The 288,358-nt window shown below is 43.9% G+C and overlaps 1 protein-coding gene across 1 annotated transcript; it reads right to left on the reverse strand.

Moving 5' to 3' along the window:
• Window positions 1-42,902: 42,902 nt before the first annotated feature.
• DOK7 (docking protein 7) lies at window positions 42,903-230,542 on the reverse strand. The gene is made up of 11 exons (XM_073574565.1): window positions 230,489-230,542; window positions 230,320-230,365; window positions 207,057-207,287; window positions 201,622-201,822; window positions 129,070-129,189; window positions 124,047-124,145; window positions 119,677-120,500; window positions 105,524-105,572; window positions 94,474-94,545; window positions 63,588-63,740; window positions 42,903-46,128 (listed from the first exon to the last, which is right to left on the reverse strand). Exons 1-11 carry the CDS (start codon window positions 230,540-230,542, stop codon window positions 45,992-45,994), a joined length of 1,986 nt encoding a protein of 661 aa, XP_073430666.1. The 3' UTR covers window positions 42,903-45,991.
• Between the last annotated feature and the right edge of the window lie 57,816 nt (window positions 230,543-288,358).

Raw genomic sequence — 288,358 nt, forward strand, 5'->3', positions numbered from 1 at the left:
GAGAATCCCTGAGTTGCTTCCAGGCTAGCCTGCTCCAATACTATCTGTAATCAGGACCCTGGACTGCAGTTATCAAGCAAAGGTACAGAAATTGCACCCCGCTGTGTCTTGTCTGCTTCCTACCCTTACGGCACTGCTACATCACCATGCCAACCACCGCTACACTGCCCTGGGACATTAGCCCTGCCTGTGGAGGGCTATACCATCACTGCTGCACTAGACCATCTGTCCCAGTGGAGCTGTCTGCAGCATCGGCTTAACATCTCCCTTGCCGAACACCACAGGTGGCGTCACAAACTATTCCATTCCATTAACTACATCCCCCATTACTTGGGCGCCCAGGGCCATGGACCGGGTCACTGCTGCTGTGACACATCCCCCTGACACCGGCCCGGTACCGAGTACCCCACAGCCCTGGGAGGGCGACCCATAAGCAGTCACGAAAGCTTGCTTTGTAACATCATTCACTATATCACACCCACAAGATTCCTATTTTGTTTCTCTCACTGAGAGCACTTTATATATTTTTTTCCTTCTTCCTGACACAGACAATAGGAGAGGAGTGGGATGACTTGGATTTTTGAACTCAACCTCTATTAATTTTGTCTTTCAGGTATTCTTTCACTTCACAGTGCAATGGTTTAGGAACAGAAATGTGACGCCTGGTTACTGGGGTAGTGTCTTTCAGGATGATCTTAAGGCTCAATGACAGGATACAGCCTATATCAGAGTCATTGTTTGAGAATGCATGACACTATTCCCTCAACATGTTTTGCTACCGCTAGATCTTTTGGCACTCAGGTGTTTAAGGGGTACTCTGGAATCCCAGGGTCCTCAGGTGGGTCACGCAGTTCTCTCCCCTGGGCAAACCTTGCTCCTTGGTTAAGAAAACTGCATTCATATTGGGAACCTGGACTGGCCTCAAACTGTCTGGTTACACTGTCTTAATGGTTTCGATATGTCCTAACACAGTCTTAGGGTTCATTGTATTCATCACTAACACCATCACTCGGACAAAGCCACCAGTAGGGACCGTAAGCACAGTCTTCCCTTGGATGAGACCCTCAGGTTCTACTGAATCTTTTGGTACAAATACTCTTCTCTGGAGTTTTCTTCCTGGTTCCACCTGCATTCCACACCTTACTCCTACTATTCTCTTAGCAGGAATGATGATTGGATGATGACCTACCTTTACTTCTTCCATGTCCATTGTGTCTATGCTTTCTTTATCTATTGAATCACTTTTTCTGCCACAATGTTGAGTATGACAAGAGATGTGGCTATCACATCCATCACGAGGGTCCCTAATTTGTGTTTCTTAATAATGTTATTGATCACATTGTAACACAAGATAGGTTCTTCGACCACCTTCTGATCACCGGTGACGAGAAAGGGTACCAGTAACTCAATGATGTTTTTATTTTTCGTTGCCCTGAGTTAAAATGTTATTCCACCCAGTCTACGAAAGAGATTTCTGTCTGATTGACAGCTTTGCCACAGAGTTACACCGGTCCTAAAAGTTATTTTAGTGGACAAAGGCAGGTGTGTGGTAAATGGCATCTTCTCTATTCTTCATTTAGGAGGCTTGCTTGAGCACCTGTGTCCCACAGTGCTTTCACCAGTCGATCTAACTTGTAGTGAATAAAGCAACTTTAACCGATTAGTCGGATGAGGCTATCCTTACAAACCGAAGAATCGTCTTGTTCCCAGGAATGAATAGTCTGACTCCGGCACTGGGTATTAAGTAGCTGATGCCCCTGTCTCTCTTGCAGTTGTTGCAGATGGTTACACACCTGGGGGTAGTGCTGATGCAGCCACTTTATATTTGAAGCCATTCTGGGAGTCGGTGGTGTTTGTGTTTGTTTCTGGGGCCTCACCCACTGGCAACCTTCTGACTTTTAACTCCGGAGGTTGTGGCACTTGACATTTACTGGAATAATATCCTTCTTCACTGCGTCTTAAACAATGGACACAGGCAGCACTATGATTTGATGATGGGTAAACCTCACAAGCAGGATATCTTCTATTTTGGAACTCACCCCTGGGACTGAACGGTTTGGACTCTGGCATGGAACGAATCAACTTTTTCACCTCTGTCAAATAAGCTTGAAGTTCTTCGATTACTTCTTCAAAGTCTGCTCTGGCTGTTTTTTTCGTTTGATGGTGATTTTGGGTTCACTCTCGGTAGCAATGCTGGAGAGTCTCCAGGGCTGTCTTCTGGCTGACAGCTAGGGTTCTCCATCTTCAGCTGATTCTTTTTGGCAGTTTTGGTAGCAGAGCCTTTCTTTTTCTTTTGTTCTCTCTCTGACTCCAAATTGGCTGCCTCATTCATCTTTTCACTTGCTGTATGCTACTTCAACATCACATCATAATACAAGTGAATGGGGTCATATTGTGCCTCGCAAGGTACTACGAACTCAACAAGCAAGCTGCATAAAGTTTTGACCTTTTGCACCTTCATTGTTGCAGTACCTTACAGGTAACAATGCAACCACATTCACTTGCATAATACAGCGATGAAGCAGTGGCAAATAGCAATCTGTGTTGCTGTCAAAGTCACCTTCTATCCCAAGCCTAAAAGACACCAGTATTATAAATGATACCTGATAGGTGGGTAACCAGTTACAGATTTGGCATTGAGACCCAATCAATTTGAGTTACACACCTCTTCTCATGGGTGCTACTTCTTGCATATGTACCATTGATTTGCCACCCGCCACCATGGGTCTGCACCTAAAAGGTTAATGCTGTACAATTGATACACTCTGCTCAATATTCTATAGAAAGGTAGTTAAAGTAAATTGATGTGTGGTTATAAATGTGCACAGTTTACCTGGGCCCCATCCTGATTGTAAGATGAATGTGTTATAGGATCTGCTGTGTCAGGATGCTTTGATACTATGAAGCAATCTGCTGGAATCATGAATATTATGCAATATTATGGAGTAGAGCCGCGTTCTGTGAAAAGAAGCAATTTGTGCCTGTGCGATGCAGGAACCTGCTCTCCTTACAAATAACAAAATCAGTGTGGAATGAATGCGAAAATGCGAACATTGGCTCTTTGTATTGTACAAGCGCATTTTCCTCCGAGGTATGATAACAAACCTCTGGTAATAAATGTTATTCTGCTTCATAAACTTCATCATCAGCTCCTCGTCCAAGTGCGGATGTGAATGAATATATGTTACAAATGACAATATAAAGTATGTTGTGTATTCTTATAGCACAGTCATTATCCTCCAGATTCATTGAGCTGTAGGGTCAATACACATAATCATCTTGTAGTTACTCCTTAAAGAGAGGGTTTTTTTTGTCGAGTTCCTGTTACTAAACCAATAGACTTAAAGGGTTTATGCAGGACTATTTTTTATTACTTTGGGCCTAAAAACGAACAGGTTGCTAAATACTTGCCTCTTTACCCAGCGCCGGCACAGGTGATTCAGCTGTTCAGTGTGTAGACACCATGCTAATTGACAGCCGGATTGCTGCAGTTAGGCAGTGGAGAGCTAGCTGTCAATCAGCATGACGTCAGCAGTCATGCCCCATCAGCAGAGGAGCAAAGGGGGAAAGAAGCCGCTGCTTTGTTGATGTGATGTCAGCAGAAGTCACAGATAGGAGCGCCCTGTGACCGCTTGGTGCCAGCAGAGATTGGCGCCGGGCAAAACAGGCAGGTAGGTAACAACTACCTGCCAGTTAGTTTTTAGGTCCACTGTAAAAAAAAAGTAATAGTCCTGGATAACACCTTTAACTACAATAAAAATGGCACCTTCAGTGTTCTAATTGATGCATTCAAACATTGTTAAAAGAGTAAGCTGCATAAGGAGAAGGCATTTTAATCTGGAAAATAGTTTTATTTTGTCATGCTTAATGACCTCCTATACAGAGTATGATGACATTATGTTCCTTTTGCGTAAAGCCTAAGGTAAGGCAAATATGATTTTGTACCCAAGAGAAATGTCCATTTGTTGAACAGAAAGCTTCATTGTGAGTCGATGTAAAATAGCCTCTCCTGAGATTCGATCTCATGGTTACCAGACAGGCACTTTAAGCCACAGGAACATGACCACAAAACATTGCAGTCAGGAAGGCCAGTGAACACAGATATAGAATCCTTCTTTCTCAAGACAAGCCAGATTGCTAACTATCTCATTAGATTACAGATGCCTATTGAAGTCTATTGAGAGGGAAGGTGGAGCAGTTTCTAGTTTTTGATCTCACCTCAGAGCTGGATTTACAGCTACACTGCTCAGTACTCATAGTGTCCTCCATGCAGCTTCTTTTGTGAGAATGTGCTAGAGACATGAGTTGCTAAGGTCTCTGAGTGCAGTACATGAGAGACATTATAGCATTTAGTCTCCAGCAACTGAAAATTAGTGATAGAGCCTGCAGTAGGGGAAATTTGTGAAAAATACAGAATGCAAATCATATAATGGCCAGAAATAATGTAGCTATATGAGTTTATGGGAAGGTGGTGCAGTTTCTAGTGTTTGTTCTCACCTCGGAGCTGAATTTACAGCTATTCTGCTCAATGCTGCTGTAAGTTGTGTACCAGGGTTAGTTTTTCCTGATAAAGCAAGGTCACAGGTGAGAAAACTGACTCCTAGACAGTTCACTCACCGTAATTATTTTACTCAGATACAGGTGCTTCTCACAAAATTAGAATATCATCAGAAGTTCATTTATTTCAGTTCTTCAATACAAAACGTGAAACTCATCTATTATATAGAGTCATTACAGAGTGATCAATTTCACGTGTTTATTTCTGTTAACGTTGATGATTATGGCTTACAGCCAATGAGAACCCAAAAGTCGTTATCTCAGTAAATTAGAATACTTTTTTACACCAGCTTGAAAAATGATTTTAAAATCCAAAATGTTGGCCTACTGAAATGTACTGTATGTTCAGTAAATGCACTCAATATTTGGTCGGGGCTCCTTTTGCATCAATTACTGCATCAATGCGGCGTGGCATAGAGGCAAGCAGCCTGTGTCACTGCTGAGGTGTTATGGAAGCCCAGGTTGCTTTGATAGCAGTCTTCAGCTCATCTGCATTGTTGGGTCTGGTGTATCCCCCAAACAAATATCCTTCTCCCATGCCAACGTGAGTTCAATGAACTCAGATGAAAAGACTGTCCTCAACTATATTGAAAATACGCTAAAAGTTAACCAAATGCAACAGCTATTTAGCCATGGACTAAGTCTATCAAAGTTAAACATTTGTCCCCTACTATAATGTTCCACAGAAATTCTCTCCTGAAACCAAAAGAAGTTCAAGTTTGGTTTGAAGTCCGTTGTTTTCCGTGTCGGCACCTAGGCGTTGATAAGGATTCTTAATTACTGAACAAACATGAAATGTGACAGCAAATCCAGAAGTTTCGGATGCTGATTTTGGCAATAAACGTGACATGAAACAGTCAATTTGCCTATAAATCTAAATTTATGCTCTATTTCATCTTTGAGTATTTTGGCACCAGAATTTAGTGAGGTTCCTGCACAATTAGTTTTCTTACCGATCCCGGGTCTGCTCCGGACAAATAATTGGTGTATATGGGCGGATGCGGGGCCCCTCCAGCAGGGGAATGACACCATTGATGACTGTGGCTCAGCTCATCGGCGTCTAACATCTTTCACGCTAGGTCCAGGCTTTTCCCTTTGCTCAGCGGCATTCCTGGCAGAAATCTCACATCTGGACAGTTTCTGCTCATTGACACAATCAGCTCCAGTCTTCAGCTGCTCTGGTATCAGTGGGATGCTTCCAAAAGAGGGTGTCATTGGATTCCCCTCTAGCACATCCTCTCCCTGTTCTGAATAACTGCAAACTGTCCTTAAAGGGAATCTGTCACCTATTTTTTCGCATATAAGATGCAGCCAGCGCCATCAGGAGCTTATCTACAGCATTCTGTAATGCTGTAGATAAGCCCCCGATGTAACCTGAAAGAGAAGAAAAACGAGTTATATTATACTCACCCGGGGGGCGGTCCGGTTCGGGTTTCATGTGTGTCGCGGTCTGGGTCCGGCGCCTCCCACCCCAAGACGTCCTCTTCTTTGCTTCCTGTCGCAGCTCTAGCGCAGGCGTACTGCTGTACCCTGTTGAGTGCGCAGGCGCCGGGAAAGGTCAGAGATGTCCAGCGCCTGCACACTGCAGTACTCTGCTCTGCCCTCAACAGGGCAGAGCAGTACGCCTCTTGTATTTCACATCACTCAGATTGTAGCTGCACATCCGACATTTTGTATGCATCTCACAGTCTTTCTGCAATGCTTAGGCAACATCGAAATCTTGTGACAGAATAACAGCATTACTCCAAAAAATCCAATCTGTTTACAACAGGTACAGTATTATACTGATGCGGATATAGATATACATTTATACCACCATGGTGAGCAGACACACATCTCACACTTCTGTTTCTTTGAAAATTTGCTAGAGACAGGAGTTGCTCATGACTGAGTGCGGTGCATGGCAGACATCATAGCATTTAGTCTTCACCTACCAGCTGAGAGACAACTGAAAATCAGTAAAAGAGCACGCTGAGTGGGAAACTGGAGAAAAGTACATGATACAAGTCATATAATGGCCAGAAATAATGTTTTTCCTCATGTACATACAGAGGATAGCTTATTGTAAAAGTCATGTGACATCACAGGCATGGAGAAATTTGCTTACAGGGCACCTCTAAGGAAACAGCTAATTATGCCGTTTCAAACATTGTTAAAGGGAATCTGTCACCCTTTTTTTTTTACTATGAGCTGCCGTCATTGACATCAGGGGCTTATCTACAGCATTCTGTAATGCTCTAGCTAAGCCCCCGATGTAACCTGAAAGATAAGAAAAACACGTTAGATTATACTCACCGGAGGGGTGTATTGCCAAGTTTTTAACACTAAGGTTCAGATACGGCTTTAAAGAAGGCTACTGCTTGCAATATAACGCAATTTTATTACAAGGTACAAAATTAAAGGAATATTTTGATTAGATAGTATGATTGCGTACACTTTTGAATATTTTAGGATACAAAGGTTAAGTACAGATAAAGATTAACCACATAGAAAGATTAACTATATACAGTATACTCACATCATCAATCACCAAGAGGCTTTTAAACATCATCCGTCTGGAATATCAGAGAAGCAACACCAAGACAGAGACCCCTGGAAGATTCACTACACTGCATGGGCGTCCCCAATTATGCAGGTTTCACAACACTGTACATGTCTGTGTACAGGTGTCCAAGTTGTTTCATGTTTCTCTGGCCTTATATAATAAATTACACTAATGTGTAACTAGTTTCACCCAACCCTTCTGGTGGCCAGCCTTCAAGATTGGATGAAACAGAGATATCATGGAATCTTCAGACAATGGGTCATAGACCCTTAAGGGCCTGTCACACTAAGCGATATCGCTATCAATATCACTGTAACGTCACTGGTTTTTGTGACATAGCAGTGATATTGCTAGCGATATCGCTATGTCTGATACTTACCTCCGACCGCTCCCCCGCTGGTTATCGCTGATTGCGCGAGAACGTCCTGGACCGTTTCTCGTCGTCAGCTTCCTGCTAGGCTTCCTGTGGCGCCGACGAGCGACATGTGGACGTGGGCGGGAGGACGTCAGGATCGCCTCGTCTGACAGGCAAGTAACGACCCCCGACCCCTGCTATGTCGCTGGTGAGATCTGCCTGTTTGGCAGCTCACTAGCGACCACTTAGCGATGCACCAGCGATCCTGACCGCGTCATATCGCTGGTCGGGATTGCTGGTGCATCACTAAGTGTGACAGTACCTTTAGAATATAAAAGCTACAATGGATTAAGATAAAACTACCACAGATAAACCTTAACCCCTTCGCACCCGAGCCTGTTTTTGCCTTCGTGACCGGGCCAATTTTTTCAATTCTGACCAGTGTCACTTTATGAGGTCATAACTCTAGAACGCTTCAACGGATCCTACTGATTCTGACATTGTTTTCTCATGACATATTGTACTTCATGATGGTGGTAAAAATTTTTAGATATGATCTGCACTTATTTGTTAAAAAAATCAAAATTTGGCAAAAATTTAGAAAATTTTGCAATTTTCAAACTTTTAATTTTTATGCCCTTAAATCAGAGAGTGATATCGCACAAAATAGTTAATAAATAACATTTCCCACATGTCTACTTTACATCTGCACTATTTTGGAAACATAATTTTTTTTTTTTAGGAAGTTATAAGGGTTAAAAGTTGACCAGCGATTTCTCATTTTTACAATAAAATTTGCAACACCATTTTTTTTAGGGACCACCTCACATTTGAAGTGAGTTTGGGGGGTCAATATGACAGAAAATACCCAAAATTGACACCATTCTAAAAACTGCACCTCTCAATGTACTCAAAACCACATTCAAGAAGTTTATTAACCCTTCAGGTGCTTCACATGAATGAATGGAATATGGAAGGAAAAAATAAACATTTAACTTTTTTTCACAAACATTTTACTTCAAAACCATTTTTTTTTATTTTCACAAGTGTAAAAAGAGAAAATGAACCACTAAATTTTTTGTGCAATTTCTCCCGAATATGCCAATACCCCGTATGTGGGGCTAAACCACTGTTTGAGCACACGGCAGAGCTCAGAACGGAAGGAGTGCCGTTTGACTTTTTCAATGCAAAATTGGCTGGAATTGAGATCGGATGCCATGTCGCATTTGGAGAGCCCCTGATGTACCTAAACAGTGGAAACCCCCCACAAGTGACCCCATTTTGGAAATTAGACCCCCCAAGGGACTTATCTAGATGTGTGGTGAGCACTTTGAACCCCCAAGTGTTTCACTAAAGTTTATAATGTAGAGCCGTGAAAATAAAAAAAAATCATTTTTTTTTCCACAAAAATGATCTTTTAGCCCCCAATTTTTATTTTCACAAGGGTAACAGGAGAAATTGGACCCTAAGAGTTGTTGTCCAATTTGTCCTGAGTACACTGGTATGCCATATGTTGGAGAAAACTACTGTTTGGGCACACGGTGGGGCTCGGAAGGGAAGTAGTGACGTTCTGAAATGCAGACTTTGATGGAATGGTCTGTGGGTGTCATGTCGCGTTTGCAGAGCCCCTGATGTACCTAAACAGTGGAAACCCCCCACAAGTGACCCCATTTTGGAAACTAGACCCCCCAAGGAACTTATCTAGATGTGTGGTGAGCACTTTGAACCCCCAAGTGTTTCAGTAAAGTTTATAATGTAGAGGCGTGAAAATAAAAAAATCATTTTTTTTTCCACAAAAATGATCTTTTAGCCCCCAATTTTTATTTTCACAAGGGTAACAGGAGAAATTGGACCGTAAGAGTTGTTGTCCAATTTGTCCTGAGTACGCTGGTATGCCATATGTTGGAGAAAACTACTGTTTGGGCACACGGTGGGGCTCGGAAGGGAAGTAGTGACGTTCTGAAATGCAGACTTTGATGGAATGGTCTGTGGGTGTCATGTCGCGTTTGCAGAGCCCCTGATGTACCTAAACAGTGGAAACCCCCCACAAGTGACCCCATTTTGGAAACTAGACCCCCCAAGGAACTTATATAGATGTGTGGTGAGCACTTTGAACCCCCAAGTGTTTCAGTAAAGTTTATAATGTAGAGGCGTGAAAATAAAAAAATCATTTTTTTTCCACAAAAATGATCTTTTAGCCCCCAATTTTTATTTTCACAAGGGTAACGGGAGAAATTGGACCCTAAGAGTTGTTGTCCAATTTGTCCTGAGTCCTGAGTACGCTGGTACCCCATATGTGGGAGAAAACTACTGTTTGGGCACACGGTGGGGCTCGGAAGGGAAGTAGTGACGTTCTGAAATGCAGACTTTGATGGAATGGTCTGCGGGCATCATATTGCATTTACAGAGCCCCTGATGTACCTAAACAGTGGAAACCCCCAATTCTAATTCCAACCCTAACCCCAACACACCCCTAACCCTAATCTCAGCCCTAACCATAACCCTAACCACAAACCTAACACCAACACACCCATAACCTTAATCCCAGCCCTAGCCCTAGCCCTAACCCTAGCCCTAGCCCTAACCCTAACCCTAGCCCTAACCCTAACCCTAGCCCTAGCCCTAGCCCCTGCATTTTTTTTTTTTACTTTTTTTTTATTTTTGTCACAAGATCGCTGCCCTGCGATCTGACTCATAGTAACGCCACTTCACCTCTGATCATCTGTCAGTGTGAGATCAGAGGAGAAGCAGCGTTACTATGTGACAAGATCGCTGCCTGGCACATAATAACGCGACTTCTCCTCTGATCTCACAATGACAGATGATCAGAGGTGAAGCAGCGTTACTGTGTGACAAGATCGCTGCCTGGCACAGCTGTGCCAGGCAGCGATCAGCTGTGCCAGGCAGCGATCTAGTCACCCAATAATGCTGCTTCACCTCTGATCAGCTGTCAGTGTTAGATCAGAGGGAGAAGCCGCGTTACAATGAGGGAGATCGCCGGGAAACAAGCAGCTTTCCCAGCGATCGCTCCCATTGGCTGCTGTGACGCTGACGTCATCGGGACCTGAACCAATCAGGTCTCGATGACGTCGGGGGTCCCAGCATGCATTGCGCACCGGGATCCCCGCGTTGTAAGGTATGTGGGGGTCCCGGGGGGCACAAAACCGCCGACAGTAGATAAACGTCGGCGCTGCACAAAGCCCAGCAAGCGCCAACGTTTATCTACTGTGGGCAGTCGTGAAGAGGTTAATGTTTTTACAATAACAAACATAGAAACTTAGAACTATTTGTGAAATGAAATGGTTTCAGGTAATAAACAAAAGTTCTCAACATTGTGTCACTGCGGGAGCATTCTCTGTCACATCAGAAATGCAGCTAATGGTCTGATAAACTCACCACAGACAGAGGTTAAATAAACCTTAATGTTTTACAATGACAAACAGCAAACATAGATTCTCAAGATTGTCACTGTAACCATTATCTTGTCTGTAACTGTTTGACTAGAAATGCAGCTCTGTCATGGTCTGAATGCATTCTGTATATTTCAATATATGGACTCAAAATAGCCATTTTTATATTTGCACTACAAGGGGGCGGTCCGGTCCGATGGGTGTTGCGGTCCGGTCCGGCTCCTCCCATCTTCATTCTTCCCTTCCTGTAGTGGCTCCGGCGCAGGCTCTCTGCTCTGTTGAGGGCAGAGCAGAATACTGCAGTGCGCAGGCGCCAGACCTCTCCCGACTCCTGCGCACTGCAGGACTTTGCTCTGCCCTCAACAGGGCAGAGCAGTGCGCCTGCACCGGAGCCACGACAGGAAGGAAAGAAGAGGATGGCAGCGAATGAAGATGGGAGGCACCGGACCGGACCGCGACACCCTTTGGACCAGACCGCCCCCTCCGGTGAGTGTAATCTAACGTCTTTTTCTTATCTTTCAGGTTACATTGGGGGCTTATCTACAGCATTACAGAATACTGTAGATAAGCCCCTGGTGTCAGTGGCAGCAGCTCATAGTCCAAAAAAAGGGGTGATAGAGTCCCTTTAATTTTTTTCTGTTTTTGCATTCTGTTTTGCCCAGGTTGAAGTCAAATACTTAAATGTTATATCCATTCATAGCACTTATAGAGGTATAATTTAAGACTCCCTTTCCCCAGTGTGAAATATGTAACCTTTGTCATTTTTAATATCAGTGTCATCCGATATGGTTTGGGGGCTTAATAATATTCTCTCTCGATCTGTTTTCTGAGTGAGATTAGAGGAGAAAGAGGTCACACTCTAAGGGTATTTTTAATATTAAAAACAATTTTCATATTGCTCTAATTTATATAGTGGAAAAAACTCAAGCAACTTTGCAAATCGCATTTTCTGTATCACCTCCTGTGCAGATCCATGAAATTATGTGAAGTTATTAGTATTGGAAAAACATTTTTTTTCCTACCTAGTTTGCAGTCCCTTACTGTAATGTGTAATCCACTAAGTCCATTTTAAGTAATTGCTAAGATTTCTCAGTGTGCTGGATTAAATCTGTACCGAGCAAGACCATTTGACTTTTCTTTTCTGACACTTCCCATATCACACTATGAAAACATTTCAGAGCTCCTGTAAATTCCAGGATATGAAATCAATGGATCAATCTCTTAGCAAGGCGCATAGCATTTACATAACTTTGATTTTGTTCTGTGGAGTTTTGCTATAAAGAAGTCTTAAAGTGGTATTATGGATTTAGCAAATAAACCTTATTCACGATGGAATGAATAGTTACATAACATTCTAATATACTGGTCCTTCTCACAGCATTAGAATATTATTAAAAAGTTAATTTATTTCAGTTATTCAAAACAAAAAGTGGAACTCATATTATATAGAGTCATTACAGAGTGATGTATTTTAATTTTTTATTTCTGGTAATGTTGATGATTATGGCTTACAGCCAATGAAAACCCAAAAGTCATTATCTCAGTAAATTAGAATAATTAACAAAAAACACCTGCAAAGGCTTCCTAAGTATTTAAAAAGGTCCCATAGTCTGTTTCAGTAGGCTCCACAATCATGGGGAAGACTGCTGACTTGACAGATGCCCAGAAGGCAGTCACTGACACACTCCACAAGGAGGGGAAGCCACAATAGGCCATTGCTAAAGAAGATGACTGTTCACAGAGTGCTGCATCCAAGCATATTAATGGAAAGTTGAGTGGATGGAAAAAATGTGGTAGAAAAAGGTGCACAAGCAACCGAGATAACCGCAGCCTTGAAATGATTGTTAAGAAAAGGCCATACAAAATTTTGAGGGAGATTCACAAGGAGTAGACTGCTGCTGGAGTCATTGCTTCAAGAGCCACCACACAGACGTATCCAGGAGATGGGCTACAAGTGTCACATTCCTTGTGTCAAGCCCCTCATGGCCAATAGACGACAGAAGCGTCTTACCTGGGCCAAGGAGAAAAAGAACTGGACTGTTGCTCAGTGGTCCAAGGTGTTGTTTTCATATGAAAGTAAATTTTTCATTTCATTTGGAAATTAAGGTCCCAGAGTCTGGAGGAAGAGTGGAGAGACACACAATCCAAACTGCTGGAGGTCTAGTGTGAAGTTTCCACAATCAGTGAAGGCTTGGGGAGACATGTCATCTGCTGGTGTAGGTCCACTGTGTTTTATCAAGACCAAAGTTAGCGCAGCCATCTACCAGGAAATTTTAGAGCACTTCATGCTTTTTCCTGCTGACAAGCCTTTTGGAGATGGAAATTTCAATCTCCAGCAGGACTTGGCACCTGTCCACACTGGCCAATGTAAACATACATTTATGTGCTGCATGTGTATCAACTCAAACCAAGCTCAATTTTTGTGTTTTTTTCTTTGTAATTTTGCATTCTGTGCAAGCCGGGGTGTGGCTTCCCTCTCCTGAGCTGAAAATTGTACATAAAGTTTCCCCAGACTGGTGTCTACTGTTCTGGACCCAAGTCCATTTGTCTGCCTTGTTTACACATTGAGGTCAACTTTGACACATGACAAGGTTTAATATTAAACAGTGTAGGACTATCCCAAACAGAGTTATCTTGTCGTGGTGGGATAGCTTTCATTCTATTTTTGATCAAAAACAGTATTACTAAAAACTCTGTATTATTTAGATGCACTTTTGCTTTACTTATTTAGTTACAGCAGGGTTTTTGCTCATTTTGTCTTTTGTAGGTTTTGTACTGCAAAAAGTATCAATAACTGGTTTAAAAACAACAGTATCACTGTGCTTGATTGGCCAGAATCTATGGGGTATTATCATGAAGAAGATGAGAGACACCAGACCCAACAATGCAGATGAGCTGAAGGCTGCTATCAAAGCAACCTGAGCTTCCATAACACCTCAGCAGTGCCATAGGCTGATCGCCTCCATGCCACGCCGCATTGATGCAGTAATTGATGCAAAAGGAGCCCCGACCAAGTATTGAGTGCATTTACTGAACATACATTTCAGTAGGCCAACATTTCGGATTTTAAAATTATTTTTCAAGCTGGTGTTATAAAGTATTCTAATTTACTGAGATAATGACTTTTGGGTTTTCCTTGGCTGTAAGCCATAATCATTAACATTAACAGAAATAAACACCTGAAATAGATCACTCTGTGTGTAATGGCTTTATATAATATATGAATCATAGAATCATAGAATCGTAGAGTTGGAAGGGACCTCCTGGGCCATCTGGTCCAACCCCCTGCTCAAAGCAGGATTCGCTAAATCATCCCAGTCAGATGTCTGTCCAGCCTCTGTTTGAAGACTTCCATTGAAGGAGAACTCACCACTTCTCGTGGCAGCCTGTTCCACTCATTGATCACTCTAACTGTCAAAAAGTTTTTTCTAATATCTAATCTGTGTCTCTTCCCATTCAGTTTCATCCCATTGCTTCTAGTCTTTCCTTGTGCAAATGAGAATAAAGTTGATCCTTCTACAATGTGACAGCCCTTTAGATATTTGTAGACAGCTATTAAGTCTCCTCTCAGTCTTCTCTTTTGCAAACTAAACATTCCCAAATCCTGCAACCTTTCCTCATAAGACAGGGTTTGCAGACCGGTCACCATTCTGGTCGCTCTTTTCTGAACTTGCTCCAGTTTGTTGATGTCTTTTTTAAAATGTGGTGCCCAAAACTGGACACAATATTCCAGATGAGGTCTGACCAAAGAGGAGTAGAGGGAAATAATGACTTCACGTGATCTAGACTGTATGCTTCTGTTAATACATCCTAGAATTGCATTTGCCTTTTTTGCTGCTGCATCACACTGTTGACTCATATTCAGTCTGTGATCTATTAGTATACCCAAGTCTTTTTCACATGTGCTGTCACTTAGCCCTATTCCTCCCATTCTATATATGCTTTTTTCATTTTTATTGCCCAGATGTAGTACTTTGCATTTCTCCCTGTTAAAAACCATTCTGTTAGTTGCTGCCCACTTCTCCAGTTTATTTAAATCTTTTTGAATCCTCTCTCTCTCTTCTCTAGTATTAGCTATCCCTCCTAGCTTTGTGTCATCAGCAAATTTAATCAGTTTACCCTCAATTCCTTCAATTTCACTTTTTGTATTGAAGAACTGAAATAAATTAAATTTTCATCATTTCTGTATAATTTCTTTATTGTATTTAAGATCTTTGCTTACAGATACAGTATGGAATGGGATCATTTATGTATTTTTTTCATAGGGTAAGAGTCCGCGCTGATCATGTGATGGACACAAAGGTGTACAACTACTATAATGGATGTCATATCACTTTAAAAACGGAGGATCAGCACAACAGCCACATTTATAGATCCGAAAACCTCAAACATCAATTTGAGAAGAATGTGTCAGAATTTTTTCCCATTAAAGTGAACCTGTCATGTTGTATAACACTATCAATCTGCACATACAGTTCTGCTTAAAAGTTTACATACCTTGGCAGAATTTTTGCTTTCTTGCCTTTTTTCAGAGAATATGAATGATAACACCAAAACTTCATCTCCACTCATGGTTAGTGGTTGGGTGAAAATAATGTGTTTTCTCCTTTTAACTCCTTTACCCCAAGGGTGGTTTGCATGTTAATGCCTGGGCCAATTTTTACAATTCTGACCACTGTCCCTTTATGAGGTAATAACTCTGGAACGCTTCTGACATTATTTTCTCATGACATATTGTACTTCATGACAGTGGTAAAATTTCTTTGATATGAATTGCGTTTATTTGTGAAAAAAATGGAAATTTGGCAAAAATTTTGAAAATTTCACAATTTTCCAACTTTGAATCTTCATACCCTTAAAACAGAGAAATATGTCACACAAAATAGTTAATAAATAACATTTCCCACATGTCTTCTTTGCATCAGCACAATTTTTGAACCAAAATTTGTTTTTGTTAAAAAGTTATAAGGGTTAAAAGTTGACCAGCGATTTCTCATTTTTACAACACCATTTTTTTTAGGTACCACATCACATTTGAAGTCACTTTGAGGGGTCTATATGATAGAAAATAACTAGAAGTGACAAAATTCAAAAATCTTGCACCCCTGAAGGTGCTCAAAACAACATTCAAGAAGTTTATTAACCCTTCAGGTGCGTCACTGGAATTTTTGGAATGATTAAAAAGAGAACATTTAACTTCCTTTCACAAAAATTTACTTCAGATCCAATCAGTTTTATTTTATCAAGGCTAACAGGAAAAATTAGACACCAAAAGTTGTTGTACAATTTGTCCTGAGTACGGTGATACCCCATATATGCAGGTAAACAACTGTTTTGGTGCATGGCAGAACTCGGAAGGGAAGGCACGCCATTTGACTTTTCAATGAAAAATTGGCTGGAATTGAGATCAGATGCCATGTCGCGTTTGCAGAGCCCCTGATGTGCCTAAACAGTGGAAAGCCACCACAAATGACACCATGTTGGAAAGTAGACCCCCTAAGGAACTTATCTAGATTTGTGGTGAGCACTTTGAACCCCCAAGTCCTTCACAGGAGTGTATAATGTAGAGCGGTAAAAATAATCTTTTCGCCCCCAATTTTTTATTTTCCCAAGGGTAACAATAGAAATTGGAACCCAAAAGTTGTTGTGCAATTTGTCCTGAGTATGCTGATACTCCTTATGTGGAGGTAAACCACTGTTTGGTCGCATGGCAGAGCTCGGAAGGGAATGAGCACCGTTTAACTTTTTCAGCGCAGAATTGGCTAGAATTGAGATCAGATGCATGATGCACTTGGAGAACCCCTGATGTATCTAAACAGTGGAAACCACCCAATTCTAACTCCAACTCTAACCTCAACACACCCCTATCCCTAATCAAAACCCTAACAATAACCCTAATCACAAACCTAACTCTAACACACCCCTAATCCCAACCCTAACCCTAATCCCAACCCTAACCTCAACTCTATCTTTAGCCCCAACCCTAACCCTAACTTTAGCCCCAACCCTAACCCTAACTTTAGCCCAAGCTCTAACCCTAACTTTAGCCCTAATCCTAACGGCAAAATGGAAATAAATACATTTTTCAATTTTATTATTTTTCCCTAACTAAGGTGCTGATAAGGGGAGGTTTGATTAACTATTTATAGCGGATGTTTATAGCGGGTGTTTATGCTTGGCAGCTGTCACACACTAAAAGGCGCTTTTTATTGCAAAAAATAGTTTTTGCATCACCACATTTTGAAAGCTATAATTTTTCCATATTTTAGTGCACAGAGTCATGTGAGGTCTTGTTTTTTGCGGGACGAGTTGACATTTTTATTGGTATGATTTTCGGGCACAGGACATTTTTTGATTGCTTTTTATTCTGATTTATGAGAGGCAGAATTAACAAAAACCAGTAATTCATGAATTTCTTTTGGGCGGGTGTTTATGCTGTTCCGCATGTGATAAAATTGATAAAGCGGTTTCATTCTTCGGGTCAGTACGATGACAGCGATACCTCATTTACATTCTTTTTTATGTTTTGGTGTTTTTATACTATAAAAACTATTTTATAGAAAAAATAATTATTTTTGCATCGCTTTATTCTGAGAGCTATAACTTATTTTTCTGGTGATGGAACTATATGGAGGCTTGTTTTTTTGGAGGACAAGATGACGTTTTCAGCGGTATCATGTTCATTTATATCCATCTTTTTGATTGCATGTTATTCCACTTTTTGTTCGGCGGTATGATGATAAGGCATTTTTTTTGCCTTTTTTTAATGGTGTTCACTAAAGGGGTTAACTAGGGGGACAGTTTTATAGGTCGGGTCGTTACGGACACGACGATACTAAATATGTGTACTCTTATAGTTTAGATATTTTTATTCAAATATCGATTTAATTATAGAATATTGATTTTTTTTATTATTTTTTATTATTTTTTTAAATATTTTTGCAATTATTTTAATTTTTTTTTTATTTCTTTCTGTGTAGCGTCAGTTCCCACCTGCAGTTGCTGACACCACTCATCTGGCTGCTTCACAGAGCCATTGTCCTCCACCTGATCAGATGAGACCAAGCGTTCTGCTGCCTGCAAAGAGTTGTTATTAACGGTGAGCAGCTTAGCAACTGTGGCGTACTGAGGTATTGTGGCCTCGTCTTCCCCACAATTCAAAAGGCATACAGGTACTCTCCCTTTTCGTACATCAACCACCCCTCTGGCTGTCAGGACAGTGGGCCTGCTCTCGGAGTATACTGGTTCTACCAACGCCTGTTAATCTCTCCCTCTAAGACCTATAGCTGCCCGACACCAAACCAACATTTCACATCTGGGGGGTATTGCAATGGGGAAGGCATCACTCACTCTGACGCTGCCAATCTCTACGTCAGAGAGTTCTGCCTGTTGCCTTTGCATCAGGGCTCGGCTCTCCTTCTGCAGGACTCATTGTTCACTGGAACCAGCAGTCTCAGCCACCTGTTGCAACAAGACAATAACCTCGGACAGACAGTTTTCAATTACATTTGTACCAAGAGTCATCATGGGATTACATTCACGTCGATCAATATCAACAACTATCAGGCCCTGAGATTTCAGCTCTACCCGCCCCACTTTGACAGTAATTTCTTTACATCGTATCTGCGGTAAAGACTGACAATTACTAGCAACTACTGTCAGTTCATCAGTTGGGCCACTGGTAAGCTCTGAATCTGCCCAATACCTCTTGTACAGAATGTACGGCATAGTGTTCACCTGGGATCCAGTGTCCAGCAAAGCGTTCATGGGGATGCCGTCAATCACCACAGGAAGGATTGGTCTCCCTCCCACATACTTGTCTCTCCAGTTCCTTGGGCCTGGGGATCCTACTCCTGGGGGTTGGCCCTCTGCCCCAGGGGTTGCTCATTTAAAGGACAATATCTTGCAAGGTGGCTTCCCTTGTGACAGCTGCGACAAATGGGAAGTCCATCCTGGTCATAGCGATCGTCGTTTCTTCCTCGAAGTGGCGGGGCTCTCCTCCTCCGGAGCCACTGGACATCCTCTGGACTGGAAGCAAGCTGGATCTTGTCTTTGGAGGACACCTGCAGGGACAGCACGGTTTTGGTGAGTGCAGCCATTCCTTTGGTCAACTCCTGGACCTGAAGACGCAGCTCCTCAGTGTTATCTTTATCCAGAGTTTGGGCATCAGCCTCCACAGGGATGGAAGGGAAAGATGGGGCTTCCTGATGTTAGGTGATCGCTAGGCGCCTAGGGGGCGCTGGGCGGCTGTCCTTGGATTCCTGCAGTATCCGAATAGCCCTGTCCTTAAATTCAGCAAAGTCCAGATCAGGGTTTTGCAAGGTTATGATACGCAACAGTCCTCTGTGGGTATTGGACAGGAGTCCTTCAATGAACTGCTCCTTCAACAGTTTATCTTCTTCCTTTACGCTGTCAGGATCAACTTGCTTGACTGCTCGCAGCACCTCCTGCAGGTTGAGAGCATAGTCCCTGATACTGTCCTGCGCCTTCTGTTTACAGCCAAAGAACCTCATCTTGATTTCAGCTGCAGGCGGGTGTCAAAGGTGCTCTTCAGTTTGGCCAGGACCTTTGCAACAGTCTCTTTATCAGTGTCCTGCCAGGCTTTCACTTCTCTCAGCGCTGCACCCGTTAGCTGTCCAATCAGGATATTTACTTTCTGGCTTTCAGACAGAGGGTATACTTTAAACAAACTGCACAGTCTCTCTTTAAATTCACTCAGGGTGTGTGACTCACCCGAGTACTGCGGTAGCCAGGCCGCTCATTATAGGGACCACTGCAGCGGGCACTCCTCCTGGCGGTACCGCAGGGTTGGCAACGGCGCCTGCCGCTGCATCGCCATTTGGCGCGGACATCTTCTCCCCCCTAGTTAACGTTAGCAAGGGCCGGGGGGTTGTGTGAGCTCACCGGCGGCTGCTTCACAGGCCCAACGCTCTGGGCTGTAGGCCTCAGCTCCTCCTCCTCTCGCGTGCTGTCCTCTCGTCCCGAGCGGGACTTCACTTCTTCTGCGCCCACAAAGCAGCGTGGCAATGGCACCAATGGCGCCAATTTCACACACAGTCTTTTTGCGCCAACACAGTCTATGACACACAGGACCTGGGGATACCGGGCTCCGTAATCCTGTTTGTGACGCCAAATTGGGTCGCCCTCCCAGGGCTGTGGGGTACTCGGTACCGGGCCAGTGTCAGGGGGATGTGTCACAGCAGCAGTGACCCGGTCTGTGGCTCTGGGCACCCAAGTAATGGGGGATGTAGTTAATGGAATGGAATAGTTCGTGACGCCACCTGTGGTGTTCGGCAAGGGAGATGTTAAGCCGACGCTGCAGACAGCTCCACTGGGACAGATGGTGTGGTGCAGCAGTGATGGTATAGCCCTCCACAGGCAGGGCTAATGTCCCAGGGCAGTGTAGCGGTGGTTGGCACGGTGATGTAGCAGTGCCGTAAGGGTAAGAAGCAGACAAGACACAGCGGGGTGCAGTTTCTGTACTTTTACTTGATAACTGCAGTCCAGAGTCCTGATTACAGATGGTATTGGAGCAGGCTAGCCTGGAAGCAACTCAGGGATTCTCTCTCACAGACGGGCTGTGCAGTCTCCTTTCTAGCGCCTTGTGGTGTGAAGCACTCCAGTACTTAGTTACTCTAGAGTTCCTCCTGTCTGATGTTCCCAAGAACCTCACTTGCACGGCAGACAGCTGTAGCCTCTCTCAGGGACTCCTCTTTAGTCCTGGCTCTCTATCCAAGATGCTGTTGTACCTCAAGTATTAGATGGGAGTAGGGAATTTACAGCCTCCTACTCCTCTGGTATCTGCTGTAGGACCTTTAGTATCCGTACAGCTGTGGAGACCAAGCTCCAGTTCGTGCGCTCTCAAGCTGAGGGAGTTCTCCTTCCTAGCTCAACCTCCAGCTTCTTTCCACACATCTGCACACTTCACCCTCCGCAGACTAACTGACCACTCCTTCCTCTTGGCCCTCAGAGGGCACCCCTCCCCTTAATCCTGGTTCAGAGTTCCCCCTGCTGGCCTGGAGTGGAACTGTGTTGCATGTATGGATTGACTGCGAGAGAGACCCATCATTGCCTCCAAGCCTGGCATTACCCTGCCCTGGAGTAAGGCAAAGCCACTGTGGCGGCCATACTCCTGGGGGCGCCACACTTACGTCCCTTCATCAGGCTGATATCAGATAGGAAGAAGGAAGCACAGTGAAGCTTTGTTGTGATTGCCGGGAACTAAACAGGAAGTTGATTCCTGACAGGCATGCGATACCAAAGATTCAAGACATGCTGGATAGTTTGTCAGGAAGTACCTGGTTCTCTGTCCTTGACCAGGGTAAGGAGTACCACCAAGGTTTTATCGAAGAGTCCCTTGACAGCATTCATCACACTGTAGGGTTTATACGAGTGTATCCATAGATTGTTTGAGCTCAGCTCTGCCCCTGCAGAATTCCAGAGGAGCATGGAAGCATGTCTAGAAGAAATAAGAGATTATATCTGCCAGCCGTACCTAGCTCACAATGTGTTACATCGCAAGACTTTCTCCAAACATGTTGGACAGGACCATACTCCAACATTATTAACAATATGGAGTCAAGATAATCCCAAAGAAGTGTGAACTGTTCAAGAAACAAGTTTGATTCCTGGGAAAAATGGTGTCCGGAGATGGATCCACCATGGACGCAGAGGAAATTGCTCTGGTAATGTCCTTTAAATACAATCATCCCTCTACTCTGGGGGAGCTGAGGAAGATTCTTTGATTCCTCTCCTATGACAGAACCTAAACCAAAAATTATTCCCGGATTGCTGTTCCATTATACCTTCTCTTGGGGGTAACATTAAATTCATCAACATCCATGGAGACGAAAATGTACAGGATTCATCCCAAAGGAAGAAACACAGCTTCTGATCAGCAACCAATTATCTGGAAATATTGTCACCAGGAGATATTGGAAGAACTGGTTGATTATCTTGTAAGGCTACCCAAAATGGGATATCCTGACTTCAACTGACCATTCGTCCTTCATTGTGACACTTCTCAAGTGAGACTTGGAGTTGCCCTGTACCAGCATCAACATGGCAAATTGAGATTCATTGGCTACGGTTCCAGAATGATGACAGATGATGAGAAGAATTGCCATCTACATTCTGGCTTTGAAATGGGCTATCTGTGAGCGATTTAGAGATTATGTCTATTACAGCCACGAGTTTGAGGTATACACCGACAACAACCCTCTGATCTACGTCCTCATCACTGCCAAACTGAACACTCTGGGCCAAGAGTGGGTAGCTGAACTAGCTCACTTCAATTTCAGTATCAAGTACAGGACAGGAAAATGCAATTCTGATGGAGATAGATTGTCTAGAATACCGTTGGAGTCTGAAGAGTTCATGCAAGAGTGCTATGATGAAGTCAGCCTAGAAGCTATTGTGAGCAATGTACAGGCAGTACAGGTCCAGCACAAAGAATGCACACCGCTGTGGTGTCCTTTGACAATGGCAATTACTGTGAAAGCGAAGGATCAAGATCACACTATGTCCATTCAACAGCTATCAAAAGAAGCGATCCAGAAAGCACAACGAGAGAAACAAATAATTGGCAGAATTCTACCTTATGTAAGCCAAAATCGGTTACGGAGGAAGCGAGAGAGAGTTACGGAGTCACCAGCAGTAGCTATCTAATTTAAAGAATGGGCAAAGCTCTACATCAGCAAAGACAGTATCTTGTATCGCAAAAGAGGGCAGAAACAATAGTTAGTACGAGATTTGGATGTTTCGCCCCCAGCAGTTTGCCCCCAGCAGTTCGCCCCTGGGTACATTTCGCCCCCACACATTTTTTTACCAGCATTTGGCAAATGATAGGGGCAAAATGTGTGGAGGGGAAATGTACCTGGAGGTGAACTGCTGGGGGCAAATTGCTGGGGGCGAACTGCTGAGGGCGAAACTTCCTATAACCAGTTAGTACTACCCTGAATATATCATAGACTGGTCTTTAAAGAACTCCATGAAGACAAGGGACATCTAGGAATAGAAAGGGCTATGAACCTGGTTCATGAAGATTTCTTCTTGCCTTACATGCAAAGAGATATCGAGAGGTATTTGACCAGAGAGTGTGGTTGTTTGAAAGACATGCGTTCTAACACCCCAACCCAAGCACCTATGGGCACCGGTATGGCTTTTGACAGGTCGCTGATCCCTCACTGATCTGCCCCCTAGTTTACATAATGAATATTATATACATACCTTGGAGAGAAAAAAATCCCCTTCTGCAGGCAGGTGCCGGCGGTGGCGCCTGAGCTTCAGCCTAATCAAATATGTAATGTGTATTTAATTCATTTGTTTGAGGTTATCCTGAAATTCATTAAAAAATCTGGTTGAAAATGGCGTCTGCTACGCCTGCGCAGTAGCAGCTATCTGTGATCCGCACAGGCGCCGGTAGTGCCATCTTTGTAGAAAAAAAAAATTCCTCCTCCAAGATGGCGCTGCCGGTGCAGTAGCTGCTACTGCACAGGTGCCACTGGCACCATCTAGCTAGAGAAAAAATTCCTCCTCCAAGAAGACGCAGCCGACGCCTGCACAATAGCAGCTTTCGGCGACCTGACACTGTGTCTGTAGGTTACTGTGCACAATTCTGCTGACAGGTTCCTTTTATGCCTTGGGGAATATAGTTGCTGAGGTCACTTTCTGTGCAGCAGCACCACAAGGCAAATTAAGAATCACACATTTCTCATTGAATTTAAAGGGGTTGCCACCACTAGGTCAAGCCTTTCTTGGTCAAAATGTTTGGCCCCCATACAACAATAAATCCTATACTCACCTCCTATGCTGGTGATGGCACTTGCTCTCCCGGGGCTCCCATGTGGTTGTTGTGACATGTGACATCGGCGCCCAATTAGCGCTAGCGTCACTGTCTTCGCATTCAGACAAATCGAACATGACAAGGAAGTCTGACCTGCTGCTGATTTCAGACTTCTTCTTCATGCTCAATTCAACAGGAGGTGGGACCAGTGGCACCAAAGCTGATTGGGTGCCGGGGTCATGTGTCACAAAAACAGAATGGGATCCCAGGGAGAGCGAGTGCCAACACTGCGGAATGGTGCCGGCACTGGAGGTGAGTATAAGCGTTATTATTTCATGGGGGCCAAGCGAGGGGTATGACAAGAAGTTGTACAAGTCGTGGATAACTTCTATAATGGCATGTCCATGTAATGTACATGCATTTGGGGTCCTCAAAATGGAGAGACCCTCTTTAATGCTGTTTTCCACTTTAATTGGAGACTTCGTCCCCAATGTTATCTCAGAAGTCCCTAATAATTAGTGATGAGCGAGTGTACTCGTTGCTCGGGTTTTCCCGAGCATGCTCTGGTATCCTCCAAGTATTTTGGCGTGCTCAGAGATTTACTGTTTGTTAACACAGCTGTATGATTTGCAGCTGCTAGACAGGCTGAATACATGTGGGGATTGCCTGCTTATTAGGAATTGAACACATATATTAAGGCTGTCAAGCAGCCGCAAAACATGCAGCTGTGTCGACAAACACTAAATCTCCGAGCACGCCAAAATACTCGAAGATCACCTCAGCATGCTCGGGAAAACCCGAGCAACAAGTACACTCGCTCATCACTACATTTGAAAATGGGATTTTACAACCAGGCATCTCCTTTAATTTATTTATCAATATGCATAGATTTTTTTGCTTGCTATAGACTTGTTAGAGGCTATTCATTATATTTTTAGATTTATTATTTTAGCTTGTATAAAGTTGAGTTAACCTTTGGCTCTCCAGCTGGTGCTCAGCCACAGATTATCCTCAGTTGCAAATAATTAAGCTAATATGTAAATACCAGGGCAGTGCAGGCACATTATTATAATCCTAGATAATACAATAATATTGCATTCTGCATGTGAGGATGTTTAGACCAAGATAGATCCATTATTTTCTATTCTTTATATAGTATCTAGTGATGAGCGAGCGTGCTCGTCACTACTCGTCACTTGCTTGAGCATCAGTGTGCTCGTGATGCTCGGTACCCGGCATGTATTTTTTAAATGGTTGAGCGGGAGATTGAGTCCATGCCCCACATATTTGCCACTTTTTAGACAGCAAAAAAAACATGCGAGCATTGCCTGCCAGTCACATTAATGCCGTAGCCATCTTGGTTGTGGCATTACTGTGACTGGCTTGGCGTGTAAAGGTCATCAGTAGAGTTGAGCGATACCGTCCGATACTTCAAAGTATCGGATCGGAATGGATCGGCCGATCTTAAAAAAAAGTATCGGTATCGCCGATTCCGATACCGGAAGTCCCATTCAAGTCTATGGGACTTCCGGTATCGGAATAAGAAAACCCTGTTTTTGCCTTGTACAGCCTCTCTGGGGTCTGTACGGGCCTTTCGGGGGGCTGTGCCGGCCTGCCAGGGGGTCTGTGCAGGCTCCGGTGGTCTGTGCCGGCCTGCCGGGGGGCTGTGCCGGCCTGCCGGGGGGCTGTGCAGGCTCCGGTGGGCTGTGCCGGCCTGCCGGGGGGCTGTGCAGGCTCCGGTGGGCTGTGCCGGCCTGCCGGGGGGCTGTGCCGGCCTGCCGGGGGGCTGTGCAGGCTTCGGGGGTCTGTGCAGGCATCGTCCGATGGGACTACAAGTCCCATCGGGCGATGCCTGCTACCATGACAGTGATTGACACATTAGCCAATGATGGGACAGTAGTAGTCCCATCATCCGGCTAATGTGTTGAATGTAAAAAAAAAAAAAAAATTACATGCTACATACATGCTACATTCATACTACATACATGCTACATTCATACTACATACATGCTACATTCATACTACATATATACTACATGCAACATACATACTACATATATGCTACATATATACTACATGCATGCTACATACATACTGCATGCTACATACATACTGCATGCTACATACATACTACATATATACTACATGCATGCTACATACATACTACATGCATGCTACATGCTACATACATACCACATACATACTACATACATACTACATACATACTACATGCTACATACATACTACATATATACTACATGCATGCAACATGCATACTACATATATACTACATGCATGAAACATGCATACTACATATATACTACATGCTACATACATACTACATATATGCTACATATATACTACATGCATGCTACATACATACTGCATGCTACATACATACTGCATGCTACATACATACTACATATATACTACATGCATGCTACATACATACTACATGCATGCTACATGCTACATACATACCACATACATACTACATACATACTACATGCTACATACATACTACATATATACTACATGCATGCTACATACATACTACATGCATGCTACATGCTACATACATACCACATACATACTACATACATACTAAATGCTACATACATACTACATATATACTACATGCATGCTACATACATACTACATGCTACATATATACTACATGCTACATACATACTACATGCATGCTACATACATACTACATACATACTACATGCATGCTACATACATACTACATGCTACATACATACTACATATATACTACATGCATGCTACATACATACTACATGCTACATATATACTACATGCTACATACATACTACATGCATGCTACATACATACTACATACATACTACATGCATGCTACATACATACTACATGCTACATACATACCACATACATACTACATATATACTACATGCATGCTACATACATACTGCATGCTACATGCATGCTACATACACATACATACTACATGCTACATACATACCACATATATACTACATACATACTACATACAATACATTCATACAATACATACATAGACATACAGTACATATAACATAGAGTAACATACTTACCAATACTTGTCACATTGTTCCCCGAAGCCATTGTCTTTTAAAGGAATAAATATTAACATAACAAACCACAAAAATACTCACCCACGATCCGAAGCAGTCCACGAGTGTGTCCCACGACGATCTTGGGTAGAGAACTGCAGCATCAGCTGTTTCTGCCGTTCTCTACGGGCTGCAGGAATACAATGACGGAAGGTAGGTATCCTTCCGCACTGTATTCCTCCGCCACTTAAAAAAAAAAAAGTCCCTAGTCTCACTTTATGCCATTGCTGTGTGGGAATTTCCCACGCAGCAATGGCATAAAGTGAGACTAGGGACTTTTTTTTTTTTAAGTGGCGGAGGAATACAGTGCGGAAGGATACCTACCTTCCGTCATTGGATTCCTGCAGCCCGTAGAGAACGGCGGCATCAGCTGATGCTGCAGTTCTCTACCCAAGATCGTCGTGGGACACACTCGTGGACTGCTTCGGATCGTGGGTGAGTATTTTTGTGGTTTGTTATGTTAATATTTATTCCTTTAAAAGACAATGGCTTCGGGGAACAATGTGACAAGTATTGGTAAGTATGTTACTCTATGTTATATGTACTGTATGTCTATGTATGTATTGTATGAATGTATTGTATGTAGTATGTATGTAGTATATATGTGGTATGTATGTAGCATGTAGTATGTATGTAGTATGTATGTAGCATGCATGTAGCATGCAGTATGTATGTAGCATGCATGTAGTATATATGTAGTATGTATGTAGCATGTAGTATGTATGTAGTATGTATGTAGTATGTATGTAGCATGTAGTATGTATGTAGCATGTAGTATATATGTAGCATGTAGTATGTATGTAGCATGCATGTAGTATATATGTAGTATGTATGTAGCATGTAGTATGTATGTAGCATGCATGTAGTATATATGTGTTATGTATGTAGCATGCATGTAGTATGTATGTAGTATGTATGTAGTATGTATGTAGCATGCATGTAGTATGTATGTAGTATGTATGTAGCATGTAGTATGTATGTAGCATGCATGTAGTATATATGTAGTATGTATGTAGCATGTAGTATGTATGTAGCATGCATGTAGTATGTATGTAGTATGTATGTGGTATGTATGTAGCATGTAGTATGTATGTAGCATGCATGTAGTATATATGTGTTATGTATGTAGTATGTATGTAGTATGTATGTAGCATGCATGTAGTATGTATGTAGTATATATGTGGTATGTATGTAGTATGTATGTAGCATGCAGTATGTATGTAGCATGCATGTAGTATATATGTAGTATGTATGTAGTATGTATGTAGCATGCATGTAGTATGTATGTAGCATGCATGTAGTATGTATGTAGTATGTATGTAGTATGTATGTAGCATGTAGTATGTATGTAGCATGCATGTAGTATATATGTAGTATGTATGTAGCATGTAGTATGTATGTAGCATGCATGTAGTATGTATGTAGTATGTATGTAGTATGCATGTAGCATGTAGTATGTATGTAGCATGCATGTAGTATATATGTTATGTATGTAGCATGCATGTAGTATGTATGTAGTATGTACAGTATGTAGCATGCATGTAGTATGTATGTAGTATATATGTGGTATGTATGCAGTATGTATGTAGCATGTAGTATGTATGTAGCATGCATGTAGTATGTATGTAGTATGTATGTAGTATTTTTTTTTTTTTTTTTTAACATTTAACACATTAGCCGGATGATGGGACTACTACTGTCCCATCATTGGCTAATGTGTCAATCACTGTCATGGTAGCAGGCATCGCCAGATGGGACTTATAGTCCCATCGGACGATGCTTGCACAGACCCCCAGACATCAGCACAGCCCCCCGGCAGGCCGGCACAGCCCCCCACAGGGTGCACAGACCACCGGCAGGCCGGCACAGCCCCCCGGCAGGCCGGTACAGACCCCCACAGGGTGCACAGACCACCGGCAGGCCGGCACAGCCCCCCGGCAGGCCGGTACAGACCCCCACAGGGTGCACAGACCACCGGCAGGCCGGCACAGCCCCCCGGCAGGCCGGTACAGACCCCGGGCAGTCCACACAGCCCCCCGGCAGGCCGGCAGAGACCCCCGGAAGGCCCGAAATGACGGCGCATCATGATGCGCACACACCGCGCATCATGATGACGTCAGGCTGTCAATCAACTTTGAACTTCCGATTCCGATGCCGACTTCCGATATTGAAAAAATATCGGAAGTCGTTATCGGAATTCCGATACAGCAAGTATCGGCCGATACCCGATAGTTGCGGTATCGGAATGCTCAACACTAGTCATCAGGTCTATATAACATCCATGACGCTATACTCGTTACACTGTAACCCGGAAACAGGCAGAGCAGGGAGAGGTGCTGCTGAAAAAGGCTCAGAATTGTAGCTGTGTATTAGACATGGATTCAACCACATTTATATTTCTTTCAATTATGACAACAGCCCTTCTTATGGCTAATTAGAATAAATTATCAATATCAATACTGCTGTTAGCAGTGCTTAGGGAGAGATTGTAGTGAAGGGATAGTGTAGAACGGTATAGTACTAATTGCCCTTCCTTCCTTTCTGCTGCAACTCTTACGAAAAGACCTTCTCAGAGCTAATAATATTTTTTTTGCTCTTAATCCAGCAAATTATTCTGAGCAGAGAAGTATTATACACCATTTTTACTTCGGCAGTTGTGTGTCAAAAGCATGCAGCGAGAGTTGGTTGTATCTCAATAGCATCAGAATATTGTCCCTGCAGTGTAACCAGTCCATCTTAGGTGTTGAAATTTTCCAGCACTAGTAATTATGCAATTTTTTTCAGCAGTGAAATTTTATACGGCATTTATAGTGAATTTGTGTGTTCTAGTATCTCTGCAAATTTTTTTCGTTAGACAAATATTATTCCCCATTTATACTGCTTCAGTTGTGCATCAAAATAAAAAATCCAGAATTGGATGGTTAGAAATAGCATTGCTTTATTGCTCTAGCACAGTAACAAGTCCATGTGAGATGGGCAAATTTGTTTATTCTAGTATTCCTGACAATTATTTTCATCAGACCAATATTATATGTCATTTATACTGAACCAGTTCTGCATCAAAACAAAAAAGTGAGACTTGTTTGGTTATAAATTAATATTGCAGAGTAAGAAGTCCATCTGAGGTGGGACAGTTTTCCTGCGCTAGTAATACTGCAACATTTTCTCAACAGTGATATATCATACGTAATTTAAAATGGGCAAGGTGCATGGTAAGAGACGGGGATGTGGGTGTGATGCTGATGGTAAGCGCATAGGCCGAGGCCGTGGGCAAGGTAAAACTGTGCCTGCCGCAGGAGCACAACAAAAACACACATCATGTTGATATACTGTAGCTTTCTGTCCCACTTTGTAGGGGGGTGCGGAACACCTCTCTTGAAGACAGACTAGTATTAAAAGGTTGTTGCGTGTACAACATATAATGCTTCCAGTCACTTTGCCTACACCACCCTGTCTTCCACATGAACCAGTCTCAGTAGCCATGATTCTGGACTACATAATCCTCACCCTGATCGTCCTTCGTCCACCATGCCGAGTGAACGAAGACAAGTGATCCCACACATAGACACTCCGAAGAGATGTTCACATTTCCATTTATTGATTCTGGTCTCTCCCCCTGTCCATTTCAAGCGGGACATGAGAAGATCGCTTGTAGCGATGCCCTAATATTTTGGTAGCCATGCTCACAAGAAGGAGATGGTGGGAAAATGAAATTTGTGTCGCAAGAGGTAGATGATGATGAGACACAATTGCCAACAAGTGATGTTGCTAAGTCAGCTAGTGAGGAGGAAGTGGAAGATGAGGTGGTTGACAATGAAGTCACTGACCCAACCTGGAAGGTGACATGCAGTGTGAGATTAGCAGTGCACAGAGGGAGGGATCTGCAACACCACAACTGGCAAGAAGAGGCAGTGGAATGGCCAGAGACACTGGGCAACTGTTTGTCAGAGCACCAACAAAGATGACGTTGCCAAGACAATGGTCCCGAGTAGGGCGCTTTTTTAAAGTCTGTCCAGTTATAACGAAAAAGGCCATTTGCAACATCTGCCATGCCAGCATCAGCAGGGACAGCACAATTACCAGCCTGACCACCACTAGCATGCTCAGGCACATGTAAGCAAAGCACCGACTACTTGGGACAAACACCAGGGTCCTTAAACAGTGTCTGCAAGTGACATCACTGCTTCTTCCCATGTTCTATGTGCACACCAATCCCCTGTCCATGATGTAGGCGAAGATGACTCACACCATGCACCTGTCATTGCACACTTGCAACCATCATCAGCAACCACATCCACGTTTTTGTGCCAGTGCAGTGTTTAGTTGTCCCTACAGCATTCCTTGGAATGCAAGCATAAATCCGCAGCAACCCACACACAGGCTACAATACTAAGCAGCCACACTTCCAGACTACTTGCCCTGGAAATGTTGCCATTTAGGCTTGTGGAGGGAAAAGCTTCCCTCTGTACTCAGTCTCCAGCCACTACTATTTCTCAGGGTGTTCCGTCCCTGTCTTTCACAAGCACGTGTCCCATAACATCAGCTGTGCCCTGATCAACGTTGTTACTGGGAAGGTCCACTTAACCACGGACACCTAGACAAGTGCTTGTGGCCAGGGAGGCTACATTTACCTGATAGCACATTGGGTTAACATTGTGGAAGTCGGGACTCAATCGGACCCTGGGACGGGACACATGCTACCGACATCGAGGATGTCATTCAATCAGGGTTTCACCCACATTAAACTGCAGTTCATGCACCTCCTCCTCATCCTCCCTTTCCCAAACGTCATCAGTCGAAAGATGGAACCACTGCAGCACTGCCTCCTGTAGCTTAGGTGACAAACCGCGCATCGCCACAGAGTTGTTGAAAAGTCTAACAGACCGAAATGATCTGTGGCTCTCGCCCCTGAAACTAAAGCCAGGCATGGTCGCGTGTGACAATGGCCTTAATCTAGTGGCGGCTTTGAATCTTGGCAACCTCGTACCGCTTACCATGCCTGGCCCACATGCTCAACTTAGTGGTTCAGCGGTTTCTTAAAACTTACCCAGATCTGACTGAGCTACCTGCGAAAATACGCTGTGTGTGTGCCCATTTCGGCAAGTCGGTTATAGCTGCTGCTGCTGCCCTGGTAGTCCTGCAGCAATGTTTGCAATTTCCAGCTCACTGATTTCTATGCCATGTCACCACACGTTGGAACTCAACGTTACATATGTTGGCAAGGCTTTGTGAGCAGCAGAGTGCAGTAGTTGAATACCAGCTACACCATGCACATCGGTATTTCAGTCAACCTCCGCATATAAGAGCTGATGGGTGGGCATGGATGTCTGCCATCTGTGCGGTTCTCCAAAACTTTGAGGACTTGACCAAGATGGTGAGCGGCGATGATCCCACTTTTCTGTCTACTGAAACGTTCGCTGCTAACAATTAAAGAGGTGGCTTTGCAGGCAGAGCAAGTTTAGATGGAGCAAGAAACTATATTGGGTGATGCTACACAGCCCACCCTCATCTCATCTTCTCAGTACTAATTGGGTGATAATGAGGAAGAAGAACAAGAGCTGGTTGCTACAGATGGTACTACCCACACCATCTTCATCCTGTCTGTTCAGCGTCGATGGTCGGAAGACGAGGAGAAGGAGAATGAGGAGGAGGACAACATGGACAGACATCTTCTTTGTGGGGAAAAGGAAGTCTTGGCTGTTGGCAGTCTGGCACACATGGCCGAGTTTATGTTCCGCTGCTTTTCCCGAGACTCTCGCATTGTACACATTTTGGCCAACACTAATTACTGGTTTACTTTACATCTCTCCTTCCCGTGGTGGAGAGGTTTAATTGCGGTACTAGAAGGCCCTACTTTAAGAATTATTTTAAAAATTCCCATCTGACAACGCTGAGGTCACAGTTCATTGGACAGCCAAAAAGTGTAGATGAAGATACACCCCAGATGCATAAGAGGCAGGGGAACACTCTTGGACAGTTTTCTCAGAACCTCCCATCGTCAAGGTCCTGATGCGTGGGGTACTCTGACAAGGAGGGAAAAGTTTTGAAAGATGCTGAAGGAATACCTTGCCGACCGTTCAAGCATCCTCTGTGATGCCTCTGTGCCTTACAACCATTGGGTGTCCAAGCTAGACACGTGACATGAACTGTCTCTCTATGCCGTGGAGGTCCTGGCCTGCCCTGCCGCTAGCATTTTGTCAGAACGGGTTTATAGTGAAGCCGGGGGTATTATAATCAATAGGCGCATCCGCCTGTCAACTGAAAATGCTGACAGGCTGACTCTTATCAAAATGAACAGCGACTGGATTGGGCCAGACTTCTCTACACCACCAAATGACAACAGCGGAACATAAACTCAAATCCAGTGTTTTTGTATTTTTTCTGGCCTATTGACATGCACCCCTTCCCCCCAAACATGGGTATATGCTTCAAGATTTCTTCCTTTTTGTGTCATCCTCCTCCTTCTTCTCTTCCTCCTCCACCACCATATCAACAGGGTGATCATGCTACCCTCACTATAAATTTTTTAAGGGTGTTTATGATGCCCGCATTAACAATTTTCTGTATAACCCCCAGGGGTAACTGATTCTCAGCCCATGCACTTGGTGCATGGGCATTACCAGTCTAGGATACTCACTCCTTAATAATGGAAAAAAATATTTTCTAATGCCTTCCACTATGTCTCTTCAAAGGGGTATTGGAGTTTCCCCTTCTAATTTTTGGCATCCTTTTCACTCCCTAAGGCGAGCTCAGGGAGGCCAGAAACCTCCCTTGGAGCAGAAGGGCTTGCCAGGGGACACACAAGGTGTTTCATGTTTTCTTTGTTTTCCATTCAGTCTATGTTCAATTGTAGTTTCATGCGAAAAGTAGGGACATCTAATATTGGAGCGCTAACTTCCAGCTCATTAGCACTTCATTGAGGAAAAAAGAGCCCATCTACAGAGACAAATGTAAAACGGCTAACAAATGTAGATATCTGACGACCACGAGATAATGTGTATGGGTAAGTTCATACGAGAACCACTCCCTAGTAATGGGAAAAAATGCTTTCTGAGGATCTACCTACTAGTTGAGGGAACATTTTTCAAAACCAAAAGAGATGGTGGATTCTATTAGTAAGATAAGATTCAGTGCCTTGTTGTGGGCTGTCAGATTGGTCGTCTCAAAAGGAGTTCTCACACTGCATACAGTCAGGGATTATTGCCTTATAAATTATAATCCTTGCCGATGCTTTTTTCCATGAACTCTGACTGATTCATGTTTCTTTACGGTGATCTGTACTCAGAAATTCATCAAGGCAGGAAAAATTAACTGATTAATGTGACAAATTCACAGTTTCTCTGTAGCATCTGTATAAATGAGTTAGTGATGGGAGACTTTACGCTACTGGAGCTGGAATTATTATTTCTAAACTCTCCAGTGCTTTGTTTCCATCTATTTCTGGGTGCTTCTTGAAGTATGTTTGGGGCCATTGTCCTGCTGGAAGACCCATGACCTAGGATGCAAACCCAGCTTTCTGACCCCGGGCACTACATTGCGACCCAAAATCCTTTGGGAATCTTCACATTTCATGATGCATTGCACAGTCAAATCACTCAGGTCCAGAGGCAGCAAAACAACCCCAAAATATCTTTGAAGCTCTACCATATTTGAGTGTAACTACTGTGCTCTTTTATTTGTAGGCCTCATTCCATTTACAGTAAACAGTAGAATGATGTGCTTTTCCAAAAAACTTTATCAGGGTCTCATGTGTCCACAAGACGCCTGCTGGCTGTCTAAAAATAGTGTGGGCCACCTGCTGGCCCTCTATAAATTTTGAGGGCCAACCTGCTGATCCTTCAAGTCTCAAACTTTACAGTATTAATACAAAAAAGAAAATTTGCCCACCTCAGATGGATAAATTATACTGGGGTAGAAATAAAGCATAAAAGCAAAGCATAGCCGTCTGCAGGCCCTCCAAAAATGCTTAGTGAGGGTTGGCTGCTGGCTCTCTATAATTATAGTCAAAAAAACAAAATGTGTGACTTTCAGAGTCCCTCCTTCATAAATTAAACAGGATGTGTCTGTGGCGCCCCTGAGGGTTCAGTCGCCACAGAGGTACTGCACCTCCTCCTGAGGTGTGGTGCCCCACCATCCAGGTAAGGTGGAGACACCTAACCACACTCCAACACCTGCATCCCACACAACATAGTAGTGTAGCAAAGCACTTTTGGTGGCTACCTGCTTGGAACACGAAGAGTGCTGGGAGGTGGGTGGAGCTTAGTTGCACAAGTGAGCGGGAGATGATTAGGACTAAGTCAGTCTGTGAGAGAAGATCTCCTGAGTGGGATGGATGGATGGAGGTGCTGCAGCAGTCTGCTGTGACCTGGAGCTGCTGGCACTGGAAAGAAATATAGAAAGCCTGATTCTCCATAAGGAAGAAAGATTAGTACCGAACGTAAGGAGAAGAAGAGAACTAAGGACTAGGGTCGGAGTGGAACCCTTCCTCAAGTTCTAAGCGCATGGCCGGGGTCCGGTCCCCGAGGTTGTATGGATACTAATGGTCCTGCAGCAGACACCGGAGGAATAGAAGTTGTCACCACTTTATTCCCACACAAGACTTGGGGGCACAACAGCAACGTGAGTGAGCCGGGACTTGGTAGTAAGGAGTCCCCGAAGCAGGCTACAGCTGTCTGCCGAACAATTAGAGTTCAAAGGAACATCTTAAAGGAGGAACTTGGGTCTAACACACAACCACAAGTACTTCATTACAAGCGCTAGAAAGGAGACGTTCAGAGAAGGCACATGTTGGCAGAGTGTTGGAACGGAGTACTTCATCTTGCCTGGAGGTTGGCTGAGCCCCTGACCTGGAGGACACAGCACCGAGGCAGGCACCTGTATGCACAACAGACTGTGAGTAAAGCTTTGGAACTACATGCCCTGGTGTCCTCCGCTTATTCCTGCGCCAACCCACTCAGCACTGCTACATCTCTGTGCTTAACACTGCACCATTACGCTCTCCTCACTATATCCCCATCTACACTGCCCTGGGACTACAGCCCTACTTGTGGAGGGCCACAACATCATTGCTGCACCACACCATCTGTCCCAGAGGATCTGTCTGCAGCGTCGGCTTAACATCTTCATTGCCGAACACCACAGGTGGCATCACGAATCATCCACTTATAAACTTTAATCATCAGCCACACTATTTCCTTTTACATGGACACCCAGGGCCACGGACCGGGTCACCGCTACCGTGATGCTTCTCATTGAAATCAACGGGCCCGGCTCCGAGTACCCCACTGCCCTGGTGGGGCGATCCATGTCTGGTCATGTCTTATATACCACATGGCAAGATAAGGTATTAAAATACTAAAATTGCTTGCCCTCTAAGAATAGTAATGGCCGCCTGATGGCCCTCTACAAATAGTGAGGGCCACCTGATGGCCCTATAAAAAAAAATGTGTGGCTTTCAGAGTCCCTCCTTCATAAATTAAGCAGGATGTGTCTGGCCACGTCTCACACAGCACACAGCCAGAAAAGGTATTAAAATGATAAAATTACATTTCCTGTTGAATATTTTTTCACCTTTGAAAGCAATGCAAATAAAAAAGCAAAAACACTGCGTGTGAACATAGCCCACGGTGTGGAGGAGCATTTTTTTTTCTCTTATTTGTTTTGCCTTATATACAAGTCATTATTCTGGAAAGAATGTTTCTTAATGTTTTTTTTCCAGTAAAATCGATTTTAACTTCAGTTTTGTATGTTTTATTGTCAGTCCGTAAAATCGGCGCAATACTCTGAATCCTAGATCGCTGCTGGGTACAATGTTGTCAGAGATGTTTTCAGAGATCTTGCCTATGCTGTGCCCATGCCATTTCAGCATTGTTTTCATCGATTTCAGCAATTTTTAGACCCACTCCAGACCTCTGGTGGGGGGGCCGCCAGAAAAATTCTCAAGTTTCCCATTGACTTCCATTATTCTACTTACTCAGGTTGAGCACTCGAGCATTACGATTTACTCTACTCGAGTAACGAGTACCTGAGCATTCTAGAGCTTGCTCATCACTAATAGTATCAACATATTCCGGAACAGTTGTGGCACGGTCACTGGCGCTGTGTGTGAGGGGAGATACAGGTGCTTTTCACAAAATTAGAATATCATCAAAAAGTTAATTTATTTCAGTTCTTCAATACAAAAAGTGAAACTCATCTATTCAGTAGCGTAGCTACCGGGGGGGCAGGGGGGGCGGTGGCCCCAGGCCCCACGCTCTGAGAGGGCCCACTGGAGCTACACTACACTACACCACTATTCTGCGGCAGAGCAGGCAGAATCGATCTCCCTACTTTGCCGCCCAGGCGCTATGGGCCCCTGAGAAGGCAGTGGGGTGCCCCGGTGCCAGCAGTGGGCCCCCCACCTCTCAGCCAGCAATGTCGTCCTGGGCTATTCTGAGCGCACAGGACCTGTGATGAGGTCACAGGAGGGGCGGAGTCAGTGGTCACATGATCAGGGGCTTCAGTGGCTGCAGGTCAGGACTCTGCTATGCTGGTTGTCATGGTGCTGGTTGGATTAGGTGAAGTTTCTGTGAGAGGTCAGGAAGGGTTTACCGGGTGGATGTAGCAGAGCTGTGTGTGTGTATGAGGTGTACAGAGCAGAGCCGTGTGTGTAGAGGGTGTACGGAGCAGAGATATGCATGTATGAGGTGTACGGAGGAGCGGAGCCATGTGTGTATGGGGTGAGCGGAGCCGTTTGTGTACAAGGTGTACGCAGCGGAGCCGTTTGTGTACAAGGTGCATGGAGCAGAGCTACGTGCGTACAAGGTGCACGGAGCAGAGCCGCGTGTGTACAAGGTGCACGGAGCAGAGTGCATGTGTACAAGGTGCACGGAGCAGAGTGCATGTGTACAAGGTGCACGGAGCAGAGCTGCGTGTGTACAAGGTGCACAGAGCGGAGCCATGTGTGTACAAGGTGTACGGAGCGGAGCCGTGTGTGTACAGCGTGTACGGAGCAGAGACGTGTGTACGGGATGTACGGAGTGGTGCCAGGTGTGTACAAGGTGTACTGAGCAGAGCCGCTTGTGTACAGTGGGTACGGAGCGGAGCCGCGTGTGTACAGTGTGTACTGAGCAGAGCCACGTGTGTACAGCGTGTACGGTGCAGAGCTGCATGTGTACAGCGGGTACAGAGCAGAGCCGCATGTGTACAGCGTGTACGGAGCAGAGCCGCATGTGTACAGCGTGTACGGAACAGAGCCACGTGTGTAAAAGGTGTACGGAGCAGAGCTGCATGTGTACAAGGTGTACGGAGGGGAGCCATGTGTGTATAGGGGTGTGGAGCAGAGCCGTGTGTGTATAGGGGGCATCAGGTGCAGTAATAGGGACACATGCGGCAGCAGCGGCTCAGCATTGGGGTATCAAGTGCAGTAATAGGGACACATGCAGCAGCAGCGGTTCAGCATTGGGATATCAGGTGCAGTAATAGGGGCACATACGGCAGCAGCGGCTCAGTATTGGGGTATCAGGTGCAGTAATAGGGACACATACGGCAGCAGCAGCTCAGCATTGGGGTATCAGGTGCAGTAATTGGGGCACATACGGCAGCAGTGGCTCAGCATTGGGGTATCAGGTGCAGTAATAGGGGCACATATGGCAGCAGCGGCTCAGTATTGGGGTATCAGGTGCAGTAATAGGGACACATACAGCAGCAGCAGCTCGGCATTGGGTTATCAGGTGCAGTATTAGGGACACATACGGCAGCAGCAGCTCAGCATTGGGGTATCAGGTGCAGTAATAGGGATACATACGGCAGTGCGGCTCAGCATTGGGGTATCAGGTGCAGTAATAGGGACTCATACGGCAGCAGCAGCTCAGCATTGGGGTATCAGGTGCAGTAATAGGGACACATACGGCAGCAGCGGCTCAGTGTTGGGGTATCAGGTGCAGTAATAGGGGCACATATGGCAGCAGTGGCTCAGTATTGGGGTATCAGTAGAATGAGGGGTTTGTGCAGGTTGGGGATACATGGTCGTGGAGCTGGAATATGAGAAGTGAAACGTGTCATTGTTGTATTCTCTGCAGACGAGTCCTGGGTGGAAGACGTTGTCATGTCGGTCTGAGCCAGATGGAAAAGACGTGAAAAGTGAATGATTCCATCAGAAAGAACATCAGCGGTAAGTCACCAACTATAACTGTGCAGTAATCACTTATATGTTCTGTAGGACTGGTATTTACCACTGACCATATGGCGGTAATATCAATATTGGTCTTTATATATGGATTATTTTCAGTAACATTGCAGTTATCTCCTACATCCACTATTAGGGGGCATCACCGAATTGTAATCAAAGTTACCTAGTTAGGGGCCCACTCAGAAGTTTCACCCCCCCTGAACCTAAACCCTAGCTACGCCTCTGCATCTATTATATTAGAGTCAATACAAAAAGAGTGATCTATTTCAAAATGTTGGGACTGCACATATGCAAGTCCTTACCCTAAAAGGGGCATTTCAAAATGTGTCACGAAGTGTTGACAGAGCCGCATGTAAAAGCGAACCTCAAGCCCTATAGAATTCCCAAAGCACGTTAGGAGGTAATATCAAATGAGGTGAAGAGAATGTTAGGTCTCGGGGTGATAGAGGAGTTGAAAATTGGATGGTCAAGTCACATCGTCTTCATGCTGATGCCTGATGATGAGTGGCAGTTTTGTAATGACTACCACAGGCTGAATGAGGTCTCCAGTTGTGATGCATATCCGATGCCCCATGTGGACAAGCTCATTGAGAGACTTGGAACCGCGAGGTACATTACAACCCTCGACCTGACGAAGGTCTACTTGTTGTCAATTCTCTTACTTCTGAGTCGGGGCTCCCTCTGGTGGTTACTGTGGGTAGTGGAGCTGGCCGGATTGACAGAGGTCTGCCACCTGACGATGATGATTGGAAATCTGGGGTTACTGATAGGGATTATTTAAGTGAGCAGGCTTCCCTCAATTGTTGCTGGTGATTAGCTCTTCCTGTGAAGTCTTCTGTCTCCTGCCTGTTCCTACATTTTTCAGCTAATTTGTTCATTTGCTAATCCTTTGTTTCTGATCTGGTTTTGCCTCTTTCTGCTTTGCTGTGCGGGTTCAGCATGCTCCCTGCTGGGGCTGTGCTGGACCTCGCTCCATATGTTACAGCTTGTGTCAGTTTGTTCAGTCCCCTGTTATATTAGTCTCTTTTGCTTTGCTGCCAGTTTACACCAGAATGCTGATATAGTGGGGGAGAGGTCGTGTGACCTCAGTGTTTTTTTGTACATCAGACGTGTTGGATTTTTTTAGGGTTTTTGCGTGATTGCAGACAGTGTCTTCCTTTCCAATTCTATCCTAGCTAGACAGTTTGGGCCCCATCATTTGCTCAGTCTATTTTCTGCCTGTGTTTGTTCCTCATCTGGTCTCACCGACAATATATGTTTGGGGGCTATCTATTTCTTTGGGGTTCTTCTCCAGGGCAGTTTAGATTTCACCTTTCTTGCTTTAAGCCTAGTTAGTTCTCCGGCTGTGTCGAGGCGTCTAGGGCATCGTAGGTACGCTCCACGGCTACTGTTAGTTGTGTTGCTAGGATTAGGGGTCTGCAGTTTGCTAAGTGACCAACCTTTCTGGTTTCCTGGTGGCCTAGCCTATTTCTGCCATCCACGTTGGTGACCTGTTCATAAGAGCTACTGGCAGATCCCCAATGCACCTGAATGCCCTTCGGACTGCAGGGGACCACAGCAACCTTCGAGAGGGCTATGGATCGGATCCTAGCTCAACATAAGTAGTATGCTGTGGCCTACCTAGATGGCATTGTTAATTTCTGACAGGGGAATTTAACACACACCAGCAGGAGTCTGCAGATGACGCCTGTGCCTGTCATTATGATACTTCTATGAAAACCAGCCTGTGGCTGACGTTCATAGATGATCCTTATTTTCCTTATTTTCTCTATACCTAGCAGTGCTAAAATGCTTCTAAGTACAGTACAAGCAATCAGACAATTGCAGCTTCAAGTCCCCTAAGGGGACTAACAAGTAAAGTAAAAAGTGAAAAAAAAAGTTTTGCAAATATGAAAAAAACCCCACAAAAGTTCAAATTATCAGCCCCTTTGCCCCATTAGATATAAAACAATTAAAAAAACACAAAAAAATACACATATTTAGTAGCACTGCATTCATAAAAGTCTGATCTATCAAAATTTTAAGCAAAGTAATCCAATCAGTAAAAGGCATAATGAGAAAATGAATAAAAATGCCCAAATAATTTTTGGGGGGTTGTCACAACATTGCAATACAATGCAATTAGAGGCGATGAAAACTGTATATCTACACCAATATGGTATCAGTAAAAACATCAACTGAGGGAGCAAAAATTAAGCCCTCATAGTCCTATATCCAAAAAATGCATGCAAAAATAAGAATTCTTTTTATTACAAATTTCTGACTTTTTTTTACCACTTGAATAGGAAGCACTATACATATATGGTATTTGAGTAGTCATTCTGACCTGTAGAATTATAGTTTCAAGTCAGTTTTACCATACAGTGGATAGAGTAAATAAAAAACACAAAAAAAAAAATATGGAATTGCACTTTTTTTTGCAATTTAAACGCTCTTAGAATTTTTTTTTCGTTTTCCCGTACACTATGTGGTGGAATGAATGGTGTCATTCAAAAGAACATCTCGCAGTGCAAAAAACAAGCCCTCATAAGGCTATATGGAAGGATAAAACAAAAAAGATATGGCGGAAGAAGGGGAGGAAAAAACAAAAACGAAAAAAACAAAAATCGCCATGTCATAAAGGTGTTAAGGGGAGTTTTAGAAGGATGCAGCTCAGGTAAGGTCCCCACTTTTGGATGTATTCCCTTACCTATGCTTTCATGCTGCTTCATCCCGATATTCCCCTTTAGGTGGCAGTCTGACTTTTTCCTGTGGTCTTTTGGTTCCCGTTCCAGTGGTATAGAAACTCATACTGTGTCTAACTATTATCTTATTCCATTTTTTCCATCTGATTCCTGCCATCAAGCATTTTGTCTCGTGTCACTCCAATCCTATGACTGCTACATCCTGTTAGTAATTTGTCATGTCACCTGATTTTCCCTGCATGCTTGCTGAGAAAGTGGTCCCTTACTAGTGTCATGTGTTGTACATCCAATCAGATGACATTGCTGCTTCTCCTCCCCTCTCACAGCACACAAAGAAAACTTGCAGCTGCATCTCCCTCCTCCCAGTCCTACATTTACTTTATTACCGTAGTTGGATATTTAGGGATCTTATGCATTAAAGGGAATCTGTCACCCCATTTTTGGACTATCAGCTGCCGGCACCGCCATCAGGGGCTTATCTACAGCATTCTGTAATGCTGTAGATAAGCCCCAGATGTAACGTGAAAGAGAAGAAAAACGAGTTATATTATACTCACCCAGGGGCGGTCCGGGTCCAGTTCGGGTCATGAGGGCGTCGCGGTCCAGTCCGGCGCCTCCCACCTTCTAGCGATGCCGTCCTCCTTCTTACTTCTGCTGCGGTTCCTGCACAGGCGTACTTTTTCTGCCTTGTTGAGGGCAGAGCTGAGTACTGCAGTGCGCAGGCGCCGGACCAGGTCAGAGAGGTCCGGTGCCTGCGCACTGCAGTACTTTACTCTGCCCTCAGCAGGGCAGATAAAGTACGCCTGCACCGGAGCCGCGACGGGAAGCAAAGAAGAGGATGTCACTGCTAGAAGATGGGAGGCGCCGGACCGGATCGCGACACCCTCCGGACCCGAACCACACCTGGGTGAGTATAATATAACTCGTTTTTCTTCTCTTTCAGGTTACGTCGGGGGGCTTATCTACAGCATTACAGAATGCTGTAGATAAGCCCCTGATGGCGGTGCCAGCAGCTGATAGTCTGAAAATGGGGTGACAGATTCCCTTTAATGCACTCATGGAATATAATTGGGGGCACTGATATAGGTTTTAATCTGTAATTTTCTGCTCACTCTCATTAATGTTATAGAATTGAATAAGTAAAAATCTAAATAATGAAATAAAACTGATAGACAATCATAATTTTGCCAGTAAAGTTTTATTGGGCGTTTTAGTAATAGTGAATAAGGGAAATCAATGCCTGTATGATTTTCTTGGTAACCGCTATTCAATAAAAGACGTGTTGTAAAAGGAAATGTGTTCATTTCCAGCCATCCTGCATTTTCTGGACTGCTACAGGAAACCAATTTCACTGTTCATACAAAATTATTGCATTTTATACATTATAAGGAAAAAGTTGTTCAACCTTAGTACATGTAAATGTCCATAAAACAAATAAATCAGGTTGTAAATGTGCAAATTAAAATAAAAAATACTTAGAATATTGCACACGTTTCATATACATCCCATTTTAGGATTTTATTTCCGCAAAACCTTCTATTTTTTAGTGTTTTATATTTGGTTATATATTACATTCCTTATATCACAGTAAATAATATGTTATCTGAGTATTACGGTATATACATACATGCAAGACTGTGACACAGCAGAAAACCGCCTCCTGCGTCCAGCATTATAAAGGCATGTATACTCAAAAAGAACTGATAAAAATGTACCAAATACCAACACTGTACATAAATGCCCCAGGAAATGTGACATTAAAGGAAAACTCCAGTTATCAGGTTTTCTTAGGAATAGGGCTCCTTTGGGATTGAAAAATGTTGAGTTAAAATTTATAAATATTTTTTAGATTTTTTTTTTTTGCTCTGCCATAATGCATCAAGACCAATTACAATGCTTTTTTTTATTTTTCCCAGACCAGAGCTTAGTTGTTAGTGGACTGTCTGCATCTATAACTTAAGGCGTTCACAAAGAAAAGCAGGGGAATAATGGATAGCACCAGGGCTCCAGTGCAAAATCTGAACCAGGTGTAATGGCTTAAGCTCATGCCCCATGGACAGACTACCCAAAAAACCTTTCGGCTATTGGTTTTGAGTCATCATATGGACCATACTCCTCTACGTACTCACTTCTCTTTGCTTCCAACATCTCTGGATCTGGATGTTGGTGAACATAACATTGTTATGCGGGCCAGAGGCTTAAGTTGAAGAAAGGCCAAAGATGCTAATGAGGAGCCAGGATCAAGGATAAGTGTGTAATTAGATGGGGTTGATCTTGGGTCTGTTTATTGGTTCTGAACTATGGGGGCTGTTTTCTGGTCTTATATGTTCTGATTTAAGGGGTTTGGTTTAGAGTCTGATTATGAGTTCTGGTCTGAGGTCTGATCATGGGGACTGATCATGGGAATATTCTCTGGGATTTGATTATGGGTTCTTGTCTGAGGTCTGATTATGGGAATTGGTCTGGGTTCTGTTTGTGGGTTCTGGTCTAAAGTCTGATTATTTGGACTGGTCTGTGGTTTGATTAAGGGTTCTGGTCTAGAATCTTATTATGGGTTCTGGTCTGAAGTCTGGTTATGTCAATTAGTTTTAGTTATGATTATGAGTTCTAATCTTGGGTCTGATTATGGGTTTTAGTCTGGGGTATGGTTATGGGTTCTGGTCTGAGGTTTGAATATTGGTTGTGGTCTGTAGTCTGATGATGTGTGCTGATCTGGGGACTGATTACCACTTCTGGTCTGGTTATTAGGACAAGTCTGGGTTATGGTTATGGGTTCCAGTCTGGGACCTAATTTGGGGTTCTGGTGTGAATTCAGATTATAGGTTGTGGCCTTTAGACTGATTATGGATTCTGGTCTGGTTGTGGTCTGGTCTAAAATATAGAAAGTCGTCTGGGTTCTGAATTATGGTTTAGGGTTTGAATTTTGGGATCCAAGATCTAGAAATATTTCTCTTTCTGATCTTGAATAAAAGGGTTATCCAGTCCTTATTAAACATTAAGCTTTACCAGCCAAATGTATCTGAGATTGTTGGTGTGGGTGATCCCCTAACTCTGTCCTCTCTGTAGGGTCCTTATATCAAGGACATTATACAGGGAATATCTGTAAGTATTATCTGTAAGTATTATAACAGTCATGTTACTTGTGCATTCTAACAAACCTTGCTCTACATCTTGACAGACCACAACTTGTGAAAGCGCCTCGAAGAGTTATTTTATAATGTTTCCAACTATGATCACAGTAGGTGGGGCACCCTGGTATGGATTTTGCATTGGGAACCAAGAGTTTAAAGAGATTGTCCTTAGGCTAGGTCATCAATGTCTGATTAATGGGGTTGCGACACCCAGCTACTGCACTGATCTGCTGTTCATGGCGTTGCGGCAGTCTAATGAATAGTGGCCACAGCCAGGTCCTGCACGTCCGTCCCCTATCGGTTTGAAGCCACTATAGAGTTGACGAAGCAGTGCTGTGCAGCTCGGTAACTGAGCAGTTCTTTCTGCTGCCAACGACACCTGAAACAGCTGATCAGCAGGGAGTTCCCGGTGTCGCACCTCCACTGATCAGACATTGATGATCTATCCTAGGGATAGGTCATCAATGTTAAAGTAGTGGACAACCTCTTTAAGATTACACCACTAGGTATAGATACAGAACAAATGTATGGGTGACGTAATTCAGCTTTATGTATAATTTCTAAAAGTCACAACCTGCTACAATGTAAAAACCATACTGTGTCAATGCATACAGGAAGCATAAAGCCTTTACAATGTCAAACCCTATGTAATAACCTACATCCATTTTTTAACTGGAATTTTCCTTTATTGAAAACAGCAAAACTAAAGTCATTTGTGTTTTGCTTTGTAAATAACAAAAAAAGTCCTATGTGTAAGACAATAAAACTGAGGAGGTATGTTGCAGAAAACCTTCATGTATAAAATGATATGCAAATAAAATTAAATAATAATAATACTAAGTAACAGGAAGAAATAAATACCTAGATTTCCTACGCATACAAAACTATATGACATGTTCAAGGAAGGAAAAAAATATCATTGTGAATATACAGGTATCTATAGATCATTTTTGTTTCATTCCACCTCAAGATTTAAAGGGCACCACTATGACCAGACACTTCAGACTGTTATGTCTCCAAGAGGCAATATCAGTTTTGGAATGACCCTTGTTCCATCGAGCAACATTTAATCCAGTCCTTTCAAAAAAAGTCACACCAGGCTGACCATCTGACTTGAAAAAAAGTCCCAGGAGTTCATCATGCCCAATGGACCCTATTGAGTCACCTAAGTTTCCACCCAAGAACTAGAACCAACAGCTTTTCAATGATACGCCAAGATTGATCATTGCTGATTTCCTTTCCTTTTCTGCTCCAGCTCTTGTAAACGTTCTTCTCTGGACTGAGCGTGCTGAGACCCAACTTTGTGTGCCGTCTCTGTCGCGGCAATGTCTATCTGAGCGTATCTGGTAGCACCACCTCCTGAAAAAAAGACAAAATTCAGTCTGTAGGTTTTTTCTTTATTTTAAGAAGAGATACAAATATGTCATTGGAACATTGTTCTTATGTAAGTGGCTATTGATATTTGATGAGAGTAATCTTTGAATAAGTTTCCTAGAACTATTTGCACATGACAGATTCCGCCTGAAAAACCTTTAAAAAAAAAACTTGTGACCTGACCATTCCTTAGGAATTTTCGATTTGGAAGAAGTTCTGAACTTTACAATACAAGTTTACAAGTCACTGGGAAAGCTCAAAAGATGCCTGGATGTTTTGAAGCATTTTTGCCATCATTTGTGCTTAAAAAAAAAAAAATTCGGGCTTCTTATACCAAAAAACGATCGTATAACAGACGTAAAAAAAATATTCCTCCATAAACTGTCAAAACCATTGGAAAAACGTTCAGGAAACAACTGAAAAAAAAAACAAGCTTCAGGAAAAAAAAATCTACAGTTTTCCTAAAACATCTGCTTAAAAAATTTGATAGGTTCGCTTTATTTTAAAAGACGTTGTGTGCACATAGCTCAATTATTTCAATGTGAAAACCACATTGCTGTTCATACAGTGAGGAATTTTTAGATGAAGAATGAAAACAAGTCTTGTTGCTTCTTTAACATGTAAAACATGACCAAGAGTTCAAAATTCTGCTAAAAAAGTGCTACAAAAATTGGATCAAACATGAAACTGAAATGAAAACCTCTTCTAAAAACCATACAAGTTCCGATGGGTATGTGCACACAATGTCTTTTTCAGGCAGGCAAACCCACCAAATTTTTCAAATACCGGTGTTTTTTTCTTGAAATGTCTTCTTTAGCATTTTTTGGGGGGGCATTTCTTAAATTGTTTTTAAATGTTTTTGCCCATCGGTAGCTTTTTTAAGCATTTTTGTGGCATCTTTTGTCCTGGCATTTTCAGATCATTTGTAACTTCATTCCATGAAGAAACTGCTAGCAGTTTTTCAAGCAAATATGCTGGCAAAATGTTAAAAAAAAAGACAATTGGGCATCTTTTGAACCTTCCCATTGACTTCTATCAAAAAGTATGGAGCGGAAATGAAGAATGATCCACTCATTTCTTTTAACCACTTGGCATCTTTGGAAAACTGAAATGATTAGAAGATGCTCAAAAGATTGAACATATGACCAGTAAGTCGTTTTTACATAGAAATGAATATGTTCATTATTTTGATCATTCTGTTGGAGCTTTTTCAGGTGGTTTTTGGAGAGGAATCCCCCTGAAAAAGCTGTTGTGTGTACATACCTTAAAGTGGATTTCTCTTGAAAATTAGGTCAGATTTTTCCACCTCTAATAAAACTATGTGATTCCACCCTAAGGTTTTGTGCACACACCATTTTTTGAGGCTTTATCAGAACATATACTGAGCGGAATCTCGACAAATCCTCTTCAAAAACTCAAAGTTCCTCAAAAACTGGTTAGTGTTTGCTCTGAATGTTCTGTGATCATGAGCACTTTTTGTTTTACCATTATTTTTTACTAATAATCTTTTTTCTGATGCAAATCCCCAAATCCCAAAACTACTGATTAGGACCAACTCCTTGACTGCTAAGCATATTAGATATTTTGATTTTTGTTCCGCAACCTTTATATCAATCTGGTCAGCTTCTTCTGTTCTGTAACATGCTGCGGAAAGATCAGACTTTTTGCACAATGTGGCGGGTTCACTTTCAATGATACACATCTGGCTTGCATACAGTCACCAATAAAGAGAGCTTAAAGCACCACTCCAGCGTTGTTGTTTTTTTATATTGCACTGCTGGAGTGGTGCTTTAAACGTAATTCCCCTGCCCCCTAACTCATACTCACCTTCTGGCTTTTTCATATGTTTTCGCTGCCGCTCCCATCGGTCTCTGGTGAAAAGTGACCTGTCGCGCAGCACTGGTGTTTTATGGAGGTACACGGAGGTCACTTTTCAGTACAAATCTATGAGATCCTTGTTCTGGCACCGTTCCAGCTCTCATAGACTTGTATTTAGAGCTTGTGACGTCCGGCCTGTCAGAAGCTACTGTCAAAAGATGGTGCCGCGGGATCGGCACGGCAGTGAAAAACGGGGAAGACCCTGGAGGGTAAGTTTATGACCAGGGGCAGAAGACTTGATTTAAAGCATCACTCCAGCACTGAAAAAAATGCACTGGAGTGGTGCTTTAAATATTTTCCTATGGTGAAGTTTTAGAGTTCTGTATCAGAAAAAGGAATGTGCTCTAAGCTTTGTTTCACACACAGTTTTTTTTTCAAGCGAAAGCCAGAGGTAGATCCAAGTTGATTGGAAAATACAGAGAACATATGTTCCTCTTTCTTGATGACATTTAAAAAAATAGAAAAATATAAACCACACTTTAAATATACTGAGAAATTAAGCGTGAAATAAAAGATCCCTTGAGAACCTTGATGCCGGCATTTCTAGAAATAAACTGTTCTTGTATATACTCCAATGTGTGAATTTCTACCATTTTTAACTAAAATGCACAAAAAAAGTTAGAGAAATAAGTAGCAGAATGTGCTACAATGTATAAAAAAACATCCATTAGATTTGTCTGCCTGCAGGTTGTGAAAAGTAAAGGAGAGTGGGAAAAAGAAAAGTGAGACATTTTTAGAACTTGAATAAATTGCTTAAAAGAACAACTCTTTTGGGGGAAAAAACTTTAGTAAATGCTTAATTTAGTAGCAGAAAGTTGTAATTCGAAATCAATGGCAGTAATTTACTTTCCTTAATGTATACTGCAGGGAAAACTTTGGTTAGTTTTTTTTTTTAGATAGTTACCTTTTCGCTATAGAGTTGAGAAATTTCTTTTAGATATGGGAAAACTCTGTTGTAGAAGAATGGAAACTTTTTATCTCCAATAGGACACTTTTATCCCCGTTATAAAATGGGGCGGTAGGTCAAATGCCGACAATACTCCATTCATTTTAAATGAGACTGCTGGAAGAAGCCAAGTGCAGCCCTTAGTAGTCCATAGGGAACGAATAAGAGCGGCATCGAGTTTATGTACTGATGCTCCATTCTTCTAGGGGATAAAAGTTTCCCATTTTGCCAATTGGTGCTTGTACCTAACCTGTGGATAGGTGATAACTTGTTTTCACCTGTCTACTGATCCATTAGAAATATCTATTTTGTAAAATCATAGAATCATAGAATCATAGAATCGTAGAGTTGGAAGGGACCTCCTGGGCCATCTGGTCCAACCCCCTGCTCAAAGCAGGATTCGCTAAATCATCCCAGTCAGATGTCTGTCCAGCCTCTGTTTGAAGACTTCCATTGAAGGAGAACTCACCACTTCTCGTGGCAGCCTGTTCCACTCATTGATCACTCTAACTGTCAAAAAGTTTTTTCTAATATCTAATCTGTGTCTCCTCCCATTCAGTTTCATCCCATTGCTTCTAGTCTTTCCTTGTGCAAATGAGAATAAAGTTGATCCTTCTACAATGTGACAGCCCTTTAGATATTTGTAGACAGCTATTAAGTCTCCTCTCAGTCTTCTCTTTTGCAAACTAAACATTCCCAAATCCTGCAACCTTTCCTCATAAGACAGGGTTTGCAGACCGGTCACCATTCTGGTCGCTCTTTTCTGAACTTGCTCCAGTTTGTTGATGTCTTTTTTAAAATGTGGTGCCCAAAACTGGACACAATATTCCAGATGAGGTCTGACCAAAGAGGAGTAGAGGGAAATAATGACTTCACGTGATCTAGACTGTATGCTTCTGTATGCTATATATGATCTTGACATATAGGTAGAAAAGTATTCTGTAATTAGCAGTTCTTCGTTATTTTGCTACTCCAGCCAAGCAACTTAGCACAGTCTTCCCCGACGGCAGCCCTGTTGCTCCTGCTCAAAGAATGGCTGCTGATGGAGAGACCTGGGATGTGACACATCCATCAGTAATCTCGTGCAGCATGCATGGGATCACTGCTATGAATGGGTCACCGAGGAGGAGAGCGCAATAGGCTATGCCACCAGAACACCAGAGAGGTTGGTCTCTCAGTGCATTGCAGACCCCTGATCTTAACACAACTAGCAGTAGCCGTGGAGCGTTCCTACATTGCCCTAGACGCCTCGTCACAGCCGGAGGACTAACTAAGCCTAAAGACATAAAGGTGAAATCTAAACTGCACTGGAGCAGATCCTCAAAGGAATAGACAGCCCCCAAACATATATTGTCGGTGAGACAAGATGAAGCACAAACACAGACAATAGAAAATAGACTGAGCAAATGATGGGGCCCACACTGACTAGATAGGACAGGACAGAAAAGGCACTGTCTGCAATCATGCAAAAACCCTAATAAATCCAACACGACTGATGTACAAAAATACTGAGGTTTGAACAACCTCGCCCCCACTATATCAGCACTCAGGTGTGAACTGGCGGCTAACAACAGGCTAATACAGCAGGGGACTGAGCAAACAAACACAAGATACAAAAATACAGGGCAGGAGCCAGCAGCCCCAGGGGGAGCAAGCTGACCCCTGACAGCAAGGCAAAAACAGATGCAAAGGATTTAGCAAATGACACTTAGCTGAAAAAATGCAGGATCAGGCAGGAGACAGAAATCCTCAGTAAGCAAAGAAAGGAGTATCACCGGCAGTCACTGAGAGAAGTCGGCTCGCTTATGTAGTCCCAGTCACTACCACCACTCCTCCAATTATCTTCTGCAGTTATCTTCTGCAGCTGTTGGGTTAACATCATGTTGACCAGCACCACTACCAGCAGTATCCACCAGAGGGAGCCTTGCCTCAAAAGTCAGATCAAGAGAGCTCACAACAGATCACACTGTGCATGTTCAAATGCACAAGTGCCCAAAAAAATAGCGCATGCGCAGTGTGACTCCATAAAAATAATAATAAAAAAATGTGAAAGTTCTCAGTAATACCTTTTATGACTTTCCGGAGTACACCTGTCTCTTCCTATAAAGTCTGACTCAAGACCTAGGTCCATCAAGTTGAACTTTCCTCCATAAGCTTTGCATGAGAATATTTATTTGACACATCCATCAGTAAACTCGGGCCACCCTTTTGGAATCACAGTAGGCATTGGCTAGTTTTCTGGATGTCCATGACCCGCACAAGCACAAATGTCAACATGCTATCAAACTTTCATCTGCACTTGTACGATTCCATGAATTTTGCACAAGTTTACTGATAGATTTTGTGCATTACAAACCTCCATCATCCACCAAAGTCTGGGCAATGGCTATGGTTTTTTAGAGAAGAATACTTCTCTAACTTGGTGGCTTGGCTTGAAAGAGTAAAAAAACAACTGAGAAATACTTACACATCTACATGGAAATCTTAAAACGATTGTCCACTTTCGTCTGCTCAGCCAAAGCGGACACCTCCTTTCCCTAAGGTACAGCTAACCGGCAGTCCATGTAGTTCACTCTGATATTATAGGGCTACAGTTTGCCACATGGGTTTTTTTTTGCCTTACTCTGGATCAACATGTTAGGGCAAGTTAGGATAGGATATGGGTTGAACTAGATGGACTTAAAGTCTCCCTTCAACCTTAATTACTATGTTACTATGTTACATGGAAACTTTAGGCCACACAATGGTCAAGGTAAAATCGTGTATTTAAAGTTTCTCTTTTGGGGAAAAAAAAAATGTGACAAATTTATACTAGAATTCCCACACAAAATTCTTGGTTTTCTCGCAGTTGACCCCAACTTTTTCCGTTTTAGGGAAAGCATAGGTTGCATGATAGTAGTGGTAACTCACAATTTTATGAATAAGGGGAATTGAGTCTCAAGTCCAATGAGGGTCTGCCCCCTTTCATTATGCTGATCACAGGGTGTCTCACAGAAGGGATCTATAGTGATTATATGTAATCAGTAGGGAAACCTGGCAGCAAGTGTTAAATTACCCCGCAGCGCCATCACAGGGTAGATGAGAAATTGCACAATTCCTCTGTTATTGAAATCAATGGGCCACCTCAAGCCCTTCCAGGACCAGGTAAGACTAAATTTCCATATTCTTTTTTTTATTTGTTGTGAAAAAGATAAAATTTGTAAACCCCCAAAAATAATTTTGGGTTGCCATTTCTGATAGCTGTATGGTTTTTACTTTTCCATCAATAAGATAGTAACATAGTTTTGAAGGCTGAAGGAAGACCTTATGTCCATCTAGTTCAGACTATTTTTAGTGCAGCTGTTCTGCATTGTTGATCCTGGGGAAGGCAAAAAACCCACAGAGTAGAAGCCAATTTTCTCCATAGGGAAAAAAGTTCCTTCCCCTAAGCTGGGTCAACCATCTACCTATAATATTCTGTTATTTGTAACCTTCTATACTGTTACTCACAAGAAAAGCATCCATTCCTTTCTTAAATTCATTCAGTGAGTTGGCCATCACCACTTCCTCAATGTAGCTGTATAAGGATTTGTTTTTTGAGGGCTTTAACTGATGTTTTCATTGATGCCATTTTAGGCTACGTACATTGTAGGCTCGCTTTTTATTGTTTTTTTTTTAGGGAGGAGTAGAGATAAAAAAAACCCCTCAATTTTGGCGTTTTGATTTTTTTATGAACACGTCAATTACTGCGTATGTGAATTTTTTATTACTTTCGTTCTTTTTAATGGAATAAAAGTAGGTTAATTTGAATTTTTATATTTTTTTCTATGATTAAACTTTGTTTTCACTTCATTTGTTGGTCCCCCATAAGGGTTGTCCTATCATCCGATCACTTGTACTATATGCTGCATAGCAAGAATTGCAGTATACAGTATAAAGGCCCCGTCTCACATAACGAGATTGATAGCGAGATTGCTGAAATGTCACAGATTTTGTGACGCAACAGCGACCTCGCCTGCGATTTCGCTACGTGTGACACATACTGGCGACCGGCCCCTCCGCTGGATATCGCTGATCGTGCTCGAATGTCCTGGGTCATTTTTTGATCATTGGCGTCCCGCTGGCCAGCGTGCATCGCTGTGTTTGATGCCGACGAGCGACCTCGTTGGTGACGCAGAACTCAGGGACGCAGGCGTGAGTCGTCAGAATAGCTGCTGTGTGACAAGGTACCAACGACTGCCGAGGTCGTTATACAGATCGCCGTATCGTTTCTGCGTCGTTGAGTAGATCTGCCTGTTTGGCAGCTTACTAGCGACCATGTAGCGACGCACCAGCGATCCCTACCAGGTCGTATCGTCGGGATCGCAGGAGCGTCACTATGTGTAACGGGACCCAAAGTCTTGGTCTCCTTTCAAGCTTAGACTCTCTGCTGGCAATGTAACCCATTGGAGCCCTGTGTTGCTGTCATGGAGCGACAATGGGATCCAGCAAGCGCTCTCACAAGTTGTGACATCATTTAAATGCCACTATCAGAGCCAGATGCCAGCATCAGCCGCATGTACAGTGGGCTCAGAGCTGAGTCCCCTCCATACACGGTCACCCTAACATAAACATACAGTTACGTCCATATGCACAAAGGGGTTAATATGAGAACTCTCTTAACTAAGGGGTGTCCAAGACTAGAAGAAAGATGTTTCTACAATTGCAGCTCGGCTGAAGTATACTACCATGTACTAGCGCCTTCTAGAAAAAGTTTTTTTTTACTGAACGCTTCAAGCCCTTCATTCCATAAATATGGTATTTAAGAACACACTTAACAATCCATTTAAGAACCTAAGTTTTGCTCTAATAGACAGTTTAAACTTCTGGAAAAACTTTGATTTGGATAAAGCTCTTATCCCCCTTAGGTAAGAGCAATTACAAAATGAGACAAGTTCCCAGCTTCTCTAAAATGTCTCTAATTTCCTTGCCTCATCAGTACACTTGTGCCAGGTTAGAAGGCGTTAATTATAAACAGTTCCAACTCGAGAAAAAAAAAAAATTCATTAGAAATTGGAAGGAAATGTAGACAGCTCGGGAAACAGGGGCGACTCGGCCAAATGAGAAGACGTTCAATCTATATTAATTTTCAGGTCTTAATTATAATGATTAGAGAATAAATAAACACTATTTCTCAATCCTGTGCCAAGCATTATCCTTCATTATGCTGACGATAACATGTCATCAGTCTTAGTTAGATAAATCTCGCCTTGCAAATACGTGGGTGACAGGAAATGAAAGGTGAACGCTAATGCGCCCCGGCTGATTTATAACAAATATCTGTCTCTTTCAGATGGGTGGATAGTGCCCAAAAAATGTTTAATGGATGTGTTTGCAGTCATCCTTTCCATCTATATTAGTGTTTCCCAAACTCCATTCCTCACTGCCCCCAACAGATCATGTTCAGGATTTCCTTAGTATTGTACAGGTGATGGAATTACTACAAAGGTATCAAAAATCGCCATAGTTACTAAGGAAATCTTGGCCAGATCTGTGCCTTGCCACAATTCTGTCTCTGAGCTCCTGGGCCAGTTCCTTTGACCTCATGATTCTCATTTGGTCTGACATGCACTGTGAGCTGTGAGGTCTTATATAGACAGGTGTGTGTCTTTACAAATCAGGTCCTATCAGTTTAATTAGACACAGCTGGATTCCAATGAAGGCGTAGAACCATCTCAAGGAGGATCACAAGGAAATGGACAAGCATGTGACTTACATATGAGTGTCTGAGCAAAGTGTCTGAATACTTATGATCATGTGATACTTCTGTTTTTCTTTTTTAATAAATTTGCAAAAAATTTTGCATTTCTGTTTTTTTTCAGTCAAGATGGGGTGCAGAGTGTACATTAATGAGAAAAAAATGAACTTTTTTAACTTTACCAAATGGCTGCAATGAAACAAAGAGTAAAAAATTTAAAGGGGTCTGAATACTTTCTGTACCCACTGTATATCTAAACTAGAATATACCCCTCTTTCATTGTACTGTGACGTTTTACGACTCTTTATACATATAAACAGTATATATACACACTATGTTTGTGCGTTGAATAGGGAGAATGGAGTAAGTCACTACCAGTCACCCCTGGAGGCGGTGTATGAACCAAAGGATTGGGTACTATAAGCACACCAAACCCTTCTTTCCTCATTACTTATCATTGGAGAAGACATGCAGATTAAATAGTTGGCCAGGCCCACTAAAAGCGTTGAGTTCAGCCAAGACTACTTTGAAGAGGTTGCCCAGCTTTGGGTTACGCGGGTGGGTTCGTGACTTCAGGCCACATTCAGACTAGATTTGTCCAGTCTCATTCAATATATTTGTTTTTAGCAAAGCCAGGACACGTCTAGTTGGCAGGTGACCTCATGTGTGCAAATCACATATTTGAGGTCATGCGCTTGTCCGCCTCTGGAGAATCCTTACAGAGCACATAAGCTGACTGCAGACTTGTACCCCATGGCGGCACAATCCTGTGTATGGATCTTTTTATAGTAAGTTTTCCAAACCTATTTTGGAAGCAATTAGGTCAAGGATGCCATTGATTTCTGTAGGTTGAGCAAATGACTGGTGTGGTGTGCGCGACATCCAAGCTGCCTGCTCTTCTGGCAGAGGAGTATCACACAGCAGGTTATGAGGCAGCATTCAGACGATGAGCTGTTGGTGAGTTTTTGATGTTGCAGTATTTCTGCACCATTTCTGCACCTATTATTTACATTAGGTTACTTGTGTTTTTTCATTGCACTTTGGTGTGCGTTTTTAAACATGCATTTTTACCATTTGACGCTGCGTTTTTTGCCTCTGGTGTGTCATTCTTTAAATATAGCTGCCTTGTTTTTAAAACTTTTAGGTATTTTGTTTTCACTGAACATTATTGAGATACGTAGGTGCAGATTATATGTGTTTTCGATGTGCTTCTGCCGCGGACACGTACTAAAAACGCATGTGCATCTTTTACCTGCGGATTTTCCATATCTAATGCAAGTCTATGGGCAAAACCTGCACAGAAAGCTCAGCGTACCCACAAGAGAGATTGACATGCTGTGGATTTGAAAAACACACCTCAGTTGCCACCTACCTGCCAGTTGTGCACGGTGCCATTTTTTCCCTGGCTCAAAACGGTCACAGACCGCTGCTGCCAGAGATTCAGCTGCCTCTAGCTGACATGACGGGGCGTGACGTCTAATGTCATTCTGATTGACAGTTGTCTCCACCAGTTAGGTAGCGGGAATCCGGCTGTCAATCGTTGGAAGTCCCACTCTGTTAACAGAGTAGAGCGGAAAAGAAGCCTCCATTGTCGACATGATGTCAACAGAGCCAGCTGAATCTCCAGCAACAGCGGTCTGTCACCGCTCTGTGTTGAGGAAGAGCGGTGCTATGCACAACAGGCAGGTAGGTAAGCAACTACCTGCCTGTTAGTGCTTAGGCATATTTTTTCTTTTTCATAAAGTTCAAAACCTTTAAATATTTTGCTTCAGACATTTCTGCATCATAGAATGGTAGAGTTGGAAGGGACCTCCTGGGCCATCTGGTCCAACCCTCTGCTCAAAGCAGGATTTGCTAAATCATCCCAGACAGATGTCTGTCCAGCCTCTGTTTGAAGACTTCTATTGAAGGAGAACTCACCACCTCTCGTGGCAGTTTATTCCACTCATTGATCACTCTAACTGTCAAAAAGTTTTTTCTAATATCTAATCTGTGTCTCCTCCCATTCAGTTTCATCCCATTGCTTCTAGTCTTTCCTTGTGCAAATGAGAATAAAGATGATCCTTCTACAATGTGACAGCCCTTGAGATATTTGTAGACAGCTATTAAGTCTCCTCTCAGTCTTCTCTTTTGCAAGATAAATATTCCCAAATTCTGCAACCTTTCCTCAGACAGGGTTTGCAGACCGGTCACCATTTTGGTCGCTCTTTTCTGAACTTGCTCCAGTTTGTTGATCTCTTTTTTAAAATGTGGCGCCCAAAACTGGACACAGTATTCCAGATGAGGTCTGACCAAAAACATGTTGATAGACAGGAAAAAGCTCTGCATAAAAAAACACTTGTTTTTGGGTGAAAAATGCTGAATAAAATTAACATACTACATATTTGAAATTGCTTCAATTCTGCAAGGAAAAAATTAGCGACATGTGCATGAGATTTTGGAAACCTCATTCATTATGCTGGGACAGTAAAATGTTGTGTTGTAAACATACCCTAAGGGATTCAACGCACCGTATTTACTTTCTGCAGATGTCTTCTCTACTTTGAGGTCATTGACCTGTATATAACCTTTTCTATAAAGTGAGGCTACGTTCACAAGATTTGTTTTTGGTGAGATTTTTATGCTGTGTATTTTTGAAAAAATGCAAATATCCTATTTCACTTAATTGGTGCAGAAATGGTGCAAAAAATCTGCAACATCAAAAACTCAAAGGCTCATTGTGGGAACGTAGCCTTAGTGCATCAATACTACATCATTGCTACTACAGGTCTGAATGGTGCCAATAAAAATGAGGGCAAACTAGTTCCAAACAAGGCTTGGCATTTGTCTCCCCCTCCACATTGTTTCCAAGACCTTTGGACAAATTACCCCCCCATTCACAAATAGTCCTGTACAGGTATTCACCAACCAAATGGGTATAGGCCCAACCAAGGCTAGGACCCTTCTCTCCACGGGCCCAGTAGCCTTAAAAATGAGCAATTTTCTTTAAAAAAAAAAACAAAACATATACTAGAGAATTTGTATGACCTAAATATTTTCCCTGTAGCCTTGGGACATCCTGAGTGACCGAACCTGTAAGAAACTGCATGATATGAGCTACAGCCTGTAGAGTCAAAGGGTAATGCACTGGTTAAAATGGGTCAATTCTGCAGCACATGTTATCATGCAAGTATGGATATTAAATGCATACATCAGAACATGAATATTTATGTCTGTAAATCTTATTTTAATGAGCTTTCATCTTTCTGTACATAATTGACTTTAAGTGAAGCTCCCACTCTCCGCTGACTTTATGGCTCTCTTCAAAGGTCAAGGTCAATATAACAAACCATCTGATTAATGTACACTCCTTCATCTGCATAATCCGTCAATTTTAATGGCTCCACTAACAAAAAAAAAAACACAGCGGGAATGCTGTTAATAGATTTCCTCATTGTATTATGCTATGGATCAGAGTTACGACTGAAGTGTGGATTGTTTTACGCTCTGAATTCCCCTTGTAGACGTGTCATCTAGAGTTGCTAGTTTGTCAGTCCAAAGGGTTCATTTCTAGTTTTTTTGGATCTTGTGTAATCATGTTAGAAGCGTATCGCAACGTAATAAGCTGTGAAGCACAAAAGCCAACACAATTTTACTGCGGCTCTTCTGGAATAAAGCATTGGCATAAATCTTTGATGAACAGCATGAAGTGTCCGAGGTGCTCCAGCTAATGGATCTGAGAGGGTCCTCACTTTAGGACCCTCATCTCTTAGTCAGAGTGGAGGGTGGTTAAAAAAAGTGTCTATCACACTGGAGGGTCCATCCTGACCTTCATAACACAGACAAACCCCATTAAAAAGGTTACCTTGAGTTCTTAAATGGGAAAAATTGCTAAATTCTTGTAAAAATGGAAAACTTTGCAATATACCTCTTCTTAAAGCTCCACTCCGGAATGTAGAGGGTTTTTTTTAACTTTCTAGTGAATAGCTAGATGCGTAGCTTACCGGTCACACTCCTGACTCGGAGCGGAGGGATTTTATCTCTATAGTGTATAGTAATGGTCACTCTGAGACCTAAGTAAGGACCATGCACCATTTGCAGGTTCTATGCTTTACAGTCTGCTCATGCCACTCTGAAGCTGGCTGGATCGTTAGAAGCTGACTGGATCGCTAGAAACTGGCTAGATCGCTAGACGCTGACTAGATCGCTAGAAACTGGATGGATCACTAGAAGCTGGCTGAATTGCTAGATACTAGCTGGATCGCTAGATACTGGCTAGATCACTAGATGCTGTTTGGATCGCTAGAAAACTGGCGGGATCACTAAAAACTGGCTGGATTGCTAGAAACTGGCTGGATCGCTAGACGCTGGCTGGATCGCTAGATGATGGCTGAACCGCTAGATGATGGCTGAACCGCTAGAAGCTTGCTGAATTGCTAGGCACTGGCTGGATCGCTAGACGTTGGCTGGATCGCTAGAAGCTGGCTGGATCGCCCTCTTATTTTAACCACTGCCTCTGTTCAGGGTGCTAGGAGCATCTTTGGATGGCCAGGTTTTGCATGCCACTGCCTCATTCACTGGTGATTTACAGTACTGGTTAGGTTATCATCAGACAGCCGTATAAATAGAACAGAGATTGGAATGTAATGAATGGACTGACTGGTGGATTCCCTGACCCAAGCGTGACAGCTGCATAGAAATACATGAAGCTGTCAAGTTCTGATCGGGAGAGCGGCCAGCCAGTTCATGCACAGACGTCTGACATCACCCTTAGCCTGAGCTTTCTTTACAGGCAGTACTCACTCCTTGCAAGCTAAAACTGTCAATAATCAGTGGAGGAGGTGGGGCATGTGAAGCCAGTAGGGGAAACAATACACTGAGCCTTTTGACCATGTCAGGGGTGCATCAAATAGTCTGATTATCTGACTAACGGCGCAGTCAGATGGCCATATAACACAGACGATGATCGCATTGCAATGCTCAGATTGGCTGTTGGCTCTACTGACCCGGGTGTGACAGCATGTATTTCAGTACAGTTTTCACGCTCGGGTCATAGAATCATAGAATCGTAGAATCGTAGAGTTGGAAGGGACCTCCTGGGCCATCTGGTCCAACCCCCTGCTCAAAGCAGGATTCGCTAAATCGTCCCAGACAGATATCCGTCAAGCCTCTGTTTGAAGACTTCTATTGAAGGAGAACTCACCACCTCTCATGGCAGCCTGTTCCACTCATTGATCACTCTGTCAAAAAGTTTTTTCTAATATCTAATCTGTGTCTTCCTCCATTCAGTTTCATCCCATTGCTTCTAGTCTTTCCTTGTGCAAATGAGAATAAAGATGATCCTTCTACAATGTGACAGCCCTTGAGATATTTGTAGACAGCTATTAAGTCTCCTCTCAGTCTTCTCTTTTGCAGGCTAAACATTCCCAAATCCTGCAACCTTTCCTCATAAGACAGGGTTTGCAGACCGGTCACCATTCTGGTCGCTCTTTTCTGAACTTGCTCCAGTTGAGAGAGCCGCTGGCCAGTCCGAGCATTGTGACACGATCGACATCCATGTTATACAGCCTCCTGACTGCGCCCAAAACCCTCGTTTCTGCAGAACATCAGCAGCGATTACAACACTAAGGGTGCCAATTTTATAGGGGCAATATCCCCTAATAAGCTACTTGATGAGTTTTTACTGTCAGCATAGGTGCTCAGACTATTTATGTCACATGGACGACATTGACAACAAAGGGCCCCTGTACAAGAAGTGTGTTTGGACCCCTACAACAGTTAATCCTATTTTATACATGTCATTTACATGACATATTATATGTTGCGCACAGGGCACACGTTAGACAGATGCCACACATACTCGTTCCCTTATTACACAAGTATATCACTTAGACTTTCAGCACCTGCTGTTCACGCCAATGATACATTAGACACATTCCACACAGAGCACTCACGTTAGATCCTTGGATCACATATGTCACTCATGCTTTACATTCTACTTGCAGTCACATTATTCACATACAGTGGATGTAAAAAGTCTACACACCCCTATTGAAATGTCAGGTTTTTGTCAAGTAAAAAAAAAATCCAAGAAAAATCATTCCAGAACTTTTCCCACCTTTAATGTCACCCATAATCTGTACAATTCAATTGCACACCCTTATAATACATTGTTTAAATATCCTTTGCGTTTATCACAGCACTCAGTCTTTCTGGGTAGGACTCTATCAGCATGGCACATCTAGAATTGCCAATCTTTGGCCACTTTCCCTTGCAGTAGCTCCAAATCTGTCAAATTGCAAGAGCATCTCCTGTACACAGTGTCCTCCTCAGGTCACTCACAGATTTTCAGTTAGATTCAGGTCTCGGCTCTGGCTGAGCCATTCCAAAACCTTTTGTTGGTTTGGAGGTTGCTTAAGGTTGTTGTCTTGCTAAAAGGTGAAATTCCTCTTCATCTTCACCTTTTCAGCAGAGGCTTGAAAGTTTTGTGCAAAACTGACTGATATTTAGAATTGCTCATAATTACCTTCACTTGAAGTAAAGCCCCAGTTGCAGATGCCAAAAAACAGCCCCAAAGCTAGTGCGGCCTCCACCATGCTTCACTATGTGTATGGTGTTATTTTGGTGATACACAATGTTTGCTTTGCTCTAATTATATCTTTTAGACTTCTGAAAAAATAGTTCAGCCTTGATCTCATCAGACCATAGCACATATTCCCACATGCTTTTGACAAACGTGGATGTAGGATTTGGCAATACACAGCCAGACTTGGATACTTTTTTTTTTGTAAGAAAAGGCTTTCATCTTACCACCCTACCTCACAGGCCAGGCATATGAAGAAAAGGGAAGATTGTTGTCACATGCAGTACACAACCAGTACACAACCAGTACTTGCCAGAAATTCTTGCGACTCTGGTAATTTTGCTGTTGCCTCCTTGACCAAGTTTACTCTTTTCTTTCCATCAATTTTTGAGCGATGTCCAGTTCTAGGTAATTTCACTATTGTGCGATATTTACAGCACTTCTTGATGATTGTCTTCACAACACTCCACGGTATATGTAATGCCTTGGAAATTTCTTTGTACTCTTCTCCTGACTGATAACTTTCAGCAATGAGATACCTTTGCTTTGTTGTAAGCTTTTTACGGGCTATGGCATTTGCTGTAATATGCAACTACAAAAATGCCAGGAAACTCCTAGTAGAACAGATAAACTTTATATAGGGTTAATCAGAATCACTGTAAATGATGGCGGCATTTTACTGGTTATCATGTAACATGAGTGTAGATGTGATTGGCTATTTCCGAACACAACCATATCCCCAATTATAAGAGGGTGTTTACGCTTATGCAACCACATAATTTTAGTGTTATTTTTAAGCCCTCAAAATGGTTACAGTTTGATTCTCAATGGATTTGTACAAATTTTTGGTGACATTAAAGGTGGAAAAATTTCTGAAATGATTTTTTTTGGTATGACTTTTTTCCATGACAAAAACCTGACATTTAACCATGGATGTTTAGATGTTTTCTGTACAATGTATAGATACATGACACACAGTTGCACCTATTAAATAAATGAGATATAGCGCTCACTAATTATAATTATTATATGCATGTGTTATAGAGCTGACTTATTGGATAAACACCAAGCAGCTGTCACTTATTAGGTAAATGCCGCACAGGGCTCATTCATAAACCATTTCTAAAACGTCAGTGCAGTCTAAGCAGGTTTCAGGAGATCATGTAGCTGTGGGGCAGTGAGCTGGCTGTCAGACACAGCCAGACTCCCAACAATGAAGGCAAATATGGTTTATTACCATGGTTGCCTTCCTAATCACAATGGTGAGCAAGCACTGACATTGCTTCCTCCACCAGACTCAGTGATCATGTGATCTCCAGATATTCAGAGAGAGCAGATGCTACTGTGTCCCTGGGGTAAAAGTCAGCTCTGCTATTCAGCCAGAAGGCTGAATTTCCAACGTAACTGTAGCTAATACACCATCCCCAGTTGCAGGGAAAATCAACAATAAAAAGAATATGTTTAAATGCCCCTCAAAAGTAAGTTAAGACCTTGGGGGGATGCAGTGTATGAAATAAATGAGAAAAATAAATAAGGCAAGAAAAAAAATCATGCAGACACCACACTCACATATTACGTTCTTCACACACTACACTTCATGATTTACAAACATTACATGTGAAATTTGTGTGAAATCTGCCAATTTTCATACCATCTACGTTATTGTGTTTATGCAACCCTACTCACATGCAAAAAATACTGAGGGTAAAAAATCTACTGGAATAAGGGTATGTTCACACATGGTATTTTTGTTGTGGTTTTTTGACAAGTTTTAAGAGCATTTTTCCAGTGTTTTTACTTATTTGTTTTACCTATTCATTTGGGTATAATAAATGCAGCATGTGCATGAGGCTTGACAAATTTCATTGGTCATGCCGGTACTGTAAAACTCTGAGTAATTTATTCACCAAATAAGTTGCATAAAGAAAACAGTTAAAACATCATGTGTGAACATACCCTAAGCGGCATGCTATTTATTCCTTCAGATTTTGGGAATTAGTCCATTGTTGAATAGTCCCGTTGAACTAGCTAATGTTCATGAGGATATAAAACCCAAATTTGGGCGTTGGGTCTATAAATTAGAACTGTGGGATTTTCTATCTACTGTGTTAGAATTTCTTCAGATTTTGGCCTTACTATTTAGGTTTTTGACTTAATGTAACTGATATGGAATAGAGAAGGCCAGGGGTTATTGCGGAAATGGTATGAGTGCACCACATGTGGCACAGTTAGGTAGCCCTCCAGTATTCTGTATCTTCCCCTGATGATGAAGAAGGTTAACAATTAGTCATTGTCATAGAGACGCGTGAAGGATCTGCTCGGATGAGAGTGATGGGTGTTACCTCTTATTCCTGTACTAGGATCTTGAAGTTCTAATGCCATGTAATGGAGCTGTTTCTTTGATGTAGGGCTGATAGGAATATTTACATAAGTTGCTGTCTCACTGCGAAGACGGTCAGAAACCAGTGGCTCGGCCGGATAACCTCCTGCCCCTGCTGACCAGATGAAGCAGACATATTCTCATTAATTCATGCTTGAGCATTTGTAGCTCACACCAGCGAATGTTAGTGATGACGAGAAACACTACAGCACAGGCTGCAAGACGTCTTACACATGTAATATACTGTAGAACATGTTGGTATGCAGTAAAATATAATCCATGCATCATGTCACCATAGTCATACATAGTAAAATTTTCAGTCACAGTCATATTATATTCCACCTGGTGTGAGTTTGAGTTTTCCATCTATCTTTTCCATTTTTTGCTTTCCAGACTTGCTATAATTTACAATAAGACAAATGCCTTTGGGCAAGATCAGTAAACTAGGCACAGATCAAATAATTATCACCACTGTTGACTTCTGTTTTTTTGGATCTGCCAGAAGAGATGATCCTCAGGGACCACCTTTCACCTCCAAGGAACATATCCACATTTCATTTCCTTCTAACCTTTGTTATTACCATGTTAGGCTCGTTTCACACTTGCGTTTTTTAGCGCTGCGCCTCGTGCGCTATCGTGCGCATGTGCATTGCTCCCCTATCTTTAACATACGCGTTCATGTGCATTTTCGTGTGCTGCATTTTTTCCAGGTGTGCGCCCAGGCGCGCCAGACACAACATGTTGCATTTTTCTGTGTGCCCAACTCCTGCCAAAAAACGCATGCGCATGTTAGCGCACGAAATGCGCAAAAAAACAACATTACAGCCAATGGGATCGCACGAGTGCGCTAGGACATGCGCACGCATGCGTTTAAAAACGCATGCGTTTTTAGAGTTAACATGGCGACAAACTGGTTAAATCGCATGTGCAAAAAAACAGCAAACGCATGCAAAACGCTTAATGCGTTTTTTTGCATGCGTTTGGAATGCACACGAGGCGCAGCGCAAAAAAACGCAAGTGTGAAAGTAGCTTTATACACAAGTTATATCACCAATAAGATCTAATAGTTTATTTGTGATCATCCAGATAAGAAATAGACCCTAGTGCCAAGTGATTGTCTCCAAGGTTCTCGCCAAATGGAGTTGTCTTCTGCTGGTCCATTATTATGGCAGAGTCTGGACCCACAGCTCCTCTAGTATTCTTGAGGGACAGTTGTTTCTTCATCCCATTGACCTTTTGAGATCTCTTACCAAGACTGTATTGTAGACCATTGCTTTTAGTTCCTACAATCTGTGCAAATTATACATTACTGGGTCCAACAGAAATGCTTTTGCTAGACCGATCATTAAAGTTGGATAATAAACATTTGCAAGACTCTGGTTCAGCAGCCATGTTGGAATTCCTGGGCCAATGGACCAAAGCTCGGAGAATCTCCTACTTCCCGCGACATCCTTGGTGCCCCTTCTAATTAGTAAGCCCTGATGATGCCGTGATGTTGTGGTGTGATGCAAGCATGACATCGCAGTTGCTTGCTGTCAGAAGCGAGCCTTTTTGCTCAACTTTAATATTCATATACGATGGGGTATTGATGTAGTTGGTCTAGCCTAGTGAAAAAAAATAAGGGCCGAATCATCAACTGCTTTACACCAGATTTCTGATGTAAAATAGTTTGAAAAGATTTTCTTTTGGCTTTTTATCGTGGCTTTTGGCTTTGTCACATGGGCAAAGCATGGGTAGGACAGGGTGTGGTGGCACCTGCCTGCTGAATTCATCAAAAGCTATGCCACTTTAGTGGCATACCCTATGACAGAAATGTGTCACCATGCAATAGGGTAGATGGCAAACCCTTAGCAGGCGGTATGAATTTGTGTAGGGTGCTAGTTCCTTTAGAGCCATCCACTGAGATCCTATAGATCCCCTAAAATTTAAAGAAGGAACTGCACACCATAAAGACGTGGAGGATTTATTCAGAAAATCTCATATCCTTAGATCACACCACAGCCAGTATAAAAAATGTAACGTTTCGGGTAAATAAATGCCCTTCGTCAGACAGTAAATACCTTTCAGCACAATACTTGGTCCTTGTTTGCCTTTTCGCTCTAGGGAAACCCATCTCACATCCTGGACCTTTTGAACTTTGAGACAATTACAACTACGGACATATCTGATGAAGGGTTTTTACGCGAAACATTACTTTTTTATACTGACTGGCGAGGCGCACAGAGACACATGCCACTGAAGATGTGCCGTTAAGCGGAATGTTCCTCTTAATGAATTCGATGTATCTTATCTCATCACGCCCATTCCTTAGAAGTAGAGAGTACAACATCAATATTAATAAATCCGCTCCTGCCTGTTTTCAAAGTAATTTTAATTTTATTCTACATCATCATGTTTTAACATTTATACATATTTTATGCATCGATGAAAAAAGCCATTTTAATTCTTTATAAAAAAAATGTAATCCCATTCTTCAAAACTACTATTCCACTGCATCATGTGAAGTCATCATCATCATTACCATCTCTTCTTTTGGAAAATTTTTGTCCTTTCAAAATTTTAAAGTTTTGAAAAGAGATAATAATCAGCTGGCGGCAAAAAAGGAGAACAATCTCAAATTCGGTTCCATTGAATTTTTACAGGTCAATAAGAGACTTGTGGGCAGCTAGAGTTGAGCGAAACGGGTCGAAAAAATTCAAAAGTCGCCGACTTTTGGCAAAGTCGGGTTTCATGAAACGAAACCCGACCCTAGGATGAGGTCGGCCACGAGGTCGGCGACTTACGCGCCAAAGTCGCGTTTCAAAAGTTTGTTTTGCGCTCTTTTTCAGCCAATCAGGATCCACGGACACTGTGGGCAACGTGATGACATAGGCATGGGTCACCACCATCTTTCAGAAGGGCATGCAAGTGATTGGCTTGCTTTGGTGGGCGTCACAGGGGGTATAAAAGGGCGTGCACGCCGACCGCCATCTTACTTCTGCCGATCTCAGTATAGGGAGAGGTTGCTGCTGATTCTGTAGGGAGAGCGTTAGGCAGGGAAGGAGACCAAAAAACTGCTTCTGCTGCTAGCGATTTGGCCTGCACAACACACCAGTCACTGTGTGTGCAGTGCAAGGGGAGGCTATATAGTGGTGTATCAGTGGTGTTGGTTGTTGGGCTGCCTTCTAAGGCTTCCTGACAGGCTGGCATTGCTGTTTACCCACTGCTCCGCAAACTGCTTTTTTAAAAGCAATCCAATCTCCCTTATCCTCTAGTCACTTTGGTCACAGCTGTGCCATCGAGCCTGTCACATAGCGCTCAGATATTCATTGGGCCTCAAACTGCTTTTTTAAAAGCAATCCCAATTTTTTTTTTTTGTCCTGCTGAGAAGAAAAAAAAACTGCTTCTGCTGCTGATAGCAATTTGGCCTGCACAACACACCAGTCACTGTGTGCAGTGCAAGGGGAGGCTATATAGTGGTGTATCAGTGGTGTTGGTTGTTGGGCTGCCTTTTAAGGCTTCCTGACAGGCTGGCATTGCTGTTTACCCACTGCTCCACAAACTGCTTTTTTAAAAGCAATCCAATCTCCCTTATCCTCTAGTCACTTAGGTCACAGCTGTGCCATCGAGCTTGTCACATAGCGCTCAGATATTCATTGGGCCTCACACAATCCAAAAGTGTCCAGTGTCCAAAAGTGTGTGCAGAGATTCAAACTCTCACTTATCCTCTAGTCACTTAGGTCACAGCTGTGCCATCGAGCTTGTCACATAGCGCTCAGATATTCATTGGGCCTCACACAATCCAAAAGTGTCCAGTGTCCAAAAGTGTGTGCAGAGATTCAAACTCTCACTTATCCTCTAGTCACTTAGGTCACAGCTGTGCCATCGAGCTTGTCACATAGCGCTCAGATATTCATTGGGCCTCACACAATCCAAAAGTGTCCAGTGTCCAAAAGTGTGTGCAGAGATTCAAACTCTCACTTATCCTCTAGTCACTTAGGTCACAGCTGTGCCATCGAGCTTGTCACATAGCGCTCAGATATTCATTGGGCCTCACACAATCCAAAAGTGTCCAGTGTCCAAAAGTGTGTGCAGAGATTCAAAATCTCACTTATTCTCTAGTCACTTAGGTCACAGCTGTGCCATCGAGCCTGTCACATAGCGCTCAGATATCAGTGGGCCTCACACAATCCAAATGTGTCCAGTGTCCAAAAGTGTGTGCAGAGATTCAAAATCTCACTTATTCTCTAGTCACTTAGGTCACAGCTGTGCCATCGAGCCTGTCACATAGCGCTCAGATATCAGTGGGCCTCACACAATCCAAAAGTGTCCAGTGTCCAAAAGTGTGTGCAGAAATTCAAAATCTCCCCTGTCCTATAGACATCTTGTTTTACATACTATATAGTTTGTTGGATTTTGTCTACATTTCTACCAAAAATGAGGAAGGCTGGTGGAAGAGGCCGTGGAATTGGGCGGGGGTTGGCAGCTGGTAATGATGGTGTTGGTGGTGGATCTGATGGTAGTGGCAAGAGCAAAATAGGACCGAATGCTGGAGGTGTTGAGCCTGCGTCATCGTCTGGCTACATAAGGCCTCGAACGCTTAGTTTTCTAGGAGTTGGCAAACCGCTTTTAAAGCCAGAGCATCAGGAAAAAGTTTTGTCTTACATTGCTGACTCAGCCTCCAGCTCTATCGCCTCCTCTTCAGTTGTAAAAAGTAAAAGCACTGAGTCGTCATTGGAGGCTCATGTTCATGAACCACACCTTTCCTTGTGTCCTTCACCCCAACCAAGATTGAAGGATGACGCAGGCCATACTACTGATTACTCCATGGAGCTGTTTTCACATACCATGCCTGGATTATCAAGTCAAATGGTGAATTACCCAGGCCAAGATGAATCTGACATGGAGTGCACTGATGCACAGCCGCTGATGGATGATTCTGCTGGTACATTCACTCAGAGCACTACATTGTCCTCGCAGTGTACAGAGCCAGATTCTGACCCTGATGAGACTCAGGTGCCCCTTCCCGCACACTATACCACCATACACGGTGACACAGAGGAAGGTGCACATGACATAGAAGAGGAGGTGATGGATGACCCAGTTGTTGACCCAGATTGGCATCCATTGGGGGAAGAGGGTGCTGCTTCCAATAGCTCAGATGAGGAGCATCCACAGCAGACATCGACATCGCAACAGCTGTTATCTGCCAGGCCCGGAGCACTCCAAAGACAGGTTCCAAACATCAAAAGAGTTGCTGTACAGCTTGTCCAGAGGGTCAAAAGATCACAGCGTGCTAGGCCGCAAAATGTCTGCCAAAGTAGGAAGAGTGCAGTGTGGCACTTTTTTGAACAAAATCCTCATGATCAGGCCAAGGTTATCTGTAAGAAGTGCGCAAAGACCTTTAGCCGAGGGAAAAATCTGAAAAATTTGAATACCAGTTGCATGCTTAGACATTTAACCAGCATGCACTTGCAAGCGTGGACACAACACCAAACCTCAAGTGCCACATGTGCAACTGATCACAACGAAGGTAGTCAGCAACGCTACATTGTTTCCCCCACTGTAAGCCCACCGGTTAGCACAGCAGCAAATGTTGAGGTGTCGTTGCAAGGCCACAGCAGTCAGGGAATCCCACTGTTATATCAACGAAAGACTGATTCTAGGCCATCAGAAAGAACACCAACTCCATCACCATCATCAACCCTCTCTCAGTCCGCCCTGTCCACCGCTACTTCCACCATATGCAGCTCTCAAGTCCAGCTCACCCTCCCAGACACTATGAGTAGGTCAAGAAAGTACTCAGTCTCTCATCCGCGTACACTGGGTTTGAACGCCCACATTGCCAAACTAATCTCGTTTGAGATGATGCCCTTTCGGTTGGTGGAAAGCACAGCTTTCCGCAAACTCATGGCCTATGCAGTACCACGCTATGACCTACCCAGTCGCCACTTCTTCTCTCGCAAAGCCATCCCAGCCCTCCACCATCATGTGAAAGACCGCATTGTCCATGCACTCAAGCAGTCAGTGAGCGGAAAGGTGCACCTCACAACTGATGCATGGTCCAGTCGGCATGGCCAGGGCCGTTACGTGTCCATCACTGCGCACTGGGTTAATGTGGTGGATGCAGGGTCCACAGGGGACAGCGGTGGTGGGACAGTGCTGCCTAGCCCACGGTATAGGAAACAGTTGGCTGTAGGCGTTCGACCCTCCTCCACCTCCTCCAGAAGCGAAAGCTCGTCCACAGAGCGCAGTCGTACGAGCACTCCATCTGCAGCTGCCACTGTTGCACACGATGTGTCCCCCTATCGAGCAGCTAGTGGAAAGCGTCAGCAGGCTGTGTTGCAGATGATGTGTTTGGGCGACAGACACACCGCCGAGGTGCTGGCCGAGTACTTGAAGCGACAAACTGAGTCATGGCTGGGCAGTGTACATCTTGAGGCAGGCAAGGTAGTTAGTGATAACGGCCGTAATTTTGTGGCAGCCATAGCCCTTTCAAAACTCAGCCACATACCTTGCTTGGCTCACACCTTGAACTTGGTGGTGCAGTGCTTCCTCAAAAATTATCCGGAGTTAACAGCCCTGCTCCAGAAGGTGCGAAGACTGTGCGCGCACATCCGCCGGTCGCCTGTACACTCCGTTCGTATGCAGAAGCTGCAGCGATTGCTCCACCTTCCCAACCACCGCCTCATTATCGACATTGCAACAAGGTGGAACTCCACCCTGCACATGGTGGAGCGGCTGTGCGAGCAGAGGCAGGCCATAATGCATTTGTGGGAGGATACACGGCCAGGCACTTTGAGAGCAGACATGGAGTTGACAGGTGTGCAGTGGTCGAAGCTGAAAGACCTTTGTAAAGTCCTTCAGTGTTTTGAGGAATGCACACGGCTGGTAAGCGCAGACGACGCCATCCTAAGCATGAGCATCCCACTTATGCGTCTGCTCATGCAAACTTTGACGCACCTTAAGGAGCAGGCGTCTGCAGCCAATGTTGATGAGGAGGAAGAGGAGGAGGGAATCCTTGATGACATTCAGCCATTGTCTGCTCAGGGACCTCTCCTGGACGAGGTGGAGGAAGAAGAGGAGGAGGATGATGATGGGGATGATTACTTAGGGGAGGAGGATGCATCTCGTGGGGCAAGTGAAAATGTTGGCGTGGCAAGGTCTGGTACAGGGTTTGTGCATGACTGGAGGGATGTGGATTTGACAGAAAGTGCTCCTCCACCCAGCACTCGCAGTGCATTGACACCGGGAACATTGGCCCACATGTCAGATTATGCCTTGCAGATCCTAAAAAGGGACCCCCGCATTGCCAAAATGATGAACGATGACGACTACTGGTTGGCCAGCATCCTGGATCCACGCTATAAAGGCAAATTACAAAACATCATGCCACAGGAGAACCTTGACCTAATATTGGCTAATAAACAAGCAACTCTGGTAAATCGGTTGCTTGAGGCATTCCCAGCACACAGCAGCGGTGATGGTTCTCACACGAGCCGTACGGGCCGGGGGCAGCTTGGCAGAGGTGTTCGTGGTGCACACAGCAGAAGTGGCGTTGGAGACAGGGGTTTCATGACAATGTTGTGGACTGATTTTTCAAATACCGCTCACACAACTGGTAATACTGCATCAATGGAAAGTGACAGGAGACAGCAGTTGTCAACTATGGTAACAAACTACTTTTCCTCCCATATCGATGTTCTCCCACACAGGTCATTCCCCTTTGACTATTGGGCCGCTAAACTGGACACCTGGCCTGAATTGGCACAATATGCCTTACAGGAGCTCGCTTGCCCAGCTGCAAGTGTGCTATCGGAAAGAGTCTTCAGTGCAGCTGGATCAATCCTGACAGAAAAAAGGACCCGTCTGTCAACCCAAAATGTGGATGATCTAACCTTCATTAAAATGAACCACGCATGGGTTTCCAAGGATTTTGTCCCACCTTCCCCTGATGACACATAGGGTGACAGAAAAATGGCTTTCTTTGGTCCACCTCTTCCTGGTACTTCACCTATTTCGCCTTTTGCATCAGCTGAATGTCCAACATCAACATATGCCACTTTCTAAAACTCCCTAACTGTGCTGCCTCCCCCCCCATGGCCGGGGTCACCACCTACCGCACGACACCGTGCGAGTGCCGTTGCCCTGGACAGGTGGGTAGGCCGACTCTTGGGCGCGGGCACTGGCACAGGGTCCCTCATAGTGCAATCAAGTGTCTCTGACGGTGGTGGTGCACACCCGCCGTCAGACACACCGCTGTACTATGAGGGGCCCAGTGCCAGTACCGACGCCCACGAGTGGGCCCCCCTTGCTTGGGCAGGGCCCCAGCATTTGCAATCTTTACCTCTCCCTGCTCCTCCGCTGTGTAATCTGGGCCGTCAAATCCATACTGTGCCTGACACCGTCTGAGCCTGCCTCCTGAGACATATTTTGAATGTGTACACTATCCATACATGTTATCCAGGGATACGGTACCCTTTCTAACCTTTGTGCAATCACGTGCAATCCATACTGGGCCTAACACCGTCTGAGCCTGCCTCATGCTGTATAGACATATATTTTGAATGTGTACGCTATCCATACATGTTATCCAGGGATACGGTACCCTTTCTAACCTTTGTGCAATCACGTGCAATCCATACTGGGCCTAACACCGTCTGAGCCTGCCTCATGCTGTATAGACATATATTTTGAATGTGTACGCTATCCATACATGTTATCCAGGGATACGGTACCCTTTCTAACCTTTGTGCAATCACGTGCAATCCATACTGGGCCTAACACCGTCTGAGCCTGCCTCATGCTGTATAGACATATTTTGAAAGTGTACGCTATCCATACATGTTATCCGGGGATACGGTACCCTTTCTAACCTTTGTGCAATCACGTGCAATCCATACTGGGCCTAACACCGTCTGAGCCTGCCTCCTGAGAATCATAGAATCATAGAATCATAGAATCGTAGAGTTGGAAGGGACCTCCTGGGCCATCTGGTCCAACCCCCTGCTCAAAGCAGGATTCGCTAAATCATCCCAGTCAGATGTCTGTCCAGCCTCTGTTTGAAGACTTCCATTGAAGGAGAACTCACCACTTCTCGTGGCAGCCTGTTCCACTCATTGATCACTCTAACTGTCAAAAAGTTAGTGAGTGAGACATATATTTTGAATGTGTACGCTATCCATACATGTTATCTGGGGATACGGTACCCTTTCTCACCTTTGTGCAATCACGTGTAATCCATACTGGGCGTGAGAACGGCTGGCGAGCTGTTAAGCAAGCTACAGCACCTGTCCAGACAAGTACAGGGATTCCCTAGCGAGGAGACTTATTTGATTGTTTTCAATGTTGGGACAGCAATTTTTGGGGAGCACTATACTCTGGAGAATGATAGATTGGGCCCACCATACACTGGAACATTCCAAAGGTGGACATCAGACACTGGAGCAGCATTTACAGGGCCCATTATACACTAGAGCATTAGAAATGGGGCCCATTATGTTTGGAGCATTATTTGGGCCCATAAGACAGTGGAGCTTCATCCATGGGGACCAACATATACTGTAGCATTATGTGGAGCTCATCATACACTGTTTCAAACATTATATGGGACCAATGATTCTGTATGGAGAAATAGATGGGCCTCGTCATGAGATGTAAAAAGTGAGGTATTTTTCATTGTACTATACCGCTATTTCTCTGCCGTATCGGAGCATGATGAGTCGTGGTATGTGTTAAAGGGGCGCTCTTTCGCCCAGGGCACATGAAAACCTGGAGCCAGCCCTCCCCCCCCACAGTTTGTAGCCAAATAACCCCCATTTTTCAGTGCGTAACTTGTATTATGAAGTTAATTAAGGTTGACAAGCTTAAGAAAGAAGAATTGATGCTTTTGGCATTCAAATGGGCACTGTAGGTGTGTTTCCTGTCCTCCTCTCACTGCCGACTTTTATTCCCCATTGACTTACATTGGGTTTCGTGTTTCGGGACGACCCCGACTTTTCCCTATAATCGGACGATCTTGCTCGACCCGACTTTTGGAAAAGTCGGGTTTCACGAAACGAAAAGCGACCCTAAAAAACCAAAAGTCGCTCAACTCTCTGGGCAGCGCATTATCCTGCAACGACAAGATGCCTTTGGAAAAGTTTCTGCCAAAATTCCAATCTTCAACTGACAGAGTTTACTTTTCTTAATCACAATATTAAATTGACACTAAATTTTCTGCTAAAACTCAGCACGTTCACTTGTCAAAGTTAATACATCTTTCCATAGCAACGGGATTTATTTTTGACTCAATTCAAGGTCAACTATGTATTACTGCCTTCTCGTACTTACTAGACCATGTAAGTCTGTAAAAATATGACATTTTACCTGCAGCATATATTTACTAATTTCCATTAAAAGCTTATTCCCAAAATATCTCTTTATCCCCTGTCTACAGAATAAGGGATACAGTAATTTGCGGATAATTGGGATCTGTCCAATGGTACCCCAACGATCTTAAACATGGGGCTCTACAATCATTCATATCATTCATTGTCTATGGAACTGTCGAGTGCATAGTTAAGCTATATCCATCAGTCCCATAGACAATGAATGGAGCAGAAGCCATGCATGAGCACTACTGCTCCCCGTTCAGGTCACGAATGCAGAGCACCATTCACGGGATTACTGGGGAGTCACAATGATTGGAACACCATCAATCAGAAAGTTATTCTCTAAACTTTATTTTTTGGGAAATTACCCTTTTGGAAAAGTTGCAAGGATGAGGGATTCACTTGTGGTGAAATGCATTTATGTAAAAAGATTCCGTAAAAAGATTCAGCAATACAGTCATATGGGGTTATTTAATGTGCATAGAAAGATCTTTCACCAGATTTCAAAACCAGATTTTAAACCCAAGGTGTACTTATTTTGAAATTTTATGTTGGAATGTATATACAGTCCTGATATAAAGAAGAGCATTGTAGAAGTCCAATGAGTTCTCAGGAGCAGGAGGGACACTGAGGAGATGTCAATCAGACTAGGTGGGGGGTCATACAGCAGCCAGAAGGAGAATAATAAGGAGCCACCAATCAGAGTTGGTGGGGGGTGATACAGTAGCCGAAAGGAAGAGCAAAAAGGAGTTACCAATCAGGGTAGGTGGGGGGAAGATACAGTAGCAGGAAAGAGGAACACTAAGGACCTGCCAATCAGACTAGGCGGGGGAGATACAGTAGGAGGAAGGAGGAATACTAAGGAGCTACCTATCAGACTAGGTGGGGAAGATACAGAGACAGGAAGCAGGAACAATAAGGAGCTGCCAATCAGACTAGCTGGAAGGAGATACAGTAGCAGGAAGGAGTAACAATAAGGAGCTGCCAATCAGCCTAGGTAGGGGTGATACCTTTATTTTTAATGTGTGAAAAGAAATATTGATTTGATTTTTTTTTCATGTATTTTTTATCTGATTTACTAGTCCCCTTAGGGGATTTGAACCTGCAACCATCTGATATATTACAGCATATAATATAAATTGTAGGCTCCCTTGAAGCTCAGCTAAAGTTCAGAGGAGTAAAAAGATGGCAAAAGAGGTCAGCGCCTGAACTCTTTCCAAACAAGGGCACCATAGCGCAGGACATATAGTTACGCCCATATGTGCAAAGGGGCAAAAGTGACCAATTGGTCCTTTAATGGCAATCTGATATCAGGCTTTTCTCTACCACATCTGAGAACAGCATGAGCTAGGGGCAGAAACCCTGATTACAACCATGTGTCAGTTTATTGGGTGCAGCAGTTTTGAAAGAATCACATTTTTTTCTGCTGCAGATCAAGCAGTGCTCTGAATGCTGAGCTCCATATAACCCTGCCCACACTTGTGATTGAATACTGTGTTTACACTGTATATTGACAGAAAGCTGCCAGTAAGTGGTGGGAGCATGGTTGCACAGCACAGCAGTACTAGCTGACATCAGAAACCTAGTCCTTTAGTGATATTCTTCTTATAAAACACTGTTATAGTAGGTTCATAATAGGAAATTAGATATAAATGGAAGAAGCAACTATTGCGAAACGGCGCTGTCGGGCGGCGGGGAGAGTTTACCAGCATCTAGCCTCACTACATTTGTCCTGCTTATCGGCGGCCAGCAGCAGGTAAAAAAAATTTATATCTAATTTCCTATTATGAACGCTTTATAGAATGTCCGTTCTGCTGTGCCAAAATCCTTTTCCTTTCCTTTGAGAAATAATTATTAAAACAAGTATATCCAGGACTGAGGATTTAACTATTGAATTATATCTCCCCGGGTGTTTTCCTCTATAGCCTCTTCCTCCCCCCCACTCTCCTCCTAAAAATAGGCCATATATATCACTGTAGTGCGACTGCACTTTATTTTGGCAAATTTTAGCAATATTGGTTGCTTTTTTTTCCCTTTTTTGATGGGGGGTTATAGGAATTCATGGACTCTAGATGTATTATAACATTATTTAATGTGACTTTGTTCAATACATGCATTTAGCACCTCATGGACAATCATTAATCTCATTTTTTGCTGGTTACTCCTACCCCCTCATGTTGGAGACCACATTATTCTGTCTTTTTAACATAAATTTCTATTGTTTTAAAAACTGTTTATTAATAAAATTTGTATTTTCTTAAAGAAATATTTATTCTCCTCTGTTTTCACTTCTTCAATCCCCATGATACATTTCATGATGGTTTTTGTTTTGAAATGCTTATTGAAGTGACCATTGCCATATTAATTTAGGATTATGGGTATAATTATGATAGCGTAGCAACTCACTTGGGAAAATAGGTAGCATAATAAAACTGCAACTGACCCTTCCGGCTCCTGTATGGACTAGAGACCCTGACCTCGCAGTCCATAGTGTTGCCTGCATGAGTTGATACAGCCCTAACCATGGACCTATGCTACCTGAAAGGCTGTCATGCAGTTCCTGTTCCTATTAAAGAACCAGAGGACACAGCAGAGTGCAAGTTACCTACAGAAGGGAAAGTGTTTGGAAATAGAAAGAGATCCCTACTTCATGAAAAGAAAAAGAAGATAGTTGCAGGGTAAAGTACATAAACAGCATAGAGATATACTCTAGCTGTTCTTTCACTGACTGGCTTTAACTACAGCAGTATGGCTGAACATCCAAATGAGACTATCACTGGCAGGAAATATCAGCAAGGAGAAAGTATATAAAGCTGCACTCAAAAGGTGATAGGGCAGACATACAAGTAAAGCAAAACACCTGTTACACTGAAAAGACTGAAGCAAGGACAACAGAAACTAAACACTTGGAGAAAAGTGTAACTGCTGTGGTTCGATGGACAGAAAAGCCATGTCATGATCCATATTTGGATCTGTGTCAGTTTGGGCTTCTCAGATATAAGCTTTTTTCCTTTCTGGTCATCGGGGGTTAATGTCAGTTCCCCCCCCCCCGGTGGCCGCTGGTGTTACTACATGTTTAGTTAGTCTGCTGGTGGTGACCACCCCCACCTTCCTATATAAGGTTACCTGATGCATCAGCTGACTCTTGGTTATGACATGTCCGTGGAAACCAACCAAGCTGAAGAAAGGAGCTAGCTGGTGCAGTGGTGATTCTGCTGAAAGCTGAGTTCAGGAGCCTTACTCTGCTGTTCCGTGTATTGGCAGCAGAGAAAGCTAAGTGTTGTTTTGTTTAACCCTGTCTGTCGTATCTTAGTGTTTTATTAGTGCAGCAGTGGGACCAGTGTCCGCACTTACAAATTCCCTAGTGAGGGACAGGTGCAGGGTAAATGATGGACAAGGTATCCTGCTCGGCGACAGGTTGAGAGAACCTGTATAGGGCCGTCAGGATAGTCCAGGACTCATCCGCAGCAGATTGCAGGAGGTGTCCCTTTCCTCGTTCCTATAGCAGGGCTCACCGTTGTAATTGTGTCCCTTTGTTTGTCCAGTTGTTTGGTGACCGACGGATTGTCAGGTCACACCACGCAGGGCCAGTCACATATTGTGACAACTGACAAGCCATCATCAAAGCACAGGTTCAAGGGTTTGAACCCAGAGGCAAGACCATCATGCTGCTCTCAGATTACATACCAAAAATGGGCTGACAGATTCTCTTTAAGGTGAAGCTATTTAAAAAATATTCACAGAAATAATGAAATCATATGAACTTTCTCACACATTTCCTATTCCTTATTATTACAGTAAACTACTGCATAATTCAGAAATTTGCAATCTGAGTTATGATAGTTTTCTAGAAAAACTTATTCTGAATCGCTACTATAGCAGAAAAGGAAAAAAAGAAAATGTTAGTTTCCAATCCTCTTAAATCAGATATAATGCCAGCGGCCCGTATGTCAGAGAATACCCCACATGGGACCCTATACATTACCTAGCTCACACTCAATGAATCTATCCTATGTACAGACAGGTCTTACAATGCGAGGAACAAAAATTACAATCACTCAAAAACCCTCTAAAGCCTCATCTGTGCCTCTGGGAGACATATTGCTTAACCTGAGGTCTTCCAAGATGAATATACATATCCTTGCTCATCATCTTCTGGCGACTGTGAGTCTTCCCATCCAGAATATAAATGCAGTAATATCTTATTCTCTCCACATCTCTCAAATTGTTCTTACGTTTTGTAGGAAAGCCGAAAATGTAAAAACCTGAAAACAAAATGACTGCTTCTAAATTATTGTAGCTGTGAAGTGGAGTTTCTTTAACGAGGTTGTCTTTAAATGGAATATAGTTTTTATGTTTTTTAGACTTTTATGTTAATAATTTTTTTCTATAAATTTCTTTAAATTTTGCAATTTTTACACTGGCCTCTAAGATTGATTGCTTTAATTATATTCCTTGTTCCGTGCAGAAGTCTTTTCAGCAGTGACATTAAAAAAAATCAGATCGGTACTCTGCTTTTTCTGGCAGTCCCACTGATAATGAATGGAGCAGGGGCTGATGATGCGCACCTCGGTTCCATTCAGGACGGGGCTTCAATGCCCTGATTTGAGGAACCCCTGGAAGAGAATCCCAGCAGTTGGACCACAATGATCAGCAAGTTATTCTTTATAATATGGATAGGGGATAACTTGTTAGTTTTGGAATAACCCTTTAATATCAGGCTCATACATCTTGTTCTTTTCAGCCCCTACATGGACTTAAAGAGAACACGTCATCATGAAAATGCCGTCCGCTTTGCTGGTACCATGTTATAGAGTAGGGTGAGCTGAGCAGATTGATATATAGTTTTATGAGAAAATATTCAGTATAACTTGTGGTTTATTCATGTAAACCTCTGAGCTTTTCAGTGTGGTGGGCGGTCCTATCAGTGACTGACAGCTCTCTCTGTATGTACACTTCTACAAAGGAAGCTCTCAGTCACTGATAGGACCACCCACTGGATCAAAAATCCCAGAAAGAGCAGAGGTATAAATGAATAAAACACAGGTTATACTGAATATTATCTCATAAAACTATACATCAATCTTCTCAGCTTCCCTTGCTCTATAACATGATACCAGCAGCTTGGATGGCATTTTTATGGTGAAAGGTTCCCTTTAAACAGCTATAGACTGGCTCCAACCCTATTCAAGTATATATAAGATTCTGCTCATGCTTTGATCTCCGAAAAAGGTCTTTGTGAAGAGAGGGGGAGATGGGGAGCTGTGACATCACCTATTGTGAAAAGTGAATCCTGTGTTATCTACTAAATACAGAGGTGTTATCAGTCACTGTACATGAGGAGGTGAGCTGCAACATCACCAATTGTGAATGGTGGATTCTGTGTTATCTACTGTATGTAGAGGTGTTATCAGCCAAGCACAGGAGGAGGTGAGCTGTGACATCTCCTATTTTGAATGGTGGATCCTGTGCTATCTACTGTGTATATAGAAGTTATCAGTCATTGCGCAGGAGGAGGAGGAGGTGAGCTGTGACATCACCTATTGTGAATGGTGGATCCTGTGTTATCTATTGTGTTATTTATTGTATATAGAGGTGTTATCAGTCATAGTTAAGGAGGAGGAGGTGAGCTATGACATTACCTGTTGTGAATGGTAGATCCTTTGTTATCTATTGTATATAGAGGTGTTATCAGTCATCGTACAAGAGGAGGGGGAGATGAGCTGCTGTATCACTTATTATAAATGATGGATCTTATATTGTCTGCTGTATATAGACTTGATATTTTTCATTGTAATCCTGTCTGTGATGGCAATTATGAGACTTATGAAAAATCTTCTGTACAGATCAGCAAGCATGAGTCTAGTATTAGAAATCTTGCAATTTTCATACTGGCCAATAAAACTATTTTTATTTTTTTGTTTAGATAGTGATATGGAAAAATGAAAATAACTATCTAAATTATAATAAAATATATTCAACTTAAAGACCTGACTGAAACTACAAATTATTTTCTGCATTCAGTGTAAAATTCCATTGTAATGCAGAATATTGATTTATTAGCCAAAGCACAGGGCTTTAGCAAGTGTCATCTATAATGCGGACTGTCTAAGTGAGCAGGGGCTTAGCTAGTAGAGGTGGGGGCAGTGGAAGATTGTGCCCCCTGGTGCTCAGTACGGGTACAGGCACCAAAAAGCCATTTTACCTTGCTCAGGGTAATTAGATACAAGGCTATGATGGCAAACCAAACCTCTGGCTATGGCCCTGCTCAAAGAAATAAGGTAGAGATACTCACATCATTAAAGGTTATGTATGAGTGTTTATGTTTTAATGGAATAAGTAGTTGGCCATAAGACATGTTTTATAATACAGTGGGTACGGAAAGTATTCAGACACTTTTAAATGTTTCACTCTGTTTCATTGCAGCCATTTGGTAAATTTACAAAAGTTCATTTTTTCTTATTAATGTACACTCTGCACCCCATCTTGACTGAAAAAAAACAGAAATGTAGAAATTTTGGCAAATTTATTAAAAAAGAAAAACTGAAATATCACATGGCCATATGTGTTCAGACCCTTTGCTCAGACATTCATATTTAAGTCACATGCTGTCCATTTCCTTGTGATCCTCCTTGAGATGGTTCTACTCCTTCATTGGAGTCCAGCTGTGCTTAATTAAACTGATAGGACTTGATTTGTAAAGGCACACACCTGTCTATATAAGACCGCACAGCTCACAGTGCATGTCAGACCAAATGAGAATGATGAGGTCAAAGGAAATGGCCAAGGAGCTCAGAAACAGAATTGTGGCAAGTCACACATCTGTCCAAGGTTACAAAGGAATTTCTGCAGTATTCAAGGTTCCTAAGAGCACAGTGGCCTCCATAATCCTTAAATGGAAGAAGTTTGGGACCGCCAGAAGTCTTCCTAGACCTGGCCATCCAGTCAAACTGAGCAATCGTGGGAGAAGAGCCTTGGTGAGAGAGGTAGAGAAGAACCCCAAGATCACTGTACCTGAGCTCCAAAGGTGCAGTATGGAGATGGGAGAAAGTTCCACAAAGTCAACTATCACTGCAGCCCTCCACCAGTCGGGCCTTTATGGCAGAATGGCCCGACGGAAGCCTCTCCTCAGTGCCAGACATATGAAAGCAAACATAGAGTTTTTCTAAAAAAAAAAAAAACACATGAAGGACTCCTAGACTATGAGAAATAAGATTTTCTGGTCTGATGAGACGAAGATAGAACTTTTTGGTGTTAATTCTAAGCAGTATGTGTGGAGAAAAACAGGCACTGCTCATCACATGGGCAGCACGGTGGTTCAGTGGTTAGCACTACGGCCTTGCAGCAGTCGTGGGTTTGAATCCCACCAAGAAAAACATCTGCAAGGAGTTTGTATGTTCTCCCCATGTTTGCGTGGGTTTTGCCCAGGTACTCCGGTTTCCTCTCACATTCCAAAGACATACTGATAGGGAATTTAGATTGTGAGCCCCGTCGGGGACAGTGATGATAATGTGTGCAAACTGTAAAGCGCTGCGGAATATGTTAGAGCTATATAAAAATAAAGATTATTATTATCACCTGCCCAATATGATCCTAACAGTAAAACACGGTGGTGGAAGTGTGAGGGGAGCCAGGGCCATGGTTGTGGCTGACAAAGATTGCTCAATCCCACCCTGGCCTCCCGGCACATGCATACAATGTCCCATTTGCGGCATACCTTTAGTTCCGTTTTCAGATCCATCAGGATCCTCTCTGATAGGCTGAGGTTTGCTTCCTGTCGGAATCACACAAAGAAAGGCAGAGTCCAGTTCAAGTTTACTTTGTTCCATTCTCAGTACGTTCGGATCAGACAGTGATCATCACAGAGTACACTCTTTGCCTTTCTTGTGCTTTTCTTCACTTCTTCCAGAATGCTCAAGGGTCGTACCGACTCGTCCGGTACCGCAGCGTTTCTTTGGGTCAGCCTAACTATCTTCAGGAGTTTGCCTGTCTGTTTCACCCCAGACAAAAGGGCATCAGCCCACGTAGCTAGCTGCCACTTATTAGAGCTGCCCCGCATTCTCTCACTGTTGTGACCTTCTGCCACCAGGCCCCGGACGACTGGGCTCCTTTCTTAATGTTACGGGGTCCACCTGCCGTGTCCGGGCTCCCAGGCCCTACTGACTAGAATTCAGGAAATCCTACAACTTACCCACAGCTGGCCCCTCTTAATTTAACTATTTGCTATTTTTTCTATTTAGTCCTAATGTGCCCCCTCTAGTGGGTCAACTTGAGTATTGCACTCTCCCTATATACACTGGACACATAGCAGCATCAAGCTATATAACCATATATACAGAGTAGGACATTTACATTTATGAACATTTAATCGGAACGTATGTGAGGCTTAAAACAGTCTTTGTAATCCCTTACAGCAGCATCATGCTATGGGGGTGTTTTTAAGCTGCAGGGACAAGACGACTGGTTGCAATTGAAAGAAACATGAATCTGGCCAAGTACAGATATAGTGGATGAAAACCTCTTCCAGAGTGCTCTGGACCTCAGACTTGGCCAAAGGTTCACCTTCCATCAAGACAATGACCCTAAGCACACAGCTAAAATAACAAAGGAGTGGCTTCAGAACAGCTCTGTGACCATTCTTGACTGGCCCAGCCAGAGCCCTGACCTAAACCCATTTGAGCATCTCTGGAGAGACCTGAAAATGGCTGTCCACCAACGTTCACCATCCAACCTGACGGAACTGGAGAGGATCTGCAAGGAAGAATGGCAGAGGATCCCCAAATCCAGGTGTGAAAAACTTGTTGCATCATTCCCAAGAAGACTCATGGCTGTACCAGCTCAAAAGGTGCTTCTACTCAATATTGAGCAAAGGGTCTGAATACTTTATGACCATGTGATATTTCAGTATTTCTTTTTTAATAAATTTGCAAAAAATTCTACATTTCTGTTTTTTTTTCAGTCAAGATGGGGTGCAGAGTGTACATTACTGTAATGAGACAAAAAATGAACTTTTTTGAATTTACCAAATTGCTGCAATGAAACGAAGAGTGAATACTTTCCATTCCCACTGTATATTCATTTGATTTTTATTTTCAAAGACAGAACCATTGCAACACCTAACAAAAAAATAAATAAATCCAAGCCTGGGTTTCATGAGAGCAGTGGTAAAAAATAACCACAGGTGACGTTTTGCTATTTCTTTCAGTAAATGGTAATTTGCAATAATTTAATAATAGAAAAAAAATGTTTATTGTAAATTCTCATAGTCTGTCAGGGCTTGCGTCCATGCAATGGCATTACTGCTCTTGACAACCTACAAATTTCCACTCATACAGGTCAATGGGGGGCGCTGTAGTTCTATATACCTCTGTATATATAAAGCCTTAGCAAAAGTAGTAAAAATCTGCCTCTTTGTGCAAGTGATTTATTCACATGTAGAGCAATGTAATTACTTAGATTGTATGGGGTGAATTCATGAAAAATTGTCTCCTTATGTGCAACTGCACAGATTCTGTCTTTCCCTGGTATTAACCAGCTGTACAAGGCAGAGGCAGGTTAGGAGGACAAATTGTGGTCAACTGCTAGCAAAAGACTCAGAACCCTTCAGTTTCCAAGACTCAATGGGTTTTATAAGAATAGAGCTGAGCTGCAATACCAAACACGGCCTATGGATAAGAGTGGCGCTGTGTGGTTAGTTTTAACTTTTTAGGCCGTTGTGAATAGAAGTTGCAGATGCCAATTGAACCTAAAAAATATACCTGAAATGCTGGGAAAACTCTGCTGAGCTTCCATAAAGACCTGTCATGTAGAACGCTCCCTGTATAATTAAGTGATTCTTACATATAACAAGAAAATATTGGTTTTAGTGTTGCATGTATTACACACATCCCATTTATACGCTCATCTGCATACAATTTTGCAGGAACAATTAACAATATTATTCAATTTGAGAGGTTGGACACTTTGTACTACTCTATCACATATTCACGGAGGTATCATGTAAACATTTATTTTGCGGTGCCTAAAAGTTTGCAAAACACTTGGAATTCTTCATATTTCTGCATAAATTTGACATAAAAAACTACATCAGATTTTCAGACAAGTCCTAAAAGTAGGTAAAAGGAACCAAGTGAAAGAAATAAGTAAAAAAAAAGTCAGACTTTTTTTTATTGAGGAAAACGATCCAAATATCACATGCCTGTGAGTGGCAAAAGTATGCGAACCTTTAGGATTAGAAGATAATAACAAAAATGAAATTAGAGTCTGGTGTTTTCAATAAATGGGATAACAATCTGGTGTGAGTGGTCGACCTGTTTTCTATAAAGAACGAGGATCTATCAAAATCTGATTTTTAGCCACAAACACATTTGTGGAAGTGTAACATGGCACAAGCAAAGGAGATTTCTGAGAATCTCAGAAAAAAAGCTGTTGATGTTCATCAGGCTGGAAATGGTTAGAGTCCACCAACCCACAGTCTCAGGTATTGTGCAATAATGGAAGACATTCAAGACTAATATCACCCTCTCCAGGAGTGAAATATCAATAGAATGGCTAATAGCACTTCCAGGATCCAAGGGATGCACGCTCAAAGTCCAAAGACCCAGTTGGACATCAGGAATCCCAATAAAAGTAAAGAAGAGCAGCATCCAGTCCAGGTGAAAAAGAGTTTATGAAAATTTATTCAGCCATGAAACTGCAACGTTTCGGCCATCAAATGGCCTTTTGCTTGAAAAAGGCCATTTGATGGCCGAAACGTTGCAGTTTCATGGCTGAATAAATTTTCATATACTCTTTCACCTGGACTGGATGCTGCTCTTCTTTACTTTTATTGGGCCTCCCCAGGAGTGGTCTACCAAAAAAGATCCCTCCAAGAACATGGAGTAAAATATTTAATGAGGTCAAAAAAGAAATTTGACAAGGTTCCATCCCCTCAGGGTGTCTGGGATGCAGTTACTGACAGCTCGGCCATCCAATCCGGTACAGGGGCGTGCTGAGCTGTCAGTGTGTTGATTGTCAGCTCGACTAGCCAATCTGTGACTTGGAGGCATCGGCTGTCTCCAAGTGGTCACTATCCCGGGTGATTGCCATGCCTACTTAACTGAGCAGCTTCTCCCAGACTATTGCCAGACGTACATACAACAAGTGAGGTTTGTGCTCCCTGTGCCTTGAGTTCTGTATGCTTGACCTGTTGCCTGACCTTGGACTTCATTCTGACCATCCGTCTGTTTAATCCCTTCAGCTCTGATCCGTTATCCTCCCTGTACTCTGACCTCAGAAAGTTACCTGACTATGCTTTTGTCTCTTCCTTCTGTTTATGAAGTACCCTCCTGGCTTCTGACTCCTTAACCACTCTGACTCATGGCTTGACCATGAGAAGTAATTAACGTAACAGAACTCATGGTAAACACTAAGCAAATAAAGGCTTATCTCATATTAGTTAAACAACATCAGAAGGACACTGAAAAATTATAGTGTGTTAACATTCCTGCAGGTTGATGTTCGGGACTAATCAACAATTATTGCTTCACATTGGGGGGACACCAGACACTGAAATAAAAGGTTCAAATGCTTTTGCTACTCACAGATATGTAATATTGGATCATTTTTTTCAAAAAAAAAGACAAAGTTCGGTATTTTGACTAATTTCTTTTACTTGGTTCTCTGTATCTACTTTTAGGAGTTTTAAAGCAAATCTGTCATCAAGATTTTGCTAAGTAAAAAACAGGCATTGTCAGGTTAGTGCCATTACACTGATTAAAATGATACCTGGGTGCATGAAATCTGTCTTGTGGTTGTTGCTTAATCTGTATTGGCAGTTTTCAGTTAAAGAGATTACTGCGCTTCGAGGCGGGTCTGTGGGAAAAATCCTGATGACAGATTCGCCTTAAGTCAAATCTATATAGAAATATGGAAAATTCTGAAGGGTTCACAAATTTATGCGCAACTGTCATACTATATTCTTACAAAGACAAGGGGCATTTAAGCACCATCAAGCTCCAGGGTCTGGGTATAACTGTACCTCATGTGTCTATGTTAGGGCATATGGACATTGTACAGAGTAGTCCACTGGTTATGATTCCCCTAATTTATTTTGATATCTCCTTAGAGAATATCTTGTCTGTGCACTGTGTACCCCATGAATTTCGGTAATGCAGCATTTTTTTTCAGTGTCTTTGCTGAATAAATGAGAACAGGACAATTATATCCTCCAGAAATAACAAGCTCATCATAAGAGGATTTTCAAATTAGTCAACCCTTTAAAGGGAACCTAACAGCAGATCTGGCCACTCTTTTCAAGCAATGGCTGTATGAGTTCAGCCATGTATGTTTGACTCTGGAAAACAGCAGTGTTTCAGAGAAAAACATACTTTAAAAGCTGCTGGAGGACTAAGCTGCACGGGAGACTAGTCGAAGAGGCGGGTCCCCGGATACCTATCTCCGCCCCCTCCCCTTTAGTGACCGGCCTCTCCCTTCATGTGTGTACAGGAAGAGACTTGTTGCAGTGTCAGTGCCAAGGGCCCAGCAGTAACCAACTCCAGGGCCCTACTTATTACCTACATGCAAATGTGACATTATCCTCAATTACACATTTAAATACCAATGAAATGGGTACATTTTTAAATAACTTAGGTGCTGTCCTTGTCTGTACATAGTGCTTTAAGTATATTGTGCCAGGTACTGCTCATATAAGAGGGTGGTGGCCCATTCTTGCACAGGGGCCCACCAGAGGATTCTCCTCTTCTCCTGTGGGCAAGTCCAAGCCTGCCTGGGAGTATTTTAGACTAGTCACTCATGCGGCTCAGTCCCTGGTGGCTTTTAAGGTATGTTTCTCTCTAAAGCACCACAGCGTTTCAGAGTCAAACAGACATGGCTGAATTCATATAGCCAGAATGTAATATATGCCGCCGGTGCATAGAACAGCATGTATCAGCAGTCAGGTTCTCTGAAAAATGAACATAGAGGCATGTAGATGAGGAGTGGTTTATTTTGGCTTGAATATTTGGGGGCAGATTAATGAAAATTGTCTTTGTTTCTCATTATAACCAATCATGACCCAGCTTTCATCTTGCTAGAGCAGTTTAAGAAATGAAAGCTGCTCTAGGATAGGTTGCTATGGGGAACAGTTTCCTGAATGAGGCCTAACGTGTTTAAAGTTACCAACCTATAATATATTTGCATATTTCTTGATATTTTTTATGATAACTGATTGTGACATCGACTATATAATTTATGGAAACAACAAAGGGCCATTATTAGGATGTACGATCAGATCGGATGTAATTACTGCACTTACTGGAGTGGAGTTGTCCCATCTCAGACATTTGGGGCATATCAACAGGATTTTCCATAAATGTTTGATAGGTGCAGATCATGACTCTTATTGCGAAAACAAGGCTCCGTCTCACACTACTATGAATGGAGATAATGCCCCTTTCTCTAGACAGGTGTAGGATAAATAAATGTCATTGGTGGGATCCATAAATAAGCCATAAATGTCTAAGATGTAACCACATTCAGCTGGTACAACTTCTTTTATACATGCCAATGAAGGTGCCAAGCAGCTGTTGTAGTCTAGTATTACGTGCCCGTTCATAATAATGATCATTTATGTAATACCAAGTATCAGAAGAAGCCCCATAGTAGGAGTAAAGTAAGGTCCACTATGGCACAGCCCTAAATCTTTAACAACCATACTCTTTAATCTGGACGTAGACTAGTGGGGCACAGCCTAGATGGAGTCCGCAGGGCCAACCAATTTTGATAGGATCCAACATCAATCTAATGATTTTGAGACTTACCCAAGAGTTGTCTGGCTGACAGATTGGATTTTAACACTTTTAAAATATGGAGACTTATATATATATTTTTTTAGAGCCATAACTTTAAAAACAAAAAAAAAAGAAAATCAGTCGTGGAGATGTATGGGATTTTATTTTTTGAAGCGTGAGTTTAAGTTTTCATTGATACCATTTTGGTATACATATAACTTTTTTTAGTCTTATAACTTTTTTAGTCTTTTCTTAGGATGTTCCAAAATCACCAGTTATGGCTTTATTATGGTGTCCAAATTTTGAGGATTAATATAACCTATCACTAGGTCATAAGTGCCCAGTGTTTGCTCTTATTTTATTTCCGCTGTTCCCCTGAACATTTTTTAATAAATCCACCATATGGTTCCAGAGATATGGGCTTTTTTTATTTAGTGCTAATTTTTCTGGTCTTTACCAAGGGGCAGTGCTCACAGAATATCTGGTGTGAAATATAGCGTGGCACTACTGCAGGGTGCACAAGTAGGTTACCCAAACCAAAGAGCAATAATAGAAATAACTTGGCACTCAACTTATGGCGTTCATGAAAATGGAAAAGAATTTTATTTATGCAGTCTGCAAAAATGTTTCGGCCTACATGGCCTTCATCAGCCCAACTGCTTTAAATAATTTGGTAAGGAGGTAATGAGGTAAGTATCCTTATCATTTCACGCAATAGCCTTACAAGGGCCAACTATACTGGCACCCTGATCAAAAATAAAAGAATCTTGCCTGGACAGGGAGCTGGATAGCTTGCCACACACTGGTTATTGTACAGAATTTTGCCTGGACAGGGAGCTGGATAGCTTGCCACACACTGGTTATTGTACAGAATTTTGCCCGGACAGTGAGCTGGATAGCCCACCATTACAGTCCTTACAACAGGAGTTGGCACATTACTTACCTCATTGCCTCCTTATCAAATTATTTAAAGCAGTTGGACTGATGAAGGCCATGTAGGCCGAAACATTTTTGCAGACTGCATAAATAAAATTCTTTTCCATTTTCATGAATGCCATAAGTTGAGTGCCAAGTTATTTCTATTATCACAGAATATCTGGTGGCATGTGTTTAGGCTGCTCTACATTATCACTCTGTGAGTACCCAGCTGTCACAGCAATCCATGAATAAAAGAAATTACCCTCTCCTTTAGTTTAACCTCTTAGATGTCACAGTCAATATTGATCGCGGCATCTAAGGTGGTTTTACTGCAAAGATTCAACCTAGCAAGGTAAATGTGTGAAGTTCCAAAAAGAAATGTACAAAGTATTGAACAGTCTGCATCACACTATATTCTTGGCCTTATGCCCTACTGATTTGTATAAGATATACCCCCAATCTACAGCATATGAATGACAAATAGTACATTTGTCCCCCTTTATTAAATTCCAAAATTAACACAGACCCTAAAACTTCTAAACAACTAACTTCAGTACAAACCCGGTACATAAATACAAAAGCTAGACACGGTCCCCTAAGTAAATACAAATCCAGATTCTATCTAAAAAAAAAACCCACACCAAATCACCAAAATATGTACAGACTTAAGGCCAAACCGCCTTAAAAAAACAAACCCTCTCGTACTTAATAAATATAGACCCCCTCCAAAATAAAAAAAGTTTAACAGGTCATTTATTTATGGGCTTGGAGGAATCATAGAATGTTAGAGTTGGAAGGGACCTCCAGGGTCATCGTGTCCAACCCCCTGCTCAATGCAGGACTCACTAAACCATCCCAGACAGATGTCAGTCCGTCCTCTGTTTGAAGACTTCCATTGAAGGAGAATTCACCACCTCTCGTGGCAGCCTGTTCCACTCATTGATCACCCTCACTGTCAAAAAGTTTTTTCTAATATCTAATCTGTAGGAATCTAGTAGGGGCCTCAGACTGCCTAAAATAAATACAGGTTCAAGGCCTTCTAATGAAATACAGACCCTAGACCATAACCCTTAAATAAATACAGAACCAGACACCCCTTAATGCAGACCCCAGAACAGATCTCTTTTAGATGTCCTAGTCTACTGTATGAAGATTTCTGCCCTCGTGACTGTTCTTTCTGTTCATGGCTCATTTTTAGTTATGTTTGGATTGACATCATGAATTTCCTGACAGGTACCCCTTTACCTAATAAATGTGTGTTAACCTCTCAATACACACGTACCCTTGGCTGGCAATGTATGTCTACTAAAAAGATGGTGGCATATCTCACCACAAGCAGCACCTTAGCACCCGTGAGAACGAAAAATTGGGCATCTGCTGTTGGTAAAGGGTGAGTACATCTTCATACACAGATAGTTGGCTGATATCATCAACACTGGCAAGTTTAGCAAAACATTCCTATAATGAAGCTTTTGATGAAACAAAATAGTATTAGGTTTTATAAAGTAGCCTTCTGTGTACCAAAATATAAAGTATGAGTCATACTGTTCTGCCAGTAAAAAGGTTTATTTTATGACAATTTTGGCATAATTAGCCACACTCCCCGTTTTTAACTTGCATATATTAACACTAGAGCAGGGTAAGGAGAGACAGACAGAATAGGTACCATTTACCGTAGGAAAAATGAAAAAGATCATTTAGAAAAATAGATATTTTTCGGATTGTGAATAAAGATGAGCAAATAAATTTGCAGAACCCCAATCCAGTGGCCAGGTCAATTCCGTGGCTGCTGGTCAGAAACTTTGTGAACCGCCTCCTTCCTGCCAGCATCCCTGACTCCTCTTTTGATTAGCTTGCTTTGTACAATATCATGTGCAACAATGATGTCATGCCAGCCCAGCCAATCAAAAGAGGAGCCGGAGATGCTCATAGATAGGAGGTGGTTTATCGGGGCCAAAGAATATTGACTTGGTTGTTGGACCAGGATCCTGGGAATCGATTCATTCATCTTGAATTTTGATGTTTAACAGAAAGGAGTCAAGAATGTTCAGGATTTTATGGTAATTGTTATTGGTATTTTTTTTATTTTATTTGATGACTTCTGTGTCCTTTTTAAAAGACAGGTGCAGAATGGCAGCAAGGGTGACAGTTTTTTGAAGCAATTCTCCATCAGGTAAAAAATATAATTGAAAGATCTCAGACTATTTTAATAATAAAAAAAAAAACAAAACTCACTTTCAAAGTTTTTCCTCCATTCCCATTTTAACGCTTTCTTGGTCCCGCTTGTTTTTTGCCTTCTGATCCCATCATGATATGGCCACAATGGCAAACAATTACTGGCTAAGATGGTCCACCACTGTGACCAGTGATTGACTGAGTGGCCATTTCTGACCATTTCTGGTGTGTCAAGATGTCTACGCAGGCACTAGGTAAGCACTAGAATTGGAAGTGAGGCTAATCGGTAAGAGTTGGTATCACTTTTTAGTTTGTTTTTGTTTTTTTTAACCAGGCAGGGCCTTTTAAAAAATGTTTTTTATCCTCTAAACAACCCTCTTAAGGCCAGTAATAAGGACGGGATCACACATGCGAGAAACACGGCCGAGTCTTGCATGTTAACACTCGGCACTGCCGCCGTCACTCGGGAGTGGAACGTGCAGCTGCATGTATTGCTATGCGGCCGTACACTCCAATCCGAGTGCCGGAAGCACCCAGGTATTAACATGCGAAACTCGGCCGTGTTTCTCGCATGTGTGATCCCGGCCTAAGTATGAAGTAGCCTTTTTGAGAAAGAATGTCATTTTATGGCTCATATTACCACCTTATGAAATTTTCTGCCATAAAATACCATTTACATAATAAGGTTTTAGGGCAATATACACTCCTCAACATTAAAATTGCAACACTAAGAAGGAAAAGTCATGGAGTTATGGAAACCAAAGGATGGATAGACATGTTAATGATGTACAAATTATGAAACAATGGAAACAAAAAAGTAAAAACATTTCAATTTATTCCGTATCAAGTATTTGGACCAGACAGACACAGAAATCCCTGCACTTACAGCCTTGGTTTTTATCAGTGAGCCAATTAATGGACATCTGAGGAATGTTCTGTTGCGCTAAATGCACTTAGGTAAATCATCAAGATCCATTGCTGGCACCTTCCTTTGCAATTGCTGAACAATGACGTCCTAGATGTGCTCGATGGGAGACAAGTCTGAAGATAGTCCATGAAGCACAGGCAACAAGTGTCCTGATGTTGTCGCTTTAAAAAACAGTTTCTGGGGCACTTTGGAGAAATGGTCGCATCATTGTTTTCACCACGAAATAAATGCAACACCGAGCTATTAGTATACCTGAAACAGCGACTACAGGGATCTGACTACTGTACATTATGTCACTGTAAGAGGAACAAGTGATATCCTGAAGAGCAATTGCATGATGTGACATTAGTGTAGAAAGACCACCATCTGCTGGCTGGAACCAATTTGTCCTAGAAAAATTGCAGTGGGAACTAGTTACTGTGCTGGAACTTGCTGTATATTCCTGGATATAAAAATCCTGAGCGCCAAACCGCAGAGGGATTTGGCACCTAGAAAGAGAGCAGGCCAGACGCAGACACAGGATGGTGCTGAGTGCAGCATTACAGGTTTAAGCAGAAATCCTATGCCACTGAGGTGCCGGTCATCACCTGACAGGGTCCAGATGATACCCAGTGGAACCACAGTAACAAACTGCGCCAGTCATGATCTGGAGTCTCGAACTACTCCGGTCAAGACCCAGAGTCCAGACTGCGCCGATCAAGACCAGGACCTGCGTCCTATGCCGGTCAAGTTCCAAGGGCTAGATGATACTTGTCATGAGTCGAGACCCAGTCCTTCTCACCCCAGGCCCAGTAGACGTCCGCCGACGGTCAAGCACTGAAGATCCATGAGGGGACTGTGACCAGAGAAACATGCCTACGGTTGCAAAGGGACCACGTGAGTGAGCAGTGCCGTCACTTTCAGTTATAACATACGGTACCAGGGCTGGCTTCGGCTAGGACATCAGGTGGGGAGGGAGTCGGTTGATGCGTGGGAGGCTCAACGTGCTTTACTAGACTTTGTCAGAAAGACTTGCGGCTTAGCGGAGAAACCCAGTGACCCCTGCTAGGGCCAGAATTGAAGGAAAAACTTGCATGGTGACTCCCATGAACGGGAAGAATCAATTTATAAAGAGAATATTAGTGTTTTATATACTGAAGAGCTTTCATTGTTATTACAATTGCATCACTATATGATTCATTGTTAATATGCATTTTTTAATACAGTATCACCAATTGACTTATAACTAGAGATGAGCGACTTTGCCTTTTTTAGGGTCGAGTCGGGTTTCATGAAACCCGACTTTCTCAAAAGTCGGGTCGAACGAAATCGGCCAACTATCGTGAAAAGTCGAAGGTCCGACTGAAACATGAAACCCAATGCAAGTCAATGGGAAGCAAAGTCGGCAGGGAGTGGAGGACAGTAAATATACCTACATGCCTGACCGCTTTTTTAAAATGTGCGAAAACTCTCTCTCTCCCCAGACGCTGCACATGTCATCTCATTGCCTACAGTGTACGTCCTTGCTCAGTGGCTGGAAAAAAGTCACGTGCAAGCATTCTGGGAAATCCGACTTTGGCGCTCGTTTTGCCAACTGCATGGCCGACTTCACGCTGTGGTCGAGTTTCGGTCGGCGAAACCCGACTTTGTCATAAGTCGGCGACATGAATCTGGCCGACCTGTTTCGCTCAACTCTACTTATAACTACTGTAAATTACACCATTCACTGATTGTTCTTGCTTCACGTCCTCTTTGCCTCCGGTCACATGCATTGCCTCACCCCACACCATAATCATGGGAGTAGGAATTGTGTGGCATTCCATCATGTAGACCTCTGCATGAAGTTGCCCACATTGTCTTCAAGCGAGGACCGGAGGCTGGAATGAAGCAATCAAGGCTGGAATGGAGGTCTATCCTCTTCAGCAACATGTCCTGCATTTGTCTTGATGCAATGATTGCCAGAGATTGGTCAGAAGACCACATGGACAATGGCATAAAGAGGCATTCACAAAGGAATTTCACTCCTGTCTTTCCCCCAGGTTTAAGGTATGTGTTGGCATAATATAAAGTAGCCGGACTCCCTCCAGTCGCCATTCCATGTTCACTAACAGCTCGGTGTTACACTTGATTTGGTTGTGTTACTAGTGATACAGCCATTTTCCCAAAGTGTCCCGGGAGCTGTTTTTTAAAATAACAATTCCAGGCCTCACGTTGCTCGTGCTCATGTGAGCAGCCTGTAGTGTAAATGCACTATCATGGCCTGCAGCTTCTCAGGACTTGTCTCCCATCAAACACATCTGAGACCTCATTGGTCGGCAATTGTACAGGGAGCGGCCAGCAGTGGATCTTGATTATTTGCCCAAGTGCATTCAGAGCGGCAGAATATTCCTCAGACAACCATTGCTAACCTCATTGATAGCAGAAGAGGCTGTAAGTGCCAAGATTTCTGCACGTGGCTCTCATACTCCATACCGAATAAGTCAAGGTGTTTTGAAAATTTTGTTTCCATTTTTCCATCATTTGCAGATGAATAACATGTCTATCTATCCTGTTATCTCCATAATTCCACAACTTTTTCTTTTTGGAATTGCAATTTAAGTGTTAAGGTGTGTATATCTGTGTGTGTGGAAGAGTAATATTTTATGACATTTTAATTTTTTTAAATGTTAGCACATTTTTTAAGTATACTTTATACAGTTGTTACCTCCTATATTTTATCATACTTACCAGTGACAAGTAACATTGGTGGGATTTTGTGAGGTTTATGTGCTCCTGATGATGCCAGGGCAGAGGTGGCACCTATAAAACCATTACAAAGAACACAAATATTTATAAAAAACAATTCTATTTCTTCCATTGTCCTCCATTTCATACATATTCTAAACTTTCCTCCCAAAGTAATTAAAGGGACACTTAACCTAGAAGTTAATTGTAAAACAAATAGAATAAAAAATAGTCCTCATTGTTTGTCAGATGTTTTACATGTTCATAAAAGAGTCCTTTAAATAGCTGCAGAGAGCAAAAGGTTAATCTTCTTCTGATTTGTTCCATTTTTGGCAGGGGAATGAAGAAGAGGATTAGGTTTGGCCAAAGGGTGGGACTCAGTGAAGTGGTGTGGCAGTGGAGGGTGGCACACAGAAGGGGAGGGAAAATTTTGCCTCACCACTGCCGCTTGTTTTCTCGTTTTGACTCTCATAGTTGTGGTCTACCTATGATTAAATACTTTTTTCCCCACTGTACGACAATGTTTACATATATTTGTTTATGCCTAAGGTTAAAGCTAGGGCTAGTAGTAGAGTTGGGATGAGGAGTACGGTTAGGGCTAGTACTAGTGTTAGTATTAGGAATTGGACAGTGGCTTGGGCAAGGACTAGGGTTAAGGTTAAGACTAGTATTAGGACCAGGTAAAGGAAAGCAAAGAAATAATGGGCCTTCACAGCGAAAGTCATATATGGGCCCCACCACAAAAAAAAATAATATTCAGCAGGATCACAGGAGGACACATCTCACAACTTTGAAGACCTTACAAAGTAATTAAGATCCTATTAAAGCCCAAGCACTAAGATACCATTTTCATGCCGCCCAACAGTGATTCCTCTATAGTGCTCTCCACATGCACTGCACAGTATGATGACCCTCCATTACCCCACAGCCATAAATTATAATACTCCCACAGTGACCCCAACACAGCATAATGCTCCTACATAATGCTCCCACAGTGACCCCAACACAGTATGATGACCCCAACACAGTCCTCTGCACAATATGATGGCCTCAACACAGCCCTCCAGATTATATGATGGCCCCCACGCAGCCCTCTATATAATATAATGGCCTTCCAAACAGTATAATGACTCCCACACACTTCCACATAGTATAATTGTCCTCCACACAGTATAATGACCCTCCACACAACCCTCCCCACAGTATGACGGCTCCAACACAACCCTCCACACTGTATAATGGCTTGCACACAGTATAATGCCCCCATCTAGGCCTCCAAACACTATACTAGCCCACATACAACTCTACACGCAGTATGATGGACCCCACACAGCCCCCCACACTGTATAATGGTTCTTTGTACAGTATATTGGTCCTCCACACAGTATAATGCCCCATCTAGCCCACAAAACACTATAATCGCCCACATACAACTCTACATACAGTATTATGGACCCCACACAACCCTGTTATGATTGAGTCACCGTAGGAGGCAAAAACAGAAATGCTAGCTAAGTCCAGAAAACCAGAGAAGTTGGCAACTATCGGATTGCAGACCCCTGAACCTATCAACACAACTAGCAGTAGCCGTGGGGGGCTCCTACGATGCCCTAGGCCCCTCGATCACAGCCGGAGGACTACATAGCCTAAAGACAGAAAGGGAAATCTAAACTGCCCCAGAGCAGACCCCAAAGCAAAAGGCAGCCCCCCACATATAATGACGGTGAAGCAAGAAGAAAGAACAAAACACAGACAGAAAGATAGACTGAGCAAAGATGGGGCCCAAGCTAGCTTAGATAGGAAAGGACAGGAAGGCTGCTGTCTGCAATCCGTGAAAAACCCTATGAAAATAAGAGCCAACAAACTGACAGTAAAAAAGACCCTGAAGACGCTAGGCTTCAAAAAAGGCTATGTCAGTAATCAGGAATATTCTGAAGACAGAGCAACAGGCAAAAGGAGATTCAGCTCACCCCAGCAGGGAATGGAAGAATCCAGAAAAGCAAGGAAAGCAAAACACTAATGCAAAAAGGCAAAGCAGAAATCTTAGCTTTAGATGAGCAGGAATCAGACTGGTTTCCTAGAAGTCCACAGAGAAATCACCCGCAGGCCAGAAGGGCGTCGGCAGCCTTATATACAGTCATTAACTCCACTCAGCCAGTCATCATCATCAGCCCCAGGTGTTTGACAATCAGGCTCACTACCTTTTTTCACCAGAAGAGAGAGTTCCTCGGGCCTCAGTAGTGAAGGGGAAAATGAACTCACAACAGTACCTCCCCCTTGAGGAGGGTTCACCGAACCCTCAACCACGCCACCAGGGCGATCAGGGTGAGCCCGATGAAAGGCACGCACCGATCTTTTGGCATGAATATCAGAGGCAGAGACCCAGGAATTATCCTCCTGACCATAACCCTTCCACTTAACCAAATACTGGAGTCTCCGTCTAGCCAGACGGGAATCCAGTACTTTCTCTACCTCATATTCCATCTTACCTTCAACCAATACAGGGTCTGGAGGTGCAACCCCAGGACAAACAGGTTCAACAAACCTCTTCAACAAAGATTTATGGAACACATTATGGATTTTAAATGTAACAGGAAGAGCCAAACGAAAAGAGACCGGATTAATAATCTCCAAAATCTTGTAAGTTCCAATAAATCTAGGCTTAAACTTAGGAGAAGCCACCTTCATAGCAATATTTTTTGATGATAACCACACCATATCACCAACCTTAAACTGGGGACCAATGGTCCTATGTCAGTTGGAAAACCGCTGGGCCTTTTCCTGGGAGAGAGATAACTTATCCACCACTTGGTCCCAGATCTGGTGCATTCTCTCCACCACAGTGTCAACACCTGGGCAGGCAGAGGGCTCCACCTGCCCTGAAGAAAATCGAGGATGAAACCCAAAGTTACAAAAAAAAAGGTGACATCAAAGTGGCAGAACTAGCTCTATTATTTAAAGCAAATTCGGCCAAGGGCAAAAATGAAACCCAATCATCCTGATCAGCAGAAATAAAACATCTCAAATATGACTCCAAGGTCTGGTTTGTTCTCTCTGTCTGCCCATTGGTCTGAGGGTGAAAAGCAGAGGAGAAGGACAACTGAATTCCCAGCTTGGAACAGAAAGTTCTCCAAAATCTAGACACAAACTGGACTCCTCTGTCAGATACAATGTTCTCAGGAATCCCGTGCAAGCGAACCACCTGTTGTAAAAACAGGGGCACCAATTCAGAGGAAGACGGCAACTTAGGGAGTGGTACAAGATGAACCATCTTAGAGAACCTATCACAAATCACCCAAATAACAGTCATCCTTTGAGAGACAGGCATATCAGAGATGAAATCCATTGAAATATGGGTCCATGGCCTCTTGGGGACAGGCAAAGGCATCAACAACCCACTAGAGCGAGAACACGATTTAGACCGGGAGCACGTCCCACAGGACTGCACAAAATTCCTGACATCACGAGACAAGGAGGGCCACCAAAAAGACCGACTCACCAGATCTCTAGTACCAAAAATACCTGGATGACCAGCCAAAGCAGAGCAATGAACTTCAGACATCATTCTCTTCTTCCACTGGTCAGGAACATACAACTTTCCACTGGGACAACGCTCAGGTTTGTCCTCCTGGAACTCTTCCAGAGCACGTCTCAAATCGGGCGAGATGGCAGAAAGAACTACCCCTTCGCCTAAGATGGTAGCAGGCTTGGTCACCACAGGAGAATCAGCAAAGAAGCTCCTAGAGAGGGCGTCAGCCTTGACATTCTTAGTTCCAGGAAGAAAAGAAACCACAAAATCAAAACGTGTAAAAAACAAGGACCACCTAGCCTGTCTAGGGTTCAAGCGCTTAGCTGACTCTAGGTAAATCAAATTTTTGTGGTCAGTGAGGACCACGACTTGATGCTTAGCTCCCTCCAACCAATGTCTCCACTCCTCAAATGCCCATTTCATGGCTAACAGTTCCCTATTCCCCACATCATAGTTACGTTCAGATGGAGAGAACTTTCGGGAAAAGAAAGCACAGGGGTTCATTTTAGATGTTACAGGATCCTTTTGGGACAAAACAGCTCCTGCACCAATCTCAGAAGCATCCACCTCTACCTGGAACGGAAGTGAGACATGAGGTTGCCGCAAAACCGGGGCGGAGGTGAATCTTCGCTTCAGCTCCTGAAAGGAAGAAACAGCCTCCGGAGACCAATTTAACACATCAGCACCCTTCTTAGTCAAATCAGTCAATGGCTTGGCAATACTAGAAAATTTTGCTATAAATTTCCGATAAAAATTAGCAAAACCCAAAAACTTCTGGAGGGCCTTCAAAGAAGTGGGCTGAACCCAATCGTAAATGGCCTGTACCTTGGCCGGGTCCATTTCAATAGTTGACGGGGACAAAATAAATCCCAAAAAAGAAATCCTCTGTACTCCAAAAAGTCATTTAGTTCCTTTGACATACAGGGAATTCTCCCTCAAGATCCGGAACACAGTCCGAATATGTTCCACATGAGAATCCCAATCCTTGGAGAAGATCAAAATATCATCCAGATAGATAATCAAAAATTTATCAACAAAATCTCGGAAAATATCGTTCATGAAGCACTGGAAGACAGAAGGGGCATTAGTGAGCCCAAAAGGCATCACCAGGTACTCAAAATGTCCCTCCGGAGTATTAAACGCCGTCTTCCATTCATCCCCATGCTTAATGCGAATAAGATTATACGCCCCCCTGAGGTCAAGCTTGGTAAACCAGCAAGCACCTTTAACTCTGGAGAATAGATCAGAAATCAGGGGTAACGGATACTGATATTTAACAGTAATTTTGTTGAGAGCACGATAATCAATACAAGGTCTTAATGATCCATCCTTTTTGGCTACAAAAAAAAAAACGGCACCTAAGGGTGATGAGGATGGTCTAATATGACCCTTCTCCAACGCCTCCTTAATATAGGATCGCATAGCCTCGTGCTCGGGTACAGATAAATTGAAGAGCCGACCCTTGGGAAATTTACACCCCGGGCTCAGTTCAATTGCACAGTCATAACTCCTATGAGGAGGCAGAGACGCAGACTCATTCTCACTAAATACATCATAAAAGTCCGCCAAATAATCAGGAACATCATGCGACTGAGGAGAGGTGGAAAACACCGGAGCCTCACTAAAGGCACACCGACAACCCCAACTCACCACAGACACAGATTTCCAATCCAAAACTGGATTATGAATTTGTAACCAGGGAAACCCCAGAACAATAGTATCATGCAGATTATGTAACACCAAAAACCTGCAATTTTCTTGATGGTCTGGGGCGACCCGCATTACCACCTGGGTCCAAAACTGAGGTTTATTTTTCGCCAAAGGAGTAGCATCAATCCCCCTCAAAGGGATAGGCGTCTGCAGAGGTGTCATCGGAAATCCACAACGTTTAGCAAAATCCAAGTCCATTAGGTTTAGAGCTGCTCCCGAATCCACAAAAGCCTTGGCGGAAAATGTGGACAGGGAGCAGATCAGAGTAATAGCCAGAAGAAACTTAGGTTGAACACCACCAACAGAAAACGTGTGTGCAAGGCGTTTCTCGCGTTTAGGACAGACAGAAATAATATGCGAGGCATCTCCACAGAAAAAACACAACTTATTACGCCTTCTGAACTCCTGACGCTGCTCTCTGGAAAAAACTCACATTGCATAGGTTCAGACATCTGTTCAACAGGTGGCAACACTTCTCGTGCAGCTCTGCGTTCGCGCAAACGCCGATCAACCTGAATGGCTAAAGACATAGAATCGTCAAGACCAGAGGGAACAGGAAATCCCACCATAGTATCTTTTACGGCTTCTGACAACCCCTTCCGAAAGAGAGCAGCCAAGGCATTATCATTCCAGGTAGTAAGTACTGCCCACTTTCGGAATTTTTGACAGTACAATTCTGCAGAATCACGACCCTGGTTCAATGCCAGCAGGGTCTTTTCAGCCTGATCAATGGCATTAGGTTCGTCATACAACAACCCCAAGGCCTGAAAAAATGCGTTCACATTAGTCAGAATAGGATAATCTGGTTTCAAAGAAAACGCCCAATCCTGGGGATCGCCACGCAGCAAAAAGATGACAATTTTAACCTGCTGCGCTGAGCTCCCTGACGAGTTAGGCTTCAAGGCAAAAAATAATTTACAATTATTTTTGAAATTCAAAAACTTAGACCGATCCCCAAAAAATACATCAGGTGTAGGAATCTTTGGTTCAGCAGCATGTGAATGAGCAAGGTAGGCGGAAATTCCCCGCACTTCCGCAGCAAGCTGCTCCACACGATCAGACAATTGCTTTATCTCCATTGAGAGAAAAAAAAATTCCCCCTACAACCTCAGAGATATAGAGGAAAAAATATACACACTTTTTTTTTTTTTTATACAATTCTTTCCTGCAATTGAGTACCCTAGGATCTGCGGTATGGTGGGTGATTCTGTTATGATTGAGTCACCATAGGAGGCAAAAATAGAAATGCTAGCTAAGTCCAGAACACCAGAGAAGTTGGCAGCTATCGGATTGCAGACCCCTGAACCTATCAACACAACTAGCAGTAGCCGTGGGGGGCTCCTACGATGCCCTAGGCCCCTCGATCACAGCCGGAGGACTACATAGCCTAAAGACAGAAAGGGAAATCTAAACTGCCCCAGAGCAGACCCCAAAGCAAAAGGCAGCCCCCCACATATAATGACGGTGAAGCAAGAAGAAAGAACAAAACACAGACAGAAAGAGCAAAGATGGGGCTCAAGCTAGCTTAGATAGGAAAGGACAGGAAGGCTGCTGTCCGCAATCCGTGAAAAACCCTATGAAAATAAGAGCCAACAAACTGACAGTAAAAAAGACCCTGAAGACGCTAGGCTTCAAAAAAGGCTATGTCAGTACTCAGGAATATTCTGAAGACAGAGCAACAGGCAAAAGGAGATTCAGCTCACCCCAGCAGGGAATGGAAGAATCCAGAAAAGCAAGGAAAACAAAACACTAATGCAAAAAGGCAAAGCAGAAATCTTAGCTTTAGATGAGCAGGAATCAGACTGGTTTCCTAGAAGTCCACAGAGAAATCACCCGCAGGCCAGAAGGGCGTCGGCAGCCTTATATCCAGTCATTAACTCTACTTAGCCAGTCATCATCATCAGCCCCAGGTGTTTGACAATCAGGCTCACTACCTTTCTTCACCAGAAGAGGGAGTTCCTCGGGCCTCAGTAGTGAAGGGGAAAATGAACTCACAACACAACCCCCCCACACTGTATAATCGTCCTCTATGCAGTATAATGGTCCTCCATACAGTATAATGGCCCCAACATCCCTCCACATAGTATGATAGCCCCACAAAAGCCTTCACACAGTATGATAGCCCCAACACAACTCTCCACACAATATGATGGCTCGAACACAATCCTACACACAGCATGATTGACTCACACAATCCTACGGACTTTATAATTGTCCACATGCAGTATAATGACCCCAACTAGCCCTCCAAGCCCCCACATAGCCCCCCGAACAATGCACAACCCTCCACATAATATGATGAACTACATACAACCCTCCACACTGTATAATGGTCTGCATACAACATAGCCCTACAAACATTCTAAGGGCCCCCACATTGCCCTCCAACAGTATAACAGCCCCCACATAGCTCTCAAAACAGTATGATGGCTCCTACACAGCCCTCCAAACAGTGTAATGGCCCCACAACAATCCAGACAACATAATTCGCCCCCACACAGCCCTCCAAACATTATAATTGCTCTCCACACAGCCCTCCGAACAGTATAATTGGCCTCCACACAGCCTTCCAAACAGTATAATTGGCCTCCACACAGCCCTCCAAACAGTATAATTGGCCTCCACACAACCTTCCAAACAGTATAATTGGTTCCCACACAACCCCTAAACAGTATAAATGGCCCCTATACAATCTTCCACAATGTATAATTGACCAACACACAGCCCACCAAACAATATAATTGGCCCCTACACAGCCCTCCAAATAGTTTAATGGCAACAAAGCAGCCATCCAAACAGGACAATGGCATCCAATACCCTCCAAATAGGATAAAGGCCCCCCACAATGTACTCATCAATTTAAAAAAGAAAAAAACTCACCTATCACAGTCCCCCCACTGCTCCAGCTTCTGCAGCATTTGGAAAGAAGCTCTATACTGCTCTGCATAGCAGATGTGATGTAGTGACATCATAGTGCCTGCTACGCTGAGCTCGGATGCACAGGGACAATGATGGAGCAAGGAGAGGATGGCTCCCTGTTCCATAATTGCTTTCAATTGTGTCTGCATCCATGATGCAGATACAGATAATATTAGTCTGGTGGAAGGGACGCTCCTCTGAATAATCATCTGAATGAACTTGCCTTGCTACGATTGTTGACAACCAATGCTATACCACTGTCAAGGCTTGAAGAGGCAGTCATGTCCCCAAATGCTATTAACTTGTAGATATGGAGTTAATCTTCAGGTTAATGAAGTTCCAATGTTGTCTGGCCACCTTGCTGAAAGTGTGGCTACAAGAAGAAAATTAGCTTTATTCCTCCCGGTAGCTGCTGGCTTTCAGTCATACAGGCACCACTCAGTATACTGGGAGTGGTGGTTGTAAGCAAACCTCTGCTCTTTGATTGACAGATTGCTCTGCAGTACATCTGTGTGCTGCGAACTGTCCATCAAAGTTCTGGAACGTGCCTACAACCGCAGCTCACAGTATACTGAGTGGTTCTGTGAGCGGTGACTGTAGCCGCTGGGGGCGCAACTCTAAGTCCTTTTCCTCCTGGCAGCCACACTTTCAGTAAGGTGGTGGAAAGCATTAGAAAGCTGTTACCCTATATTTGAAGGGTAAGGGTGTGTGCACACGCTGCGGATTCTGCTGCGGATTTATCCGCGCGGATTTTGCAAAACCCGCAGGTAAATCCGCGGATTAGCCTGCGGTTTGCCCCTGCAGTTTGACACCTGTACAATGGAGCAGGTGTAAAACCGCTGCGGATTCCGCACAAAGAAGTGACATGCTGCGGTTTTGAACCCGCAGCAAATCCGCGTGGAAAAATCCGCACTGTGTGCACTGCGGTTTTGGATTTCCATAGAATATAAAGGTACTGTACACCGCAGCAAAAACTGCTGCGGATCCGCAGGACCAAAGCCGCTGCAGATACGCAGCAGAATCCACAGCGTGTGCACACACCCTAATAGCATTTGGGGACTTCACATGACAGATTTTCATTAGCAACCTTTTTCTTCTGCTGCAGACAGTTATCTTACAACCACCGGTGGGTCACCAGTGGGTCGGCATGACAACCAGAGGTCTTCTGCAGACCTCTATGGTTGTCAATGCTGGTTGCTATGAGCGCCGTCTGGTGGTCGGCGCTCATAGTAAGTCAGCAATACTTCTACATACAGGCGATCTGATCACTGCCTGTATGTAGCAGAGCCAATCGGGTTATGGTATCTTCTAGTCTCCCATGGAGTCTATTGAAGCATGCCAAAAGTAAAAAAAAAATATTTAAAAAAATATTAAAAAGATAAAAAAATATAAAATTTCAAATCACCCCCTTTAGCACCATTCAAAATAAAACAATAAAAAAATCAAACATACACATATTTGGTATTGCCCCTTTCAGCATCGCCCAATCTATCAATATTAAAAAAATTAACCAGATCGCTAAACGGCGTAACGAGAAAAAAGGTGAACAAGCCAGAATTATGTTTTTCTGGTCTCCGCGACACTGCATTAAAATGCAATAACGGGTGGTCAAAAGATCGTATCTGCACCAATACAATATCATTAAAAACGCCAGGTTGGCACACAAAAAATAAGCCCTCACCCAACCCGAGATCACAAAAAATGGAGACGCTACAGGTATCGGAAAATGGCGCTTTTTTTTTTTTTTTTTAACAAATTTTGGAATTTATTTTCACCACTTAAATAAAAATGAACCTATACATGTTTGGTGTCTATGAACTCGTAGTGACCTGCAGAATCATAATGTCAGGTTAGTTTTAGCATTTAGTAAACATGGTGAAAAAAAAAAAAAAAACAACTGTGGTATTGTACTTTTTTGGCAATTTCACCGCGCTTGGAATTTTTTTCCCGTTTTCGAGTACAAGACATGGTAAAACCAATGGTGTCATTCAAAAGTCCAACGCATCCCGCAAAAAATACAAGCCCTCACATGGCCATTTTGACCAAAAAATAAAAAAGTTATGGGAAGAAGGGGAGCAAAAAATGAAAATGCAAAACCAAAAATAGCTTTGGTCGTTAAGGGGTTATTTGCAGTTTACCTCTTACTAAAGTTACTACCTTATCATGAACGCAATACCAGGCACAACCTATAAACTCGCACAGCAATGTTTCGGGGAAAAAAAATCAGACTTTACCCCTTTAAAACTAAAATTAATTTGTATTTGTTTTGTGAAATGTTCCTGTATTAAGACCCCTTAATTTATTCTAATAACTAATTTGCTAATTGTCAAGCTTCCAGAATAATTAATAGAAAGGGTTGCTGGCAATTTTTTTTCATTCAGACATTTGCAAAATATTTAATGAAAAATATGGACTATAGAAACAGGGGAGAATCAAATACCGATAGGGCCACAAAGCAACGGTCCATCAGACGCCCAATCTTTTCGTCACCTGTGAAATGCTCAAGGAATGGAAATGTGATTGCTCTTCCTTTACCCTGCCAGTCATCTACATTTCCCTTTCCTACTACTCATATCTCAGGTATCTTTAAGGCCAGGGTCACACTTGCAAGTGCAATGCGAGAAACTCATGCGAGTCTCTCACCTCAATAACCGGCAGTGCCACCGGCACTCGGGACCAGCATGTCCGACTGTATGTATTTCTATGCAGCTGAATGCTCTGGTCCCGAGTGTCAGCGGCAGTGCCGGGTATTGAGGCGATTTTCTCGCATTGCACTTGAAAGTGTGACCCCAGCCTTAATATTGGAAATTAGCCCCCCTTTTACCTGCCACACCCCTACTACCGAAGGAAGACCAGCTAACTGTGATTATATCAATGCAAACAATATCTGCTTACCTTGCAGGGGCGATGTCGATACAACTCCTGGGTGAAGGGCTGTAGCTCCCTGAAGGAGAAACATACAGATTAGATGGAGAAGACCTAGACTCCAGTTTATCAGGTCTACATGACTAATGGCAGCTCATCAGATAGACTGCTCTACCCACTACATTTTTTTCAACACGTGCCAAAAATTTTTGTACATTACTTTTTTTTACCAGTTGTAAATGCCGCTGTTTTCCTGATTCCGGTGTTGTTTTTCTTTTGTACCTGTGCCTCTTGGTTCTTGAGATGTGGCCCCCTGTTCTCTGTATGTCAGTCTACTCTTGATAATCAAAGAGGCGTGGTCCTCAATGGACTCTACGGGAGTCTTGTTGAGGATACACACCCATTTCGCTAAGAAAACTAGAATTATAAATAGGGAAGTGGGGACTCTACCTCAGGAATGGAGAAGAGCAGGAACAAAGAGAAAACAATGTTAGATGGAGGCTGTGTGCCCACGTAAGCGTTTTCTAAGCGTTTTTGAAGTGTTTGTCCGGGTCAAAACGCTTCACAACTGCTTAAAATAAGCATCCCATTCATTTTAATGCATTTTGCCCTTTTTGTGCCAATTGATGCGTTTTTTTCCGCATAGGAAACGCTTAGCTGTTAAAAACGCAGCATGCTCATTAATTTTGCGGAAAAGTCCGCGTTTTCAGCTATTTCCTATGAGTCCAGAAAACACGCTGAAAAAAACGCATCAAAAACATGCAGAAAACGCGCAAAAAACGCGCGGAAATAAAACGCGCGTTTTCTGGGAAGGAGTCCGTTTCTGAAGCAGAAATTTTCTGCATACGTGGGCACATAGCCTTATGAAAACAGAGGCATCTAGACAAGGCAAAACAGCATATTTATGGCAAGCAACTGGTGCCCTTTAAACAAACATGAAATAAATGTAGGCGTACAACTTTTGACTTCTCTGATGCCAGTTGAAGAGGAGCTAAGCTCCCCAGGGAATGGTAAAAGCTGACTGGTGGGGGGTGGTCAAACCCCTGCTGATCTGATAGTGGTGGTCTATTCTAAGGATCAGTTGACACAATATACCACTTTAAGGGCAAAAAGGACCTGGTGTTAAAGGGTTAATAGAACAGAAATTCAAATGGGATGGACACCCCTTTAAAGGGGTAAAAATATATCTGGTCCTTAAGGAGGTAATGAAACGAACATTGACGGGGAGTGGACTGGACTTCTGTGCTGATAAACTATGTATAGTACAGCCAAGAAGTCAGGCAGAATTTCTGATTCTACATGTTCCCTGGAGAAATTTCATATTTCTGTGATATCCCAAATGTATAAGTGCTTTCTATTCCAGCTTCCAGTGTTCTCCCCGCGGCCCCACACCATGTTCTGCATTGTGTATGGGGAGAACTCTGCAAGATGCTGAAGGATTGTTACTAGATTTCTGCTTATTTTAAGAGTGCAAATTGGTTTCATTAAATTATTCAAAGGCCGGTTCCAAACTGCGTGAGCGGCATCCATGTGCGGTAATGATGACGGCTTCTCTTAGGCCCCGGTGTTGAGTCATACCGGCATGGGAAGTTAATAAGCGCACAGCCCATTTACTCTGGAGATTATAGAGAGCCCATCACTTCATACACCCCTGCTCGTTCCCAGTCAAACAGACTGCTCCGCATCCTGAAACTAATGTCTGCCACGAGTAATAAGGATGATATGGAGCAGTACACACACCGGCACCATCACACGGATGTATGTGTGTCTTGGGGTAATGAGAACAGGCAGCGCCTGTCATTTACATCAAAGTCATATGTGTCAGTCGTAGCTTCATCAGTCATAGGAGGGCAGAGCACAAATGGAAGATGGAACCTGGCCAGAAGCAACATCTAACTATCTAATATCTATCAATCTATCTATCATCTATCTGTCTATCGATCTATTATTTATCAATCGCTCTATCATCTAACTATCTCATATCTAACAATCTATCGTCTATCTATTACAGTATCTATCAGCTAGTATCTATCTATTATATATCTATTATCAATCTATCTATTATATATCTATTATCTATCTAGTATCTATCTATCTACCGTATCTATCTCATATCTATCTATCATCTATCTATTACAGTATCTATCAGCTAGTATTTATCTATTGTATATCTATTATCAATCTATTATATATCTATTATCTATCTAGTATCTATCTCATATCTATCTGTCATCTATCTATTACAGTATCTATCAGCTAGTATCTATCTATTGTATATCTATTATCTATCTATCTATGTAGTGCCTAAATCTCTGCCTGCGGTAACTCTCTCTCTGCAGAGATATCAGCGCACTAACCGCCAAGGCTCCCATCCTGCTCCTTCCGGGTCTGCTGATGCCCGGGGTGCATGCACTCTTAGCAGATTTTCAGGCACTGTGCTCAGAGCGCGCGCACACTTCCACTTTCTTAAAGGGGCGGTGCACATTCCTCTAAAGCAGGGATCCCCAACCTGTAGCTCGGGAGCCACATGTGGCTCGCGTTCCCATGAACTGTGGCTTGCGACTGTCTGCCAGCTTGGTGCATTAGGTCCAGGTCTAGCAAACAGGTATCAAGAGAACATCTCAAAATGGTGAATTTTGTGAGTAGCCCTGCACAGAAGAGCAGATCTGGATGCAGATTTACTGGTCTTAGGGGTTTAGAGATGTTTTATGTATGGTACGCTGGAGGATGATACTACCAGTCAGAAGAGGTGCTCAAAGCTGGATGTGACAGTGTGTTGGGAGTCCTTGATGGGAGAATACTGAATGGGGGTACTGCAGGAACCCCTGGATCTCAGTGTACTACTTTGAAGTGAATTCTGTGGAAAAACGTTGGTTATCATTATACCTGTAATGGGGGTTTTGGTTGACGCTACTTTGAAGGAGCTTCCTGGAATTAGTCAGAGTACAGTGAGGAGAAGGAGTGTGAGCCAGGAGCTAGGACAGTCGTGTCCAGGAGGGAACATTTAAGGCAAGGAGCCCAGCAGTCCAGGGCCTAGAGCTGACAGTCACACGTGGTGAGGAATATCTTGGCAGCATCAGAATGGTAGCAGCTATTTTCGTGGGAACAAACCTAAACATCTGAAGCCTAGGGCCTGGTAAGGAATGGAAGACCCATTTCTTGACTTCACCTTTGGAGAGGGAAGCGGGCGGGCAACTCCTGAAGCGGGATAGCCTGACCAGTAACGAAGCTATGACAGCGGACCAGCGGATCCGGTGGATATTTATGGAGGAGTGAGGGACAGTACAGGGAACGGAATGGTGATATTCTGCAAAGAATCTTGTGCTGTTTCTGTAACTAAACTGGACAAGCTGAGTAAAATTATTTTGTTGAAGATGACCCTGGACTCTGACTATCTTTGTGTGGTGTTAAAGGAAAAGGACTCCTGGCCGTGTGGAATGGACCATGACTTACAAATGAGTGAACTACCGTGTGTTAATAGAGCGGAGGGCCAGGGTGTGCCTGTATTGCCACCCACTGCCACGACTACCGCCCAGGCCTCCGTTTCACACCTACCAGTGCTCACCTCGACCGCAGCAGAGCCAGCTGCACTCACCAGTGCTCACCTCGACAGCAGCAGAGCCAGCTGCACCCGCCAGTGCTTACCTCGACGGCAGCAGAGCCAGCTGCACCCACTAGTGCTCACCTCGACGGCAGCAGAGCCAGCTGCACCTGCCAGTGCTCACTTAAACGGCGGCAGAACCAGCTGCACCCGCCAGGGCTCCCCTCGATGGCAGCTCAGCCAGCTTCACCCGCTAGTGCTCACCTTGTCGGCAGCAGAGCCAGCTGCACTCGCAAGTGCCCACCTCGACAGCAGCAGAGTCAGCTGCATCTGCCAGCTCTCATCTCTCTGTCAGACTGTCCTGTCTGCACCTGCGGTTCCTTTTATCATCTCTACCTGCCTGCATCTGTTGGACATTCCCCCAGGCCATTCCAGCTATCCGCTCCTAGGGGTCATCCGCCATCTATCTAAAGTCAGTACTGAAGTAGCACCAGGATAATTGATGGAATATGTTTGGTTCAACAGCTCCATTCCTGTCTATGAGTGTTTAGTTGCTAGATTTGTATGCTGTTTATAAAGTGAAAAAAAACTCCCAGAGGCTCACATAGGGATAGCATGTGACTGTATTTCATCTTATTCCTATGTTTATTTATGAGAGAAGCATCCTGCTGTGGATGCTGTACAGATAGAGACACACAAATGTTTTGCTCCTGATCTATTAGGCTTATCATATACTGTTCCTGTTTGTTCCTGAATAAAGAAGCTCTGTTGTCACATGCTTGGAGAGTATCCTGACTAATCCGCTGCCAACAGGTTATGGGCCCAGAGTGACACAAAACCCCAGAGTAACATAACAACAGAAGCCGAGAGCAAAAGCAACACAGAGTAACAGAGAAGATGTCCACTAGCAGCAATCCTGTCAAGTTCTCAGTGCCAAGCCTCTCTAACCAGAACTACCAGTCCTGGAAATTCAAGGTGAAGATGCTGCTCATAAGAGAAGGTATGTGGAATACCAGACCAGTGCCCAAACCCCATAACCTCCTTATCCAACATCACTGAAGAGGAGTTTGCTCATCTTCTCTCCAAATCACACCTCACTACTTGGGAACTTGACCCTATCTCATCCCACCTCCTCCCCAACATCACCACCACTCTTAACCCACCTCTTCAACCTATCACTAACTTCTGGTACCTTCCCTTCTGCTTTCAAATATGCCACAATCACATCTATCCTTAAAAAGCCAACCATCGAACCAACAGCTATGTCCAGCTATCGCCCAATATCGCTGCTCCCATTCGCTTCCAAACTCCTTGAACAGCACGTCCACACTGAACTTTCCTCCCACCTCTCATCTAACTTGCTCTTTGACAATCTACAATCTGGTTTCCATCCCCATCATTCCACTGAGACAGCCCTGACCAAAATTACTAACGACCTACTTACAGCCAAAGCTAAAGGACCATACTCTATACTCCTCCGTCTAGACCTGTCCTCTGCTTTCGACACAGTCGACCACTGCCTCCTACTACAGATCCTCTCCTCCATTGGCATCAAAGACCTCGCTCTATCCTGGATCTCCTCATACCTTTCCAACCGCACATTCAGCGTCTCCCACTCCCACACTACCTCCTCATCCCACCCGCTCTCTGTTGGAGTCCCCCAAGGCTCTGTTCTACGACCCCTACTCTACTCAATCTATACACTTGGCCTTGGGCAACTCATAAAGTCCCATGGATTCCAGTACCACCTTTATGCCGATGATACTCAGATCTACCTCTCTGGCCCAGACGTCATCTCTCTGCTCTCCAGAATCCCGGAGTGTCTATCAGCCATATCCTCCTTCTTCTCCTCCCGCTACCTCAAACTCAATGTGGACAAATCTGAACTGATCAGCTTTCCCCCATTTCACAAATCTTCCTTACCCTACCTATCTATAACAATTTGCAACATCATGCTTTCCCCCTTTGACTCTGCCCTGTCCTTCAAACCGCACATCCAAGCTCTCTCCACCTCCTGTCGCCTCCAGATCAAAAATATTTCCATAATCCGTCCCTTCCTCAACCCTTAATCTTCTAAAATGCTTGTGCATGCACTCATCATCTCCCGCCTCGACTACTGCAACATCCTTTTCTGTGGCCTCCCTGCTAACACCCTCGCACCTCTCCAGTCCATCCTTAACTCTGCTGCCCGACTAATTTATTTCTCTCCTCGCTACTCTTCCGCTTCTCCCCTCTGCACATCTCTTCACTGACTCCCATTCCCTCAGCGAATCCAATTCAAGTTACTAATACTGACCTACAAAGCCATCTATAACCTGTATCCTCCATATATCTCTGAACTAATCTCCCAATATCTTCCCTCATGTAATCTCCGGTCCCCCCATGACCTCCTTCTCTCCTCCACACTTATTCGCTCCTCACCCAATCGCCTCGAAGACTTCTCCTGAATAGCCCCCATCCTCTGGAATTCTTTGCCCCTACATGTCCGATTATCAACCACACTCGGATCCTTCAGACGGACCCTGAAAACCCATCTCTTCAGGAAAGCTTACAGCCTGCAATGATCCCCGCTGCCTCCTCACCACTACTGGAGCTACCGCCTCACCATCACTGGAGCTGATGCAACCCCCCAACCTACTGTCTCCTTCCTCATCATCCTGCAGAATGTAAGCCCGGAAGAGCAGGGTCCTCTCTCCCCTCTATATCAGTCTGTGATTGTTAGTTTGTTTACTGTAAGTGATATCTGTAATTTGTATGTAACCCCTTCTCATGTACAGCACCGTGGAACCAATGGTGCTTTATAAATAAATAATAATAATAATGGGGAAATATACTCAGGAACAAATGCCTCATCCATTACCAGATGATTGGCTAGAGAAGGATCAGAAAGCACAAAGCACGATGTCCCTCAGTGTAGGTGATATGCATATAAGCAAATGTGCAACTGCAAAGGAGATGTGGGATGAGTAAAGGCCCCGTTACATTTAGCGATGCACCAGCGATCCCGACCACGATGTGACCCGGTCAGGATCGCTGGTGCATCGCTAAATGGTCGCTAGTGAGCTGCCAAACAGGCAGATCTCACCAGCGATGCAGCTGCGGTCGGCGGTCGATACTCACCTTTCAGGCGCAGCGATAATGACCGTCTTCTGCCCGCGTCCATGGCTCGCTCATCGGCGCCAGCAGGAAGCCGGCGATGAGAAATGGACCAGGCCGATCTCGCGCGATCAGCTGTATCAGTCTAAGCTAAGTGATGGACAGAATATGCAGGACTATATAAGAAATACCCTAGAGATTGTGGAGCATATCAGGGGTATTGGTCAAGAAATTAAAGATTTTCATGTTGCTGCACTTCTATTAAGTGGTCTTTCTGAAAGTTTTGACACACTCGTGACTGCACTAGATGCACGGCCAGATGATGAGCTGACACTAGAGTGTGTTAAAGGCAAACTTGTGGATGAATTCAAGAGAAAAGTGCAGCATGTAAGCAGCAGCAATTAATCCAGAGCAGAAACAGCATTAAAGATACAGGATTTCCCTAAATATAAGAGCCATGTAAGAGAAACTCATGAATGTTTTGTCTGTAAAAAGCCTGGCCACCTTAAAACAGACTGAAGAATTTGGAAAGCAAGAATGAGTCAGCTTAAAAAGCAGAACAGTCATCAAAGGGTTAAAACAGCTGTAAAGGAAGATTCTGCATGTGTTGAAGCTGCATTTAATGCCAGTACAGGCCTATCTGTAAAGCATATATGATATATAGATTCTGGTGCAAGCAGTCATGTGACAAATAACAAGGATTTCTTCACTGACCTTAATAAAGCAAGTCACAAAAGATCATCTTAGCTAATGTCTCACAATATGACTTCAGGAGTAGGACACGGCTACCTCCACTGTCTAGTTTCCTCAACACAAAGCAGAAAGATCCCAATAAAGGATGTTCTCTATGTTATCAGCCTTGAAAGCAATCTTCTGTCAGGGAAGATGCTCACGCAAAAGGGGAATGTAGTTTCTTTTAAAGATAACAGTTGCATCATCTCAAAGAAGGGTCACACTCTTGCAGAAGGAAAAATCCAAGTTGAACTTGGCAAGTACTGTATATGGTGTTATGTTTTCATGTGTATGGGATATTTGTATGCATATAGGGGGCTGTGTGTGGTTCATACTGTATTTAGGGTGTTTATGTTATAAATAAAAGGCTATGTGGGGCACATGCTGTATATCAGAGACTACGTGGGGCACATGCTGTATATCAGAGGCTACATGGGGCACATGCTGTATATCAGAGGCTACATGGGGCACATGCTGTATATCAGAGACTACGTGGGGCACATGCTGTATATCAGACTACATGGGGCACATGCTGTATATCAGAGACTACGTGGGGCACATGCTGTATATCAGAGACTACGTGGGGCACATGCTGTATATCAGAGGCTACGTGGGGCACATGCTGTATATCAGACTACGTGGGGCACATGCTGTATATCAGAGACTAGGTGGGGCACATGCTGTATATCAGAGACTACGTGGGGCACATGCTGTATATCAGAGACTAGGTGGGGCACATGCTGTATATCAGAGACTACGTGGGGCACATGCTGTATATCAGAGACTACGTGGGGCACATGCTGTATATCAGAGACTACGTGGGGCACATGCTGTATATCAGAGACTACGTGGGGCACATGCTGTATTTCAGAGACTACATGGGGCACATGCTGTATATCAGAGGCTACGTGGGGCACATGCTGTATATCAGAGGCTATGTGGGGCACATGCTGTATATCAGACTACATGAGGCACATGCTGTATATCAGAGGCTATGTGGGGCACATGCTGTATATCAGAGACTACGTGGGGCACATGCTGTATATCAGAGGCTACGTGTGGCTCATGCTGTATATCAGACTACGTGGGGCACCTGCTGTATATCAGAGACTAGGTGGGGCACATGCTGTATATCAGAGACTACGTGGGGCACATGCTGTATATCAGAGACTAGGTGGGGCACATGCTGTATATCAGAGACTACGTGGGGCACATGCTGTATATCAGAGGCTACGTGGGGCACATGCTGTATATCAGAGACTACGTGGGGCACATGCTGTATTTCAGAGACTACATGGGGCACATGCTGTATATCAGAGGCTACGTGGGGCTCATGCTGTATATCAGAGGCTATGTGGGGCACATGCTGTATATCAGAGGCTACATGGGGCACATGCTGTATATCAGAGGCTATGTAGGGCACATGCTGTATATCAGAGACTACGTGGGGCACATGCTGTATATCAGACTACATGGGGCACATGCTGTATATCAGAGACTACATGGGGCACATGCTGTATATCAGACTACGTGGGGCACATGCTGTATATCAGAGACTACGTGGGGCACATGCTGTATTTCAGAGACTACGTGGGGCACATGCTGTATATCAGAGGCTACGTGGGGCACATGCTGTATATCAGAGACTACGTGGGGCACATGCTGTATTTCAGAGACTACATGGGGCACATGCTGTATATCAGAGGCTACGTGGGGTACATGCTGTATATCAGAGACTACGTGGGGCACATGCTGTATTTCAGAGACTACGTGGGGCACATGCTGTATATCAGAGGCTATGTGGGGTACATGCTGTATATCAGAGACGTGGGGCACATGCTGTATATCAGAGGCTACATGGGGCACATATATTCATAATAAAGAGAAAAGGAGTGCTGACTTCATCAAAATGATAAAAAATGTATTAATTACATATAGTGGCTCAATGTGACACAGTAAAAAGCAGGAGGTAAACAAAGAACAATTCATGTGTTCACCCAGGGAATAATGAGCTTGAGTAAGAAGGGATCACTGTTGAATAGACTAAAGTGAAACGTACGTCCGGGGCTGTCCCCTGGGAATTTTACCGTGCACTTGCATATGACTATGGGTAAGTGTCATTGATCCTAATACTTAATTTTTTGGCACATGCACTTTGCGCTTTATTATCCTGCTGCCTTTCACCCTACCATCTTGGCTTAATCAATCAGCTGCAGCAATTTCATTGGTGTGCCTGTGAACTCCAGTTTACGATACTGCACCTGTTCACGTCATTCAGTGAGATCTTCATGCACTTAATATTTAATTTATAGTTTAGGCATGAGACCCTATTTCTTTGTACTCATTGAGTACGATCAATAGTGCTTCTTACCCAAGCTCATTATTCACTGGGTGACCACATGAATCGTTCTTTGTTTACCTACTGTTTTTTACTGTGTAATATTAAACCACTATATGTAATTAATAAATTTGTATTATTTTGATGAAGTCAGTACTCCTTTTTTCTTTATTATGAATATTCATGCATATGGAGTTTCTTCCTACAGTCAGTTGGATTATAAATTTTCCTGATAGTAAACATGCTATTGGCATTTCTATTTATTTGTTATATTATCAATATTCCTGAGAACCAATTAATACATGGGGCACATGCTGTATATCAGAGGCTACATGGGGCACATACTGTATATCAGAGGCTAAGTGAGGCACATACTATATATCAGAGGCTATGTGGGGCACATGCTGCATATTAGAGGCTACATAGGGCACATACTGTATATCAGAGGCTACATAGGGCACATACTGCATATTAGAGGCTACGTGGGGCACATGCTGTATATTAGAGACTACGTGGGGCTCATGCTGTACATTAGAGACTACGTGGGGCTCATGCTGTATATCAAAAGCTAACCTGGGGCACATGCTGTATATCAGAGGCTACGTGGGGCAAATGCTGTATATCAGAGGCTACGTGGGGCAAATGCTGTATATCAGAGGTTAAGTAAGGCACATGCTGTATATCAGAGGCTTCGTGGGGCATATGCTATATATTAGAGGCTACGTGGGGCACATGCTGTATATCACAAGCTATGTGGGGCACATGCTGTATATCACAAGCTATGTGGGGCACATGCTGTATATCAGAGGCTACATGAGGCACATGCTGTATGTCAGAGGCTACGTGGGAGCACATGCTGTATATCAGAAGCTATGTGGGGCACATACGTTACATCAGAGGCTATGTGGGGGCTCTTACTGTATGTAGGAGGCTATGTGGGGGCTCTTAAAGTACCTAGGGGGTTGTGTATGGCTCTTACAGTATGTAGGGGGCCGTGTTTGGCTCGTATGATATAAGGGGCTGTGTGAGGACTCATACCGTATATAGGGTGGCTGTGTGCCGAATCATACAGTCTATAAGAGATGTAAGGATACTTAATTCTTCTCAATATTAAGTCATACACTTAATATTAATATAATTATAATTAATATAGTAATATTATTGAGCAGAAATAATTTTAGGCCATTGGTTTGCCCCCCCCCCACAATAGTCATGGTCTCTCATGTGGCCCCTCAGGAAAATTAATTGCCCACCTCTGCTCCAGATGGAGTAAGTGCTCCCTTGTCTTTTGAAGGGGTTTTATATGAATCATCTTTTGACCATATTTTTTATATAGGCCATTTATTTACCTGCACAAGATAATCATGACCCCCCTGCCCTCTGCTTATTTGTCTCTTCTCGAGACTAAATAAATCTAATTTCCGTACTCAACTCTGTTCTCATAAGTATCGGTCCCCATACATATTAGACTAATGTCGGCTAAACCCACCGATATAGTCGGATTTGGCCGACAGTCTAATGTGTATGCAGGCACTGGCCAATTGATCATTAGGGAAGATGTGGATCAGGCATTTCTGATTTTAGACTGCATTTTTAACCCGTAGGTAAGCCGCCAACAAAAATGTTAGCCAGCAATTTTCTTATAGAGAACACAAGAGTGGCCGAGCAAGCACTCCTGTGTATGGGAGAGTTGGCTGAGATGGCTGTCAACAGTAGAATGATAGGCAGAAGCTTCATTCAGCCAGCAGCCATCTAATGTATATGGCTGGCTAAATTTAAACCTGACGTTTTGCATGCGCTGGAGTAAGATGCACATAATTCATTAATAGAAGCATATCTCTTAATGGCGCATCTTACAAGTGCTGTACACCTCCATCAGAAATGTTAGTCCCGCCGGGCTGGCGCACATTTCTGGCATCAGTTATGCCTCTTTAGTAGTATAAATTGTGATGAATTTGCTGGGCACGCTTTGCCATGCCTCATCCTGCTCTATGACTGCGCACTTTGGTGAAGTTGGCCACGACTGGTGTGAAAATTACGAAGTTTTGCACAACTTCGAGTTGTGCAAAAGTTTGGCGATATTTCAAGCTGTTTTATTCCGGATATCTAGCGAAATCACCTTCATGAGGCTCTTTCGTGTGTTTTATTTGCTCGTACAAATCAATGTTTAAGCTCAAACATCAAGAGGTTGGAGCCTGAAGCATTAGTTTTCAAGAACAAATGAAACACACTATGACTCCCATTCATCAAGACTGGCATTGTTCACTCCAGACTTGATGAGGAGATGTGCTGGAATCAGACGCTCCTGATCGATGAAGAGGCGTACCCCATTTCATGAATCAGGAGCATCAGATGAGTTGTAGGCACCTCTGCATGCGCCTCACCACAAATCCTACTCTAGTCCCTGCTGGAGTAAGATGTGTGATGTAGCAAACGTAACCACTCATCAGAGTCAGCTTTGTCAGAGGAGGGAGAAAATGACATTAGAATACGAGTCACACAATTTTAGCGTAGCCACAAGTTGCATCAAAATTTTGACACTATTCAAATCTTTTTATGCCAGGATACTGGCGTAAAAGCTTTGATCAATCAAGCCCAATATGGAGTGCTGCCTGAAAGAATTGACATGTTGCAAATTTGAAAAAACGATTTGATGTTTCAAATGCAAAAGAAAAAATAAGCAGTGTGTAGATGAGATTTCAGAAATATAATTCATTTTGTTGGCACTGTAAAATGCTTTGTTTTTTCCACCGCAAAAAGCGCCACATGTGAGCATATCCTTACACTGCTTGTAAAAGACTAAATCCCACCACGTCAAGGTGTACCCAAATTGGGATGGTTCTATACTGTCTATAATATTAAAAGCTTACTATGTGTCAAAAAATGACCTTTGGTCCTTGGACCTCCTCTGACCTTATTCACATTGAGGTCATTTTTAACACAGCACATAGTTTTAATATTAGAAAACGTATAGGGCCATCTTGATTTCGGTACACCTTGATGCGGTGGGATGGCTTCTACACATTATTTTTTATCAAAAACAGTGTTTTCTAAGTACCCAATGTTTTTTATATATACTGCTATATTTTACTTTTTTCCACAGGGTATTTCCTTATTATGTTTCTATCTTAAGTTTTGTCTATTATTTTAGACACATCCCCTGGACAAAGCCAAGTGCGAAACGCGTGTTGGGGTGCCTGCTCCTCTCAGGTATAGACCATGATCTTCACTTTAGCACATTTTTGACTTACTAATGCTTCTTCTTTTAATTTAGCAAAAGTGTTTCTGTAAGGGATTAATCCCCTAATTGACTTTACATTGGAAACCTCTGTGATTCTTGGGATAAAAAGGGATTAACCCTATATTTGAACTACCATTAAGAATCTCTTGAATTGTTACACATGTATATTACTTATTAAGTAAAGGGAATCCAGTGCCACAATTACTATTTACCTTGTTATTTAGGCCTGCACATATAAGATTGGGAGGCACTTTTTTGCACCTTATATCTATAACTAATTCCATTATTCGGCCTTTTTTATGTCATCTTGTGCAATGTATATAGCTTGACTGTCTATATCATGATCTTTTGCGGCATTTCTTTGTATATGTTGTCCCCTTTTTGCATATCTTTTTGCATGTATTTTTTGCACTGTTGCATTTTACTGGTTTAATAAACTTTGGATAAATTTTTAAAGGTAAAAAGCTTCCATTTTTTCTTATTATTTTTTTAAGTTTGGGAGTGCGACTGATTGATCCAAGACAATATCTGAGGATGATGAGTTATGGCAGAAAGAAGCATTTCTGGTCCAAAATGTAGAGAATGAGAAAAGGAACAACTCCAATCAGAGAAGATGTCACCAATCACTGGTCACGTCACTCTGTATGTAATTGCTGGGTTTCTGTGACTTTTAAAAACTTTTCCCTGATAATGTTCACCTCACTCCCTTCCATGGTCCTTTCACTTGTCAGTACCAAGTAAATCTCAAGCCACAATCATCTACTCCCTGGTATGAGTAGTGACTAGCAATTGTCCCGCTAACTCCATTCCTATGTCAGACATGCGTCACCCTTTCTCAGATAAATACTGTTACAGAGATAAAATTTTGGATTTGGTATTCAGAAAGAAGACATTAAGTTTTATTAAATTTGGAGGAATTTTTTTCATTCCTTTGTCAGTTTTTCTGGCAACAAAAATACACAAACTTTAGTGCAAGTATTTTTTGTGCAAAAATTATGCTTTTTTTGCACCAGCTTCACCACTTTTCTTAAAAAGTGGGTGTGATTAGCAAAGAGGGCATGACCAACTGCCATGTGACAAATTTTCTAGAGTGTATACCAGAAAACTGGTAGAAATGTATGCCCCAAAAAATATTTATAAGCCCCCAAAATCTGATTTTTGAACCATTCTGTCTGTGACCAATTATTCCAAGAACAGAAACATTATTTATGTGCAAACATATAATAACTATTTACCTTCAGTCCCCCACATACTGGGCAAGCAGAAAAAAGGGCCCTGGTAATTCCAGGATGAGGGCTGCAGATTTCACAAGTCTCACTTGTTCCTGCAGCTGCCAAGTCACTTCCTTTTGGTTCCATCCTTTGTGGTTGCCCCTTTGTAGCTGTCCACTTTGGAACAAAATCCACATATGTCTCATCACCTGAGTCTTTGCTTTCTTGCAGTAATGATACAGTTTTGGGGTCAAGATGGGGAAGCAACAGCTTAATATCACTGGGGTTTTGGGTTCCTTGTGCCTGGTCCTTTGGTAATGTGGAATCTGAAGTTTTTTGTTGAGGTTCTCTAGCAGCTGCCTGTAAAACACTTCGAGGTGTGTCGTAGAGATGTCTGACAGAGGCAGGAATCTGATATTCAGTCCCTCTGTGTGTTTCCGGATGCTGACATGTACATAGATTTTGATCTGTGGCCATGGCCAATGGTAAGCTAATCAGTGACCCAAACTCCTCACCATGGCAAATGTCCAGGCTTTCCGCATAGGAAGAAAAGCTTCCAGAATAAGAAGAGTGACTACCAGTAGCTATCCCACTGTCAGAAGAGCTTTGACGACCGATCTCCTGCAAGTGTCTAGATGGTGCCGGCTTAGGAGGTGGCTTGGATGCACGAAGGGCTTCAGAATATGCTTTATCCTCTCCAAGATGAATACCCTTTGCTGCTGCCATGCCATGACTTTCAGCAGAAGTGCTGGCCGAAGAAGGATCTGCCCAGATGGTCAACCTGCTTCCAGCACTGGCATCTGAATGGCTGGTGTCCGAAGAGGAACTGGACAAACTTTTGTCATCTCCTGCAATAAAATCAAACTTTTTGTTTAACTTGATTATTCTCAGCACATTCAGTTGAATAGAATGAATTATTTCAGGGCAAAAAATATTTATTAGCATCCTAAGCTCGGTCAAGTCTAGAGTTGAGCGAATTTTACAAAATTCGGTTCCCATTACGATTGGCGGCAAATATTGTATATGCAATATTGGCCGAACACCATTGGAGTCAATGGGAGTAGAAATGACCGAATATGATCGAAATTGATCGTCAAACATAAATTCATCACAAATAGGGTACCAATATAGCACGAATATGGCAAATTCAGATTCAGCGACCGATTCCGAACATATTCGCTCAACTCTAGTCAAGACCAAAAGTAGGCACTGTTCATTTACATGAAGCAATCAGGATATTAAACAGATCGAAGTGATTAAAATCAATTGCAAACCAAATATTGCTGGTATTAGATCACTGGATATGAATTAAAGCTTAAAATCAAGTAAATCAAAAAGAAAAAGTATACAATGAAAACAAACAGTTATAAAAAAAAGGGACAAAAGAGGAACCAATATTGCAAGCAAAACTGTAGACAAAAAAATAAAAATTAATCTTTTGGCCAGTCCCAAAGTAGATTAACATTTTTCAAAGTTTTAGTCAATGGAATGCCACCTTTTCAGATGTAAATGTTATGCATAATTACTGTAGGTGGCAGATTGCAACATGGAAAACAAGCAGCACTGACATCAGCCACTTGGCAGGCAGCATCACAAATATTGCAAGTGCCAACTGCAATGGTTGGCGTTTTTTTATGTTCTCCCCGGTCTGTCAAGTAGCTCACACCAGTTCTGCACCGTTGACTTCTAATGTCCAGCACAGGTTCCAATACAAATCAGTAGAGGATCTACTGGATGGTGGCATTTAGGCCAGAATATCTTTTTTGCAGTTGCTGCTCGTAAATGTGGTGTAATGTTGAACTGAAGTCTAATAACTATGAACGGTTTATTAATACTATTTTGAGGTCTACATGACTTTCTGATTTCTTTTTATTCAATTTTTGGGTGGTGGAGTGACCAAAAACCAGCAAGTCTACTATTACAATATATTTTTTTTCCTTTTAGAATTAACATATGGTATGAATAATATGATATTTAATTAGCTTGGACGTTTATATTTTTCATTGTGTTTTACATTTTCTATTGGCAGTAGGGACATTGCAGTATATTGTGCAAGTGATCAAATATTTGCAAAATATTGCACTCCATTATTTATTCCATCCATCGACTGGTCTCCATAGGTGTTCAGACATAGAGTCACAGCAGTTAGACAGCTAGCTCTGATCACAGCAGTTAGGCTCGTATGTAGGCTATGTTGGCTCCGGAACAAGCTCTATACATGCATTATACACATCTGCTGTGCACATACAATGGATTTTGCCAATGGAAATTTGGTCTGAGTGGGCTCCGACACTGGCTCAGATTTCCATTACTTGAAGTTTAAGCCTGCTATTGGTATTAATAACACTTAATGGCAGTGAGCAGCTTACAATGTACTGATATAACTGCAAGTGTGAGTAACAAACCAAGTAAACAATTTTACTGAAAACTAACAATAGAAAATTAATTTTTTTGCACAGTAAAAAAAAAGAATGCAAAGGAGTCAATAGTCTTTAAGGTAGAGAGTTAAATTAAAAATTCTCTGACCACAATATCGAGGGAACTACTATGGACAGTGCCATAGTAATAAGAATTCACATCACACATATGCATTACTATTCTCTCTATTTACTGTTCCATACAGAGTCAGACAACTGCTATCTGCTTGTCAGCAAACTGTCTACGGCATCCAATAAATGCAGTACATGGGCAGGGGAATAAAATATGGAATTTATTCTCAGCCCACAGCATAAACACGAGGTTATAGCTATTTTTGCAATATTCATTTAACTCCTGTAGCATAGGGATACAATGGATATTCCCCAATAATGAATATGATGTGGAATATATAAATGAAACAGGCGCTGTAATCTCTAATTACAAGGACCAAATCTCTATTATGCTGCTGTTGATTCCTCTGAGAATTGCTGTAATTCTCTGCTTGTTGGAAAGTTGTTCTTGTAATGCTGGATCATGAATTTAATTTATCGTGTCAGTGCAATAGGAATATTTTAATTATACATATAATTATGTGCATAGATATGAACTGCACAATATAAAAAAAGTTGTCTATTGTTACATGCTTTTCATGATGTGCAGGCAGCAATGGTCTTCTTGTAGAATGACTTAAAGGGGGTTCTACAATATTTATTTATTTATTGATGGTGGGCCGATATTACGTGATCTGCAAGGGGCCTGACCTCCACTAATTAGCTTATAGCAGTTACTCTATGTGACTGCAGACTTGTGAATCCTTACAGCATGCTCACTGCGCACTGTAACGATTCTCCGGTGCCGGGAATGAGCAGTCATGTGATCGCAAGTATGCAATCTGCATACTTCTGACTACATTCCGACTAGATGTATGTGGCCTCGCTCAATACACTTGCATTGAGCGGGGCCACGCATTTTTCACATGAATCATTGCCAATTAGACTCCATGCCAAGCTCGTTAAGGAAAGCCAATCTCCCTCCAGAGCTACATCAGACGAACATGATTCAGCCAGCCAGACCTAGCTCTGTACTGAAAGGCCTGTTAAAAAGGTTGAACATTGATTGAGTCGGTAGCTACCTCCAATAGATGGAGCTAGTGGAAAAATTTTCTTTCCTGCTGTAAGAAAGTTCATTTACATACTTTTCACTTTGCAGCATTACTTTAGTGGTATTAGGAAAGGTGGCCATTTTATGCCCAAATTTTCAATGGTGGTTCATAGCTATGAATAGAGAGTTTGCAGCTCCATTCAGACCCATGAGACCCTCCTAACAGAAGTTGTATTATCAACAGCACTTCATAATATTAATGCTTGGTAGTGTCACGATTACACCACTCATAGTGTCCTAAGGGCACTGTGAGCCCAACTACATAATCAGAGGCAGGGGTGTGCTGGGCTGTCAGTATTGTGAGTGACAGCCCAGCTGCCCAATCTGGCCGGACCTGCAGGTATTCTTCCAGGTTTCACCCGTTCAGGGTGATTACCTGGCTATTTAGCTGGCTGGCAGTGGTCAGACCATTGCCAGTCGTAGCCTTGCTCATTGGTGTGTTGCTCTGCGCCCTGTGTTCTGATATTCTGATCTTTGTTGCTAGACCTCGGATTTGCCTTTTTGACTACACGTTTGTATTAACCCTTTTGCCTTTGACGCACTCTGACCTTAGTTGCTTCACCCTGGACTTTGCCTATTTCTTTGTCTTATCCCTTTGTCTTTGACGAACTCTCCTAGACATTTGACTCCTTGACTTCCCCGCTTCTTGACTTGTCCTTGAGACAAAGGTAGAAGTTATTTTGTACTACCAAGCAGTTTCCAACACCTCTGCACAATGTAGTACAAAATTGCCCATTACAGTCATTGAACTCTTCAATAATGGTCTGTGACATGAGGAGCGGTTTCCACATTTTGCATTATATCCTGTACCTTACCTCCCATGCTATGATGAGACAGCAGGCTGAGTCGTTTCTCCAGCTGTAGGGTCTCATGTGCCACCCTTTCTTCCATATAAGCAGGGTTTAAATTTGGATCTTTAAAGGAAAAAAAAGTTGTAATAATTTGTTAGTGTAATTAATAGGCGCAATCTATGTATCTCAATTTTGGAATTGAATTTCCAAATTTATTAGCAGATCTACCCTTTAGTTCTATTGAGTGGCCAACTGCATGAATGCAAATTTCCCATGGCTGCCCAACCCCCCTGACTACAGGTTGTTGACGGTAGTCAGCTGAAGATGCCCCACCATTACACTTTTATACAATGGTCAATCAAGGTTTCTTAAAGTAAGCAGATCTTAAAGTTTTTCATTTCTGTGGTAGGTAACTTATCCGGGACAGAAAATGAGAACTGCTAATAAAATATGAGCTATATGGAGATTGTTTTGTCAAATAATACATGATCTTAAACCACAACTCCTAATGGAGCCTTGCAGAGGAGAACACCCATGAAAAAGCACACCAGTATCAGTAACATTATTATTAGGTGTATTTTTTATACTATTGTTGTAGCTTCTCTCTCTCTCTCCTACATATATTTGGGTAACATCAAAAGGTCACACTCTTATTTCTGACCTGATATTTTATTAGAATTATCTTATATTTGTGTTTCTTTTGCTCCATTATAGTTAGTATTGAAAATCTCTGGTAATTATTTCCCTTTTTTTCTCATCTGTACAGTTCTTTGACTTTTACCCATTTACGCTTTTCTATTTATTTGGAAGGATATAGCTTATATCTCCATAGTGTGTATGTAATAATAATAATAATAAATTTTATGTCTATAGCGCTGACATATTCCCAGCACTTTACACTTCAGAGGGGACTATATATATATATATATGTATATACAGTATATATATTTATTGTGGAGATTTTGTGTGTCTTTTGTTCACCATGATTGAGCTTTATGCTTTATTGTATTCAGGCTGACCATTCTATTATATGGGTACCATTGTTCTTTCACACCAAGAGTATTTTTACTTTTCCTTATATAGTTTTTGGGCGGTCTAGCACTGTACCATATTATCTGTCTGATGCCTTTTTTCCTAACAACAATAATAGTTATTAATAATAATATATTATTATTATTATTATTATTATTATTATTGTTGTTGTTGTTATTATTATTATTACTATTATTATTATTGCTATCATTATTATTATTACATTTTGTTAGCATTGCTAGATATTAAAACAAATATGAGTTTCATGTTTAACTTTTTTATTATTTTTGCACAAGTAGAGGAGGAAGTTTCGGTATGAATATTGTTATTATTAGTAGGAGGGGGAATTAGCATTCAATGTATTAAAGTAGTATTAATACTTATTTGTCTTCTTATTGTTATTATTATTGTTATTATTATTATTATTATTAACATAGCAGTGATTATTAGTCCGGGCAGTAAACCTTTCTATGACATTCTAAATATAAGAAAAAATAAATGTAATTAAAACTGGTTTGTGTATTGAGCGCTATATATAGCAGGTGGTAATTCTTCCTGAATGTTTCGTTCTTCATTTATTTACTTTGTACACCCCCCGCCTGTCCCATGTGCAACCTTACACCCTTTAGGGCAGTGAGACTCCAGTATACAGTGTATATAGATATGTATAGTTATAATTGGCTCTGCAGTGCATTCTCGGGAACTCAGTAATAACACATGGGATATAGTTCTCATACAAGATATCAAATTACCCCTTGTACGTCAATGTACGTGAATTTTTTTTACAAAATAGAAAAGATTTTAAAAAAGCAAAAGACATAGTGGTGGTTCATGGTTCCTGTAGGACAATAATTCTTATGTTCTCTCCATAGTGTATGTCTTTCAATAAACCACATGATGTTCTTCATTCATGGGGTCCTCCGGTTGACACAGTCAGACATAATTCAGTTACAGTGCCAGTAATAGAAAAATTGCAAGACACTACAAGAAATAACTTGCTTACATAATATTTCTGGACTTAAAGGGGGTTGTCTGACCTTGGGGCTCATGTCTCCAGTCACACTACATAACTGGGACTTGTGAATCTTCACAGCGCGCACTGTCAGGATTCTCGAATACCAGCGGCGGGACTGGGCAGTCTTGTGACCACAAGTATTTGCATACTCCTGGGCACATTCCGACTAGTCGTGTCCAGCCTCGCTCTATTCAGTTGTGTTGAGCTTGGCCGTGCATGCCTGGTCAGCACTAGTGGTATAGCTACCAGGGGCGGAGCTACACTACTGCGCATCCATACAGTTAAACTCTGCGGCAGAGCAGGGAGACTCGATCTCCCTGAAAACTGCCACCCAGCCACTATGAAGCCTGTGAGTGGATAGGGCGGCGGGGTCCCCTCTGTGTCTGAAGTCACTGCCGCAGACACTGACAACAGGGACGATGATGCCACTACATGGCGCCCACAGTGCTCAGATGTGCCGGTGCTCAGAGAAGCAGGGAAACAAGGAGGAGAGGTGAGTGTTTTATTTTTTTTTTATTTTTTTTAAATGGCGAATGCATTATACTGTATGGAGGCCTATGGGAAGTGTATTATACTATATAGAGGCCTAGAGTAAGGGAATAATACTATAGAGGCCTATGGGGAGTGCATTATACTAAATAGAGGCCTATGCATAGTGCATTATACTATATAGAGGCCTATGGGGACTGCATTTCACTATATAGAGGAGTGCAGTATACTATATGGAGAACTGTGAGGAGTGCATTATACTGCATGGTGGCCTAAGGGGAGTGCATTACAGTATATATAGTTCTATGGGGAGTGCATTATACTATATAGAGGCCTAGGGGGAAAGCATTATACTATATAGAGGCCTTTGGAGAGTGTATTATACTATATGGAGGCCTATGGGGAGTGCATTATACTATATGAAGGACTATGGGAAGTGTATTATATTATATAGAGGTCGATGAGGATTGCAGTTTACTATATGAGGAATATGGGGTGCGTTATACTATATTGAGGCTATTTAGTTGTTCATACAGTGTGGGAGCTAATGTGGAGTCTTTGTGGAGTCTTTGTACAGTGTGGTGTCATCATACAGTGTTAGAACCATCAAACAGTTTGAGGGCTACTAAGGGGTAAGTATACTGTGTGGGGGTACTGTACAGTGCTGGGGTCATTATACTGTGTATAGGAGAGCATCGTTCTGTGTAGAGGGTAAAGGGGGAGACTATGGACATTATTATAAGTGGGCACTTATTGTTATAGGTGAATTCAGGTACTTCTGCCTGTCAAAGGGGTACACAGATGACATTATTACTTTCAAGGGGGCAAAATGTGGGCACTGTTTTTAGGTCACTTGCACAAGGTATGAATATATTCTAGAGTTATGCTTTACCATCTAGAGGGCACACAGTACAACACAGCAGGTGCACTAATAGGGACAAATACGACAGCAGTGGCTCAGTATTGGGGCATCAGTAGGATGAGGAGTTTGTGCAGGTTGGGGATAGTTGGGGTTTTGGAAATGTGAGAAGTCAAATGTGACTTTGTTGCAATCTCTGTAGCAGAGTCCTGGCTGGAAGAAGTTGTTTTGACGGTCTGGGTCAAATGGAAAAGAAATAACGTCATCCATAAGTTACTACACATAACTGTACTGTGATCTCCTATATGTTCTGCAGCATTGATATCTACCACTATATGATCACCATGTGGCAGTAATATCAGTGTTGGTCTTAGTATAGAAATGGTTTTTAGTAACAGCACTATCATCTGCTGAGGTTCTCCTACATCCACTATTAGGGTGCGCCACTTTAGTTGTAATTAGGGTTACCTGGTTAGGGGCCCACTCCGAAGTTTAGCACCCCTGTGAATCAAAACCCTATCTATGCCTCTGGTCAGTACGTGTGTCACAAGGAGGTTTACTCAAACATCTCCATGTGTTATGGTGGCGCTGGGTCTGTGGATTACACAGGTCCAGACACTCCTCCTTGTGACTCCATAGATGGCTATGGTCAGCACAGAGTGACTCTGGGGTCAACTTCTAGGGCTGCAACTCCTATGCAGGTAAGAAGTAGTTAAATATTTGCTGGACTCAGCTTGCTGAGTTCCTGTGGTCACATGCTGCGAGAGAACTAGTCGTGTCTGATCTTTCCATATTTAAGCATGCTCCACTGTTCAGGTAATGGCAGCAATAATTCTCTATCCTGGTTTGGAGAGTTGGACACATCGTGGTTATTAGGTGTTATGACTAAAGCTTTTGCGAGTGGTGTTTGTTTAACCCTTTCCTTTTCCCCTAGGTATCTTTATATTACTTTGTTGCCTCTTGGGCTGTACACTTTGTATTTCCCTGAGAAAGTGCTGTGTGATTGTGCCTCTGTTTCTGCCCTGTCTGTCTTGTCTTGTATTTCCCATACACTGCACAGACTAGTGCTACTTAGAAGCAAAGGAAGGAACAAGACCCAGGCATCTCCACCTTCAGGGGTAATCCTGGAACAGGGTTATCCAGGGAATCCTAGCTTGAGGGTCAGTATAGGTGCACATCTATTATCCTACAGTCACACCGTGACAACATGAGTGAATGTATGCAAATTGTATACTTTCACTCCTGCGCATGTTGCTCCTGGGAAAGGAGAATCCTGACAGTGCAGACTGTGCATTCTGTGAGAATTCTCAAGTCTGCAGTCACACAGAGTGACTCCAGACTTGTACCTCAAGACTGGAAAACCCCTTTAAGGGCTAGCCTATGAACACTATTTAGTGCATTTTATTTTAAGCATGTATTTCTGGCTATAAACCAACTATTTGCAGAAGGGTTTTTATTCAAATTGTTGCTTCATTTGACTTCTGTAACTTCCACGAAAAATCAGAGACATGTGAATGACCCCATAGACTATCACAGGTACAAGAGCTGTCCCTGAAAACTCAAATAGCACTCGTATGAGAACATCAGATGTGTGAATGACACCTTACAAAGTGCATAAATTAATCCAACATTGTTACAAATCTAATATTAACCTGGCAGCACCGGGCGGAGACCGAATGGGCCTTTTGTTGGAGAGATGCCACGGACGATACAGTCAAATAGGAAACTGATCTGGTCACCTTCTGTGCAGGAGAGGAAAAATACACCGGCCCCTGTGAAGAAAACCCCATAAAAAAAGATTAATTATTTATTCATCTGGAAATTATTTGATCAGAATTTTCACTATCAACATTTCTCATTCTCGAAAGAACTGTCAGCTTTGGTTGACCCAAAACTTTTGTCTCTCTCTACTCCTTAAATGTCTCTATTACAACAGATCTGCGTTATTATACAGATGCGTTACCTCTGCTTCGATGACTGTTTTAGTAAATACTTGAATTTCCTATTATACAACAATTCTGTGATATCTTTCCTGCGTTATATTGTTCTTCTGTTATGGCTCCTGGAAATTTATGACTAATTAAGAACTTAGTGGTACCAGTATGGAGGGATGACCGTACAGAGTGGGCCACTGTCCAACCAGGGACCTGATGGTATCAAAACATGAAAGGACACCCCATTTTGACAAATAAAGTTAAATATCGATTTAGTCTTAAAATTCTAAGAGGAGTAACATAGGAACAGTAGACTGAATCTACCTAAAAAAGGCTATTTAGAATTATTAATATGGATCACATAAAAGATATACAGCTGAAGTCCATTATTTTTGTTTTGTTGTAGAAAATATATATATATATATAGAATACATGCTGCGGATTTTTCCGCGCGGATTTGCTGCGGTTTTAAATCCGCAGCATGTCAATTCTTTCTGCGGATTCCGCAGCGGTTTGTCACCTGTTACATTGTCCTGGTGTCAAACCGCAGGGGAAAACCGCAGGTAAACCGCAGGTCACTTTACCTGCAGTTTTACCTGCAAATCCGCATGGAGAAATCTGCAGATGATTCCACACTGTGTGCACTCACCCTAAAAACTTCAGCTCAGGGCACAAGAAATAAGCCCTCACAGAGTGCCATATCCTGAAAAATGAGAAACGTACAGGACTCGGAAAATGGGGACAAAAGAAAAAAAAAATTCTTGCAAATTTCCGAAAAAAAATTTCAGCACGTAAATAAAAAAAAAAATAATTACAGTATACATGTTTGGTATCTGCATACTCGTACTGACTTTGAGAGTCATTTTCCCAGATCAGTTTTACCATACAGTGAACATGGTAAATAAAAAACAATTGTGAAATTGCATTTTTTTTTGCACTTTCAGCGCATTTGGAATTGTTTTCCAAAACACTATGTGGTAGAATGAATGGGGTCATTCAAAAATACAACTCATCCCACAAAAAAACAAGATCTAATATGGCTTTGTGGATGGAAAAATAAAAAAAGTTATGGCTCTTGGAAGAAGGAGGGGGGGGGGGGCAAGCAACAACGGGAAAAAGGAAAATGTCCATGGCATAAAGGGGTGTCTTCTAGCCAAAGATTAATTTTCTATAGCTGTAGAGCCATTCCCAGAAGCTCTTCTATAGGAAGAATCTGACAATCAGCTCCCTATATCTCAGCGACGTGGAGGAAAGGGTATTTTAATTATGTATGGTTGCGTCAGTCGTTCCAGAAAGTGTAAATCCAGACATATTAGTGACGGACCCTGTTTGCAAAAGGGGAGTAGATGTTCATCTCATTTACCTTCTAGGAGTTATCTCAACGATTCTAGCTGCCATGCTTATATAAAGTAACAAGCTTTGCCAACCGCATGACAGCCCGGTATAATTAGCCATGTTTGCTCCTGGGTTGTACATAGGTTAGATGATCGCAGCACATAATTCACCATTTCTATTTGTGTTTTATATGACCTAAATATGAAGGGTGGTAACAACAACAACAACACTGTGAAGGTATACACTAGCAACAACTAATGTCTCATTATCCGCTCGCCAGGCGATTACCCAGGACGTCTCATGGTCTAGAAGAACGACTCAACGAGCATGTCTTATTAAGGAACTTTTCTGCTCCTCATCGTAGGTTATCTCAGTGAAACTGTTCTTTATGTGGTTAGGCAATATTTTTCATATTTATTAAGAGAACGTATAAAAAAAATATATATCTATATACAACCGCCGTGTAAAATGTAACGAAAACAGCAATGCAATGATTTGGAAATCTCTTATCGCAATATTTTATTCACAGAAGAATACAGGACACAGATCAGAAGCTGAACATTGGACATTTTTCTATTTCATTTGAAAAAACTTAACTAAAGTAGAAGTTGATGGCTGCAAAGCATCTCAAAAAAGTTGGGACAAGGCCGAATATACCGTTACGTGGCACGCCATCTTCTTTTTAGAACATTATGTAAATGTCGGGGAAGTGAGGAGACAATGGCTGGAGTTTTGGGAGAAGAATGTTTGAATCTGACCCTTAGACTAGCATTTCTTCTGCGGTGTTGCTATCAGTGTGTCAAGAGTGGGAGAAGAGGGTTGCATTAACAATCCAGCACAATGGGCAGCACTTTGAATACATTTTATAAGTGGCATAAACTAGTATTTAACTCATGAAACAATAAAGTTATCTTAAAACCAAGCACACCATTGTATTTCTTGTGAAATTCTTAATAAGTTTGATGTGTCACATGACCCTCTTCCCATTGGAAAAAATAAAGTTGGATCAAAATGGCCGACTTGAAAATTGCCACCATGGTCACCACCCATCTTGAAAAGTTTCCCCCTCCCATATACTAATGTGCCACAAATAGGAAGCTGATATCACCAAACATTCCCATTTTATTTAGGTGTATCCATATAAATGGCCCACCCTGTAGTTTGGGATTTGAATTAGAGTGTTATTTTTGTTCTGTCATATTATGTCATCTTGGTCTGAACCATGACCAATTTCTAGATTACAAATATGTATGTTTTACTTTAAAATCCCGCAGTGTTTCAGAGAGGCATATCCCTTTTGGCTTCTCCCCGCTCATTATAGACGAACAGGGAGAGACCTGTAGATCTGGCTGAGCGGGCAGCGAGAAGCCAGTGGGGACCTGTTGACAGTCAGTCTAGCTGAGCCGACAGAGAGGAGCCAATGGACCGGTATCAAAAGTCAATCTATCTAAGCAGGCAGGGAGAAGTCAGTGGGGACACATCGCCTGTCTGAGAGGCTAGAAGTCAGTGGGGAGAAGCCAACACGTACATGCCTTTCAGACAAGGTCACCTCACAGCCTGCATTCAGCTATGTTTTTCTCTGAAATACCGCAGTGTTTCAGATTAAAATATATTAGTTTTCTTGCTGCTCAGGCTTCATGTGACAAGTTGCCTTTAGTCCTGGTGCCCAAGATCCGGAAGTAGCAGCGCTTTGGATGCAGCATATGTTCACTGCTTCCAAAGCGCTGCCGTCTATTGAACGCAGGTGAATCCACATGTGTTCACTGAACCGTGAGGATTCACCGTGTTCAATACATTCTATGGGTGAAATTTCTCTTACGGAGACTAGCATCTCTGCAAGAGAAATTGACATGCTGCGGTCTGGAAAGATGGGCCGCATGTCTGTCTCTCTGTCTCCGCGGGTGAGCCACAGGCATCACCCTGCAGCAAGTACTGATCGTGTGCACGTACCCTTAGAGACTATAATTTGGATACTGCATATTATTCTGTCACTAAATGGTGATATTATGATGATCAAATATGGTTATATTATCTTGAAGCTATATAGTGTTATGATTTGGGATGAAATTACAGGAAAAAAGATAAAGATGTATGGACCTTCTTTGTTTGTTGCCCGGGACTCCGTTTTTCATATAACTTTATGACTCATCACAGTTTTTCCAAATAATTCCACCTGAACTACGTAACAGCTACAATTGAAAAGCAGAATAATGCTTCAAACAGAGGAAAGCATACAGATCTAGACCTATACCCAGGGCCGGTTTTAGGCAATGTGGGACCCTAGTCAAAAGTTTAAAATGGGGCCCCAAAATGCTAACATATTGCACCCTAGTCAAAAGTTTAAAATGGGGCCCCAAAATGCTAACATATTGCACATCACACAGAAGCATTTCGATTGTATTTATGTATGCTGAGTTCAGGCCGCTAAAAAAGTGTGATCGACAATATTGAAATCGTTCAACGCTTGTTTCCCGGCCTCTTTACACCAACTGAGAAAGAATGATGGGGACAGAACAATCACTATTTGATCAATCTCTCCCCATACAGTATCATGTTATCAGCACATCTACAGTTTACACCGGGCGATGTGCTGCTGAGGACAATGATTGTTCCGGCATAAACAATCCAATCACTCGATGAATATGCAGCATTTTGCTTGCTTATTATAATACACTCCATAGTCCTCCATATTCTAAAATGCACACCCCATAGTCCGCCATATAATATAATGTGCCCCATAGTCCTCCATATAGTATAATACACTCCCCATAGTCCTCCATATAGTATAATACACTCCTCATAGTCCTACATATAGTATAATACACTCCCCATAGTCATCCATATAGTATAATACACTCCCTATAGTACTCCATACATTAAAATATACTCTTCAGTCCTCCATAGAGTATAATGCACTCCTCAGTTCTCCATATAGTATAATACACTCCTCATTGTCCTCCATATATTAAAATACACTCCTAAGTCCTCTATATAGTAATGTTAGGCGTCGGGTTCCAGCCACTGCACAGCAGGAATCCAGAGCCTTGCACCCAGCGGTCTCCCATTCTTCTTTGGCCGCAGTGGAGCCTGCTCAGCAGATTCATCAGTCCCGGCGCTCTGCCCAGGCCAACTCCGTGGGTTTGCCTCCTGCTGGCACCTCTGGCACAGCTATGACAATGCATGCTGCTCAACAGCGAGATTCTCCAGGGACTAAGTCCTCATGTCGGGCCACTGAGAATGCCCGTGGAGTGATCTCCCATTGGAGATCAAGGGTCACGTGCTCAGGTCCTGCTCGTGTTCGAGTTGGCTCATCCGAGAAGCCAGGAAGGTCCCGGACGCCCATGGCTATAAAAGGTTCGCATGGCCGCTCGCCCATGCGCTAGGATAGACTGTATTTACAGACTATAAGGTGTGAGAGATGTGTGCACGTATGAGTGTATCTGGTGACTGACTCATTATGAAACCCCTACCCTTGGTACGCATGTGTTGTGCAGCCTAGCCTGCTAGAGCCCACGCTTAGGTGTAGGTAGCTCAGGGTTTGAGTCAGACATTGGTCCTCACCAGTGATCCAGCATGCCTCAGTGCACGTGCTCCACACTCCTCTGCCAGCGTCTTTAGCGGCGCTAGTGGCAGCAACGCCGCGCGTTCAGTGGGCCTAAAGGGACTCTAACCCCGTGTCCTTGGGGTAGCGTTCTGTGACCGTGCATTGTGCGCTCTTTTAGCCGAGCTCTGTGAGCACAAACAGGCTCCGGCGTTTATGTTCAGCGGTAGTGCGGCTCTGTGAAGCAACAGAGTCCACCCTTGTACATACCGGGTGATGATAACCCGTGTGTGTCTTTATAGTATACCACCATATAGCATCCGCCATTACTGAGCAGCAGGTTACCACCCCTGCACGGTGGACCTCGGGCTGTGAACGCACCTTATTACAATCTTTATTATTTGGTGCGTTCTGCCAGCCCTAACATTATCCTAGCGCCAGGGTCTGGCTGTTAATGGCGTTTGAACAGCGACTGCTGCAGTACATCCGGCAGCTGCAGGGCAGATTGGCGGCTCTCGAGTGTTCAGCCTCAGCTGCGGATGTTACTGCGGTCGCTGTCCAGGCAGCCAAAGAGGCTGTCTCCCGTGTGACCACAGCCATCCCTGCCCCGACTTTGTCCCGCTTCCCGCTGCCCGAGAAGTTCTCGGGTGATAGTGCTTCTTGTAGGGGTTTTGTAAGCCAGTGCTCTATACAGCTGGAGCTGCTGGCCGCACGATTTCACTCTGAGCAGGCTAATGTGGGATTTATTATTTCCCTCTTGTCAGGCAGGGCTTTGGAGTGGGCCACACCGCTGTGGGAGCGTGGTGATCATGTTGTGCAGAGTGTCTCGTGGTTCTTGGACACTGAAGCAGGTCTTCCTGGGACCACGAGTCACCCATGACACCGCGCTCCGGCTGCTGGCATTGTCACAGGGCTCGTCCATGGTCAGCCACTTTGCCATCCAGTTCCGGACGCTGGCCTCAGAGTTAGAGTGGCCAGATAAGGTCCTCATTCCGGCATTCTGGAGAGGTTTGGCTGGCCATGTGAAGGACGCTCTGGCCACCAGAGAGATTCCCGCTACACTGGAGGAGCTTATCACTGTCTCCACCCGTATTGATCTTCGCTTCGCCGAGCGGAGGTTGGAGCTGGCCCAGTGTAGGTAGAGGTTTAGGTTGGCACCTAGTTTTGCTAAACCTCTGGAATCTTCCGATCGGGCGTCTGAGTGTCAGGGGGCTTCCCATGAGGGATCCAGGCCCCGGTCCGCTGGAGCTCCTGTGAGCTGTCATGTTTGCTGGCAGTCCGGTCACCTTACCAAGCGGTGCCCACAGCAGCTAGGAGAACGCTCGCGCCTAGTGGCCGTAGGAGGCGGCGCACTAGAATCAGCGGCGTTTTCTTCCAAGCTGTCCTTTAAGGGGACACTTGAGTTTGATTCATCCACTCTGGCAGTGGAGGTTTGCGTGGATTCCGGGGCAGAGGGCAATTTTATGTCGTCAGCCTTCGCTTAACATCACGCTATACCCCTGGTTATGATGTCTACACCAGTCACCGTCAGAGTGGTGAACAGCGCCACTCTACCCTCACAGATAACCCACCAGACCGCCCCCTTGTTACTCTCACTGGCTCCATCTCATCAGGAGATGATATCCCTCCTTGTCATGCCCGAGGGTATTGACCAGGTACTTCTAGGGGTCCCCTGGTTGCGGTACCACTCCCCCCATATAGAGTGGTACTCAGGGAGGATTATTGGGTGGAGTAAATCATGTGAGGGTAGATGTCTGAGGGAGTGCGTTCAGGTTGCCTCCACCGAGGTTCCCGAAGATCTCTCCTCGCTCCCCATACACTATCGACAGTATGCGGACGTGTTCTCCAAAAAGGCGGCGGAGACCCTTCCACCGCATCGCCCCTATGACTGTCCTATTGATCTCTTGCCTGGTGCTGAGCCTCCCCAGGGTCGAGTCTATCCCCTATCTCTCCCGGAGACAGAGGCCATGTCTCAATACATCAGGGAGAATCTGGCAAGAGGATTCATTAGGAAGTCAGTGTCACCGGCGGAGGTGGGATTCTACTTCGTCCAGAAGAAGAGTGGGGAACTACGTCCTTGCATTGATTACAGGGGTCTTAATGCCATCACCGTTAAGAATAAGTATCCTCTGCCCCTGATATCAGAGCTGTTTGATAGGCTACGGGGAGCGAGGGTGTTTTCCAAACTTGATCTGCGGGGTCTTACAACCTGATTCGCATCTGTGATGGGGACGAATGGAAGACGGCATTTAACACCAGGGATGGGCACTATGAATACCTGGTGATGCCCTTCGGCCTCTGTAATGCCCCGGCCGTCTTCCAAGACTTTGTGAACGATATCTTCTGGGATATGCTTACCACCTCGGTTGTAGTCTATCCGGATGATATTCTCATCTACTCTCCAGATATTGACTCCCACCGGAGAGATGTTTGCAAAGTTTTCAATCGCCTGTGGGCAAACTCCCTCTATGCCAAGTTGGAGAATTGTGTATATGAGCAGGAGTCCTTGCCTTTCATGGGCGATATCATCTCCGCCCGGGGATTGGCCATGGATCCTGCCAAGCTACAGGCGGTGATGGATTGGCAGGAATCTCATTCTCTCAAAGCGGTGCAGCGCTTTATGGGGTTCATAAATTACTATCGCCAATTCATCCCCCACTTCTCGACTTTGGTAGCACCCTTGGTAGCCCTCACCAAGAAGGGTGCAAATCCCAAGTTGTGGTCGGAACCGGTCTCCAAGGCCTTCCCCTCCATTAAGTCCCATTTTGCTAGAGCTCCCATTCTACATCGCCCCGATGTAGATAAGCCCTTCATTCTGGAAGTGGATGCCTCTTCCGTCGGTGCTGGAGTAGTCCTGTTTGAGAAGGACACGCAAGGTCGGAAGCACCCATGCTTCTTTTTCTCCAAGACCTTCACACCGGCGGAGAGGAATTATGCCTTCGGGGACAGGGAGTTGCTAGCGATGAAGTTGGCCTTCTCGAAGTGGAGACACCTCCTGTAGGGGGCTCGCCATCCTTTCCAGGTGTTCACCGACCACAAAAACTTGGTGTATCTGCAAACAGCCCCGCGGCTAAATTCTCATCAGGCCAGATGGTCTTTGTTCTTTTCCCGGTTCCACTTCACCCTCCATTTTCTCTCCGGGGAGAAGAACGTTTGGGCCGATGCTCTCTTCCGCTCTGTGGCGTCATCGGAGGAAGAGGAGGAGGAGCCTCGGCTGATCGTCCCATCCGAGAGCCTGATGACTGTGGCTCCGGTTGCCCTTGAGTCAGTACCTCCGGGCAAGACATTTGTCCCTGCCAGTCTGCGAACCAGAGGTCCTCTCTTGGGCTCATTTGTCCTGGGTGGGTGGACATTTCGGGACAAAATGGACCTCTGAGCTTCTGGCGAGGACGTACTGATGGCCGCATATGGCCCGTGACATCAGGGACTATATTCAGGCGTGCGTCTCTTGCACCCAGAATAGGTCCTCTCGGCAGCGGCCCGCTGGGCTTCTTTATCATCTGCCGGTAGTGGACAGGCCCTGGGAGATGGTTGGTATGGACTTTGTGGTGGGGCTACCCAAGTCCAGTGGTAACACGGTCATTTGGGTTGTCACCGACCATTTCTCTAAAATGGTGCACCTGGTACCTCTCTCCCGGTTACCTTCTGCGCGGGGCCTGGCATTGTTGTTCATTAAGCATGTTTTCCGCCTGCATGGCATGCCGGACAAGATTGTCAGTGACCGGGGTCCTCAGTTTGCGTCCCGGTTTTGGAGAGAGCTTTGTTCCCTGCTCAGCATTGAGCTGAATCTCTCCTCGGTCTATCATCCCGAGACGAACGGGTTGGTAGAGAGAGCCAACCAGACCCTGATCACATATCTTCGACATTTTGTCTCGGCCAGGCAGGACAACTGGGCATACTTGCTGCCGTGGGCAGAGTTCACTTTGAACAATGCTGTGGCCGACTCCACCGGTCAGACCCCATTCCTCCTAAATTACGGCCAGCAACCGCGCATCCCTGTGCCCATGCCCGTGTCATCCACCGACTCCAGGGTGGCAGACTGGGCGGTGGAGGCACGCGACATTTGGGATCGCACCCAGGATGCTATTCGGGCTTCCAAGGAGAGAATGAGGACCTCCGCTGACACACACCGGCGCGCTGCTCCGATTTTTGCCCCTGGCGACTTGGTGTGGCTCTCCGCCCGAAACATCAGGCTGCGGGTAGAGTCAGCTAAGTTTGCACCGCGCTACATTGGCCCCTTCAAGGTCCTCGAGCAGATCAGCTCTGTGGTCTACCGTTTGGCCCTTCCACCACACTTGGCTATCTCTGATACATTCCACGTGTCCCTCCTTAAGCCTGTTCACTTGTCGCGGTTCTCCGAGTCATCTGCCGGGACATCAGACTTGTCCTCGGACGAGTTTGCGGTCAATGCCATCGTGGGATGCAAGGTGATGCGGGGCAAAAGTTTTATTTGGTGGATTGGAAGGGTCATGGTCCAGAAGCTCGGACCTGGGAGCCAGTGGAGAGCATCCACGCTCCACTCCTCCTTGCGGCGTTTGAGCGTAGCGAGGCTCAGAGGGGAGGTGACCCTAGGGGGGGTAATGTTAGGCGTCGGGTTCCTGCCACTGCACAGCAGGAATCCAGAGCCTTGCATCCAGCGGTCTCCCATTCTTCTTCGTCCGCAGTGGAGCTTGCTCAGCAGATTCGTCGGTCCCGGCGCTCTGCCCAGGCCAACTCCATGGGTTTGCTTGCTACTGCCACCTCTGGCACAGCTATGTCAATGCATGCTGATCAGCAGCGAGATTCTCCAGGGACTAAGTCCTCATGTCGGGCCACTGAGCATGCCCGTGGATTGATCTCCCATTGGATATCGAGGGTCACGTGCTCAGGTCCTGCTCGTGTTCGGATTGGCCCATCCGAGAAGCCAGGAAGGTCCTGGACGCCCATGGATATAAAAGGTTTGCATGGCCGCTCGCCCATGCGCTAGGATAGACTGAATTTACAGACTATAAGGTGTGAGAGATGTATGCACATATGAATGTACCTGGTGACTGACTCATTATGAAACCCCTACCCATGGTACGCATGTATTGTGCAGCCTAGCCTGCTAGCGCCCAGGCTTAGGTGTAGGTAGCTCAGGGTTTGAGTCAGACATTGGTCCTCACCAGTGATCCAGCACGCCTCTCTGCACGTGCTCCACACTCCTCTGCCAGCGTCTTTAGCGGCGCTTGTGGCAGCGACGCCGTGCGCTCAGTGGGCCTAGAGGGACCCTAACCCCGTGTCCTTGGGGTAGCGTTCTGTGGCCGTACACTGTGCGCTCTTTTAGCCGAGCTCTGTGAGCACAAACAGGCTCTGGCGTTTATGTTCAGCGGTAGTGCGGCTCTGTGACGATAACCCGTGTGTGTCTTTATAGTATACCACCATATAGCATCCGCCATTACTGAGCAGCAGGTTACCACCCCTGCACGGTGGACGTCGGGCTGCGAACGCACCTTATTACCATCTTTATTATTTGGTGCATTCCGCCAGCCCTAACATTGGGTTTATGAGGACTCTCTCCTGTCAAATCAATCTAATCAGTTTTTATGAAGAGGTAAATTATAGACTTGACCAAGGTGATTCATTGGACATGATATATCTTGATTTTTCCAAAGCGTTTGATACCGTGCCACACAAGAGGTTGGTACACAAAATGAGAATGCTGGGTCTGGGGGAAAATGTGTGTAAATGGGTAAGTAACTGGCCTAGTGATAGAAAGCAGAGGGTGGTTATAAATGGTATATTCTCTAACTGGGTCGCTGTGACCAGTGTGGTACCGCAGGGGTCGGTGTTGGGACCTTTTCTCTTCAACATATTTATTAACGATCTGGTAGAATGTTTACACAGTAAAATATTGATATTTGCAGATGATACAAAACTATGTAAAGCAGTCAATACAAGATAAGATAGTATTCTGCTACAGATGGATCTAGATAAGTTGGAAACTTGGGCCGAAAGGTGGCAGATGCGGCTTAACAATGATAAATGTAAGGTTATACACATGGGAAGAAGGAATCAATATAACCATTACACACTGTATGGGGGAAACCACTGGGCAAACCTGACATGGAAAAGGACTTGGGGATGCTAGTTAATGATAAACTTACCTGGAGCAGCCAGTGCCAGGCAGCGGCTGCCAAGGCAAACAGGGTCATGGGGTGCATTAAAAGAGGTCTGGATACACATGATGAGAGCATTATACTGCCTCTGTACAAATCCCTGGTTAGACCGCACATGGAGTACTGTGTACAGTTTTGGACACCGGTGCTCAGGAAGGATATAATGGAACTAGAGCAAGTACAAAGGAGGGCAACAAAATTAATGAAGGGGATGGGGGAACTATAATACCCAGTGAAATTAGCAAAATTAGGATTATTTAGGCTAGAAAAAGACGACTGAGAGGCAATCTATTAACCATGTATAAATATATAAAGGGACTATACAAATATGTCTCCAAGGATCTATTTATACAAGGGGTGGGCAATTAATTTTCCCGAGTGGCCACATGAGAGGCCATGATTGTTGTGGAGGGTCAAACCAATAGCTTGAAATTAATTCTACTCAATATTAATTTATTAATATTAATTGTATCACTTACTATTGAGCAGAATTAAGTATGCTGACACCCCCTATATATCTTTAAACCCTCCCACAGCCCCTTATATAGAGCATGAGCATCACACAGCCTCCCTATATATGGCATGAGCTCCACACAGCCTCCCTATATACGGCTTGAGCTCCACACAGCCTCCCCATGTATGGCATGAGCCCCACACAGCCTCTCCATGTAAAGCATGAGCCCCACACAGCCTCCCCATGTACAGCATGAGCCCCACACAGCCTCCCCATGTACAGCATGAGCCCCATGCAGCCTCCCCATATACAGCATGAGCCACACACAGCCTCCCCCTATGCAGCATGAGCCCCACGCAGCCTCCCCATATGCAGCATGAGCCATACACAGCCTCCCCATGTACAGCATGAGCCCCACACAGCCTCCCCATGTACAGCATGAGCCACACACAGCCTCCCCTATGCAGCATGAGCCCCACATAGCCTCCCTATATGCAACATGAGCCCCACACAGTCTCCCCATGTACTGCATGAGCCCCACACAGCCTTCTTACATACAGCATGAGCCCTAATCTCTCCACATAACGAGTGAGGCCCCACACAGCCTCCCATATACTGCATGAGGCCCCCACAGCCTCCCCATATATTGCATGACAGTATACAGCCTTGCCATCGCCTCTCCATGTGCAGCAAGTCACACCCATAGCCTCCACATGTGCTGCACGTCAACCCCATAGAATCCCCATGTGCTGTACAATACCCCCATAGAATCCCCATGTTCTGTCTGTCACCCCCTTAGAATACCCAAGTGCTACATGTCACCCCCATAGAATCCCCATGTGCTGTACGTCACCCTCATAGAATCATCATGTGCTGTCACCCCCATAGAATCCTCATGTGCTGTCACCCCCATAGAATCCCCATGTGCTGTCACCCCCATAGAATGCCAATGTGCTGTCACTCCCATAGAATCCTCATGTGCTGTCAACCCCATAGAATCCCCCTCTGCTCTCACCCCCATAGAATCCCCCTCTGCTGTCACCCCCATAGAATCCCCAAGTGCTGTCACCCCCATAGAATCCTCATGTGCTGCCACCCCCATAGAATCCCCATGTGCTGTCACCCCCATAGAATCCCCATGTGCTGCCACCCCCATAGAATCCTCATGTGCTGTCACCCCCCATATAATCCTCATGTGCTGTCACCCCCATAGAATCCACATGTGCTGTTACCCCCATAGAATCCCCATATTCACTCCCATGAAAAAAACAAGCAAAAAAACAACCACATACCTCATCCCGTTCCCAGGCATCCGGACTCTGCTTCCGGAGCGCTGACTCTCCGGCGGTACACAGCTGACGTGATGACAAGACGTCATCGCGTCAGCTGTTTCACACGCTGATTGGTGGAGGTCCCTCCTACAAGAATTCTGACAGCGGGCGGGAGACAGCAGGCAGGCATGATGCGGCCCGCGGACCTCAGGTTTCCAGCCCCATGGCTGTCTCGCCGCACTTTGCCCATGTCTGATTTATACCAAGGAAGGTGACGGTCACAAGGGGGCATTCTCTGCGTCTGGAGGAGAGAAGGTTTTCCACCAACATAGAAGAGGATTCTTTACTGTTAGGGCAGTGAAAATCTGGAATTACTTGCCTGAGGAGGTGGTGATGGTGAACTCAGTCGAGGGGTTCAAGAGAGGCCTGGATGTCTTCCTGGAGCGTAACAATATTGTATCTTACAGTTATTAGGTTCTTTAGAAGGACGTAGATCTGGGGATTTATTCTGACGGAATATAGGCTGAACTGGATGGACAAACGTCATTTTTCGGCCTTGCTAACTATGTTACTATGTTAGTAGGTATTACAAATTCTACTTTAATTTTTCATAGTCTTAATGCGTAGCATTAGTGGAAACAAACACTAATAGCCTCCAGACCACATCTTGACGGTAGTCTACTGAAGTGAACACAAAGGCAGAAAAAAGACTTCATGACTGTAAGGAAGTGAATGACTCATAACAGAGAAACGTTACCAGACCAAGACCTCAGGCTTGTACCAATTCACATGTACAGTAAAACCTGCATTGGCTTACAGCCAAACCCAGTGACAGCGTGGATAGAAATGCATAACCATCATCAGTTGTGGACTAGACAAGGGGTGCAGTTTCTGATTGTCCTGATTGATTGATTGAGTGGCAGGTACAGAGGCCTAATCAATGGTACAGAACTTTCCAATTCAGTGAGCAGCAGGTACGTAGGCCTGATCAATGGTAAGGAATTCCCTCAATCAGTGAGCGGCAGGCATGGAGACCTGATCTAAGGAAAAGAGAAGGATGTGAGCTGTGCCCTAAGAATCAGACATAAAAGATATATTGGTGATAAAAGTATCTGCCTGAGGCACACAGTACAAGACTTGCAGCCTAGCAGGTGAAGTGAAATTAGCTCATGTTAGGGCCTGGAGTGGTAACCACTATCAGGAGGCAGAGAAGCTTAGCAAAGGCGCTTATTGATTCATCTCTTAGTTTGACAGTAGATGGACCAGTCTATCCTTAATATTGTTCAGAGCATTATATTGCTAAAGTTAATATCACGCTGGGTGAAGAATAAGTAAGTGCACAACAACAGATAGAGGGAAGGGGGATACCCAAACACTAGGGAAGAGGGGAGTGGAGACCCCTAGGCAGATTTAAAATGACCCTGTCTGCCCTAAACATCCCTATATAGGTTCTGCACCTATCGCCGAGCAGGAACCTAATCCTTGCCTGACCCTAGTGATAGGCCCTACATAGAGAGGAGACGGGGTGTGCATTAGACATTCCTTAATAAAACAAAAGATAGAGAGGGAATACGGATGGGGTAAACACTTAACTTGAAAAGACAACTGAGATGTCACACCAGCAATCCTCCAAGGGTCCTCAGGGAAAGACAGTAACCAACTGCTAGAACTTCCAACAAGACTGAGGAAGTATGAGCTAACACCCGCACCATGCTCCAGCAATTGAATGTTTTTAAACCTTCAGCACAGGTGTGTGATTAGCAGCAGAAGGTGGAGGTAACTATTGTGTCCTAGAGGGAGAAGGATATCGCTCCATAACAGAGATGCAAAAATCAAGAAGGTGCTTGAGCTACATGCAAAGACCTTTCAAAGCCGGATCCAGGATGACCGTCTGTCACACCTGACACACCCGTGACAGTTAGTAAATCTGTTTGCCTTTTATAGCTCAAATTGCTAATACACACAATAGTTATCTGTACTACAGAAAGTTGGGGAATCCTTAGTTATCAACTAGCTTATCGATCTTCCACTTCTAAGTGCATTAGCGCTGGGTTTATTATTTTATAGGACAGTGGTCAGAGCCATACAGACAGAGTTATGGGTAGACCATAACCGTTAAGGCAAATAAAGACCTCAAGAATTTTGTTATAATTGGTTGTCAGTAACTTTCTAATAGTCATTCACTTTATATCACAACTTGACTTACTGAATTGTATGCAGTTAATAAACAACCACATGTTTCACCGTACCGCTGAGTCTGCCTTTTCTGCGCCGCCACATTCTCGCACCTGTTTACATGTTCACACCTAGATTTCTTCACCGTGACTCAACATCACTATTTTCTACATCCAAGTGTACCATTGCATCCCTTTATAACAAAGGAAAAATAACATTTGCTTTCACAATCAAGTGGGTCTCATTAAACCAACCAGACAATGATCTCGCATATTACCATCGTCCATGGGTAAAAAAGAAGCAGACTCTTCACTTAGTAGTGCTGCTTTACTGTGGTGTGCACTGGAAATAAACTTTTGAGTCCGCATATGGACAGAAACAAACCAGAATTAGGAAAACATTTGTGTCTCCAAACCAGGTTTATATGCGATTCTAAATACCTACAAATTACTCTTAAGCCGTAAATTCCAACATGTCATAAATAGCAATACTGCATGCAAACTTTATGAAATGCAAAAAAATAAATTACAAATAATTATAATTTACTAAAAGAGAAGCAATTAGAAACATCCCATAAAAAAACTAAACAAAAGGCATTGTCAATACAAAGGTAAATCCAACAATGGCACCATATAGTGTCAATCAGCATCAATCATATAAAACAATAAAGCAGAGCGGGTACAATGATGGAAACTAGACATAAACGTTACCTATTTATTTCATTTGCCCAAGGTGCACAAATTTCGTATATCTGTTTTGAACAGGTTGTGTTCTGTAGGACAGCATCTACAGTGTCGGAACATAGTTGTTTAGTAGTGAAGAGCGAGTATACTCGTTGCTCGGGTGTCCTCCGAGTATTTTGGCGTGCTCTGAGATTTAGTTTCTGTCGATGCAGCTGCATGATTTGTGCCTGCTGGACAGACTGAATGCATGTGGGGATTCCCTAACAAATAGGCAATCCCCACATACATTCAGGCTTTCTAGGAGCCACAAATCATGCAGCTTCGTCGACAGAAACTAAATCTCCGTGCACGCCAAAATACTCGGAGGACACCCGAGCATGCTCGGGAAAACTCGAGTAACGAGTATACTCGCTTATCACTATTGTTTAGGTCAAAAATGGGGTCACTCAATGGTTTCTGGATTATTTCAGTGATTTTAATTAGAGATTTTAATTAATTTAATGATTACAAATTTTAATCAGAGGTTTATTAATGGGAGATTGATTCTTTGGAACAGTGCATCTCAAAATGTGAGGCTGTCCTCTTACCAGGGAAGCATCAGCTAGTTTTTGGTGAGGAGCAGAAGATGGGGCAATTATTGTAGTGGTTTTTTTTGGGTTCAGGAGAAACAAATAGGAAAATTCGGAGATATTTTCAATTTTAACATGGTCTTCCACCAAATTCAGTGAGGGCCAGACATCATCTTGATCTGTCAGATGAGACCTGGCTCTTCTCTTGGTCTGTCTGATGAGGTTTCAATAGGACTTTTTATACCAAATGAGTAGAGATGAGCCAATTTAATTGCGTGACCCTACTTTAGCGGCCACATCAGTATTTTGTGTCCACTAGATAGGACCTCTTGTGAACCGACTCCTTCTTGGCAGCATCCCTTTTGGAATAACCAACGTCTTATGTGGTCACATCGCAACGATGACGTTGTGCCAGGTTGGCTAAATCAATGGAGGAGTCAGGGATGTAGGTAGATTTGCAGGGCTCCTGTCCAGGTGGCCATGAAAATTGGCTGCTGGACCAAATATATTTTTTAGCTCTACAAATAGGCCCCAACAGCCAATAATCATTTATATTCACAGAAATTCTATGAGTGATCAGAAAGGTTGTTTTCTGTGCATTGTTAGACAAGTAACACCCCGTTCTGTACCCTGTATCATGTCTTCCATTAGTCTTTACTACTCTCATCATGATTAATGGACTATGTTTCCCCTATAGCAATTAGTATTAAAGTAAACCTATAAATTGTTCCTACTAAGTAAACTTGATTTACAGGCTTTATTGCAGTAACGATATAAGCTGGTCATAAATATGTACATTTTATTGGAATCCTCTAAAAGAGCCACTACTTTTCCACAATGCACAGCTGGATGCTATAAATACGGCAGAGGAGTGTGGGAACAATTTATTAATATATTGTTTTACCAACTGCTCTATCACATTAGACAAGCGGTTGTTAACCACTGATTGCTTTTACCATAAAGCTATTTTAGATCACATATACCAACGAATAATTGAAAATTTTGGGTGACTTGCATTTTCTTTCAATAAGTATATATTCGGGTCCGTGCAACTCCAACTTTCATTTTCTTCCATTTACTGACACAGACTAAGGATGCATTTAGACTGCACAAATATCAGGGTTCAATGGTAAATGCCAGGCAACCCCTCGGAACTGGTAAGCAGAGTGGCTTGTGCTATGCCTGTTTGTGGTAACCATTTTAACCTCATTTCTATTCTACAGGACTTCCCCAATGGGCATCGAACACCAATCTTTCATTGTCTTCCTCCATATACTGTATAAGGTTCAACGCCTTCTTTATTCCAGTACAAGGTAGCTCTCCTGTGGGCTTTTTATATGTTTCGCCCATGGGCATTCTAATTGTCTCCCCCATGGACATTCTGTCTCCCCCATGGGCGATCTGTCTCCCCATGGGCATTCTAACTGTTTCCCCATGGGCATTCTAATTATCTCCCCATGGACATTCTGGCTCACCCATAGACATTCTGTCTCCTCCATGGGTATTATACAGTAACTGTCACTCCATGGACATTCTATCTCCCCCAGGGGCGTTTTGTCTACCCCATGTACATTCTAATTGTCTCCCCCCATAGGCATTCTAATTGTCTCCCTCAAGGGCGTTCTGTCTTCCCCAAGGGTGTTCTGTCTCCTCCATGGGCATTCTGTCTCCACCATGTGCATCCTAGTTGTCTCTCCCCAATGGGCATTCTAAATGTTTCCCCCATGGGCGTTCTAATTGTCTCCATTGTGGACATTCTGCCTCCGCCGTGGGAGTTCTGTGTCCCTCATGGGCATTCTCTCTCCCCCATGTGCGTTCTAATTGTCTCCACATGGGCATTCTGTCTCCTCCATGGGTGTTATGCCTGTCTCCCCATGGACATTCTGTCTCCCCCAGGGGCGTTTTGTCTACCCCATGTACGTTCTAATTGTCTCCCCCATAGCCATTCTAATTGTCTCCCCCATGGGCGTTCTGTCTCCCCCATGGAATTTCTGTCTCCCCCATTGGCCTTCTGTCTCCCCCATGGACATTATGTCTCACCCAAGGGCATTCTATCTTCCCCATGGGTGTTCTGTCTACCCCCATGGCCATTCTAATTGTCTCACCATGGACATTCTGTATCACCCATGGGCGTTCAGTCTCACCCATGGATGTTGTAAGTGTCTACCCCACTGGTGTCCTAGCTGTCTCCCCTCCTTGAGGATATATAGTCTCACCTCCTGGAGGGTTTGTAGACTATGTTGCACTCAAACTTCCTGCTGTTCCTGTATGCTCAACACCCGAGAATATGTTGCTATTGTGAGTTTATTGCTGTGATGCATTCTTTGTATCTTTCTAGAAGTACTATTTTCTCATAAAAGGAGTTCATTTTTCTAAAGGACTGTAATATGTTGCCAAAAATAGGACTGCATCCTTTAGCAAGGGACAGTGTATCTTTGAATGGACTATCGTATGCGATGAGTCGATATTTCCTCCTACAAGCAATGAATGTGTCTGTTTTCAATTTTCACCTGCCGTGTTGTAAAAAAAGGTTTGGTATAATGTTTTTATGTCTTCTAGGTCCTGCTTGCCGAAAATGTCAACCTTTAAAGGGGAGGGGGACTTGTAAAGGAAAGGAAAATGATGAACACCCCTTGAAGATGTTACTATTGTGAATTTCTTGATGTGATGCGTTATACTAATGCATTCTTTGGATGGGATATTTGATGCAACTGTTTATTGTATTGTCATGCCTTGCACTAACAGATCTCTTGCACTCGCTCCATATTCCTCACCCACTGCCTGCCTCCTGTCTCTGACCGACAGGTCTCTCGTGTTTCAGTCTGCAACTGTGTAGCATCATGACAGTCTGGGGCTGAATATAATAGGTAAGTCTTGGTGCTTTGAGAGTTCTGGAAAGAAGAAGCAGACTGGAGAACTTAGTTTCTAGCGTACAGAGCTGATGGTACAGCCGTGGATTTAGTGGGAACCCTGAGACGGCACGGATGTTTGCTGGGACAGAGGCTGCATGTAGGCCAGACATAGATGCTTCATTGAAGATGTACGGGGCTTGACAGACTGAGGTACAGGTATTGAACTGAAATGAGCTGAGTAGGGAAGCAAGCTACAAAATAGAAGGCCAAGAAGCAGATGATACAACTAATTACAAACCTACATGTAATGAAGAATAGAAGGTACTGGGATTTGGAAGCCTGCTAGAAGGTAGCAATCCCATATACAGTAGAGTGGAAAATATTTGGGAAAGTAGGTGTTTAGTTCAGTCTTCCAGGTTAACAGCTGCTACAGACTGAGGGAACAGCATTGCCCGCATCACTCCGCATATTCATTGCCATGTACCCACCATTGCATCAGTGCTCCAATGTGCATGACCACCTCTCAGTGCACCAGGTACTGTGCATGACCACCTCTCAGTGCACCAGGCAATGTGCATGACCACCCCTCGGTGCACCAGGTACTGTGCATGACCACCTCTCGATGCACCAGGCAATGTGCCTGACCACCTCTCGGTGCACCAGGTACTGTGCATGACCACCTCTCGGTGCACCAGGTACTGTGCATGACCACCTCTCGGTGCACCAGGCAATGTGTATGACCACCTCTCGGTGCACCAGGCACTGTGCATGACCACCTCTCGGTGCACCAGGCAATGTGCATGACCACCTCTCGGTGCACCAAGTGCTGTGCATGACCACCTCTCGGTGCACCAGGCACTGTGCATGACCACCTCTCGATGCACCAGGCAATGTGCATGACCACCTCTCGGTGCACCAGGCAATGTGCATGACCACCTCTCGGTGTACCAGGCAATGTGCATGACCACCTCTCGGTGCACCAGGCAATGTGCATGACCACCTCTCGGTGCACCAGGCAATGTGCATGACCACCTCTTGGTGTTCCAGGCAATGTGCATGACCACCTCTCAGTGCACCAGGCAATGTGCATGACCACCTCTCAGTGCACCAGGCAATGTGCATGACCACCTCTCAGTGCACCAGGCAATGTGCATGGACACCATTGATGACACCAGGGGCCTGACCCATGACTGTGTTCCATGTGCACTGCATAAGTATGCTATATTACTGCAACAATTTTAACATCATGTGTGCCACACTTGTAATGACAATGTGTGTACCTCTGTGTAAATTAGAAAATGCAAAAGTCAAGCTCTGTACCAGCTTCCTCTTGTTCATGCATTTTATCCGTTCTACCAGTAAACTACAGTTTATTTTTACATCTTGGTGTGACTGAAACGTCGGGTCCTAGACTGCTATGTCATCCTGCACTAGGCGTCTTATGTTCTGGTCAAACCACTGCTCTGAACTCTAGCTTTTTTATAGCATTAACCACTTCTACTAATTAGAAGCTTCTCTTTGGTGTGTGTATGCAAAAAAGCAAGACAATGCTCTAGTCTAGCTATCTATGTAAGAACCACAAGCATAAACTGCAGTCATGCAATGCAAAAGGAACTGTGCATAATAATACAATACGTATTATAAATAACAGCAATCAACATAATGTATATAGTCAAATACTGCCGCACCGGTTAGTAACACTGACTGCTGAGTAGTGGCCACATCTGGGGTATTACACATGTAGTGAGGACTGCTGTTCTAGGTCTAATACAGTCAAATGTCTAGGACCCAACTCTGCCCCACGACTCCTGGGCTCCATCTTGCACCTTATTATGAACATTTTATGGGCATCCTAGGAATTGTGCTGAAGTCATAAGTTTAACATGATTATAATGTAATATGACTCTGAGAAGTAGAATAGAAAATACTATGAGCCTTGCCGTACCACATAATATATTCGGCAGATCCAAGAAAATGAGAAAATAAACTGTGAATGGTAAGAGTGCCAGTTTTGCTCTTATTTTATTTCCACAGTTCCCCTGATATTCCTGTTTTGTTTTGTTTTTTTAATCCACCAAGTGATTCTAGAGATATGACCTTTTTTAGTGCTGGTTTTAATGGTCTTTACTAAAGGGGTGTGGCTCCCAGGGTAGTAATGCAGAGCAGCCCAAAGACACGCCCCAGAGGATCCTGTGAGCAATATTCCCTTGTTGAAAACCATAAAAAAAGTATTAAACCAAAAGGCTCACCTCTCTGTGACCATATGGTGGACTTAAAGAAAAAAAGCAATACTCAGAGGAACAGAAGAAGAGGAAGAGAGCAAAAGCTGACCAGTTTTGACCTGGTCCTCTGTAAGATATTGATGACATTTTCTTAAAGGGGTTGTCTGGGCTTTTCACATAATCTCAGTACATATCTGGGCTGCAGAATAATGACAATAAGTAATTTATTTTCTGTCACTAGTTTGCACGGTTTTCTAGATATTCTGAACAAAACGTCCAAGGGGGGGTGTTATGGCATTGAAATGAGAACTGGTCGTAACCTCCTACTATACTCCAAACATGCTCTCTATAGCAACAACCCCACCCTCCATAGCTACAGGCCCTCCCCGTCCACATGAAGAAGCCCTCATCACACAGTAACAAATCCTCTCCCTCTAGCAGCCTCACTGCAGAGAGCAGACCACCCAGATGCTCCTCCCCCAGACACACGCTGAACAGTGATCTATGGAAAGTGAAACTAGTGAGGAGGGAAAATCGTCCTGTATTCTGGGACACTCCATGATTACAATACATAACTCATTATCAGTAATTCCTTCCCTCACTGTCCCAGGCTGCTGGCAGCAGTGAGAACAGACTGTGTGATGGCCAGTGATGGGGGTCTGCAGCTTCTAATCTGCACAGGGGATGGCAGTCACTGATGTAATCTGTTGTGTGACAAAGCCTCTGCTGTGTGAATGAGACAGCTCTGTGTCACTGATGTCTTCACACAGCAGCAGATTTGGTACAGTGTATGTGTGAGCACTGTGTCTCTAATGACACAAATACTGATGGGAGCAGCCTGTCCCAGAATACAGGACGATTTTCCCTCCTCACTAGTTTCACTTTCCATAGAACACTCTTCAGCGTGTGTCTGGTGGAGGAGCAGCTGGGTGGTCTGCTCTCTGCAGTGAGGCTGCAAGAGGATTTGTTACTGTGTGAGGAGGGCTAGGCTTCTTCATGTGGACGGGGAGGGCCTGTAGCTATGGAGGGTGGGGTTGTTGCTATAGAGGGCATGTTTGGAGGAGAGTAGGAGGTTACAACTAGTTCTCATTTCAATGCCATAACACCCCCCCTTGGACGTTCTGTTCAGAATATCTTGAAAACCGTGCAAACTAGTGACAGAAAGTAAATTACTTATTATCATAATTCTGCAGCCCAGATATGTATTGAGATTATGTGAAAAGCCCGGACAACCCCCTTTAACTGTTTTTTTTTTATTCAGGCACGATTTAAACACAGAACTAAGCAGCAACAGCACAGCTCCATTTACTGGGGCTGTTATGGCTTCATTCACTGTTTACAGCCATTCTCCAGAGCTGGAATCAGCTGATTATTGGTCGTGCTGAATGACGGAACCCTATCGTGGGTATTGATGACCAATCATAAGGAGAGCTCATAAATATATTTAACCCAGAAAATCCCTCTAATGGACACTCTCTACACAATAGCATACGATAATTTACAAATCTACTGTGTTCAGGTCTGGTTCCACTGAACATTTTAGGGAAAATATATTGTAGAAATTATAATAATGTCATTACCTCCCTCACTTGATGTTTGAGGGACAAATTGGAATGAAAAAAGAAACAAAGCAGTATAAAAAGAAGGATAAAGTAAATAAATAAATTATGAGAAAAACCTTAACCCTAAAAAAAGCTAAAAAAAACCCTCAGAAATACTGTAGGCGTAGCGTTAGGGGATTACGATTTGTTGTATAAGCATTGTGAGATAGATATGATGATGGCCAACAAAGAGTCACTGGGTTTGTGTTCTGGTCACTAGATATATATGGCGTCCAAAATAGAACACAATTCCATGCTCCCAATCATATGACAGCCGTTAGAACTTGCCAAGAAGAAACAAAACAATAGAGTTATGTGAAGCACAAAGCCAAAATCCAGACATATGTGACCTCGCTCACTAGCTACTGTGGACGCTTCGACATTTGTGAATACTGTGTTATCTGAAGAGGAAGACTCTTGAAGACAATTTAGAGAGGACAATGACTTCAGAAACCACCAGGATGGCTTATTGGAGACATTCTCTTTTAGGATTCCCCAACATTTTTGTTCCTTTCTCTTGTGTTAAGTGACAATACCGGTTGTCAGACAGATATTCACAGGTTTTAGGATCCAAAGCTGGCTCATCGTGCTGCGCTTTACAACGTGGTGGTAAGCTCTGGAAATAGGCCCAGAAGGTCTCAGTCCAAGACGTGACGAAGAACCTCAACATTTGTCTGACGTGTAAGACAAGGAATTTGTGAATCAGGTTTCATGAATCAGTCATTAGATAGAGATGGCATAAATCTTAGTGAGCAATTCCCAGAAACACCTTGTCAGCCTCATATGTTGGACTAGTATTTTTGTTTAAACAGTTTGTGTCCTAATAGGATAAGTCAGGGGTTGGACAATGATGAGTTGTTTCATTGACTCTTATTCTATATGACCAAAAGTTATGGCCACATTCCCATGTCCATGAGTGAGATTGTTGGACATTCTAATCCAGAACCATAGGCAATATAAGCAAACCCTAAAACAGCCTTCGTTCTTTTGGAAATATTTTCAAGAAGACAATGAAGTGTCTTTAGAAATTTGTGCTTGTTTAGACAAAAGAGAATTTCTGAGATCAACTACTGATTTTGGACAAGAAGTTACAGTTTGCAATCCAATCCATCCCAGAAAAGTTGGATAGAGTTGAGATTGCGGCTTTTATGCGTGACCCTCTCATTCATCAATACTAAGCTTAACACACCATGGCCCCGATTCATCAAGACTGGCAGTCTTCATGCCGGTCTTGATGGAGGAGGCAAAGTTGAGTATGAGGTTCCTGATTCATTAGTAAGAGCATAGTGTCAGGCACCTGGGCTTCCACCTTGCCACAAACCTTTGTTCGGTCACTGCTGAATTAGTTTGAAAAACAATGGTAGTGATGCCCCCTGTCTTCCCTACCTCTTCCCACCTTGTTGGAGCTTGGTGAAAATGGAGTGAGAACACAGAAGTCACAAGATAGCCTCGAGTTGCAGCAAAATGTTGTAACTTTCCAAAGCATTTACGGCAGGCTTTCAGAGTAAAAGCTTTTATAAATCTGGCCCCATGTTTTTATGAACCTCTTACATACTATTACCCCTTCTCAATCCAAATTGTACAATAGGCAATGTGCATTCTCAGTACGTTCCCCAACCCCAGATTTATCCATCCATCTGTCATATAATACCATGTGATTCTCACTCCAGAAGACACGTTTCCAGTGCTCCTGAGACTAATTGTGATTAGTTATGAGCGAGTATACTCGTCACTCGAGAATTCCCAAGCATGCTTTTCGTGTATCTGGATGTGCTCGGAGATTTAGTTTCTGTCCCTGTAGCTGTATGATTTGCGGCTGCTAGACAGCCTGAATACATGTGGGGATTTCCTAGCAAACAGGCAACCCCCACATGTATTCAGGCTGTCTAGCAGCCGCAAATCATGCAGTGCGTCGATAGAAGCTAAATCTCCGAGCACATCCAAATTCTCGGAGATCACCCGAGCATTCTCGGGAAATCTCGAGTAACGAGTATACTCGCTCATCACTAATTGTGATGCTTTACAACACACTAGTCAGCACTTGCCATTGTGCATAGTAACCTGAGGCTTGAGTACAGTTGCTCGACAAGGAAAACCATGCTATTACTCTCCCCATGTACAGTGATGATTGATCACACATGTGCACCACTGCTCCATTCACACAAGACTTTGGAATCCTCAATATTGGGATCAGTGGAAGCGTCTGACCCTCTCTACTAATGATACAGCTATCACCCATTGTGTAGGTGGGTGATAACTATTTGATGCCTAACCCTTATAGAACATTTCTTGGTATTAATAATGATTGCAAGGCTTGGAAGGAGCACGGACAATCTATGAACAAACTTCCATTGTGATAAGTAATGTGGCAAAATCTTATAATACTGACTGAGAGATATACTTAAACCTTGTGTCAGTAGCCCATTGACTGTGAGTAAGTCAGCAGACTATTTTTAGGGCTGAGTTTATATACATATAGCTGAGCTAAACTATATACCTGATATGACCAGCATTCCAAGGAGAAGTTGTACATAGTCAGCATTCTTCCACCCTACTCACTTAAAGGGAATCTGCCACTGGGTTTTTGCCACCTAATCTGAAAGCAGCATAATGAAGAGACATATATCCTAATTCCAGCAATGTGTCACTTACTGGGCTTCTTGCTGTAGTTTTGATAAAATCACATTTTTATCTGAAGAAGATTAGCCCTAGAACACTAGTAAATCTGCTGCTAGGTAGTCCTCCATATTCATTAGCTTGGTATAACCCCACCCCCCACCACTGATTGTCAGCTTTCTGCCTATGCCCAGTGTACACAGAAAGCTGCCAAAAAGTGGTGTGGGCGGGGTTATACAGAGCTCAGCATTTAGAGAATTGTTGATCTGCAGCAAATAAATAAATCTGTAACTTTAGCAAAACTGAAGCAAGCAGCTCAACAAGTGATACATCGCTATAATCCATGTCTCTGCTCCTACATTATGCTCTCAAAAGGTACAGCAGAAACCTGGTGACAGATTCCCTTTAAGTCTAGTGAGTTTTCTTCATATAAAAAAAACACTTTTACAAATGTTATTCTTCAAAGAAAGTGTAAAAATAAAGTCTACTATTATACAGCTCTGGCAAAAATTAAGAGATCACTTCCAAATTTTCAGCTTGTCTGATTTTTCTCTTTATAGGTATATTTTTGAGTAACATGTAAATTGCTCTTTTAGTCTATAAACTTCTGACAACATGTCTTCGAATTTCCAAACAATACATTTTTTAATTTTTTCTCACAAAGAAAAATGGTCCAAATAAAAATACCCCCAGTGCTTCCAGACCTCAAATAATGCAAAGAAAACAAGTTCATAATCATTTAGAAACAACAATACTAATGCTTTAACTCAGGAAGAGTTCAGAAATCAATATTTTGTGGAATAACCATGATTTTTAATCACAGCTTTCATGCTTCTTGGCTGCTTTCCACCAGTCTTTCACACTGCTTCAAGCACAAAAATTTCAGCAGTTCTTTGTTTGATGGCTATTGACTATCCCTCATCCTCTTGATTACATTCCAGAGGTTGTCAATGGGGTTCAGGTCTGGAGAATGGGCTGGCCATGACAGGGTTTTGATGGGGTTGTCTCTTAATTTTTGCCAGAGCTGTATGTGGCACTTCTTCAGCAATGGCTGTAATCTGGTGGCTGCCTACCAATTTCTTGTCCCTTTTAGGCCTCATACTCACTGGCGATAAAATCAGACGATTGCAATCCGATTTTAAATCTGATAGCACTCTGACCAATGATAGTGAATGGGTGACATCTCACTTTTCTCATCCAAAATCGATGTGAGAAAAAAATCGAAGCATGCTGCGATTTGCAGCGATTTTCGCCAATACAAGTCAATGGGTGCTATTAAAAAAACAGACCAAAAACGGACCATCCATTTTAAACGGATACATCATCATTCTGTGGTATAGAACACTGTAAATGGTCCTGTAAAAGACTGCAGAAAAAGAGTTGCTGGAAAAAAAAAACGGATTGAAAACAGATGGAAAGATTAAAAATCTCATAGTAATCGCATGACACTGGCATAACACTCCACCCTTTTTTCCAGTCCAGAAATCGGACCGTTTTTTTAATCGCCAATGGGTATGAGGCCTTATATTAAGTCCCCTTTTATTGGTTTGTTGGTATAGTCATTGTGAACCAATAGCATGCTTCTCCGTTCTCACCTTGAGCTGTGCCCTCCAACAGGGAAGTTTTTCCACCATTACTCCCAGGGATTGATGTTACCCTTTTGATGGTGTTTTTTCAATACATTTTGTTTAGCTAAAAATATTTTTAGACTTTGTGTTTAATTAAAGAAGCGCTGTCATCAAAGTTTTTATCCTCTTAATATAGTGCAATAATCATAGTATATAGAACTGTGCTCTTACAATTGCTCATTTTGCCTTTCTAGCCAGTAAATTACCCATATATACTCGAGTATAAGCCGACCTGAGTATAAGCTGAGGCACCTAATTCTGCCACGGAAAACTGGGTAAGCTCATTGACTCTAGTATAAGCCGGGTATGCATTGTCCCGTCATCCCTGTCCTAGTATACGTGGCTCCCAATTCCTGTCATGTGCTCCCCCTGTCCTGTGCTCCCCCCATCGCTGTCCTGGTATGCATGGCTCCCCCATTCTGTCCAGGTATACGTGGTTACCCCCGTCCTGTCCTGGTATGCGTGGCTCCCTCTGTCCTGTCCTGGTATGCCTGGCTCCCCCCATCACTGTCCTGATATGTGTGGATTCCCCCGTAGCTGTCCTGGTATGTGTGGCTTCCCCTCTCCTGTCCTTGTATGCATGCTTCCTATTAAAAAAAAACAAACAAACATCCTGCTCACCCTCCAGCATACATTCGCAGCACCCCGTTTCAGCTTCCAGCAGCTCTTCCTGTGCTGAGCGATCACATGGCACTGCTCATTAAGGTAATGAATATTCCCTCCACGCCTATGGGAGTGGAGATGCATGCATATTCATTATCTTAATGAGCGGTGCCACGTGATCGCTCAACACAGGAAGAGCTGCCGGGGCCAATAAGATGCTCCGAGGGCACCAGGACTAATGAGATACAGGGCAAGCTGGAGGGTGAGTATGATGACGCCGCTCCCCCTCCCCCACTGGCCCTCTGGGACAATTGACTCATGTATAAGCCGAAGGGGGCAGTTTCAGCACAAAAAAAGTGCTGAAAAACTTGGCTTATACACGAGTATATACGGTATTCTCTTTTCTCTGCTCTATGTAGAAAAAAGAAGTCTCTTTTCCCTCCTCAACTCCTGACCCAATTGCTCCACTCCTCCTTCCCCTGCCATAAACTTATGCTGTGACTCATGACTTGTACAGACAAAATTGAACCCCTGTTTCTACGTAGAGCTTGAGGGAACCTGTCACCAGGTTTGGCCAATATAAGATACGGCCACCGCCTTTCAGGGCTTATCTACAGCATTCTTTAATGCTGTAGATAAGTCCCTGATCCAACCTGCAAGAGAAGAAAAATAAGCTTTATTATGCACACCTGCAGGGCGGTCCAGTCCGATGGGTGTTGCAAGTACGGGTCCAGTGCCTCCCATCTTCTTGCGATGCCTCCTCCTGTTGCTTCACCGCTCCCCGGCATCGCGCTCCTGCACAGGCATACTTATCTGTCCTGTTGAGGGCATAGCAAAGTACTGCAGTGCGCAGGCGCTGGGCCTCTCTGACCTTTCCCGGCGCCTGCGCACTGCAGTACTTTGATCTGCCCTCAACAGGGCAGATAAGTATGCCTGTGCAGGAGCGCGATGACGGGGAGCCTGTGAAGCAAGCAGGCGGGCAGCGATCATAAGAAGATGGGAGGCACCGGACTCGGACCTGCGACACCCATCAGATCAGATGGCCTGGAATGTGAGTATAATAAAACTTAATTTTCTTATCTTTCAGGTCAGATCAGGGGAAGATATGCAGCATTATAGAATGTTGTAGATAAGCTCAGAAAGGTGATGGCAGCTTCTTATATCGGCCAAACCTGGTGACAGGTTCGCTTTAAAAGGAATGAGCTAGTTAGTTTTTAATCACGTGATGCCATAGACCGAATGGAAAACAGAAGGATTAGCCGGGTAGAAAGGGAAAATTAGCAATTGTAAGTACAAAGTGCTATGTAATATAATGATTGCAATATATTAAGAGAATAAAAAAATTTTTTGGGGAGAAGTGCATCTTTAAAAATGTTACAACCTTTGGTTTTTACAGGCTTTTTGTTTCTCTACTGTACGCATGGCTGGCTGAAGAACGAGCTAGCTGAAAACCTATACCTGAACTTCTCCTGACAAGGGAGTTTGTAACTCTTTGATGTGGTCTTGGGTCATCAATTAGCACATATGAGTTCTAAAAAAGATGGAGAAGAGAGTTACAACTCTCCTTCAGGGCAAGCTTACTGTCGAATTCCATTGTGTGCCCATTCATTGAGAAAGAGTGCGGTGGATGCTGGGTGTGACGCGGGGGGTAACCCCATCCACAACCCAGCAGCCACCGCGGGGACCCAGCACTGAGTCACGCCTCACTTGACGTAACGTCAGTGCTGGGTCACGTGCTGCCTGTGAGCGGCCACGGATAGCTCCGCTCACAGGCAATATAGGCAACAGAAGGTATTTACAAAATTCATTAGGGACCCCGGGGGGATACATTGGGGGGTTAATTTAAAGTCGTGGACAACCCCTAAATTACCTGAAGGTCCTAAAATTTGGATGGATACACCATTTCTTAATTCTTCTGTTTTAGCTATATAGCGCGTCTTATAACATTTGGGTAATTTTGACAAAGCTGATGATTATAGCTCTCCCCAGTCTAATTTTGGGCCCAATATACTTACTTACATATAGTCATCCTGAGACCAAACTCATAAAAGTAAATTACCATAAGATGAGCAAATTACTGGATAAATGTAATGGCTGCTGGTAATCATTACTTTTTTTCTTCCTTTTTAGATGTATTCTTTGAAAAGTGACATTTATCTCTGCATGACCACCAATGTTTCCAGACAAATATAATGTGATAACCAGCAATTTGTGTGAATTACCGCCAGACTTCACTTGCAGCGAGAAGCAAAAATGTTCTTAGTTTGTAGAATGATAAAAAAAGTTGGCAGACGAGAGATCCTATGGGAGCCTGTAGCTTTGTTAACGGGTGGCCACCCCGTGCCTACTTACATGGCAGGATACCCAGGTCAGTGCAACTCTCATCTGAACCAACCTCCGCAGGACGCCAATACATGTACTGCGGCCTTCAGTACATCGGGGGCATGCATAGGACATTAGCGTCCCTTTGCAGGCGACGTGCTGACGTCGCCACATCGCTCCACCTGCCATTGGGCATTAGTTGTGGAACTTGGCTGGTGGGCTTATTGGAATGACTTTGTATTATATTTATTTTCTAGGACATTTATTGTGCCCACTATCACTTTGTAGGAGCTCTGGGAGCAGTATTACATTTTATAGAGCCTCTACTGCTTCTGGGTTGATCAAGGGGCAGCACTACTTTTTTTTAGAGTACATGTGGGGCACATAAAATTACGTAGGGGGCACTACTTGTGTTTGGTGGGCACTCAGGGGGCATTATTACTTTTGATGAGCACTCAGTGTTAAAAGAGAAACTTGAGGCATTATTACTTAAGGATGCACTCAAGGGGCAAAAGAGGCACTCAAATAATTTTTATTTTATAAGGGGTTCTTGAGGCACTTGGGGGATTTAACCTACAACTGGGCACACAGGGACATTATTACTTAAGGTACCCATACACATTAAACTAACGTTGACCAAAGCCAATATATCGACGGGTGAGGCAGACAGTGATATGTGTGGGAACCTCCGACAGATGATTGTTGGAGGAGTTAAGGATTCAGCTGGTAAAATTTTGGACTGTCAATCCTTTTGTTTTCGAAGAGATAAGCGACTGCCAGAAGAGTCACACAGGAGCTTTCAGTCGAGCGAGCTCTTCTGTGTATGGGCGAGTGGGACGAGATAGCTGCTGGTCAAATGAACATTATCATTGTTTGGCTGACATCTAAAGTGTATGGGTGTGACATTACTAAGGGGTTAGATGGGGTGCACTCTTACTTTCTGGTGGCATTACTAATGTCTAGATGACACATAGGGGCATTATTACTAACTGGGGAGCTAAGTTGATCACTGTTACTCTTTGGGGGCTCATAAGATTATTGGGTTGGGCACTATATAGGAAAAATAATAAAGCACTGGTGGGGATGGGAACCAGAAAAAAAAGCAGAAAAAAACCACAGTAGATGACTGTATCAGGAAGGGGTTAAATAAATTACCATTTCTTTTCCAGCCTCAATGACTAATTAAAACCTAATAGTCCATAACATTGAAATTAGGGTATGAATAGTTTAATTACTTGAAATCCATTTGACTATAACCACTTAGTGACCGGGAACCTTCTTCTCATCCTGTCGTTTATTAATCGGAGCGGAGAAGGTTCTGGTTTTTATCAATGTACGAATTCCGATTCCGTCCTTGCAAAAGGTTAAAATCCTGATTCAGAAATCCTGCTGCGGCCGTTCTATGTCTCCGTCATGTCTTGGAGCTGAGTTCATGCCACAAACATTTGGCAGCTCACTTATATGTGGCATGCATCAGTGTAATACCACGCAGCTGTTTACTGAGTAGAAGGCCTCTTTCTGTGCAAGGAGAGGGACGGGTGAAATGCAATCTGTAGCCGGCTGTACGACGTTAAAAGACTAATCCTGTCATTAGCAACGCTTGGTTGTAATGTTATCATACAATGAATTTTCCAAATGTACATAGAGCCTACTGAGGAGGCAGTCCAGATTTGGTAAGCACGCTGGACACTCTTGGGATTCGAGTCTCTCATTTAGACATACATTGTTGTAAATATACAGGATACCAAAAGAAGACTTTTGGGTTCTCTCACCATGACAACCACTGTCTATATCCCCTATTTTTTGCACATGGAATTCATAGAAGAACCCTCTCTTTTGTGCCAGAATGTAGAGCTGCTGTGTCACCCATGCATTTCCGGTAGGCTCCAGGAAAAAGTGGAAATATCTCCAAGACCAAGGAGAGTTGGCAAATTTCAAATGTGTATGCTAAAATCTCAAAAAATTCTCCACAGAAAGTTTCTTGTGCTCCCTCTGAGCTTCAGGCATCCAAACACATTCAGAGATTTTTGACTGTGAATGATGTTATTGAAAAGTGGAAGCGTTTAGCAGCGCTCATCTACAAAGTGGACACCCCGTAATGTTGCAGAACAGGGGTCACCAAGTGTTGAGGTGCAGGGAGCAGAAAAGTCACCAACGCTCTGCTGACTCCAAACCTCCCTTGGTATTAACATCAGCACAAACACTGAGCCTCCACCGGGAGTTTCATAGCCGAGCAGCTGCATGCAGCCTTACATCACCAAGCACAATGCCAAGCGTCGAATGGAGTGATGTAATGTTGCCACCAATGGACTCTGGAGGTATCCTTCTGTGCAGTGACGTATCGAACTTCTCTTTTTACCGTCTGATGTACGAGTCTGGGTTTGGTGAAAGCCAGGAGAACGTTACCTGTCTGACTGCACTGTGCGAGCTGTAAAGGTTTAGTATAGGGATAATTTTATGGGGTTGTTTCGCAGGAATCAACCTCGGCCCTCTTGACCCATTGAAGAGAAATCTTAATACTTCAGCTTACCAAGTCATTTTGGACAATTGTAGCTTCCAACTTTGTAGTAACAGATGGGCAAGGACCTCTTCTGCTCCCAATGCATGTCCCCCAGTGCACAAGATCCATACAGACATAGTTGGGGGAGTTTGGTGGAAAAACATAACCTAACTGGCCGAACAGAACCCAGACCTCAATCCCAGCCAACATAGACTAGAGATTTTGAGCCCGGCCTGTCCCCAACATCAGTGACTTCACAAATGCTCTTCTGGATGAAGAGGCAAAATAACCACAGACACCTCCAAAATCATGTAGAAAACCTTCCCAGGAGAGTGGGAGCTGTTATAGCACTGACTATTTGGGCTTTAGAGTGGTGCTAGCAGTATCGAACTGGGGTGCAAAGAGTCCATCAGTAACCATCTCCAGGTCCCCACTTGTCAGCTACATGCACATGTGACATTATCTTTAATGACAAATTTATATAACAATGAACTGGGTAGATTGTTAAATGAATAAGATGCTACCTCTCTCTGTACTTAGTGATTCAGGTATATTGTGCCACTTACTCCTCATACTACCACTCTTGCACAGGGATCCATCGAAGGATTCTCCTGTTGACCAGCCCAAGCCTGGGTGCTAGGATACCTATAGCCTTTTGGTCATAGTGTAACAAGGGGTACTGGGATGGGAGTCCAGACTGAGCTCACCCACTAAACACAGTCTGAAGGCACCCCGGCCCCTTGTACATGCAATGCAGTGCTAATACAGCCTTTCCTCAAAGAGTTACCTTCTCTTTCTTCTGGTCACAGCAGTAAGGGCAATTAAGAGTAAAGGGATGCAGCTGTATTCCAACAGGAAACAGTAACCTTTTATTGAACAGTGATGAGGAATAGACATGAAAGACAAATACAACATGGGCTTTCCTGCGCTCTCCCTAACGTTTGTTGCAGTCACACCAACAATGGCTGCAGCAGCCAAAGTTTGCAGTAATCTGCTCCCTGGAATCTGGGCACCTGAGACTCCTTCAGCCATACCTCCAAACTTTTGAAGGCAAATTTTAGGCCATGCCAAGACCACACCCATTTCACAACTAGTCACACCCATGTCCATGCACCAACCATACCCATTTAGCACTGCTGATCACACTGACTGGTACTGAGGACACAGTGGCTGGCATTATGGACACAGTGGCTGGTACTGTGGGCACACTGACTGGTACTGAGGAAAAGAAAGAACAGAGAGAAAGAAAAGAAAACAGAGAGAGAAAGAAAGAAAGAAAGAAAGAAAGAAAGAAAGAAAGAAAGAAAGAAACAGAACGAATGAAAGAAAGAAAGAAAGAGGGGAAAGAAAGAACAGAGAGATAGAAGGAAAGATGGGAAAGAAAGAACAGAGAGAGAGAAAGAACAGAGAGAGAAATAAAGAACAGAGCGAGAGAAAGAACAGAGAGAGAAAGAAAGAGGGGAAAGAAAGAGAACAGAGAGAGAGAGAAAGAGGGGAAAGAAAGAGAAAGAAAGAATAGAGATAAAGCGAAAGAAAGAACAGAGAGAGAAAGAAAGAAAGAAAGAAAGAAGGGAAAGAAAGAAAGAAAGAAAGAAAGAAAGAACAGAGAGAGAAAGAAAGAGGGGAAGAAAGAAAGAACAGAAAGAAAGAAATAGAAACAGAGAGAGAAAGAAAGGAAAAGAACAGAGAAAGAAAGAGTAGACAGAAAAAAAGAACAGAGAGAGAGAAAAAAGAAAGAGGGGAAAGAAAGAACAGAGAGGGAGAGAGAAAGAAATAAAGAACAGAGACAAAGAAAGAAAGAACAGAGAGAGAAAGAAAGAGTGGACAGAAAAAAAGAACAGAGAGAGAAAAAAAGAATGAGGGGAAAGAAAGAATAGAGAGGGAAAGAGAAAGAAAGAGGGGAAAGAAATAAAGAACAGAGAGAGAAAGAAAGAGGGGAAAGAAAGAACAGAGAGAGAAAAAAGAATAGAGAGAGAAAAAGAAAGAACAGAGAGAGAAAGAAAGAAAGATTAGAAAAAGAAAGAAATGACCTAATCTTTCCAGCTTAACTATTATCCCTTACTGGACAGAGTGCAGTCCATTATTAAATCGTGGACAGACCCTTTTCTGTCATGATGGGAAGGAAGAATCTCCTTAAAGCTTGATCCTTCCCAAATTCACGTACCTATTCTCAACTTTACCCATCCATGTACCAAACTATTTCCTCACTAGAGTGAACTCTTTATTTTTCAAATACATCTGGAGGGACGCAAGACCCCACATTAACTCACGCACACTATCATTGCCAAATCATAGAGGGGGAATGGGAGCCCCCGACATCAAAAGCTATTACTATGCAGCAGTGCTTTCTCGATCAGTGGACCTGATTAGGAATTCTAGTGACAAACATTGGGTCAACATAGAAAACATTCTATCTCCTATACCCCTTAGGTCTCTACTGTTGACATATACTAGGGGATGGAATCCCTTCCCCCCCAACAACCCCCTCTCTCTGGCTTTACTCAGGGTTTGGTGGAGCTTCCACACCCTCCTGGTACCCCCCTCGTCCCCACTATTGAAACTATCCGACGCCTTGTCTCCATCTCTGGACGCATTAAGGGAGGGAGGTGATCTAGCCCAGAAATTGAGACAAATCTCCATTGATCAGATAATGGCGGATGTCACGTGCGACTTTTAAAGTGCTCCTTGGGGCTCCGCCGTGTACTCCTGAGTCTTTAGGAAAAGTAAGCTCCTGGCCAGAACAGTAGGTCAGACTCGCTCTCAAAATCGGGACTGTCCCGCTGGATCCGTGATGGTTGGAAGGTGTGAATTCTCACCACCATACACCTTGTACACGCATAACTCCGTACACCTCATACACACACGGTTCTGCTTTGTATGCCTCGTACACACATGGCTCCGCTCCATACACCTCACACACATGGCTCCACTCAGTACACACATGGCTCCACTCCGTAAACCTCGTACACATGCGGCTCTGCGCCATACACCTTGTACACACTCGGCCAGCTTGTACACTCATGGCTTCACTCCGTAAACCTTGCACACATGCGGTTTGCTCCATACACCTCGCACACAAGCGTGTCATGATCCATGCTGGATTATGACAGATAAAAGCACTAGTAACCTTTTTTTTTCCTTAAGCTGGTGGTTTCAGTTCTAGTTTTGCCCCCGGTGGCCGTTAGGGTCATTGCACTTGATGTTTCCTTGGCTTTGCATTTTGCCCCCGGTGGTCACTGGGATTATAGCAGCTTTTGGCCCCTGATCATTTGACCATTCCCTTTTCCTACATAGGGTCACATGGTCTATGAGCAGGTGTTGGTGATTTTGCTCATTTCCAACCAAGACTGGTGAAGGAAGTAACTACAGAGAGCAGCTCAGGGGAGCTCTGGTGTAAAGTCTGGTGAAGGAAAGAATTACAGAGAGGTGTTCCTTGCAGCTCTGACAAAGCTTGGAGAAGTAGCAGCTATTCTGGAGGAAAGCTGCATTCTGGTGGTGGACTCTGTTGCTGGGAGCAATAGCAACAGAGCAAAGCTAAGTGGTGTTTCCCTGTTTGTATTTTTCCCTGGTGTGTATTAGTACAGCGGTGGGGCCAGTGCCTGCACCACCCAGCTCCCTAGCAAGGGATAGGTGTAGGGTGTGCTAGGGTGACAGGTTCCGGCTTGGCGACAGGTGAGGAGCCTGTATAGGGAACGTTAGGAGTTGAGGGACATTGACTCAGGGGAGTGCAGGAGGTCTCCAGGTCCCCGCTCCCTATCGCAGGGCCCACCGTTGTAACTGTTTCCCCTTTCCCTGTGTCTTGTTGCTTTAGTTACCGGCCTGCGGGTCGTGTCACACAGGACAGTTACACATGCCATGTCTTGTCTTAGTTACCGGCCTGCGGGTCGTGTCACACAGGACGGGTCCTCGTGACAAACCAGTTCTGCTCCATACACCTCGTACACACACGGCTCTACTCCGTACACCTTGTACACACGCGGTTCCACTCCATACACCCCGTACACACATGGTTCTTCTCCGCTCCGTAAACACACGGCTCAGCTCCGTACACTTTGTACACACATGGCCCCTCTGCATACAACTCGTATACACACGGCTCCGCTCCGTACACCTCATACACATCTACGCTCCATACACCTCGTGCACACACGGCTCCACTCTGTACACCTCGTACACACACGACTCCGCTCTGTACACCTTGTACACATGCAGCTCCGCTCCGTACACCTTGTACATGCGCAGCTTTGCTACATCAACCCTGTAAACCATTCCTGACCCCACACATAAACTTCCCCCATCCAGCACCATGATGACCAGCACAGCAGAGTCCTGCATACACCGAGGCTTCTGATCATGTGACCCCTGACTCCTCCCCTCCTGTGACCTCATCACAGGTCCTGTGCGCACAGAAGAGAACATCCTAGCGATGTCATCGCAGGCTGTGAGGGGCTGCGGTGGGTCTCTGGGAAGGCGAGGATGGGGTCGGTGCATGGGGGGCAGTGCGACTTTTCAGTGCAGTGCGGGAAAAATAAGCTCCCGCCCTGGACAGCGGGACAGGCAGTCAAAAACGGGACTGTCCCGCCAGATCCAGGACGGTTGGGAGCTATGCTTCAGCGAAGGCCCTTACAAAGTCCTGAGCACCTGTGTTGTAGTCCTTAGTTCTGATACTCAGTCTGTAGTCCGGGGCAACAGACCTCTCCTGTCCAGAGGGTCTGGCAGCGCTCATCTGTAATAAACATTTGCCCTGAACTAAGTACCCAGGCTTTCTCAATAGGAAGCAGCAGTTCCCTCTCTACTGCTGGCCCAGCCCACAATATTAACTGTTGCTGTCCCTGCCTCTATTAGGTGTATTGCATCCATGGTAGATACAGCACATTAAAGAGGAACACCATAACAACATATATACATTAGTACAAAAACACTGACATTACTTAAAGTGCACGGGGGGTCATATGGAAGAAGGAGAGGGTGCAAATGAGGGGACCTGCCACCTCCTTACACTTACATTACAACATTTTTAAAGAAGTAATGAGTACAGAGTTCCAGGAAAATATAAAAGAAAAACAGCATTTTTAAAAAAAAGATGTTCCAGGGTTGTTTTACCAAGTATTAACTAACACAGACATGTCAGAAGTGCTGACAGATCTTCTTTAAAGCTTATGTGCAGAATGCAAACATCTCATGGCTATAGCTGTGGATGAGGAACCTATGAGTTTAGAGCCCGAGGGCACAAGGGTCATCTCAGTCCACCCCCACTATTGCTTCTCTTCATACAATGCATGCATATAGTTACTGAGTAGGTGTAAACTAAGGTCTTTATAAGTTTTTACAACAGAAACTGAGCAGAAATCATCCAACTTCTCGTCAAAACAAAAAAACTTGGAATTTCCACTTAGCCTCTTGTGCACACAGAGTCTTTTGGAGGTAGAAACTGGCTATGTGCACACGGAGTATTTTGAGGAGTATTTGTAGCAGAAGCGTAGAGGAAACTCTCCAAATTCTCCTCCAAATCTCAAAACTTCTCAAAAAATTGTAGATTATGCTCAGTATCCTCTGAAAAAGCTTAGCAAAAAGACTTCATAGCAACTGAGCAGAAGCTGAGAGTCACAGAGTAGTTTGGGCATACTCTGAGATTTAGCTTGTGTCACTGCAGCTGCATGATTTGCGGCTGCTAGACAGCCTGAATACATGTGGGGATTGCCTAACAAACAGGCAATCCCCACATGTAATCCAGGCTGTCTAGCAGCCGCAAATTATGCAGCTGTGGGGACTCAAACATAATCTACGAGCACGCCCAAATACTCGGAGATCACCCGAGCATGCTCGGAAACCTCGAGTAAGGAGCATACTCACTCATCACTAGTCAGGGGTCATTTGTTTTAACCGCTTGGGGTTTCGAGAAACCTGAAGCTGTTAAAAGACGTTCAAAAAACTGAACACATGAAAAAGTGAGTAATTTTTTCATACAATTGTAAAGGTTCATTGTTTTGATTGTTATTTGATAGGTTTTTCAGGCTGTTTCTGTAGCGAAATCCAACTGAAAAAGACATTGTGTGCACATAGCCACTCTTAGGGCTGAACTCAACTTTTGTCCCACAACCATCTTAAATTAGGGGTGCACCTTAACCTTGAAAATCGAAAATCCTGCAAACAATGGCCATGTAATAGCAGCATACTCCCCTGTGTACGATGACATGCAAATGCATAATAACGATACAATTAGTTCTACACATTGAGCGCACACAATTAAAAAAGGAATTCCCACATTAATTTCATGGATTTCTACGGCCTGGCTTCATTCTATACTCGCAGGTTACGGTGCGTTGCCTGCCCATGGGAGATGGCACCAGCCGCCCGCTCTCCTCTGCTTGACATTGGAAGTGTACTACTTATGCGCTGGAGAGCCAGGAATACCATTCATCAGACGATTATTGCAGCTCGTGTACAATGGGGTCTTGCTTGTCTTCTTTCATAGTATTATCCGGTTACACTCATTAATCTTTTCTAATTGTCTCAAATGAGGATCGCTTTAAATAAGGGAGCAAATGGCACATCAAAGCCGTGAAGTGGCTAGGAATAGCACAAATTAGGGAATAATTCTGGATGAGGTGAGCCTCTATCTGGAGCGAGAGAGAGAACACTTTGCCTCAGACCTGATAAAAATGTAATGCCTCTGTTAAAAGATGCTCAAAAAGACTGAACATATGACTAGTAAGTTGTTTCTATATTGTAGTTCATATGTTAAAGGGAATCTGTCACCTATTTTTCGCCTATCAGCTGCGGCCACCGCCATCAGGGGCTTGTCTACAGCATTCAGTAATGCTGTAGATAAGCCCCCGATGTAACCTGACTCCCTCTGGACCCGAACCGGACCCAGACCGCCCCCGGGTGAGTATAATCTAACTCGCTTTTCTTCTCTTTCAGGGTACATCGGGGGCTTATCTACAGCATTACAGAATGCTGTAGACAAGCCCCTGATGGCTGTGGCCGCAGCTCATAGGCGAAAAATAGGGTGACAGATTCCCTTTAATATTTCTTGGCAAGTTTTTAAGCACTTTTTCAGGTAAAATCATCATGTGGACATACCCTAAGGACTCACGCAGATGTCCATGGCTCTACAGGTGCATCTCACAAAATTAGAATATCATCAAAAAGTTAATTTATTTCAGTTCTTCAGTGCAAAAAGTGAAACTCATATATTATATGGAGTCATTACACACAGAGTGATCTATTTCACGTGTTTATTTCTATTAATGTTGATGATTATGGCTTATAGCCAATGAAAACCCAAAAGTCATTATCTCAGGAAATTAGAATACTTTATAACACCAGCTTCAAAAAATTATTTTAACCCCTTCGCGACCCAGCCTGTTTTCACCTTTCTGACCGGGCCAATTTTTACAATTCTGACCACTGTCCCTTTATGAGGTAATAACTCTGGAACGCTTCAACGAATCCCACTGATTCTGAGAATGTTTTCTCATGACATATTGTACTTCATGATAGCAGTAAAATTTCTTCAATTTGACTTGCGTTTATTTGTGAAAAAATCAGAAATTTGGCAAAAATTTAGAAAATTTTGCAATTTTCCAGCTTTTAGTTTTTATGCCCTCAAATCAGAGAGTCATATCGCACAAAATAGTTAATAAATAACATTTCTCACTTGTCTACTTTACATCAGCACAATTTTGGAACTAAATTTTTTTTTTTGTTAGGAAGTTATAAAGGTTAAACGTTGACCAGCAATTTCTCATTTTTTCAACAAATTTTAAAAAAACATTTTGTTTAGGGACCACATCACATTTGAAGCAACTTTAAGGGGTGTACATGACAGAAAATACCCAAAAGTGACAGCATTCTAAAAACACCACCCCTCATGGTGCTCAAAACCACATTCAAGAAGTTTATTAACCCTTCAGGTGCTTCACAGGAATTTTTGGAATGTGGAAGGAAAAAATACATACAATGAATACATTTTCTTTCACAAAAATTTTCATTTAGACCTAATTTTTTTTACTTTCGCAAAGGTAACAGGAGAAAATGGACTTTACATTTTGTTGTGCAATTTCTCCTGAGCATGCTGATACCCCATATGTGAGGGAAGTCTACTGTCTGGGTGCATGGCAGAGCTCGGAAGAGAAGGTGCACCATTTGACTTTTTGAATGTAAAATTTGATGGAATAATTGTCACGTTTGAAGAGCCCCTGATGTGCCTAAACAGTGGAACCCCCCACAAGTGACACCATTTTGGAAACTAGACCCCTTATGGAACTTATCTAGATGTGTTTTGAGCACCTTCAACCCACCGGTGCTTCACAGAAGTTTATAGCGTGGAGCTGTGGAAATAAAAAAAATCACATTTTTCCCAAATAAATCTTTTTAAGCTCCATATTTTACATTTTCATAAGGGTAACAGGAGAAATTGCCTGATACAATTTGTTGTGCCATTTCTCTTGAGTGCGCAGATACCTTATATATGGGTGGGAAAACCACTGTTTCAGCGCACAGCTGAATTATTATTTTTTGAATTTTTCCATAACTTGATGCTCTTTTTCTTTTCCGACCTTTTCTGAGCTCTTTTTTTTTTACCTCCATTCAACAATGCAGGAACCACTAGTTTTTTTTTTTTTTTTTAATAAAACCACTGGAAAAACACTCAAAAAAGAGACCCGGGCATCTTTTCAGCCTTCCTTTTCACTTCTCATACATTATAGTGCGTGTTCAGATTGGAAGGTGCCTGAAAAATTATCCACTCACTTTTTTTTAACTGGTTTTTCTCCTTGGAAGTTTTTTGGTCATCAAGTGGTTAAAAGATTTGCGTCTCAACACCTCTTATAGGGGCATATATACATCGTAAAGGCAATCCCTCCTACTCTTCTCTATAGAGTATAATGGGAGGTATAACCTGACACATATTTGGTTGGGCAGACCATTTGGTCTTGAAAAAGACAAATATATACTGTCTTTTTTCAGGATGTATAAATTCAGGTGGTGGGGGATGGAAGAAGTGGCTCATAAGTGGAGACAGAAGCTAAATTTTCTGATAAGATATGTTACAAAGTTTCTTCTATTTATCTATACTATTGAACTATGCAAAGATTGACAAAGAGCACAGTTCCCATTTAATAATAATCTTTATTTATATAGCGCCAACATATTCCTCAGCGCTTTACATTTGAACAGTTTCAAACACCACAGTCATAAGTAATAACGTTAACAATACAATAATTAAAGCGAAATAAGACGACCCTGCTCGTGGGAGCTTACAATCTACAATGAGGTGGGGGCGGTACAAAGCACAGGTTTGTATTTACAATGATGTATTTACAATGATGGTCCAGCCATCTTCAGGGGGTGGGGGATAGATGGAGATAGTGAATGGGCTACACACAAGCATAAAATGACTTTGATTACTGAATGTGATAGGCCGCTCTGAACAAATGTGTTTTGAGTGAGCGCCTAAAACTATGCAAATTGTGGATGGTCCTATTATCTTGGGGTAGAGCATTCCAGAGGATTGGCGCATCACGGGAGAAGTCTTGGAGTCGGGAGTGGGAGGTACGGATTAGGGCAGAGGTTAGTCGAAAGTCATTTGCAGAGCGCAGTGGTCGGTTAGGCCGATAAACAGAAATGAGGGAGGAGATGTAAGGGGGTGCCGCACTGTGGATAGCTTTGTGGGTGAGAACAAGTACTTTGAATTGTATCCTGTAATGAATGGGCAGCCAGTGTAACGACTGGCGAAGAGCTGATGCGTCCGAGAAACGATTAGCCAGATGGACCACCCTGGCTGCTGCATTAAGGATGGACTGGAGAGGGAAGAGTCGAGTGAGGGGGAGGCCAATTAATAGAGCGTTACAGTAGTCCAGGCGGGAGTGGATCAGGGCGACAGTGAGGGTTTTTGTTGTTTCCATGGTGAGAAAAAGGCGGATTCTAGAGATGTTCTTTAGGTGTAAGCGGCACGAGCGGGCAAATGATTGTATATGGGAGGTGAAGGAGAGATCGGAGTCAAACATAACACCCAGACAGCGCGCCTGCTGTCGTGGTGTTATTATGGTGCCACCCACAGAGAGGGAAATGTCAGATTTAGGGAGTTTAGTAGATGGCGGGAGCAGAAGAAGTTCAGCTTTGGAGAGGTTGAGTTTCAGATAGAGAGCAGACATGATGTTGGAGACTGCAGACAGACAGTCAGTGGCGTTCTGTAGTACAGCAGGGGTAAGGTCAGGGGATGATGTGTATAGTTGTGTGTCATCAGCATAAAGATGGTACTGAAAGCCAAATCTGCTGATTGGTCTGTCCAATTGGGGCTGTGTAGAGAGAGAAGAGAAGGGGGCCAAGGACTGAGCCCTGAGGTACCCCGACAGTGAGAGTAAGAGGAGATGAAGTGGAGCCAGAGAACAGAACACTGAAGGAGCGGTCAGAAAGATAGGAGGAGAACCAGGAGAGAGCAGTGTCCTTAATGCCTAGTGACTGGAGCCTAGAGAGTAGGAGAGGGTGGTCAACAGTGTCGAAAGCTGCAGAAAGGTCGAGAAGAATGAGCAGAGAGTGGTCACCGTTACGTTTTGCTGTCAGAAGGTCATTGGTCACTTAGATGAGTGCAGTTTCTGTCGAATGTAGGGGGCGGAATCTGGACTGTGAAGGGTCTAGGAGGGAGTTAGTGGAGAGGTAACGGGTAAGGCGGGAGTATATCAGGCGCTCCAAGAGTTTAGAGATGAAGGGGAGATTGGAGACTGGTCTGTAGTTGTTTGTGCAGGATGGGTCAAGGGTGGGTTTCTTTAGTAATGGAGTAATGATAGAGTGTTTGAAGGAGGAGGGGAAAATGCCAGAGGAGAGGGAGAGATTAAAGATTGTAGTTAGGTGAGTTATGACGACTGGAGAGAGAGACTGGAGGAGATGTGAGGGAATGGGGTCGGTTGTGCATGTAGTCGGACGAGAAGAGGAGAGGAGCCTGGAGACTTCTTCTGTGATGGGATCGAATGTGGAGAGTGAGCCAGGGGAAATTCAGGGAGGGATGGGAGTCACTGAACTTGGTGATTGGGAGCGGATTTCCTGACGGATATTGTCTATTTTCTCTATAAAGTGGGAGGCCAGGTCATCAGCACAAATGTCTGTGATAGGGGCTTGTGCTTTTTGCCTGAGGAGGGAGTGAAAGGTGTCAAAAAGATTCTTGGGGTTGTTGGATAGTGATGAGGTCAGGGTGGTGAAGTATGTCTGTTTGGCGAGGTGAAGCTGCAGAGTTATATGTCCTTAACATAAATTTGAAGTGTATGAAATCTTCTGGTGTGCGTATTTTCCTCCATAAGCGTTCAGCACACCTAGAGCATCGCTGGAGAAATCGGGTTTGTGATGTGAGCCAGGGCTGTTTCACTCTGTGTTTGGAGGTTCTGAGGGTGAGGGGAGCTACTTGGTCAAGGGTGCTTCTTAGAGTGTCATTGAAGTGATGTACAGCCAGATCAGGACAGGACAAAGAAGAGATTGGGGACAATGATGAACGTAGGGAGTCTGAAAGTGTATGAGGGTTAATGGCTTGTAGATTTCTGACTGAATGGTAGGTAGGAGGGTGCTGGGGTGAGCGAGGATTTGTGAGTGTAAAGGAGAGAATGTTGTGGTCAGAGAGGGGAAGCGGTGCGTTATCTAGGTAGGAGATTGAGCAGAGCCGGGCGAAAACCAGGTCCAGGGTGTTACCGTCTTTGTGTGTTTCAGAGGTTGAGAGCTGTGAGAGGCCTAGAGAAGTGGTTAGTCATAGAAGCTGGGATGCAGATGTGGAAGTGGGGCTGTTAATGGGGATGTTGAAGTCTCCCAGGATAAGGGTTGGTAGTTCTGAGGACATGAAGTGCGGCAGCCAGGCAGAGAAATGGTCCAGGAAGTGGGTGAGTGAGCCTGGGGGCCGGTATATGACCGCTACTCTGAGGGAGAGGGGACGAAAGAGCCTGATGGTGTGGACTTCAAAAGAAGGGAATGAGAGTGATGGAACTGGGGGGATGACTTGGAAAGTGCATTGTGGGGACAGGAGTATGCCGACTCCACCGCCAGGTCTGTTTGTCGGTCTCAGGTTAATGGGAGAATTGTAAGCCACCATGGGAAATGGCAGCAGGAGAGACAGTGGCAGAATCCTGAATCCAGGTTTCCGTGAGGGCCAACAGATTCAGAGAGTTTTTCAGAAAGTAATTGTGTAGGAAAGGAAGCTTGTTGCATACAGACCGTGGATTCCAAAGGGCACAATTAAAAGAAGGAGATGAAGGAGTGCAAATAATATTAGTAAGATTATTAAGGTTTCGATGTGAGGTAGGGTAGGGGTTGAGGTTGGGGGATGGTGGACCGGGGTTGGGGGAGATGTCCCCTGAAATCAGTAGGAGCAGGAAGATGAAGAGCAAGTAGTTTTTGGAAATGTATGAAGATTGTTTGTGCAGTGTGTTTGGGCAAGATGGGCTGAGGTTTTTCAAGAAGGTGAGAAGTGCATGGGAGCTGTACATGGGAGAAGGAAAGAGAGAGGAGCTGATGTATATGAGTCGTGATGGAGGGGGGATTGGTCGGTGAGAGTGGATTGCAAGAGAACATAGGAGGATAGGAATAAAGCACATGGATAAAAGGGAGAACAGAGTGTGGGTTACCTGACTCCTGCCCTGACTAACTGCCATGTAATAACTGCTGTATCACGATGCTTATCTTCGTGACGCTTTGCTTCTGTGATGCGTGCACCCCCACATGCGTGCACTCCTAAGGATGGTTCTAAATTTATAGTCCAGACTGCTGGGTCAGAAGAGATGGATTGTGGGAACTGGTTGAGGATAATTTGGCAGCTGGGGTCAGCACACCAGGGTTTTTTTTTTGTTTGCTTTTTTTTGAGGTGATCAAAGATATTCAGCCTGGCAACATCTATTTTAACACCTCCACCAGATAAGATCTAAACTCATCCCAGTCATGGATATGCAACAGTGAGTTCTAAGTACAATGCACCAAATGATTTATAACAATGAATTAGCAGACACATTAAAATATGTTTCTAGATGGTAAAGCAGCAGATGACACAGCAGACAGCAATCGGAGGTGGGAAGTTGTACCATTTGAATATATTGCAGGAGACAGCAAGCAGAGAGAATTTTTACCATAAGAGTCTATTGCAGCAGATGAGACAGCAATCAGACATCTAACATTTTTAATGAAACCTCATATTAACAGTTGAAGACTACAGTCACCCCCATTTCAGAAGATAGTAAAACGAAGTAAATCTGTTCCATAGCAGAATGGCTAGAGACTGAGCGCTAATAATACAGTGAAAAACAGAATATAGAGACGGAACAGGGAACAGATGATTAACGGAACTGACAGTCAAAATTAGAGGCTCCACGTCACTGTCAGAATGATGGCTGCCGAATATTTATAACGATTAGTCATAGATAAACCAACGCCATAGTATGATATTGCTGGAAATAGACTTCAGATTTAATTTGCAATTGCTGATGTTTTATGTAATATCTTCTGCTGTGTCTGTAGCTGTACTGAGTATCAACGTGAGGGCAGGAAGGGAAGATTAGATACCACAAGACAAGATAGGGAAAAGGATACACTATATGGGGAAATGTATTGCCACACGTCTTAATTATGGAATTTTGTTTTTGCATTCGGCCCCACTGTCATTAGTGTATAATGGCCGATCCCTCGCCCCCACAGTGAATAAGAACTGACCCCATTGACCCCGGTGTATAACAGCTGGCCCCATTGCCCCATGTGTATAACAGCCAGCCACTCACCTCTGGTGTATAATATCCAGGCCCATTGCCCCCCGTGTATGTGGCGCCCCCAGGAGTATGGTCGCCACAGTGGCATTGCCTTCCTTCAGGGAGGGTGATGGCAGGCTTGGAGGCAATGAAGGGTCTCTCTAGCAGTTAACCATGTCATGCAACATAGTTCCCACTCCGGGCCAACAGAGGGAGCTCTGAACCAGGATTGGGGGAGGAGTGCTCTCTGAGGGCCTGGAAGGGAAATCAGGAGTTAGTGTGAGGAGGGCAACGTGTGTAGACAAGCTGGAGAGAAGCTGGAGGTTGAGCTGAGGAAAGAGAGCTCCCTCCCAGTGATAGCGCATGTTCTGGAGCCTGGTCTCCACGGTTGTACGGATACTGAAGGTCCTGCAACAGAAACCATAGGAATAGGAAGCTGTAAATGCTCTATTCCCAACTAAGACTCGGAGGCACAACAGCAACGGGTGAGCCAAGAGAGATAGAGGGCTACAGCTGTCTGCCGTATGAGGAAGTTCTAAGAGAAGATAAGAAGGAGGAACTTCAGTGTAACACTGTACTGCATGTACCTCAAGCCAATGCTAGGAAGGAGACTACACAACCCATCTGATAGAGAGATCCCTGAGTTGCTTCCAGGCTAGCCTGCTCCTGTGCTATCCGTAACCAGGACCTTGGACTGCATTTGCCAAGTAAAGAAACTGCACCTTGTTGTGTCCTTGCCTCCTTCCTGCAACATCCTCAGCACTGCTACATCTCTGTGCCAAACACTGCACCCTCTTCCTAAACATTCCACTACACTGCCCTGGGACCAACAGCCCTACCTGTGGAGGGCTACAACATCATTGCTGCACTACACCATCTGTCCCAGAGGATCCGCTTGCAGCGTCGGCTTAACATCTCCCTTGCCGAACACCACAGGTGGCGTCACAAATCACTTATAAACTTTATTCCCAACTCAACCCCTTTTACATGGGTGCCCAGGGCTACAGACCGGGTCACTGCTGCTGTGACAATCCCCTCTGAGAGAACGGCCCGGTACCAAGTACCCCACAGCCCTGGGAGGGCGACCCATTTTGGCGTCACGAACAGGATTATGGAGCCCGGTGTCCCCGGGTCCTGTGTGCCAGAGACTGTATTGTGTGGTATAGACTGTGTGCGAAATTGGCGCCATTGCCGCCATTATCCCGCTGATTGGCGCGCGCGGGAAGAAAAGGGGGCAGGCCTTAGTGGGCACAGCCAGCTGAGAAGCGTGAAAGGAGAAGAGCGCACGGGAAGTGAGAAGCTGAGGCCTGCAGTTCTGGCGTCCCCTGATCCCGCCGAGGAGCAGCATCCGGTATGCCAGCGCAACCCCGCGGCCTGGCCCACGTTAACTAGGGGGGAGATAAAATGTCTGAGGACAATGCCAATGTAGTGGTGGACGCTCCCACTAACCTACCAGCGCTGCCAGATGCAGGGTCCAGCGCAGCTGCGGCTCCAAAGGCGCCACTGAATCCGGCAGCCAGCGCTGCCTCCAGGGCACCGTAAGAATCAGCGCCCACCGCAGCGGTCCCCATAATGCCGCTGTCTATGCCCTATATACCGGGAGCGGCCTGGCTACCGCAGTACTCGGGTGAGTCACATACCCTGAGTGAATTCAAAGAGAGACTGTGCAGTTTGTTTGAGGTGTATCCTCTATCTGAAAGTCAGAAAGTGAACATTCATATTGGGCAGCTAACAGGTGCAGCACAGAGAGAAGTAAAAGCCTGGCAGGACACAGACAAAGAGACTGTTTAAAAGATCCTGGCTAAGCTCAGAAGCACCTTTGATACCCGCACTGCCGCTGAAATAAAGATGAGATTCTTTGGATGTAAGCAGAGAGCGCAGGACAGTATACGGGACTATGCTCTTAACCTGCAGGAGGCACTGTGAGCCATAAAGCAGATGGATCCAGACAGTGTGCAGGACAGAGACAGACTGTTAAAGGAGCAGTTTATTGAAGGACTCCTATCCAGTACCCACAGAGCACAGCTGCGCATTATAGCCCTGCAGAATCCTGACCTGGACTTTGCAGACTTCAAGGACAGGGCTATCCGGGTGCTGCATGAACCAACTGTCAACCTTCCATCGCCCCCTAGGCGCCCAGCGATCACCTACCACCAGGAAGCAACATCTTTCCCTTCCATCCCTGTGGAGTCTGATGCACAGACTCTGGATAAAGATCCTACAGAAGAGCTGCGTCTTCAGGTCCAGGAGTTGACCAAAGGTATGGCTGCACTTACTAAAACCATGCAGTCCCTGCAGGTGTCCTCCAAGGAGAAGATCCAGTTTGCTTCCAGTCCAGAGGATGTCCCGTGGCCCCGGAAGAGAACCCCGCCACTCCGAGGGAGGAACAGCGATTGCTATGACCAGGATAGACGTCCCATCTGTCGACACTGCCACAAGGCAGGCCATCTTGCAAGATTCTGTTATTTAAACGAGCAACCCCTGGGGCAGAGGGCCAACCCACAGGAGTAGGACCACAAGGCCCAAGGAACTGGCGAGCCAAGTATGTTGGAGGGAGACCAATCCTTCCAGTGGTGATTGATGGCATCCCCATGAACGCTTTGCTGGACACTGGCTCCCAGGTGACCACTATGCCCTATATCCTCTACAAGTAGTATTGGGCTGACTCTGAACTCACCCGTGGCCCAAGTGATGAACTAACAGTAGTTGCCAATAATGGTCAGTCTTTACCACAAGTGGAATTTAAAGAAATTACTGTTAAAGTGGGGAGGGTGGAGTTAAAATCTCAAGGTCTGATAGTTGTGGATATTGATCGACGAGAATGTAATCCCACTCTTGGTACAAATGTAATTGAAAATTGTCTTTCCAAGGTTATTATCTTGTTGCAACAGGTGGCTGAGACTGCTGGTTCCAGTGAACAACGAGTCCTGCAGAAGGAAATCAAGGCCCTGATGCAAAGACAGCAGGTAGAACTCTCTGGCGGAGAAATTGGCAGCGTCAGAATGAGTGATGCTTTCCCCATTGCAATACCCCCAGATGTGAAATGTTGATTTGGTGTCGGGCAGCCATAGGCCTCAGAGAAAAAGATTACCAGGCAATGGTAGAACCAGTGTACTCTGATAGCAGGCCCACTGTCCTGACAGCCAGAGGAGTAGTGGATGTCCGTAAAGGGAGAGTACCTGTACGCCTTTTGAATTGTGGGGAGGAAGAGGCCACCATACCTCGGTATGCCACAGTTGCTAAGCTGCTCACTGTCAGTAACAATGCAATGCAGGCAGCAGAGCCCTTGGTCTCATCCGACCAGGTGGAGGACAATGGCACTGTCAAGCAGCTGGAGGAGTGGTGCCAGCAGCTGCAGGTGGGGAATGACTCTACACCTTCTTACCAGAAAAATGGGGTTTACAGGGTGACCCAGGAATATCAGCGGGTATTCAGTAAACCCCGCCTATATTTTGGGTAGGCAAAAGGGGTTCAACATCATATCCCCACTGGAGATCATCCACCCATTAAAGAAAGGTACCGGCCTATACCCCCAACACAATACCAATGTGCCAAAGGTATGTTGAGAGAGATGAAGGAAGCAGGGGTTATCAGAGACAGTTGTAGCCCCTGGGCAGCTCCAATAGTTTTTGTAAAGAAAAAGGATGGTACCATGAGAATGTGTGTTGATTACAGGAAAATTAACAGCATTACACATAAGGATGCCTACCCATTACCTAGAATTGAGGAGTCATTAGCTGCACTTAAAACTGCTAACTATTTTTCCACCTTAGATCTCACTAGTGGGTATTGGCAGGTTTCCATGGCAGAGGCAGACAAGGAGAAAACAGCATTTACCACCCCAATGGGTCTCTGTGAGTTCAACTATATGCCATTCGGGCTCTGCACCGCCCCAGGAACATTTCAACGGCTGATGGAGTGCTGCCTGGGACACAAGAACTTCGAGACGGTCCTGTTGTACCTTGATGATGTCATTGTTTTCTCCAAGACTTATGAAGACCATCTGAAGCACCTGGCTGAGGTGTTTGAAGCCTTGTCCAACTTTGGCCTGAAGGTGAAGCCATCCAAATGCCACCTCCTGAAGCCCAAGGTACAGTACCTCGGTCATGTAGTGAGTGCAGAAGGTGTGGCACCGGATCCTGACAAAGTCACAGTCATCCGCGACTGTCCGAAGCCCAGCAACCTCCATGAAGTACATCAGTTCCTTGGGTTGGTAGGCTACTACCGAAGGTTCATCAAAGGCTTCACTGAAATAGCCACTCCTATGCAAAATCTTCTGGTGGGGCAGTCCAAGAAAGCCAAACAGAAAAGTTCCACATTTGAATGGACAGAGGAGTTGGAGAGGTCCTTCACCCGACTGAAGATGGCTCTCACAGGAGATGACGTTCTGGCCTACCCAGATTATGACCAACCTTTTGTGTTGTATACTGATGCCAGCAACGTGGGATTTGAAGCAGTACTGTCACAGGTACAGAATGGCAAAGAAAGGGTGATCTCCTACGCCAGCAGGAAGCTTCGTCCCACTGGAAGGAACCCTGACAACTACAGTTCCTTCAAACTGGAGTTCCTCGCCATAGTCTGGGCTGTGACTGAAAGATTCAAGCATTACCTAGCTTCAGCCAAGTTTACCACCTTCATGGACAACAACCCGTTGACTCACTTGGAAACTGCAAAACTAGGTGCACTGGAACAGCGATGAATGGCTCGGCTGTCTAACTATGAGTTTACCATCAAGTACCGGGCAGGGCATAAGAATGCCAATGCTGATGCACTGTCCAGAATGCCTAATCTGCCAGATGCAGGAGAAGACCCTGAGGCTCTTGAAGAAATAGAGTTACCTCCCTTCCACCGGCCAATTGCGGCTCAACGTGCTCAAGGAGTGAGGAACAGACGGTCTGGCTTGAAAGAGGTCACCCTAAATCCATTGCCCCATCATGACTGGTCAGAAACACAGGATAGTGACCCCGCAGTCCGCCTGGCGAAGGAGCTACTGTCACAAGCTGACTCACACCCAGAGTCGGATGCTCCTGAAGAAACCCAGCAGTTGTGGATGTAGAGAGGCCGGCTGTTCATTTATGAAGGAAAGCTGTGTCGGAGGAGTATCAATGCCCGCACTCATGAGTTGGTCTGGCAGGTGGTAGTCCGAAAGAGAGAGGCATCAGTGGTCCTGGAAGCATACCCCAATGGAGCTGGCCACTTCAGATGGAAGAAGTTGGAAGCATTGCTCCGGGAGAGGTTCTACTGGGCTGGTATGAGGAAAGCCATTGAAAAGTGGTGCCGAGAGTGTGGACAAGGTAACCTGCGCAGAAAGGATCGAAACAGCCAGAGAGCTCCTCTACAGCCAATAATAACCAAACAGCCACTTGAATTGGTCGCCCTAGACCATGTGAAGCTGGTCCCAAGCCGTTCAGGCTACATCTATGCTCTTACCATCGTGGACCACTATTCAAGATTCCCGGTAGTTGTGCGTGTCAAAGATCAAACAGCCAGGACAGCAGCCAGAGCCTTTCAACAGCACTTCTGTAGACCACACGGTTACCCGGAGAGAGTGCTTACAGATCAAGGTCCAGCTTTTGAGGCAGAAGTATTCCAGGAATTCTGTAACTTGTACGGTTGCAAGAAGATCAGGACAACACCGTACCATCCACAGACCAATGGCATGTGTGGAAAGATGAACCAGGTTGTGATTGACCTACTGAAGACCTTGCCTTTGGAGGAGAGGAATCTGTGGCCAGAAAAGTTGCCAGATCTGGTAGACCTCTACAACCACATTCCTGTGAATTCCACCAACTGCACTCCAGCCTACCTAATGAGAGCGAGGCCTGGTAAACTGCCTATTGATTTGGACATGGGAGTCCTGACACCTGAAGTGACATCACCAGATGCTGACTGGGATACAGAGAGGCAGCAACAGTACAGAAGAGTACAAGAGTGTGTGGAGAAGAGTCTAGCTCAGGCAAGACAAAAACAAGAAAGGCACTATAACCAACATGCACCTGCAGTCCCCTTGTCACCAGGAGAACAAGTCCTCAAGAGGAAAAGAAGACTGCATAAATTAGATGACCAATGGGAAGCTGAACCCTACACCATTCTACCCTCAAATTTTGACAATACCAAGGTGTGCCTTATTAGTAAAGATGGAGGAGAAACCTCAGCAGCAGTATCAAGGGATCATTTGAAATTATGCCCTGACCAGTTAAGAGAAAGAATGGAAGAACAAAATAACATCCAACCCATAGAAGAAGAAAAGGTCAGCACTATACTTGGAGAATTCCCTGCCAATTGGACTAAAGTAAATGACGCCATAGTGGTGCCAGTGTTGACATTTCCCCAACTGGTAGTACAAGAAGAAGTGACTCATGACAACACTGAAAATCGGGAAGTTCAGGTAGCAAATGCCATACCAGCAGTGGAGCCAGAGAACCCTCGTCCTGCCAGTGGTGAGTCTGTCATACCCATGGTGAGACTAAGAATCGGTAGGAGAATACTACCCAGTTTACCCACACCAGAGTTACGCAGGTCTACCTGTACTACACAAGGTATACCACCCATCAGATATCGTGTATAGCTAAGTTTATGTGAATGTTCAAATTGTGTATATATGTAACTGTTCTCAAGTTTTGTGCCTGCAGATAACCTGTAAGAAGCCTTTTGAAGTTCTTGTTTCATGTTTTGATAGACATTGGACCACAGGACTTGTGTGGTCACTACCCTTGTAAATTGTTCACCAATTGCCCAGGAATGGACCATGGACATTGATGCTTGGACTTATCATCATAGGACTATTTTTGGAGCATGTGGTTTTTGTAAATTTTTCATTTTTCTTAAATCTTGTAACCTTCATATTGTTTACATGTTTATATGCTTTTCATGTTTTTCTTTTATCAGTCCAGGAGTACTGACTTGCACTAGGGGGGAATGTGGCACCCCCAGGAGTATGGTCGCCACAGTGGCATTGCCTTGCTCCAGGGAGGGTGATGGCAGGCTTGGAGGCAATGAAGGGTCTCTCTAGCAGTTAACCATGTCATGCAACAGAGTTCCCACTCCGGGCCAACAGAGGGAGCTCTGAACCAGGATTGGGGGAGGAGTGCTCTCTGAGGGCCAGGAAGGGAAATCAGGAGTTAGTGTGAGGAGGGCAATGTGTGTAGACGTATGGAGAGAAGCTGGATGTTGAGCTGAGGAAAGAGAGCTCCGTCCCAGTGATAGCGCATGTTCTGGAGCCTGGTCTCCACGGTTGTATGGATACTGAAGGTCCTGGAACAGAAACCAGAGGAATAGGAAGCTGTAAATGCTCTATTCCCAACTAAGACTCGGAGGCACAAAAGCGACGGGTGAGCCAAGAGAGAGAGAGGGCTACAGCTGTCTGCCATACGAGGTAGTTCTAAGAGAAGATAAGAATGAGGAACTTCAGTGTAACAAAGTACTGCATGTACCTCAAGCCAGTGCTAGGAAGGAGACTACACAACCCATCTGATAGAGAGATCCCTGAGTTGCTTCCAGGCTAGCCTGCTCCTGTGCCATCTGTAACCAGGACCCTGGACTGCGTTTGCCAAGTAAAGGTAAAGAAACTGCACCTTGTTGTGTCCTTGCCTCCTTCCTGCAACATTCTCAGCACTGCTACATCTCTGTGCCAAACACTGCAACCTCTTCCTAAACATTCCACTATACTGCCCTGGGACCAACAGCCCTACCTGTGGAGGGCTACAACATCATTGCTGCACTACACCATCTGTCCCAGAGGATCCGCTTGCAGCGTCGGCTTAACATCTCCCTTGCCGAACACCACAGGTGGCATCACGAATCACTTATAAACTTTATTCCCAACTCAACCCCTTTTACATGGGCGCCCAGGGCCATGGACCGGGTCACTGCTGCTGTGACAATCCCCTCTGAGAGACTGGCCCGGTACCGAGTACCCCACAGCCCTGGGAGGGCGACCCATGTATAACATCTGGTACCATTGCCAATGGTGTTAAAAATCCGGCCTCTCACCCTCGGTGTCTAAGGCTGGTTTCACACTTGCGTTTTTTCGCGCTGGATTTTAGCGCTAAAAACGCATGCATTTTTTTTCCCTATATTTTGCATGGGATGCGCTTATGTGCGCATACACATGCGTTTGTATGCGTTTTTCCGCGCATGCGTTTTTTGCGGTATGCGCTCGGGTGCACAAAATGCATCCTGTTGCATTTTTTGGGCGTCCGACTTGCCTCAAAAAAACGCATGCGCGCAATGCGTTTTTTTACAGCAAGACACCCATTATAAGTCTATGGGTGCGCATATGTGCGCATTGGCATGCTTATGTATGCGTTTTTTTGCGCATGCATTTTTTTTTTAACCATTAGTTGGACAATGGAATTTAGGGGTTTGGGTTAGAGTTAGGGTTAGTTAAGGGGGTTTAGGGCTAGGGTTAGGGTTAGGGTTAGCTAGAGTTTAGGGTTAGGGTTAGGGTTTGGGTTAGGGTTAGTAGGGTTTGGTTAAGGGTTAGGGTTAGTATGGTTTGGTTAAGGGTTAGGGTTAGGGTCAGGGTTAGGGTTAGGGTCAGGGTTAGGGTCAGGGTTAGGGTTAGGATCAGGGTTAGGGTCAGGGTTAGGGTTAGGGTTAGTAAAGTCATGGTTTGGGTTAGTGTGAGGGGCCACCTAATCTTGGAAAAAAACGCAAACGCGGTAAAACCGCACTAAAAACGCATACAAACGCATAAAAACGCTGCGTTTTTTTCATGCATGCTCATAAAAATGCTTGAAAAAAACGCAGCATTTGTATGCGTTTGTATGCGTTTTTTCAATGCGTTTTTTTGCGGGAAAAACGCGCTGCAAAAAAAGCAAGTGTGAAAGTAGCCTAACATCCACATTCTCCCAATTTGGTATATACCATCCTTCGGCCCCTGGGGTATAACATCTGGTCCCTCGCCCCTGGTGCATGACATCCAGCCCATCTCCCCCACCCCCCCGGTGTAAAACATCTGCCCCCTTACCCCTGGTGTATAACATCCATCCCCTCACCCTCGGTTTATAACATCTGGACCCCCAGTGTATTACAACCATCCCCTTACTCCTGGTGTATAACATCCGTCCCCTTGCCCCCGGTATATAACATTCATCCCTCTTATCTCTTGGCATCACAGACTTGGCCCTATCTTGGATCTTGTCATACCTAACAGACCGTATATTCAAAGTCTCCCACTCGCACACCACCTCCTCATCTCGCCCTCTATCTGTCGCAGTCCCGCAAGGTTCAGTCCTAGGGACCCTGCTCTTCTCCATTTACACCTTCGGCTTCGGACAGCTCAAAGAATCTCATGGCTTTCAGTATCACCTCCATGGTGATGACTCACAAATCTACATCTCTGGACCAGATATTACCTCCATACTAACCAGAATCCCTCAATGTCTGTCTGCCATTTCATCCTTTTTCTCTGCTAGATTTCTAAAACTTAATATGGACAAAACAGAATTCATCATCTTTCCCCCATCTCACTCGACCCCCCTAACGGGCCTATACATTAAAGTAAATGGCTGCCCACTCTCCTCAGTCCCATAAGTTCACTGCCTTGGGGTAATCCTTGACACTGATCTCTCTTTCAAACCACATATCCAAGCCTTTTGCACTTCCTGCCGACTTCAACTCAAAAACATTTCACGGATCCGTACATTCCTCAACCAAGAATCTGCAAAAACCCTAGTCCATGCCCTCATCATCTCCCGTCTTGACTACTAAAACCTCCTGCTCTGTGGCCTCCCCTCTAACACACTCGCACCCCTCCAATCTTTTCTAAACTCTGCTGCTTGATTAATCCATCTGTCCCCCGCTATTCCCCATCCTCTCCCCCTCTGTCAATCCCTGCACTGGCTCCCCATTACCCAAAGACTCCAGTTCAAAACCACAACCTGTGTCCTCCATACATCTGTGACCTCGTCTCCCAGTACTTACCTGCATGCAACCTCCGATCCTTACAAGATCTCCTTCTCTACTCCCCTCTTATCTCCTCTTTCCACAATAACATACAACATTTCTAATGAGCATCCCCCCTACTCTGGAACTCTCTACCTGTTAGGAACGGTGGAACGCACTAAATTGATAAATAATAAAGTGCGTTCGCTGCTCGGGGTCCACCGTGCAGTAGGTGTTAAAACCGCTGCTAAACAATGGCAGATGTGCTATATGGTGGTATAATGCACTCGGGTTCAACGTCACCCGATGAGTGCAGAGCGGACTCTGTTAAACTTACAGAGGTGCTGTAACAGAAACATACAAGTATACACTGAGCCAGTTAGACTTCACCGGACTCAGTGAAATTGCACAGACGGTATCTGGGCACAGGACACGGTTCCGAGACAGGGGACGGTGTCCGTCTAGACCTACCGCACGTGTGGCGTCGCTGCTGCGGACGCCGGTAAGTGCTGCTACATGCAGCGCGGCGGCAGACACAGCCGCTAAGCCATGGTGCCTTGAGAGACGTGACACCACCGGACGCTAGTGTAGAGGTGTGGTGTGCACAGTGGCCTATGGCTTGCCACTGACTGGCGCGGACTCTAACTATAGTTCCCTATCCACAAGCGTAAAATCAGAGGGAGGGGAATCTTAGTGAGTCAGTCACCAGAATCATACATCCATCACCATTCACACATCTAGCAAGAATAGCTTATACTAGCGCATGGCCGAACGGCCATGCGGCCCTTTTAAGCCGTGCGCTGCTGGGACCTTCCAGATCTCTGAGATGGACCAATAAGATCAGGAGAAGGACCTGAGCACGTGACTCCTGACCTCCAATGGGAGATCGTCTCATGAACATGCTCAGAGGAGCGGCAGAGGGACTTAGCCTCAGGAGTAACTTGCTGCGAAGTAGTATGTGAGGCTCTGGACTCCTGCTGTGTAGCCTCAGGAATCCAACGCCTAACATTACCCCCCCTCCTAGGGCCCCCCTCCTGGCAAAATTTTTTGCCACGTACCACCTTATGACCCACAGAGGTGTAGGCCTCAGACTCGTCCGCAGACCAGCCTGATGTCCCGGCAGATGACTTGAAAAACCGGAACATGTGAATTGGTCCGAGAGAAGGCACGAGGAGGGCATCGGGGATGGCTAAGTCGCCAGGAGCCGAAGTTGGTGTGGGGCGCCGAAGTGTGTCGGCGGGCGTCTTCATTCTCATTACAGAGATTTGAGTGACATGCGGGGTGCGACCCAGACTGTCGCGGACCTCCATTGCCCGGTCTGCCACCGGCAAGAGACACCGTAACCCAGCCGACCTCTGTTTAGAGGATCTACTCCGAGCACAGGAGGCACATGCCTGAATATATTTTTTAGTGTCCTGAGCCCTGTGCAGCCACCAATAAGAGCTAGCCAGGAGTTTTGTGGTACGCTTGTAACCAAAGTGACCACCCACCCTGGACGCATGTGCCCACGCAAGAACCTTGGACCACAGGTGAGGCGGAACAAAGGTTTTGCTCGGCGGCACTGGTTCAAGGACGACAAGAGCCATGAACTTCAGATTCCCAGTGAGGGGTGCAGAATGATCTACGGGCACCTCCACAGAGGCTACTTGACCACTGCCCCCCATGCACCTTCCCACACAGTTCTTGCTCCAGCCCAGTATACTCCCTGAGGACCACTCAATATGGGGAGAATGGCAACGTAATCAGGGGAGTCCAAGAAGCACCTGGTCGATGCCCTTAGGCATGATGAGCAGGGACAACATCTCGCGATGAGACGGGGAGATTGAGAATCCTAGGGGTGCTGTCTGGTGGGTAATCTGAGACGTAAGGTACATCCGTTAACCACCCTAACAGTCACGGGGTGAGGAAGTGGCACCAGTGGAATGGTGTGCTTTTGGGCAAAAGCTGAGGACATAAAGTTTCCCTCTGCCCCAGAGTCCACTGTGACCTCTACCTCCCAGGAGGAAGCCCCGCTTTCTAACGTCCCTCGGAATACTGGTTTGGAGGAGAAAGTTTTCATATTATGTAGATCTCCACCAACTGCCACGGGAGGTGAACGTTTTTTCGACCTCTGCGGACACCTCTTAGCCAGGTGGTCCGACTGTCGACACAGGTAGCAGCAAGTGGGACCCTGTGCCGGATGTGGTTTCGGACCGGTACGGGACACGTCTGAGTTCAGGAGGTAAAACCTCCAGATCAGGAGTCTCCAGCAATTCGGAGAAGCCAGGAGTCGACCTAAACTTCTGTCTGGATTGAGTATGCTCCAGCCCGCGCTCCGTAAAACGGAGGTCTATACAGGTGGAGGTCGCTATCAACTCTTCCAGGCTGATGGGAACCTCCCTGGTGGATAAGGCATCTGTTATGAATGAGTCACTGAAGGAGGAAAAAGCAAAAATACAAGCTAAGTCCAGAAAACCGGAGAGGTTCGTAGCTATCGGATTGCAGACCCCTGATCCTATCCACAACAACTAACAGTAGCCGTGGGGGGTACCTACGATGCCCTAGACCCCTCGAACACAGCCGGAGAACTAAATAGGCCTAAAGAAAGAAAGGGGAAATCTAAACTGCCCCTGAGCAGACCCCAAAGCAATAGGCAGTCCCCAACATATAATGACGGTGAAGCAAGATGAAATCACTAACACAGATAGAAAGATAGGTTGAGCAAACGATAGGGCCCAAGCTAACTAAAAAGGACAGGATAGAAAAGCTGCTGTCTGCAATCCATAAAAAACCCTACCAAAAAATGTCCCAACCGTCTGATAGGAAAAACAGGCCCTGTCGCTAGGACTTCAAAAAGACTATATCAGCACTCAGGTAAATTCTGAAGACAGAGCAAAGAGACAAACTGATCAGAGACAAAAATGGAACTCAGCACACCCCCGACCGGGGATGGCTGAACTCCAAAAAACAAGGTAAACAAAACAAAACTAATAAGTTCAATAGCAGAGCAAAAACTTGTCTTTGGGAAGCAGGAATCAGACTGGTCTCCAAGAATCCAGCAGAGAAATCACCAGCAACTCAGAAGGGCGTCGGCTGCCTTATATCCAGTCAGAATTTCCTGTTACCCAGTCATCATCTACCAGATCAGGTGTTTGGTAATCAGCCTCACTACCTTCCTTCACTAGAAGAGGGAGTTCATCAAACATCGACAGTGAAGGGGAAAATGAACTCACAACTGGTATCTTTAACATGCTCAGCCAACCCTCTCCAGAACACAGGGATGAGTGCTCTATCAGGCCACTCGAGCTCGGAGGCCAGTGTCCAGAAACGAACGGCATACTGACTGACCGACTGAGTTCCCTGCGTAAGCGCAAGTAACTGGAGAGAGGTATCATGAGTGACCCATGGGCCCAAAAAGACCTGCTTTAGAGATGTTAAGAACTGAGCAGTGGTCTGAACTTCTGGCTCACCACATCCCCACAGTGGCGTGGCCCACTCCAACGCCCTGCCCGACAAAAGGGAAACGAGGAACCCCACCTTAGCCCATTCTGTAGGGAAACATGCGGCCAGTAACTCAAGCTGAATAGAGCACTGGCTCACGAAACCCCAAAGGAGGCGCTATCGCCAGAAAATTTATCGGGCAACGGGAGGCGGGTAACGGTGCAGGCTTAGACGTGGACACACGTGAGACAGCCTCTGCAACTGCCTGAGCAGCAGCCTCAGTAAACTTCGCAGCGGAGGCAGCACTCTCGACAGTAGCCAACCTGCCCTCCAGCTGCTGAATGTACCGCTGAGGCTGCTGCATGTCTGCCATTATTAGCCAGAACCTGGTGCTAGTATAATGTTAGGAACGGCGGAACGCACTATATAAATAAATAATAAAGTGCGTTTGTCGCTCGGGGTCCACCGTGCAGTAGGTGTTAAAACCACTGCTAAACAATGGCAGATGCGCTATATGGCGGTATAATGCGCTCGGGTTCAACGTCACCCGATGAGCGCGGAGCGGACTCTGTTAAACTCACAGAGGCGCTGTAACAGAAACATACAAGTATACACTGAGCCAGTTTGACTTCACCGGACTCAGAGAAATTGCATGCACGGTATCTGGTCACAGGACACGGTTCCAAGACAGTGGACGGTGTCCGTCTAGACTTACCGTGCGTGTGGCGTCGCTGCTGCGGACGCCGGTAAGTGCTGCTACATGTAGCATGGCGGCAGACACAGCCGCTAAGCCATGGTGCCTTGAGAGACGTGACACCACCGGACGCTAGTGTAGAGGTGCAATGTGCACAGTGGCCTATGGCTTGCCACTGACTGGCGTGGACTCTAACTATAGTTCCCTATCCACATGCGTAATATCAAAGGGAGGGGAATCTTAATGAGTCAGTCACCAGAATCATACATCCATCACCATTCACACATCTAGTAAGAATAGCCTATACTAGCGCATGGCCGAACGGCCATGCGGCCCTTTTATAGCCGTGCGCTGCCGGGACCTTCCAGATCTCTGAGTTGGATCAATCAGAGCAGGAGAAGGACCTGAGCACGTGACTCCCGACCTCCAATGGGAGATCGTCTCATGAGCATGCTCAGAGGAGCGGCAGAGGGACTTAGCCTCAGGAGTAACTTGCTGCGAAGTAGTATGTGAGGCTCTGGACTCCTGCTGTGTAGCCGCAGGAATCCGACGCCTAACACTACCACAACATATCAGACTCTTGCCTACCATCGAAAACCTTCAAAAAGAACCTGAAGGCCTACCTCTTCAGACAAACCTACAACCTCCAGTAACCACCGATTGACCAAGCCACTGCATGACAAGCTCTACCCTCGCCTACTGTATCCTCACCCATTATTATTATTATTTATTATTATTATGCATTTATATAACGCCATTTATTCCATGGAGCTTTATATGTGAAAAGGGGAAATATAGACAAGTGTAATATATACAAGTGTAAGACAAGGGACACACAAGTGTTAGGCGTCAGATTTCCAGCACTGCACAGCGGGAATCCCGAGCCTTGCCTCCGACGGTCTCCTATTCCTCCCCAGCCGCAGAGGAGCTTGCTCAGCAAACTTGTCGGTCCCGGCGCTCTGTCCAGACCAGCTCCATGGGTTTGCTTGCTGCTGCCACCCCTGGTTCAGCTTTGGCAATGCATGCTGCTCAGCAGCAAGATCCTCCAGGGACTAAGTCCTCATGTCGGGCCACTGAGCATGCCTGTGGAGTGATCTCCCATTGGAGATCAAAGGTCATGTGCTCAGGTCCTGCTCGTGTTCGGATTGGCCCATCCGAGAAGCAAGGAGGAACACGGACGCCTGTGGCTATAAAAGGTTCGCATGGCCGCTCGGGTGAGGTTAACCCCGTGTGTGCCGTTATTTCACCGCCATATCGCGTCCGCCATTACCGAGCAGCAGTTAACACCTCTGCACGGTGGACCCCGGGCTGCGAACGCACCTAAACACCATCTTATTATTTGGTGTGTTCCGCCAGCCCTTAACATTATCTTAGCGCCAGGGTCTGGCCGATAATGGCGGATGAACAACGACTGCAAAGGTACATCCAGCAGCTGGAGGGTAGGTTGGCAGCGCTAGAGCGTTCCACCTCAGCTGCGGATGTTACCTCGGTCGCCGTTCAGGCAGCTACAGAGGCTGTCACTCGTGTCTCCACGGCCAGTCCTGCCCCGACCTTGTGCCGCCTCCCGCTGCCCGAGAAGTTCTCAGGGGATAGTGCTTCATGTAGGGGTTTCGTGAGTCAGTGCTCCATTCACCTAGAGCTGCTGGCTACACGATTTCCCTCTGAGCGGGCCAAGGTGGGATTTATCATCTCCCTCCTGTCGGGCAGGTCCTTGGAATGGGCCACTCCACTGTGGGAGCGTAGGGATCCCCTGGTACAGAGTGCCACCCACTTCTTGGTCGCTCTGAAACAGGTGTTCCTGGGACCTCAGGTCACACATGATACGGCACTCCAGTTGCTGGCGCTAACCCAGGGTTCGTCTTTGGTCAGCCAGTATGCCATCCTCTTCAGAACTCTGGCCTCTGAGCTGGAGTGGCCAGATAAGGTGCTCATACCCATATTCTGGAGAGGCCTGGCTGATCATGTCAAGGACGCCCTGGCCACCAGGGAGGTGCCCACCACCCTAGAGGAGCTCATTACAGTCTCCACCCGGATTGACGTTCGCTTCACTGAGCGAGGGTTGGAGCGCTCCAGGTCCCGCCAACGCTATAAGTTGGCTCCAAATTTTGCCAGACCGCTGGAACCCCTCGGCCCACCGCCTGAGCCTCCAGAGGCCATGGAGGTGTCCCGCACAGGGTCCAGGGCCCGGTCCGTGCGGGTACCCCCAGTCTGCTTCCGTTGGCAGACTGGGCACCACGCTAACCAGTGCGCACAGCGGTCGGGAAACGCCCCCGTCTAGTGGTTATCGGAGGGGGCCTACTAGACACAGATAATTTCTCCTCCAAGCTCCTGTTTAAAGGGGCGTTAGAGTTTGAGTCTTCCACTCTGATGGTGGAGGTTTGCGTGGACTCTGGGGCGGAGGGCAACTTTATGTCATCTGCCTTCGCTCAACAACATGCAGTCCCTCTGGTCTTGCTACCTCAGCCAGTCACCATTAGGGTGGTGAATGGGGCGACACTCCCGTCCCAAATCATCCACCAGACGGCTCCACTGAGACTCTCACTGTCTCCGTCTCATCAGGAGATGCTGTCTCTCCTTGTGATGCCAGAAGGTATCGACCAGGTCCTCCTAGGGGTTCCCTGGTTACGGGCCCACTCTCCCCACATAGACTGGTCCTAGGGGAAAATCCTCGCTTGGAGTAAGTCCTGCGAGGGTAGGTGTCTGAGGGACTGCATTCAGGTCGCTACTTCTGAGGTTCCTGCAGATCTCTCCTCGCTTCCCAAGCCATATCGGCAGTATGCAGACGTTTTCTCCAAGAAGGCGGCGGAGATCCTTCCGCCGCACCGCCCTTACGACTGTCCTATTGACCTCTTGCCCGGCGCTGAGCCTCCTCGGGGTCGAGTATACCCCCTATCTCTCCCAGAGACAGACGCCATGTCGCAGTATATCAGGGAGAATCTGGCAAGGGGATTCATTAGGAAGTCGGTGTCCCCGGCGGGAGCGGGTTTCTTCTTTCCCCATTCTTCTTTTGGACAATTACGTCCATGCATCGATTACAGGGGACTTAACGCCATAACCGTTAAGAACAAGTATCCTCTGCCCCTGATATCAGAACTATTTGATAGGCTACGGGGAGCGAGAGTGTTTACTAAGCTTGATCTGCGGGGAGCCTATAACCTGATTTGCATCCGTGATGGGGACGAATGGAAGACGGCATTTAACACCAGAGATGGGCACTATGAATATCTGGTGATGCCCTTCGGGCTATGTAACGCCCCAGCCGTCTTCCAAGATTTTGTGAACGATATCTTCCGGGATATGCTTGCCACCTCGGTAGTAGTCTATCTGGATGATATTCTTATTTTTTCTCCAGATATTTACTCCCACCGGAGAGATGTTCGCAAAGTTTTCGATCTCCTGCGGGCCAACTCCCTCTATGCCAAATTGGAGAAATGTGTGTTTGAGCAGGAGTCCTTGCCTTTCCTGGGTTACATGGGGTTTGGCCATGGATCCTGCCAAGCTACAGGCGGTGATGGATTGGCAGGAACCCCATTCTCTCAAAGCGGTGCAGCGCTTTATGGGGTTCATAAATTACTATCGCCAATTCATTCCCCATTTCTCAACTTTGGTTGCACCCGTGGTAGCCCTCACCAAGAAGGGTGCGAACCCCAAACTGTGGTCGGAGACTGTCTCCAAGGCTTTCGCCTCCATTAAGTCCCATTTTGCTAGCGCTCCCATTCTACATCGCCCTGATGTAGATAAGCCATTCATTCTAGAAGTGGATGCCTCCTCCGTTGGTGCTGGGGCGGTCCTTTTCCAGAAGGACTCGCAAGGTCGGAAGCACCCATGCTTCTTCTTCTCCAAGACCTTCACACCGGCGGAGAGGAATTATTCCATCGGGGACAGGGAGTTGCTAGCAATGAAGCTGGCCTTCTCAGAATGGAGACATCTCCTGGAGGGGGCTCGCCATCCTTTCCAGGTGTTCACCAATCACAAAAATTTGGTCTATTTGCAGACGGCTCAGCGGCTGAATTCTCGTCAGGCCAGATGGTCCTTGTTCTTCTCCCGGTTCCATTTCGCACTACATTTTCTCTCCGGGGAGAAGAACGTCCGAGCCGATGCTCTTTCTCGCTCTGTGGTGTCATCAGAGGAGGAGGAGGAGCCTCAACTTATAGTCCCATCGGAGAGCCTGAGGACCGTGGCTCCGGTTGCTCTTGAGTCTGTACCTCCGGGCAAGACTTTTGTCGCTGTCCATCTGCGACCGGAGGTCCTCTCGTGGGCTCATTCGTCCAGAGTGGGAGGTCATTTCGGGATCAAACGGACCACTGAACTACTGGCGAGGACGTACTGGTGGCCGCATATGGCCCGTGACGTCAAGGACTATATTCAAGCGTGCGTCTCTTGCGCCCAGAATCGGCCCTCTCGGCAGCGGCCCGCTGGGTTACTCTATCCTCTGCCGGTTGCGGACAGGCCCTGGGAGATGGTTGGTATGGACTTTGTGGTGGGTCTGCCCAAGTCCAGTGGCAGCACCGTCATCTGGGTGATCACTGATCATTTCTCCAAGATGGTGCACCTAGTACCACTCTCTCGGCTACCGTCGGCACGAGGCCTAGCAGCATTGTTCATTAAACATGTTTTCCGCCTACACGGCATGCCGGATAAGATTGTCAGCGACCGGGGTCCCCAGTTTGCTTCTCGGTTCAGGAGAGAGCTCTGTTCTCTGCTCAGCATTGAGCTAAATCTCTCTTCGGCCTATCATCCCGAGACGAATGGGTTGGTGGAGAGAGCCAACCAGACCCTGGTGACATATCTGCGACATTTTGTCTCGGCTAGGCAGGATGATTGGGCATCATTACTGCCGTGGGCGGAGTTCGCCTTGAACAACGCGGTAGCCGATTCCACAGGTCAGACCCCATTTCTCTTAAATTACGGTCAGCATCCGCGCGTCCCCGTGCCCATGCCCATGTCATCCACCGACTCTAGGGTGGCAGACTGGGCGGTGGAAGCACGTGACATTTGGGACCGCACGCAGGATGCTATCCGGGTCTCCAAGGAGAGAATGAGGTCCTCCGCTGATACCCACCTGCGCCCTGCTCCGACCTTTGCCCCTGGCGACTTAGTGTGGCTCTCTGCCCGTAACATCAGGCTGCGGGTGGAATCCGCTAAGTTCGCACCACGCTACATCGGTCCTTTCAAGGTCCTCGAGCAGATTAATCCTGTGGTCTACCGTCTAGCCCTTCCACCACACTTGGCTATCTCGGACACGTTTCATGTGTCTCTCCTCAAGCCAGTTCACATGTCCCGGTTTTCTGAGCCAGCTGCCAGAACATCAGATCTGTCGTCTGACGAGTTTGAGGTCAATGCCATCGTGGGACGCAAGGTGATGCGGGGCAAAAAGTTTTACTTGGTGGATTGGAAGGGTCATGGTCCAGAGGCCCGGACCTGGGAGCCGGTGGAGAATATCCACGCTCCTCTTCTCATTGCAGAGTTTGAGCAGAGCGAGGCTCAGAGAGGAGGGGGGGTAATGTTAGGCGTCGGATTTCCGGCACTGCACAGCGGGAATCCCGAGCCTTGCCTCCGACGGTCTCCCATTCCTCCCCAGCCGCAGAGGAGCTTGCTCAGCAAACTCGTCGGTCCCGGCGCTCTGTCCAGACCAGCTCCGTGGGTTTGCTTGCTGCTGCCACCCCTGGTTCAGCTTTGGCAATGCATGCTGCTCAGCAGCAAGATCCTCCAGGGACTAAGTCCTCATGTCGGGCCACTGAGCATGCCTGTGGAGTGATCTCCCATTGGAGATCAAAGGTCATGTGCTCAGGTCCTGCTCGTGTTCGGATTGGCCCATCCGAGAAGCAAGGAGGATCACGGACGCCTGCGGCTATAAAAGGTTCGCATGGCCGCTCGGCCATGCGCTAAGATAGACTCAAATAGTTTGGTGTGTATGATGATGGATGCATGTATCTGGTGTCTGACTCATTATGAAACCCCTACCCTTTGATATGTCTGTTGTTAGGGTTTAGAGACTGAGTCAGCGCCTGCTAGTGGCTAGCCTGTAGGCCACAGTGCATACCGGCTGTCTGCACACTTGCACACGCCATTTATTTGATCCCTGTTGGTATCGCAGTCGCGGTGCCGGGCGCTAGCGGTCTAGAGGGACTTCAGTCCTGCTGTCTAAGGGCTGAGTTCTGTGACGTTACGCTAGCGCTTACTCTGCCGAGCTCTGTGAGCGAAAACAGGCTACGGCATCTATTATTTGCGGTAGTGCGGCTCTAAGTCATAAGAGTTCGCCTCGGTACACCTTGGGTGAGGTTAACCCCGTGTGTGCCGTTATTTCACCGCCATATCGCGTCCGCCATTACCGAGCAGCAGTTAACACCTCTGCACGGTGGACCCCGGGCTGCGAACGCACCTAAACACCATCTTATTATTTGGTGTGTTCCGCCAGCCCTTAACAACAAGTACATAAGGAGAGGGGACCCATCCCTTGTAGATTGTGAGCCCTTGCGGGCAGGATCCTCTCTCCTCCTGTACCAATTGTGACTTGTATTATTTAAGATTACTTTACTCATTTTTATCATCTACAGTATACCTCTTTTCACATGTAAAGTGCCATGGAATAAATTGCGCTATAATAATAAATAATAATAATAATCCCCTCGCCCCTTGGTGTATAATATTCGTTCCCTTACCCCTGGTGTATAACATCCGCCCCGGTGTATAATATCCGCCCCCTCGCCCCCCCCCGGTGTATAACATCAAGCCCCATACCCCCCCACTGTATAACATCCAGCCCCTTTCCCCCCAGTGTATAACATTCAGCCCACTGCAATGCCATCTGCCTTAACTAACATATGACAGAAATCAGTCACTGATACCAATGTGGTTCTGTAAGTCCATTCATTACATTTGTTCCCTTCTAAAAATTCTTCCATCATCTGTGAGTGATATTATTGAGAAGTTGAAGCAATTAAGAACTAGAGATGAGCAAATCAATCCACTGGGCATCGAGTTCAAGTCAAATTTCCTAAAACTCATGGCTTCACCTGAATTCAAAAAGTTTTGCAGGACAATCTTTTTGTGTGGTCCCGCAGGCTTCCCCATAATGCCCTGCAGTAATGACATCTATCGGATTATCATACCTTGAACAGTGTTGGTCAGTATAGGGACCATCACAGATCAGCGATTCCCAGTGGAGCATAGTCTGTATGACAGAGTCATTTTCCATCTCCAGAGTCATTGGGTAAGTCTATCTCTTCTATAGAGTGTAAGCACTTATGGTCAGTGTGGTTCTCTCTCCTGTAAAGCGCAAGCTCTTATGGTCAGCGGGCTTTTCTCTCTGTCTCCTGTAGAGTGTAAGCTCTTATGGTCATCTGGGTCCTCTCTCCTGTAGAGTGTAAGCTCTCATGTTCAGCAATGTTCTCTCTCTCTCCTGTAGAGTGTAAGTTCTTATGGTCAGCAGGGTTCTCTCTCTATTGTAGAGTGTAAGCTCTTATGGTCAGTGGGGTCCTCTCTCTCTCTCCTGTAGAGTATAAGCTCTTATGGTCAGTGGGGTACTCTCTCTCCTGTAGATTGTAAGCTCTTATGATCAGCAGGGTCCTCTATCTCCTGTAGAGTGTAAGCTCTTATGATCAGTGGGGTCCTCTCTCCTGTAGAGTGTAAACTCTTATGATCAGCGGGGTCCTCGCTAGCTCTCCCTCCACTCCCATACATGTATTTTTTATGCAATTAAGAGCTTTCCAGTATTGAGGTTTCCAAACAATTATTTGCCGCAACTCAAATTTTAAAAAATCCGCTTATTTCTATCAGGAACTGTAGCAAAACTATGTGTTTGTCAAGCAGGTACCACTTTAGGAAACGATCCTTTTCATTTTTAGAGGAGTTTTAAGCTATGTGCACATGATGCTATAAAAAGTGGCATTGCTGTGCACATATTCAATCTTTTGTTATGTCTTTTAACCACAACAGGGTTTGGAAACCGTAAAGCGGTTAAAAGAAGTAGCATGTTCCTTTTTTGGGGCGACTTCCACTAGGTAGCCTCTCGCCACTGTAGCTCAAAGTACAATGAAAAGAGGCAAAGCCTCTGCAAAACACAATGGCATAGCTACTTCAGGGAAAGGATCATAAGCGTTTTCATGACGTGACTTTGTCTAGAAAAACTTGTCAACTTTGCTGCCAGACAAAATACACTTATGGTTTGCACATAGTAACATGTTTTTCAGATAGGTATGCTCCACAATCCACCAGAAAAAGAGCTCAATAAACGTAAAAATTGCAATGTCAAAGTGACTTGTGCATGTTCAGTCTTTTCAACTTCTTCTAACTGCTTTAGGTTTCCAAGGACTTGAAACATCGACCTGACAAGTCTTCAGGTGGCTTCCGCCTAAAGGCACTCAGTGCTTTATATATAAAAGATTTTTAAAAAAACACTGGCGGCAAACCTGCCACAAAAACAACCGATAAGACGCTACAGAAGATGCTACAGATATGCCGGTGATTAAAGGACAACATGGCACATACTCTTATTTTTCCTATAGTTTCCTAAATCAGGTTTGAGGCATTTTGGAAAAGTTTTTTCATAGAATCGTAGAGTTGGAAGGGACCTCCTGGGCCATCTGGTCCAACCCCCTGCTTTTCTCCTGGAAACAATATTTTGAAGCCTATATTAGAAAGATTTCCTTCACTGATGTGACATTCTCGGCCTCTCCCCAACATCAGGGTCTGACCTCACAAATGCTCATCTTCTAGCTGCAAAGGAACCAACTCCATATTAATTCCTATGGGTTTGGATTAGGAGATAAAAGTTCCTGCAGGAGTAATGTGGAGGTTTGATATCCCAACATTTTTGAACATTTTATATAGAATATATAAACCATATAGAAATATATGGAAAATTATATTTAATATGCACAGACATAGTCCATGAAGAGTAAAAATTATATTTAATATGCACAGACATAGTCCATGAAGAGTAAACTATCTGTCTGTGTGACCACATCCACAGAATACCGCAAATGACTTTGAAATAGATGCAGAAAGACATACGAAGGATGGAGGGTCAGGAGCAAAAGAGAGGAGGAGGAATATTTTAAGTTCTAAGAAGATCTAAAGACCGCTGGTGTCAATTTCTTCTTTGAAGTAGGTGAATAGGATTATGTAGTATAGAGGAAAGGGTATAGAGTTGTCAGTGGGAGCAGAGATAGAAGTTTAAAGCAGCCTAAACAGAGCTTACATCAATGTGAATAAGCCGTCATGAAGAAGAAAGCATGCCCATTTAGGTACGCTTTAAGGGTACGATAGCCATTGATTAAAAATGAGGACATTTCATGAGCATGATTCATGTCCTTATTGTCTCCATATTAAGATATTTCCAATATGTACTTATTGGTACAAGTCATGAGCGAACGTGCTCGGATGACGTGTTATATGGGCATACTATGGTGTTATTCGAGTATCTTGGGCATGCTCGAATAATATGTTTGAGTCCCCGCGACTTCATGTTTTGCGGCTGTTAGACAGGTGCTACACATGCGGGCAATCCCCGCATGTGCAGCGGCTGTCTAAGAGCCCCGAGATATGCAGGACTCGAACATATTATTCTAACATGCCCAAGATACTTGGAAACATCTGAGAGTGCTCGATAACAGGATAACACGTTATACGAGCACGCTCGCTCATCACTAATAGGTACCCGTCAGTTTACCTGACATACCTGTATTGTCCATGAAATAACAATTCTGGATCATTTTTACATATAAGTCTTTGCTATGTTGTTCCTGTGTAATAGCTTCCAGAAATTTGTGAAAAAATTGACAATAGGGTGTTATTATTTAGGGGGGTGTCCAGATAATTTCAGACTTTGCAGGGGCAGGGACACCTATTTTTGGCAATGCGAATGGTAACACCCAATTGTCACTACATTAACCCTTTCTCGACGTAAGACAAACATGTCTATCCTACGTAGGATGTGGGTGTATGGAGCAGGCTCAAGATGCCCAATGCTTACACAACAAATACCAGTCTGCATCATACAGCCAACGCCTACCTCTAACAGCAGCAACTTGAGTTATTTCTGATCTCTGCTGTCAATCATTTAAATGTTGACTTTAATATTGATGGCCTATTTTTAGGAAAGGTCATCGATGTCTGATTGGCGGCGGTGTGACACCCGTCACCCTTGCCGATCAGCTGTCCCTGATGTCGGCAGCGGCTGGAACTGTTCAGTAACAGAGCTACACAGCTTCTTCAATTTAATTGTGGGCGTGACCTGGTACTGCACATCCGCGCCCTATTGATTTGAATTGAACGCCTTTAAATGGTTGTGATTCATGTGCATACAGTACTGAGATTAAGATAACGAGGCCTAATGAAAGCGCTCAACACAGCCATCTTTGTACTCACATAAAGCCCAACCTGATTATAGAATCATAGAATCGTAGAGTTGGAAGGGACCTCCTGGGTCATCTGGTCCAACCCCCTGCTCAAAGCAGGATTCGCTAAATCATCCCATACAGATATCTGTCCAGCCTCTGTTTGAAGACTTCTATTGAAGGAGAACTCACCACCTCTTGTGGCAGCCTGTTCCACTCATTGATCACTCTAACTGTCAAAAAGTTTTTTCTGATATCTAATCTGTGTCTCCTCCCAATCAGTTTCATCCCATTGCTTCTAATCTTTCCTTGTGCAAATGAGAATAAAGATGATCCTTCTGCAATGTGTCAGCCCTTGAGATATTTGTAGACAGTTATTAAGTCTCCTCTCAGTCTTCTCTTTTGCAGGCTAAACAATCCCAAATCCTGCAACCTTTCCTCATAAGACAGGATTTGCAGACCAAAGACCAAAGAGGAGTAGAGGGCAATAATGACTTCACGTGATCTAGACTGTATGCTTCTGTTACTACATCCTAGAATTGCATTTGCCTTTTTTGCTGCTGCATCACACTGTTGACTCATATTCAGTCTGTGATCTATTAGTATACCCAAGTCTTTTTCACATGTGCTGTTGCTTAGCCCTATTCCTCCCATTCTGTATATGCTTTTTTCATTTTTATTGCCCAGGTGTAGTACTTTGCATTTTTCCCTGTTAAAAACCATTCTGTTAGTTGCTGCCCACTGCTCCAGTTTATTTATATCTTTTTGAATCTTCTCTCTCTCTTCTCTAGTATTAGCTATCCCTCCTAGCTTTGTGTCATCAGCAAATTTAATATTGATATATTGATGTATATAGTACAAGCGATCAAACAGTTTCAAAACCCCTAATGGGACAAAAAAGAATAATTGAAAGTTAAAGAAGAAAAACGTTTTAAAAAATAGTTAAAAATTTAAATAAACAAATATAAAGGTTTTAATCGTTTTCTTTTCCCAGTCTGAAAATAAAGAATTCAATCAAATAAAATGATAACCATTACTAGTATCCCCACTTCTGCAAGTGTTCAATCTATCATAACAGAAAATGTATTAACCAATAAAGTAAGTCCGTCAACAGAAAAATTATATATCCTACAATGCCACCAATAAAAACAACAACGTACCTGCAAAATACAAGCCAGCAAACATCTCAGAAAATTGTGCCACAACCAAATTTTTTTTTAATAAAGTTTGGATTTTTTTTAAGCCACTAGAATATGAAAATATACAAGATTGGTACTAATCAGTAATCGTACCAACCTAAAAAATCATATTACCAGGTCACTTATAATCTACAATGAATGCTGTGAAACCAAACCCCCCAAAAATGGAGAAATTGCATTTTTTTCAAAATTTCACCTTATTTGGAATTTTTTTCCTGTTTTTCAGGACATTGAATGGTAAATTGAATGGTATTATTCAAAACTACAACTTGTCCAACAAAAAAAACAAGTCGTCATATGTCTATGTCGAATTAAAACTAAAAACGTAAATGCTCTTGGAAGAAGAGGAGAAAAGAACAAAGATGCAAAATTGAAAACTCACCAACATTGCAGCACTTATAAAACCCCTTTACAGCAAGATATCCAGCTCCCTAATATCTTGAATCATTTGTTGTTTTGGACTAATTCTACCCTTTTAGTTATATCAATGTGCCATAGTACTTACAGTATCCGCACCGCGTTCCACCCTCAAAGACAAAGCCGTTGGCCACGGCTCCATATCTTCTCAAGTCTGACAATTTCCACTGTCCTATAACCACCGGTGGTAGATCTCTGGCGAGAACCAAGATGTCGTTGCACAGGTGCAATGTCGCAGGTCCACTTTCCAGTTTAGTGCCAGGCAATACTCCAACGTGAAATCTGTGAACTAGGATAAAAAGAGAAATATGTCAGCCTTTTCCTTATGAAATGTGTTTATCCTTTTTTGGGAAGGAGGGACATGACGCTCATCCATGGCTCAAACCGGACAAACTCTACTTCAACCAGTTGACCCAATGATTTTCTTGGGGTTATTTTGTGCTTACATTTTGGATGACAAAAAAGTGACGTAAAAGCTTTGAAAAGCCGCAAAATTTTGGTGCAACTCTGATTTCTAGCGTGGTGCACGGAGACACATGTATCTCATTAGATACTGTAGATTCATAAAGACGCGTGCTCCTCTTCCTGAGTGGGGAGCGTCTGACTGCACCATGCCCCCGGGAAAGTTGCCGGTCTTAAAGAATCGAGGTCTTTGTGTGGTGAAATGGTAAAAAAGGCAAAATCCTTGTTTTTTTTATGTTTCTTTTGTTGTGAAATTCACCTGTCAAAATTATTCTCCTGGTCAATACGATTAGAGTGACACCAAAATTGTAAAGGTTTTTTTACTATTTCAGAGTCTTAAGAAAAATTCTAAACTTTGTAAATTAAAAATTTGTTTTGTGCCACCATTTTTACAGACACATAACTTTTTAATTTTCCCGTCAATAGCGCTATTTCAGGGCTTTCTTTTTGTGTGCCAAGATGTCATTTTTTATTGATTCTATTTTACGGTACATATGATGTTTTGATCACTATTCATGCTTTTATATGGGAGGTTTGGTGGACAATAAACAGCAGTTTTGGCAGTTCAATTTTTTTTGCTTCATCATGATTATTGGATGGCTTACACAGTTTTATTAGATCATACTTTTACAAACACAACACAAAAACATACTTTTTTTTTCTAAATTTCTTTATTTTTAACTTGGCAGGGTAAAAAAAAAGAGAATGATTTCAATGTTTTTGATTTTTTATTATTTATTTTATATTTAAATTTTGTATTTTTTACTTTAGGTATATTGGGTGACTTGAACCTGTGATTATTTGATCACTAGTACTTTATACAGCTTTCAATAATGCTTCACAGGAGAATCAATATGGCAGTGAAGGGGGTCACCATACGGCTCCAATGACAACCCATTGATACACTGTTATCACGTTGTGTGTAAAGGGACGATGTGCACCCAGAGCAAACTCAGTGATTGAGAACAGCATTTAAGGTGTTAACAACAGCTCCGACGGTTCTGCTGGAGGCAGATGCCGGCTGCATGGCACAGCCGGCATCTGCCCTCTGTGGAGTGGGCTCAACTCCTGATCCCACTCCATGCACCTCGACTCACTTCATGACAGATATATTCACCATTCAGCATTAAGGAGTTAAAATGCAATTCACACTTAAATCATCTTGGCTAACTATTTAGCATATGATTAGTTATGCATGTTCTTGCCATGCCACTACATTGTAACTGTTTTGCTCCTTTAAAACTAAATGTATTTTTTTATTATTTTGCTAGTATTTTGTAAATCCACGTATGGCTTCCAACACTGCCTGAATCCTTCTGGGCATGTTCTTCATCAGATTCATATGCAGATAGAAGATAGGACACACAAAAGCGCAATAGGGTCTTATCTCATGTTACATAGGGTACACCCACCAAGAGAACTACTCACCTGGTGAGAACAATAAAAAGACATGTAATAATGGCTGCTGCTGCAGATCCACAGGTCAATGCAGGACCTGGTAGAAGTATACACTTAGTAGGAGGAGAGGATCATCACCGCGCTGCTGCAAGAAGAATTCCAGGAATAGTAAAAGTTCAACGTGGTTTATTCAACGTGTTTCAGGGTTCAGGCGACCCCTTCGTCAGGACATACCACTTACAATATTCCTGGAATTCTTCTTGCAGCATCGAGGTGATGATTCTCTCCTCCTACTAAGTGTATACTTCATCAGATTCAAGCATGTGTCGACCAAAATCTGATCTCAGGTCTCTTCTACTTATTCCCAAAGTTGGTGCATACTGGTCAACTCACTTGAGTATATATACAGATTTTTCTTTAACTCTACCCACAAGTGTTGGATTGGGTTGAGGTTTGGGGACTGTGGGGGGCCATTCCAGCTCCTCTACTGTCTACTGTCTTTGAACAATTTCTTCGCCAATCTCAGTGTATGCGTCTGGTCGTTGTCCTGCTGGAACACTATGTCATCTTTTTCATACACGTAGTACTTAAGTGTACTAAGTAATTTGTCTTGTAGGATACTCACATATAACTCAGCATTGAGATCATATTTGATCCCAGTGAAGTATCCAATGCCTTTGGCTGTGAAACAATGCCATATCATCAGGCTTCCTCCACCGAACTTGACATTTACTTCAATCTCTCAATCTGTAAGCCCCTTTTTCCCCTTCTTCCATTCCCACTTGCACCCATCAAAGCAAAGTCTATTGACTTTCATCTCATCTTTCCAAATTACCCATTTCCAATCTTCTACTGTCAACTTTTCGCATTTTTTTGCAAACTCAACGCTTTTTTTTGATGATACTGAAGTTGAGGCTTCTTCACCTTTTTTTCGGGCCACCATTCCAGACCTGTGTAAAGTGCATCGCACGGTGCTTGCATGGGCATCTGTGATCTCACTATTGTGAAGCATACGAGTCCCCTCCACTGCCATGTTTGTTGCACCAGAACTGATGGGATGAGCTGATTTGTTGACGCTGATATTTTCCCTGGAAGTCCACCTCTTGGCTTCTGACTGAATGGACAAACTTATTTTTCGTATTCTTCCAAATGTCATGGCACACACATGATGCAGTTTGGCAATTTTCTTAGCCATGAGACTGCTATCGATGAGCTGGATGATGAAGTTTCTCATCTCTTGAGAAATCTTCTTCATGGCTGCTCCTCAATTCAAACCACTGAGCTATTAGGGAATGTGAAAACAGGGTGATATTTTTTTAGCATACAGGAAGAAAAAGATTTTTCCACAGCCAGGAGCAAAACAGTAACAATGCAATAACATGAATCTGCATAGCTAATCATATGCTAAATAGTTCTATGAAATAGCCAAGATGATTGTCTATAAAATGATGGTAGTCTCACGTTCAAAGCAGAAGTGGATAATGAGATATGGAGCCTAAAAGTCAAAAGTTTAATAATTTGTTACCCTTTTGTTCATCATTGGATATATATATTAAACATCCGACAGGACGGTCAGTGACACAGTTTTGGTCTAATCCAGTGCCAAGGAAATAGCCATAGCTTTATGTCTTATCTTCGAATGTTGCATCAAGGCAATGTGTAGGACAGTGGAGAATAATTAGGTTTCCACGATTTATTAGTAACATGAAAACATGATCTACTTTAATTAGAAATATGTAAATTTGACCCAAGATTTACCACGTAGCCTAATTCTATTTGTCTTGGTCAAATATATGCTGGCGTGAAATTTTACATTCCGAGAAAACACATAAACGTAAATACCACATGTCAGATTAGAAAATCAAAGCCAAGCGGCCCAACAATTAGAACGTCTGCTCTTTAATTAGTGACGGCTTCTGTAGTTTACTAGATGAAAACATTACTAAATTCCGAGAAATTCAGCATGTTGTAAATATCTGAAGCAATTATTACTAAAAATTAATTTGTGCCCGTTTATGTTGCTGTCTTCAAACATGTAATTACTTGCACACCAAAGAAACCCAACACATTCCCTTAGCATTGACCTCAGGGACTACAGCCTAACTCCATACCCTGGATCCCAAAAAAGACTGTGTACCCAAAAAACTCCACCACAATTTGAACATGAGGGAATATCATCTACAACTAATGGCCCAACCTTGTTGATGCCAAGATATGAACCCAGTACACGTAGGCTAATTTTCTCTTATCGAGGAGTAATGAACCTTAGGTGCAAAAAAATGGGTGTTCGCAACCCCATTCACATGTAGTAAAAAATACAGGTTGAATTGCTAACGTCTAAACTTAGCCATATGGCGCCCCTCACCTTAGATGGTTTGGCCATCAGCTATCGTTCCTTCCTTATCTCTATATAGGCCAAATCAGATTTTTTTCAATAGGGAGAGAAAAATAAACTACTAAGACACTGGTGGTGGCTCAACTTCGGCAGAAGCAAAGGAATCTTCTGTTGAAATTTGACGCTCCCCATGCTTCTTTTCCCCAGACACCAGTCATGCGTAAACTTGAAATAGTTGGCTGGTCACACCAAAATCAGCGGGTTTGGCTGACATTAATCTAATGTCTATGAGGGCCTTAAAGAGTAACCGTTGTTTTAATTTGCATCATTTAATAAATAGTACAAGTGAAGATAATACACTAATATATGTTATCAGAGACATCCGTTTCTTTCTCCTCTTGGACTCATCATTTACTCACAAAGTCTCAATTTAGAGGTTAAATCTGTATTCAGCGACTACAGGCTTTCCCATTACTGAGATAGGAGATTGCAGTTGGTGCTCATAAAGTTCTATGGAGAGGGGAGGAGCTAGAGACAGAAGCAGACATTCTGCTGCAAGTTCTCCTGAAACAACGGTTACCGTTCTCCTTTATGAGCACCAACTGACATCTCCTATCTCAGTAATAGGAAAGCCTGTAGTCACTGAATACAGATTTTACTTGTGAATTGTAACTGTCATTTCATCATTTCAGGAGAACTTGCAGCAGAATATCTATGTCACCTCTAGTTCCTCCCCTCTCCATAGAATTTTAAAAGCACCAACTGTCATCTCCTTTCTCAGTTCTGGTGGAATCTGTCTTGACTAAATACAAATTTTACTCCTGAATTGAGAAAGAAAGATCAGTCCAGGAGGAGAAAGAAGCAGATCGCTCTGATAAGATATATTACAAAGTTGCTTATTTTCACTTATACTAGTGACTTATGAAATGAAAAATAAAATGACGGTTCCTCTGTTACACTATTTACATATTCCCTCTCTAAGACTAACAAGTTGAAGTCTATAGAGTGGACCACTAAATGCTGAATTGGCCATTTACCAGCAGGGACCACATGTGGACATCCATGCCGATCATTACTACTACCTTAAGTCTACTGTTTCACTGCACATTTGAATATTTACTACATATGTTTGTTGTACTGTATTTACCTCCTATGCTCAAAAACTACAGTAACAAGTGGGTATGCGGCCCTGGTTCATTTTTTTTTCAAAGTTCTAGGGCTTCAACCTATACTTCTGAGCCCCCAATCTACCAGAGAGGTTTTTGGGACCCTAAAGGCATCAGGTGCAACTGCAAAGAGACATTAATTGATGGGTAGACAATCTTTACCTTCTCCTAAACTATACCGTATCCTCACATCCCAGGCATTCATAATTTCTTTATTGTCGAACCCCAACATTACAGCTTGTGAGAAACATATGATGGCCATAGTGTGGTTCACACCCTCATACGAGAGCCCAGCGTCCAAGCCACAGATGTCCTCCAATGTGATGCTGTTCTTCTCTTTATGTCCCTTTGTCCGGTCTGATTTGTCTTTATACACCAACATCAGCAAGCAATCTGAAATATGAAGGATAGAAGTCATCAGTATAGAACAATCTACTGTATATCTGCCCCGACATGAAATATGTTAAGCCTTTTAATGAAGTGTTACTTCTCCCACCATGTCTTTATTATTTCCATGCAGCTATGTAACGGAAATTGTCTTCACACATTCTAGGATATGGTATGAATTTCACGTCATGATTATTGTGTGAACTTCATTATTTTTGGCCATTGCTTATTATAAACACGTCCACAATCCTCGAACCCAAAGTGAAGATGGCATGGACATTCGGTTGTGTAGTATAGTACTCTACAGTATTGAATCCTAGCACTAGTGGTGTTGAGTTTGATGAAACTCAAGTGGACTATAGAGCTTCATCAACGACCAAGACCCACTTGTCCCATTAGCCATGAAAGTCTCATTGATCTTCATTGCACAGTTGATGGCATATTGTTGGCAACATTTCCACAGGATCCTCCAGGGACCTCCTCTTATCTAAAAAATTGTGCTTCTGTGATCGCTCTTCATACATGAGACCACCAGTGGACTTCTCCTGTAGGAGCTTCCCACATCAAATTTTATTTTCGGGACACTAGCAAAAAATATCAGTTGTCAACCCTGGACAAGGGTCATGTTATAAATGTTTATCAAAGGTCAGAGTAACCATCTAAGAAAGAGTCAAGCATTTTACAAGTTGGCCAACTCAAATACTAGTCACGTTTTTCCATACATTTCCAATACCTAAGTTGACATTATACTTATTAGTCCATACTCCATCCTTCCACCAGCGTAGATATTACTATGCAAACTTTAAGGAGCTTAACATACATTTTTTTAAGGATGCTTATAAACCAATGAAACAAGAAGTACCATTGGACCATAAGTGATTATGTCCCTGACCCTGCAGCCAATCAGTAGCCTCAGTAATGAGATCACTAGTGATCAGCATCCTAGAGCGGGAGATGGTGAGAAATCTCCAAACTACATAAAGATAAAAAATTGAGCAGAAAACCATCTAAGTTGACCATGCACATATGATTAGGGCAGACAGATGGTGGCCGATCACTGGTACGTCAGCTCTTTTTTTAAAAAGGATAGAACCATCAACATACAATGCTAAAGTGACATATTAAAAAAGGCATGCATGTCAAAAAAGGGTCAAATGATCTGTCCAATATTCAGTGAATTTATTTGAACCATTTTTGCAGACCAGCCATAAGTCATAGGAGAACTGTGTACAGATTTGGTGTCAGGCTTTAGTACTTGTTGTTTCTGGTACATGTGCATCATGACACGGTATTCCTTTCTAAGCAAAGCAAGTCAAGTATACATTCCTTCATATCTGATTTCAAGGGCCCATATCAGTTCTCTATGTACATTGAGCACTGTTCTCCTACAGCATGGACACTATTTGTGACACCCGTCGGTACAAACAACCCACGGTGTACTGGGGGGTACTGGTAGATTACGGAGGGTGCAACCAGCCACTTCGCTTGGATGGTAGACTGCACACTTATCCAGATAACTAACACACTTATCCATCACTAACCAACTCTATTGTCTACAGACAACACTTTCATAGTCTCCTTTATAGAAGAAGGGTATGAGAAGGCAACCTGAAGCCTGATTGTCTACTCTGAGGCCTCCTTTGCTTGTTTGATTTATTGAGAAATCTAATCTTTCCCAGATAGTTCAGCCAGATGGTGACAGTCAATAAATCCAAACTGGTGAAGTCATAAGTGGTAGGATAAGCAAAGGCAGGATGGGCTACTACCTTTCGTTACCTGTGTAGGTTAGAAGCCTGTGTCCTGAAATTGAGAGACTGTATAACCCAGATTGGTATTATTAGCACCGGTAAGACATAATATGGTCTTGCCTAAAAGGGTTTCACTTTACATGTTCCAGTTGTTAGAGCGCGATGAGGTTCCTTGTCTTCTCTCCTAAAAGACGGTGGACGACTGAGATATTCAATGAAAATATAGCCATGTACGTCACTATTTCATGGGTCATTTCTGTCTTCCTTTGAATTAATTTAATCAAACACACAGTAACATGGGGGACATCTCCACATTCTCCATACAGGAGGTTTTCTGACCTCCCATTATACATCTACAAGCAATAAATTGGAGTCGGTGCCTCTGCCGCCGTAACTGCTCCCAATCTTTTGCCGCATCTTTTTATAAGATTTTGGAGGTGTTTGTAGGAATTTTTATGCATTCATCCCTAAAAGAATTTGTCAGGTCAGACGCTGATGTTGGTAGACAGGCTGGGCTCATAACCTCCGATCTAGTTTTTGGATGGGGCTGAGGTCTGGTCTCTGTTCAGCCATTCATGTTCTACCACCTAATTTTCCCAACCATGTCTGGGCACAATCATGAAGAGCAAAAAAGGATTTTCCCAAAACTGTTACCACAAAGCTGGTAGCTAAAATTGCCCAAAATATCTTGGTATATTCTGAAGCATACTATACTGCGTAATCTGTATGCTGTATCTGTAAATTGGGTTTTTATTAAAAAATTTGCACTCATTTTTACAGGATCTTTTTTCCCTGCATATGGCTGCTTGCAGAATGAGTAAACCGAGAAACCGTCAATGACTTCATTCTAAAGGGAGTTTGCAACTCTATTATCTGTCTTCTTTTCTCCACTCTATTGTGTTCACTTATGACCACAGACCACGTCAATGCTGAGCGGAATTTTTCAGCTCAGAAAAAAAGACAGCATTACAAACTCCCTCCAGTATGAGGTCACTACTGCATTCTCAGTTATCTCATTCTGCTGGCTATGCAAAATTTTTAGTAAAACTCAACTTACAGACACAAATAGTGGTCAAAAACTCAACCTGTGCAATTCTTGTAATAAAACCCAAATGCTAAAACAGGCATAACTAAATTTTTCCCTATCGGGGGTTCACAGAAATAGCGCGCACAATTGAACAGCGCATTGATTACCTAATATCACAGTGCAGACCAATAGTTGCGTGTTTTTTCAGTGTCTCCTTTTTGTCAGTCATTTTTATTCTCAATTCATATTAGTGTATATCCATGTAGCGCAGAGGCACATAACTAAATTCTTCCCTGTTTTACATTATTCAATTACATCACCAGGGGTGTATACTGCCACTTGCTGCTTTAAGTATTATCTCTTGGAGTTGGAGTAAGCGCGGGTATTTAAAGATACCCTATAAAATACAAATGCTCAATTTATTTTTGTTCAAAAAAACATGCGTTCAAGTAAGAAAAAAAAGCCCCAAAAGGTGTCCATATATTTTAAGAATATTTCACCAATTAGATTACATGAGCTTAAAGAGATATTCTCAAGTTGTCTCTTGAGGAGCTAAGAGCAGTGCAGTCTCCTTAGTTTCCTTGCTTTCTAGTTTCTATCAGGACGGGCTCTTACCCTCCTTGAGTGACAGATCTGGTGAAAACTAGAACTATATTATTAGTAGCACTTTAAAGTTCAGAACAGGTTTTGCTATAACACATTTATCTTTCAGTGGTTGTTCTACAGTCTAAACTGCTATTACTATATTTACTCATAACATGGCAACAGAACAAGGACATAACTCCAGACAGTGAGAGCAGTGATTAGGAGACTTTCTCTGAAAGCTGTGAGGCTGTTTATTATGTGGAAATTTTATAACAGGAGTTTGGACAGAAGTTACACTGAGAAGGTATAGGGGGAAGTGGAGAGCAGATAACTTTTGTTTAAAAATCAGTGGGCTAGAGAGAGCTGACTGTAATGTTAAGAGTTAACTCCTTTCCTGGAATGTAGCTATTGCACACTCTTGGCCAGGCACTAATGGCTGTGTTTCATGGAAACTAGCTATACACTAAAAAAAAGCTGTCATTGCAGCAGAATAACATCAGATAGAAAAATCAAAGCAATTGCAAACTTGCTTATTTTTGTGCTGTCTAATTAAAGAAATTTAAGAACTTGAGAACACTCCTTTAAAACTTAGAAACCCTTAAACATGACAGCTCAAAAAAATTATGGGGTTGCTTACAGAAAACTAGAGGTTCTATTTTGATTGCATTATCCCCTTCCTGACGTGTCGTAATAATACAACACCTGTCTGAGGCTGGTGTATAGCGCAGGCTAAGAAACTTGAACTCATGCCACACCCAAAAGAAGCCATCTGTGATACACAGCTAAAATTTTCTTTTAGCCATTTATTGCTGCTGTCAATAACTGGCAAAGGCATTTAAATAGTATAATCACTATAGTTGGGCTTCATAAGAGAATGCAATGTTTACTATATCCTACAATACAAGCGATCAAATGATACAAGCGATCAAATGATCACAGATTCATTTACCCCAAGGAGACTAAAAAAATAAAGCAAAAAAAAATAATAAAAAAGTTTTTAAAAAATTGAGAAAAACATAAAAAAAATAAATCCGAGCCCCCCAACACACACGTGCACACACATTTTTCCCTGTTAATAATAAAGAAATAGAAAAAGTAAACCTTTAAGGTATAGCCATTTCTATCAAAGTACGATCTTTCAAAATATAAAATTAGTTAACTTCACTAGCAAATGCAAAAAAGGGAAGAAAAATGAAATGCCAGTATTACATTTTTTGGAGGGAAATCACCCCAACTCCCTAAAAATGCAATAAAAAGCAATCAAAACACCATATTTAACCCAAAATGGTTATTAATAAAAACATTAGCTCACTTAGCCAAAGACAAGCCCTCACACAACTCCAGTGATAAAAAAAATAAAAAAGTTACGGGTCTCAGAAAATGGCGACACAAACCAAATTTTTTTTAAAAAAATTCAGAATTCTTTTTCACCATTTAAATAAATGAAAAAATTAAACATGTTTGGTATCCGCATAACTAACGTCATAAATGTATTGTACCTGTAATGTTGATTATATCCATAACTTTGTGGTATAATTCAATGTCTCTGTTTTATAGAAATTCATGTGCAAATTTTTCTGGTAATGAGCTGCAAGTGCAGGGGTGATCAACTTTGCACTTGCAGCTATTCAACAGGTCTCCGTCTTTCCCTGCCAGCCTCAACTCAGCTACTGATGGCTCACTTACAGCTCTTTAACCTGCTCTGGCTCCCAAGATTGTGCGTAAGAGCCTTAGTTCCCGTGGGCTGCGCATGGGCAGCAAGGTGTAGATAATGTTCTAAGAGCGGGACTATCAATCCTCGCATGCACAGTCCCGGGAATCATGGCACTTGTGTGAAATCTCGAGAGGTGGACCAGATCACAGAGAAGGGTGACCTTCAGTTTCAGGAAGCCGGCAGGAGGGAAAGAGGGTCATAGGCCAAAGAGTTCTAAGTGCAAAGGCAAACCTGCTGTATTTTGTAATTTGCATAAAAACGGAGATTAGACCTACCGGTAATGTTATTTCCAGGAGTCCATCCTGACAGCACCATGGGGGGGTTGACCTTTCATCCTTACAGGGACAGGAAATACACGAGAGGTTAAAAGGTCCCCTCCCACACCACACTCCAGTGATTTTCCAAGTACCACACCAGTATGGATGCAATTAAAATTTATTGAGATTTAGTACAAGCATATTGACACCAGTACAGATCCTAGGGAGGGAACTACCAGTGCTGTCAGGATGGACTCCTGGAAATAACATTACCGGTAGGTCTAATCTCCGTTTTCCAGGACGTCCTATACTGACAGCACCATGGGGAATACCAAAGTAGGAATTCGCTTAGGGTGGGACTACTGCTTGTAGCACTCTACGACCGAAGGTCGACTGGCTAGCTGTCAAAGTGTCCAACTTATAGTGTCTACAGAAAGTGTTCGGTGTAGACCAGGTGGCGGCCCTGCATATTTGATCTACTGAGGCCCCCGCCCTCTCTGCCCATGATGTCGCTATTGCCCTAGTGGAATGGGCCCTAAGTCCTACCGGTATAGGAAACCCTTCGGCCTTGTAAGCCGAGGTGATAATTGTCTTAATCCACCTTGCCAGGGTCTGTGTAGCTGCGCTTTTACCCTTATTTTTACCGCCGTACTGGATAAATAGTTTTGTGTCCTGTCGCCAATCCCGGGTGACCTCTAGGTAGCGGATGACTGCACGTCTAACATCCAGGGAATGGAACAGGTTTTCTTTATCATTCTTTGGGTCTGGACAAAATGAGGGTAGGATTATCTCCTGGTTTAGATTTTGCGGAGATGCTACTTTCGGGAGGAACCTCGGGTCTAGCTTGAGCACTATGTGATCCTCAAAGATCTGAATGTAGGGGTTCTGGACTGAGAGGGCCTGGATCTCCCCTAAGCGCTTGGCTGAGGTTATCGCTACCAGAAATACGTTTTTTTGTGTGAGCTTTGCAATGTCTACCTCTGATATTGGCTCATAAGGGGGTCTACACAGAGAGTTGAGGACTAGATTTAGGTCCCACGGGGGGACCGTCCTTCTTAATGTGGGTCTTAACCTCTGGGTGGCTTTGGTAAATCGCGCTATCCATGGATGGGAGGATAGGGAGAAATTGAAGAAAGTACTTAAGGCCGCTATCTGGACCTTGAGTGTGCTCGGGGTTAGGCCCTTATCAAATCCTGCCTGTAGGAAATCTAGGATTTGAGGGATATTGGGCCGAGACAGGTCTAAAGGGGCACTACCACTTTCTGAGCAGAACCTCTTCCAGATCTTACGATATATTGCCCGCGTGACAGGTTTACGGCTGGCCTGTAATGTAGAGATCACTTGGTCCGAGAGGCCACTGGACTTCAGGATGTCCCTCTCAGGATCCATGCTGCTAGTTGCAAACTTCCTGGGTTTGGGTGTTGAACTGGGCCCTGGGCAAGTAGGTCCGACGACGTTGGTAGATGGAGTGGTCCCTTCTGAGCCATTTTCTTGAGGAGGGGAAACCAACTCCGCCGGGGCCAAAAGGGTACGATTAGCATCACCCGAGCTCCCTCCTCCTGGATCTTTCTGAGAACCCTTGGTATTATGGCGATAGGGGGGAACCCGTATAGTAGTCCCCCTCTCCAGCTCTGGTTCAAGGCGTCGATCTCTTCCGGATGGTCCGCCGGATTGAAGGAGTAGAACCTCTCCAGCTTGGCGTTTCTTCTTGTCGCAAAGAGGTCCAGTTGGGGTGTCCCCCAGCGATGGCACAAGTCCATGAAGATCTCTTCTTTTAGCTCCCACTCGGTGGCCCGGACTTCTTGCCTGCTTAAGTAGTCGGCTATATTGTTTTGGGAGCCTTCCAGGTGTATTGATGACAAGGAGCGGGTGTTGTTTTCTGCCCAGGTGAGGATGCGAGCCGCTAGGTCCTGAAGCTTCCCGTGCCTTGGACCCCCTTGGTGGCGTAGGAAGGCCACTGTGGTCACGTTGTCCGACATGATCTTTATATGCTGGTTCTGTAGGCATGACTTGTTTCTCTTCAGGGTTTCCCAAACTGCTCGTAGTTCTCGGTAGTTTGAGGACTGTAAGCTGATGTTCTTGGGCCATGTTCCTTGCAGGTATCTTCCCTCTAGGTGAGCTCCCCATCCTTCCTTGCTGGCATCCGTGGTGATGGTTACACAAGGAGACAGGATCCAAGGAACCCCCTGGCTGATATTTCTGTGGTTGGTCCACCACTTCAGGGATGATCTTAAAGCTGGAGACGGCCGGAACTTCTTGTCCAGTGAGGACTGTTGTCTGTCCCATCTTGACAGGATCTCCCTCTGCAAGATTCTTGTGTGGGCCTGGCTCCACATAACGCAGGGTATGCATGCGGTTAGGGTGCCCAGAATCTTCATCGCGGTCCTTATCGAAACCTGGTGCTGACCGAGCTGACGAACCTTGTCCATGATGAGCCTTTTCTTCTCTTCGGGTAAGAGTGAGATTCTTCTTCTGGAGTCCAACATGACCCCCAGGAATTTTTTCTGAGAACTGGGCCGAAGATCTGACTTTTCTCTGTTCAGGATCCAACCTAGGCTCTCGAGCCTGGAAATTACTGAAATGAGTTGTTCCCTCAACTCCTCCACTGTACGGGATACCACTAAAAAGTCGTCTAAGTAAGGCATGATGATTATGCCTTCCTGTCTTAAATTTGCCACGACTTCGGCGACCAGTTTCGTAAAAACTCGAGGTGCTGACGCCAAGCTGAACGGAAGGGCCTGTAACTGAAAGTGGTAGTATCTGCCGCCTTTCTTTAGGGCGAAACGTAGGAACCTCTGAGATTGAGGATGGATGGGCACGTGATAATACGCACTTTTTAAGTCTATAGTGCACATGGAAGCGTTCTGGTCTATCAGTGGGATGGCAGTTTTCAGGGATTCCATTCGGAATCTCTTGTACCGAACCCATTGATTTAATGGTTTTAAATTTATGATGGTTCGGCTTTCTCCTGACGGTTTTGTTATCGTGAAGAGAGTTGAATAGTGCCCCTGACCTCTCTCCGCTTCTGGGACGGGAACCACTACCTCGGTCTTTAATAGATCCCCTATGTCGGCCCATATAGGATCTATCAGGGCTCTGGAACGGGGTTCTGTGACCACGAATCGTGCAGGGGGGGTTTTTGTAAACTCGAGGGAATAACCCTGGGAGATTGTATTGAGGACCCATGGGTTTTGGCAGATGAGTCGCCAAGCCTCCGCAAAGTGTCTGAGACGCCCCCCTACCGGTATGGCGTCATTGTCTTCTACTTCTGGAACTTTGCCCGGAACGAGACGGGGGAACCCTACTTTTCCCCCCTTTGAATATTCCCAGCGAGGAGATTTCCCCTTCCCTCTATATTCCTGCCTCTGGTAAGGACGGAATCTCTGAAAGGAAGACTGCCTTCTAGGTTTCTCCTCTGGGAACCCTTTTTTGTCGTCAGAGGCACTCTCTAGAATCTTATCTAAAGCCGGCCCAAATGCTTTCCCCCCTGAGAAGGGTATGGAACATAATTTATTCTTAGACTGGTAGTCCCCCGACCAGGTTTTCATCCATATGGCTCGACGGGCCGCGTTGGATAAAGAGTTATTCCTGGCCGCAAATCTTACAGATTCCGCCGAAGCATCCGCCAGAAAACCAGTTGCGATCCTTAACAGGGGAATACTCTCAAGGATATCGCCCCTAGGGGCTTTTTCCTTTAATTGCTGTTCCATCTGGTCGATAAATAGATACATGGACCTAGCGACAGAAGTGGCAGCTATGTTTGCTTTCATCACCGCCGCTGAGGCCTCCCAAGCTCTCTTCAAGAGCACGTCGGCCTTTTTGTCCATGGGTTCTTTGAGACTGGAAGAGTCCTCAAAGGGAATTGAGGTCTTCCTTGACACCTTAGCCACCTGGGAATCGATTTTAGGCACCTCATTCCAAGTGTTGATGTCTTCCAGGTTAAATGGAAGTCGCAGTTTAAAGTCTCGTGGCACAATCAGTCTTTTCTCGGCGTCCTCCCATTCTTCCAGGATCATCGCCCGGATATGGTCATTGACTGGGAAGACCTGACGGACCTTGGCTCTTAGCCCCCCGAACATCGCGTCCTGGATGGATTGCTCCTTCGGGGCTTCCTCGATCTGCATCGTACTCCTCACTGCCCTGAGGAGCTCGTCCGTATTCTCTGATGTGAAGAGGTACTTTTTCCCCGTCTCCAGGGGTTCAGAGGTGATCTCGCCTTCTTCCTCCGAGTCCGTACCCCATATCTCCTCCTCTGAAGACTGGTCGGACTCCCATCTTGGTCTTTTGGATTGGGACCGGTCGGCCGACTGCGTGGGTAGCCATGCAGAGACGGAGGCCTGGACCTCCTCTCTGACCACTGTGCGCATCTCCGTGAGGAACGTGGCCTGCTCTCCTCTGATGATCTGCAGGGTACAGTCCTCGCATAAGGGTTTCTTCCAAGTGCTCGGCAGCTTGCTGGCACAGATGGGGCATTTGGGCTTGTTTGATCCCCTAGATGCTGCTGCCAGCGGGGTCGGCACCGACTTGTCCTAACAAAGAACAGGAGACCGTTTTACTAACAGCTCCTGTCTTTGAACTCACAGCCCACCCTGCCTCCTACTCACGGACGCTGGGTCTGGCTCGCTCCTGCGTCCGTGTTCTCCGTCCATGATGTCCGCTGAAGGTGACCAGTCTGTACCGCTCTGTACCGCTGCCCCCGCTCTTATCCTACCTTATCTTGCGCTGGACACGCTTCTCCCGTCCATGACGCTTCCTTCTGACGACGTAGGCCCAAACCGGAAGTCGTCATACCCGGCGACCGGAAGTGACGCGGCCGCCGGCTCTCGCGGGAATCGCGCCGGGGGAAGCGCTACATCGTCCCGGAGCGACGCTCCAAGGGACCGCAGGCGGGAAACCCCCCTTAGGGGGGTGCCGCGCGCACCGTCCGACCGGAGGAGTTGGCGGTTGGGACCCCGAACCTCCTGGCCCCGGTAAGTTCTGCTGCTCTCCTGCCGCCGCCGTTGCGGCGCTCTCGTGCCTGTCCTTACAGGGACAGGAAAAACACTGGAGTGTGGTGTGGGAGGGGACCTTTTAACCTCTCGTGTATTTCCTGTCCCTGTAAGGATGAAAGGTCAACCCCCCCATGGTGCTGTCAGGATAGGACGTCCTGGAAAAATTGCTGATGGATTAGTATAAAAAGGAGACCCCGTCTTATAAAACAAAAGAGAGACCAAAGGTATGGACATAATCAACATTTCATTATCTTTAAATACAGTGGGTACAGAAAGTATTCAGACCCCTTTAAATTTTTCACTCTTTGTTTCATTGCAGCCATTTGGTGAATTCAAAAAAGTTTATTTTTTTTCTCATTAATGTACACTCTGCATCCCATCTTGACTGAAAAAGAACAGAAATGAAGAAATTTTTACAAATTTATTAAAAAAGAAAAACTGAAATATCACATGGTCATTAGTATTCAGACCCTTTGCTCAGACACTCATATGTAAGTCACATGCTGTCCATTTCCTTGTGATCCTCCTAGAGATGGTTCTACTCCTTCACTGGAGTCCAGCTGTGTTTAATTAAACTGATAGGACTTGATTTGTAAAGGCACACCCCTGTCTATATAAGACCTCACAGCTCACAGTGCATGTCAGACTAAATGAGAATCATGAGGTCAAAGGAACTGGCCAAGGAGCTCAGAGACAGAATTGTGGCAAGATCACTGGGGCTGGGCTCCACAGATGCAGTAGGGAGATGGGAGAAAGTTCCACAAAGTCAACTTTCACTGCAGCCCTCCACCAGTCTGGCTTTTATGGCAGAGTGGCCCAACAGAAGCCTCTCCTCAGTGCCAGACATATGAAAGCCCAGAGTTTGCTAAAAAAAAAAAAACACATGAAGGACTCCAAGACTATGACAAAAAAAATTCTCTGGTCTGATGAAACGAAGATAGAACTTTTTGGTGATAATTGTAAACAGTATGTGTGGAGAAAACCAGGCACTGCTCATCACCTGCCCAATACCATCACAACAGTGAAACATGGTGGTGGCAGCATCATGCTTTGGGGATGTTCTTCAGCTGCAAGGACAGGATGACTGGTTGCAATTGAAGGAAACATGAATGCGGCCAAGTACAGAGATATCCTGGATGAATACCACCTCCAGAGTGCTCTGGACCTCAGACTTGGCCGAAGGTTCACCTTCCAACAAGAAAATAACCCTAAGCACACAGCTAAAATAACAAAGGAGTGGCTTCAGGACAACTCTGTGACCATTCTTGACTGGCCCAGCAAGAGCTCTGACCTAAACCCAATTGAGCATATCTGGAGGAGACCTGAAAATGGCTGTCCACCAACGTTCACCATCCAAGCTGACGGAACTGGAGAGGATCTGCAAGGAAGAATGGCAGAGGATCCCCAAATCCAGGTTTGAAAAACTTGTTGCATCATTCCCAAGAAGATTCATGGTTGTACTAGCTCAAAAGGGTGCTACTACTCAATACTGAGCAAAGGGTCTGAATACTTATGTCCATGTGATATTTCAAGGTTTTTTTTAAATAAATTTGCAAAATTTTCTACATGTCTGGATTCTTTTCAATCAAGATGGGGTGCAGAGTGTACATTAATTAGAAAAAAATTAACTTTTTTGAATATACCAAATGGCTGTAATGAAACAAAGAGTGAAACTTTTAAAGGGGTCTGAATACTTTCCGTACCCACTGTAAATAAAGATAGGATGGGGTCTAAAAATCTGCTCACAGGTTCCTTTTAAATACATGTGTTTCGGGCTAAAAATCTTATCTCCAATTGGGTTTCATTAAAAATTTGCACCATTTTCCTCTTACAGGTTGTTTATTTTCCTGGACATTCAACTTTGATTTGGTCTACGGTCATAAACCTGCTGAGAGGGGCTCAGAAAAAGACAGGTAAAAGAGTTACAAACAAACCCTCAGATCGACATAGCGGTTGACTAAAAGATTCTTAGTTAACTCATTCTGCAGCCAGCAATAGACAGTGCAACGCTGATGCTTTAGAAGGCAAATGGTGGAAAATGTTTAATAAAACCCAATTGTAAAAATAGTGTCTTGTTAGCATCACCCTGTATTCTGCCTACCTAACAGTACAAGACTCACGTCTTATTGGAACCTCTGTGGTAAAGTCTCTGAACCTGTCAGCTATTTATTTCAGGAAGATGATTAAATACCGGGAACCGTGTCTACTTCGTGTTCAAACCTCCAGAACATGATACTGCCACAGCAGCCTAGGATTTCTAATAATTATTACAGATCAGCAACAAATCCCTAGAAAAAAGGAAAGATGGTTTTCAGGCCGGTTTCTTGAACGGTTTTCAAAAGGGTTGAGTTAATGGAATGCGGCTTTTCACTACAGAAGGTTTAGCGGTAAGACTTGTCACATGTATCATCAAAGATTGACACATGGAATCATATCTTGATCATGTAATAGAAGAAATAGTAGGAAAAAGAGCAAGACAGAGGCAAAATGATTAATAAAATAGTCTTGGGGATATATTATATATATATATATATATATATATATACAGTTAGGTCCATATATATTTGGACAGAGACAACATTTTTCTAATTTTGGTTCTAGACATTACCACAATAAATTTTAAACAAAACAATTCAGATGCAGTTGAAGTTCAGACTTTCAGCTTTTATTTGAGGGTATTCACATTAAAATTGGATGAAGGGTTTAGGAGTTTCAGCTCCTTAACATGTGCCACCCTGTTTTTAAAGGGACCAAAAGTAATTGGACAATTGATTCCAAAGTTATTTCATGGACAGGTGTGGGCAATCCCTTCATTATGTCATTCTCAATTAAGCAGATAAAAGGCCTGGAGTTGATTTGAGGTGTGGTGCTTGCATTTGGAAGGTTTTGCTGTGAAGGAAACTGCGGTCAAAGGAGCTCTCCATGCAGGTGAAACAAGCCATCCTTAAGCTGCAAAAACAGAAAAAACCCATCCGAGAAATTGCTACAACATTAGGAGTGGAAAAATCTACAGTTTGGTACATCCTGAGAAAGAAAGAAAGCACTGGTCAACTTATCAATGCAAAAGACCTGGGCGCCCATGGAAGACAACAGTGGTGGATGATCGCAGAATAATCTCCATGGTGAAGAGAAACCCCTTCACAACAGCCAACCAAGTGAACAACACTCTCCAGGAGGTAGGCGTATCAATATCCAAATCTACCATAAAGAGAACACTGCATGAAAGTAAATACAGAGGGTTCACTGCATGGTGCAAGCCACTCATAAGCATCAAGAATAAAAAGGCTAGACTGGACTTTGCTAAAAAACATCTAAAAAAGCCAGCACAGTTCTGGAAGAACATTCTTTGGACGGATGAAACCAAGATCAACCTCTACCAGAATGATGGAAAGAGAAAAGTATGGTGAAGGTGTGGTACAGCTCATGATCCAAAGCATACTACATCATCTGTAAAATACGGCGGAGGCAGTGTGATGGCTTGGGCATGCATGGCTGCCAGTGGCACTGGGTCACTAGTGTTTATTGATGATGTGACACAGGACAGAAGCAGCCGAATGAATTCTGAGGTATTCAGAGCCATACTGTGTGCTCAGATCCAGCCAAATGCAGCCAAACTGATTGGCTGTCGTTTCATACTACAGACGGACAATGACCCAAAACATAAAGCCAAAGCAACCCAGGAGATTATTAAAGCAAAGAAGTGGAATATTCTTGAATGGCCAAGTCAGTCACCTGATCTCAACCCAATTGAGCATGCATTTCACTTGTTAAAGACTAAACTTCAGACAGAAAGGCCCACAAACAAACAGCAACTGAACACCACCGCAGTGAAGGCCTGGCAGAGCATCAAAAAGGAGGAAACACAGCGTCTGGTGATGTCCATGAGTTCAAGACTTCAGGCTGTCTTTGCCAACAAAGGGTTTTCAACCAAGTACTAGAAATGAACATTTTATTTACAATTATTTAATCTGTCCAATTACTTTTGGTTCCTTTAAAAACAGGGTGGCACATGTTAAGGAGCTGAAACTCCTAAACCCTTCATCCAATTTTAATGTGGATACCCTCAAATGAAAGCTGAAAGTCTGAACTTCAACTGCATCTGAATTGTTTTGTTTAAAATTCATTGTGGTAATATCTAGAACCAAAATTAGAAAAATGTTGTCTCTGTCCAAATATGTATGGACCTAACTGTATATATATATATATATATATATATATACACACACACACACTGCTCAAAAAATAAAGGGAACACTAAAATACAACATCCAAGATATCTCTGAATTAAATATTCCAGTTGCTAATTTTTATTCATTGCATAGTGGAATGTGTTCAGAACAATAAAACATAACAATTATCAATGTAAATCAAAATGAATATCCCATGGAGGTCTGGATTTGGAATGATACTCAAAATCAAAGTGGAAAATCAAATTACAGGCAATTCCAACTTCAGTGGAAATGCCTCATGACAAGGAAAAGATGCTCAGTATTGTGTGTGGCCTCCACGTGCCTGTATGACCTCCCTACTGTACAACACCTGGGCATGCTCCTGATGGTTTCCTGAGGGATCTCCTCCCAGACCTGGGCTAAAGCCTCCGCCAACTCTTGGACAGTCTGTGGTGCAGCGTCCCACACAAAAATAAAGTGGAATTTTAAGAGTGTGTAGACCCCATCTGGAATTTAATGTCTTTAAAACAAGTCAAAATGATGCTCAGTATTGTGTGTGGCCTCCACATGCCTCCCTACAATGCCTGGGCATGCTCCTGGTAAGGCATCGGTTGGTCTCCTGAGGGATCTCCTCCCAGACCTGGACTAAAGCATCCGCCAACTCCTGGACAGTCTATGGTGCAACGTGACGTTGGTGGATGGAGCGAGACATGTTGTCCCAGATGTGCTCAATCAGATTCAGGTCTGGGGAATGGGCGAGCCAGTCCATAGCTTCAATGCCTTCATCTTGCAGGAACTGCTGACACACTCCAGCCACATGAGGTCTGGCACTGCCCTGCATTAGGAGGAACCCAGGGCCAACCACACCAGCATATGGTCTCAAAAGGGGTCTGAGGATCTCATCTCGGTACCTAATGACAGTCAGGCTACCTCTGGTGAGCACATGGAGGGCTGTGCGGCCCTCCAAAGAAATGCCACCCCACACCATTACTGACCCACTGCCAAACCGGTCATGCTGAAGGATGTTGTAGGCAGCAGATTGCTCTCCACAGCATCTCCAGACTCTGTCACGTCTGTCAGATGTGCTCAGTGTGAACCTGCTTTCATCTGTGAAGAGCACAGGGTGCCAGTGGCAAATTAGTCAATCCTGGTGTTCTGTGGCAAATGCCAAGTGTCCTGCACGGTGTTGGGCTGTGAGCACAACCCCCATCTGTGGACGTCGGGCACTCAGACCATCCTCATGGAGTTGGTTTCTAACCGTTTGTGCAGACACATGCACATTTGTGGCCTGCTTGAGGTCATTTTGCAGGGCTCTGCAAGTGCTCCTCTTGGTCTTCCTTGCACAAAGGCTGAGGTAGCGGTTCTGCTGCTGGGTTGTTGCCCTCCTACTAGCCCCCTCCATGTGTTCTGGTGTACTGGCCTGTTTCCTGGTAGCGCCTTCAGCCTCTGGACACTACGCTGACAGACACAGGAAACCTTCTTGCAACAGCTCGCATTGATGTGCCATCCTGGATGAGCTGCACTACCTGAGCCACTTGTGTGGGTTGTAGAGTCCGTCTCATGCTACCATGAGTGTGAAAGCACAACCAACATTCAAAAATAACCAAAACATCGGCCAGCAAGCATTGGTAGTGAGATGAGGTCTGTGGTCCCCACCTGCAGAACCACTCCTTTATTGAGTGTGTCTTGATAATTGCCAATAATTTCAATCTGTTGTCTATTCCATTTGCTCAACAGCATATGAAATTGATTGTCAATCGGTGTTTAAGTGTTCCCTTTATTTTTTTGAGCAGTGTATATATATATATATATACACAAAACTGAGTATGTATGCATGTGTATCAAGCCACGCCCACTCCACATAGCCCGCCCACTCCACATAGCCACGCTCACTCCACACGCAAAGCCCCATATAATAAATATCTAATCTAATATATATCTATAAAATAATTGCCTTGTAATGTCTGCACATCCGGTACTACTGTCCAGATGTGACCGGATCCCAGAATTCCAAGCGGCGGAAGTTCACCGACCGCCATATTGGGACACCCAAGTGATGGGTGTCTCAATATGGAAACTGCTGGTGGTACCAGCCTCTTGCGCGGTACCACCAGCGGAACACCGTCGCACCACACACACACACAAACACACCCACACCGTATATGCCGTACTGTGGTCTGATTTACTGCGCCTGCGTGAATTCCACGCAGGCGCAGTGAATCATTCGGCTGATCCCGGCAGCAGATGCACAAAGTGTCTGCAGGAAGAGGAAGCCTGTCACATTAAAGGGGTTTTCCCACAATGGAAAGTTCATTTTAAAAATTGTCTGTGTCTGACCATGCACAGAGCATACCACATCTCATGGGCAGGGGAGGATGCAAAAGACAATTCCTCACATTACAGCAGGGGATCACAGAGGATTCATTTTGTGAGGTAAAATATTTCACTGACCATTTTTTAAGCAATATTTTACCTCACAAAATGTATCCTCTTCGATCTGCTGTACTGTCAGTATTGTCTTTTCCTTCCTCCCCTGCCCATGAGCTGTGGTATGTTCTGTACATGGTCAGACACAAACAATGAGAGGAGAAGACAGCAGATGACGGAGAGAGAAAGCACACAGCGGTGAGAGAGACAGAGCACAGGGGGGAGACAGCTCAAATAGGACAGCACATGAAGGGAGAACACAGCACAGGAAGGAGAGAGACAGCAGACAAGGGGAATAGCACATGGGTTAAACAAGTCAAAAAAGAGAGCAGAGACGAGAGAAGTCAGCACATGGGGAAAGAGAGAGTGACTAGGTGGGTGAGCACATGGGGAGGAGAGATTCTCAACACTGCAAAGCCTGCCCCCATCGTGACATTACCTCCCTCTCGATGCGATAGCATCGGGCCTCCATCTAGTATAAAATAAATATCTAATCTAATATATATATATATAATATCTAATATACTGTATATATTACATAGGCACATCTTCTTGACCACAACAGGTTACACTGCTTGTGTTGCCCATAGCAACCAATCACTAAGCATCTTTCATTTCTTCAGAGCTGTTTAAAAGATGAAAGCAACAGTTTTCCTTGTAGACAGTTGTGGTAACTGAGGCCTATTATTCTTATGATTTCTATGGTATTATTGTCCTTCTTTAAAGCTGGAAATAACACAATTTATTACCGTGCTGACACAGACCACCCTCTGACACAGACTGCAGGGGGAGCCCAGAATCAGGAACTTCTCTTTGTCTGGCATGAAGCATCTCATTAACTTTAAAATTCAAACACAGATTAAAAATAGAAACACAAGATGGATTTCTCCAACCCAGGCATCATTTTAATCGGTGTAATAGCGCCAACCTGACAATATCTGGTTCGCTTTAAACTTATTTATACAGCTACAACTAATGCCACGCTAAATTAATCCATCTTTACAATTTGCAATTAAATGGTATTACACTCAGGGGGCCGAGCCACCACACTGAAATGCTCTGTGCTGTGGGGACACTGCGCCTCCACCCTGTACAGACGGGAGGGAACCTGGAGATGACATACAGGTACATACTATATACAGGGGGAGATGACATACAAGTATATACTATATGCAGGGGAGATGACAATCAGGTATATACTATATGAAGGGGAGATGATATACAGGCATCTACTATATACAGCAGGAGATGACATACAGGTATATGCGATATACAGGGGTAGATGACATACAGGTATATACTATATACAGGGGAGATGACACACAGGTATATACTATATACAGGGGAGATGACACACAGGCATACACTATATACAGGGGAGATGACACACAGGTATACACTATATACAGGGGAGAGGACAAACAGGTATATACTATTTACAGGGAGATGACACACAGGTATACACTATATACAGGGGAGATGACATACAGGTTTATACTATATACAGGAGGACATGACATACAACGACAATTTATGTGCAATATAATTATTATTATTTGTTATAACTAACCACAGTTAGTAACTATGCCGGGCCATGCCGGGCTCTTAAGCTAGTGTATATATATATATATATACACATATACCAAAAAATTGGAACAGCACCAGAAAATACTTTACTAGTGTGCACGCTTCCCCAACCAGCAATCAATTGGTACTTCAGGATGCAAAGCAAAAATTGGGGAAACAGCACATAAACTCAAAATAGATGAACTTTAATGCCCAATGGCATGGCGACGTTTCAGATATGAAATCCTTTCTCAAGCAATGAATACAACAATAGTGCAACTATATATATGGTGCACATGTCAACAATTAGTACATCAATTAATCAGAGAAACATTAAAAATATACATTTTCAAAATGCAGCTGCACGCCATAACCCCGGCGTCCATGCAGCTTCATTGCGCATGTCTGTGATGTCATAGTGATCTACCCATAATGCTGTGCGTGCGCATCTGCGCAAAGGAACACTTAGGGTACGTGCACACGCTGCGGATTCCGCTGCGTTTCCGCAGCGGTTTTGGCCGCTGCGGACCCGCAGCAGCTTTAGCTGCGGTGTACAGTACCATTCAAATGAATGGGAAAAAAAAACCGCTGTGCCGACGCTGCGGAAAAATCTCCGCGGATTTGCTGCGGTTTTGAATCTGCAGAAAGAATTGCATGTCAATTCTTTCTGCGGAAACCGCTGCGGGTTCCTATCTCCAGCATTGTGGAGATAGTGAATCCGCAGGACCAAACCGCAGGCAAAACCGCAGATAATCCGCAGGTCTTTTGACCTGCGGATTATCTGCGGTTTTTGCAAAATCCGTGCGGATTAATCCGCAGCGGATTCTGCAGCGTGTGCACACACCCTTAAGCTTCAAAGCGCCATATTGGAAGAGGTTCAGTCGGCGATGTGTGCACAAACATCCTAGACCAAAATATTAGCATCAATTACACTCAAAAAATGACAAAATCATTTATTGAAAAGTATGGTGTATTAAATGTTGTTTCCATTTTTCCATCATTTGCAGATCAGTAACGAGTCTATCCATCCTGTGATTTCCATAGTTCCACCATGTTGAAGATAATGTGTGCAGTAGTATTGTGAAATCTTGTGACATATTAATGTTAACAGAGTTTAGCCACAGTTCACAGTTCATCCTTCTTCCATAGATTGGCAACCAGAGAACCTCTATAGTCAATGTGCCAACCACAGAGCTCTTATTGGAAGCCACAAACCATCACAGCCTAATGCATAGCCCTTAAAAAGAACCTGATCTTTTATAGAGAAGAAAGAGATGAGCAGATTGAAACATAGACTTGTAAAGGGCCTTTTACACATAGTGATATCGCTAGCGATATAGCTAAAGCTTCACCGATTTTGTGACGCAACAGCGATATCGGTAGCAATCTCGCTACATGTGACACTTAGCTCTGACCGGCCTCCCCGCTGGCTATTGTTGATCACGCGAGATCATCCTGGTCCATTTCTCGTCGGCGTCCTGCTGGCACCGACGAGTGACTCCATGGACGCGGGAGGAAGTCGTCACCAGAGCTGCCGTCTGACAGGTAAGTAACGACCCCCGACCGCTGCTGCATCGCTGGTGAGATCTGCCTGTGTGGCAGCTCACTAGCGACCATTTAGCGATGCACCAGCGATCCTGACCGGGTCATATCGCTGTCGGGATCGCTGGTGCATCGCTAAATGTAACGGGACCTTAAGAATCATTCTGTACATTCTAATCTAAGGAACTTTTCCTTTGTTTACAGCTCATTGTCTTGGAGACCAACCACCGCTGCTAAACAGCAGTACATGCATAGTGATTACAGGCATTTTTCTGTAAAGCTTGTAAGCGCTGTTTTGAAGATGGCGAGGATTGCTGGAGATCGTTGTTTTCTACTAACCCAACGAGATTCAGTGCAGCACTTACAAGCTAGACAGCAGCAGTGATCGGTCTCCTGAGCAAAAAGCTGTAAACAGAAGAAATGAAAAGTGTTAATATCTCCAGGATGCAAATTTTAATAAGTAATACATTTCAAAAGTGCTTGTTTTTACAATCACTATCTGACAATATGAATCTATGAAGGTGGGAATAGATTAGGTTATATTTTTTGTTTTAAGTATGAAGGGGTGTTACAAAAGATTTTTCTCTGGGGGGCACGTACTTCTTTCCCTGTATAACGTTGACCAACCATAACCAGACAGCAACACACTGGGGAAAAACACCCCCTCCCTCCACAAATTCTTAAAGCAGGTTTCTCAATTTGAGACATGTAGCGACAGACATTCTACTATAATCACTTGTCCAACTACAGAACTGTGTGTGATTGCAATGTGCCAGGAAAATTGTAGAGATGAGTTAAAAACACCTTTGAGCTTTCATCTCATGGCAGTCAGTGTGGGGGAGAGTAGGCAGCATAGCAGAGTTGAGCTTTGCCTCATTACAAACATCTATTCAGCTGTAGTTTTCCTCTCACAGCCCTGTCAGCTCAGCTGTGCTGCCCCTCATAGAGATTAAATCTGTTAGAGATCGCCGCTCTTCTCTCAGCACTTGCAAACACTTAGCAGTGAGGCCAGTGAGGAGAGCAGATTGTCTGTTATTACATGCCTCACACAGGAGAAAACCTGTCCTGCTTGCTTATGATTGGTCAATGTCATACAAGCGAAGAAGTATAACATAAGTTTAACATAAATTATAACTTAAGCTTTACAAGCTAATAACTTCACAATGAAGAGGAGATATTAAAATATAAAATTACATTTTTCTCAACTCAACAGCTACTATTCCATAATGTGGCCAGTTTAGCATTCTCAAACTGATTAATGGTCCTCTTAGCTTCCAATAGAACAATATATCTGTCCACAAAATCTCAGCCACCAGGCTAGGACAAGTTACCAAGAGACACGATGATCCTCCCCAGCAGAAGATTAAACGTCTGTAGTGGAGTGAGACGTTATGCTGCCCATTGGCAGAATTAGTCAAATTTTCCTTAGATCTAAGGTTGGACCCATTAGTGTACCAGAGGATCTTAGGTGAGCTTAGTTCATGATATGATGAGTCCCAAAAATCCAGCAGAAGACAACTTCACTGATTTGAAGCAAGTGCAATTACTACAATTTATTGATATGATGATAGTATGAGCAAATGAAGAGGACGTGCACATTTTTATGTAGATTATTTCTAGTTCTGCAAAATAATTTCCTATACTGGGTCCAGAGAAAGAAGACTATCATTGACTGAGTTACATTATCTACATATAAAGGCAGGAGAGCTTTTGGCCCTCAGGTATCGTCAATAGAGTTGAGCGAAACAGGTCGGCCAGATTCATAAGTCGCCGATTTATGGCAAAGTCGGGTTTCGCTGACCGAAACCCGACCACAGCGTGAAGTCGGCCATGCGGTCGGCAAAACGAGCACCAAAGTCGGATTTCCCAGAATGCTTGCACGTGACTTTTTTCAGCCATTGAGCAAGGACGTACACTGTGGGAAACCAGATGACATGTGCAGCGTCCGGGTAGGGAGAGAGAGAGTTTTCGCGCACTTTAAAAAAGCGGCCCGGCATGTAGGTGTGTTTACTGTCCTCCACTCCCTGCCGACTTTGCTTCCCCATTGATTTGCATTGGGTTTCGTGCTTCAGTCGGACCTTCGAGTTTTCCCGATTTCGTTCGACTCGACTTCTGAGAAAGTCGGGTTTCATGAAACCCGACTCGACCCTAAAAAAGGCAAAGTCGCTCATCTCTAATCGTCAAGCTATCTAACAAGTCAGGTTAAAATCAGTCAATATTAAATTGTACAGCCTTTACCTCTGTTAGAAAATATAATTTATATTAAGATAATAATTCTTGGAAAATCACTATTTTTTTAAGTATTTTTGAACTTTTATTAAATCATCTAATCCAATTGTTTAATTTTATTATATTTTGTAGACACTTTCTATGTAATCTTTCAATGCCAAGAATGCCAAGAAACATTGGAAGTCCCACTATTCTGCCATACCGTTTCAGGCTGCTGGGAAACATGAAACCTGCTGCAAAGTTTTAATGTCATCTCACCCCTTTCGTACAGCTCGCTCACACGCTAGGCAGAGTTTTGTATCCTCTTTCTATTTTTGTAAGTGCAATGTGCTTTGAAGTAACAAACCCTTCTCTGTGCCCATTGATATATCTGAAAGAGAGGCCTCTAAACATGAAACTCAACTATTACCCTAAATCAATCGAAGTCTACGACAAGTTGGAGAAAATGAAAAAAAAAAGTACCGTAATTAAACCAAAACATTGCATACAACAATAAATCCACGTAAAGGAACTAGAAGGCTTTGAACTAAAAGAAAAGCAAAACCTTAAGAATAGCGTCAGATCATTAATCTTCGAAGAAGGTGATTTTTTCAATGAGGAACCACCAGGACAAGTGTTTTCCAAAATGCAATTACCCCTTTCCTACCTAGAAGAAACCTTCTAAAAATCCTTCACATCTTTGAGGGTGTACATGAAATTACATTTAGTTTCTGTATTGATTACTACAGTGCTGTCTAAAAGTTTTTCAAAAAAATGTTAAGATTTTTTTAAAAAGTACCGTACCTGCAACAGGGGAAGGTTTTCGAAGAAGAACCCACCTATTCTTCCACTGAAAGCACAAAACAACAGGAAATGATTAGGAAAATGGTGAGAAGGACCATTTAAGATTCAAGAACACAATAATTCCAGGAAATTGAAGGTGACGGTGGAAAAAAATGCCCATTTCGCAGACCTTTTTTCCATCTCTCAATCTGACTTGACCCTCCACCACAATCGAATCCGTCATCTTCAGTCATGGTTCCAAACAGCTGCTACCTCCTCTCTCCCCTCTCTCTTTCTGAGCGTACTTAAGCTGAAGGGTCACTTTCAAAATAGCTTTAATAGCTCTGCCTGGCAGGAGACAGAGAGACAGGGAAAGTTGCATTTTGTGACACACACGCAGCCTACTGCTGAGCAAATGGCCACTAACTTCTCCAGTCGCCTCCTACCAGCTATTACCAAGTCTCTCACCCATGGGAGTGGGCAAGGAGATATAACAGCTGTCCAAATCCTTTTTTTATTTTACTTTCTCCGCTTTAAGGATGGAAATTATTCAAGAATGCCATGTCTCTAAGTTTACGTTCAGAATTTACTCTGTAGAAGATATAAGTGGGATGGCACGGCTGTTTGGACATGCAGGCAGTAATCCTACTTATTATCTCTTTATCTGGTGGCTTATGAATGGATGAGGATATGTGGGTGGAAAAATTCCAAAGAATCCCATGCCTAACAAGGAATGGGTTATACTGTATAATCCATGACTTAGATAGTGTGTGCCTTTACAATGTAGATAATTGGTTCATTTAGTGGACAGAATATACCATATAGTCTAGGTATAAAAATTTCAAGAATGTTGTGAAGCCAAGATAACCTACAATTACTGTTATTGTGAACAGTAAAGCAAGTTGAAGATGAAATGATCTCTAAAAGGTCTAAAGTTAAAGATTACCCATTTCCTTTATATTTTAGGCAAAAATATATGGTATATATATATATATATATATATTTTTTTTTTTCATCTTTATTTTCAAAATTACAAATTGGAAAAAAAGCTAACGCAAAAGTTTGGACACCCTTTGTGAGCTTAGATAACTTTGACCAAGGTTTCAGACCTTAATTAGCCTGTTAGGGTTATGGCTAGTTCACTATCATTGTTAGGAAAGGAAAAGTGATGCAAATTTCCCAGCTTTATAAAAACCCAGCCTCCTGTAACCTTGTGCCAATAAACAGCAGCCATGGGTTCTTCTAAGCAGCTGTCTTGCACTCTAAGGCTATGTGCCCACGTTGCAGAAATGCTGCGGAAATGTCCGCAGCATTTCCGCAACTCCCTTCCTGCTGGTAAAATGCATGTGGAATTCGCATGCATTTTCCCGCAAAACACAAGCGTTTTGCAAGCGTTTTTAGCTTGCAGAATGCTTGCGCTTTTCCCTGCAATTTGAAGCATCGCCCGTCCCGGCCCTCATTGGCGCTGGCGGCAACTTCCGTTCCCAGGGATGCATTGCGTGAATGAACTCTGATGACGTAGCGGACGATGAAGCCTTGATATTCCAATGGTGGGATGTCTAGAACTTGGATGCACGCTGTGTGCCTCACTTCTGTCTTGGGGAAAACCACTTTTAAAATTGTCAACAAGCGTGTTTTGCTAAATTTACTCTTGTACCGTGGATCTTACAGATTGGCAGCCCAGTAGCCAGCACTATTTCTATCTCTAAGAATACAGGTATTGTGTTGGAGATAGTCCATCAAGAAGGTGCTTTCATGAGGTCCAAGTCCATGCTGTGTTGGTGGCGGGGTAACACTCAAGGTTATTTCCTCCGTCCCCTCCCGCCAACCATGGACAACAGAGAGCGGATCATTATCCTCTTCATCTCTTGACTGTTGCGTGTCCATCACCTCGCTCTCCTCCATTTGTTCTTTGGCTCCTGCATCTTCACTAACAGTTTTTCTGGTACCAAGAACCTCCCTTGATCACTGTAAGCCACTCTCCCATAGCATCCGCCTGTGCGATGACAATCAGAAAATTTGAGATATTGTTATCCCTTCCGCATCCTCCTCTGCTTCCAACTCTTCCTCTGGGATCATCACCTCCTCATGCAGACTATTCAAAGTGTGCTCCAGCATGCAGAGAACCGGAATAGTGATGTTGATGACCGCATTGTCAGCGCTAACCATCTTAGTAGCCATTTCAAAACTGTGCAGAAGGGTGCAGAGGTCCTTCACCTGTGCCCACTCAGCAAGCTTGTGTCATACAACAGCTATCAGCTGACCGGGGACCAGGGGCTCCTTCCCTGTCCCTAACACTAGTGGGCACCATAGCTCGCCCTACTCCTCTTGCTACTTCTGAAGGTGAAGGTGCTGGGGCCTCCACGCTTGCCTCATCTTCTGAGTCAGCCCTCCATCTGTTCTTTTTCCCCACCCAGGGAAGAGGAACGCTACTGTGCACCATAGTACATCAACCCGACAAACAAGGTTAAAAGAAATAAGGTCATATTAATGTCAACATCAAATAGCTAACATCCACCGCCTCTTTGGAAAAGGATCCCAGGAAATCCAAGGTTTCTTAAAACATCTATTTATTTCTTCATATTAAAAACAGGTAACTCCATGTTGCAACTCCATGATTAAGACCTGTTTTGGTCGAAACATGTTGGTTTCTATGCCTTTCTTTAAATCATGAGTGGATCCATACTGCCTGACCTTTTTATTACCTGTTTTTAATATGAAGAAATAAATAGATATTTTAAGAAACCTTGGATTTTCTGGGATCATTTGTCCAAAGAGGCATTGGATGTTAACTATTTTATGCACATCAACTTTCACCCAGTGGATCCGTGCAGCCTGGAGGACACATTAACTAGAGGAGGAGGTGAGCTTGCAATCTCATTTTATACAATTATTTTAAACACTGCCTGACTGCGGTGAGCCACCACCATGTTTGACAGTGGGGATGGTGTGTTCAGGGTGATGGGCTGTGTTGCCTTTATGCCAAACATATCGTTTGGTATTGTTGCCAAAATGTTCGATTTTGGTTTCATCTGACCAGAGCACCTTCTTCCACATGTTTGGTGTGTCTCCCAGGTGGCTTGTTGCAAACTTTAAACAACACTTTTTTTATGCCGATCTTTGAGAAATGGCTTTCTTCTTGCCACTCTTCCATAAAGGCCAGATTTGTGCAGTGTATGACTGATTGTTGTCCTATGGACAGACTGTCCCACCTCAGCTGTAGATCTCTGCAGTTCATCCAGAGTGATCATGGGCCTCTTGGCTGCATCTCTGATCAGTCTTCTCCTTGTTTGAGATGAAAGTTTAGAGGAACGGCCGGGTCTTAGTAGATTTGCAGTGGTATGATACTCCTTCCATTTCAATATGATCGCTTGCACAGTGCTCCTTGGGATGTTTAAAGTTTTGGAAATAATTTTGTATCCAAATCCGGCTTTAAACTTCTCCACAATAGTATCACGGACCTGCCTGTTGTGTTCCTTGATCTTCATGATGCTCTCTGTGCTTCAAACAGAACCCTGAGACTATTACAGAGTAGGTGCACTTATACGGAGACTTGATTACACACAGGTGGATTATATTTATTATCATTAGTCATTTAAGACAACATTGGATCATTCAGAGATCCACAATGAACTTCTGGAGTGAGTTTGCTGCACTAAAAGTAAAGGGGCCGAATAATATTGCACGCCCCACTTTTCAGTTTTTGAATTTCCACAAAAATTTAAAATAACCAATAAATTTCATTCAACTTCACAATCGTATCCCACTTGTTGTTGATTCTTCACCAAAAATTTATATTTGGTATCTTTTTGTTTGAAGCATGATATGTGGAAAAAGTTTGAAAAGTTCCAGGGAGCCGAATACTTTTGCAAGGCACTGTATATACAGCCACCATATATTATATCATGTATGGCCTGTAGCCAGGTCCAGGAGTGATCAGTCAGTCATATATATACACAGTACATAGAGTGTATAGTAGAATATGTCACTGACATATCCTATACTATGTGCACAGACATCTGATATTATTTACAGGGTAATATGTGTATAAAATCTGATGTCTGCAGTAATAGTGTAATATATAACATGGCATATTACACTGTATATAACATCCGATGTATGTACACATAGTATAGGATATATTAGAGATATACAGTTGTGGCCAAAAGTATTGACACCCCTGCAATTTTGTCAGATAATACTCAGTTTCTTCCTGAAAATGATTGCAAACACAAATTCTTTGGTATTATTATCTTCATTTAATTGGTCTTAAATGAAAAAACACAAGAGAGAATGAAGCAAAAAGCAAAACATTGATCATTTTACACAAAACTCCAAAAATGGGCCAGACAAAAGTATTGGCACCCTCAGCCTAATACTTGGTTGCACAACCTTTAGCCAAAATAACTGCGACCAACCGCTTCCGGTAACCATCAATGAGTTTCTTACAATGCTCTGCTGGAATTTTAGACCATTCTTCTTTGGCAAACTGCTCCAGGTCCCTGATATTAGAAGGATGCCTTCTCCAAACTGCCATTTTTAGATCTCTCCACAGGTGTTCTATGGGATTCAGGTCTGGACTCATTGCTGGCCACCTTAGAAGTCTCCAGTGCTTTCTCTCAAACCATTTTCTAGTGCTTTTTGAAGTGTGCTTTGGGTCATTGTCCTGCTGGAAGACCCATGACCTCTGAGGGAGACCCAGATTTCTCACACTGGGCCCTACATTATGCTGCAAAATTTGTTGGTAGTCTTCAGACTTCATAATGCCATGCACACGGTCAAGCAGTCCAGTGCCAGAGACAGCAAAGCAACCCCAAAATATCAGGGAACCTCCGCCATGTTTGACTGTAGGGACCGTGTTCTTTTCTTTGAATGGCTCTTTTTTTTCTCCTGTAAACTCTATGTTGATGCCTTTGCCCAAAAAGCTCTACTTTTGTCTCATCTGACCAGAGAACATTCTTCCAAAATGTTTTAGGCTTTTTCAGGTAAGTTTTGGCAAACTGCAGCCTGGCTTTTTTATGTCTCAGGGTAAGAAGTGGGGTCTTCCTGGGTCTCCTACCATACAGTCCCTTTTCATTCAGACGCCGACGGATAGTATGGGTTGACACTGTTGTACCCACGGACTGCAGGGCAGCTGTTAGGAATCTCTGTCCTGCCATACTAATGCAGAGATCCAGATCCTCACATTCATCTCCAGAGGCTAAGTCCTTTCTGCCAGCTTGTGAGCATGCTCCTGGAATGAGCTCCCATTGGAGTTCAGGGGTCAGGTGCTCAGGTCCTGCTCCTGATTCCATTGGTTCAGCTCAGGTCTCTGGAGATTTCCGGAAGGTCCCGGTCACTATAAAAAGTGCGCATGGCCGTTATGCCATGCGCTAGTATTTTTTGATACTTGCTGCTGTATGTTTGTTGATGGATGCTTGGTCTGGTGGATGACTTATTATGAAACCCCTTCCCTCGGTTATTACGAGTGTGTGAGTGATTGGGTCAGCCAGTAGCAGCGCTAGCGCCAGCGCGCTCAAGCCTCTGCCATCTCAGCAGCAAAGCGTCCTGCATCGCGCTTGCGTTATTGCGGTTGCAGTCTTCTGTGGCGTTCGCAGTTGCGACGCCGTGCACACGCTCATTTACGGTAAGTCCGTTTGGTTGTAGTGCCACTTTAACTACTCCTGTGCTCGGCTACCGTACGTGTGCCGCTGTGTCCCTGTGCGTTTATCATGCTCAGCGTTACTTTTCTGTGCAGCTCTGTGTCCCATAACAGAGACTGCCTCTTTTGCACTTGGGTGATTTAGAACCCTGTGCACACTACCGCTGTAGTGCACTGCCTCCCTTAGCAGCGGTTTTGCCATCTGCCGCACGGTGGACCCCGAGTGGCGAAGGCACTTTAATTATTTTTTTTTTTTTAGTGCCTTCCGCCACTCATAACAGCAGCTTGAACTTGTTTGGATGTTAGTCGAGGTTCTTTATCCAATATCCGCACAATCTTGCGTTGAAATCTCTTGTCAATTTTTCTTTTCCGTCCACATCTAGGGAGGTTAGCCACAGTGCCATGGGCTTTAAACTTCTTGATGACACTGCGCACGGTAGACACAGGAACATTCTGGTCTTTGGAGATGGACTTGTAGCCTTGAGATTGCTCATGCTTCCTCACAAGTTGGTTTCTCAAGTCCTCAGACAGTTCTTTGGTCTTCTTTCTTTTCTCCATGCTCAATGTGGTACACACAAGGACTCAGGACAGAGGTTGAGTCAACTTTAATCCATGTCAACTGGCTGCAAGTGTGATTTAGTTATTGCCAACACCTGTTAGGTGCCACAGGTAAGTTACAGGTGCTGTTAATTACACAAATTAGAGAAGCATCACATGATTTTTCTAACAGTGCCAATACTTTTGTCCACCCTCTTTTTTATGTTTGGTGTGGAATTATATCCAATTTGGCTTTAGGACAATTCTTTTTGTGTTTTTTCATTTAAGACAAACTAAATGAAGATAATAATACCAAAGAATTTGTGTTTGCAAACATTTTCAGGAAGAAACTGAGTATTATCTGACAGAATTGCAGGGGTGTCAATACTTTTGGCCACAACTGTAATATACTGTGTGTGCAGACATCGGATGTTATATACAGGGTAATATGTGACTGCTCTAATATCTGATGTCTGTAGTCACAGTATACAGTAGCTTAGCTACCAGGGTGCAGCTTGTACGGTTGTCCCAGGCCCCCTCACTGAGGGGGGCCCATCCAGAGCTACACTGCCCTTACTGTAATTAAACAGCATGTATAATGCGCATACACAGTTAAGCCCTGCGGTAGAGCAATGAGACCCGATCTTCCGGCACTACCGCTCTCTGTCCTGTAGACGTCAGATCGCTTTATGCCTCAAGTCTACAGAGCGACGCACGCCAAGGATGTCAGAGTTCTAGCGCAGTGTCGTTATCATGCTGCATCGGGACTCTGACGTTTGGTGCGGGAGTCGGCGTTGTTACAGCACATTGCCTTGCCGCTGGATCCTGGGTTAGAACAGTATATGATTTTTTTTTTTTAATTAAAACTTGTGGAGTCATGTGGGGGCATCATAAACAATGGGGGAACCTTATACATAGTGTGAGGGACCCCAAAACTGTGTGGGGGCCCTCATACATTTTAAGGACTATTTCAGCAGCCATTATATAACTTGTGGAGTAATGCAGGGGCCATTATACAGCTTGTGGGGTAATGCAGGGGCCATTATACAGTTTGGGAGCTAATGTGGGGGGCACTGCACAATTTCGGGACTAATGCTGGGACCATTATACAGTCTGAGGGCTACTGTGGGATTCATTATTCAGTATTTTGGGGGAGCAGTGGGGACATCATTCTATGTATAGGGAAGCTGTAGGCCCTTCATACTCTGTATAGTGAAGCTGTCAGACCACCATACTGTGTATTGGGGAGCTGTAGGCCCACCATACTGTGATTGGGGAGCTGTCGAACCACTATACTGTGTATTGGTGAGCTGTCGGCCCACCATACTGTGTATTGGGGAGCTGTAGGCCCACCATACTGTGATTGGGGAGCTGTTGAACCACTATACTGTGTATTGGGGAGCTGTAGCCCCACCATACTGTGATTGGGGAGCTGTCGGACCACCATACTGTGTATTGGGGAGCTGTAGGCCCACCATACTGTAATTGGGGAGCTGTCGAACCACCATACTGTGTGTAGTGGAGATGTGGGACCGTCGTACTGTGCATAGTGGAGCTGTGGGCCCATCATACTGTGTATAGTGGAGCTCTGCGACCACCATACTGTGTATAGTGGAGCTGTGGAACCACCGTACTGTGTATAATGGAGCTGTGGGCTCATCATATTGTGTATAGTGGAGCTCTGGGACCACCGTACTGTGAATAGTGGAGCTGTGGAACCACCGTACTGTGTATAATGGAGCTGTGGGCTCATCATATTGTGTATAGTGGAGCTCTGGGACCACCGTACTATGTATAGTGGAGCTGTGGAACCACCATACTGTGTATAGTGGAGCTGTGGAACCACCGTACTGTGTATAGTGGAGCTGTGGAACCACCGTACTGTGTATAGTGGAGCTGTGGAACCACCGTACTGTGTACAGAGGAGCTGTGGGCCCATCATACTGTGTACAGTAGAGGGCAGTTGTGGGAACATCATATTGTGTACAGAGGAACTGTGGGTGTATTATACTGTACATAGGAGAGCAGTTTCCCCATCATAATGTATATAGAGGAGTTGTAGATTGAGGACTCGGGACATTAGTAGATGTTAAGCGGGCACTTAACAAGCATATTTGTTATAGGGGCATTCAGAATACAATGACCATCATATGTGTACATAGGGCATTATTACTTTCTAGGGGGAAAATGCAGATACTGTTTTCTAGTATAAAAGGTTCGTTTTTAATTTTTATGTATTAATGTTGGTTCATAGATATTGTTGTAGGACCTTACATGTCACGTGATTTCAAGCTAATGACTGATTGGTTTAGTTCATGTTTAAATATTGGTCAGTCTTAGATGATATCAGCTTTGATAAAGATCGCTGTTGCGATTGAAACGTGTCGCTTGCTGTCCCTTTGTGCACATATGGTGTGGTCATAGAGCATGTCTGTTGTCATGTTTTAATTATTGGAATAAAATTTGAAGATTTTTATCCAAGGAGCTGGAACAAAGATTTGTGTTTTTTTTTACTGTTTTTTAGTGCATATGCACAGTGCAATAATATTTTCTTGGGGGGCAATTTTACCATCTATAGGGCACAAAAGAGGCATTATTATGTGGGGCAGTAAGAGGGACAAGGCAGCGTCTCAGTGTTGGGGTATCAGCAGGATGCAGCGCTTGCAGCACTGGGGTCCTGGGTTCAAATCAAGAGTAATAAATGGGACTGAGCTGTAATACTGGACACAGCTGTGACTATATGTTATACAGTCACCATGTGACAAGTGGGCCTGTGTACCTTCACATGCCAGGGCTGAATTTTAGTCCCAGTCTGGCCCTGCTTGTGGGGGTTTCTGAAGTTCTGGAACTTTGGCAGCTCTCCAAATGCAACATGGTGTTTGCGATCTATTACAGACAATTTTGCACTCCAAAACTCAAATAGAGCTCCTTCTCTTCTGAGCACTGCTGGGTGCCCAAAGAAGAGTCTCTGACATATATGGGGTAACGCTGTATTCAGGAGAAATTGCACAACAAATTATGTGGTCCATTTTCTTCTTTTAATCTTGTGAAAATAAAAAAATTTGGGCTAAAACATCATTTTTTGGGGAAAACCCATAATTTTTTATCTTCATGGTAAAATATCTTAAAATTCCGTGAAGTATCTGTGGGTTCAAGATGCTCACCTTCCTCTAAATTCCTTGAAGGGTGTAATTTCCAAAATGAGGCCACTTGTGGGGGGTTTCCACTGTTTAGGTATATCAGGGGCCCTACAAATAGTACATGGCATCCGCTATCTATTCCAGACAATTTTGAGCTCAAAAAGTCAAATGGCACTCCTTCCCTCCTGAGCCCTGCCGTGCATCCAAACAGTAGATTTCCACCACATATGTCGTATAGGTGTGCTCAGTAAAAATTGCATAACAAATTGTATGGTGCATATTCTCCCTTGTGAAAATGAAAAATGTGGGTAAGCAACATTTTTGTGGTAAAAATTAATATTTTCCTTCGAACATTGTTTTAATTCCTGTGTTGCACCTAAAGGGTTAATACACTTATTAATGTTGTTTTGAGCACTTTTAGGGGTGATGTTTTTCGAATGATGCCACTTTTGGGTGTTTTCTATCACATTGACCTCTCAAAGTCACTTCAAATGTGCTGTGGTCCCTAAAAAGATAGATTTTGTAAATTTTGGTGCAAAAATCTAATATATAAAGCTCAATGTGGGTGTGTATGTATGTATGTATGTATGTATGTATGTGTGTATGTATGTATGTGTGTGTGTATGTCCGGGATTGGCATCCGCATCGTCGCAGCTACAGCCACAAAATTTGGCACAGTCACATGTCTGGACCCTGAGAGCGTCCTAGGCTATGTTGTGAGGCGAAATTTTAACCCCGCGCGTTCCAATTCACCAAACAATTTTTCCCTTATCTACATAATGGGGAAAAAGTGTGTGTGTATCAAGCCCCGCCCCTCATTATGATGTCATAATGGTGACCGTGGCGACGCTGATGTCATCATAGGTTGCAAGCCCCGCCGCTCATTATGATGTCATAATGGTTGACTATGGGATGGAGGATGTGTGATGGGTATATGGGCACTGGACTATGGGATGGCGGATATGTGTGATGGGTATATGGGCACGGGCCTATGGGATGGCGGATATGTATGATGGGTATATGGGCACGGGACTATGGGATGGAGGATATGCATGATGGGTATATGGGCACGGGACTATGAGATGAAGGATGTGTGATGGGTATATGGGCACTCGACTATGAGATGGCGAATCTGTATGATGGGTATATGGGCATGGGACTATGGGATGGAGGATGTGTGATGGGTATATGGGCACTCAACTATGGGATGGAGGATATGTATGATGGGTATATGGGCACGGGCCTATGGGATCGTGGATATGTATGATGGGTATATGGGCACGGGGCTATGGGATGGAGGATGTGTGATGGGTATATGGGCATGGGCCTATGGGATGGAGGATGTGTGATGGGTATATGGGCACTCGACTATGGGATGGAGGATATGTATGATGGGTATATGGGCATGGGCCTATGGGATCGTGGATATGTATGATGGGTATATGGGCACGGGACTATGGGATGGAGGATAATTATAATTTGCTATAACTAACCACAGTTAGTTACTATGCCCGGGAAGCGCCGGGCTCTTCAGCTAGTTGATTATAAGCTTTTAACCCTTCTAACTTCCTACCAAAAAAAGTTTAAAAAATGATGTTTATGCAAAGTAGACATATAGGAAATGTTATTTATTAACTATTTTGTGTGGTATAACTAACTATCTTATTTAATGGCTTAAAAATTCAGAATATGAAAATTGCAAAATTTTCAAATTTATTGTCCAGTTTTTGATATTTTTAAAAAAATGCGCAATTCATACTGACTAACATTTACCACTGTCATGAAGTATAACGTGTCATGAAAAAAACGTTCTCAGGATCACTGGGATGTGTTAAACTGACAGTGGTCAGATTTAAAAAATGAGGCTTAGTCATTAACAAACAAAGTGGCTCAGTTCTTAAGGGGTTAATATTTTATGGTCTAAAAAATATAGAGAGCACAGAACCAACTATCTATTTTTTTGTGAGTGATATTTATTGTACAAGTTAAATATCTCTTCTGTATTTTGATCCCAGCCCACATGTAATGACATTTAATATAACCAACACAACTCTTCCTATTGTAGGACATTTTTTTTTCTATTTAATGCACCCATATGATCTCATGTTTCCTTCTCATGTCCCTAGGATTTCACAAATAATCTCCAAGCCTCCCGATAAAAAATCCATGTAGTCTATCAGTCTGAGAAAATTCCTGTTCTGCCTGTTGTTGAAGCTAACTCAAGAGGCGGCAGCTGCACCACACGTGATAGTTGGAAAGTGGAATGATGGTCGACATACACAGAAAAAAAATTCACTGAGAGTCTTAATATAGTAGAAAAAAATCAATCATACTCATAGGTACGTCCTACTGGTTACAGATCTGCCTAATCAACAACCTAAAAAACTGAGAATCTTCACAAGCAATTACTGCAGCAAAGAGCATTTGTTCCAAAAACAAAGACAAGTGTAACTACAGTGCCATTTCATGGCTATCCTTCCACTTCAAAACCTCCTTGCAGGGAGCAATAGGGAATAAAGAGGTGAAGGCTGAGGGTTAAACAGTGAAAGAGTAATTCAGAATAATAATAATAATAATAATAATAATAATAATAATAATTCTGTGTATTAATTCCACTTAGCGTGACTTGGTTGTCCATTCCTTTGCCTGAGTCAGATGGTTGGTCGGCTGCCGGCTGAGGCCAGTGCTGAGTTCTTCCAGCTTCCCTGCCTTACAAGTCAGTCTCACTTCTGGCGACCTTACCCGCTGAGCCCCTAGTCCGTTATGCTGCAGCACAGCAGAGTGGAGTCCACCACAATCCTCCTCTCGGTGTGTGTTCCTTTGCATGCCCACTGAAACCTGGGAGTCCTTGTCGCCCCCGGTCTATCTTTCCACGCAGTCCGGTGCCGCTCCTCACTGACTCCTTTCCTTGGCAGGAAGCCCCTCTCTTTTCCCGCACAAACCCTTTTATACCTCTCTGGCTAGCCACACCCCTTCTACGCAGGTTAGGGGTCTGCTCTGTCTTGAATCTCTTCCCCCCCTGCAATAGTAGGTGCGGCCCCACCAGTTCCAGACCCGGTGCCCTGTCAGCATTCACAGCTCAGTCTTCTCCTCTACATAACAAAGCCCTTTAAAGGGAATCTGTCACCACTTTTTTGAGATATCATATAATGATATCATTCAATTGTGTGTCACATAAGGATTCTCTTAGTACTTTTGCTTCCCCCTGACCCCGCACCTTTCATGCATAAATACCTTTCTTATATCGGTTCAGATGTATGTAAACTGCCGCTGTCCGGTCCGCTGGGCGGGGCTTATTCACCTGCTCCCCTCCTTCTCTTGCTCTACATATTTCTTCTTGTGTAGAGCAAGACAGGGGGGGGAGCAGTTGAATAAGCCCCACCCACTGGACCGGACCATGGCAGTTGACAGATTCCCTTTAAAGTATTGACATTGAATTTTTAGTATAGGTGACATTACTCTAAGAGGAAAATTCCTAAGGGAGCATTGCACAGCCTATAAGTCTCACTAAACTGACTTGGCAATCTCTATAAGAAGAAACTTTATTGCTTAGACCCCGTTAGAGGTGTCTCTTCAAGCCAATCCAATTCTCCTGCTATTCGCTGATGAAGAGCAACCCCCCAAAAAAATATGTGTCTGCAATTTTAGTTAGGGGGTCACTGCTCCAAGTGCTCCTATCACCATTGGAATCACTGTTGCCTTCACCTTCCTCATCTTCTCCAGTTCTCCTTTGAGGCCCTGGTATTTCTCCAGCTTCTCATATTCCTTCTTTCTGATGTTGCTGTCACTTGGCACTGACACATTAAATATCATTGCTGTCTTCTGATCCTTATCTACTATCACAATGTCTGGTTGGTTAGCCAACACCTGCTTATCTGTCTGGGTCTTGAAGTCCCACAGGATTTTAGCCCTTTCATTCTCCACCACTTTCTCTGGGGTATCCTACTTGGACTTAACCCATATGCTGTTCAGATGTTCCTGAATACAATTCATAGAATCGTAGAGTTGGAAGGGACCTCCTGGGCCATCTGGTCCCACCCCCTGCTCAAAGCAGGATTCGCTAAATCATCCCAGACAGATATCTGTCCAGCCTCTGTTTGAAGACTTCTATTGAAGGAGAACTCACCACCTCTCGTAGCAGCCTGTTCCACTCATTGATCACTCTAACTGTCAAAAAGTTTTTTCTAATATCTAATCTGTGTCTCCTCCCATTCAGTTTCATCCCATTGCTTCTAGTCTTTCCTTGTGCAAATGAGAGTAAAGATGATCCTTATGCAATGTGACAGCCCTTGAGATATTTGTAGACAGCTATTAAGTCTCCTCTCAGTCTTCTCTTTTGCAAGTTAAACATTCCCAAATCCTGCAACCTTTCCTCACAAGACAGGGTTTGCAGACCGGTCACCATTCTGGTCGCTCTTTTCTGAACTTGCTCCAGTTTGTGGATGTCTTTTATAAAATGTGGCGCCCAAAACTGGACACAGTATTCCAGATGAGGTCTGACCAAAGAGGAGTAGAGGGCAATAATGACTTCACGTGATCTAGACTGTATGCTTCTGTTAATACATCCTAGAATTGCATTTGCCTTTTTTTCTGCTGCATCACACTGTTGACTCATATTCAGTCTGTGATCTATTAGTATACCCAAGTCTTTTTCACATGTGCTGTTGCTTAGGCCTATTCCTCCCATTCTGTATATGCTTTTTTCATTTTTATTGCCCAGATGTAGTACTTTGCATTTTTCCATGTTAAAAACCATTCTGTTAGTTGCTGCCCACTGCTCCAGTTTATTTATATCTTTTTGAATCTTCTCTCTCTTCTCTAGTATTAGCTATCCCTCCTAGCTTTGTGTCATCAGCAAATTTAATCAGTTTACCCTCAATTCCTTCATCTAAATCATTGATAAAGATGTTGAACAATACAGGGCCCAGGACAGAGCCCTGTGGTACCCCACTTGAGACATTCTTCCAACTGGATGTGCAGCCATTTATGACCACTCTTTGGGTCCGATCACTAAGCCAGTTATGAATCCACCTAACTGTTGCCTTGTCCATTCCATACAATTCATTTTTTCAATAAGGAGATTGTGTGTTATACTTTGTCAAATGCTTTGCTGAAGTCAGGATATACTATATCTACAGCATTTCCCTGATCCAGCCAATCAGTGATTCTGTCATAGAAGGAAATTACGTTAGTCTGACATGACTTATTAGTTACAAACCCATGCTGACTCTGTTTAATCACTTCATTCTTATCCAGGTACTGACATACATGTTGTTTAATAATTTGTTCAAAGATGTTTCCTGGTATAGAAGTCAGACTCACCGGCCTATAGTTGCCTGGGTCCACCTTCTTCCCCTTTTTAAAGATAGGAACAACATTTGCTTTTCTCCAGTCTTCTGGGACTTCTCCTGTTCTCCACGAATTTTCAAAGATTATGGAGAGGGGTTCAAAAATTTCTTCGGCTATCTCCTTCAGTACTCTGGGGTGTAATTCATCTGGACCTGGAGACTTGAATTCATTTAGGTTAGCTAAGTGTTTCCTCACTATATTTCTGTTTATAGATATCCTGGATTCTTCTATTCCCTTAATAGGACAGTGAAGAATAGTTGATGTTACATTTCTTTTCTGAGAGAAAACAGATGCAAAATAGGAATTTAAAAGTTCAGCCTTCTCAACATCCTGTCTTACCATTTCATCATTTTCATCCTGTAAAAATCCTATAGCACCTTTGACTTTTCTTTTACTTTTGACATATCCCCAAAATCCATTATTATTACTTTTGACGTCTCTTGCAAGCCTCAATTCATTGTCAGCTTTAGATAATCTGATTCGTGCCCTGCAGGTTCTGCAGACAGCATTATATTCTTCTTTAGAATAGCCTCCCTCTTTCCATCTTATAAACATTTCTTTCTTCCTTTTTAGCATGTGCTTAAGTTCTGTGTTCATCCATCCTGGTTTCCTTAAACGCTTCCTATTCTTCCCTCTTTTCGGAATTGTTAACAATTGTGCTTTAAGAATTTCATTTTTCAAGATTTCCCATCCTTCCTGGACATTTTTGTCCTTAAAGATATCCAGCCATTGGATCCCTCCAATTCTCTTTCTGAATCCCTTAAAATCTGCCTTTCTGAAATCTAACCTTGACATCTGAGTCTTCACAGGTCTTCCTCCTCTAGTTATCCAAAATTCTAAAATAGCATGGTCGCTACCTCCTAGGGTCCCAGACACTATTTGGTTGTGGCGTTCAGTATACGCTGTTCCTGCTTGTATTTTGCATCCTATCATATTTTGCAACTATGTGCTGGACGATTTCTGAGGTTTCTTTGCATAGTCTGCTCCTTGGGTCTTGTCTTGTGTGGTAGATTCCTGCTTCTATGGATCTGGTACTTAGTGATTGCTCTTGTGATTAGTGCCCTTCTCTTGTGATTGCTCTTATGATTAGTGCCTCTGTGCTGTCTCGGAGTCCAACTTTCTCCAGCCATTGGTAGGATTTCTCCATGTCAGCCACCTCCATTATCTGTCAATGGTACATCCCATGCAGCGACTTGTCTTGCCATGGTGCTTCATGTTCTTGTTCTTCCTTCCAGATCTGTTTTTGCTGCCTTAGGCTTTCTCTCAGCATCTCATCTTTTGTTGCCATTATTCTAATGTATTCCTGGATATTCCTTGTTTCATCCTTGATTGCGGCTTAGATGCTTATCAAGCCTCGACCACCCTCCTTTCTGTTGGTATACAATCTTTGGGTGCTCGACCTAGGGTGGAGACCACCATGCATTGTGAGGAGCTTTCGTGTCTTCACATCTGCAGCTTCCATCTCTTCTTTTGGCCAGCACACTATTCCAGCAGGGTATCCGATATCTGGCACGGCATATGTATTGATGGTACGGATTTTATTCTTCCCATTGAGCTGGCTTTTCAGGACCTGTCTTACCCTTTGATGGTATTTGGATGTTGCTGCTTTCCTTGCCTCCACATCATGGTTACCGAATCACTGTGGGATGCCGAGGATACTTGTAGCATGTCTGTACATCTGCTATGTGCCATGCTGGTAATTCCACTCCATCAGCCTTGACTAACTTACCTCTCTTTATTACCAACCGGCCGCACTTCTCCAGTCCTAAGGACATCCCGATGTCTTCACTGTAGATCCTTGTCAGGTGGATCAGTGAATTGATGTCTCATTCGTTTTTCGCATACAGCTTGATGTCTTCCATGTACAGGAGGTGGCTGATGGTGCTTCCACTCTTGAACTTGTATCCATAACAAGACTCTGTAATTATTTAAATGACTGGTTCAAGCCTATGCAGAACAGCAATGGGGACAGTGCATCACCTTGGTATATGCCGCATTTAATGGTCACTTGTGCTAGTTGTCTTGAGTTGACTTCCAATGTTGATCTCCATAGCCCCATTGAGCTTCTGAGGAAGGTTCTTAATTTCCTGTTGACATTGTAAAGAGCCAAGCATTCACAGATCCATATGTGTGACATTGAGTCATAGGCTTTCCTGTAGTCAATCCAGGCTGTGCTGAGATTAGTATGTCTGGATCTTGAGTATTAAACGACAGCTCTATGTACTAGGAGCTGGTGCTTAGAGCCTCTGGTGTCAGTCCTAATGCCTTTTTGAGCTGGATTAATGTACTGGTTCATTTGGTTCTGTAGCTTGGTGGCTATGATACCGGAAAGGATTTTCCAAGCTGTTGTAAGACAGGTTATTGGACGGTAGTTGGATGGAACTGTTCCTTTGTGAGGATCCTTCATGAATTGCACTGTTCTTCCTTATGTTAGACAAGCTGGGTGGTGACCAGCTTCTAGCAGTTGGTTCATCTGCTTTGCCATGCATTCATGTACCACTGTTAATTTCTTTAGCCAGTAGATGTGGATCATGTCTGAGCCAGGTGCTGTCCAGCTTTTCATGTTCTTGACCCACTGTTGGATGTCTGCTTCTGTAATGGTGACTGGTTCTTGCTCTAGGTGATTGCTGTGTTTCATTCTCAGATCTTGCAGCCACATTGCACCGGTGTTGTGTGTTTTTTCCTTCAACAATATGTTCCTCCAATATTGTTCAGTCTTTGCTATTGGTGGAATTGATGCCTTTGTAGTGTTACTCTATAGTTGGGAATACACCTTGGATGGTTCTTTGAAGAACAGGGCATTTATCTTTTTGGCCTCAGCTTTTCTAGTGTATCTCCCTAGTCTGTTTAGCAGTCTCTAGGACTTCAGTTGGGGTCAGGACTTTGTACTTGTCCACCTTGGTCTTATTCTTGATCTTTACACCCTTCTGTATTTCTGTTAGTTGGCTCGTGTTTGAAGGTTGCCTTTTCCAGATGGCATGTTTCAGCTCTTTCCAAAGATTCTCAGTAGGATTTAGGTCAGGGCTCATAGAATGCAACTTCAGAATAGTCAAATGTTTTCCTCTTAGCCATCCTTGAGTGTTTTTAGCTGTGTGTTTTGGGTCATTATCCTGTTGCAAGACCCATGACCTGCAACTGAGACCAAGCTTTCTGACACTGGGCAGCACATTTCTCTCTAGAATCCCTTGATAGTCTTGAGATTTCATTGTACCCTGCACAGATTATAGACACCCTGTGCCAGATGCAACAAAGCAGCCTCAGAACAAAACAGAGCCTCCTTCATGTTTCACAGTAGGGACAGTGTTTTTTTCTTGGTATGCTTCATTTTTCCATTTGTGAAAATAGAGCTGATGTGCCTTGCCAAAAAGTTCCATTTTTGTCTCATCTGTCCATAGGACATTCTCCCAGAAGCTTTGTGGCTTGTCAACATGTAGTTTGGCAAATTCCAGTCTGGCTTTTTTATGATTTTTTTTCAGCAATGGTGTCCTCCTTGGTCGTCTCCCATGAAGTCCTCTTTGGCTCATACAACGAAGGATCAATTTTCCTGTCATCAATTTCCCTCATGCGGCCACGTCCAGGGAGGTTGGCTACAGTCCCATGGAGCTTAAATTTCTGAATAATATGTGCAACTGTAGTCACAGGAACATCAAGCTGCTTGGAGATGGTCTTATAACTTTTACCTTTAACATGTTTGTCTATAATTTTCTTTCTTATCTCCTGAGACAACTCTTTCCTTTGCTTCCTCTGGTCCATGTTGAGTGTGATTTACACCATGTCACCAAACAGCACAGTGAGTATCTGTAGCCCTCTATAGAGGCCCCCTCACTAGTTCCAAGATTGTAGACACCTGTGATACTAATTAGTGGACACACCTTGATTTAACATGTCCCTTTTGTCACATTATTTTCAGGGGTACCATCATTTCTGTCCAGGCCTATTTCATGAGTTTTATTTTTTTTTTTTTAATTCTGTGGAAGCATGGATGAAAAGCAATGTCTGACTTTCATTTGCTCATTTTCATAGATTTTTTATTTATTATTACTTTTATCAAGTTATTTCTGTGACCATTGTGGGTTTTTCTGTCATGAAACAAGGGGTACCAACAATTTTGACCACGTGTGTATATGTGATCATGTTGTATACTCCATACTATACACATAGTCTATCCTATACTTTCAGTCTATTATACACTAAATCTATGCTTTGTATACCATGTATAATGTTTATATATGCACTGACTATACTGTATTCACAGTGACAGTATAGAGCAGGGGTGGGCAATTAATGTTCCCGAGGGGCCACATGAGAGACCGTGACGGTTGTGGAGGGAAGAAACCAATAGGCCGAAATTAATTCTACTCAATATTAATATCAATATATTATAATTATTATATTAGTGATAACAGTATTAATAATAATTGTATTACTTAATATTGAGCATAAGTAAGTATGATGACATCCCGCTATATATCGTTTGAACCCGAGTACATCCGTTTCTGTATATTGTATGAGCCCCCACAGCCCCTTAGCCCCACATAGCCTCCACCATATGTGGCATGAGCCCCACACCAGCCTCCCCCATATGCGGCATGAGTCCCAGACAGCCTCCCTATATACTGCATGAGCCCCCCCAGACAGCATCCCTATATGCACTGTATGAGACAAATACACAGCCTCCTATATACACTGCATGAGCCCCCCACACAGCCTCCCAATATACACTGCATGAGCCCCACACAGTCTCCCTATATACACTGCATGAGCCCCCCACACAGCCTCCATATATACACTGCCTGAGCCCCCCACACAGCCTCCCTATATGCACTGCATGAGTCCCCTACACAGCCTCCCTATATACACTGCATGAGCCCCACACAGTCTCCCTATATACACTGCATGAGCCCCCCACACAGCCTCCATATATACACTGCATGAGCCCCCCACACAGCCTCCCTATATGCACTGCATGAGTCCCCTACACAGCCTCCCTATATACACTGCATGAGCCCCACACAGTCTCCCTATATACACTGCATGAGCCCCCCACACAGCCTCCATATATACACTGCATGAGCCCCCCACACAGCCTCCCTATATGCACTGCATGAGTCCCCTACACAGCCTCCCTATATACACTGCATGAGCCCCACACAGTCTCACTATATATAGCATGAGCCCTACACATCCTCCCTATATACTGCAGGATGACCACATAGCCTCCCCAAGTGCAGCATGACGCTCTCCATAGCCAGCACCATGTGCAGCATGTCACCCCCATAGCCATCGCCATGTCGCTCCCATAGTCAGCACCATAAAAAAAGAACGCTACATACTCAATTCGGTCACATTCCCCGGCGCTCTGCTTCACTCCCTGACTCCGGTGTGCTGACTCTCCGCAGTACACATCTGATGCGATGAAATTACGTCATCGCGTCAGCTGTTTCACACGCTGATTGGTGGAGAAAGTGGCCATAGGCCCCTCCTCCACCAAAGAAGTCAGCTGCAGCGAAGATGGAGACAGTGAGCGGGCTGGCACGGTGCAGCCCACGGCTGTCTCGGTCAGTGGGCTGGACTGAGACAGCCAGAGGGCCAGATGTTGCCCGCAGGCCTCAATTTGCCCAGGTCTAGTGTAGAGAGTTTCAAATGCTTTCTCCTCTTCAATTACTCAACTCCTTTGGTCAAGTGACCGAGATGTCACTAGAGGCCATTCTACCCTTCTAACCTCATATTGCACTGATAATGCATTTTTGGCGGAATCAATGCAGTTTGTGGCTTGTAAAGGCAGGAAGCCCATAGTCTGACGGGCCCACAGAGTTGGCAGCTGCGCCAGGTCTTGTTGGGAGTAGTATGACTGGTCAATTGCCCAGTAAATCACCCCCCAACACCAGCTCTAAATACTAAAGGCTCTCAGAGCAGTGACTCATAGCGGAGAAAGAGCCACAGAGTCTGGTGAGCATAAGGCCCCTTTCACATATCAGTTTTTTGCCATCAGTCACAATCCGTCAAATTTTGAAAAAAACAGATCCGGCGACTGATGCCGCTGGATCCGTTTTTTTCTCATAGACTTCTATTAGCGATGGATTGCAACGGATGGCCGCACGTTTCCGTCGGAAATTCTTTGTCCGTCGGCCGGAGACAACGGACATAGGAACGTTTTTTGTCTACGTTGAAAAATCAGACAGCGACGAATTCCATTTTTTTAAACTGTGCATGCGCCGACACTGTGTGCCTGTATGGTGTGTGCAGGCTATGTGTGTATGGAGGGCCTGTGCGGGGGTCTGTGCTAGGCTGTGGGGCTGTGCGGGGGTCTGTGTGGGGCTGTGCAGGGGTCTGTGCGGGGCTGTGCAGGGGTCTGTGAGGGTCTGAGCGGAGGTATGCGGGGCTGTATGGGGGTATGAGGGTCTGTGCGGGGGTCTGTGTGGGGGTATGCGGGGGTATGCGGGTCTGTGCAGTGGTCTGTGCGAGGGTATGCGGGGCTGTGCAGGGGTATGCGCGGCTGTGCAGGTGTCTGTGCGGGTCTGTACGGGGGTTGTGCGGGGGCCTGCATGTGTGTGTGTGTATGCAGGCATCGTCCAATGGGACTACAAGTCCCATCGGGCTATGCCTGCTACAGCGACATTAATTGACACATTAGCCAATAATGGGACAGTAGTCGTCCCATCATCCGGCTAATGTGTTGAATGTAAAAAAAAACCATTCACACATATAGTTCATACCATATACTGATAATCCCCAAAGCCATCGATCACAAGAAAAAAAATTAAAATAATAAACCAACAATATACTCCCTGTGTCCGACGTAATCCAATTAATACGATTATCCCACAACGATCTCCCGTGGAGAGCTGTCACATCAGCTGATGCGACCGCTCTCCAGGGGCTCCGGTGATACAATGATGGAGATAATCCTCCGCATTGTATCACTCTGCCGCCGACATGTCACCTGAGTTCACCTGTCACTTTGTGGCACTACAGCGTGATAATTGTGTCACGCTGTAGTGCCGTAAAGCAAGAGACTTTTCTCCAATGACACACTGCCGGAGGGTTATCTCCGGTCAGTGTGTCATTGGAGGCCTATAGAGCGGTCACATATGCTCATGTGACAGCTCTATAGGGGAGATCGTCGTGGGACAATCGTTATTAATGGGGTTACGTCGGACAGGGAGTATACTGTTGGTTTGTTTTTTTATTTTTTTTGCAGGTCATCGATGGCTTCAACTGGATAGGCGTAAAATAAAAATTTTGAAAAAATGTGTCGTGTTTTATTTCATTAAAATATGTTATTCTTGTGTGTGTGTTTTTTAACCCTTTATTAAGATTAATAATGGATAGGCGTCTTATTGATGCCTTTCCATTATTAACCAGGCTTACAATAGCAAGATGACATTAACCCCTTATTACCCCATATGCCACCGCTACATGGCAGTGGGAAGAGAGGGGCTAAGTGCCAGAATTAGCGCATCTTAGAGATGCGCCATTTCTGGGGCTTTGGACAGGTATTTGTAGCCGGGGGGGCCAATATCCATGGCCCCTTCCTAGGCTATGAACATTAGCCCGCAGCTGTCTGCGTAGCCTTTCTGGCTATAATATATAGGACTCCACGTAATTTTTTGGGAGGGTCCCCCTATTTTAATAGCCAGTAAAGGCTATGCAGACAGCTGCGGGCTGATATTCATAGCCTGGGAAGGGGCCATGGGTATTACAATATTGGCCCCCGGCCGTCGGCTTTCCCCCTCTGGTGCAGAAAATTGCACGGGAGTTAATGCCATTTTTTTTCCGTTTTTTTTTTTTTAATAAAAAATATTGTTCATTAATAAACATCGACCTTGCTATTATTTATCTATCTATTTATATCTATCCATAGTTATATCAAAAGATAGATATATCTATGGATATATCTATGGATATCTATGTATATATCCATAGATATTTCTATAGATATACAGTGCCTTGCGAAAGTATTCGGCCCCCTGGAACTTTTTTTTTTTTTTTTTTTTTTTAAACCATCTTTATTGAGTGTAATACAAAGTATACATATAATGTCCAATAACATGACAGAAGAACATTTATGCAATATTATTAACATTAGATGGCATTTTTCAACTATAACCCCCCCTGCCCCTGCCACTCCTCCCCCCACTCCCCCGGGCAGACTCCATAACTTCATAACACAATTTCAATCCAGTCTAACAGGGATATTATCGACAAGCTGCTCTCTCATATAGCAGTTGGTGAGCTGGAAACAACTATGTATCGCCTGGCGTGTGGAAGATGTCTGAGTATTGATACAAGAGGACCATGTGAAAAAAAAAGCGTTCTGTGTCTTTTTCTTTATTAAGTAAGGCCTCTATCCTATCCATTTTGAAGAGATATGTTACTTTTGTAGTAATTAGGCTTAAAGAAGGTGTTACATCCTGTGCCCACAAATGGAGAATGCTTTTACATGTGGTTGCCGCCCATATGAACAAGATGCGGCGCTGCTGGACAGAAAGCCTCACCAACTGGTCCTGTGCGAGAATATTAAATATGGCCCACTCCGGGGAGAGAGAGATAGATATGCCAAAAGTGCTGATGAGATGTTGCAGAAGTGTATCCCTACCTCCCTTATTTTTGGGCAGTCCAAAGGCAATGGAAAATATCAGCTGGGGAGTGTAAGCATTTAGGGCAGGGATAGTCCCCTGAGGGGGACATTTTAGACTTGACCTCCGGGTGGATGTAAGTCAGAGTGGATTTCAAAAGGTCATTTACCCGACAGTTCGTTAATTGAGCAACCCATTTTCCTGGGCCTGGTGAAGAGTCTGACATAAAGAATCAACAACAAGTGGGACACATTTGTGAAGTTGAACGAAATTTATTGGTTATTTTAAATTTTTGTGGAAAGTCAAAAACTGAAAAGTGGGGCGTGCAATAGTATTCGGCCCCTTTAACTTAATACTTTGTTGCGCCACCTTTTGCTGTGATTACAGATGCAAGTCGCTTGGGGTATGTCGCTATCAGTTTTGTACATCGAGAGACTGAAATTCTTGCCCATTCTTCCTTGGCAAACAGCTCGAGCTCAGTGAGGCTTGATGGAGATGGTTTGTGAACAGCAGTTTTCCGCTCTTTCCACAGATTCTCGATTGGATTCAGGTCTGGACTGTGACTTGGCCATTCTAACACCTGGATACGTTTATTTGTGAACCATTCCATTGTATATTTTGCTTTATGTTTGGGATCATTGTCCTGTAGGAAGACAAATCTCCGTCCCAATCTCAGGTCTTTTGCAGACTCCAACAGGTTTTCTTCAAGAATGGTCCTGTATTTGGCTCCATCCATCTTCCCATCAATTTTAACCATCTTCTCTGTCCCTGCTGAAGAAAAGCAGGCCCAAACCATGATGCTGACACCACCATGTTTGACAGTGGGGATGGTGTATTCAGGGTGATGAGCTGTATTGCCTCTACACCAAACATATCGTTTGGCATTGTTGCCAAAAATTTCGATTGTTTGGTGTGTCTCCCAGGTGGCTTGTTGCAAACTTTAAATGACACTTTTTATGGATATCTTTGAGAAATGGCTTTCTTCTTGCCACTCTTCCATAAAGGTCAGATTTGTGCAGTGTTCGACTGATTGTTGTCCTATGGACAGAATGTCCCACCTCAGCTGTAGATCTCTGCAGTTCATCCAGAGTGATCATGGGCCTCTTGGCTGCATCTCTGATCAGTCTTCTCCTTGTTTGAGATGAAAGTTTAGAGGGACGGCCGGGTCTTGGTAGATTTGCAGTGGTAGGATACTCCTTCCATTTCAATATGATCGCTTGCACAGTGCTCCTTGGGATGTTTAAAGTTTTGGAAGCAAAAATAAATATTTTTGTTTCACATCGAAAAGTAACGTAACTAAATTGAGTCTGTGACATTTCAGGGTAGATAACAACCCCTTTCACGACTACACATTTGTTTGGATGCACCCAAGGATCTATACACATTCACATGTGACCGCTTCACACATCGAGTCCTACAAGTCTGCTTTGCACCTATCTGTCATTTTGAGAGTCACCGTTGCTCTCTGACGTCTTGACAGATAGATCACCTACAGAGTTGCAGTGATGCAGGCAGCAAGCTGAACGCAGAGCATTTAACCCCAGCCTGTAAGCTGACACTGGCCGGTGGCTGATGTATGGGGAACGTTGGATTTTATACATAGAGTGAGCTTTACAAAATGTGCTAGTCTTCTGAAATGAGATACCTTTCCATACATTAAAAAAAGTTATATAAAGAAGGGAAAATCTCAAGGAACTCTGATATTACTATAAATTCTGTATATATTGAAGTATGCATGAGATGCCGCTATCACAGACTGGCTGTCTGTATGGAAATAACATTTGTCCAAAACAGAACTTTGTCCAAACTCTGACTGAAACTAAATAATATAAACTATGATTATTAACTGGAAGGGGTAACCATATGGCCAAAGGGGAGTCAATAAGTAGTCTCTTTTGAGCAGGAATTTCCTTTCTTACTTTAGGGCAGTTGAAGGGAATCTGTCAGCAGGTTTTGCCATGTAATCTGATAGCAGTGTAGGTAGGGTAACCAACTGCGGGGTGGTCCACTCCTTGTCGCAAACAGACTCGAGACAGATACAGGATCATGTCCAACAGGTCTTCTTTATTAGCCGTCGTCACGATGACCACAGCAACACACGACAGCAGTTTACACTCTCTGCACACTGGCCCGGGTACCTTCGCTTCCTCCTTACTTCAGTATGACGACCCTCGCGGCTCTTTTGCTGCAGCTGCCCTAAGCCTATCTACTGCAGCGCTTCACCAGTCCGAGTCCGTCCGCCTTGTGGTACCCCCAGGCTGTCTCCGTCTGCGGCTTCTGTCGTTAGGGCTACCCCCCGTGTCCGTCTCAGCTGTCAGTCCCCTCAGGAGCTTCATTCCTTTCCTTTTCTCCTCAGCAGACCTTCCTGCCTCCTGCGCTCCTCTCACTGACTGACTCTTCCAGAACCTTCTCTCCCTCTTTTATATCCTACTAGTTCTGGTAACCCCTCCCCATGACCTGACAGTTTCTTTAGCCAATGGCTGCTGTTTAGTCCTATCCTCACAACTCTCCACTGCCCTCTAATGGTCAAACTCCAATATTACACTCTTCCTGTTTATCTCCAGCTGTTTCCCATCTTTCACTATAACAGTCCACCTACAATACGCTACACCTCTGCCTTCCTACTGCAGACAGGTCCGTACGTCAGTCCACCTTCCCTACAGCAGCATAATGTTAGAACAAAGATCTGATAAAACACTGATTTTATTGAACCAACAGCACACAGCCTAGTAGGAGACACATCACTGAGAGCAGGGTGTCTTCTCCTACATTGTGCTGTTTTCAGATTTCATAGCAAACACTTGCTGACAGATTGTCTTTCAGTGGTATCATTTGATAGACAATGTGATAACTACACAATCTGCAAGTCACTTTATTCGTAAATTACACTGTCTTATCAAAAAGTAACCCTCCAAAAACGCTGGACACTAGGTGTCTCCCATCAATAACTTGGTACCCACTGCCTGTAGTCAAGTGTAATCTGTCTTTAGTAGCAGAAACTATGAGCTGAGAGGTGATGGTGGATCTTTTTTTTCCTACAGGATGTGGGGGTCAGGTCTGTTTCTCTCTGTACTGCTCCTGCTCTCCTGTCTGTGTCTCTCTGCTTCTAAGATATATCTAAAGTCAAGTCAGCTCAGCCTCTTTGAAGTCAAGGTTCAGAAGCCAACAGTGCTGCAGGAAAAATGTGATCAGATGGAAGAAATCCAGCATGTAGGAACTTCATAAAATCGTCATCTTTATTGGGTACGTATAAAAGCAATATACAAAAAAAGGCATTGGGGGAGATCGGCTCTTTCTCTCCTGTCTGTGTCTCTCTGCTCTTGCTCTCCTGTCTGTGTCTCTCTGCTCTTGCTCTCCTGTCTGTGTCTCTCTGCTCTTGCTCTCTTTTCTGTGTCTCTCTGCTCTTGCTCTCCTGTCTGTGTCTCTCTGCTCTTGCTCTCCTGTCTGTGTCTCTCTGCTCTTGCTCTCTTTTCTGTGTCTCTCTGCTCTTGCTCTCCTGTCTGTGTCTCTCTGCTCTTGCTCTCCTGTCTGTCAAATTACAGATAGGAATAACAAAGAAGGATGATTTAAGTTTGAGACAGGCAAGTCACTGGACAGTAACAATGCTTGCTAGAATGTGAGGGAGAGCTAGTTCCAGCACCATACTGCTGCCAGAATCCTGTTGAAGAAGAAAGTTAAATTGCATGGAACGATTCCATACAGAATGTGAATTAGAGAAGATTTAACTTGTAGGTGATGAAAATATCATATTTGCTTTAACTGAATGTTTTCAACAAAGTAAAGGAATGCCTAACTACAACTCAATAATTTAATGAATACTAACCACATACCACTTACAGGTACAGTACATTAGAGCCCATTCACACTATTAGATTGTTACATATTAGTGGATAGTAAAGAAAGAGATGGAGTTCAATGCATACACCAAAACACAGGAAAAATACATGATACATTATTCTGCCTGCACTTTGGTGATTTGATCAATACTTGAAATTATATGCTTTAATTCTTTTTTTTTTTTGCTATGTAGTCTACATTCCCAAGTTGCGTTTTGTTCAGTTTTTCACTCTGCGCCCTATTAAACAAATGCAAATCTTCAACATCAAAAGCTAACCAAAATCTCATCATGGGAACATAGCCTTAAAGTTGTATTGTGCTTTGTACTTTTTTTTGCCTTACAAATCCAAACAGATTGCATGTGCTTTGAATGCAGAGAAAATTGCCATGCATTCAAGGAAGTCTATAGGTGCTGGTTGATCAGGGTGTGGTCCCCATAATAAAGTCATGGAGCAAATCACCGCACTCTCAAAAGGTGAAGATGCAAAAAAATCTTTTTATTGTGTAGATAGGCATTGTAAGAGTATATGAGGACATATGCCACATAACCCTTTTAATAATGTAGTCTATGGATTCACATTGAAAAGAGAAAGTGCTACAGCATCTTCAATATTTTGAAGGCTGCACTATTAAAAAGCTCAAAATATTATCCCAAAGTATACCTGTCAAATGTATACAAAAAACTCTTTTGATATATGTTGACTCCTTATTGAATGTTGGAATACATGTTTGTATACTTTTTGTTATCTTCCTATGTATACATTTAACATAATGACTAGGGATGTGCGGACCTGTTGATGTTCCGGTCCATCGGTTTCAGCCAAACTTTATAAAAAAAAGTTTGTTTTGGGTTCCTGAATGATACCCAAACTTGACCCAGAACCCGAACCCCATTCAACTTAATGGGGGCCCAAACATCAGGCAGTTTCCACACTGTCCTCTGTGTGACAGCGTGTGAAACACCGGCACTGACCAACAGTAACCTTACTGAAGTCACCGCTGGTCACACCCACTGGGTATCACGATTCCCACGCAGTCACACAGAGGACAGTGTGTGAGTCGGCAGTTGTGACTAACAGTGACGAAGTAACCGCCGGTCAGCGCTGGCTGATTACTACTATGACTACTACTGTCATCAGTGTCGCATGCTCTCACTGATAGCAGCAGGAACAGACAACGCTGATGAGAGTATTCACCAGCCATGCACAGGCGACTGAGACAAAGAAGAAGATCGACATGGATTACTTTGTGTGGTTGTTTTATTAATAAATGAGTGAACGAGGACTAGTATGAGGGAGTCTGGTGCCATTTCTCAAAAGGGTGCTTCTACTCAATACTGAGCCTTGTGACCTTGTGATATTTCAGTTTTTCTTTTCCATAAATTTGCAAAAAATTCTACATTTCTGTTTTTTTACAGTCAAGATGGGGTGCAGAGTGTACATTAATGAGAAAAAAATGAACTTTATTGAATTTACCAAATGGTTGCAATGAAACAAAGAGTGAAAAACGTAAAGGGGTCTGAATACTTTCCCTACCCACTGTATAACAAAAATGGAACCGAGTCGACAATAATCATGAGCCATAGTAAAGTGAAAAGATGCTAGATGTACTTCATTTAATTAATGTTCAAGGTTATTGCCTCAGCACCTTTCTCCTCCCTGTTTTTGTTTTTTTAGGCTATACATGATATTCTTCTTTTTTTAATAGTATTGTTTTTGATTTCTTTGTTTTGTGTGTCTTGTGTTATTGTGTGGAGTAGCACATGTTTGAGAGATGATCTATAAGGATTAACAGGAAACCATAAGGGCAGTCAATGACAGGAGGGAGCTTCATTTCTTCTGTTGCTTTTTAGGGTGCCAACTTCCTTGGCCAGGTAGGTCAGATATCGAGGGCCTTACATGGATACCATATTAGATGTACAAGTGCTTCTCACAAAATTAGAATATAATCAAAAAGTTAATTTATTTCAGTTCTTCAATACAAAAAGTGAAACTCATATATTATATGGAGCCATTACACACAGAGTGATATATTTCATGTGTTTATTTCTGATAATGTTGATGATTATGGCTTACAGCCAATGAAATCCCAAAAGTCATTATCTCAGTAAATTAGAATACTTTATAACACCAGCTTGGAAAATGATTTTACAATCTGAAATGTTGGCCTACTGAAATGTATGTTCAGTAAATGCAATCAATACTTGGTCAGGGCTCCTTTGGCATCAATTACTGCATCAATGCGGCGTATTGAACAACTGAAATATATTAACTTTTTGATGATATTCTAATTTTGTGAAAAGCACCTATACAATGTCCACCCTTGCTTCTGTATCCTTTTTTCATCTCCATGTGTGACTATATATATATATATATATATATATATACATACTTTTTTGATTTTTTTGTAGTTTTTTTAATGTCTATCTATTAATGTATTTACTATTTTACATGGGGTTTTTGTTCTATGTTAGACTGGCATTTTGAATCCCTGAGATTATTACTAACTTTTGTGAGTTTATGTGAATTAACCAGGAGACAGCAGACTTCGGACGTTCCCTCATGTACGGTCCGGTTTGGCCTTGCCAGATGCCACTATACTTCTTTTTATTGATTTAGGTTGCAGTTTCAATATATTTTTTCTATTTTGAGATGCTTAAAGACAGAATGGATGGGCTGCAATTTTTATTCTCTGCTGCATTACATATAAGGGCTTATTCAGATGTCTGATTTTCACATATGAGTGCTAGCCATGTTTTTCATGGATTGCTGTTGTACCAGTAATTGTCTATGGGCCACTCACAAGTCCGTGATTTTTTGATTTTGACCCAAGGATCGGATGAAAATTAGCAATAAAAGTAAATGGGTCCATGAAAAAAATCTGACCACACCTGGATGACATTCGAGGACTGTGAGAATGAAGGAGAAGGGGAAGCTGTTTTTTATTTCTCCATATACAAGAAAAACGGATGACACTAGGACCACACTCTGATCAAACTGTGATCAAAGTCTGATCAGATCAATAGTTCAGTTTTTTTCGTACGTAGAAAAATTGGATGAGGGAATGAGGCCTCATGATAACAAGCCAAGAATTGGATAAAATAGTTAAAGGCGTTGTCTCAAGTTCTTAAATGGTTAAAATGGCAACATGCTTGTAAAAACAAGCAAATTTACAATTTAACGCTTATCAAAAATCCTCCCCGTTCTCAAGAATTAATTTTATATTGTACAGTTCATTGTCTAGGTTACCGACACCTGGTCGGTCGGTGCGCCCTGCTTGCAGGCATCGTTATAAAGCTGGATCCGGCCACTTTCAGTGGTTCTGCACTTCTTTGATGCTGCAGAGGTAAAGCTACCTCTGCCTGCAGAATGGTAGAGCACTTAGTTCAAAACAACAGCACAGCCATGCCATCAATCATCAACAGCAAACCATCTGCAGCAACCAGGAAGCAGGGAGGAAGTATAGCAGTGGGCTCCTGAAGCTCGAAACGTAGGCAGCCCCTTTAATATCAGTTATTCAAATTATTCCAGTTTTTCAGGCAGAATATTGCACAAAACTTTCTAGTATCCAGTAATAAACTATTACTTGCTGCTCGTGCTCGCATTACTATTTTGTGATGAGTCCAATGGAGCCTAAAATCTGAAAAAATATACAGTAGGTTCACACAAACAAAGTTTCCACTTTGGGTTTTCATTAGGGATGAGCAAACCCGAATATATAAAGTTAGAGGTTTGTACCGGACACCTACTGTCCAGTACTGAATCCGGAACACAGACTTTATAGCGGAAGTCCAGTTTAATGTTTGGGTTCAGCTGCCTAGTAAAGTTTGCTGAAAGGCTGCAGAGCAGCCAATCAACAAGATTTTAGGCTGTGGGCACTTCCATAGCCAAACATTGAATTAATGCTGAATCAAATTCTGCTCTGCTTAGCGTAGAAATAGGATACAGCTGGTGTGAGGGACATTATAAGGATCTGTGTGTGTGCACTCTGCCAAAATACCTGTGTGTATACTCTGCACGCTGCCTGTGGTAGTACTATGCCAAAAGTATCTGTATGTACTATGCACCCCTGCTTATGGGAGTACTGTGCCAAAAACCTCTGTGTACTCTGAAGCCATGTATGTACAAGTTGTAGCCGTGCCTAAAAAAATAATTATATTGTACCACTGTGTCTGTACGACTTGTGTCCGGGCCTAAAAAAATTATTATACTCAGCAGCCATCTGTGTGCATGTAGTTTGCATAAAAAATAATTATACCCTACACCTGTGTCTGTACGAGTTGTGGGCCTTAAAAATAGTTATACTCTGCAGCTGTGTGTGCGAGTAGTGTGCCTTAAAAACACTTATAAAATGAGTAGACCAACAATGAGCTTTGGTGGTGCTGGTGTAGCTGCTACTTCTGGTGGTGGACTTGCTGCAGGAAGAGGACGTGCTTGTTCTGTTGTTCTGTTCCTGATACATGCCCAAATACATTACCTTCCTCTGGTGCACGCAGATGACTGGACGTTTGGCGTCACCTCGTAGGGCCGAGTACCGCTACACAAATGGTGAGACCAGAACATGTTGAGGCAGTGGTATACTGGATAGCTGTCAGTGGCTCCAGTTCCTTCGCATTATCTTACAATCAGTCCACTACTGAAAGCGCAGAATTGGCACCTGTGGACCATCATCATCCGGCTTCTACCTCACCCCATTGCAAATCAGCCAAGTAATCTGTGCCGAAAGTCAAGCAGTAGTCACTTCTGCTTTTTGATGACTCCGCTGGCTATGGTTTCATGGGCCATCCTCCTGTCTCTGTCCTACAAGTGGAAGATATTGAGTGCACCAATGCCAGCTTGTTCATTTGGAAGAAAAGTACATGGGAGGGTTAGGGCACACGGTCAGAGGAACACCCCAGCACATTTATGATGATGACGAAACACAGGTGCCAACTGCTGTATCTTTCTGCAGTGTGCAGACCATCAAGGAAGGCAGGGGTGTGACTGGGTGGAAGATGATGCAGAGGATGATTAGGTCCTAGACCCCACATGGAGCAAAGGCCATCCTAGTGACATGCCCAGTTTGAAGGAAGAGGAGATGGTCATGCTGCCCCAGCATCACAGCAAAAGAGCCTGCAGGGTGCAAAAGTACAGTGGCCAGCACCTAGCCAGTATGTCGGCTGTTAGTGCCCACTGCGCTGAGGAAATGAGAACACCAAAGTCAGCTGAAAGGAGCTCCCTGGCGTGGCATTTCTTCAAGCATTGTGCTGACAACAAACAACAGGTGCAGTGGAGTACCTTAAAAAGCATGACAGATCTGAGGTTCCTCCTGCTCCCTCTTCTGTGGTCTCTGCCTCTTCCTCCCGCACATGATCAACAGGGCCACCTGCCTCCCCGCAAGGAGAAGATGTGACAGCACCGCCACCATCACCAGTGTTACCGAGCATCACACTATCCTAATGTAACTGTTCAGCTCTCCATTCCCCAAACCATAAAGAGAAATTTCCCCTACACACCCACAATCCATAGTCTTGAATGACAGCATGTCCAAATTACTGGCCTTTGAAATGCTGCCATTCCGGCTAGTTGAGATAGAAAGTTTTAAAAAACTGATGGCGGTGGCTGTCCTGCAGTACATTTTTCCCAGCCACCACTACTTTTGGAGGTGGGCTATCCCTGCCTTGCACACATATGTTGCCGACAAAATCAGGTGTCCTATGCACAACGCCATCAGAGCCAAGGTCCACATAACCATCGATACGTGGACCAGTAAGAAGTACGGCAAGGGTCGTTACATCTCCCTAACTGCCCAATGTGTAAATGTAGCGGTAGCTGGTTCTACGACCACTGATGATCGCAGGACGTTCCTCTGTTCAGATTGCCTCTTCCTTTTTTTCTGCTTTCTGTGTCACTTCCTCATCTGGTCCCAAATTCAGCAAAGCCAGGGGGAAAAGACAGCAGGCTGATTTGAAACTCATCTGTTTGGGGACAAATCCCACACCGCACAGGGGATCAAACAGCAGACAGAGGAGTGGTTGGTGCTGGTGTACCTCAAGCCCGAGCTGGTGGTGGGCGTTAACTGGCGAAATCGTAGCTGCTCTGTCCCTAGCTGGATTGATGCACATCCCTTGCTTGGTGCATGTGCTGAATTTGGTGTTGCAGAGCTTGCTTAAAAATTACCCACATATGTCAGAGCCACTACTGAAGGTGCAGGAAGTACTGACCCTGCTTCCTGCTTGTTTGTGCTGCTTCAATTCTGCATTCCCGCTCACGGCCTCATATGCAACGTACCAACAAGGTGGAACTCTACCTTGAATATGCCAGAGACACAGTGAGAACAACAGGAGGCAATAGTAGATTTTCATCTGCAGCACACCCAGTTGAGTCACTCTGAGGAACAACACCACTTCACCACCAATGAGTGGGCCTCCATACAGGACGTGTGTGACGTGTTTTCACTACTTCAAATACTCCAGCAACATGGCCAGCGCTGATAATCCCATCATGAGCCTTACTATGCCACTTGTATGCCTGCTGGAAAAAAACATTTGAGGCCATGATAGATGAAGAGGATCAGGAGGAACAGGTACCACTCACAATGTTATCAGGTTTGTTGTCCAGACATGGCTCAGAGGGTGGGTTCCTGTACCAACAGAGACAAGGTACACAATGGTCCAGCCAGTGGACAGTTTTGAAGGATGAGGGATGAGGAGGAGGAACCATCTTCACAACAAGGGAGCACTAAAATAAGCTCACGGGCATCAATGGAGCGTGGCTGGGGGAATACAGTGGACCCAGACCACACACCTCCCAATGAGGACAGCTTGTTGTTGCCTCTGGGCAGCCTGGCACACATGAGCCAATACATAGAATCATAGAATGTTAGAGTTGGAAGGGTCATCGTGTCCAACCCCCTGATCAATGCAAGATTCACTAAACCATCTCAAACAGATGTTTTTTCAGCATCTGTGTGAAAACTTCTATTAAAGGAGAACTCACCACCTCTCGTGGCAGCCTGTTCCACTCATTGTTCACCCTCACTGTCAACAAGTTTTTTCTAATATCTAATCTATATCTTCTCCCTTTCAGTTTCATTCCATTGCATCTCGTGTTTCTATGTGTAAATGAGAATAAGGATGATCCCTCTACACTGTGACATCCCTTCAGATATTTGTAGACAGCTATTAAGTCTTCTTAAAGCCTTCTTTTTTGCAAGCTAAACATTCACAGATCCTTTAATCGTTCTTCGTCGGACATACTTTACAGTCCGCTCACCATCCTGGTAGCTGTTGTCTGAACTTGCTCTAATTTTTCAATGCCTTTTTTAAAATGTGGTGCTCAGAACTGGACAGACTTCCCTTGAGAAAGCGTGGTCTCTCCACGCGAAACGCGCGTCGGGCGTTCTCTCACCTGGCCCTGGGGTCATCTCGCTCCTGCCTATACCTGGGTAAGATATCGCGCTATCTATGCTATGTTCAGGCGATCGGTATCTACCTGCACTTCATGGTGTCTCTTTGGACATTATTGCTTGACATGTTGGTTTATAATTGCACTTGCTGTCTATTTTTCTATATACATACCGCATGTAATTTTACTTTATAAGGCATGATGTAGTGGGTATTACCCTGGGTGAGCTGTTTCTACCCTGTGGTGTTGTCATTTTATTTACCATATTTCTTGATATGATGTTACTCTATGTATTTCAATAAAGATTATAAGATTTTTTATCTTATTCACCTGTTGACTCATATTTCCTCTTGCATGCAAATTTGTTGGAGTGGGTGTCTCTTTTTTAGGGAGCACAATTTATCTCCCCTTGTTTGTGACACGTATGATGTCACTGAGGCATTTGTATCTAATAGTATTCCAGATGACGCCTAACCAAGGAGGAGTAGAGGGGGTAATTACTTCACGTGATCTAGGCTCTATGCTTCTCTTTATACATCCTAGAACTATGTTTGCCTTTTTTTGCTGCTGCATCACACTGTTGACTCTTGTGCAGTCTGTGATCTATTAGTATACCTAAGTCTTTTTCACACGTGTAGTTGCTTAGTTCTATTCATCCCATTGTATAAATGGCATTTTAATTATTCTTGCCCAGATGTAGAATATTTCATTTCTCCCTGTTAAATACCATTTTATTACTTGCTGTCCATTGTTCCAGCTTATTTGGATCCTTCTGAATCCTTTTTCTGTCTTCTCTAGTTGTTCTGCCTTCATACACGTTGACACGGTGTGCAATCTAGCATACAGCATAAACCACTGCTCTGTCTTCCAAAATAAGCAGACTGTTCTCTGTAGTCTGACTTGTTTATTGGTGAAGAGTATAGAACATGCGGTAAAACTATAAAGAATACCAACGATATGGGTAAGTATTGTGCAGATGATCACACAGCTAAACACAATTACAGGAAGTATTCAGTGTGATGCAGACTTCACATACAAACACACAGGTGTCTAATTACATCTACTGAGCCCTGGCTGCTGTACAGTTAATAACATCTCTGTAACAAAACTGCATTGTAAGAAAAGATATTAACCTTACCAGATATGCTTTACCAGGACAACGAACTCTGGTAGGGAAGTTAACAGGCGGACAGATAAACATGTGTGTCCTTATGAAATACACAGAATAAAATGGCATCTTCTTCATCCCAGAATACACTGCTTCATTCCCATAATGCATTGCTTCTGTTAAAGTCACAGACTGTAAATGCTATCAAGACACAGCTATAAATTCAGCCACCACTAGATGGTGCTAACTAAACCAGAAAGATACTGTCATGATCCATGCTGGATCATGACAGATAAAAAGCACAGGTAACCTTTTTTTTCTTAAGCTGTGCTTAGGTTTGGTTTTTGCCCCCAGTGGCCATTAGGATTATTGCACTGTGGTGTCGTTTGTTCTAAGTTTGCCCCCGGTGGTGGTGAGCGTCATTGCACTCTTATTTCTTTAGTTAAGTGCACATGATTATAATGCAGGTGTGATTGCTGGCTCTTACCTATAAAAGAGTCACAGGTGTTGCAATAAGTGTTGGTGATAGTGTTCATTTCAACCATCCTTGGTGGAGGAAGGAGTTGGAGAGTGTTCCTTGCAGCACTGTCTTAGCCCTGGTGTGGAAGGAGTCATAGGGGATTTCCTTGTAGCTCTGACAGAGCTTGGTGGCAGCGATTCAGGAGGAGAGCTGCATTCTGGTGGTGGACTCTGTTGACAGGAGCAAGTGCAACATAGTAAAGCTAAGTGGTGTTTCCCTGTTTGTGTTTTTCCTTAGTGTGTATTAGTACAGCGGTGGGGCCAGTGCCTGCGCCACCCAGCTCCCTAGCAAGGGATAGGTGTAGGGTGTGCTAGGGCAACAGGATCCTGATCGGCGCCCGGTGCGGAACCGGCATAGGAAATGTTAGGAGCATTAGGGACACTGGCTCAGAGGAGTGCAGGAGGTCTCCACGTCCCCTTTCCCTATCGCAGGGCCCACCGTTGTAACTGTTTCCCCTTTCCCCGTGTCTTGTTGTTTTAGTTACCGGCCTACGGGCCGTGTCACACAGGACAGTATCACGTGCCGCATCTTGTTGTTTAGTTACCGGCCTGCGGGTCGCGTCACACAGGACGGGTCATCGTGACAGATACAAACGTATTTGCCCTATATTCATAGGGCAGAACACTAGTGTTAGCTATCTCTCCTAGCTTTGCATCATCTGCAAATATGATTAGTCAACTTTCGATCCCCTTATCTAGATCATTTATAAAAATGTTGAACAATACTCTGGCCAGGACAGAGCCTTGTGGTACCCCACTCGAAACAGTTTTCCAATTGGATGTGCAACCATTTATTACCACACTTTGAGGACAATCACTGAACCAGTTATGAATCCACCTAACTGTGGCCTTGTCAATCCCATACCTGGTCATTTTTTCAATAAGGAAAAATGCTACTGTGCCTGCACAACGAATACCGAATTGCCTGAATCATTACCAGTAGAGTTGAGCGACTTTTGCTTTTTTAGGGTCGCGTTTCGCTTCGTGAAACCCAACTTTTCCAAAAGTCGGGTCGAGCAAGATCGTCCGATTATAGGGAAAAGTCGGGGTCGTCCCGAAACACGAAACCCAATGTAAGTCAATGGGGAATAAAAGTCGGCAGTGAGAGGAGGACAGGAAACACACCTACAGTGCCCATTTGAATGCCAAAAGCATCAATTCTTCTTACTTAAGCTTGTCAACCTTAATTAACTTCATAATACAAGTTACGCACTGAAAAATGGGGGTTATTTGGCTAAATTTGTGGGGGGGAGGGCTGGCTGCAGGTTTTCATGTGCCCTGGGCGAAAGAGCGCCCCTTTAACACATACCACAACTCATCATGCTCCGATACGGCAGAGAAATAGCGGTATAGTACAATGAAAAATACCTCACTTTTTACATCTCATGACGAGGCCCATCTATTTCTCCATACAAAATCATTGGTCCCATATAATGTTTGAAACAGTATATGATGAGCTCCACATAATGCTACAGTATATGTTGGTCCCCACGGATGAAGCTCCACTGTCTTATGGGCCCAAATAATGCTCCAAACATAATGGGCCCCATTTCTACTGCTCTAGTGTATAATGGGCCCTGTAAATGCTGCTCCAGTGTCTGATGTCCACCTTTGGAATGTTCCAGTGTATGGTGGGCCCCATCTATCATTCTCCAGAGTATAGTGCTCCCCAAAAATTGCTGTCCCAACATAGAAAACAATCAAATAAGTCTCCTCGCTAGGGAATCCCTGTACTTGTCTGGACAGGTGCTGTAGCTTGCTTAACAGCTCACCAGCCGTTCTCACGCCCAGTATGGATTGCACGTGATTGCACAAAGGTTAGAAAGGATACCGTATCCCTGGATAACATGTATGGATAGCGTACACATTCGAAATATATGTCTATACAGCATGAGGCAGGCTCAGACGGTGTTAGGCCCAGTATGGATTGCACGTCATTGCACAAAGGTTAGAAGGGGTACCGTATCCCCGGATAACATGTATGGATAGCGTACACATTCAAAATATATGTCTATACAGCATGAGGCAGGCTCAGACGGTGTTAGGCCCAGTATGGATTGCACGTCATTGCACAAAGGTTAGAAAGGGTACCGTATCCCTGGATAACATGTATGGATAGCGTACACATTCAAAATATATGTCTATACAGCATGAGGCAGGCTCAGACGGTGTTAGGCCCAGTATGGATTGCACGTCATTGCACAAAGGTTAGAAGGGGTACCGTATCCCCGGATAACATGTATGGATAGCGTACACATTCAAAATATATGTCTATACAGCATGAGGCAGGCTCAGACGGTGTTAGGCCCAGTATGGATTGCACGTCATTGCACAAAGGTTAGAAGGGGTACCGTATCCCCGGATAACATGTATGGATAGCGTACACATTCAAAATATATGTCTATACAGCATGAGGCAGGCTCAGACGGTGTTAGGCCCAGTATGGATTGCACGTCATTGCACAAAGGTTAGAAAGGGTACCGTATCCCTGGATAACATGTATGGATAGCGTACACATTCAAAATATATGTCTATACAGCATGAGGCAGGCTCAGACGGTGTTAGGCCCAGTATGGATTGCACGTCATTGCACAAAGGTTAGAAGGGGTACCGTATCCCCGGATAACATGTATGGATAGTGTACACATTCAAAATATATGTCTATACAGCATGAGGCAGGCTCAGACGGTGTTAGGCCCAGTATGGATTGCACGTCATTGCACAAAGGTTAGAAAGGGTACCGTATCCCTGGATAACATGTATGGATAGCGTACACATTCAAAATATATGTCTATACAGCATGAGGCAGGCTCAGACGGTGTTAGGCCCAGTATGGATTGCACGTCATTGCACAAAGGTTAGAAGGGGTACCGTATCCCCGGATAACATGTATGGATAGCGTACACATTCAAAATATATGTCTATACAGCATGAGGCAGGCTCAGACGGTGTTAGGCCCAGTATGGATTGCACGTCATTGCACAAAGGTTAGAAAGGGTACCGTATCCCTGGATAACATGTATGGATAGCGTACACATTCAAAATATATGTCTATACAGCATGAGGCAGGCTCAGACGGTGTTAGGCCCAGTATGGATTGCACGTCATTGCACAAAGGTTAGAAGGGGTACCGTATCCCCGGATAACATGTATGGATAGTGTACACATTCAAAATATATGTCTATACAGCATGAGGCAGGCTCAGACGGTGTTAGGCCCAGTATGGATTGCACGTCATTGCACAAAGGTTAGAAAGGGTACCGTATCCCTGGATAACATGTATGGATAGCGTACACATTCAAAATATATGTCTATACAGCATGAGGCAGGCTCAGACGGTGTTAGGCCCAGTATGGATTGCACGTCATTGCACAAAGGTTAGAAAGGGTACCGTATCCCTGGATAACATGTATGGATAGCGTACACATTCAAAATATATGTCTATACAGCATGAGGCAGGCTCAGACGGTGTTAGGCCCAGTATGGATTGCACGTCATTGCACAAAGGTTAGAAGGGGTACCGTATCCCCGGATAACATGTATGGATAGCGTACACATTCAAAATATATGTCTATACAGCATGAGGCAGGCTCAGACGGTGTTAGGCCCAGTATGGATTGCACGTCATTGCACAAAGGTTAGAAAGGGTACCGTATCCCTGGATAACATGTATGGATAGCGTACACATTCAAAATATATGTCTATACAGCATGAGGCAGGCTCAGACGGTGTTAGGCCCAGTATGGATTGCACGTCATTGCACAAAGGTTAGAAGGGGTACCGTATCCCCGGATAACATGTATGGATAGCGTACACATTCAAAATATATGTCTATACAGCATGAGGCAGGCTCAGACGGTGTTAGGCCCAGTATGGATTGCACGTCATTGCACAAAGGTTAGAAAGGGTACCGTATCCCTGGATAACATGTATGGATAGCGTACACATTCAAAAATATATGTCTATACAGCATGAGGCAGGCTCAGACGGTGTTAGGCCCAGTATGGATTGCACGTCATTGCACAAAGGTTAGAAGGGGTACCGTATCCCTGGATAACATGTATGGATAGCGTACACATTCAAAATATATGTCTATACAGCATGAGGCAGGCTCAGACGGTGTTAGGCCCAGTATGGATTGCACGTCATTGCACAAAGGTTAGAAGGGGTACCGTATCCCCGGATAACATGTATGGATAGTGTACACATTCAAAATATATGTCTATACAGCATGAGGCAGGCTCAGACGGTGTTAGGCCCAGTATGGATTGCACGTCATTGCACAAAGGTTAGAAAGGGTACCGTATCCCTGGATAACATGTATGGATAGCGTACACATTCAAAATATATGTCTATACAGCATGAGGCAGGCTCAGACGGTGTTAGGCCCAGTATGGATTGCACATCATTGCACAAAGGTTAGAAAGGGTACCGTATCCCTGGATAACATGTATGGATAGCGTACACATTCAAAATATATGTCTCAGGAGGCAGGCTCAGATGGTGTCAGGCACAGTATGGATTTGACGGCCCAGATTACACAGTGGAGGAGCAGGGAGAGGTAAAGATTGCAAATGCTGGGGCCCTGGCCAAGCAAGGGGGGTCCACTCGTGGGCGTCGGTACTGGCACTGGGCCCCTCATAGTACAGCGGTGTGTCTGACGGCGGGTGTGCCCCACCACCGTCAGAGACACTTGATTGCACTATGAGGGACCCTGTGCCAGTGCCCGCGCCCAAGAGTCGGCCTACCCACCTGTCCAGGGCAACGGCACTCGCACGGTGTCGTGCGCTAGGTGGTGACCCCGGCCATGGGGGGGGAGGCAGCACAGTTAGGGAGTTTTAGAAAGTGGCATATGTTGATGTTGGACATTCAACTGATGCAAAAGGCGAAATAGGTGAAGTACCAGGAAGAGGTGGACCAAAGCAAGCCATTTTTCTGTCACCCTATGTGTCATCAGGGGAAGGTGGGACAAAATCCTTGGAAACCCATGCGTGGTTCATTTTAATGAAGGTTAGATCATCCACATTTTGGGTTGACAGACGGGTCCTTTTTTCTGTCAGGATTGATCCAGCTGCACTGAAGACTCTTTCCGATAGCACACTTGCAGCTGGGCAAGCGAGCTCCTGTAAGGCATATTGGGCCAATTCAGTCCAGGTGTCCAGTTTAGCGGCCCAATAGTCAAAGGGGAATGACCTGTGTGGGAGAACATCGATATGGGAGGAAAAGTAGTTTGTAACCATAGTTGACAACTGCTGTCTCCTGTCACTTTCCATCGATGCAGTATTACCAGTTGTGTGAGCGGTATTTGAAAAATCAGTCCACAACATTGTCATGAAACCCCTGTCTCCAACGCCACTTCTGCTGTGTGCACCACGAACACCTCTGCCAAGCTGCCCCCGGCCCGTACGGCTCGTGTGAGAACCATCACCGCTGCTGTGTGCTGGGAATGCCTCAAGCAACCGATTTACCAGAGTTGCTTGTTTATTAGCCAATATTAGGTCAAGGTTCTCCTGTGGCATGATGTTTTGTAATTTGCCTTTATAGCGTGGATCCAGGATGCTGGCCAACCAGTAGTCGTCATCGTTCATCATTTTGGCAATGCGGGGGTCCCTTTTTAGGATCCGCAAGGCATAATCTGACATGTGGGCCAATGTTCCCGGTGTCAATGATACACTGCGAGTGCTGGGTGGAGGAGCACTTTCTGGCAAATCCACATCCCTCCAGTCACGCACAAACCCTGTACCAGACCTTGCCACGCCAACATTTTCACTTGCCCCACGAGATGCATCCTCCTCCCCTAAGTAATCATCCCCATCATCCTCCTCCTCCTCTTCTTCCTCCACCTCGTCCAGGAGAGGTCCCTGAGCAGACAATGGCTGAATGTCATCAAGGATTCCCTCCTCCTCTTCCTCCTCATCAACATTGGCTGCAGACGCCTGCTCCTTAAGGTGCGTCAAAGTTTGCATGAGCAGACACATAAGTGGGATGCTCATGCTTAGGATGGCGTCGTCTGCGCTTACCAGCCGTGTGCATTCCTCAAAACACTGAAGGACTTTACAAAGGTCTTTCAGCTTCGACCACTGCACGCCTGTCAACTCCATGTCTGCTCTCAAAGTGCCTGGCCGTGTATCCTCCCACAAATGCATTATGGCCTGCCTCTGCTCGCACAGCCGCTCCACCATGTGCAGGGTGGAGTTCCACCTTGTTGCAATGTCGATAATGAGGCGGTGGTTGGGAAGGTGGAGCAATCGCTGCAGCTTCTGCATACGAACGGAGTGTACAGGCGACCGGCGGATGTGCGCGCACAGTCTTCGCACCTTCTGGAGCAGGGCTGTTAACTCCGGATAATTTTTGAGGAAGCACTGCACCACCAGGTTCAAGGTGTGAGCCAAGCAAGGTATGTGGCTGAGTTTTGAAAGGGCTATGGCTGCCACAAAATTACGGCCGTTATCACTAACTACCTTGCCTGCCTCAAGATGTACACTGCCCAGCCATGACTCAGTTTGTCGCTTCAAGTACTCGGCCAGCACCTCGGCGGTGTGTCTGTCGCCCAAACACATCATCTGCAACACAGCCTGCTGACGCTTTCCACTAGCTGCTCGATAGGGGGACACATCGTGTGCAACAGTGGCAGCTGCAGATGGAGTGCTCGTACGACTGCACTCTGTGGACGAGCTGTCGCTTCTGGAGGAGGAGGAGGAGGAGGGTCGAACGCCTACAGCCAACTGTTTCCTATACCGTGGGCTAGGCAGCACTGTCCCACCACCGCTGTCCCCTGTGGACCCTGCATCCACCACATTAACCCAGTGCGCAGTGATGGACACGTAACGGCCCTGGCCATGCCGACTGGACCATGCATCAGTTGTGAGGTGCACCTTTCCGCTCACTGACTGCTTGAGTGCATGGACAATGCGGTCTTTCACATGATGGTGGAGGGCTGGGATGGCTTTGCGAGAGAAGAAGTGGCGACTGGGTAGGTCATAGCGTGGTACTGCATAGGCCATGAGTTCGCGGAAAGCTGTGCTTTCCACCAACCGAAAGGGCATCATCTCAAACGAGATTAGTTTGGCAATGTGGGCGTTCAAACCCAGTGTACGCGGATGAGAGACTGAGTACTTTCTTGACCTACTCATAGTGTCTGGGAGGGTGAGCTGGACTTGAGAGCTGCATATGGTGGAAGTAGCGGTGGACAGGGCGGACTGAGAGAGGGTTGATGATGGTGATGGAGTTGGTGTTCTTTCTGATGGCCTAGAATCAGTCTTTCGTTGATATAACAGTGGGATTCCCTGACTGCTGTGGCCTTGCAACGACACCTCAACATTTGCTGCTGTGCTAACCGGTGGGCTTACAGTGGGGGAAACAATGTAGCGTTGCTGACTACCTTCGTTGTGATCAGTTGCACATGTGGCACTTGAGGTTTGGTGTTGTGTCCACGCTTGCAAGTGCATGCTGGTTAAATGTCTAAGCATGCAACTGGTATTCAAATTTTTCAGATTTTTCCCTCGGCTAAAGGTCTTTGCGCACTTCTTACAGATAACCTTGGCCTGATCATGAGGATTTTGTTCAAAAAAGTGCCACACTGCACTCTTCCTACTTTGGCAGACATTTTGCGGCCTAGCACGCTGTGATCTTTTGACCCTCTGGACAAGCTGTCCAGCAACTCTTTTGATGTTTGGAACCTGTCTTTGGAGTGCTCCGGGCCTGCCAGATAACAGCTGTTGCGATGTCGATGTCTGCTGTGGATGCTCCTCATCTGAGCTATTGGAAGCAGCACCCTCTTCCCCAAATGGATGCCAATCTGGGTCAACAACTGGGTCATCCATCACCTCCTCTTCTATGTCATGTGCACCTTTCTCTGTGTCACCGTGTATGGTGGTATAGTGTGCGGGAAGGGGCACCTGAGTCTCATCAGGGTCAAAATCTGGCTCTGTACACTGCGAGGACAATGTAGTGCTCTGAGTGAATGTACCAGCAGAATCATCCATCAGCGGCTGTGCATCAGTGCACTCCATGTCAGATTCATCTTGGCCTGGGTAATTCACCATTTGACTTGATAATCCAGGCATGGTATGTGAAAACAGCTCCATGGAGTAATCAGTAGTATGGCCTGCGTCATCCTTCAATCTTGGTTGGGGTGAAGGACACAAGGAAAGGTGTGGTTCATGAACATGAGCCTCCAATGACGACTCAGTGCTTTTACTTTTTACAACTGAAGAAGAGGAGGCGATAGAGCTGGAGGCTGAGTCAGCAATGTAAGACAAAACTTTTTCCTGATGCTCTGCCTTTAAAAGCGGTTTGCCAACTCCTAGAAAACTAAGCGTTCGAGGCCTTATGTAGCCAGACGATGACGCAGGGTCAGCACCTCCTGCATTCGGTCCTATTTTGCTCTTGGCACTACCATCAGATCCACCACCAACACCATCATTACCAGCTGCCAACCCCCGCCCAATTCCACGGCCTCTTCCACCAGCCTTCCTCATTTTTGGTAGAAATGTAGACAAAATCCAACAAACTATATAGTAATGTAAAACAAGGTACAAGGTGTCTATAGGACAGGGGAGTTTTAGAATTTCTGCACACACTTGTGGACAGTGGACACTTGTGGATTGTGTGCGGCCCACTGATATCTGAGCGCTATGTGACACGCTCGATGGCACAGCTGCCTGTGACCAAAGTGACGAGAGGATAATGGAGATTTTGAATCTCTGCGTACACTTGTGGACAGTGGACACTTGTGGATTGTGTGCGGCCCACTGATATCTGAGCGCTATGTGACACGCTCGATGGCACAGCTGCCTGTGACTAAAGTGACGAGAGGATAATGGAGATTTTGAATCTCTGCGTACACTTTTGGACACTGGACACTTGTGGATTGTGTGCGGCCCACTGATATCTGAGCGCTATGTGACACGCTCGATGGCACAGCTGCCTGTGACCAAAGTGACGAGAGGATAATGGAGATTTTGAATCTCTGCGTACACTTTTGGACACTGGACACTTGTGGATTGTGTGCGGCCCACTGATATCTGAGCGCTATGTGACACGCTCGATGGCACAGCTGCCTGTGACCAAAGTGACGAGAGGATAATGGAGATTTTGAATCTCTGCGTACACTTGTGGACAGTGGACACTTGTGGATTGTGTGCGGCCCACTGATATCTGAGCGCTATGTGACACGCTCGATGGCACAGCTGCCTGTGACCAAAGTGACGAGAGGATAAGGGAGATTGGATTGCTTTTAAAAAAGCAGTTTGCGGAGCAGTGGGTAAACAGCAATGCCAGCGTGTCAGGAAGCCTTAAAAGGCAGCCCAACAACCAACACCACTGATACACCACAATATAGCCTCCCCTTGCACTGCACACACAGTGACTTGTGTGTTGTGCAAGCCAAATCGCTAGCAGCAGAAGCAGTTTTTTTGTCTTCTTCCCTGCCTAACGCTCTCCCTACAGAATCAGCAGCAACCTCTCCCTATACTAAGATCGGCAGAAGTAAGATGGCGGTCGGCGTGCACGCCCTTTTATACCCCCTGTGACGCCCACCAAAGCAAGCCAATCACTTGCATGCCCTTCTGAAAGATGGTGGTGACCCGTGCCTATGTCATCACGTTGCCCACAGTGTCCGTGGATCCTGATTGGCTGAAAAAGAGCGCAAAACAAACTTTTGAAACGCGACTTTGGCGCGTAAGTCGCCGACCTCGTGGCCGACCTCATCCTAGGGTCGGGTTTCGTTTCATGAAACCCGACTTTGCCAAAAGTCGGCGACTTTTGAATTTTTTGACCCGTTTCGCTCAACTCTAATTACCAGTGCTGATTACTAGTTGGTCACATTGCTGGATCCCCACTACAAGTTGGTATATCATAAACTATAAAACATAACCTTTAATGATTCCTTAAAAACCATGCATCAAATCTAGACAAACATGTGCCAAAGTGCAATTGTGTAGTGCTCTATTTAAAAACAAACCGTTATGTACTTTATGAGGTACCATATGGCCCTAGACATTATCGTATTTCTTGTCCAAATATTTGTAAACCTGGACTCTCCGACCATATGGGCCTTATACATATATATTCATATGCCACAGGGCCTTAATGTCATCAGAATTATTACTTGTTAGACATATACTCAGCCCGTATACAAATAGCATAGCGTGTGTACAGCACCGGTCAAATGCATAAGCATAAAATCACCTCATCAGCAATTTATATCTATTTATGATACCACTGTAGAAACTGAGACCGCTGTACTTATCTTTGGACGCTTCTATAAATAACGGATGATCAGGTAAGGTCCATCTGAAAACCCCAGAATCATGACCCGATCTCCAGAATTGTCACCCAACGCGTTTCATCAATGTCTGACTCATCAGGGGTATTGTGACATCTTTTTCTGGCGCATAGCTCGCCCATTGTGAGATAGCTGCCTTTTATAAATCGCGGCATACCGCGGCTTATTGCCGTTTCCTGGTTGCCCCGTTCAGTACTTCCGGTTTGCGCATGACGCCGGCATCTGCTCAGGCACCTTGCCCCACTTCCTGGGTTTTCCTAAACAGGCGCCGCGCGTCATGTTGGGACAGGAACCGACCCTACCCTGCCCCACTTCCTGGGCGTAACCGGGCCTGTCGGTCTGCATCTCAAAATATTGCGTGATTGGTCTAAGCAGTCACCTGACCATCACGTACCATTAGGAGCCGCTCACTTTGTGTTACTACATCAATCTAATAGTGCGGCTTCATTTACTCAATCACAAAATGTTAATTGCGTCCCCCTATCATTATTTATACGGGATCTGAATTATTAAGTCATTTTATGATTGCATAGGCGTTATGAATCAGTACAAAACGCCAACACCCATATTATGGACATTGTCAAGGATTATCTTGTGAATAAAAACAAATTCTTTACACCCCATCGTAGGGAAAGAAACATAAAAAAGAAAATGAAAAATAATCAGGGTACCATCTGCAAATTATGTATAATGTGGAATTTGTTCAATTATTTTGTTGCATGCATAATAGGGGATACCACCAACCTCCATGTATCTGTAGGAATTATAGAAAGGGTGCCCACTAAATCTGGCCCTAAATGTCCCTAACTGACTGTTCCCTACCTCACGCGGAGGTTGGCACCCTAAATTCCTGCGCAATGGCGCCCCCACTCCTCGTCGGCTCTCCCTGAGCTCAAAAGCCCTATCAAGACTCCCTACAAGAAGGAAGAAAAGGATAGTGTCTCATTAAGTCCTTTGGGATATACAGATTGTAATGAGAAAATCCAATATGCTTCTCTTTGGAGTATACGTTTATCCCAATCACCTCCTCTTGGATTTTGGGGGACCTTTTCTATGCCCATGAAACTGACCGCCTTCACATCACCCTTATGTCTTTGATTGACATGAGTGGCTACCGGTGTATCACGTTTAAGAATTATATCTCTATGGTGTTCACCTACCCTCACCCTCAACTCTCTCTTGGTCTTGCCGATGTATTCAAGGCCACAACTACAGGTGATTTTATATACCACTCCTATTGATCTGCAATTAATGAATTGACCAATACGATAGATCTTTCCTGTGACATTGCTCTGAAATTCTTTACTTTGGTGAATAGAGGTACAATATTTACAGCTACCACATCTGTAACAGCCTTTCGGCTGTGTACCTAACCATGTTGGGCTGTATGAGGTTCTCTGGGTATAATGGCTGCGGACCAACCTATCCCTCAAGGAGCGGCCCCTCCTAAATGTAATTTGTGGATTATCCGAGATCAAGCCTCCAAGATCTTTGTCCATACATAGAATTGGCCAATGTCGGTTCATAATGGTTCTCAGCTCATTTGCCCCATTGGAAAAAGTGGTGATGAACCTTATGATATTGTCTTCATTGGTTTGCTGTTTGGGTATAAGTAGTTCTTTTCTTTCCTTTTCTACCGTAGATTTATAAGCCCCTTTAAGAATGTCATCTGGGTATCCTCGTTCATGAAAACGAGATCTAAGGTCATCTGCTTGTCTCTTAAAGTCTCTCTGATCAGTACAGTTCCTTTTCATGCGTAGGTACTGGCCTTTAGGAATACCTTTTTTCAAGGGGACTGGATGGCTGGATTCCCATCTTAGAAGGGAGTTCGTAGAGGTAGGTTTCCTGTATGTTTCTGTAACTATACGGCCATTCTCTCCCCTCTTAATGACTATGTCCAGGAAGGGTAGTCTATTCACATTAACCTCACATGTGAAGCTAAGACCAATATCATTTATATTAAGATCTTTCACAAAGGTTCTAAAACTGTTCTCATCACCTCTCCAAATAACAAATACATCGTCGATGTAGCGGAGCCATAGCACTATTTTGTCCTCCGCCACATCAACCTGCTCACCAAAAACGACATTTTCCTCCCACCAGCCCAGGAGCAAATTAGCGTACGATGGCGCACAGGGATTGCCCATCGCAGTGCCCCTGAGCTGATGGAAGAACCTGCCATCAAAAAGAAAAAAATTTTTTGTGAGACAGAATTCCAAGGCTTGCATAACAAACAGGTTATGTCTCTTACATTGGACGCCCCTTGTCTTTAGGAAATAGTCCGCAGCCATCAGACCTTTATCATGGGGAATGGATGAGTACAAGGCTTCTACATCTATTGAACCCAATATCATATCGGTGTCCAATTCGATGTGGTCAAGTTTCAATAAAAGGTCGGTGGTATCCCTTGTATAGGAACTAAGTGATGTAACAAATGGTCTTAGAATTTTGTCTACATATATACCCAGATTTTGGGTTAGACTTCCTATACCCGATATAATCGGTCGGCCTTTCAAGGGCGAAAGGCCTTTATGAATCTTAGGCAGAGCATAGAATGTTGCCACAGTCGGGTGTTGTGGAATCAAAAATTCTCTCTCATTTTTATCAATGAGTTTTGCTTGGAGGGCCCCATTCACCAACTTCTTAAGATCATTCAAGAAAGTGTTAGTGGGGTTATGTTCCATTCTTTCATATCCCATAGATCTATCTAACAATGAGTAGCACATGGTTTTATATTGTGCTACATCCATCAATACTATATTTCCCCCTTTATCTGCGGGCTTCACTATTATAGTATCGTCTCTCTCTAGCTCCAGAAGCCCATCCATCTCAGACTTGGTAAGGTTATGGAATCGTCTTTTTTTCCCATTATCCAATTCCTTGATATCTCTAGATACCAAGTTGGCAAATATGTCAAGGGCCCCTATATCGTTGCTAATAGGTGGCATTTGTTTGCTCTTATTTTTTAATTGTGTGAATGGTCCCTCACCCAAATCGTTGGGATTCATATCCCCCAAATTGAACAAAAATCTCACATCATTAAGTAGGTCTCCCTCTATACCCAATTCAGTGCAGCTTTTTTTATCCATATTAATGAAGTGTTTTTTCCACTTAAGTTTACGAATGAAGAGCTGTAAATCCTTAATCGTTTCAAAACATTCAAGATCTGATGTTGGGACAAAAGACATCCCCTTACTGAGAACCGCCATCTGTTCTTTACTTAGGGATTTCGAGGAAAGGTTAATTATATGATTGTCTATACGGGGTTCCTGCCGTTGAACCTGTTTCTTAATGGGTAGCTTGTGTCTAAAAAATGATCCCTCTGTGGGGAACCTCGACCAGATCCTCTCCCCGCACGTAGACTCCCCCTTCCCCTCACTCTCCCTCTTCCAGGTTTATACCTCGTTTCTGAATCAGAAAACTCAGCCTCTGAAGATGATATATCTGTCTCCTGCGATCTGTTGGTTTTTCCGTAATACACTGAATATGCTTTATTATCCCTGAATTCTTGTAAATCCCGGATAAAATATTTATGCTTCCTTTCTTTCAGATGATATTGAAATTTTTCTATAATGTTTTGTAGACTAGATTCTTTCACCGTAAACTCGGCCTCTGCAGAAAATTTCTTCGTAACCTCTATCTGCTCTCTCAAGCGTTCATTAATGTTATTTAACATACACTTCTCCTCCTCAAGGAGTATTTTCATAAGTTTCAATGAGCTATCAGTTGCTTCTTTCTCTAATTTGGCCAATAGTGTTGTATTCTTATATCTATAACCAAAGTTAATTGATATTCTAAGATGGCGGGGAACTATTCCTGCTTTTATATAACTTTCCAAGCTCTGTACCTCCCACCACGAAGTGACCTGTTCTTTATAAACCTTGGTCAACTCTTTAAAAGCAGCACTGAAAGAGGGTATGTACTTTTTCTGTGTAAAGGTACCATCTGAAAATACATCTTTCGCTTCATTGATCCACTGATTGGTGTCTATTCCTGTAACAAGAAATCCTGCCATGTCCAACTATTACAAATATATAGCAGGGGTATCTCAAACCAATGTCAGATATTTAGAGGTAGCAAATTGGTATATCATAAACTATAAAACATAACCTTTAATGATTCCTTAAAAACCATGCATCAAATCTAGACAAACATGTGCCAAAGTGCAATTGTGTAGTGCTCTATTTAAAAACAAACCGTTATGTACTTTATGAGGTACCATATGGCCCTAGACATTATCGTATTTCTTGTCCAAATATTTGTAAACCTGGACTCTCCGACCATATGGGCCTTATACATATATATTCATATGCCACAGGGCCTTAATGTCATCAGAATTATTACTTGTTAGACATATACTCAGCCCGTATACAAATAGCATAGCGTGTGTACAGCACCGGTCAAATGCATAAGCATAAAATCACCTCATCAGCAATTTATATCTATTTATGATACCACTGTAGAAACTGAGACCGCTGTACTTATCTTTGGACGCTTCTATAAATAACGGATGATCAGGTAAGGTCCATCTGAAAACCCCAGAATCATGACCCGATCTCCAGAATTGTCACCCAACGCGTTTCATCAATGTCTGACTCATCAGGGGTATTGTGACATCTTTTTCTGGCGCATAGCTCGCCCATTGTGAGATAGCTGCCTTTTATAAATCGCGGCATACCGCGGCTTATTGCCGTTTCCTGGTTGCCCCGTTCAGTACTTCCGGTTTGCGCATGACGCCGGCATCTGCTCAGGCACCTTGCCCCACTTCCTGGGTTTTCCTAAACAGGCGCCGCGCGTCATGTTGGGACAGGAACCGACCCTACCCTGCCCCACTTCCTGGGCGTAACCGGGCCTGTCGGTCTGCATCTCAAAATATTGCGTGATTGGTCTAAGCAGTCACCTGACCATCACGTACCATTAGGAGCCGCTCACTTTGTGTTACTACATCAATCTAATAGTGCGGCTTCATTTACTCAATCACAAAATGTTAATTGCGTCCCCCTATCATTATTTATACGGGATCTGAATTATTAAGTCATTTTATGATTGCATAGGCGTTATGAATCAGTACAAAACGCCAACACCCATATTATGGACATTGTCAAGGATTATCTTGTGAATAAAAACAAATTCTTTACACCCCATCGTAGGGAAAGAAACATAAAAAAGAAAATGAAAAATAATCAGGGTACCATCTGCAAATTATGTATAATGTGGAATTTGTTCAATTATTTTGTTGCATGCATAATAGGGGATACCACCAACCTCCATGTATCTGTAGGAATTATAGAAAGGGTGCCCACTAAATCTGGCCCTAAATGTCCCTAACTGACTGTTCCCTACCTCACGCGGAGGTTGGCACCCTAAATTCCTGCGCAATGGCGCCCCCACTCCTCGTCGGCTCTCCCTGAGCTCAAAAGCCCTATCAAGACTCCCTACAAGAAGGAAGAAAAGGATAGTGTCTCATTAAGTCCTTTGGGATATACAGATTGTAATGAGAAAATCCAATATGCTTCTCTTTGGAGTATACGTTTATCCCAATCACCTCCTCTTGGATTTTGGGGGACCTTTTCTATGCCCATGAAACTGACCGCCTTCACATCACCCTTATGTCTTTGATTGACATGAGTGGCTACCGGTGTATCACGTTTAAGAATTATATCTCTATGGTGTTCACCTACCCTCACCCTCAACTCTCTCTTGGTCTTGCCGATGTATTCAAGGCCACAACTACAGGTGATTTTATATACCACTCCTATTGATCTGCAATTAATGAATTGACCAATACGATAGATCTTTCCTGTGACATTGCTCTGAAATTCTTTACTTTGGTGAATAGAGGTACAATATTTACAGCTACCACATCTGTAACAGCCTTTCGGCTGTGTACCTAACCATGTTGGGCTGTATGAGGTTCTCTGGGTATAATGGCTGCGGACCAACCTATCCCTCAAGGAGCGGCCCCTCCTAAATGTAATTTGTGGATTATCCGAGATCAAGCCTCCAAGATCTTTGTCCATACATAGAATTGGCCAATGTCGGTTCATAATGGTTCTCAGCTCATTTGCCCCATTGGAAAAAGTGGTGATGAACCTTATGATATTGTCTTCATTGGTTTGCTGTTTGGGTATAAGTAGTTCTTTTCTTTCCTTTTCTACCGTAGATTTATAAGCCCCTTTAAGAATGTCATCTGGGTATCCTCGTTCATGAAAACGAGATCTAAGGTCATCTGCTTGTCTCTTAAAGTCTCTCTGATCAGTACAGTTCCTTTTCATGCGTAGGTACTGGCCTTTAGGAATACCTTTTTTCAAGGGGACTGGATGGCTGGATTCCCATCTTAGAAGGGAGTTCGTAGAGGTAGGTTTCCTGTATGTTTCTGTAACTATACGGCCATTCTCTCCCCTCTTAATGACTATGTCCAGGAAGGGTAGTCTATTCACATTAACCTCACATGTGAAGCTAAGACCAATATCATTTATATTAAGATCTTTCACAAAGGTTCTAAAACTGTTCTCATCACCTCTCCAAATAACAAATACATCGTCGATGTAGCGGAGCCATAGCACTATTTTGTCCTCCGCCACATCAACCTGCTCACCAAAAACGACATTTTCCTCCCACCAGCCCAGGAGCAAATTAGCGTACGATGGCGCACAGGGATTGCCCATCGCAGTGCCCCTGAGCTGATGGAAGAACCTGCCATCAAAAAGAAAAAAATTTTTTGTGAGACAGAATTCCAAGGCTTGCATAACAAACAGGTTATGTCTCTTACATTGGACGCCCCTTGTCTTTAGGAAATAGTCCGCAGCCATCAGACCTTTATCATGGGGAATGGATGAGTACAAGGCTTCTACATCTATTGAACCCAATATCATATCGGTGTCCAATTCGATGTGGTCAAGTTTCAATAAAAGGTCGGTGGTATCCCTTGTATAGGAACTAAGTGATGTAACAAATGGTCTTAGAATTTTGTCTACATATATACCCAGATTTTGGGTTAGACTTCCTATACCCGATATAATCGGTCGGCCTTTCAAGGGCGAAAGGCCTTTATGAATCTTAGGCAGAGCATAGAATGTTGCCACAGTCGGGTGTTGTGGAATCAAAAATTCTCTCTCATTTTTATCAATGAGTTTTGCTTGGAGGGCCCCATTCACCAACTTCTTAAGATCATTCAAGAAAGTGTTAGTGGGGTTATGTTCCATTCTTTCATATCCCATAGATCTATCTAACAATGAGTAGCACATGGTTTTATATTGTGCTACATCCATCAATACTATATTTCCCCCTTTATCTGCGGGCTTCACTATTATAGTATCGTCTCTCTCTAGCTCCAGAAGCCCATCCATCTCAGACTTGGTAAGGTTATGGAATCGTCTTTTTTTCCCATTATCCAATTCCTTGATATCTCTAGATACCAAGTTGGCAAATATGTCAAGGGCCCCTATATCGTTGCTAATAGGTGGCATTTGTTTGCTCTTATTTTTTAATTGTGTGAATGGTCCCTCACCCAAATCGTTGGGATTCATATCCCCCAAATTGAACAAAAATCTCACATCATTAAGTAGGTCTCCCTCTATACCCAATTCAGTGCAGCTTTTTTTATCCATATTAATGAAGTGTTTTTTCCACTTAAGTTTACGAATGAAGAGCTGTAAATCCTTAATCGTTTCAAAACATTCAAGATCTGATGTTGGGACAAAAGACATCCCCTTACTGAGAACCGCCATCTGTTCTTTACTTAGGGATTTCGAGGAAAGGTTAATTATATGATTGTCTATACGGGGTTCCTGCCGTTGAACCTGTTTCTTAATGGGTAGCTTGTGTCTAAAAAATGATCCCTCTGTGGGGAACCTCGACCAGATCCTCTCCCCGCACGTAGACTCCCCCTTCCCCTCACTCTCCCTCTTCCAGGTTTATACCTCGTTTCTGAATCAGAAAACTCAGCCTCTGAAGATGATATATCTGTCTCCTGCGATCTGTTGGTTTTTCCGTAATACACTGAATATGCTTTATTATCCATGAATTCTTGTAAATCCCGGATAAAATATTTATGCTTCCTTTCTTTCAGATGATATTGAAATTTTTCTATAATGTTTTGTAGACTAGATTCTTTCACCGTAAACTCGGCCTCTGCAGAAAATTTCTTCGTAACCTCTATCTGCTCTCTCAAGCGTTCATTAATGTTATTTAACATACACTTCTCCTCCTCAAGGAGTATTTTCATAAGTTTCAATGAGCTATCAGTTGCTTCTTTCTCTAATTTGGCCAATAGTGTTGTATTCTTATATCTATAACCAAAGTTAATTGATATTCTAAGATGGCGGGGAACTATTCCTGCTTTTATATAACTTTCCAAGCTCTGTACCTCCCACCACGAAGTGACCTGTTCTTTATAAACCTTGGTCAACTCTTTAAAAGCAGCACTGAAAGAGGGTATGTACTTTTTCTGTGTAAAGGTACCATCTGAAACTACATCTTTCGCTTCATTGATCCACTGATTGGTGTCTATTCCTGTAACAAGAAATCCTGCCATGTCCAACTATTACAAATATATAGCAGGGGTATCTCAAACCAATGTCAGATATTTAGAGGTAGCAAATTGGTATATCATAAACTATAAAACATAACCTTTAATGATTCCTTAAAAACCATGCATCAAATCTAGACAAACATGTGCCAAAGTGCAATTGTGTAGTGCTCTATTTAAAAACAAACCGTTATGTACTTTATGAGGTACCATATGGCCCTAGACATTATCGTATTTCTTGTCCAAATATTTGTAAACCTGGACTCTCCGACCATATGGGCCTTATACATATATATTCATATGCCACAGGGCCTTAATGTCATCAGAATTATTACTTGTTAGACATATACTCAGCCCGTATACAAATAGCATAGCGTGTGTACAGCACCGGTCAAATGCATAAGCATAAAATCACCTCATCAGCAATTTATATCTATTTATGATACCACTGTAGAAACTGAGACCGCTGTACTTATCTTTGGACGCTTCTATAAATAACGGATGATCAGGTAAGGTCCATCTGAAAACCCCAGAATCATGACCCGATCTCCAGAATTGTCACCCAACGCGTTTCATCAATGTCTGACTCATCAGGGGTATTGTGACATCTTTTTCTGGCGCATAGCTCGCCCATTGTGAGATAGCTGCCTTTTATAAATCGCGGCATACCGCGGCTTATTGCCGTTTCCTGGTTGCCCCGTTCAGTACTTCCGGTTTGCGCATGACGCCGGCATCTGCTCAGGCACCTTGCCCCACTTCCTGGGTTTTCCTAAACAGGCGCCGCGCGTCATGTTGGGACAGGAACCGACCCTACCCTGCCCCACTTCCTGGGCGTAACCGGGCCTGTCGGTCTGCATCTCAAAATATTGCGTGATTGGTCTAAGCAGTCACCTGACCATCACGTACCATTAGGAGCCGCTCACTTTGTGTTACTACATCAATCTAATAGTGCGGCTTCATTTACTCAATCACAAAATGTTAATTGCGTCCCCCTATCATTATTTATACGGGATCTGAATTATTAAGTCATTTTATGATTGCATAGGCGTTATGAATCAGTACAAAACGCCAACACCCATATTATGGACATTGTCAAGGATTATCTTGTGAATAAAAACAAATTCTTTACACCCCATCGTAGGGAAAGAAACATAAAAAAGAAAATGAAAAATAATCAGGGTACCATCTGCAAATTATGTATAATGTGGAATTTGTTCAATTATTTTGTTGCATGCATAATAGGGGATACCACCAACCTCCATGTATCTGTAGGAATTATAGAAAGGGTGCCCACTAAATCTGGCCCTAAATGTCCCTAACTGACTGTTCCCTACCTCACGCGGAGGTTGGCACCCTAAATTCCTGCGCAATGGCATGCAACAAAATAATTGAACAAATTCCACATTATACATAATTTGCAGATGGTACCCTGATTATTTTTCATTTTCTTTTTTATGTTTCTTTCCCTACGATGGGGTGTAAAGAATTTGTTTTTATTCACAAGATAATCCTTGACAATGTCCATAATATGGGTGTTGGCGTTTTGTACTGATTCATAACGCCTATGCAATCATAAAATGACTTAATAATTCAGATCCCGTATAAATAATGATAGGGGGACGCAATTAACATTTTGTGATTGAGTAAATGAAGCCGCACTATTAGATTGATGTAGTAACACAAAGTGAGCGGCTCCTAATGGTACGTGATGGTCAGGTGACTGCTTAGACCAATCACGCAATATTTTGAGATGCAGACCGACAGGCCCGGTTACGCCCAGGAAGTGGGGCAGGGTAGGGTCGGTTCCTGTCCCAACATGACGCGCGGCGCCTGTTTAGGAAAACCCAGGAAGTGGGGCAAGGTGCCTGAGCAGATGCCGGCGTCATGCGCAAACCGGAAGTACCGAACGGGGCAACCAGGAAACGGCAATAAGCCGCGGTATGCCGCGATTTATAAAAGGCAGCTATCTCACAATGGGCGAGCTATGCGCCAGAAAAAGATGTCACAATACCCCTGATGAGTCAGACATTGATGAAACGCGTTGGGTGACAATTCTGGAGATCGGGTCATGATTCTGGGGTTTTCAGATGGACCTTACCTGATCATCCGTTATTTATAGAAGCGTCCAAAGATAAGTACAGCGGTCTCAGTTTCTACAGTGGTATCATAAATAGATATAAATTGCTGATGAGGTGATTTTATGCTTATGCATTTGACCGGTGCTGTACACACGCTATGCTATTTGTATACGGGCTGAGTATATGTCTAACAAGTAATAATTCTGATGACATTAAGGCCCTGTGGCATATGAATATATATGTATAAGGCCCATATGGTCGGAGAGTCCAGGTTTACAAATATTTGGACAAGAAATACGATAATGTCTAGGGCCATATGGTACCTCATAAAGTACATAACGGTTTGTTTTTAAATAGAGCACTACACAATTGCACTTTGGCACATGTTTGTCTAGATTTGATGCATGGTTTTTAAGGAATCATTAAAGGTTATGTTTTATAGTTTATGATATACCAATTTGCTACCTCTAAATATCTGACATTGGTTTGAGATACCCCTGCTATATATTTGTAATAGTTGGACATGGCAGGATTTCTTGTTACAGGAATAGACACCAATCAGTGGATCAATGAAGCGAAAGATGTATTTTCAGATGGTACCTTTACACAGAAAAAGTACATACCCTCTTTCAGTGCTGCTTTTAAAGAGTTGACCAAGGTTTATAAAGAACAGGTCACTTCGTGGTGGGAGGTACAGAGCTTGGAAAGTTATATAAAAGCAGGAATAGTTCCCCGCCATCTTAGAATATCAATTAACTTTGGTTATAGATATAAGAATACAACACTATTGGCCAAATTAGAGAAAGAAGCAACTGATAGCTCATTGAAACTTATGAAAATACTCCTTGAGGAGGAGAAGTGTATGTTAAATAACATTAATGAACGCTTGAGAGAGCAGATAGAGGTTACGAAGAAATTTTCTGCAGAGGCCGAGTTTACGGTGAAAGAATCTAGTCTACAAAACATTATAGAAAAATTTCAATATCATCTGAAAGAAAGGAAGCATAAATATTTTATCCGGGATTTACAAGAATTCAGGGATAATAAAGCATATTCAGTGTATTACGGA

This window comes from Dendrobates tinctorius, unplaced genomic scaffold, assembly GCF_039654945.1.
Source record: "Dendrobates tinctorius isolate UK_male_01 unplaced genomic scaffold, ASM3965494v1 ptg000039l, whole genome shotgun sequence".
NCBI classification, from domain to species: Eukaryota; Metazoa; Chordata; class Amphibia; order Anura; family Dendrobatidae; genus Dendrobates; species Dendrobates tinctorius.

Excerpts from the sequence above, each read along its gene's own strand:
- DOK7 (XM_073574565.1), bottom strand. The coding sequence starts at position 230,542 with ATGACGGATTCGATTGTGGTGGAGGGTCAAGTCAGATTGAGAGATGGA. Across the intron at positions 201,823-207,056 it reads ACGGTATAGTTTAGGAGAAG|TTCACAGATTTCACGTTGGA; the intron begins GTAAAGATTGTC and ends TTTTTATCCTAG. Across the intron at positions 94,546-105,523 it reads ATCGACATCGCCCCTGCAAG|GTGCCACCTCTGCCCTGGCA; the intron begins GTAAGCAGATAT and ends ATGGTTTTATAG.